This window comes from Musa acuminata, chromosome BXJ1-2, assembly GCF_036884655.1.
Source record: "Musa acuminata AAA Group cultivar baxijiao chromosome BXJ1-2, Cavendish_Baxijiao_AAA, whole genome shotgun sequence".
Classification (NCBI taxonomy): domain Eukaryota; kingdom Viridiplantae; phylum Streptophyta; class Magnoliopsida; order Zingiberales; family Musaceae; genus Musa; species Musa acuminata.
In genome coordinates, this window is record NC_088328.1 from 19145001 (window position 1) to 19422500 (window position 277500).

The following is a 277500-nucleotide window of genomic DNA, read 5'->3' on the forward strand; positions in this document are numbered from 1 at the left end:
GGCATCGAAGAACTTGTATCAAGTGACATCAATATCTCTATATCTCTATTGGCGAATTTGCTAGATGCCCTACAAGCCAATCACATGAGTGATGACACGTGTGACTTGACACATAGTCTTTTTTCTTATTATTATTATTTGATATTTTATCACTTTATATTGCTTATTGCTTGAATATATTGTGATATCCATGGATCTGTGTAATGGGAATCAAATCGTGATGAGATCATAATTATGAGACCGATTCGCTTTTAAACATAAATCCTAAAAAATTCTAGTCATAGATTACTCGAGAGGGACATCAAGATAACCAGACAGATTGGTGTATTGTATACCTATCCATATGATAGATGTAGCTGGTCTCATAGCTGCTCGTGTGGGGACACTAGGGATACAGTGCAAGTGCTCATTGGAGAATGAGTTTACTTATTGATTCGCTCACGGAATGCTAGATGGTTAATGATACCTCATTATCAAATAGTGATTCTATTATCCCAATGGTGTATCTGACCCTTATACTTGAGACACCAAGGATATCCTGTATGAGTACTCAACTCTTTAACACGAGACTTATAGGTCTGGAGGTTTCATATCTAGCACATCCGATCATCGGGAGTGGTAGTTAACCTTACGAGGATTATTGAGTATCGATAGATGATCATCCGCTCTTAGTGTCATGAGAGAAATATCTCATGTGTTCCTGCTAAAATAAATCCCTGGTCAGGATCATTCGGATTGAGAGAGAAAGAGTTCTCCGGGAGAATCCTATTATAGTAAGACTCGAGTAAAAACCGTATGGGGTCTGATAGCACTATGCTTGGTATACAATCTTTGGGATATTAGATGGATGAGGGACTATAGGTATATGGTAATTGAGGATAGACAGGTTTAATGGATTGGATTCCCCTGTATCGTTTGAGGACTGCTGTGTAATGGCCTAGTACGTCCGGAGTCGATGAGTCAAGTGAATTATTATGGAGATAATAATTCACTGAGCCAGAAGGAGTTCTAACAGGTATGACTCACAACCAGCTCGATATTAGGTCTAGAGGGTCACACACATATGGTAGGTGTTACGATGAGTAGAGGTTCGGATATAAGATATATGTCGAAGCCCCTATCTTATTGGATATCCAATAAGCCCCTGAATTATTGGATCTTATGGATGAGATCCAATAAGAGCCAATAAGAGATTATTGGATAGAGATCCACTAATCTAAGAGGCTTGGGTAGTTGGATGGAGATCTAATACCCAATAGGGTAGGATCCATTATGGTTATATTGACAAGGGACCTCTATAAATAGGAGGGAACTAATGATTCATAGGCTAGAGCCTCTCTGGGTTGTCATCTCCTATTCTCTCCTCCCCTTATCCTCCTCAAATAGCAGGCTTGGAGTTTTGAGGAGCATTGTTGCAGCCCTACTGTGTGGATTACCGCTAGAGAGGAGGACGCTTGACCTCCTTCACCCTCTCGTACAAATCTACAAGGATTCAAGGATATATGATTTCCTGTTAGGACTCTAGCTAGGAGAGTCCTAATTGAGAGGGACATTCTGTTAGGACTCTAGCTAGGAGAGTCCTAATTGAGAGGGACACTCTGTTAGGACTCTAACTAGGAGAGTCCTAATTGAGAGAGACATTCTGTTAGGAGGTTTTTTCTTAGAGAAGAATTAGAAGTTGTAAGGGAATAGGAGTCTTGAGTATGAGTCATATTAGGAGTTGGTTAGAAGTAAGAGTCTTAAGTAGGAGTCCTATTAGGAGTTAGGGTTTAGAAGCCCTATAAATAGCCATGTATTCCTTCTCTTTTCTTAAGCAATAGATGAATCTTTTCTGCAGCCTTTGAGCAGCAACTTGGAGGGAGGAACCCCTATAGAGTTCCAAGGAGGCCGATCTCCTAAAGAGATCAACCCCAAGTTTAGAATCTGCAAGGGTTCTAACACCTGGTATCAGAGCAGCGTTCTTGGCATCTCGCTGCCCTTCCACTGCCATCCATTAACCCTCCACAACCGCCCAAAGCAATTCCCACAATTGCTTAAAAGATCGTCGCCAAATTCCACCGTCATCTCCACCACCGCAGATCATCCTTTGATCTCCCTGTGAATTGCAACAGGTTCTGGTTTCCTACCTTACTGCTGCTGCAATTTAGTTATCCATATTCGAAAATCCAAAAAAAAAAAAAAAATTCGTTCCTATATTGCTGCAAATTTCATCGTAAGTTGCTGAAATTTTTCGACGAGAATTCTACTATCGCAACTTACACCAATTTTCTTGCTGTTACTGCCGAAATTTTCTTGATTAAATTGGACATCCTTGCTGTCATATAAACTGAGATATTGCTGTCAATTCCCTCCTCAAATCTCTCAAATTTTTTGTGGAGATTTCGTCGAGAAACCGTTGTTTCTTCGACGTTAATTCTGCTCTTACAAGACAACACAATTCTGCAGCAAACTTTCACTGATTTCTATCAAACCTATACATGCCTTTAACCCGTCAACAAAAGAGAGATCTTAACATCACAGATTTGGAGTCATATACTATGGCATCTGAGGACGCAATCAATGCTAAATTTGAAGCCTTTGAGGCATGAATGGAGGATAAGATTCGGACTCTCCTTACCGAATTCAGTTTGGGCCGACCACCAAGCCCGAAGAAATCACATCAAGGAGAGAGCTCTAATCAATCAAATCATGCCCAAAGAGATGACTTCCAAGAGAGGGGAGGTTCTATGACCGACCCCAACTATTCGCGCATGAGAGTGGACTTCCCTAGATGGGAAGAAGGAGACCCAATTGGTTGGATCTCGCGCGCGGAGCGATATTTTCGGTACCATAAAACTGCGGATGCATCCATGGTAGAAATTGCAGCCATACATCTTGAAGGGGATGCCATACAATGGTTTGACTGGTTTGAACACACTTATGGAGCCCTTTCATGGCGACAATTCAAAGAAGGACTACTGATCCGCTTCGGACCAACTTATTACGAGAACATTGACAGACAACTAGCAAAGATCCGACAAACCTCCACCATTCAGGAGTACCAAACCAGGTTTGAAAGGTTATCTAATCAAACTCGTGATTGGTCTGAAAAATAGTTATTGGGGACTTTTATTGAGGGCTTAAAGCCGGAGATCCGAGGAGAAGTTAAGGCGCGACAACCATACACGCTTATGGCAGCCATCTCTTTCGCACGACTTCAAGAGGAGCGATTGAACCATGAAGCCCGGAGGACAAGGATCACTCCACGACCTACAATATTAAAGCCCTCAGCCCCCCCTACTATCAACCGAGTCCCTGCACCGAAAAGGTTAACAAGAGAAGAACTTCGGGAGCGATCTGCGAAGGGGTTATGTTGGCATTGCGACGAGCCGTGGAGCCGCGAGCATCGCTGTAAAAAAGGTAGACTTCTTATGATTGAACCAGTAGAAGAAGAGGTCATTGAACATCTAGAAGAAAGCCTTGAACATTAAGAAGAAGATATGGAAGAAGAGCCACAGCCGACCGACATTACGGTACACGCACTAGCCGGCTACTCAAATCCGCAAACGATGAAAGTTGGAGGCCTTCTCAAACAACAACCGATCACTGTTCTCATCGACACGGGTAGTACTAATAACTTCCTGAATAGTAAGGTTGCTGCTCGGATGGCACTGCATATTGAAGGTTACAGCAAGTTCGATGTAAAGGTTGCCGACGGCAGAATCCTAAAGTGCGACCAAAGATGCCTGTAGGTGAAACTATTACTGCAAGACCAAGAAATTATCACCGATTTCTTCCTCCTACCAATCGATGACTATGAGGCAGTGCTTGGTATCGAATGGCTGACTACACTAGGTGATGTCTCTTGGAACTTTTCTAAATTAATTATGAAATTCTACTGTAAGGGCAAACAGATCATCCTACGCGGGAAGCGCGGAAGCAACGTTACCACTGTTTCGACCCAACGAATGGAGAAATTTTTACACAAGGTAAATGGTGCCTTTTTGATGCACCTCCAGCAGCAACCAGAGGGGAAGAAAATAGAATTTGAAGATCAAAATCTTGCCTAATTGCTTACTGAATTTGCCGACATATTTGCTGAACCGCGCGGTCTTCCTCCTTCTCGGCAACATGACCATCGAATTCCAATCCTTCCGGGCAAGCCACCAGCGAACACTCGACCATACCGATATCCTCACCTCCAGAAAGATGAAATTGAAAAGATCGTAAAGGAGATGCTTGAAACAGGGGTGATTCGACCAAGTTGCAGCCCCTATTCCTCACCGGCGCTACTTGTACGCAAGAAGGACGGAACTTGGCGGATGTGCATCGACTACCGAGCTTTAAATGGCATCACTGTCAAGGACAAATACCCAATACCAGTGGTGGATGAACTTCTTGATGAATTGAAAGGAGCTCGAGTCTTCACGAAGTTGGACCTCCGATCTGGTTACCACCAAATTCGGGTATGTGACGATGACATTCCAAAAACTACATTTCGCACACATGATGGCCATTATGAATTCTTGGTAATGCCTTTTGGACTCACTAATGCTCCTTCAACCTTTCAAAGTCTCATGAATGATATATTTCGGAGCTTTCTTCGTAAATTTGTGCTGGTATTTTTCGATGATATTCTCGTTTACAGCCCTTCTCTTGAGACTCACTTTCAGCATTTACGGATTGTTTTGACGATCCTTCGGGAGAATACTCTTTTTGTTAAGCAACCAAAGTGCAGCTTTCTCCAGTAAAAAGTAGAGTACCTTGGGCATATAATATCAGAAGAAGGAGTGGTGGTAGACCCAACAAAAATTGAGGCAATGCAAGGCTGGCCGAAACCTACAAACGTGAAATTACTACGGGGGTTCCTTGGACTAACGGGCTACTATCGAAAATTTGTTAAGGACTATGGGAAGATCAGTGCACCACTCACTTCTTTACTGAAAAAAGATGCTTTCCAATGGTTGGACAAAGCCTCTGCTGCCTTCGACAAACTTAAAGCAGCCATGACAATGACGCCGGTGCTAGCGCTACCAGATTTCAATAGACCCTTCATCATTGAGGTCGACGCATCTGGAGTCGGAATTGGAGTCGTTCTCATGCAAAATGGTCGACCACTCGCATACACTAGCAAGGCATTATCTCCCTCCCATCAAAACATGTCAGTATATGATAAGGAGATGCTTGCCATTGTACACGCAGTAACGAGGTGGAGACCCTACCTGATCGGCCGGCGATTTCAAATTAAAACTGACCATAAAAGCCTCAAGTACTTTCTGGAGCAAAAGATATCATCCCCTGAGCAGCAAAAATGGGTAACCAAACTTCTTGGATTTGATTATGAAATTATATACAAAAAGGGGAAAGAAAACGTTGTTGCAGATGCACTCTCACGGCTACTTGAACAAGCTAAGGTTTCAGCCATCTCCCTTCCTACCACCAGTCTCCTCGAGGACATTAGGGAAGAATGGAAGAAGGATCCAGAGATCAACAAGATCATAAAAAAATTGGAGGAGGATCCAAGTGCAATAGCCCACTACACCTGGGATTCGAGGGATTTACGCTACAAAGGTCGCATTGTGCTTATACCTGACTCCCCTTGCATCGCAATCATCTTGCATGAAATGCACTCTATACCTTTAGCAGGGCACTCTAGATTCCTAAGAACCTACAAAAGAGTGAAGCAAAATTTTTATTGGAGAGGGATGAAAAAAATTATTACTGAATATGTGGCACAATGTGATGTATGTCAACAGAACAAGGGTGAAACTGTGGCAAATCCAGGGAAGCTACAACCACTACCCATACCAGACTCAGTGTGGACTGACATCTCCATGGACTTCATTGAAGGGCTGCCATCTTCCAAAGGTAAAAGCACGATTCTCGTGGTGGTTGATCGACTTACAAAATATGCTCATTTTTGTGCTGTGAGAAATCCCTACACTGCTACTAGTATTGCCCAGATTTTCATAGAAAATATTGTTAAACTGCATGGGATGCCAAGGTCCATCGTAAGTGATCGTGACAGGATCTTCACTAGTAAATTTTGGACCAAGTTATTTCAGTTACAAGGCACCAAACTCAAGATGAGCACAGCATATCATCCACAAACTGACTGCCAAACAGAGGTGGTAAATAGGTGCTTAGAGACGTACCTCCGGTGTTTCGCTAGTGACCGACCAAAAGAGTGGGCGAAATGGCTTCCCTGGGCCGAATGGTGGTATAATACTACATATCATTCATCTACAAAATGTGCCCCTTATGAAGCATTGTATGGTCGACCAGCACCTGTGATTCCAAAGTATGTAATTGGCTCGGCCAAGGTAGATCAGGTTGACCAAGAATTGATTGATAGGGACAAACTCTTACAACTATTAAAAGATAATCTCTCTACCGCTCAAGCCAGAATGAAGCAGCAAGCCGACACACGACGAAGTGAAAGAGAATTTTCAGTGGGAGATTGGGTTTATCTTCGCCTACAACCATACAAGCAACTCTCTATCAACACTCGAGCCTCCATGAAGCTATCCCCACGTTTTTATGGGCCCTATCAGATCACAGAGCGTATTGGAGCCGTGGCATACAGACTTAAATTACTTGAGGATGCCAAAATTCACCATGTCTTCCACGTATCATGCCTAAAGCCCAAGTTGGGAGAACACGAGTCACCCCAGATCCAACTGCCAAACACAACTGAGGATGGAGTTATTCAAGCCCAACCACAGGCCATCCTCGATCGCAGGATCGTGATGCGTCGCCGACATCCCTCTACTGAAGTACTAGTGCACTGGAATAATCTACCACTTGAAGACGCCACATGGGAACCATATGTGGAGCTGAAGACCCGGTTCCCTGAGTTCATGGAATCTCAGCCTTGAGGACAAGGCTGATTTGAAGAGGGCGGGTCTGTTAGGACTCTAGCTAGGAGAGTCCTAATTGAGAGGGACATTCTGTTAGGACTCTAGCTAGGAGAGTCCTAATTGAGAGGGACACTCTGTTAGGACTCTAACTAGGAGAGTCCTAATTGAGAGAGACATTATGTTAGGAGGTTTTTTCTTAGAGAAGAATTAGAAGTTGTAAGGGAATAGGAGTCTTGAGTATGAGTCATATTAGGAGTTGGTTAGAAGTAAGAGTCTTAAGTAGGAGTCCTATTAGGAGTTAGGGTTTAGAAGCCCTATAAATAGCCATGTATTCCTTCTCTTTTCTTAAGCAATAGATGAATCTTTTCTGCAGCCTTTGAGCAGTAACTTGGAAGGAGGAACCCCTATAGAGTTCCAAGGAGGCCGATCTCCTAAAGAGATCAACCCCAAGTTTAGAATCTGCAAGGGTTCTAACATTTCCCTAGATAACACAATCTTTAATATATGCAGTTTTAAGTTTCAAGAATTTTGCGCACCAATCTTCGCATGACGAAGATTTTGTTTTTATATTCTTCCGCTACGCATGTGATGTCGCCCCCCCAGATTTCCCTATAGAATCCTCGTCTCCGCTTAGGGGAAGTCGACAAGGAGAGCTAAGATAGGCTCTCCTTGCTCCTTTGGCTGAAGAACTATAAGAAAGCCACTCCTAAGCCCAAAGCTTCTAAGATGGCTACGAATCCTTCACCAACGAGTTGTAAGAACCGTAGAAAAAAATAGAGCGAGGGGAGTCGAGATGCCTAACCTTCATGCCTCGGTAACGACAAGGGGTCAAGGTGCCCGACTTCCCCACCTTGGTAGCAAGAGGGTCGAGGCACTTGACCTTTGTGTCTTGGCAACAAAGGGGGTCAGGTTTCTCGACCTTCGCACCTCCATAGCAAGGGGGTCTAGTTTCCTGACCTCCACACCTTGACAATGAGAGGAGTTGGGTTTCTTGACCTCCGCACCTTGACAACAAGAGGAGTTGGGTGCTTGACCTCCATGCCTTGACAACGAGGGGGTTGAGGCACCCGACCTCCATGGCTCGACAATGAGGTGAGATCGGGTTTCCCAACTTTTGCACCTTAGTAGCAAGGGAGGAGAGGGTCAAGCTTTCCAGACCTATATCTTTGGAACCATCAACCTCCATGTGTTGAGCGAACACTGATGGGGGTTGAGGATGCCCGATCTCCATATACTAGGTAAACACCGACAGGGGTCAAGGACACTTGGCAAACACCTTCGAACACTTGTCCAATGGATTTCAATGCCGACAAGGGTGGGGTTGGGGTCGCCCAACCTCCCTGCATTGGGAGAAAGCCAATGGGGGTTGGGGTGCCCAATCTCCATGAGTTGTACGAACACTAACAAGGGTCGATTTTTCTCAATTCATATAGCTTGAGCACATTTTGTCATATGCTTTCTATCGTGATGGGTTTCTTCTTACATAAGTTAAATTTTCCCGACTTACACACCTTGGGCACATTTTGTCTTGTGCCTCCCATAGTGGGTTTTTTCTCACACGGATCGAGTTTTTTCAACTCACGTGTCTCAAACATATTTTGCCTTGTGCCTCCTGCTATAGTAGGTTTTTTTCTCACGCGGGTCGAGTTTTCCCGACTCACGCACCTCAAGCACATTTTGTCTTGTGCCTCTTACCATTGCAGGTTTTTTTCATACGGGTTGGGTTTTTTCAACTCATATGCCTTAGGCATATTTTGCTTTGTATCTCCCGTCGTGGCGAGTTTTTTCTTATATTGGTTGGATTTTTTTTATTTATATGTCTCGGGCATATTTTGTCTTGTGTCTCCCGCCGTGATGATTTTTTTTTTTTTTTGTGGGTTAGGTTTTCCCAACTCACGCACCGAGAGCATATTTTGCCTTATATCTCTCATTATGGTAGGTTTTTTTTTCATGCGGTCAGGTTTTCTTAGCTCATATGCCTGAAGCACATTTTGCCTTGCACCTCCCATTATTGTGGGTTTTTTCATGCTTTTTGAGATAGTTTCCGCACATTGACCTTTTTAAGATATCCCTTTATTAATTAGTGTCTCTTTGAATTCGACCCAAGGGGACACTTGTCTTCAATATGGGTAGAGAAAGATTGATCATATGTGTGTCATGAGTGTGACCGAGCATTTGACCGCCTTGAATGAGTAAATTCAGAGTATGAATAGTGAGATGGAGGCTTTGAAGGATGCGCTAAAGGCTAAGAGAACCATGATACCAAGGTATCAGAAGGAGATAGTTATCGATTATAAGGCCTACATCGGGTTCAAGAAGAGCCTAAAGAGGTCGGGGGTCACCTTATATCTATTAGTTACAGGTGCCCTACAAGCCAATCACATTAGTGATGGCACGTGTGACACACTACACAATCTTTTTTGTTATTATTATTATGGTATTTTCTCACATTATACTATGTGATAAGTTTATATTGTGATTTTCTTAGATTTGTGCAATGAGAATTAGATTATAATGAGATCATGATAGTGAGACCAATTCACCTATAAACACAGATTCCTAAATATTTCCGATCAATGGTTACTCGAGAGGGACATCAAGATAATTGGATAGATTGGTGTGCTACATACACATCCATATGATGGAGATAGCTGGTCTCAAAGCTGCTTGTGTGGGGATACTAAGGATATAGTATAGGTGCTCATTGGAGAATGAGTTCACTAAATGATCAACTTACGAAATGCTGATTAGTTAATGATACCTCATCGTCAAACAGTAATTTTGTAGTCCTAATTGTGTGTATGGTCCTTAGACTTGGGACACCAAGGATGCCCTATATAAGTACTCCACTCTTTGGTACCTGACTTATAGGTCTAGAAGTCATAGATTTTGCACAGTCGATCATCGAGAGTGGTAGCTAATCTTACGATAGCAATTGGGTGACAATTACTAGTTATAAGTGTCTTGCAAGCCAATTATGTGAGTAATGACATAAGTGACATGCTGTATAGTATTTATTATTATTATTATTATTATTATTATTATTATTATTATTATTATTATTTTCTCACTTTATGTTACATGTTGTATATTTTATGATATCCATGGATCTATGCAATAGGAATCGAATCATGATGAGATCACGATAATGAGACCGATTCACCTTTAAACACATACCTTCTTTAAACACATACCTTATATAATCTCAATCATAGGTTACTCGAGAGGGACATTGAGATAACCGGACAGACTAGTGTGTTGTATACTCGTCCATATAATGTAGGCGGTTAATCTTATAGCTACTCGTATGGGGACACTAGGGATACAGTGCATGCGCTCATTGGAGAATGACTTTACTAATTGATCCGCTCACGAAATGTTGGATGGTTGATGATACTGTTGAATCTCGGATTTTGATGATGAAGTCAATTGTCATTTGTTGTCTAATCTATGTGTTGAGATAAATGTGCAGGATTAACTACGATGAAAGATAGACAAGCAGCAGGAGTTGCGCCGGAGTCAAGTTCATGATCACGTTGGGAGTTCGAGAGTTCAACGGAAGTTCGGACGGTCGTCGGAGGTTCTGCGATAACAGATCCGAGAAGTCCAGAAGCTTGCCAAGCGAAGCTCGTCGGAACTTGCCAAGTGGATCGTCGCAAAGTCCAGGAGTTTGCCGGAAGTCCGCAGGAGCATCACCGAGGGTTCATCGGATGATCGACGGAAGTTCGCCGGAAACTCGCCGGAAGGAGCGATTGACGCACCGAAGCAAAGCTGCAGAAATTGTCTTAGATTTAATCGTAGTTAGCACATTGATTAAGTTGGAAAATGGGAGGTGATCCCATTGGCTTAATCTTGGGGCAATTGGGCCCCTGAAAGACTGAAATTGGGCCAAATGGAATGAACCATTCGGACCCTGATTGCACCAGGAGGTGCAACCGCCCAGGCCAGGAGGTGGCACCGCCTGGGCTAGGCCTTCCAGCGAGACTGGGTGGTGCAACCTCCCCAGCCGGGAGGTGGCACCGCCTGAGCTCAGTCTTCGAGCTAGACTGGGCGGTGCAACCTCCCTGACAGAGAGGTGGCACCGCCTGAGCTCAGTCTTCGAGCAAGACTGGGCGGTGCAACCTCCCTGGCAGAGAGGTGGCACCGCCTGAGCTCGGTCTTCGAGCTCTGCCAGGCGGTGCAACCTCTCCAGTCAAGAGGTGCAATCGCCTGATCCTAGAATTCCGGGATTTGATTGTTTTGAGCTCCAAATTTGAATTGGGTTGGGGCCTATAAATTCCCCACCCATTCAGCACTGAAAAGATACAGACCTACACCGAAATCTTGATCTTTTCTGTGATTCTAAGAGCTCAAAAGTGTTGTAAAGCCTTTAAGTCTCCTCCTTCTGTTCTTCAAGTTTTCAGTTGTAAAGTGAGGAGAGAAAGGTCTGTAAAGGTTGTCTCCTGAGCCTGTCAAAAGGAGAGAAACTGTAAAAGGGCAGTTTGGCCTTCGCCTATTGAAGGAAGGCCCCTAGTTGACGTCGGTGACCTCGTCGGTGGAGGAAGCCAAAAGTGGAGTAGGTCAAGACTGACCGAACCACTCTAAATCTCTAGTTTGCGTTTATTTTTTAGCACTTTATCCTTACTGCAAACCTCCTTCATTACTACTGCTCTCTGCGCTTTTACGAACAAGTTCTAAGTGCTGTTCTTTCCGAATCTGCATTCAGACGTAAATCGGTGTTTTCGTACATTACAGTTTACGCTTACGTTTTAATTCTGCAAAACTGTCTTCTATGCCTTCACGAACAAGTCTTTAAGTGCTGATCTGTCCGAATATGTTTTCAGACGTAAACCAGTGTTTTCGTACGATATTTACATTGCAGTTTACGTTTACGCCTTGATTCTGCAAAACTGTCTTCTGCGCTCTTACGAACCAGTTTCTAAAGTTCAGCTCCCTTTGAAACTGCATCTAGACGTAAAATTGCATTTAGACGTAAAACTGCTCAAACTGTGTTTAGACGTTTTAGACGTAAACTGAGTTTGGACGTAAATCTGCGTTTAGACGTAAAACTGCGTTTAGACGTAAATCTGCGTTTAGACGTAAAATTACGTTTAGACGTAAAACTGTCCAAACTGTGTTTAGACGTTTTAGACGTAAACTGAGTTTAGACGTAAAATTGCATTTAGACGTAAATCTGCGTTTAGACGTAAAACTGCGTTTAGACGTCAATCTGCGTTTAGACGCAAACTGCGCTTAGACGCAAACTGCGCTTAGATGCAAACTGTGTTTAGACGCAAACTGCGCTTAGACGCATTCTGCGCTTAGACGCAAACTGCACTTAGATACAAACTGAGAACTAGTTTTTGCATCATAATAGTTTTTATTGAACGAACGCAACTTTTGGTTTTAAATCGCTGTAAGATTTCCGCTGCACTAATTCACCCCCCCCCCCCCTCTTAGTGCTCTCGATCCTAACAATTGGTATCAGAGCCCGGTTAACTCTCAAAAGGATTAAAACCCAAGAGAGATGGCTTACGCCGGAAACCAAGAGGGCCATTCCATTACACGTCCACCCATGTTTAATGGGACGGACTACACCTATTGGAAGACCCGAATGAGAATCTTTCTTATTTCTATGGACATTGATATTTGGAATCTTGTCGAGAATGGTTTTTCAAAGTCTTCTCTTCCAATGATCGATTGGAATGATTTGGAGAAGAAGGCTTTCGCTCTTAATGCAAAGGCTATGAATGCCTTATTTTGTGCACTTGATAAAAACGAGTTTAACCGTGTTTCAACTTGTGAAACTGCGTTTGATATTTGGCACACGCTCGAAGTGACCCATGAGGGCACAAGTAGAGTAAAAGAGTCAAAAATCAATTTGCTGTTACATTCTTTCGAACTTTTTCGGATGAAACCGAGTGAAACCATTGGCGACATGTTTACCCGTTTCACGGATGTCGTCAACGGTCTAAAAGGACTCGGAAAGAGCTTTTCGGATTTTGAGCTTGTTAATAAGATACTAAGATCCCTTCCTAAGAGTTGGGATCCTAAAGTCACCGCTATTCAAGAGGCAAAAGATCTGCGAAATTTCCCTCTTGAAGAACTAATCGGGTCATTAATGACCTACGAAATGACTTGTAAAGCTCATGAAGAGCAAGAAGACATCCTTCCAAAGAACAGGAAGGATATGGCACTCAAAACTTCAGAATGCCACTTGAGAGAAAACTCAAGTGATGAGGACTGTGATGATGACTTGGCACTTCTAACAAGAAAGTTTAAAAAGTTCTTTAAAAGAAACAAGTTTAAGAATGATGCAAAAAATAAACTTGAACCCAAAAAGGACCAAGTAATCTGCTATGAATGCAAAAAGCCGGGACACTACAAGAGTGATTGTCCCCAAGTCAAGAAAAGAACAACAAAGAAGAAGGCGCTCCAAGCAACATGGGATGATTCGAGCGCATCTGAGGAAGAGGAGTCCAACACCGAGCAAGTTGCTCATTACGCCTTAATGGCCATCGAAGATGAGAAAACTAAACCATCGCAAGCTAGGAGCAAGAGATGGTACCTTGATAGTGGATGCTCAAGGCATATGACCGGAGATCCATCTCAATTCTCTAAGCTTACTAGCATAGACGAAGGCTATGTCACCTTCGGAGACAACAACAAGGGTAAAATCATTGGCAAAGGAACCATAGGTAACAAATCCAACCTCTTTATTGAAGATGTTCTGTTAGTTGATGGTTTAAAACATAACCTCTTGAGTATTAGTCAATTATGTGATAAAGGATATACTGTCAAATTCGAATCTAATGCTTGCATCATTGAAAAACCACATAAAAATATATCTATGATTGCATTGAAACAAAATAACATATACACTATTGACATCAATGACTTATGTGATGAAATGTGTTTTGCCGTTATGAATGAGGATGCTTGGCTATGGCATAGAAGATTAGGTCATGCTAGCATGAAACTAATCACTCAAGTATCATCTAGAGAACTTGTAAGAGGAATTCCTCATATCAAGTTTATCAAAGATAATGTATGTGATGCTTGCCAATTAGGTAAACAAATTAAGGGTAGCTTCAAAGCTAAGAATCAAATAAGCACCTCTAGGCCCTTACAATTGATCCATATTGACTTGTTCGGACCAATCTCTACATCGAGTCTAGGAGGTAGCAAATACGCCTTTGTCATTGTTGATGACTATAGCAGATATACATGGACCTACTTCTTAAAACAGAAAAATGAATGCTTTAGATACTTTACCAAGTTTTGTAAACTTGTTCAAAATGAGAAGGGATCTATGATTTCGTCAATTAGAAGTGATCATGGTGGAGAATTTCAAAACCATGATTTCCAAGAATTCTGTAAACTCAATGGATACAATCATAATTTCTCTACTCCAAGAAATCCTCAACAAAATGGGGTAGTAGAAAGAAAAAATCGAAATTTGCAAGAAATGGCAAGAACCATGTTGAATGAACATAGCCTACCCAAATATTTTTGGGCCGAAGCTGTAAACACTGCATGCTATATTTTGAATAGAGTTCTAGTAAGACCCTTACTCACCAAAACTCCTTATGAGTTATGGAATAACAAAAAACCCAATGTCTCATATTTTAAAGTCTTTGGGTGTAAGTGTTTTATCTTGAATGAAAAGGATAACTTAGGAAAATTCGATGCTAAATCTGATGAAAGAATCTTTCTTGGTTATTCTTCGGTTTCTAAAGCTTTTCGTATTTTCAATAAAAGAACCTTAATTATTGAAGAATCCATCCATGTTGTTTTCAATGAGATTTCAGAAATTAAGAAAAATGATCTTGATGATGATGTTAATTTTGATTCCTTGAATTTAAACGAAACCCCGTCTCCAACTAGCAACTTAGATGCATCCACTTCCCAGATTTCCTTACCCAAGGATTGGAAGTATGTAGATGCTCATCCTAAGGAGCTAATCCTAGGAGACACATCAAAGGGGGTTCAAACACGATCTTCTTTTAAAAATTTTTGTGCAAACGCCGCCTTTCTCTTGCAAATTGAACCCAAATGTGTTGATGAAGCCATGAAAGATGATTCATGGATTATCGCAATGCAAGATGAATTGAATCAATTTGAGAGAAATGAGGTGTGGACGCTTGTTCCTAGGCCAAATGACCATTTAGTTATTGGTACTAAATGGGTCTTTAGAAACAAGCAAGATGAAAATGGTATCGTGGTTAGAAACAAGGCTAGATTAGTGGCCAAAGGTTTCAACCAAGAAGAAGGTATCGATTACGAAGAAACCTTCGCACCTGTGGCTCGATTGGAAGCCATAAGGATGCTCCTTGCCTACGCTAGTTGTAATAATTTTAAGTTATTTCAAATGGATGTTAAAAGCGCTTTTCTAAATGGTTTTATTTCCGAAGAAGTTTATGTTGAACAACCTCCTGGATTTGAGAATAATAGCCTCCCTAATCATGTGTTTAGATTAACTAAAGCTCTCTATGGTTTAAAACAAGCCCCAAGGGCTTGGTATGAGAGACTTAGTTCTTTTCTCATTGAAAATAATTTCATAAAAAGCAAGGTTGATACTACATTGTTTATCAAGAATTTTGAAAATAATTTTCTCATTGTTCAGATTTATGTTGATGATATCATCTTTGGCTCTACAAATGAATCTCTTTGTGAATCTTTTGCTAAAACTATGAGTCTTGAATTCGAAATGAGCTTAATGGGAGAATTAACATTCTTCTTAGGTTTACAAATCAAACAACTAAGCAATGGCATCTTTATTAGTCAAACTAAATATGCCATGAATTTATTAAAAAGGTTTAATATGAACAACTCAAAGGCTAGTAACACTCCTATGAGCACCTCCACTAAGTTAGAAATTGATGAAAGTTGAGAAAGCTTTGATCAAAAAACTTATAGGGGTATGATAGGAAGTTTACTTTACCTCACTGCCACCAGACCAGACATCATGTTCAGTGTAGGACTTTGTGCTAGATTTCAATCAAACCCTAAGATATCTCATCTCAAAGCAGTTAAAAAAATACTTAGATATCTTAATGGAACCACAAATCTAGGATTATGGTACCCAAAATCAGAAAATTTTGAGTTAACAGCTTTTGCTGATGCGGACTTCACTGGCTGTAGACTAGATAGAAAAAGCACATCAGGATCATGTCAATTTTTAGGACATGCCCTTGTTTCCTGGTCATCTAAGAAACAAAACTCGGTTGCACTATCAACAACCGAAGCTGAATATATTGCAGCAAGTGCATGCTGTGCACAAGTTGTATGGATGAAAAATACCTTAGAAGATTATAAAGTTCATCTCAAAAATATTCCAATTAAATGTGATAACACAAGTGCAATATGCTTAACAAAGAATCCTATACAACACTCAAGAACAAAACATATTGATATCAGACATCACTTTATACGAGATCATGTTGCGAATCATGATATAATCATAGAGTTCATTGATACGAAACATCAACTAGCTGATATTTTTACAAAACCTCTAAGTGAAGAACAATTTGATTTTATAAGAAGAGAACTAGGAATGTTGATGTGTCCGAACAGATAAATTTGTTAAAATCATTTTTTTTTGGACTATATTGTATGATCAAATCACTTGATTTCCATGATTATATGTTAAAATCTGCAACAAAATCTTGTCCGAATGCATCTTATTTATGAAACAGATTTTCTCGTACACTTTCATAAAAAATGAGTTTTTGAAATAGATTTGATGAAGTGATTCATGTGTATGTATTCCATCCTGCAAAATCTTTACATAGACAATGGATTATAACACAAAGGGGAAGAAGTATTTAAAGCAATCTATGTAAAATTCCTCTATAAGCTTGCTATTATTATTTTCTGGTATCATGATTACTATACTTTTTGTTGATGACAAAGGGGGAGATATATATGAATTGATAAACACTGCCATGATTAGAAATACTATGAATGATGCTATAAACACTGCTATGATTATGCCATCCTTGCATCACCAAGAGATATATGAACATGTGCTAAAGTTTGCATTATGCCCTGAGTTGATATCTTATCATGTGAAGAAAATGCAAAACTTGCTAGAATATTTCAAATGTGTGCATCATGTAATAGTGTTTCACAGCTTTATATGATAATGTTCAAACTACATGATGAATAGTTACAAACACAATCATACAAACTTGATGATGTATGTCAAGCCCTGACATCATCTTTGAAGAGATATATCATGATGAGTATCATGATGGGAGTATTGATAAGTTTAACTGATCTAACTTATCAATACGTCACTTGAATTCTTAAGTCTTGAATTCAAGGTTGACTTATCTCAACGATGGCATATAGACAGGGGGAGTTAAGGATAACTCCATTATCAATTGATTGTCATCATCAAAAAGGGGGAGATTGTTGAATCTCGGATTTTGATGATGAAGTCAATTGTCATTTGTTGTCTAATCTATGTGTTGAGATAAGTGTGCAGGATTAACTACGATGAAAGATAGACAAGCAGCAGGAGTTGCGCCGGAGTCAAGTTCATGATCACGTTGGGAGTTCGAGAGTTCGACGGAAGTTCGGACGGTCGTCGGAGGTTCTGCGAGAACAGATCCGAGAAGTCCAGAAGCTTGCCAAGCGAAGCTCGTCGGAACTTGCCAAGTGGATCGTCGCAAAGTCCAGGAGTTTGCCGGAAGTCCGCAGGAGCATCACCGAGGGTTCATCGGATGATCGACGGAAGTTCGCCGGAAACTCGCCGGAAGGAGCGATTGACGCACCGAAGCAAAGCTGCAGAAATTGTCTTAGATTTAATCATAGTTAGCACGTTGATTAAGTTGGAAAATGGGAGGTGATCCCATTGGCTTAATCTTGGGGCAATTGGGCCCCTGAAAGACTGAAATTGGGCCAAATGGAATGAACCATTCGGACCCTGATTGCACCAGGAGGTGCAACCGCCCAGGCCAGGAGGTGGCACCGCCTGGGCTAGGCCTTCCAGCGAGACTAGGCGGTGCAACCTCCCCAGCCGGGAGGTGGCACCGCCTGAGCTCAGTCTTCGAGCTAGACTGGGCGGTGCAACCTCCCTAACAGAGAGGTGGCACCGCCTGAGCTCAGTCTTCGAGCAAGACTGGGCGGTGCAACCTCCCTAGCAGAGAGGTGGCACCGCCTGAGCTCGGTCTTCGAGCTCTGCCAGGCGGTGCAACCTCTCCAGTCAAGAGATGCAACCGCCTGATCCCAGAATTCCGGGATTTGATTGTTTTGAGCTCCAAATTTGAATTGGGTTGGGGCCTATAAATTCCCCACCCATTCAGCACTGAAAAGATACAGACCTACACCGAAATCTTGATCTTTTCTGTGATTCTAAGAGCTCAAAAGTGTTGTAAAGCCTTTAAGTCTCCTCCTTCTGTTCTTCAAGTTTTCAGTTGTAAAGTGAGGAGAGAAAGGTCTGTAAAGGTTGTCTCCTGAGCCTGTCAAAAGGAGAGAAATTGTAAAAGGGCAGTTTGGCCTTCGCCTATTGAAGGAAGGCCCCTAGTTGACGTCGGTGACCTCGTCGGTGGAGGAAGCCAAAAGTGGAGTAGGTCAAGACTGACCGAACCACTCTAAATCTCTGGTTTGCGTTTATTTTTTAGCACTTTATCCTTACTGCAAACCTCCTTCATTACTACTGCTCTCTGCGCTTTTACGAACAAGTTCTAAGTGCTGTTCTTTCCGAATCTGCATTCAGACGTAAATCGGTGTTTTCGTACATTACAGTTTACGCTTACGTTTTAATTCTGCAAAACTGTCTTCTACGCCTTCACGAACAAGTCTTTAAGTGCTGATCTGTCCGAATCTGTTTTCAGACGTAAACCAGTGTTTTCGTACGATATTTACATTGCAGTTTACGTTTACGCCTTGATTCTGCAAAACTGTCTTCTGCGCTCTTACGAACCAGTTTCTAAAGTTCAGCTCCCTTTGAAACTGCATCTAGACGTAAAATTGCATTTAGACGTAAAACTGCTCAAACTGTGTTTAGACGTTTTAGACGTAAACTGAGTTTGGACGTAAATCTGCGTTTAGACGTAAAACTACGTTTAGACGTAAATCTGCGTTTAGACGTAAAATTGCGTTTAGACGTAAAACTGTCCAAACTGTGTTTAGACGTTTTAGACGTAAACTGAGTTTAGACGTAAAACTGCGTTTAGACGTAAAACTGCGTTTAGACGTAAATCTGCGTTTAGACGTAAAACTGCGTTTAGACGTCAATCTGCGTTTAGATGCAAACTGCGCTTAGACGCAAACTGTGTTTAGACGCAAACTGCGCTTAGACGCAATATGCGCTTAGACGCAAACTACACTTAGATACAAACTGAGAACTAGTTTTTGCATCATAATAGTTTTTATTGAACGAACGCAGCTTTTGGTTTTAAATCGCTGTAAGATTTCCGCTGCACTAATTCACCCCCCCCCCTCTTAGTGCTCTCGATCCTAACAGATACCTCATTGTCAAACAATGATTCCGGGGTCCCAATTGTGTGTTTGGTCTTTAGACTTGAGACACCAAGGATATCCTATATTAGTACTCTAGTGAATCTCGGATTTTGATGATAAAACTAATTGATAAGTGTTTATGAATTGATCTGTCTTTTGAGTGATGCAAGATGCTTCGATCATGATGAGACAATTAAAGCAGGAAGAATCATGTTGGGTCGAAGGAAAACGTGTTAGAAGATTGGACGTCGGGTCGGAGGATCGGTCGACGTATCGACAGAAGGCTTCGGGCCATGAATTCGGGCATTGAGCCAAGAAGAAGGGATATTGCGCCAAGGATATCGGAGTTGCGAGGTCAACTAGTCGATTGGGCAATAGGCCGCAAGAGAGGACGATGAGCCAAAGAATCGGACGAAGCGTCGATAGACCAATGACATGCCGGACGATATGATTCATGCTTTGTAATAATTATCTAGATCGAAGTGTGTTTTTATGTGTGCAGGATTAATTACGATAGCAATGCATAAAGCAAAATGAAGTCCCGAAGTCAAGAACACGGTTTCGTTGGGAGTTCGAGAGTTCGTCGGAAGTCTGGACGTTCGTCGGAAGTTTTGCTGGAACCAACCGAGAAGTCTAGGAGCTTGCCAAAGAAGCTCGTCAAAACTCTCCAAGAAGATCGTTGTGAAGTCCAGGAGCTTGCCGGGAGTCTGCTGGAACATTACTGAGAGATCGTCGGAAGTTCGCTAGAAGATTGTCGGAAGCTCGCTAGAAGAAACCAGACTTATCTTGTTTAGAATATGTCTTAGGAATCGTAGTTAGCACATAATTAGAGTTGGGATTGGGAGGTATCCCATCAACTCTATTAGGGGCCAACTGGGCCCGAAGTTGGGCTGGTTTGGGCCAGATTCAAGGCCCAACTAGGGTGTTGAAAGCCTGGCCAACGGTGGCACCGCCTGGGGAACAACACCCCAAGAAATCTAGGCGGTGGTACTGCCTGCAGCAAAGCTGCCAGTGGTGGGTCCGCCCCTGTTCGACGGTGGTACCGCCCAGTAGCAAATCCTGTAGCGGTAGTACTGCCCAGGAACGGTGGTGGTACCGCTAGTACCTAGGAAACCTGGGATGAGACCTTTTTAGGCTCCAAGTTTGAATCAACTTAGAAGCCTATAAATACCCCTCTTATCCCTGGTTAACATACACAAGTATTCAGAGTGAAAAAGAAAGAAAATGCCACTGCAATCTTGTGTAAACTCCTCTCAAAGTTTGTATTTACTTCCTGCAGTATTGAGAGTGGATGTAGGTCATGACGATCGAACCACTATAAAATCTGGTTTGCATTTACTTCTTGTAATTTACATTAACTGCAAACTGCCTTCAATACGCTCTTACTTCTCTTTCAAAGTTAAGCATTTCCGAGTTCGATTTTTATCGTACGAAAAGGTTTTTCGAACCGACGTATTTTACCGCTGCACTAATTCACCCCTCCCCCCCCCCTAGTGCCAACTTGTTCCTAACAGTTGGTATCAGAGTCTCATAGTTCTCATTTGGTTTAACACATAAGAGGCTCTTTTCATATTTTAAAAGGGACTTTCTCTCATTCGTCCTCCTTTTTTCAATGGGATGGACCACACTTATTGGAAAACTCGAATGAGAGTTTTCTTGCTTTCAATTGATTTAAATTTATGGAATATGGTCGAAAATAGATTTCAAATGTCTTCTCTTCCAATGAACGATTGAAATGATTTGGAGAAGAAGACGTTTTCTATAAATACTGGAGCTATGAATGCTCTATTTTGTGCCTTAAACAAAAATGAATTCAATCGGGTTTCTTTGTGCGAAACGACTTTCGATATTTGGCACATTCTTGAATCCACACACGAAGGCACTAGTAGATTAAAAGTTTCGAAGATTAATCTTTTAATACATGATTTTGAATTGTTTCATATGAAATCAAGCGAAACCGTTATTGATATATACACCTGTTTTACGGATGTCGTCAATGGTTTAAAAGCACTTGGTAGAAGTTTTTCGGATTTTGAACTTGTAAACAAGATTTTACGATCGCTTTCTAAAACTTGGGACTCTAAAGTAAAGGCCATACAAGAGGCAAAAGATTTGAACTATTTTCTACTCGAAGAACTAATAGGGTCTTTGATGACCTATGAAATGATGTGCAATGCACATAAAGAACTTGAGAACCACCTTCCAAAGAATAGGAAGGATTTCAGACTTAGAACAATTAAAGACCACTCGAGCATAAGCTTAAGTGACGGTGAACTTGAACTCCTCATTACGAAATTTAAAAAGTTCATAAAATAAAAATTAAAGAACAAAAAGAACCCAACTACTTGCTATGAACGCAAGAAGAGGGAAGCACTTTGGGATGAATCGAGCTCCTCTGAAGACGAGAAGAAAATCAACAAAGGCGAGGTGGCAAACTACGCCTTAACGACTTTCGATAATGAGGTAATCAAAATGGCCTTAATTTATTTTGAAATTACATAATGCTTTTCATGAGTTATTTTTAATTTAGTTTAGAATTAATTTTCTTAAAAATTATATGTTTAATAATAAAAATGTAAAAAATTAGGAATCATGCTTATCATTCTAGTAATTTTAAAAATAATCATGAAAATTATATGTTTATGATAAACAAAATGATTTTGATTAAAAATACCTTATGAAATCATGTTTGATGATATCATGCCTAATAAATTTATTTTTTAAAATTATGCATGATGATTCTTATGATTTATGTATTATCAATTTTTATGGTAATGAAAGTGGCTTTTTCGGTTTTGAAAATGATGCATGTTTTGATTTGGCATAAATGAAAAATGCATGCTTATATTAAATAATGTAAGTATCATGCTTGATGATTTTATATTTAAATTATACATGATGATTTGAAGTAATGATGATTTTTGGGTAATTCATGGTTTATTGATCTTGATGATTTCTATGATGAGATTTGCTCTTTCGATTTTAAACAATGATGTATGGTTTTCATATGAAAAACCTGAGCATACTTATATGAAATCAATCACTTAAAATGAAACACATAAAAAAAAATTTATCTTAATGAAAATGTAATGATGATTTGAAAGCATGCTTAACGAGTTTATATTTTGAACTTTTGTATGATAATTTTTATGATCTTTTGAAATTTTTTTTTTTGGTGTTAATGATTGATGCATGGATTTGAAAGAAAAGAACATGCATGTATGAAATCAATCAATAAGTTGAAACAAAAGGAGGAAAGCATTTTTATTGAAAATTTTTTTTCTCTATCTTATCAATTTTTCACTAAGAGACCAATAAAATTATTTATGCCATTTTGAACCTCTTGAAAGAAATGTTGAGATTTTGATGATTTTGACAATTTGAATTTGAATGAGTTTTATCAAAATCATGATCTTGGTTTCTTAGAATTACTTGAGATTTTTTGAATCAAGATCTCTTCTTTGTACACCTATAATTTTTTATTCTTGATATTTTATTTAAAGAAGAAATTTACTATATGAATAATATCTTTTGGTATTCAAGTGTTCTTATCTTTGATGACATGATTTCTTTGTATTTATGACACGAATGCCTTGAAATGATTGAAATATTTTATACTATTATGTTTTTCCCTTATTCTTTCTTGTTTACAATGATAAAAGGGGAAAAAGTTATGATCATGCATGGTAGGATGTAATTTGATAAATTGATACCATCATGATGTGAAATATTTATGATTTGGAATGATGCATGCAATACTTATGCTTTTTATTATGATGATGTATGTGATGTATTGCATATGATGTGAATCATGATTGAAATTGATTTGATTTGAATTCAAGGTTTATCTCAATTATGGTATTTTGAAATAAGAATGAATACTTTACCTTTGTCATGATTTGAAAATTGTTGTAAAGGGAAAAGAATTACAATATTGTATTCTTCCCTTCTTTTTGACAATGACAAAGGGGAAAAAAATTGCTAGCTCAATATGTAAAATTTAGAAACTTACACATTACAAAAGAAGCAAACTTGCTAGTTTGCTCATCTCAAAAGAGAAGCAAGAAGTGCTATCTTACAAATCTCAAGACGCACAAATGCAAACTTGGAATATTTGTAATTTTGCACATCATTAAAATTTATGATGATTTGGTGATTATGCATATTCTAAAATGTTGTAAGATTCACTAGGTTGCATGATGTAGAACTTGCTATCTTGAATATCACCAAGAAGTGCTATCTTGCCTATCTCAAGAAGCAAAAAATATTATCTTGCACATCTAGCAAAACTTACAAACTTGTATATTTCAAGAAGTAAGAGTTGCTTTCTTGAACATCTCTAAATTGCTAGTTTGCATGTTCTAAAATTTTGTAAAATTTTTGTTAGCTTGCATGATGATAAAAATTGAGATTTATGATGCAATGATATAAACTTATATGTCCAAAACACTTGCTAGTTGTACTTCTCGTTTTTGTTGATGATAAAAGGGGAGAAGTATGATGTTATGCATAAGTTTATGATAACATGTTGCTTGGATTTTTGAATCCAAGAGTTTTATCAAATATGATATATTGATAGGGAGAGTTTATTTAAACTCTGGGAGTTAAGATAAATTCTGTCATCATCAAAAAGGGGGAGATTGTTGAATCTCGGATTTTGATGATGAAACCAATTGATAAATGTTTATGAATTGATATGCGTTTTGAGTGACACGGGATGCTTCGATCAGGATGAGACAATTAAAGCAGGAAGAATCATGTTGGGCTGGAGGAAAACGTGTCAGAAGATTGGACGTCGGGCCGGAGGATCGGTCGACATATCGACAAAAGACTTCGGGCCATGAATTTGGGCATCAGGCCAAGAAGAACATATATTACGCCAAGGATATCAGAGTTGCGAGGTCAACTAGCCGATTGGGCAATAGGCCGCAAGAGAGAACGATGCGCCAAAGAATCAGACGAAGCACCAATGGACCAATGACATGCCGGACAACGTGATTCATGCTTAGTAATAATTATCTAGATCGAAGTTTGTTTTTATGTGTGCAAGATTAACTACGATAGCAAGGCATAAAGCAAAATGAAGTCTTAGAGTCAAGAACACGATTTCGTTAGCAGTTCGAGAGTTCGTCGGAAGTCTGGACGTTCGTCGGAAGTTCTGCCAGAACCAACCGAGAAGTCCAGGAACTTGCCAAAGAAGCTCATTAGAACTCGCCAAGAAGATCGTCGTGAAGTCCAGGAGCTTACTGGGAGTTCGCCGAACATTGCCGAGAGATCGTCGGAAGTTTGCCGGTACATCGTCGGAAGAAACCGGAATTATCTTGTTTAGAATATGTCTTAGGAATCGTAGCTAGCACATAATTAGAGTTGGGATTGGGAGGTAATCCCATCAACTCTATTAGGGGCCAACTAGGCCCGAAGTTGGGCTAGTTTGGGCCGGATTCAAGGCCCAACCAAGGTGTTGAAAGCCTGGGGACGGTGGCACCGCCTAGGGAACAGCACCCCAGGAAATCTAGGTGGTGGTACCGCCAATAGTAATGCTGCCAACAGTGGTACCGCCCCTATTCAACGGCGGTATCGCCCAGTAGCAGATCCTACGACGGTAGTACCGCCCAGGAACGACGGTGGTGCCGCTAGTACCTAGGAAATCTAGGATGAGACCTTTTTAGGCTCCAAGTTTGAATCAACTTGAAGCCTATAAATACCCCTCTCATCCCTTGTTAATATACACAAGTATTGAGAGTGAAAAAAAAAGAAAACGCTGCTACAATCTTATGTGAACTCCTCTCAAAGTTCGAAGTGATAGAATAGTTTGAGAGAGGAGCAAGTGAGGGTGTAAGGGTTATCTCCTAAACCTGATAAAAGGATAATCGAGTTGTAAAAAGTGGTTGGTAATCGCCTATTGAAGGAAGACCGATAGTGGATGCCGGTGGTCTCGACGGAAGAGGAATCGGCGGAGTGGATGTAGGTCATGACGATCGAACCACTATAAAATCTTGTTTGCATTTACTTTTTACAATTTACATTAACTACAAACTGTCTTCAATATGCTCTTACTTCGCTTTCAAAGTTAAGCATTTCCGCGTTCGATTTTTATCGTACGAAAAGGATTTTCGAACCGACGTATTTTACCGCTGCACTAATTCACCCACCCCCCCCACCCCCCTAATGCCGACTTGTTTCTAACATACTCCACTCTTTGATACTAGACTTATATATATAAAAGTTTTAGATCTAGCATAGTTGGTCATCGGGAGTGGTAGCCAACCTTACAAGGTCAATTGAGTATCGATAAAAGATCATCTACTCTTAGTATAATGAGAGGAATATCCTTTGTGTTCTTGTTTAGGCAAATCCCTAGCCAGGGTCATTCAGATTGAGAGAAAATGAGTTCTTCGAGGGAATCTAATTATTAGACCAAGACTCGAGTAGATTTCATATGAGTCTAATAGCACCATGCCCGATATATGGTCTTTAGGATATTAGATTGAAGAGAGACCGTAGATATATGGTAATTGAAGATAAATAAGTCCAATAGATTGAATTCCCCTGTATTATCTGAGGACTATGGCATAGTGGCATAGTACGTTCATAGTCGATGAGTCGAGTGAATTATTATGGAGATAACAATTCACTAAGTCAGATGGAGTTCTGACAAGTACAACTCAATCAACTTGATATTGGGTCTAGATGGTCACACACATATGGTAGGTGTTGTGACGAGTAGAGGTTCATATATGAGATCTCCATTGGAGCCCCTATCTTATTGGATATCCAATAAACCCTTTAATTATTGGATCTTTTGGGTGAGACCCAATAAGACTAAATAGATATTATTGGATAGAGATCCACTAATCCAAGAGGCTTAGGTAATTGGATAGAGAACCAGTACCTAATAGGGTATGATCCATTATGGTTAAGTGGTATGAACCTCTATAAATAAGAGGGGCCAAAAGGTGGCAGAGACTAGTCACCTTTTGGCTGCCCCTCCTATACTCCTCCCTCTCCTCTCCCCCTCAATAGACAGCCCCCGGTTTGGGGCATGTGGACAGCAAGAAGGGTCAACCCCTTCTTGATCACATGGTGCACGTAGAGAGGAAGATCATGTAGCGGTTTGAGGAGCGTGTTCGCCGCATCTAATATGTGGATAAGGAATACAATTGACCTCCTTCATCCACTCCTATTGATCTAGGATTTTTCAAGAATATACAATCTCTCTAGGTAACAAATCTCACTTGATATGTGTAGTTTTTGGTTTTATAATTTTTGCGCACTAATCTTCGCTACGTATGTGATGCTCTAATCAGATTTTCAACAGTGGTATCAAAGCCAAGTTGTTTCATGCGACGATTGGTTTTTAAAAACCAAGGGTGTCCTATGGCTAAGGATTCCTAGACGTAGGGTAACCTTGGCGACTAGGGTTTCTTGGTTGTATGGCACCCTAGGTTAGAGTACCCTAAAATTTTTTTGTAAAGTAATTAATTAAATAAATAAATAAATTAATTAATTAATTAATTATTAGTAGTCCTAAATGATGATGTGTATATGTGATGTAGGATGTGAACAAATCATCATGGATCGTGTGATGTGATTTGATTATTATATTATTATTGGGGCCCGTGAGCTTTTATTTTTTCTTATTTATTGTCGAACCTACTTGCTTGTGATTATGTTATAATTACACGATAAGATGTGGTGGGAGCGTAGAGGTGACAATGGGATCCATGAGGTTGAGATGGTCGATCACAGAGTATGGAGATGTGTCGATGCACACATTGTTAGGATCGTAAAGGGACTAAGAGGGGAGGGTGAATTAGTGCTTTCGGAAAAAAATTTTGATTTGAAAAATTCAATCAAAAAATATGTATTAAAAAAGGCGTTTAACTTAGAATGTCAGTAAGAGTAGTGAGCAACTAAATCAATTAGTAAAAGCAAGAAAAAGTATAAAGAAAAATGCAAACCAAATTTATAGTGGTTCGATCGTTCCAACTTACATCCACTCCCAATTCCTCTTCCCTCGAGGCTATCAGCTTTTACTACTAATCTTCTTTTCAATTGGCGAAGATCAACTACCCTTGTTACAACTCTTTCTTATTTTCACATGTTTAGGAAAGAACCTTCACACCTCTCTTTTACAAGAAAATCACATACCTCCTTAGTATGACCTCTAAACTCAAGGAGGAAGAGACTCAACACTTTTTAAGAGAGTTTACATACTTAAATCACAAGTTTTCATGCTTGCACCAAGTAAGCATGGGTGGGGTATTTATAGACCCCAAATAGCTTCAAAAATAGAGCCACAAATTTAAATTCTCGTGTTTTCGGGTAACAAGCGGTACTACTACCGAACATAGCTTGGGAATTTGGACTATAGCAGTACCATTGCCTACTGAGCGATACTACCGTTGGGATTCCCAGAAAAGCACAACTCGTGCTTTCCAACTCTCAAGCAATACCACCGCCCAACCCAACCCTAGGTCATTGAATTGGCCTTTCAACAAGCACATTTTGACCTTGATTCAAGCCTAATGGGCTCTAATTTAGCATGGTTATGCCTCAAAACTAATTCAATTAGACTTTAAATGACTTCAATCAAGAGTAACAACTCTAATTACAATCATGAAGCCTTCAGCATGTTGTTCGACATCTCATATGTTCATCCGGCACTTCGTCCGAACCTCCGACGCATCGTCTTTTCCTTCAGCGTATTACCTGATCCATCGGCATGTTGACCTCCCACAACATCTGATCTTCTTAGTGCAATATATGATCCTTCCGGCACAATGCTCGAACTCATGGCACGAAGTTCATCCTCCGGCACGTCAACCAATCCTCGGGCCCTATGTCCTATCTTTAACATGATGCTCTATGCTCTATGATCCAACATCTAATTCTCTTGCTTCAACGATTTACCTTTCGATGATTCAAGTCCATGATCGAAGTTTCTCCTGTGTCACTTATCTTAAATGCTTATTAGTCAATAAACTCATTAATTGATTTTATCATCAAAATCTGGGATTCAACAATCTCTCCCTTTTTTATGATGACAAAGTTTTAACTAAACTCCCCTTGTCTATATGTCATTTTGAAATGATCTCGAAATCAAAAAATGATAACCTTTCGATACCACTCTTTGAAATTCAAGTCGAAATAAATTTTAATAAAAATCATAGTAACTTTCATTATAAAGATAATATGTATAATTTCAATTTTCTTTGCAAATAAATTTTAATAAAAAGCATAGTAACTTTCATTATAAAGATCATATGTATAATTTTAATTTTGATTGCAAAGATCAAAATAATCACAATGACTTTCATTGCAAAAGTTATATGCATAATTTTAATTTTAATTGGTAAAGATCAAAGTAATCATTGCACACTTCATATGCATATCAAAATAATCATTGCATACATCATATGCATAATTTCAAATCATCATAATATCAAAGTAATCATTACATACATCATATGCATAATTTTAAATTATCATAAGTTACGATATCATAATTTTTCAATGTCATCAAAGAGTACAGTCGAAGTATGCATAATTTCAAATTATCATAAGTTAAGACGTCATAATTTTTCAATGTCATCAAAGAGTACAATCGAAGTAATCATTGTATACATCATATGCATAATTTCATATCATCATCAGTTAAGACATTATCATCAATGAATACAATCGACTTCTCTCCCTTTGTCATAAAAAAAAAAAAAGAAGAGAAATGTGTAAGTTACTACTCTTCTCTCCCCCTTTGTTACCATCAAAAAGAAGAGAAGAATATCATGGATTCATAGTGCTATTTCTCATCATTTACATCAATGTATCAATTGTAAAGTTATTTTGATATCACATAAGGATATTAATATAAAAATAAGTTCAAGTCGTGAGAGATCAATTTGATGATGGGATATACAAGTCATGAATACATAAACAGCGATAAATCAAGATAATGATCCATTTAAATGAATCTTTTCCTTAAAAAAAAATCATACGAGAAGAATTCATGCATTTGAAGGATTCAACATGCCTAATTCTCTTTTGATAAAATTGAATTGTTCCTCATTCAATGGTTTAGTAAAAATATTTGTGATGTTGTATCATTGAAATCTAAAGATATATCATGATTATTAACATGATCCCTAATAAAATGATATCTAGTATCTATGTGTTTAGTTCTAAAATATTGAATTGGATTCTTTGTTAAACAAATTATACTAGTATTATCACATTTTATATGGATATTTTTCACGTAAAGTCCATAATCTTCCAAGGTATTCTTCATCCAAATTACTTGTGCATAGCATGCACCTACCATTACATATTCAGCTTCGGCTATAGATAATGTAATAGAATTTTATTTCTTGGAAGATCAAGAAACAAGTGCATGACTTAGAAACTGACATGTTCCAGAGGTACTTTTTCAATCTATTCTACATCTTGCAATGTCAGCATCATCATATGCAATTAAATCAAAATTTTCAGATTTTGGATATCATAATCCTAGATTAGGAGTTCCTTTTAAGTATATAAAAATTCTTTTAACTGCTTTATAATGAGATTGTTTAGGATTGGACTGAAATTTTGTACAACACCTAACATTAAACATTATATCAGGTCTAGTTGTAGTAAGATATAATAAACTGCTTATCATACCTCTATAAGTCTTTTAATCAAAGCATTCTCCATTATTATCCATGTCTAATTTGGTAGAAATATTCATCGGCATGTTAATGGCCTTAGTACTATCCAGGTGAAACCATTTTAGTAGATCCAATGTATACATAGTTTGATTAATAAAAGTTCAATCACTTAATTGCTTAATTTGTAATTCTAAGAAAAATGTCAATTCATCCATTAAACTCATTTCAAATTCTTGGCTTATACTTTTAGCAAATGATTCACATAAAGATTCGTTTGTAGAACTAAAAATAATATCAAAAACATAAATTTGAATAATAAAAAAATTATTTTTAAAATATTTAATAAATAATATGGTATCGATTTTACCTTTTAAAAAATTATTTTGAATAAGAAAAGAACTAAGCCTCTCATACCAAGCCCCACGGGCTTACTTAAACCCATAAAGAGCCTTAGATAACTTATAAAAATGGTTTGGAAGAAAAATATTTTCAAATTCGAGTAGTTGCTCAACATAAACTTCTTCAAAAATAAAATCATTAAGAAAATCACTTTTGACATCCACTTGAAATAACTTAAAATTTTTAAAACAAGCATAGGTAAGGAGTATCCTTATGGCTTTAAATCTTACTATAGAAGCAAAGATTTCTTCATAATATATACCTTCTTCTTGGTTGAAACCTTTGGCCACTAATCTAACTTTGTTTTGAACAATGATATATTGTTCATCTTGCTTATTCCTAAAGACTCATTTAGTATCAATCATCATATAATCACTAAGTCTAGGAATAACCATCCAAACCTTGTTTCTTTTAAATTGATTTAATTTTTCAATGCATTGTAAAAACCCATGAGTCATCTTCGAGAGCATTGTCAATGCATTTAGGTTCAATTTGAGATAAAAAAAAGTAAAATTTGCACAAAAATTTTTAAATGAAGAACAAAGTTTGAACATATTTTGATGTATCTCCAATTATTAGCTCCTTATGATGTGCATCTATATACTTTCATTCCTTAGGTAAGGATTCTTTGGAAGTAGATGTATCCAAGTTGTTTTAGAGAGGAGAATTCTCATTAAAATTCAATATATCAAATTTAAAATCATCATCAAAATTATTTTTCTTAAATTCGGGAAACTCATTAAAAATAACATGGATAGATTCCTCAATAACTAAAGTTCTTTAATTGAAAACTCGATAAGCTTTAGAAATAGAGGAATATCCAAGAAAAATACCTCCATCAAATTTTGCATCAAATTTTCCTAAGACATCCTTTTTATTTAAAATAAAATATTTACAACAAAAAATTTTAAAATACGAAATGTTGTGTCTTTTATTATTTCACAATTCATAAGGAGTTTTAGATAGTAGTGGTCTTATAAGAACCCTATTCATGACAAAACATGTAGTGTTAACGGCTTCAGCTCAAAAATATTTGGGTAGATGGTTCTTGCTATCTCTTGTAAACTCCTATTTTTTTCTCAATAACTCTATTTTGTTGTGGATTTCTTGTAAACTCCTATAAGCATGGTTCTTGCCATGATTTTTAAATTCACCACCATAATTACTACGAATAGAAGAAATCATAAAATATTTTTCATTTTGAACTTATTTGTAAAACTTTATAAAATATTTAAAATAATTACTTTTATGTACTAAAAAGTATGTCCAAGTATATCTATTATAATCATCAACAATCACAAAAGCATATTTACTACCTCCTAGACTTGTGATATCAATTGGTTCAAATAAATCCATATGAATTAATTGTAATAGTCTAGAGGTACTCACTTGATTTTTAGGTTTAAAGTTACCCTTTATTTGTTTACCTAGTCGGCATGCATCGTAAACTTTATCTTTGACAAATTTAATTTTAGGCATTCCTCTTACAAGTTTTTTAGTTGTAATTTGTGAGATCAATTTCATACTTGCATGACCTAATCTCTTATGTCAGAGCTATGCATCATCGTTTAAAATCAAAAAATAAGTTTCATTATGAAAATCATCAAGATCAATAGTATATACATTATCGCACCTTAAGACTATCATAGATTTATTTTTATGTGGTATCTCTATAATGCAAGCATTAGATTCAAATTTATTGTTATAACCCTTATCACACAATTGACTAATGCTTACTAAGTTGTGTTTTAAGATATCTACTAATAGAATATCTTCAATCGAAAGATTTGGTTTGTTACATATATTTCCTTTACCGATAATTTTTTTTTTTTTTGTTGTCTTCGAAAATGACATATCCCCCATCATGGCTAGTGAGCTTTGAGAAATGTGTTAGATCTCTGATCATGTGCCTTGAGCATCTACTATCAAGATACCATTTCTTGTTCCTAGCTTTTGATTGAAGACATACCTACAAGAAAGAGGGATTTGCTTTAAATATCCATTTAACTATGGGCCCTTCATGATTAGATCTATATTTCTTGTCTTTTAACATTAAATCATTTATGGTTCTTTTAGGAACCCAAACTAATTTATGAGAGTTACATTTTTTAAATTAACATGTATAAGCATAATAATCACATCTTCCACCAAAATTATATTTAACTTTAGTGGGAATATGTAATATGGGTCCTTTTACAAATGTAGTTGGCTTTTGTTGAGTGTTGTTGCTCACAAAGCTGATTCCTTCATTTCTATATACATAACCTCTATTAGCAAAAATTATATTTAATATTTTATTTCTAATTTTAAAATTTTCTAATGTTTGTTGTAATAACATATTTTTCTTTTCGAGTGAATCTATTTCTTTACATTTAATGCAAGATGTTAGCATGCAATTGTCAAACTTATTTTTCAATTCATCAAATTTATTAGAGAGAGATACATTATCCTTTTTTAGCAATTTATATTTCTTACCGATTGTTTTAAGTTCATCGTATAAATCATAAAATGCATCAAGTAATTCATTATATGATAAAGAAATTTCAGTTGAGTTAGATACCTCATCATTGAAAGTCATCAATGCGTAGTTTGATACTTCGTCTTCATTGGTTTGCTCTTTGTCTTTTTGACGCAATTGATTCATCCCAAGTTACCTTGAGTGATTTCTTCTTTTTTTGTGCTAGCAACTTCTTCTTCAATTGTGGACACTCATTTTTTTAAAGTGCCCTAGCTTTTTGCATTCATAATAAATTATTATATCATTTTTAAGTTTATTTTTATTCTTAGATTCTTGTCTTATAGAATTTGTTTTATTTTTTTTATTTTTTAAATTTTCTTGTGAGGAGTGCTAAGTCATCAACATCATCACATGAGTTTTTGCTCGAGTGGTCTTCTTTGGTTCTAAGTGAAATATCCTTCCTGTTCTTTGAAAGGTTTTCCTCATGTTCGTCATGTGTCTTGCAAGTAATTTCATAGGTCATTAATGATCCTATCAGTTCTTAAAAAGGAAAGTTGTTCAAGTCCTTTGCTTTTTGGAAGAAATCTTAAAATTTTATTAACCAATTCAAGATTAGAATAATATTTATCAAGAGCTTTCAAATCATTGACAACATTCGTAAAATGAGTATACATGTCACCAATGGTTTCGCTTGACTTCATTCTAAATAATTCACAACTATGTACCAAAAGATTAATCTTAGATTCCTTTACTCTAGTTGCGCCTTCATGAGTAACTTCAAGTGTGTACCAAATATCATATACAGTATTATATGTAAAAATAAGATTAAACTCATTTTTATCTAAAGCACAAAATAAAGCGTTCATAGTTTTAGTATTTACATAAAACGTTTTCTTTTCAAGATCATTCCATTTATTTATCGATTTAGAAGATTTTTAAAAACTATATTCAACAACATTCCACAAATCAAAATCCATATAAATTAAGAAAATATGCATTTGTGTCTTCCAATAAGTGTAATTCGTCCCACTAAACATAGGAGGATGAGTGATAGAGTGACTCTCTTGATTGCCAAAAAAGTCATTTAATCTCTCTTGAGTGTTAAATCAACTAAGAGAATCAGACTCTAATACCAATTGTTAGGATCGTAAAGGCACTAAGAGGGGGGTGAATTAATGCTTTCAAAAAAATGTTTTGATCGAAAAATACTTATCAACAATGCATTTAACTTAGAATGTAAGCAAGGGTAGTAAGCAACTAAACCAGTTAGTAATAGCAAGAAAAAGTATAAAGAGAAATACAAACTAAATTTATAGTGGTTCGATCATTCCAACCTATGTCCACTCCTGATTCCTCTTCCCTCGAGGCTATCGGCTTTCACTACCAATCTTCTTTTAAATGGGCGAAGATCAACTACCCTTATTAAAACTCTTTCTCCTTTTCACATGTTTAGGAGAGAACCTTCACACATTTCTTTTACAAGAAAACCAGACACCTCCTTAGTATGATATCTAAACTCAATGAGGAAGAGATTCAACACTTTTCAAGAGAGTTTACACATTTCAAATCATAAGTTTTCATGCTTGCAACAAGCAAGCATGAGTGGGATATTTATAAACCTTAGATGGCTTCAAAAATGAAGCCAAAGATTCAAGTCTCCGAGTTTTTAGGGTACTAACGATACTACCATCTGCATCGAGCAGTACTACCGCCATACAGAGCTTGGGAATCTGGGCTCTGATAGTACCACCACTTACTTGGGCGGTACTATCGCCGAACATAACTTGGGAAACTGGGCTCTGGTGGTATAATCACCTGCATGGGTGGTACTACCGTTGGGATTTCTAAAAAAAAAAAAACCCGTGCTTTCCAGCTTGGGCCTAGCGATACCACTCCCAACCCAACCCCAAGTCACTGAATTGACCTTCCAACATGCCCATTTCGAACCTAGTTTAGGCCCAATGGACTCTTAATCAAGTTGGCATGGTTACGTCCAAAACCAACTCAATTAGACTCTAAATGACTTTGATCAAGATTTAATAACTCTAATTACAATTATAAAGCATTCAGCATGTTGTCCAGCATATTATCTGTTCATTTGGCACTTCGTCCGAACCTCTGGTGCATCATCCTTTCCGTCGGCGTATTGTCCGATCCATCGACATGTTGACCTCCCACAACATTCGATCTTCTTGGTGCAATACCTGATCCTTCCGGCCCGATGCCCGAACTCATGGCACGAAGTCTATCCTTCGGCACGTCGACCAATCCTCCGGTCCTATGTCCAATCTCTAACATGATGCTCTCAGGCCCAACGTTTGATTCTCCTACTTCGACGATTTATCTTTCAATAGTTCAAGTCCTTGATCGAAGTTTCTTCTACGTCACTTATCTCAAACGCTTATTAGTCCATAAACTCATCAATTGATTTCATCATTAAAATTCGAGATTCAACACATAGATATGATATAAGTGATTAGGCGCACTGGCTCAAGCTTAATCACATTAAGATGTGGTTCATTATCATTTGGAGCGATTGCTCATGTGATGTATAATTGCTTATACACCATATATATAAGCATGAGGTAAGCATGAGGTAATTAGATTGACTCACGTGGCCTTCCATCGTTATAGGGAGAAATTGATTCTTGACGTAAGCTGAGTTGGTCGAGTCTCTCGAGGTTCACCTATATTACGACTCGAGATCTTGCCTATGACATAGAGATGTCACTAGTAACCTGAGGGCATTGTATGCTTGGTCCAATCCCTCAAGGGTATATCATCGAATTAGACTCATATTGTAACGATAGTGATGACTTAACCGAACGTCATGGTTGGTCGAGTCCCTCGAGGCTATGATATTTCGGAAGCCGAACAAGACGAGAATCACAAAGAGTTGTGATCGGCAAGAGTTATCTAACTTTTTGAGCTTAGTGAGATTGGTTGAGTCCCTCGAGGCTACACTAAGATGTCGATTGGATCTCGATCCCCACTAGAGATCCACCGGGGGGGGGGAGGGGTCTTCGATTCACATACTAAAGGGAGTTCTGTGTTTCACGAGAAAATAGTGGGAGTAGATTAAGACAAAAGTCTATATCTTGATTGTTTACTTTCTATGCAAAATTTATATGTTATTTATTTTTGCTATATTTTTTGTTTGTCATAAACATATCACTTTCAAATTCCTTACGTAGCATACTTGATGTCAACCATCTCATTGGTCCAAATTACACAGATTGGCTTTGCAACCTGAGAATCGTTCTCATGACGGATAAAATCACGTACGTCCTTGACATAATGATACCCATGCCTGAGGAAGGGACAAGTGAGGATGAGATCACTCGCTACGTGAAGTAGTTAGACGATTCCACTCTTGCTCAATGTTACATGTTGGGCTCCATGACTCCTGAGTTACAGAGATAACATGAAAAGATGGATGTCAGATCCATTCTTCTGCATCTCCGCAAATTGTTTAAGGAATGGATAAGGACTCAACAATATGAGATATCTAAAAGTCTCTTCTGCCCCAAGATGATTAAGGGGACACCAATTCAGAACCATATCGTTAAGATGATTGAGTGGATAGAGAAACTCACGAGTCTAGGAATGGTTCTAGAGGATAACTTGTGTGTGGATCTTGTACTTTAGTCCCTTCCAGACTCCTTGTCTTAGTTCATTATGAATTTTAATATGAATAAGGTTGAGGTGACTCTCCTTGAGCTCCTCAATATGTTAAGGAAGGCTAAGAGCACCATAAAAAAAAAGAAGCTAGTTCTCTATACTAATAAAACCAGAAAGAAAAGGAAGACAGAGAAATCTCTTAAGAAGGGCAAGGGCAAATTGGATAAAGTAAAGGTTGCTAAGAAGGACTCAACAAAGGACAAAGGCTAATGCTTCCACTATGGCAAAGATGGATACTAAAAGAGGAACTACAAAAAGTACCTTGTAGAGAATGTGGAATAGAAGCTTGGAGAAGCTTCAAGTACATTCATGATCAGTCTCCATTTATCATATTCTTATAATAACACATGGGAATTGGATGCTTGCGATGCTTATCACATCTGTAATTCATTGCAGGTTCTAATAAGTCATAGGAGATTAGCGAGAGGCGAGATGGACCTTAAGATGGGCAATAGAGCAAAAAATGCTATAGTGGTTATTGGTGAGGTCACCCTACATCTGCTTGGTGGAGCTACTATTACATTGGATACATGTTATTTCATTCATTCTATTATCAAAAATATTATTTTCATTTCATGTTTAATAGTTAGTGGATATAAATTAGTTTTTGATAACAATAGTTGTTTAATAATATTGGATAATAAGATCTTCACTAGAAGAACATTACATAATTATTTATTTGTGCTAGACATTGCTCCACATATCATAAATATAAGTGTGTCCAAGAGGACATGAGATAAGTGAACAGTGTGTACCTATGGCATTGTAGGCTAGGCCACATCCGCGAAGAAAGAATCCAAAAGTTGCTAAAGGATGGTTACCTAGATCCATTCGATTATGAGTCATATGCAACTTGCGAGCTTTGCTTTCGTGGAAAGTTGACCAACTCTCCATTTACATACATAGTGATGTATGTGGTCTTATGTCAACTCAGGTTATAGGAGGTTATTCTTACTTCATTACATTCACTGATAACTTCTCTAGATATGGACATGTGTACTTGATGAAGTATAAGTTTGAGGCCTTCGAGAAATTCAAAGAATATAAGAATGAGATAGAAAACTAAACTAGAAAAAGTATTAAGACTCTTCGATCAAATCGAGAATGAGTACTTGCATAGAGAGTTCACATAGTTCCTCAAGGACTTTGGGATTCCATCCCAATAGACATCTCCTTATACACCTCAGCTCAAAAGTATATTGGAAAGGAGGAATCGTACATTGTTAGACATGGTGCGGTTCATGATGAGTTTCATCGACCTACCCATCTTATTTTGGGGATACGCCCTAGAGTTCATAACTTACCTTTTGAATAGAGTTTCAACTAAGTCGGTAGTGTCTACACCATGTGAGGTATAGAAAGGGAAGAAGCTCAATCTTAAGGTTGTTAAGATTTGGGACTACCCTACCCACGTTAAGAGACACAATCCCGACAAATTGGAATCTAGAACGAAACGGTGCAAGTTCGTGGGATACCCAAGGAAACTTGTGGGGATTATTTCTCTCACCCCGAGGACCAAAAAGTCTTTGTATCCAAGAGGGTGGTGTTCCTTGAGAAGAAACACATTCTTGGTAGAGATAGTGGGAGCGTAATAGAGTTGAACGAGGCTAAAGAACCTAGCTCAAGCACCATTCCACAGCCTGAGTCTATTCAGGTACCTAGCACACAAGTTCCAACTTTGCATAGGTCCAACAGAGTACCCCATCCTCCTGAGAGATATGTAGGGCATATCAAAGGAGAGGATGTTAAGAATATTGATCTTTAAACCTACGATGAGATTATTACGAGTATAGACTCCAAGAAGTGGCAAGAAGCTATAAATTCCGAGATGGATTCCATGAACTTCAATAGGGTTTAGAACCTAGTTGATGCACCTGAGGGTATCATACCCATTAGTTGCAAGTAGATCTTTGAGAAGAATATTGGAGTAGATAGAAAGGTGGAAACCTATAAAGTAAGGCTAGTGGCTAAAGGGTATCATCAAAGGTAATGTGTTGACTATGACGAAACCTTCTCACTTGTAGTCATGTTAAAATCTATCCAAATTCTATTGGCTATTGCAGCACACTATGACTATGAGATCTGGTAAATGGATGTGAAAATTATATATTTCAATGGCAATCTCGAGGAGGAGGTGTATATGATACAGCTTGAGGGATTCGTGTCCAAGGAGAGTCCAGATAAGGTGTCCAGCTTGCTTAAGTCCATTTATGGACTAAAGCAAAATTCCTGAAGTTGGAATGATGAGGCGATCAGATCTTATGACTTTGTTAAAAACGAAGATGAGTCTTGTGTGTACAGGAAGGTAAGTGAGAGCGCTATCACCTTTTTGGTACTATATGTGGATGACATCATGGTTATTGAAAATGATGTAGGAATGCTCTCCGCATTAAAGGCTTGGCTATCTAGACATTTCTCCATAAAGGATTTAGGAGAAGCATCCTATATCTTGGGGATTCAGATCTATAGAGATAGATCTAAAAGAATACTTGGCTTATTCCAATTCAGGTACATAGATACCATTGTCAAAAGGTTTGGCATGAAAAATTTCAAGAGATGTCCCATACCAATGAGACATGGAATATCACTTTTTATGAGTATATCCCTAAATATTCATGCAGAAAGGGAAAATATAGATAGGATACCATATGCATCAGCGATAGGATCTATCATATATGCTATACTATATACTAGACCTAATATAACGTATGCTCTAAGTGTTACGAGCATATATTAGGCGGATCCATGTTTGGAACCCTGGAAGGCAGTAAAGTGTACCCTTAAGTATTTGAGAATGATCTTTTACTAGTATATAGAGAAAGTAGCCTTAGGGTTGACGGTTACATGAACTCGAGTTTTCAATTCGATGTCAATGATAGCAAGTCTAATTCATGGTATGTGTTCACCTTGAATGGAGGAGCAGTATGCTAGAAGAGTTCCAAGCAAGATACTTCTGCTGATTTGACCATAGAGGCGGAGTACATTGTTGCGACATAAGCAGCAAATGAGGGAGTTTGGATGAAAAAGCTCATCATAGATCAAAGAGTTGTGCTAGGTAACGAGAAGTCAATTTCCTTATATTGTACCAACAACGGGGTGATTGCTCAAGTGAAGGAACCCAGGCCTCATCAAAAGTCCAAGCACGTTCTGAGGAGGTTCTGCCTAATCAGAGAGATCATAGCCGGAAGAGATGTAATAAGGGAAAGAGTTCCATCCAAAGATAACATCATAGATCCACTAACGAAATCGTTATCTCAGATTATCTTTGAGTGCCACAGGGGTCTGATAGGAATCACACACATAGGAGATTAACTTTATGTCAAGCAGGAGATTTCTAGTCATAGGTGCCCTATAAGCTAATCACGTGAGTGATGGCACGTGTGACACGTTGCATAGTCTTTTTGCTTATTATTATTATTGACATGTTTTCACTTTATGTCACATGTTGCATATATATATTCATGGATCTATGCAATAGGAATTGGATCGTGATAAGATCACAATAATAAGACCGATTCACCGTTAAACATAGACCCTAAATAATCCTAGTCATAGGTTATTCGAGAGGAAAATCGAGATAAACAAGCAGACTGATGTGTTATATACATGTCCATATGATGGAGGCAACTAGTCTTATAGTTGCTCATGTGAGGACACTAGGGATATAGTACAAGTGTTCATTGGAGAATGAGTTCACTAATTGACCCGCTCACGGAATGTTGAATGGTTGATGATACTTCATTGTCAGATAGCAATTCCATGGTCTTAGTTGTGTGTTTGGTCCTTAGATTTGAGATACCAAGGATGTCTTATATGAGTACTATATTGTTTGATACTAGACTTATAGGTCTGGAAGTTCCAAATCTAGCATAGCCGATCATTGGGAGTGGCAACCAACCTTACGAGGGCAATTGAGTGTCGATAGAGAAACATCTGCTCTTAGTGTCATGAGAGGAATATCCTATGTGTTCTTACTCAAGCAAATCCTTAGCCAAGGTCATTCGGATTGAGAGAGAATGAGTTCTCCCGGAGAATCCGATTAGAGCGAGACTTAAGTAGATTCTATATGGGCTTGATAGCACCATGTCCGATATACGATCTTTAGGATATTAGATGGATAAGAGATCATAGATATATGATAACTGAAAATAGATAGGTCTAATAAATTGGATCCTCCTGTATCGTCTAGGGACTATGGTGTAGTGACATAGTATGTCCGTAATCAATAAGTCGAATGAATTATTATGGAGATAATAATTCACTAAGTCAGAAGGAGTTTTGATAGATACGACTCACGACCAACTCGATATTGGGCCTAGAGAGTCACACACATATGGTAGGTGTTGCGACGAGTAAAAATTCGTATATGAGATATCCATTGGAGCCCCTATCTTATTGGATATCCAGTAAGCCCCTGAATTATTGGATATTTTGGATGAGACCCAATAAGACTAAATATAGATTATTGGATAGAGATCTACTAATCCAAGAGGCTTGGGTAATTGAATAGAGATCTACTACCCAATATAGCATGATTTATTAGGGTGAAGTGGTAGGAACCTCTATAAATAGGAGGGGCCAAAAGGTGACAAAGGCTAGTCACATCTTGGTCGCCCCTCCTATACTCATCCCTCTCCTCTCCCCCTCAATAGATAACCCTACTTTGGGGCATGTTAATAGCAATAAAGGTCAGCCCCTTCTTGATCACGTGATGCTCGTGGAGAGGAAGATTATGTAGTAATTTAAGGAGTGTCTTCGTCGCATCTACTATGTGGATCACCGCTAAAGAAGATGACAATTGACTTCCTTCATCCACTCCTACAAATCTAAGATTTTTTAGGGATATACGATCTTCTTAAGTAACAAATCTCACTTGATACACACGATTTTCGGTTTTACGATTTTTGCGCACCAATCTTCGCGCGATGACGTAATACTTTTTTTGGGAAATCTGTGTTTTTATTTTTTCTATTCTTCCGCTATGCATGTGATGCTCATATCAGATTTCTCAACATCAATATAGAATCATCCACTCTCGATATCATAAGAGGAATATCTCATGTGCTCTCACTTAAGTAAGTCTCTAGCCAGGGTCGATCGGATCATAATGAATCTGATAAGTGTGAGATTCAAATTGAGAGAGAAAAAGTTCTTTGGTAGAATCCGATTAGAGTGAGACTCGAATAAATTTTATATGGGCCTAACACCTTCATGTTCGATATATGATCTTTGTGATATTAGATAGATGATGGATTATAGATATATTATAACTGAGGACAGATAAGTCCAATAGATTAGATCACCCTTTACCGTTTCGGGACTATGGCATAGTGTACTAGAACGTCCGTTATCAATAAGTTGAGTGAATTATTATGGGGATAATGATTCACTAAGTCAGAAAGAGTTCTAATATATATAACTCACAGCCAGCTCGATATTGGGCCTAAAGGGTCATACACATATAGTAGATGACACGACGAATAGAGGATTGGATATGTGATATCCGATAAACCCTTATTTTAATAGATTCTTAGGTGACACCGAATAAGGCTTAGAGTAATTATTAGATGAGGATCCAATATCTATTAAGCCAAGGGGTTATTAAATGAATATTCAATACCCAAAAAGAATGATACATTATGGTTAAGTTGAGAGGGCTCTTTATAAATAGGAAGAGGGACCAAAGGGTCATAGGCTAGACTCTTTTGGCTGCCCACCTCCTATTCTCCTCCCTCCCTTTCCTCCCCTACCATCAGCTCTATTGGGGCATAAGGACAGCAAGACGGGTCGGTCCCTTCTTGAATTACTGTTGCCTTATGGTGCGCAAAAACGAGGAAAGGCATATGCTGCAAAAGAAGGTACGTTACCGCTTCATCTGCCATGTGGATCACTGCGAGAGAGGAGAGCGCAAGATCTCCTTCATCCACGAACTTAGATTTGCATATTGGAGATTTATGATCTCCTCTATGTGAGAACGTCTCACACGCGTTATGTAGTTTTTGGTTTTATGAGTTTTTTGCTCCCGATCTTCGCACGACAATTCGATAAACTTCTTTTGCGAAACTTGTTTTATTTTTATTTTTTCATTGTACATGTGATGCTCTCTATGGTTTCTCAATAATATCAGTACATGTACTATGTCGCCTTATCCCGATTTAAGGCGAGGTACCCCACGATGGAGATGGAGGAAGATCTGTTCACCAAGTATCATGAAGATCATAATATTTCGATAGCTGCTCAAGTGCCCTTTAATGATGATCCTGACTCACCACCTCGCCCTAATGCTTAGCCTGCTATTTTGTCATGTTATGTTAGCCTTCTTTGAGTCATCGGGTCTATCTATCTGATTTAGTCCTTTTGTCTTTACTTTGTTGCATCGTTGGGCTTGTCGATCTGACTAGTCTTCCATTTTGGTAGGTCAATGTCTCATTCTGAATGTAGAGGTCCTACCGAGTTGGCATAGTCTTTTTAAACTAATAAAACTTTTTTCCTCAACTTATAACCCCTACATCTTAAAAATATTCCTTTTTTTCACAACTGACGCTAAAAATGTGGTAAACTAAGACTTGACACTCGAAGCATAATCACCCCAACTCGACCCCGAGGGATGCCTCGGGAGTAGAACTTCTTTAAGTTTATAATATATTATGTCTTTGATAAAACCACCCCCTTTGTTGTTTCGAGATAATAGGTTTCATCTCAAATGATCTCAATGACTCAATAGGGTTCTTCCCAGTTTGGCGCTAGCTTACTCCAAGATCCAATTGGGTCATTGATTTCAGCTTTTCGAAGCACCAAGTCCCCCAATCTAACTTCCAAAGGGCGAACACCTCGGTTGTAAAGCTTGGCCACCACCTTTTTGTATCTCAGTGCCCTTAGGTATGCTTTTGCTTTAACCTCGCTGATTAGGTCTAGTTTGGCCCGAAGTCAACCCGAGGTGTTGGAAAGACTATCTCGGGTGGCAAGATAGCCTCGATGCTGAAGGATAAATTGAATGACAACTCTCTTGACTAGGTCTTAGGTATTGTCCAAGAGGCTCATAAGATATTCAGCAGCTTATCCGCAAGTGTCTTTTATTCTAATGACCCACTTCTTTAACTCTTTGAAAATGGCTCGGTTGGTGACCTCGATGAGACCATTAGTCTAAGGATGAGCTACCAATCTGAATTTCATAGGATTAGCAAAGCTCCTTGAACTTCACATTATCGAATTGAGTTCCATTGTCGGTGATTATGACTCTTGAAATTTCGAAGCAGGTGATGATATTCTTCCATACGAATCCCTCAACCTACTACTCAGTAATCGATGCCAATGGGTCAGCCTCCATCCATTTCATAAAATAGTCAACTTCGATGATGAGAAACATTTCCTAGCCTGAGATTGGTGGAAAGGGTATGAGGATGTTCATAACTTACTAAGCAAAGGGTCACCTGCAATCGATCGAACTCAAAGAGACTGACAATTGATGTTATATTTGCATAAACCTCTGGCTATTGCATCATTGCATAGCGTTGACCAATAGAAACCTTGCTGAAGTACCTTAAACGCGAGATTCATCCACCAATATGCTTCCTATAGATACCCTCATACACCTCGACCAACACCCTCTTAGCTTCTCGAGTAGGCATCTAAGGAATGGTTGACTAAAAGATCTAAAATACAAGTGATCGTTAATCAAGCAATACCATGCTTGATGATGCTTAACTCTCTGGGCTGACATGGGATTCATCGAGAGTGTTTCATCTTTTTTATGACATAGGATTTTATCTATCTAGCTAGGCTCTTCCCCAACCATATCCATATCGTGCATGTTTATGGTTTGGGCCAGCAACGTCTCAATTAGTAGTTGACCATCCTTCGTAGCCTCGGTCAATGCTAATCTAGCAAGTGTGTCAACCTATACACTCTCTTCATGAGAAACTTGCAACACATTAAGTTTGGAGAAGTTTGGGGTTAGTTTATGCACCTTGGCAAGGTACTTTACTATAGTTGCATCTCGGGCCTCGTAGTTCTCTTTCACTTGGTTCATGACCAACTACGAGTTGTTGAATAATGTTAGATCCTGAACTTGAAGCTCTCGGGTGAACCAAAGCCCTAAGAGAAGTGTCTTATACTTGGTTTCATTATTGAAGATTTTGAACCTAAAACGGAGAGCTTGCTTATAAACTTGTCTATTTAAGTCTTTTAGGACAAGTCCGATGCCACCTCCATCTAAGATGGTAGAGCCATCAACGAACAATGTCCATGCAGGTGGGGTGTACTTGTAAATTTTGGATGAATGAGGAGTTAGTTATAAGATAAAGTCCAGTAGCGTCTAGGCCTTTATGGTAATCCTCGGGATATATCAAATGTTGAACTCTCCTAACTCTACTAATCATCTCAGTAGTCATCTTAAGATATTGAACTGAGAGAAAACCTACCTGAGTGGTTAGTCGATGATCACCTGTATAACATGTGTTTGAAAATATGGGCAAAGCTTCCTTGCCGCTAAGATTAGCACAAATGCAAGCCTTTCAATAGGGGGTACCACTTCTTGAGTTTGCTCAAAATATGATTGACATAGTAGATGGCCCTTTGAACTCCTATGTAATCCTATATCAACACCGAGCTGACAGCTAGGATAGTGGCAACAAGGTAGAGGGTTAGAATTTTGCCCAAAGTAGAGGAAGTGAACTATGGCAACTTAGCGAGGTGATCCTTTAACTTCTCAAACGCATTATGGCACTTGGTCCACAAGAAACCCTTTGGATTCTTTAATGCCTAAAAGAAAGTTAAACACCTATCATCAAATCAAAATAAGAATTGATTGAGCATGGATAGCCGACCATTAACTATTGAATCTCACTTACTTACCAAGGTGGATGCATCTCTAATATGGCTTGTACCTTCTCAGGTTTATATCTATTCCTCTTCAATACACGATGAACCCGAGGAACTTTCTTAAGTTAACCCCAAAGATGCACTTGGTTGGATTGAGGCACATATTGAACTTTTTTCGTAACTTGAAATGTCCCAACCAAATCTATCAAATATGAGTCGATTGTCTTGCTCTTCATTTTCATGTCATCCACATAAGTTTCAACATTTCTTCTGATCTAAGCTTGAACATTTTATTCACCATCTTTTGATATGTTGCTCCTGCATTTTTTGACTTGAAAGGTATTACTCGATAGTAATATATGCCTCAATCTATGATAATGGAAGTATGTTCTTGATCATCTAACGTCATTTTGATTTGGTTATGCCCTAAGAATACCTTCATAAGAGTGAGAAGCTCATGACTTGAGGTAGGCTCTACCAACTTATCAATCCAACAATTGAGTAGTTGTCCTTTGGACATGCTTTGCTGAGATCGGTATAGTGAACACACATCCTTCAATTTCTAGTAAATTTTTTAATGAGTACAACATTGGCGAGCCATTTGGGGTACCACATATCGGCAATGAACCCTACTCCTAACAACTTGTCAACCTCCTCACTCATTACTTGTTGGCGGTAAGGGGCAAACTTACGAGGCCTTTGTTTCGTTGGTCATGCCTAGGGGGAAGTCGGAGCACTAAACTTGTTGAACTCAGCTAGGCGTCATCCTCATGCTAGACTTGCAGGAAGGACAGAGGCAATCGAATCCAACACAATTGAATCTGGAAATAGAAATAGAATCAAGTTCCTATTGTTTCAAGCGAAATGTGGACCTTGGCTTTTGTATATTGGCTTTCATTGACTCACTCCTAGTCAATCTTTTGTCTATTGGCTTTCATTGACTCACTCCTGGTATAGCTTTATAACCAACTTATAGCTCTTTTGCCTCACTCCTAGTCGGTCTTCTGTCTATTGGCTTTCATCAACTCACTCCTAGAAGAGTGTAACATCCCTCATTTCTAAATTTTCGTACAAGGATCTAATTGTAATGAAAGTACTCATTTTAAATTATATAGAAGAGCTTAAATATAAATTTAAGAACCTGTTTATAAAATTTGAGGACTTGTTTATAAAAATCTGATGACCTATTTGTAAACTCTAAGGACCTAATCATAAATATAAATAATATAAGGACTAAATTATAAAATATATAAAATAATAAATTCCACCGCCTAAGCCTCTCTGCCTTCGTTCCTAAGGAACCTAAGAAGGTAGCTTACATTAGAGAAGAGAGGAAGACAAAAAGAAGAAGAAAAAAAAAAAAAAAAAGAGGAGAAAATTTGGGGCTTAGGGTCTTTCTGCTCAAATCTTCTCATTTGGGATCAAAAATTCTCAAAAACAAGTGTTCTAACTCTATCCTATAGTAATCTTGATCTCTGATTTCATCTCAATTCTATACTTGGCTTTATATATAATATCTTTCTTGTTTAGGAATAAAACTATGAATCTAAAATTTTTCGAGATTCTGACCTTACTGCTTTATTCTAGTCATAACTTTCCGCACCGAACTCTGATTGGGCAAAACTAAGTTCATTCGAAAATAGACTCATAGATATTTTTGTTGATACCAAGATTGACAAATTTGGAGTTCAAATACCTACCCAAACTTTTATTTCAATTGACCCTATAGAATCTGTAAAACAAAGGCTATAAGTTCCAATCTTTTGGTACTCTTTTACTTGTAACTCTGTTAAAGAATCCAATTATGGTAAAACCTACTTCATGAGAAACTAAACTCCCACTAACTTGTTTCATAATTTAATTCATATCTTGCACATGTCTGAGTCCTATGTGATGGTTTTCCTTTCCCAAATCTAGATGTCTTGACCCTCTTATTATTAGTTTCATATTCATTTTCTCTTACTTTTGCTAATAAATTTGTCTTTATTGTTCTTACATTTTTTAAATTTTCTCCAAGTATCTTTCAATTATCAAAGCTCTTTCTACCACATCAACATATGCTTGGAGTTTTAATGCTGATATCCGACTTCTTATTGCTAGCTTTAGTCCCTTTTCAAATTTCTTTGCTTTTTTAGATTCATCATCAGTCATATACGTGACAAATCTAAAGAGCTCAGTGAGTTTAGATTCATATTTTACTACCGTCAGGTTTCCTTGGATGAGATTTAAGAACTCCAATTCTTTCTTCTCTTTAATACAATCTGGGAAATATTTATTATTGAACTTTTCTATGAATACCTTCCAAGTGATTGGCTCATGTCTGACTTCAAAAATCATCTTCATTGTTCTCCACTAGTGTTCTGCCTCTCCTTCCAATATAAAGGTGACATCAGAGCATGAATTGAGGATTGCTAAGATTTTCTTTAGATATGCTAGATGTGTAATATATTTTGAGGTTTAGTGACTTTTATGTAGAGATTGTTCAAAATTTCTCTTTTGTTATTTTCAGGAAGCAAGGATGACAAGGTTATCTGGTTCTCCTATTGCATATCCTTCTGGTCGGTTGAGTGGGATTATGAGAACTCTGAAGACTATACACAAGTGATGCAACAACAAGTCCAACAAGAAGGAAATGATGGAGCGAGGATATCAAATCAAACTGGGTTGAGAATTGAATAATTTAAGAAGCTTAGTCCTCTCAGCTTTAGTGGTGAGCCTGATCCAATGGTAGCAAAATAATGGATGATGCGAATAGAGAAAATATTTGATGTCTTAAATTACCCGTGAATGGAGTCTGAGGCTATTGTGACCATCGTAGGCATCCCGCTAGGTAATTTTCATGTCTCCCGGCAACCATACAAATATCTTATAATATTCTCCCAAAGAAAGTTGATGAGTTGCACCCACTTCTCCTCATGAATGGTCCCCCAACCTTGATAGTTTGGTTATATCAAGCTTTGTCTATAGGTGCTTCGATCAGTAGCTCCATTGGCTCGAGATGTGAGATGGACTTGGCTAAGTCTCAGGGCTCCATAAGTGATACCTCGGGTCGGGCTTTCTTCAATAGGGAGACTGTCATTAGATAACACTCGCGCGACTCCCTTGGGTTACTTCTCAGATCTTCGATGTCAACCCTCGTCAAAAACTTTATCATCATATGGTAAGTCAACACCATCATCTTTAATTTATTCAATGTATGTCGACCTATGATCGTGTTGAGAAAATATCTACTACCATAAACTTAGTTAATATTATTTTGGAATAAGGCTTGTATTCGAATATGACGTAGAAGGTTCATAGTCCCGAGAGATGAGATGGAGTTGCTAGTGAACCCTGTTAGCAAAGAAGTTATTGAGGTAAGGTTGTTAGTTGATAGCTCAAGTTTTTGGAAAGCATTAAAATAGATGATATCAACATAGCTAACTATGTCACTCATGACCTTCTTCACCCAAACGTTGATCATCCTCACAGAAACCACTAAACCATGTTTATGATTTGGGTCGAGGTACTCTACCTCTTCCTACTTAAAGGTTATTTTTGGGTCACCCTTTGTCCTTGGACGTTTTTCATGGTAACTTGAATATAACTCTTACAAGCCGAGGAGCTAACCCACCCCCCCCCCAAGGCGAGTTCACCAATGATGACATCAATCTGTCTTTCCATCGACCCTTGAGGTCAAGGTGAGGGTTCCTAGTGCTTTTGAACTAATCGCCCGAGGTGTCCCCAACGTATGAGTTCTTCAATCTACTCTTTCAAGTCGCGATAATCTTTAGTGTTGTGGTCATAATCTCCATGGAACCGATAGTATTTAGACTTGTCTCTTATTGTCAACGAGATCTTCATTGGGTGAGGGTCTCTTAAGAGCCTCTTCTCTTTTATCTACAGAAAAACTTCAATTCTAGTCATATTTAGGGGGGTTAGCTTAGACCTTGGGTAAGGTAATTTAAATTGTTCATTTCTCCTCCGTTACGATGACCTCAGGATCGGGGCTGATTGTGGCCACTCTTGCTTCGGTCTCTTGCATGACTACTCACGCTTGCCCAAGACCATTGCCTCGGTGGCAATGTATTAATTGGCCATTTGAAGTGCCTTAAGTATAGTCACTGGTGGTCTTTCTATTAATGACTAAAAAAGATGAAAGGGCCTAAGCCCCATCATGAATGTCTGTATTATAAGTGATGGATGGGCATTTACTATACCTCGGATCTCATTATTGAACCGAACGACAAAGTCTAAAGAGTGTTGCTACTGAGGGCCAAGGGCATACATTCCTATGGAAGTGAAATTCGAACTACCTCGCTAGCTAGGCAAAAGAGCAGATGAAAAGTGGCATCATGCGAGTGTACCATTCTCATGTTTGGCCTCTTAACATGCTTGGGAATGTGCGACACATTAGACGTCCAAAATACTATATAGCAACATATGGGCACAAAAAGCTGAAATGTGCTCTATCGGATCGGTATTACCATCAAACGCCTCCAAGGACAAGAGACAAAAGCCTACTGGAATTGGTTCCTCCTAGATTTTTTGGGTGAACAACGATCGACCCAAGGTGGGGTCAACCAACACTTCCCCTTTTGACTATTGGAGCTCTTGTCGCGTCTCCTTCAAACATCAATCCATCATAGTTGGATCTGTAGGGAGTCCTCCATCGAGTCCGCTAATTAGGCCTCAGATTCAAGCATAGTAGACTAAGGGTGGTGTAGTTCATTGAATTTCATAGTCAGGGATCAAAGTGTCCCCACGATCAATGATTCGACAGGCCTCGAGCACTCTTGGGAATCTCAACGGGTGCCGATGGTAGTAGAGCCGAGGACTATAATTGAGTTAGTGGCACTACCTATTGGGCCAACTACGACAAAAGCGAAGCAACAACCTATATCATGCTTGTTAGCATCTCACTTGTTAAGTGAAGTTTAAGAATACCTCAATGGGAATGAGTAGGTGGCTTAAGATCATCCTTAGAGATGAGAGACTCAAGTCATTAAATAGATGTCAATATTTCATCAATGTCTATGTCAAGGTGGATGTATCGATGTGTGGAACGGGTGATTGTTGTCCCCCTTAAGTAAAAGTACTATAGGTTAAAGGCAAAGTCTCTTCACTCGAGAGTTCATTGAGAGGATCAACGAGCGAGCATTCCTATAATATTGAGCCCTCATTCTAATACCAAAAATATTATGAAAATATGTCATTAATATTCTAATTAGCTCAATGTAGTCTAAGCCCATATGCGCAAGGTTATTCAAGGTGCTCCGAGATGAAAACACCAATCTCCCGAGGTAACACCCACATGTAGACCAAGGTCAAGAAAGGTTTTTCAACCCGATCCCTACGATGCCCAAGTTAGTAACGCCAGATAGATGCATATAAACACAAGTGGTGAAAAATGATCCCTTATAATTATACTAAAACTAAGATCCTAAATGGACCAAATATTCTATAAAATACTCTACTATAAGATAACCCTTAATCACCTCTATCCCCTTAATCTTTTCTTCACGTGGGCAATAAGGGTAAGACTACCTACAACATTCTACCTTAGACTCTTATGCATGTGAACAAACCGATGGAGGACAACCTCTATGTCCTTTTTTCAATCTGAACATCACACAAAAGTCACGTGTCACAACTAAAAGGTATTCCCCCTGTCACAACTAAAAGGTAGAAACCACAAACTTCCAAGTCCTGTTATCTGAATACTCTTCACAAAATATTTCAGTAAAGACTTTCCTACTCTCTTAGGAACAAAATAATCAGTTTCCAATTAGTGTAATTCAGAACATGCTCAAAATTGTACTGTGGAAATATGTTACGTATAGGATCGACATAAATAATTAATTCTTTTTACCACAATAACTTCATAAAAACAACATCCCATTCTAGGAGAGTAGCACTGTAACGTAGGAAACAGCAACTAAGCAAACACATCAAACCAAGAGAGCTCCAGTTTAGCGACTGAAAGCTATTGCAAAAAGGATCACTCTTCTTTTGTAGCTTGTTTGATTCTTCGCTGGTGAACATCCCAGTTGTACACCCGGGCAACGGTGACCTGCACATACATCATGATCTCAGATGGTCATGCATGAGATATTTGAACGAGTTTGCCACCTTATTAAAGATTCTATGTGTTTCCTTCAGACATTGGATACAAAGAACTGGAACAGGTACCTGAGTTATGGTAACTTGATCCCTCAAGAACTGCAGATCAGCAACAAGGACTTCCAAACTGGCTTTAGCATTTTCTAAGTTCTTTTCTAGGAGGGCCTTTGCCTATGAAAATTTAGGTGGATGTCGAATGTATCAACACCTAAAACTTTCTAAGATCTGAAACTACATGACAAGACACATTGAGAAAAGAAAGAAAAGAACCAACCTCTTCCAAGGAATACTCGAGCATGACATTTGCTCCCAACCAAAGGCACAGCGAATCACTATCCTCGATTTTTGCCCGTGAATAAATGCCTTCAGACACTTCAAAATCAGCAATGAGTGCCTGCAATTGTTTATATTGCCAAAATTGAGAATCAAATTCTCTGAAAATTGTCTATTGATATCTATTGGAAAATTGTCCACATCAACCTGGATGCTGCAACTAATCTCTTCAAAACAAACGATGAGTGATGAATTATAGGATATTGGCAACTATTCACTTGAACCTTTCCAATCAATTCAAAACACAGAAATAGGTATAAACTTCTCAACTAATATAATAAACCTCTAATGTTAAAAGTCCTGTAGTTACATCAAACCACAGTGTTTTGTTGGGCATATAATCACACGTATAAGCAGATTAGAGTGGCCCTCAATAAGATGATGAAATAGTTTGTGCAACAGAATCAGGTATTGATTAAACTTCACATTTACCTGATTTACATTCAGAAAACCTTGTTTTCCTTGATTTCAGTTAACATGAATGAAAAAGAAAGAACCAAATATTTTAAGATAATCAGGTGCTGAAGTAAAGGACTGGAAACTTTAATGAAGAAGGAAATAATTCAAAAAAGCCAAGCAGAAGCAGGTGGCTAAGCTTGCATCCTTCAATTTATAGTGGTGACCTTTCTTTGCACCATTTTGCAAGTTATTTAAAATTTTCAGAACTTTCCAAAACCACTTATTTAATTTTCATTCTGTTCCTATACAGAAGGGAAGGAAATATTACACTGGAAGTCCGTTATTTGTATCTCAATTTATTTTAAAATTATTTTGACAGACAATGAATCCTCAATATCGAGCAACAGATATCCTGTTGCAAATTATCATTTTAACACTTGACTAATGTGTGACTCGAGTTTGAGAAGCTAAAATTGGGGATGCATGAGGAGCACGATTAACCTCAAACTAATAAACAAAGTTAATAAACTACCTCCACACTTATATCTTCAGTTACTTAGAAATTTCACCACCATGATTTTACTTTCATCCAGATGCTAAAGCTGCAGTTTTCAAACGACCAACTTCTGCCACCAATTAACTGATCTTGTAGCTCTTAATGCATAGTTTAACATAAAAAATATAATTAATGTATATTGTGAAGCAAATCCATAAAAATGGAAGGATATATTTTTGTTGGTGAAAAAACTATGCATTATAGACATACGATTTTCAAATTACTGTATGCATATTTTCCATTATATAAAAACTCAAATGATATACAGCTTGATGAATGTTTTTTTTCTTGGCAAAGCAAGTTATGTTTTAAATAAATTTTATATATTTGGCCAAGCACATATCCCAGAGTATGAAAACTGTCATCATGATATGAGAGGACAGCAATGTTTTGACTTTCATCTTAGGACTGGACCTGATGAGGATTGCCTATAATGAACCTTAATGCACTACATATATGAAAATTCATCCCCATGTAAAACAGACTATTCAACGGTGAAAACAGATGGGAAAGGAGAGAGGTACATGAAGGGAAACTGTGTAAATTGGGGCATTCGGTAGTGACAAAGTGATTCTGCTAGATAACTCATACAGATCAATCACTTCAAAAAAGGAATGGCACTAAAACATCAATGAGCTTATTAATTGGTCATTAAACTTTAAACTTGTGCCTCAATAGCATCTTACACAACAAAAGTGATCATTATGTTTTACTCAGTTGTAAGATGATACGAGCAGAAAATTAATTGCACAATATGCATGAGCCCAATGAGAAATAGAAATACTAACCTGCATAAGGATTGTTGTTTCAAAGTTAACATTCCAAGTAAACTTATATCAAGAACAGGACAATGACATAAGTTATAGAAGATCGATGAATTACTTGAAACGAACCTCACCAGTGCCTTTCTTGGCTTCTAATGTGGCAACAACATCTAGGCACTTCTCGATATCAGGAATTTTTGCCTGCACTAACATAACTGAAAAGGTCAGTTCTTTAAGCATCAAGCTTCAATAAACAACCCACAATAAAGACACAAAAAGTTCTCTCAAAGAAAATTCACATTAAGGAAAATAATTGTAGTTCTCTTTCCTCAAACAAATGACCTACTATCTCAGAGGTTTAACATGAAAGCCCTGTGATTTTTTTTAAATTTAATGAGGAAGCTCATGTGGCACAAGGTTTAGATGACATACAAGTGACTTTTCATCAAATAGTCACATATAAGTTCAAGCAGAACATTTGCATCATCTACTTTTTAGAAAGTAAACCAAGAAAAGAGAACAACCTGGAGATCCCTTTGCTGTGCCAGAAGTTTCATTTCCACAATCTTATACTGCTGAAGCCTGAGAAGAATGATAGCAAACTTGTATAAAGCATCAACATAAATAGAGAAGGTATACCCAATGTTTGCAACAGTTAGGAATTTTTAATCCATGAAAAATAAAAATAGTTCCAAGTAATATCAGTAAGTCCTTTGTAAGAATCATACCGTCTGAAGTAAGTTATTTGTACATCATCCTAATTCAAATGTTCAAGTAGATAAACAATTGAAATTCCATGCTGCTTACTAAAGTACAATGGAGAAATAGATCTAATCCTTGAAACATCAACCCAGGATCAATTCCTCTTAAAGTTTCAAAGTGTCAATCCAACATATGATAGCATTACTGACCCATTAACATTTTTTTCACTAGAAAAATTTTTTATTACATCAAATGACATACGTGACGCTCACACATGGACTCGACCTAAAACCTATCACTTGTGCTTCAATGCACTAACCAATCCAGATATCTCAACAATGCTCTGGCCCATTAACATGATAAACATGAACCATTGACCCAAAATGCTAAGCCGAAATCAATCATAGTAGACCCATCTAGTCCTCAAGACCAACTTAATTCTCCTCACACATCAAGCGTGGGACTAGACTTTGGGTGTCACAGTCTCCACTTCAAGTCCTCATCAAAGCCGAACAATATCTAGAATCAATCTAGTAGGGCATCTCAGGCTCAATCCAATGGTGGCGATGCCATGAAATGCCTCCCATCCCATCCACGAATAGTCATTTACCACTTGGGCTTCTGACCAAGCGTAGTAATAGAGTCTACTCTCGATCTGAACCAGTAGGAAAACTAGTCCATTAACTAACCACTTATCCAAAATTATTAAGCCCAAAAAAGGGCTACTGGACCCATTAACCTTATAAACTAACTCAATTCTTCTCTCATATTGGACTTAAGGCTAAACTTAGGGTGTCACAAAAAGAACCTAAGAAAAATAGACAGTAAACAGGCAACTGGAGCTCTATCTTATAACTGCAACTTTACCAATTTGTTCGCATATATAAAGATGACGACGCAGATCAACATATCCAATGTGTCCCAAGTAGAGATTTTTCAAGGATAGTAATCATCAGATTAATGAAACAACAAATGTATACAAAAGAAATCCAAAAGTAACTTGAAAAGCAACTGAACCAAGAAAGAATTAAGAGAGATCAAAGCGATACAAACAACACTTACTAATTTGAAAAGTACAACGTGTAACAGAAAATAAGAGCCCCAAAAGAAAACGTGATACCAATGATCGGAAGAGGAAGAACAACAACAGAACAAAAGTGTAGATAAATTCAGATCGACGCATCTGATCCGTCGCCACTTGAAAGAATATAGAGGAGAAAAAGAGACGAAAGAACCTCTCTTGAAGGAAGGCGAGGGAGGAGTTGGCATCGAGGCCGGATTGTTTGAGATAGGTCTCGACGTCCTCCACGAATGATGCTCCCGGGATACCCCTCCTCTCCGTCACAGCGGCGGGCGAAGTAGGCGACGAAGCCGAGGCAGCAGCCGCCATTTGCGAGGAGGCAAGGATCCCAGGAAGACTTCGGCTCCGGTAGTAGTGGTGTTGGTCGAATCCGGCTTCCGCACTTCAAGTTCTCTGCTCTCTCAGCTTAGGGTTCTTCGTACATTTTTCTTATTTATTTATTTAGTTATCGACGTCACATGAAGCATAAGTGGGGATTCCGTCCATTCCCACGCCCACGCCCGACTCTTAAAAGGGTCCAATAAGCCGTCGCACGAATCTCATAGCTTGCCGGCCCAATAAACCCTTCTCACCTATTTTTTATTTATTTATTGAGCGAATTCCTTTAAAAAAATCCTAAAACTTGATAATTTTTCAAATAACGTGTTAACATTAGAGAAATTTTCGAATAGTATTCATTTTTTCAAATATCCATTCTACTCCTATCAACCTACTCCATTCTACTCCTATCAACCTGACCAATGGCGGAGATCTTACTCTTATTGGACCTCAACAGTTGTCTCGATCACCCACAAGCTCCTCTCACCATTAGGGTCTATGGATTCCTCTCGTCATCGATCGTAGGCAAGGAATGAGAGGGAGCAGCCAGTGCATGTGTTTTTCGTGGGGGCGAGACATACCTTTGTCATTATCCATAGTCTCGCTCGTCGTCGACCATGGGTGAGATAAAGGAGAGTGGGCAACCCACACATCCCCGTGTTGGTCACAAGGGACAAAGAGGGGCAAGGGATTAGCGTGTGCATTAACCATCGCCTACGAGCTCCCCTCACAATCGACCATAAGTGAGAAAGGAGATGGCATGACTCACGAGGTTCACGAAGACAAAGGCGATGCAGGAAGGTAAGGGCGACGACGACAGATTCGATAGAGATATGGGTAAAATGGTATTTTCACGTGATTAGCGGTGCTACGTGAAAATTTTTCAAAAATATTTTTTTCTAAATTCATCCTTATTTAGTTATCGATGTCACATGAGTGGGTTTTGCCCATACTTAGGTGTGAATAAGAGTCCAAATGAGATCTTGCATGAATTTTACAATTTATTGGTCCAAAAAATTCCTCTTAGAAAGAAACAAAATAAAAGAAAGAAAAATAAAGCCAACAATTCTGAATTAGATGTGCTTAAAGAAAACATACTTATGTATATTGTCACTATGGTTGATGCACAAGAAATTAACTATAAAACTCATTGTTTTGCTCTTAAAAGAAGGGCAGAAATTTCATTCTTAATCCTACTTAATGATGAAATTTTACTTAATGATGAAATTTTAGCTGTCAGCTAAAAGAATATTTTTGTTCCCAAAGAATAATTTTGTTGATTTCAGCTCCTCTTACTCTCAGAATCCAAATTTTCCAGTAATAATTGTGATGCATAAAGTACACTACCTCAAACAAAATAAGCACATCCTTTTTAAGCAGAACCACTCAGCCATCAGTGAACTCCTCATCTTGTTTCTATTACTATATTTATAATTTTTTTTTATTTAAGATTTCTTTTATAAGTGGATGTAAATATTCTTAACTTATCACTTGAATACAATAAATTCTTCCAACTCTCATACCATTATTTTTTTTTCATTCTCTTCTTATTATCCCTCTCCTCGTAGCATCTTTCATCGTCGATGATGCAAAATAATAAAAAATAAATAATGGATGATTTAAAAATCAAAGAAGGTGAAAAAAAAATTTCTTATGTTTATTAGATCGATTTAATGTTTTTAGGGTCTAAAACGTTACGTTACACATCAAAAAGATGATATTTTAAATGTTTCTCTAACAACTTAGGATATATCATCTTGAAGATGATATTTAAGATATTTTTATAATAGCTTGAAAGATGTCATCTTCCGAGTCCCTACATTGACCTATAAAGTGTCGAGATAATTAAATGGGTTACGAGAAATATGGATATGATTAGTAATTAAAGGATTGTATTTAGTAAAATTAATTTTATTTAGGTAATTATATATTTTAAATAATAAAAATGAGATTAAGCAATTGGAATTGTAAGATATTAAAAAAGATATGTACAGTTTATTGTAAGCATATCCACCACATGCCAATCTATCTTCCTAAGAACTCCTCCTCATTCATCTCCTATTAGCAGTCTCAAGATCACGCGAAAAGGGAATAAAAGAAACCAAAAAGACAAAGAGAATACAAAATCTCAAAAAAGAAGAGAAAGAAACAAAGAGAACGCAAGGAGGAAGTACTCCACGAGAAATCACTCGTCGGATTCACTGGGTGACAACGCTTTCACCATCATCTGAATCACCTTCACTTGCAATTGCAGCAACATGATGTGGCCGGCCACTTCATGGAAGAGCCCGTCGAGCTCCATCGACTCACAGTGCGGGATGCGTCGCCGCAGCTTCGTCGTCTTCTCCTCGACAGCTCATGGACCTCGGATTGCACAAGGCAGTTCTACCTCCGTTTCTCTCAGTCTTGGATGCTCTCGCTTCCTTCTTCTTGATGCATGGCTTTTGCCTGGATCGAAGCAGGAGGAGTGAACGGGCTCGAGGCGATCGATGTGCTGCGACGTGTGCTCGGGCTGTGGCCAAGAAGTTAACAGCTTGTATAGAGGCTGCCGTGAGAGTGAGACTTTTGTCTTTCCTTCGAAACCAGTTCTTCATATGAACACACAAACACACACACACAGACAGGTTGGTTGATCCATAGAAGAGCAATTAATGACATTTGTGGTGCGTCAAACTCGAAATATATGAGATCAGAGGAGATGATAAAGATTGAGGAGAGAAGAAAGAGAAGTGACATGAGAGGATTTGGCTATGGCAAAGATGATGTTCTTCTCCCACACCAATGAACATGCAACCAATCAATGGATTCCTAAACTACTACTGCATCTCCCTCTGATCCCCATATCCTTCTCGTTCTTTTTTTCCTCGTGAAAACATCCTCGATGATATAAGATAAAAGAGTTTTTGGTTCAATCTTGAGACGATGAAAATATCGGTTAATTCTCATACACAAGACCATATTTTACCCCAAGGATAATAATATTTATGCTCTTGAATTTTATCTTTTAATTTATTATTTCAACATTAGCTTAATCTACCTTTTTTTTTTGTAACAGTATGTGAGGAAACCAAATCCAATACTTCCTAATAATTCAAAGGTCATGAGTTTGAATTACCTTCTTCTCAGTAAGAAATCTTGAGCATGGTGACATGAGGATCATGCAATCAAGAATACTGGCTTCACATGTTTGTAGAGCACACCAAAAAGAATTATCACATTACAAATTGCTAAAAGATTAAGGGGCAAATTTAATCAAGTGAATTGACATGATTATTTCTACCCTAAAAAATGACCCAGTGCTGTGAGATACCCCAAGAATTTCCATTGGATGACATGATGAGCCAGAATACTCTTTACATGTGTGAAATCAAATGACTCATTTGACCTACTTTTTGACAGATCTAAAGCATGTCCCAAAAGTCTTTCTTTCATCTGCCTCTTGAGATTGATCTCCAAAGATGTCCTCATGAATGATGATAAATCAAATTGTTAGAGGATGATACATGGGTGAATTGAGTGTCATGCCTCTCACACATGTCAACAACAGCCCTTGGGATTGTGCTTAGGAAGCTATCTAGAAACTGAAATTTTGGCTACAGATGTCTACACAGGTGGCAATGGTGCAAGCATTGTTTTATTGGCAAAATTTTAAAGAACAAAAAAGAAAAGAAAAAAGACAAGGGATCACCCAAGCTTGATAACCCAATAAACTGCCAGAGTCCATTACTCAACTAAATATTATACATTATGCAGAGAACTGCAGATATTAAAATGCTGCTGCATGGCAAATCTACTCTATTAAAGCATCACAGGCACCCTTCGATAATACAAAAGGAAGAGAGAGGATGAGCAGGGAAATACAGTAAAAACATCAAGAACAGATTTATTTGAAATTGCTATCCAAAGTCAAGAAATTATGTATCTGACAGCACAACAGTTTAAATACAAGGTAAAAAAAATGCTTTTATAATAAAAGAAATATGACAAACTTTTCATGGTCATTAAAACGCCACAAAGCAATCAATCTTCCAAATAAAGAAACTTTCAATGCTGGCTGTGTTGATCATCAGTTAGAGAATGTTTTGGAATTCTGAAAGAACTCTTCATGTGCTTCAATGATCCAAAGCACTTCGAACTGAAAACTGAGGAACTTGCATGTGATCTTGAACCGTCTCATGATTAAGGAATATAATGATGACAGTAATATCATCATGAAAATGCCGGCGGACCTTCTTGTCAATCCTTTTGAGATCTGAATATCGCATCTCTCGTTTTCTTGCTGCTTCATGGAGAGCAGCTTTAATGAGACCTTTTGCACTTCCCTACAACATGAAAAATAATAATACAAAAAGCAAAACAGGGAAAAACATTTAGATACAATGTCAATCAATGAAGGACGGAATAAGGCTGCAGAATGTGAGTTAAATTCAGATTGGGATTTGGGATGTATGTTAAATCAATCCTGGAACTTTGGCATGTAGAACGAATTTGATAAAGGTGAAGGTTAAAGGCTTGATTATAATTATACATCTCAATATAAAGAAGAGAGTGCAGTTTGCATATGACAGTGATGTAGCTCCATTGTTCATACAAATATTTTGCACTCTACTCTATCTTTATATGCAATTGACTTCTAGAAGTACGATAAGCACTCCAAAAACAGCATCAGTAAGGCTCCATAAAGAGCTTCAGTTGTGCCAAGAGTAAGTAATGACTCATATAAGACTACAGATTGTCTTTATTTTCAAAACTCTGATATGTCCATATAAGTAAGCATTAAGGATATGTATAACACTCAGCCTGATATTACTCAAACAAAGAAAAGAAATATCTAATATAAAGAAAAATGCATGAATGTTCTTCATAAGAGAAACTAAAGAAAAGATAGAAGGAAAAGCAAATAGCATGAGATGATACGAGCAATAACAATGAGGTGAAGATGCTTACTGCACGTGGATGACTGTGAACAATCTCAACTGCCTTTTGGTCACTTAGATGTTCCCATAGACCATCTGAAGCAAATATGAGGAAAGAGTCACTTTGTTCAAGATGATGAAACATAATAGACGGATTCGCAGTCAAGATAGGCATGTTCATGGGTTCAGCTATTCTGAACTTTGGGTTGATTGGTTCTCTGTTATACTGGGAATGTTTCATGTATGCATCACCTATAGATCTAGAGACCTGCAATTTATCATACAAATTAAACTACAAAAATCATTTCAAGGTCAGAAAGTAATTTGATAATTTGAATGCAAGGAACAGCAGTCGACCAGTGCATCAATAAGTAGCCTTTAAACATGTTCATGTTTATCAAATGACAAATTATATTCTCAATCAGAACTCTTAATTCTTCAAAGAATGTGATTTGACACATCTATATTAACATCATCATTTTAGGACTATTAACTTTTTGTGTATGTTCCTTCATGAATGCCCAATATTTCAACCCATAAAATGTAATTGACCTTTCAATTGTCTAATTTTTTCCTCTCATCTAAGGGATGCACATGATCACACAATACTTTTGATGTCCTCTTCTTCAACTATCTCAACTTTAACACTGTGAACACTATTTTTATAAATATTTCCATTCTTTTAAATAACAAACCCCAAATTTCTAAATTTTTACTTATTTTCAATCCGTTTTAACTATACCAATGATTCTTTTCTTGGCATTTCTGTACCAATGAAGCTTCTCTTGGCACTGCTGACATGATACTACATATATTAGGCCATATTTCTATTTAATTTAAAACATTTTGTTTCTAAAGTTTGATTGCATAATTAATTTCAAATTTCTAACGATACTCTCATCAACCGCAACAATTATCAAGACAACATGCATTGTGGAAGATTATCTTGTATATGCATAGTAAAGTTAGTTATTCATCAGCATTGCAAAAAGGTAAGACCTTAAAACAGATCATTAATATATAAGTAAATAAATCAAGGGAATTCCTAGGAAACTTTCTATTATCCTAGCTTTCCTAACACTACTACAATATATACTCTTATCACCTGAAAATAAATATACCACTTCTATTCAAAATCTCATATTATTTTCTTCAGGGCTCATCAAAGACATTTTTGTTTGTCAATGTCTCCTACTCATTAGTGTCCCTCCCACTTCGCCATCCTGCTGCAAGACACTCTCCTGATGCCTCACATCCTAGCAACAACCCACCTCTCCAAATCATAATGTTGAAATCAGATAGCTAAAAGACTTGGAGGACAATGGAAGAAATACCAATTATCGAGCTCTTGTCTCACTCCAAATTGTAGTATTTGTCACCATACAAGTTCCTGTGATTTTAAAATCATAGATAGGGCTATAGATTTTCTTATCCTTTACAATAGACATCAAGGGGGCAATGGAAGTACTGTGGCAAAAGGTGAGGGAACAAGCAATGTGGCAAAACAGAGATATATGATGTAGGTAAAGTACAAATCAAATATCAGGTGGGTTAAATGAAACCCTGAAATCTCTTGCAGGTAAGTCATATGCAATGTTCTCTAAATATTTTAAATACTACTTACTACATAATGGAAGTAGGAAAAAGCAAATGTTAAAAACATTGAGTTCTAAAACACAAAGAAGATTCAAGCAATCAAACCAGGGAAAAATCATTAGTAAGACACACAGAAGCACTGTAAAAATATCTGGAAACGCTGCAACAGATTGACCTGTATGATGCCTTTGATTCTCCAAACTCCATGTTTAAGGATGACAATCTGTGGATCATTTGGGTGCTGTGCCTGAAGCTCCTGTCTTACAGCATCCACATTAGCATTATGCTCATTTGATAATGATATTGCAGCAATCTCACCAGTGCTGCCAACTTTCTTTCCAAGAATGACGCGAGAATCACCAAGATTAGCCACGTAAAGGGTCTGCTGGCAGACAACACCAACAAGACAGCATGAGCCTGTAGTTGCTATATCTGGTCGAGTGTTCCATAGCTGGGAAACCAGTGCAATAAAACTTTCCTCGGTTGCTAGAAAGGCTCTTTGAATGCCATCACACGTCACACCCTGTGGTCCAGATGAAATTTCTGCATCGAGACAGCAACTATTGACTTGGCAAACTATCAAAAAAGAATGAATCTAAGTAAAAATTTCAGCTAATTCATATAGACATATAAGGCAACTAATGAAAGGAAATTGTGATACTCTGACAAGCACTGCAAGCAACAAAAAGGCCTAAAACATAAGAAACTCAGGAAAAAGAAGTTGGTCCAAAATTAAACTTTCTACTGCGGAAGTAAATCTAGCTTAAGAGAGAAGGTGATTCATGTCTGTAATAATAATCTCATTTTACAAGTAATTGTAACACCTAAACTGAAGTGTCAAAATGACATTCAAGTGTTTCAAGGATTATTCAAGCAAAAAATAAAATTAAATCTGTGAAGGTGACATTCCTTCGTCTGGACATGCCTACGTGATAGCCTGTGGAAGATGTAAACCTTTGAAAGATGAAGTTCCAATAATTGAAGTTCATAATAACACAGTTCCGGTTCTATGAAGAAGTCATATGCCAATTCTCATCAAGCTTATTTTGTTCATGGCCTTCCAGAACTAAACTAGTGTCGTGCCATGAAGCTGGAGGCCCTTACATAAGAAATGCAAAACAGTGAAACTAAATAGAACACATCAAGGTTTGATGCAATAAAGTAGACAAAGGCAATGTACACAAACTTCACATGAAAATTAAGGTGCACACAAGAAAAAAGCAGTGCATTAATCTTCTTCTAGGGTTAGATCCGGGCATTCCAATTCGACCTTGTACTACCGCTTGAGTCTGAACCCACAAGAAATATCATATATTCAAGAAAATAGTATATAGACTATGGAAAAGAAAGAAATTTCCTAAAAGAATGAAAAATGCACTAATTACTGCAATTTTCAACGAATGAATGTTCCTAAAATGAACCGTTAAGTAACCAAAGACCAAAAAAGAACAACTTTTATCAAAATTGGGCGTCAGACGAGAAGATTACAAAAAGAAGCATAGTGTTCCCAAGAAAATCGAGGGGAAGATGTCGAGAGGCTACCTCTGAAGTGAGCGAAGAGATGGTCGCAGACGTATCGCGCGGCGTCGGGTCCCCCGTGGCCGTCGTAGACGCCGACGAAGGTGCCGAAGGGGCCGGACTCGATCCGGCTCTGGTCCTCGAGGACTCGGTTGGCCTGGACCACGGCCATGGAGAACTCTCCTCCCGCGCAACGGCCTAGGTCACGGGACCACAGGAGCCCCGCCCGGCCGGCGACCCCGTCACCACCCCCGCCGCCGACGCCGCCTCCTCTCCTGCCAAACGGCCTCCAGAGCGACGACAGCAGCCTTATCAGCGGTCGCAGCATCCCACATCTCGCGCCAAAACACCCAAGTCCCAGCCCTCCCCTTCAATCCCACCAACCCTCGAGAGAGAGAGAGAGAGAGAGAGAGAAGAGCAAAGAAGTGAAGACAGGACGGAGTGAGGGGTGCGCAGGTTAGCCGGGGACGGCGCAGGATAGCGTGGCCGGAGGACGAGTAGGCAAGGCGGCTTTTGGGAGGGGAATTTGGTCCGTTATGTGGAGCTTTCGCCGCGCATCCCGCCCCACAGAGAGCCCCACAACTTCACCCTGTCCACTGAGAAATTGGCGAATATGGGTCCCATTTAAACACAGCGTCTACTGGCGAAAACCGTTGGTACAGATTTCATGTGGTAAATGGAGGGGCACTTTAACGGAGTGGGTCCCACATGGGAGGTAATATTATAATAATGTATACCGGTTAGGACCCAAACCGCAACTTGGCCTCGGTGCTTGGGTTGGCACGGACAGCGGGACCCAAACGCCAACCCACAGGATTAATACTTCCAGTCATGGCTTGACCAATAGAAAAGCGCCTCGGTGCTTGTAACCCATATCCTAACGCGGTCTAATCACCATTGTGGCCCGTGGTTGGTTTAAGATCAAACCTTCAGTCACTCGACAAAGACACCCAACAAACATCCAAGGAACGTGGATGAGTCAAAGGCCCAATGGTCCAGCGGGAACCACGCGCCTGAGATGACATGGAGAGATTACACTGACTACGTATTGTGACTGGTACAGTCGATCATGTCGACTTTAGTTACCTAATGAAGTGAACTCGATGTAGAATTTTACCTCTAAAAAAATCTTTAATATTAGACTTCCCTTAATTACGACCTCGACCAACATCGCTTCCAGCCGTCGCCCCCTGCTCCCACCGTGAGCGACAATACTCATCGCTTCCTCTCCCGCCTCCCTTTTCCCTTCTCCTCCCACTCCTCCTCCATCACCCACCCTTCCCATCGCCCGTTGCCTCCTCCTTCTACTCTGTTCCCCCTCCTACCCTCTCCTCCTCTGTTGCCCATCCTTCCTCGTTGCAATGGGAGCAAACGGAGGCGACTTCTATGCACCGTCGCGCCCGCGAACGACAGCCTTATCCCTCTCTTTCAGCAAGGTCGCCTCCACGGAGGCATGGACAAGCGCCTCTGACACCTCTTCGCGGCTAACGTCCACCATCCTTTTGAGTCGGAGCTCCTCCAGGTGCGACCAAACCTCTGCTATCGCCTCGACCTCGCCGCCTTAGTCGCTGGGCACCAAGTTAAAATCAACATTGCACAAACCTCTGGTACCTCGACCTCTGCCATTGCTCTACCTGCCTACTCCCATTGTGACTAAGAAAGGTAGGTGGTGAGGGAGGAGGAGCGATGGACAACGAAGAAGAAGGGTTTGCGATGAAGCCGGAGGGGGGAAGAGGAGGGGGAGCAAGTGACCCCTCTTTTATTTTGAAGGTAAAATGCCCTAACTTGATTTAATTCTCTCTAAAGCTGAGCAAGGAGATGAGTATTATCTATATTAACTAATAAATGCTAATTCTAATCCTTGCTTCTTAATCTACATTTTTTCGCATTATGTGATAACTCTTTCCTGTCATTTACCTAAACTAAATTTACATTTTAATTAATCATGCATTAAATATATCGACAAACAAATTCCATTAGTTACAACAAAAATCATAGAATAACAGGAATATTTTTGTCATTTTAAATCATAAGTTTGGTGAAATTGTATATATAAATATCATGTAAATGGTTTATGTATTTACACTTCTAAATTTGAGTTTAATGCATGCATTCCTACAAAACCCAAAGACTTACAAGTATCATTATAGTTAATCCCAATCAATTGATCATAAGCATAATAACATTGAAACTCAAATTTATATTAAAATCTACTTCGGAAGTACTAAAAAAAATGAGAGGTAAAACAATTGATGAAAGTAAGTCAAAGTATATCAGAATATTTAAATTTTTAACTTTATAAAAATCAACAATAATCCTAATTAATAGTAGTTAACTTTAGTTTATTGGACATTTGTTATCCAGAATAATATGAAAGTTTTGAATATTTTGCAATGATCTATATGCAAAATCTTAATTTTTTAAAGGGATATACATAATATTAATATTTTAATGTAAAACCTATATATATATAGTTATTTTAATTGATAAAAAGAATAAAGAATATCTAAAAATATTTAAAATTTTATTTTGATAAAGTTAATACTGACCATGATTATTAGACAGGTGTTTAATGAGAGTACTATGAAAGATTTAAATATTTAAAAAGTTATATATATATATATATATTTATATTTATATGGAAAAATTATAAGATAATCTTTCAAAAAAAAGCTCCTAATGAGTTTTAGGAGATGAACTTTGATCATAATATCTTCAATTAAATTATAAAAAAGATAGTAATTATCATTTAACTAGGTTTGACTTGATTTTTTAAGATTGAACTAATATTTTTAGATGAACAAATCAGATTCTTTAAGATCGAACTAATATTTTTAGATGAACAGATCAAGTAAACCTTACCTATTCAATTTAATTTAACTAAGTCTTATATTACTCTCTTTTTCTTTTCTTTTTTCAAATTATCCCCACCCCCACTTCCACTCCCACTCCTCCCACATCTCCCTTCCATTGGTTTCCTCCTCCTCACCCTTTCCTCCTCATTCTCCTCCCACTCTACCTATGCTTCCTCCTCCCACTCAATTGTCGTCGCTTTCTCTCACTTCACTTTTGTCTCTTGCCTCTCCTCCCACTCCACCTCCATCATGATCTCCTCCACTTCACCACTTCCTCCCCTTTCTCCGTAGCTTCATTATTCCTCACCTACAACTTCTCCTGCTCCTCCTCCCCTATTCTCTCACCGGTCCTCCACTATTTTACTCAAGTTATGCTCATTCACATAAAATATTAAAAATATATTTTTTATATAAAATTATTTTAAATTTATCATGAAACTGAAAAACCTACTTAAGTTATCATAAAAAATATATTAGTTTTTATATAAAATTATCCTAAATTTATCATAAAACTAATCACAAAATCTTATATTTTCTATTTCATATATTAACTTAGTTATACTCAAAATTAAAATAAGTTAAATTTGATTACCTAGTCTATTTTAATATTTTATTTTTTTAAATATTTTTTAAGGGTAATTAATTATCGAAACTTCAAAATTCTACTATAATATGATTCTAACAAAAATTTTACTATTTATTATAATATAAAATTAATATATCTTAATATATTTTGTGAACGAGTGCAACTTGATTGTAATTTTTGTGTAACTTGAATGTAAGGGATCCGACCCGACTCAACTTGATATGAAAGGATCCGACTTGAATTGATATGATCTAAAGGGATTCGACTTGATCTGGATCGAGCAGGCCAACAGATCAGTCCGGCTTAAAATAGCTCGATTTAGAGGTATTATCATGATTTTTTTTAAATGGATGCCTCTTAATAAAAATCAAGAACGACATCCGATAAAAGCTTACTATTAGGAGTTTTTTAGTAAATTATATATTATTTAAAAAAATATATACACTAGGGTAATTTATTAGAAAAAACCCTTGGACTTTTATCATATGGCACCCTTATAATTAATTTTTTTTATCAAGGGGTGCTTTTTTTTTTTTAATTCCAATGGTGCCTTTGAATTGGACAATTTCAAGCCATACATATGCAGGTTGGTTCGGTCCGGTTTAGGCATCACATGATCTTTTTCGAATTGGGTTAGGTTCGATCACAATGAATCGAGTTGAATTTTATTGAATCTGTTGAGGAGTACAATCTTTTAGTAAATTATATAAAAGTTATTACATGAGAGGTTTTTAGTAAATTATATAATTTTTTTAAAAAATATATACACTAGGGTAATTTATTAAAAAAAACCCATAATATTAGATTTTTATCATATGACACCCATATAATTATTTTTTTTATCAAGGGGTGCTTTTTTTTTTAATTTTCAATGGTGCCTTTGAATTGGATATTTCAACCCATAGATCTGCATATTGGTTCCGGTTTAAGCATCACATGATCTATTTTGAATTAGGTTAGGTCTGGTCACAATGAATCGAGTTGAATTTTATTGAATATGCTGATGAATATAATTTTTTAGTAAATTATATAAAATTTATTACATGAGGGATTTTTTAGTAAATTAAATAAAACTTTTAAAAAATACATATACACTAGAGTAATTTATTAGAAAAAAATTCTTAGTATTAGACTTTTATCGTACGGCACCCCTATAATTAATTATTTTTATCAAGGGGTGTTTTTTAAAATTCCAATGGTGCCTTTGAATTGGACAATTTCAAGCCATAGATCTGTAGGTTGGTTCGGTTCGGTTCGATTTAGGCATCATATGATCTATTTCGGATTGGATTAGGTTCGAGCACAATGAATAAAGTTCAATTTTATTGAATCTGTTAAGGAGTATAATTTAAGTGTAACACGAGTATAACCAAGATATTTTTTATCAAACCAACTCAAACTTTTTTAAAATCACTAGCACATGATTCTAAAATATTTAATATATTTTTTAATTTCTTATGATTTTAGGATGAATATATTTTTAAATATGATATTTTTTTTTGTTGAATTGGTGATCTAGTGTGGTTTATTAAATTTTCATCAAACCTATCCAAATTTCTCCATAACTACTAAAGTAAAATAATAATATAATTAATATAATTTTTTTATTTTTTGTTTTATAAATTTAGACTAATTAATTTTTAAAATATGATATGTTTTGGTTGAATATATAATCAAGTATAATTCTTTAAATTTTTACTATGTATATCGAAACTTTTTCAAAATTACTAAAATGAGATGCTTATATATTTAATAAATTTTTTATTTTTATATAAATTTATGATGATTAATTTTTATATAAAAATTAATATATTTTAATATATTCTATGAACGAGTGTAATAGATAACCTACTTAAAATGTGAGGAGAGAAAAGAGATGACGGAGTGAGAGAACAAGACGAAGTGGAAGTGGGAATAATTTAAAAAAAAATCAAAGATGTAGTTGAATTGATTCGATTTATTTTTTTAAAAAAATTGACTTTGTTCTAAAGGATAAATATCATCTTTTTATGATATTATTAAAAATATTTTAATCAAAACCTCAAAAAAAAAAAAAAAAAAAAAAACAGGGTGCGTTGGTAACAACCAAACGTTGAGGTAAAAGCGTATTACGAGGGGGCTTTTTCGATAAAATGCCCTATATGTAGTGGTAAAATTTGAGGGTATGCATAAAGCTATTTGTGTTTCTCGTTCTGTGGTTTGTGTCTATTCGCTCTGCCTGAGGCCGGCCAGTGACTTGGTGCCCTAGCGGTAGGAAGCGCAGATGGAGGGGGGAGAGGAAGCGGCGGCGGCGGCGGTGGCCGCGGTGGATTCGAAGGACTTGCAGCAGCAGAGCAAAGCCCTCGACAAGCTCACCGATCGCGTCGAAGACCGTCAACTGGACTCCACCCGCGTCCAATCGGTCTCTTGTCTCATTTTCATATCTTTATTCTGCTCTTCTTCTTTTCTTTTCTGTTCCGTTCCTTTTTTTTGTCCCCCAAGGAATGATCATGTTTTGTTTTTCTTCATCGGTTTCCTTCGGATAAATGAGTCATGTCTCTGGTCCTTATACGAGGAATAATCGTAAATCTGATGTCTTTCTCCCTTTATATGGTTCGCATGAATGAGACTATATTGAGCACTTGATCTTCATTTCGGAATTCATTTCGAAACTGTCATACGAAGGAAGGGGAAAGGAAAAATCGGAGCTTTTTAATCTTTTTCTTAAAGAGTTTGATGCTGTAAATGGTGTTTGCAGGCCATGGCAGCTCTCGCTTCATCCAAAGAAGCTGATTGGAACGCAATGAGGATGCGGTGAGTGAATGCCACCTGAGGCTTCATTTTTCGCTTAACTAAAAAAAAATTCTTCTTGTTGTACAAATTATGTCTGCTTACGTTTTTAATTGCTTTAATTAATAATAACGTTTATAACTTTCTACCAAAGACACTACAAGGATTATTCAAATTCATGAAGCCACCACAGTCAGTATATATAAGTTCGTCTAACTATTCTCTAACAGCTTTTTTTTGTGAAATTTGAGGAAAAATCTAATCCTTTTGATAGAGAGTTAAAGATCATATTTGCATGTATATTATCTTGATTGGACTTGCAACAGTGTTTTCTAGCCTTTTCTAACCACCTCCAATTCACGCACCACTTAAGTGTGTAAACCTATACTTTGGTTATAAGAAAGTTTAGGGAGCTGTGATGAGCAGGAAAGGCGATATCTTTTGCCTTTAGGAGGAGCTCGTGATTGAGACCTTGTGCATTTGTGAAGGTTTACTTTCATGGGATCTGCTAGTGCATCCAGAAGGTTGACATGATTCCTCTATGATCTATGATTCAGTTTCAAACTTCTTTGGAATTGGAGTTGAAGGGGACTTCAAAGGAAGCAGAGGGAAACTGTTCCACTGAGTAGTTTTGACGCAACATAACGTGAAAGTGATGGATTCAACATGAGAGTCTCTTCCATCAGATCTGAATTCTGAAAAATCGAGCTGAACAAGGTAATTCTTAAAACTTGAATCTTCCATTTGGATTGAAAAACATGGGAATCCTACAATGCATTGGAAACGAATCCTGATGGTTATTAATGTGAATTTTCATGGATTGGAGTTGAATTGCCCTCCAAGTGTTGTTGACAATGGAACTGTTGTTATAGAACAAGGAGTGGAGGTCGGAGAAGCACAATGGATAAATACCATTTAAGATTATGTTTTTAAGGTTTTGAAGATACATTTGACAATGCCTAAATAGGTAACTGAGAAGTGGGCAAAATTTGCTAAAGTCAAATTGTAAATTGTAATCGTAAGATGCTTATTTTTGTTGGTCGAAATGCTGAAGCTAAACACAGTTCTTGAGATAAGTTCTTGCATCTTTGAAAGGTACCCTTTGTTGTTATGCCTTTGGAGTGTTGATCAGATTTAACGAAGATTTACGAGAGGAACAATTCCAGTATGGACAGGACTCTCTCCTTTGGACTAATAATCTGAAATTTATGCCCATGGTCAAAGATGCTTGGAGCATACAAATTAGAGGATTTACATTGTTTCCTCTGATTCAAAAGAAGAGAAGGTTATGGCACAATTGAAGTGTCCGAGTAAGAATTATTTTTCTAACATTACATTGAGAGTGCAGGAAAAAAGAGCTTAGTTGCAAGATTTATGGTGTCAAAATTGATTGAGAAGCATGGATGGGGACATCAAAAGAACAGACAGATGTCATTTGCTGGAATACGTGCACTTAATGATATTTGAAGAATACTTTTATAGACAAAAATCTTGAATGCAATGGCTTCTAAATGGTGATACAAGTACCTCTTTGTTCTTTTTTGTGATGAATGCTAGAAGGAACATCAATCAAGTATTTCTCAATATTATTGAGAAATGTTACTGATGAAACTGTTATCGAGCATGAATGCTCAATATTTTTGAAGATATGTTGGGCATGTATCATGGCGATAGGGAGACCATGGCAATAGAATAGCCAAGCAACAAGATCTTTTGGTTGCCAGATCAACTCTTGCTGAGAAGTATGCGAACATGTTAATTAGGCTGATCAAGTCCAAAATAAAGGATTCTGTATCTTCAATCAAGGATGACAAAGCATCAAAGGTCGATACTTCCAAAGCAAAGTTATATGGAATTGGTTGAGATGTTGTAGGCCCAGATGTTATTAATGTAGTTCAGGAGTTACTTCAGGAAGTTAGTAAGGCAAGTCAATGCAACTACACTAACGGCATTCCCGAACTCAAACACCCAGCTAGTTTTTGTGATCTCTGGCCAATTTCATGTTGCATTGTAATGTATAAATGTATTACAAAGATTATCTTGAAATAGGAATAGTTTTTGACTTTTTGTAATTAGAAAACTAATTAGCTTAAATTAGACAGCCCTTGTCCCTGACAACAAACAATAGAAAATGTGATGTTAGTCTAGAAGATCATAAAAGGTGATCACAAGTTTCTCCAAGATGCACTATGAAGATTGACCTTCACAAGGCCTATGACTATTAGATGAGATTTTATCAAAGATATGATTGTATATTGGGTTCCCTAAAAATGGTGTGCTGGATGATGACCATGCTTAACTACTTGGAAGCCCTATGCTTATGAATGGAACATGATAGATTATGACAGGTTACACATTTTTATTTTTGATAACAATGGAGTGCCGATCGCTTAAGGATAATAGAGATGGGAAAATGTTTACAATGTTTCATCCAAAATGCAATAAAATTCATCTCACCCGCCTATGCTTTGCTGACGATCTTCTCATGTTCAGTGATGGGAATTCAGAAGCTGTTAATATATTGTATAATGTGTAAAATCTTTTCTGCAAATGTCAGACACGGTTGAATGCAGAGAAGAGCAACATATTCTTTGGTGGTGTTGATTCTGAAACAAATATCCTGCAATCTCTGAAGTTTGAGGAGGAACTACTACCTGTTAATTATCTAGGACTTCCTCTGATTTCTCCTGAGTTGAGTTATTGTTACTGCAATTGGATAGAAGTACTTCACAGGAAAGAAGCTGTATGCCAAAACTACTTAGTCAGGCAATCTTTGGCTCAATAATTCAATCTTGTTTGATCAGGCAAGTATGCTGAAGTAGTGTATTTTTGCTCCTTCAAAGAGTACCAGAGAGGTGTAAAAAATGTTCAGAAATTTCTTTTGGGTAGGAGCAGAAATCAAGAAGAAAATAAGCTTGATTGCGTGGAAGGTGCAGGAGCCCTTTGCAGGAGGTGATTTAGGGACTAAGGATCTTGGAGAATGGAACCAAGCTGCAGTGATTAAAAATTTATGGTTTTTAATAGCTAAGCCTCTTTATTGGCCAAATGGGTATGTGCCATGAAACTAGAAGATGGAACATGTGGGATGTAAAACCACCTAATGATTCCAGTTGGTCATAGCAGTAATTACTTAAGCTTCAAGAGAAGGTGTGTTATTTCATTGGTTTCGAGCAGTGATTTAAAAACACTAGGCGCCGAGGTCCGAAAATGCTCGAGGCGCTCGCCTTGGTGCTCATCCAAGCGTAGCAAGACGCTTTAAAATATTAAAAAATAAAAATTTAATTAATAAATAGAGATTAGCAATGCTAAAATCTAAATAGAGATTATTATATGATAATAATAGTTAACAATATACTGTTAATAGTATTTAATCTACTATTAATAGTAGTTAAAGGGGAGAAAAGAGTCATTGACGGTTGAAAGTGGGGAAGGAGAGGCCAGCGGTGATAGAGGAACTTTCGGATGACAACAGTAGTGACGGAGGAAGCTACGGACGACAGTAGCAGTAGTGGCGGAGGAAGCTTCAGACGACAGCAACGATAGCGGAGGAAGCTGCGGATGGTAGTAGTAGGGACGGAGAAAGCTTCGGATGGTGACAACGACAATAGTGGAACTGTGGACGGTGACATCATGGGCGGAGGAAGCTTTAGATGAATCCATCGGTGGCAGAGGAAGTTGTGGTCCTCTCCCTCGATGGTGGAAGGAGGTGCACATGGAAGCAGTGGCGGTGGAGGGAATTGCACACGAAAGCTAGAGCTTTGGACTTGTTCATTGGCGGTAGAGGAAGCGTTGGTCCTGTGTATCAGTGGCGGAGGCAATGACAAAGGAAGTGACGACAGCGAAGGCAGTTGCTGCGCACAACATAGGGTTTATGTCTTGGGATCGTGCGAGGAGGGGCACGGGGGTAGGGTTTGCGTGCACAGGTTATATAGCTTGGATCAATCGAACCACCTAAGCTACTGTTCAACTGAACGCTTTAGTTCAATCAGGCGCTTGCCCGAGGTGCCTGGGTTCAGGCGAGCGCCCAGGTGACGCTTCACCGAAGCATGCCGCTTGGTCGAGGCTTGAGGCACTCATGCCTTGCCTCACCCGAGCGGCCAGGCGTCTCTTTAAATCCCTGGTCTCAAGTTTAGGAATTAGGATCAACTCAGTTTTGGTGTGATTCTTGCATGGGTGGAGGCTCTCTTGTATCAAGATATAATCAAGTTGGGGTTAATGTTAATATACCCATGAAGGAAAGAGTTCTTTTAAGTTAATTAACCATGATGTTAATATATATATATATATATATAAGCTAAGATTGTGTTCTTTTGGCAGGGAGAAAGAATTGGCTGCTGTTAAGATCAATCCCATCGATGTAGACATCATCGCTAATGAACTTGAGGTGAATATATTTCCTTTCTCGCTGTTTGAAGAAAGGCGATCAACCTACAACAGTATTTCATTTGCTACTTTATGCAGTTGGACAAGAAGATTGCTGAGAGAACACTGAGGGAGCACAAAGGTGATGCAGTTGCTGCTGTTCGCTATCTACTGCACTGAATACTTGCTGTTGCATGATTTTGTAGCGATATAGTGCCATGGCTGCACTTATTTGTTCGAATGTTCCAGTGCTGTCAACATTTATATGAAACATTTTTTTTGTACTCTTTAGCCCTTAAGTTGTTGAGCTGTTGAGGAGTGTCAACAAATTGTTGCTGAATCATGAAATTGCTATTGGTGGAAGGTCGGTGTTTTTTTGCTGCATGCTAAAGTTATGTGCCTCATGTTCTGGAATTCAATTGCTTCAGTGTGTATATACATACACACATTTCATGTCAAGATCCTTCAGTTTAAATTATACTTTGTCTTTGTTACACCTTTGATTTAATCCACTTGCTGTAGTTTTCAGTGTGCGCAGGTTGCTGTAGTTTGGTACCGTTCTTTACACATGTTTAGTGTCTGTGTGGTGTTATCCTTTCATCTCTGCTCTCGGGGAAGTTTCACTCAATCAGTTTGGGAGTTGTAATTGTTGTCTGATGCAAGTCTTCAAAAAGAGGAAAAATTGTTCTTGCATGGCATATCAATTATCCAGGCAGATAAATGTCATTTAAATGATACATTTTGATGCCATGAGGAAGCTGTTCTGATTAGGATTTGTATCACGCAAATAGGTCTCCTATGACCTGTCAACTAATTACCAAAATCTTCTATTGTTTCAGCCACCAAAATTTTCCTCTTTAAAATGATGTCAACACATAGACAAAGGTAGGCACAGCAATTATATGGAAGATGTTTTCCAAAGATATATTACTAAAAATTGAGAAACAATTCAAACATAGCTCCAAACTTGTGGATACTACAATGTACCTGGTCATCTGAGTAGGTTTCATAATAAGATAATATTTGATCACTGAGATATATCCATGCAATGTCTAAGAATTTACCATTAGAGTATACCAAAAAATTCATTGCCACAAACTTTAATCAAATGTTCTCTCAAAGAAGGAACCCTCTCTCTTTATACAAGGCTTCTTACATTGGCTTCATAAGCAGCTATGCTTGGTGAAAGAGCAGAGCAAGCAAATTAAAGAAACCTTATTACACATAATCTATGACTACATACAAGAGTGTGGATAAATATTTTTGCCCCATAACATCGAATTGTAGCTCTCTCCATCCTATAAGAAGAAATACGAAGGTTGGCTGATGCACACGGCTCTCGATCTAATTAAGTTGAAGCTAGCTATTCTTGTCATAATAATTCATACAACCATAATGATAGAAGTGACTTGTGAAGCAAATGCTGAATCTACAACCGTAGGACTTGCAATATTGGAATCAAGTTCAAGGGATTAGCTGACTGCACCCGCTTGTCGTGGAGGAGAAGGATGTTTACTGTGCCAGACTCCCTTAACCAGGCAGTGACTGTTGCACCTGCTGACACAAAACGGCCAACATTGAACTTTTCCAAATGGAATGGGGCTCCCATCGAGTTGAGCAGTGTCTCGATGACACGACGAAGAGTGCTAGCACCAGCCACCTTGCTATGTTTTCCCCATCCTGTCAAAATGCTGTGACAAACTAGTAGTTTAGCAAAATGGGGAGATCCAACATGAATGATTTGGACGTCAAATTTAGATTGTCTTAGATATTTAAGTTCTTAAGAAAGTGCATAGAGAGAGAACCAGGATATGCAACAAGGAAAAATAAATCAACAGCTAGATCTCACAGAAATGCCTTGGGATATTCCAAAGAGAACTAACAAAATTCTCCCCTCTAATACCTTTAAGGAAACTAAAGAATCAGATATGCATGAGATAATAAAAAAATTAGACTGTTCCTAAATGTCTATGTCATAAACAGGAAAAGGACAATAGTCCTATACTTGATAGGCGAGACATGAGTGCAAAATTTAAACAATCAAAGCGCTTAGATTTATTTGCTGGAGTTTTCTAAATGATTTGATCACACACACACATTTGTTGATCTTGGTATTCTCCTTTAAGGCTCAATCCATATGATTAATAGGTATAAAGCAGTAGTAGTTCCATTCTCATGTTTTGGCATGTGTTTTGAATGGAAAACTCAGACTAGCAGTAAGTATTTGTCATAACATGGAAATGGATTATACCTCACATATTCAGGTAGCTTACCCCCTTCAAAAACAATAGAGTGCATACTAAGAAGCCATGCATGAACCATTGCTTGGGCAGCACCAACAGACATGAGATGCAGATCTAGACTATATTTAGTCCAAGTATTCTCCCAAACATGCCGGTGCACACCTTCAAGCACAACCTGCTGAGCTCCTCGTCTCTGTGAAAGGTAAGGAAGGAGACAGTAAATGTAGATGCTTTAAATTTTGATGCAGCTAAATACATGCAAAAAAAGAGATGCAATCTCAACTGTGTAGATAAAATAATATATTTAAAACTATACCAAACATTTCTTTTTGGCATAAAAACAAATGTTATATACATTCAACGACCAACTTTTAGTAAATATTTATGTGAAAACTTTCAAGGTCACAGCCATCATTTTGCTAGTTAATTTTAATATTGAGTACTGATAGCTCATTGAGGACAATAATGAAAGCATTTGCACGTATGCTAATCTGAAAAAAAAAAAAAGTTGTATACAGAAGTGCACCTATATTAAGGGGTATATATGCAAAAAATATACTGAAATTGAGGCACTTTAGGAGCAAAGAGAGAAACAAGTTCAACTTTTTTGGAATGAGAAAACTGAGTAATTCATCTAACAACATGGAGTCTAACAAACTAAGCTTCTTAACAGTTGGTCCCTCTAAAAACATCATATGCACTTTGTCTTCATGAATCTTAATAAAAAAAGTTATTGCCAGGTTCAGTGTCAAAATAAGAAAAGAATCCTTCAGAGGAAGTCAGAGAAACTACTACCAGTTGCATTATGATACCATAATCATCTTCACTGACAACTTCTAGAAACAGTAGGAAGAGGCAAAAACAAATTAAGGGTAGATGTATACGTTCTTGTCAAGCATACCTGCCCAAAATGCCATAGCATATCAGTCAGAGCATTGTAGAAGGCAGATGATGTTGGAGGATCCATCCGCCTCAATTCATCAAAAAGTGACTGAGCTTGTACCCATGCCTCTCTACTGCCCATTAGAAGTCCATGTGCAACACCATATACAAAGTTATCAAATAACCGAAGTTGTTCTAGTAACAAGGATGCATCTTCAAATGAATTACACCGGCTGCAAGATCAGTTGTATGGTGAAACGAAATTTAGAAAAAAAAAGTAGAACATTTGATAGAATTCCAAATATTATGTAGTGAGTGAATCAAACAATTAATTGATTCTAAGAGCAAATATAAAGTTACCTGCAAGCATTAAGGATAGCAGAGAATGTCACCACATTAGGCCTCACCCCCTGCTGGATCATCTTTTGAAACAACCCCAAAATGCAAAGCAGCTCCTCAGACCTCCTCCTAGAGTCTTCTACCACAGCACGACCTATTCCCTTGGCCAGCTGACCAAAAGCACCAACAATCTGGCCTCCAGATCCCTCAACACCTGCCAACTCATTTCCAACTCCACCATCCTCAACAACGATTCTAGGCTTACCAAAGGCATCGATTATAGTGTTGTATGTGACTACATTAGGTTCGATTCCCATCCTCATCATCTCATCAAGCAACCACACGGCACAGTCCACCAATCCATTCTTAGCCAAAGTATCAATGAAAGAACTATACAAGACCACATCTGCCTTCAAACCTGATTCTTTGAACTCCAAGAACACATTTGCTGCATCACCATACATTCCTGCCTTTGAATAAATATCTATCAGAGTTGAGTAGGTTAGTACACTTGGTGAAACTCCCCGATCTCTCATCTCTTGAATCAAATAACTGACAATATCAAACCTGCCCTGCTTTCCATGCCCATTGATCAAACAATTGTAAGTGACAGTGTCCTTGTCAACACCTGTAACATCCATCTCATTACAAACTCTCACGATATCCTCATACCTTCCGGTCTTCACATAGATTGAAAGCAATGTATTATAGCAGACCCTATCTAACCCAATTTTCAAAGCTTTCATCTTTTCATAAAGATTCAATGCCTCATCAAACTGTTCCAATTTCGAGTACCCATCCATCAAGGTACTATATGTGACTACATTTGGTTGCACGCTGTTCATGGGCATGTCTAACGTGACCTGTAGTGCAAGCTCCATGTTACCACACTTGCATATTGCGTCAATGAAGGTATTATAAGTGTAGATGTCCTGGCCGATTCCCAGATGAATCATTTCATCAAAAACCATCCGTGCATCTTCCAAATGCCCAGCACGACTGCATGCAGCAAGAAGAGAATTGAAAGTCTTCCTATCAGGGAAGAGCCCGTTGTGGAGCATCTCCCTGAAGAACCCAAGCGTGAGCTGGAGGTCAACCCCACCCTTACCACAGGCATCAATTACAGCGTTATATGATATGGTGGTGGGCTTCAAGCCGGCTGCCTTCATCATCTCAAGAACGTCGATCGCCTTCATGGCGAGCCCACTCCGAGCATATGCCGAGATGAGTGCAGAGTGTGCATATATCGTATTCGCATACCCCCTAGAGAAACCAACATCAAAAACCTTCCGTGCAAGGTCAGGGCAGCCCATCCTGCCGAGCCCACCAATGGCAGCTGTCAGTAGCTTCCCCTGCTCGGTGAGGCTCTTCATGAGGGGCATGGCGGAGTTGAAAAACTTGAGAGCCTTGAGCGGGCACTTTTGGCGGTTGCCGAGTTCATGTAGTATGTAGCAGTAGTCTTCCGGAACGGCAAGGTCTAGCCGAAAGCTAGTCACGATGTCGCCGAGGGGGTGGTCATCAGGGCCGGACCGAAGGATTTGAATGAGGCATCGCGCGGCGGCAGGAGATGCGGCACGGGCACTGCTCTGCGATGGCCTCGGGGAGCTGAGGTTCCTTTTCGAGATGACTCTCGTGGTGCGATTACGCCGGAATTCGGGGGTCAGACCAGCTCCCTGCCGGGGGTAGTAAGGCAAGAAGGCCGGACTCCGGTCCAAGATCCCATTTTTATGGGAAGATGAGGAGGCAGGAGCGCTGCTGCTACCAGCAGAAGCGCTGGAGGCGATGGTGGTGCTGGCGGCGCCGCCGCATGCGCCAGCGCTGCTACTAGCTGCAGCAGAACCAGAAGAGGAGGAAGAGTGGAGCCTATGGGAGCTCCTGTGGCGGCTCTGGTGGTGCTTCTGGAGGGGGTTTTGAGGCGTTGGGTGGGGGGTATGGTGCGGTTTAGGAGTGGTGATGGAGTAGTGAGGGGGAGTGGAAGAAGCCATGAGAGATGGGCAGCTTGTGAGATCAAGAGCAGTGGACACTACTGCAAGTCCTCGAGCAACGAAGACATGAGCTCAGCACCAAGCGGAGAGGATCAGAGACTCTCTGAGATCAAAGAGCAAACAAGGAATAGGCATGGAAGTGAAGGAAGACTCAGAGACAAGGCACAGTCGTTGGCATCAGGAAAAAGGCCAGGTCTTGGGGAGATTGGGAGACAACACGGGGAAGGAGACAGAAGAGGAAATTGTCAGGATAGAGATCTGATGGCCATGGATGGAGCGAGAGGTGGAAGGGCCATGTAGAAGGGGATGAGATATCTGGATGAGGAGGTCAACTAGCTTGTGGCTGTAGTACTCACAAGAACAAAGAGTGTGCGACAAGGAACATATGCAATGAGGTTGGCAATGTTCTTCATATTGCTATTATATATATTTTTGTTTTTATATGCCTATTTTTTATATGTTTGAAAACAACATATTAATCTTTCAAAGATTGTAATACAATATATATATATATATAAATAATTCATATATACTTTTTAATACATTTAGTATTTTCAAATTAATGATGACTGCTGATAATTAATATTTACCGATTGGACTTCAGAATATTTAAATACATGAAATATTATAATATATTTACAATCATAATGTTTCTATAGAATATTGATGTCTTCTAAAGTTTGAACTAATAGTGCAATGATTTAATGCTCACTAATGCAATGATTTAATGCAATGATCTAAAGTTTCAACTAATAGTGCAATTTGAGTTCACAATACTTAGATATATGAAACATTTCACTTTTATAATCATAGTGAGTTTTTAAAGGGTATTAATTTTATATAAAATTTCTAGATCATACGCATGTATTTATAATTTTTAAAGATTTTGTAAGGATATATATCAAAATTAAATTAGATAAATATAAAAATATCTTTGTTCTTGTTGTTGTATATCTTTAAGTTTTTGAGTTTGAAGGTATATATATATATATATATATATAAACCAATAATTTTGGCCAATATGAGTTGAAAATTAGATTTATTGAAGACTAACTGAATCGGATCAATAATGCATCTGATTTCGATATCCGTTCCGAGATTTCGGAGGTGAAGTGTTACATCCGTAGCCTTTATCGATTTCGGATCCTGACACGAGTGGATCCCGACCAAACCCGACCCGTTAATGGACTAAGATAAAATCTGTGTACGCTGTGCCGTTCCCGCCAGCTAATCATCGTGTATCACTTACTTTTCCCGCCAAAGCCACAACCGCGCCGCCCTAATCTTCCCGCTCCTCCCTCGCTTCCCTACACCTCTTCATCTCCCTTCTCTTCGTTTCTCTGCATCTCCTCATCCCTCTTTCTCCATCCATGGCAGCGTTGAAGAGCGTCGATTTCGCGGTCGATAAAGGTAATCCCTTCCTCTCTTCTTTGATTGTCGCCGATCACTTCCGTAACTTTTGTTCTCATTTTTCTTCGCTTTCTTTCGCGATTCTTGTGCAGCCCTCGCCAAGGATTTCCTCAACAACTTCGCCGACGCCCTCGGCGAGCCCAAGTACCTCAATATCCTCGTAATCTCCCTCTGTCTCTTCTCTTTTCTGTGTCGTACTAGTCAAAGTAGTTGGTTGGTCCCGTTTCCGAACCCTAATTTTTGTTCCTCTCCTTTGCAGCAAGATGTGGCAAACCGCAAGCGGCGAGCCATCCATATCGAACTCGACGACCTCGTTGATGTGTGTATCCAGTTCATCCTCTTTCTCTCTCTCTCTCTCTCTGTATATGTGAACCTTGGGTTTTTATAGTGGTGTTGGATTGTTTGGTTGTCAGTACAAGGATTTGGATGAGGCCTTCTTGCAGAGGGTCACAGAGAACACCCGGCGCTACATTAACATATTTGCGGAGGCCATCGATGAGCTCATGCCAGAGCCCACGGAGGTTTTCCCGGTCGACGAGGACCGTGACATTCTCATGACGCAGAGGGTGGATGATGGAATGGATAACGTGGATAACTCGGATCCGCTCCAGAAGATGCCTTCTGAGATCAGGCGCTTCTTGTAAGTTAATTGAAACTCTAAAATTCTCTCTCTTGCCTCCTGTTTTTCTTTGGTACTTCTTACTGAATGAAGTCCTCTAAATTGCTGCTTGTCTCGTTATAATTGAGTAAGACATCATTTTTTTCTTAAAAGAATGTGATTTGTAATGTGCTAGTGGTGCTTTTGTGATAATTTGAAGAAGTCATTCCGCTTCCTGAGGTGCGCCAGAATTAAGTGTCACCTAAGGGCATCCTCATTAATGAGAATAGATGACACTTGATTCTCAAATGGAAGGCATGCCTAGGTCATCTTGGATCCTCTTTTTCTAAGATGTACATTTGCAGGCCAAATGGCCAATCATGCGAGGATATGAATTTTCCTTTTATATGGAGAAAATCAATGAGGCCCCAAGAGAGTATCTTGTTTCAACTTCTGCGGTGTGGATCTTGATGGTTCCACATGCTTTTTGCTCTTGTCAGGAAAACTTTATTGCCCCTAAAGCCCTGTAAGTTATATATCTTATTAGTGGTGAGAAGAGTGTGAATAATTTATAAACAAGGAACTTCAGAGTCCTCTGTTGGCCATTGAAACATTGTCAAGCAAAAGAAGCTAGTCAAGTAGTTTTCCTGTTGGTTATCATTTTAGATGGAGTTCCAGTATCCAATTGTATTAGACATGATGGAACTAACTAAATGTTAATGGTTGGTGAAAGTATGTTCCAATTCATAATAAGTGCCAGTCATCATTGCTGTACATGCTTGAATTAAAATATGAATATCCCAATAGAACATATGTGCCTTCAGAAAAAAGATGATCCTACTAAGTATATACTGCAGTAGAACCAATTAGATCAATGTATAGGCAAAACATATTGTTTCAAAGACGTCTAAAGAAAATACATGATTTCTGATTTACTATTTGATTTCTTTTCTATTCTTTTTGAAAGAAGGGTGGATAAGTCCAGCCTCATTCTCATTTAATGAGAAAAAGCACATAAATTTTTTTGGTAATAGGATAAGACAATACTATTGAAGGTTTTCTCCAATTCATGTATCAAGAGCCTCTTAAATAATCAACTAGATTTCTTTCTTAGAATAAAGAAGAAAAATAACAACCAAGCCTGCATCTTAAAGGCTTATGTCTTCATAGGATTACCAGTCCCATAGTCTTGTAACTGACTAGGTTTGGAACATGAACTAGTCAATGACAATTCATACATGCTGGAAATACCAATATAATATCATTAAATATTTGACTGCTGCTGTCACTTCAGTCATGATCATAAACTAGTCAATGGCAATATGGACTTATTTACTGTTTGCACAGTCCATATGAACCACATAATTTCGCCTCTATTAGGGCTATGGATCCCTATTTTAGTAAGATAAGGACTATCTATTGATACCTTTCCTTTCTCATCCAAGCCTCTTGTCTTATGCCAATCAATTGCATCCGTTGTGTTGATTGTTATTTTAGTTTACTGCTGGATTGTTTTTATAAAAACCTTATTTAGCTATTTATTTTTTCTTTACGATTTATGCCACTATACTGGATTATCAACCTAATTTTCCTGCCTATAAATGTTATTATTTAATCTCTTTTCATTTTTGCTGCATTGAACCTTGCCTTATTAACATGATAATCATTGTGGCTTCTAGTGAAGTATACATAAAGGCATTCTCCAAGGGAACTCCATTTACTGTAAGACAAGTCAGAGCATCACATATTGGACAGCTTGTGAAGATATCTGGCATTGTAACACGTTGCTCAGATGTTAAGCCCTTGATGCAAGTTGCTGTTTATACTTGTGAAGACTGTGGTTTTGAAATTTATCAGGTATTGTCTTTCTGAATGCATGTAACTTGTCAATTTTCAAATTGTCATCTTTCAAATTTATTAGGAATGTGCCAAACTGCCAATTCCTCATTTTCTTTCATTAAAAAATATCATTTATCAATTATATGTCTGAATACCGTAACAGTTATCTTTATCTTTCATGACTTCTTGTTTCTTAAGCAGAGACTCCAGGAATATGACAACTATTGTTTCCTTTTTGTCCATAAAACTAATATTTGTTAACATATGTATCAGAATTGTCGCTTCTGTTCTGTATGGTTTATCCTAGTCATCGAGGATGATGGCTAGAAGCTGATGTGATATAAATGTCTACTCATTTTTTTCATAAGTGGGTTTTTCTCATGAATTAACAGTCACCTATGGTGATCTCTATGCTGATTTTGATAGCATAAATACTTTAACACTTAGCAAGCTAAGATATACTTCCGAGAATGTTTTAATTTGGCAACTACTTCTCTGATATAATATGATAGGTAGCTTGACCTCACCTGATGTTTTTCTTTATTGTTTTGTTGGTCTACTTATAACTAATACATGTGTCTTTATTAATTGCTTGTTTCTTTGATGTATCATTATCAGGAAGTGACTGCTAGGGTCTTTATGCCCCTGTTCGAGTGCCCATCAAATCGCTGCAAAATAAATAAAGCTAAGGGAAATCTCATACTTCAGCTTAGAGCTTCAAAGTTTTTAAAGTTTCAAGAGGTAAAGTCTTAAGCTTATATCTATATGAAAAAAAGGATTGGACAGACTAACTGATCTTTTAGAACTTACATCTTATGATTGATGATTTAGGAGAGATGACATGTTTTCAGGTTTTCTTGCTATTTGTGCAAGAGTTGGCATCTATATGAGGGAAAATTGAGTCAAATGAAGGTTGTTTGGGATGTTTTTGTCTCTACAAGTTAGGGACAGAACTTAAAATGATCTGGGCCAAAAATGTCAAATTGAAGAGCAAGATCAAGGTGTCACAGTAATAGTGGGCTAACCAACTTATGCAAAACCCGATTCGATTATGCTTTTACCTCTGTTCTCTTTTTTCTTCCATTTTCCTTTTTTGTATGTATATTTATTTAGATCTTCTTTCCCACTTATAGCTTCTGAAACACTAGACTGCATCCATATAAATTTGGTGCCAGTAAGGTCATAGTGGAAGAACCCTAAAAATGAAGCCTTATAAAAATTGTTTTCAAGATTCTTCGGTGTAAAGTAGTTTATCTTGAACAAGATTCAAACTTTGGAACAATTACGTGACCATGTTTCCTCTTCATGGTTAGCCTTATCTTTGTTTTTTATTCTCCAAGCACTTCAATACATGTTTTCTTCCTCTTCTTACTTTGAAATAAGCAATATTTACTCCACTTTTCATATCTGTCTTATTAGATATTGAACCCATAGCATTGTTTGGCAGGAGGTTTTTGATATATAATCTCTTCTACTTCTGGAATTTATTGTGATTTCCTTGTTAGTTTTTCCTATTTTTCAGCTGAATCACTCCTGATTTTTTCAGTTACTGCGGCTTTCATGAATCAAGAGGATGATTATTTGATTTATTCTAGCTAAGATGACCATCTTCTATCTCATTTTCTACCTGGCCTGGGATTGAAGCAGAATGGCTTATATATGCTTGAATTGGCCAAGACAGTAAAATTTTGATGGTTGTTTCTCTTTGTTATCAGTGAAAGCAGCATTATCAAGTTTGTTCTGTTTAGTAGTATCTATAACATCTTGTCTGATGTTCTGAGATTTATCAAAATTCTAAATGGATTGTCTTGTATTCTTGTTCATGCATTTGTCGCCTATTTTTATTGTTAATGGTCTAATTCTTTGTTGCGGTTTACAATTTACATGCAGGCAAGAATCCAAGAGTTAGCAGAACATGTTCCAAAGGGACACATTCCACGTTCTTTGACCGTTCATCTCAGAGGCGAACTTACTAGAAAGGTTAGCATATTTAAGTGACATTTAACCTTTTTTTATCCAGTTTCTTCTATTTCCTTTGGCTGGGGCAAATAAGAGCAATTGCTGCTTCTCTTCAGACCGCATGTGAATAGAATCCTAAGGCATCCAACATATAAGGATAACTGTGACATCTTTCCAACTTCTCCTTGATTTGCATTGGAAGATGCACTTCTGAGTTTTTTTCATGATTATGATATTTAGCAATATATATATCTTTGCTTGAGAATTTTTGGATCTTTTGCCTTTGGCAATTCTATTCCTTTATGAAAGGTCAAAATTCATCTTACCTGATCAATGGAATAAAGGCCACTGCATTAACAGCTATTCTGTCAATGACTTATTTTGATCCTTCTCTTTGGACGCTTTATTCTTAAAGAGCTGCAAATGGATTAAGTTTGGACAATCTAGTTTATATTCCAGGGCTATATGATAATCTTATGCAAGTGATATGAACATCACATATTTTGCAATTAATTTACAAAGGTTTCTTTTTCAGTTTGGTTAGGGTAATATTTTTTTTAGCTAATTTGGCAGTTTCATATCTTTCGGGAAACTTGATGCAAATGTTCTGGATGGTGCTTTTTGGTATTAACAGGTTGTCCCTGGTGATGTGGTTGAATTGTCAGGGATCTTTCTTCCTATTCCTTATAGTGGATTCAGAGCACTTCGTGCAGGTTTGGTTGCAGATACATACTTGGAGGCTATGTCCATCACCCACTTTAAGAAAAAATATGAAGAGTAAGTCATTGTCCATTTGACCTATACATATTGTCTTTATATTGATTCAGATGAGTGTCATTGTAACATTGACCATTTGTTGTGTTGCCTATCTATTGTTTTTTTAAATGGCTGGTTGGATGAAAAATTCTTGCAAATATCTGTTAACTCATGAGTTCATGGAATTATGTTGTCAGACATGGAGATGCCTTAAACAGCATTTTTTCACTTATTCTTACTTTTTTTTTCTAAATTTTGGCATTTAGGCTACACACTTACCATCCCTTAACCCCACATTGGCGGGAGACTCTTGTGCTGGGCCCATGCTTTTTAATTGTTCTTGATGTTGCAAATGAGGAGGCAATTGTGTTGGATTGAACATTATAGGCTGTACATAAACGTTTAGATCTTGATATGCTTTAGTTAGTATTCTCAACATGCTGTTCATGCATTAAAGAGTGTGGGGAATGATCTTAGTTTGCTCCATGTCATAATTGACTTCTTTCATATTCTTTGTACTTGACAAACAAGGAAGGCATGTAAAGCATCATTTTTAGTGCTTTTTGTTCTTGATAGGATTTAACATTCTAAGCTATTGCATGATATTGACTTGCTAGGCAAGTTCTTTATCCTTCTACACAATTCTTTTTGGGTCATCCTGCGATACTGGATAACATACTTTATCAGTTGGTACTTGTTAACATACTAGGCATTCTGATCGTCATAATAGCTAAAGTCACAGTTCAAACAACTGGCCCGACTGGTATGTACCGACCAACATTTATCGGTTTGATCTGGTTTCATCATGTGGACTGGAAGATTTCACCCAGTTCATATCAAAACTGGGTTTGAAACTTCCCTGAAGTTCTTGTTTCTGATTCCTCACTACTAATAACAAGTTAATTATTCAACCCAATGATGTAGATCAATGGAATCTATGATGACATGACAATTTGTCACATTGACAATCGAAATTGAACCGTGGAAGGCTGTATAAATACACCTACTAATAGATCTCAACAAGGTAACAAGGTAAAATGATTATGATCAACTCAGTTATTTACATGCCTCAGTTTTGGATGTTGTTAAATGTCTTCAATTCTTTGATATATGAACATTGCAGATATAATTTAGTCCTAACCCCTAAGCCCCTCTAGCAAAGCATGCTAGTGACAAGTGAGTCTGTCAATTTCAATGACTTAGTTAACTTCATGTTATTATTTAATCTTCCATGCAGCTATGAGCTTAAAGCTGATGAGCAGGAACAAATTGAACGACTAGCTGAGGATGGTGATATATATAACAAGTTGGCAAGGTCATTGGCACCAGAGATATTTGGCCATGAAGATGTCAAAAAAGCTTTGCTTCTACTTCTTGTGGGTGCTCCTCACCGCAAGCTCTCTGATGGTATGAAGGTGAGTGGTGCAATTTGTTGTGGTCTTCCGATATTTTACCAAGACAAAGCCAGATTGACCTAACTATATGTTTTCCTTGAATTCACTTTTTGGCCTTGGAAAAACTATATCTTATTTGGATGCTAGTTATGCTTTTCTAGTCAGAGGCTGCTAAAAATATATGGCTTGTTTGAGGTAAAGTGGTGAATTATGTCATCCCTCCTCTCATTGATAAATGAATAGCCTCTTCCTCTTCTGCCTCAGAGTCCTATTCACAAGTGCATGTGATATGCTATGCTTCCTTATAAAACCATGAAATTAGCATATCATGATAACATTCTGTTCTGTGTTACTACCATCTGGAAAACCTTGAATGAGATAACATTGATTGTGCAGATAAGAGGAGACCTGCATATCTGTTTAATGGGAGATCCTGGAGTGGCAAAAAGTCAGTTACTCAAACACATAATAAACGTTGCACCAAGGGGAGTGTATACTACAGGTCGAGGGAGCAGTGGGGTTGGTCTAACTGCCGCTGTCCAGAAAGATCCTATCACAAATGAAATGGTGCTTGAAGGAGGAGCGCTGGTGAGTCATCCTGTTTTTTGTTTACCTTATTTTCTTCAACTAATGTAGAATCTCAACCAAATATATGTCACATTTGTAAGATATCATGCACCAATAATCTAGTTAATTCTTCCACTTAATTTCTTTTTGTGTTCAAAAACCAAACTTATCTTGACATTGATTCAGCTGATGGAGATGGACTCTCATTCATCATCATATCATCTGGCATGGGATATTCCCTAATAAATTAGTACTTGTTAACGAATAATTGTAGCTGATTTTGTTGAAGTAGGAATTCTGACCATACAAATTTGTGTTTAACCACATTGTTGATTACCTTCTGGCTTGTTTTATGCTAGCTGTCATTCAATTCAATAAACATCTGTTATATGCGATACTGAGTTTGTTCTGTCAATTGACTTATTGGCGAGCTTTCTTTGGAATTATTTGGAGAAGTAGAACAGAATAAAACATAGGAAACGAATTAGTTAACTTTTCCATAATTAGAACCTGTGGCTGATTCTCTTCACTTTGTGCATCTGATTCCAGATAAGCTTGTATTGTCATGTTCAAAGCCCCTTCTATATTTATTGTGAAAAAGCAGGTTGGTGAAACTCTTTTTTAAGTTTCAGGTGTTAGCTGACATGGGCATATGTGCAATTGATGAGTTTGACAAGATGGAAGAATCAGATAGAACTGCAATCCATGAAGTGATGGAGCAACAGACAGTAAGCATTGCTAAGGCTGGCATTACCACCTCTCTTAATGCAAGAACGGCAGTTCTTGCTGCTGCCAATCCAGCCTGGTACAGAATGAACCATAAGATATCCTATTTTTCTTCTTACAAATGGCTTTCACTATATGATCTTACATATGGCTGCCGGTAGGTGATTCAAAATCTTTCGTTCTCAGGGGAAGATATGATCTACGGAGAACTCCAGCAGAAAATATCAATCTTCCTCCAGCTCTTTTATCACGTTTTGATCTCCTATGGTTAATTCTGGATCGTGCAGACATGGATAATGATCTTGAAATGGCTAGACATGTTGTCTATGTGCATCAAAATCTTGAATCGCCTTCACTTGGATTTACACCACTTGAACCTTCTGTTTTAAGGTAATTCTTCAAAATGGAAAGGTGGTTGTTGCACTAGCAATTAGTGAAATGTAGTAATTAGTTCCATACAATATCTCACAAGCCTAATATATACCCTGAGCCAGGATCATATTCAGAATTTGGAATTATTGTCTTGAGACAAAAAAAGAATCACTGATACCCAACACATTCTTATTTGTTCAACTTTGTTCTTAATTTTCCTTGTCGTGTTACTAGTACAAGTCACTACAGTTTTGGCTTCTTAATTATTGTCATCATCGATGGTATTCTTGTACTATATTCTGCACAAATAAAATTTGTCATTCTTTGGACACAGAGCTTATATTTCTACTGCAAGAAGAATAGCTCCTTCCGTGCCAAGGGAGCTTGAGGAGTACATTGCTACTGCATATTCTAGCATCCGCCAAGATGAAGCCAAATCAAATGCACCACACTCTTATACAACTGTCAGGACTCTTCTTAGCATTCTCCGGATATCTATCGTAAGCTAACCCTTATCTCTCAAAGCAAATCTGACTCAGTTATATGGTTTTTTTTTTCTACTAACATCATAACTCTGATTGATTAACAAGAATTGTTCTCTATCTATTTTGTGAATTTTGAAGAATATCTAAAAGACAATTGACTTTTCAAAATTGCAGGCCCTAGCAAGGCTTCGATTTTCGGAGACTGTAGCTCAAAGTGATGTGGATGAGGCACTGCGTTTGATGCAAATGTCAAAGTTCTCATTGTACTCGGATGATCGCCAGAAATCTGGCCTAGATGCCATATCTGATATTTATTCTGTCCTGCGAGATGAAGTTGCCAGGACAAACACCATGGATGTGAGCTATGCTTGTGCTCTTAACTGGATATCCAGAAAGGTTAGCTGATAGTACTATTCTTATTTGTTGTAGTAACAGTTAGAAAATTAACTTATGCTTAAAGTAAGTTTTCTGATGAACTTTGCTCTTCTGATATAATTCGAACAGGGATACAGTGAAGGTCAGCTGAAAGAATGCCTAGAGGAATATGCTGCGTTGAACGTGTGGCAGATCCATCCCAACACTTTTGACATCCATTTCATTGACGCCTAACGCAGTCACCTTGTAAAATAGAAGCCCTCTTGGAAGTCCAAATGTTTCAAGTGTCGAACTTGAAAGATCCTGCTGTCACCCTTCGGAGAGCTCAACCATCATACTGTAGTTGATATTTGTGTACACTTGTTGCTGAATGTTTCTATACTGTAGTTGAACATGATTCTATACTGTAGGTAGCAGCAACTTGAGATGTAGGCCCTAATTCCCATCCTTTCTAATCTATTGCCGCATGTTGCGACAAAGATTAGTGCATGTGTTTAGGGACATGGAAGACTGCGACAGATTGAGGTCATTTAGGCCATACAAGTCTAAAAGCAGGTTCACGAGGGCCTCTGTATAATCGCACTTGTCTTTGACTGTTATTACAGAAGTAGTATCCCGTTACAAAAGCCTTCTTATCGAAATTATAAGACAATATCATATATATTTTATTATTTATCTTCGTGATTAGCAAAATTAATCTAAATCATACTTATTTTTCTGAAGCCCAAATTAACATGCTTATAACATAATTGTACGCATAAAACGTTCGTCCAAATGCTTACGTAATGTGCGGTCTGTGCCTCCGCACGGATTTGCGATAGTGGCAGCGCGGAATGGCCACGTAAGCCTCCACCCGAACCATTTGCCTGCGACTCGTCCCCATATCTGGGTTCCATTCCTTTGCTGCTCCCCTCCCATCGCCGAGATTTTTGTTTGATTTCCGGCGTTTTGGTTGGTGACTTCGGCTCAGAACCCATTCCGACTGCCGGATCCGTTCTCTTCCGGCCGGAATCCGGCGAGATCTCGCGGCGATCCGATAGATCCGGTCGCGTTCGGGGCGGATCCACTCCGGCGGCGATGTTCCTCGTAGATTGGTTCTACGGCGTCCTGGCCTCGCTGGGCCTGTGGCAGAAGGAGGCCAAGATCCTGTTCCTGGGGCTCGATAATGCTGGAAAGACGACGCTGCTGCATATGCTCAAGGACGAGGTTTCACATTTGATGGGTTCCTTCTGGAGCTTTCCAATTTGATTTTTGTGGGTCCATATTCTGTGATTTCGGAATTTAAGGAGATGTTGGTTGGATTTTTTTTCTTCTCGAATGCAGAGATTGGTTCAGCACCAGCCGACGCAGTACCCAACGTCGGAGGAGCTGAGTATTGGGAAGATCAAGTTCAAGGCCTTCGATCTGGGAGGCCATCAGATCGCACGACGTGTCTGGAAGGATTACTATGCGAAGGTCTAAATCTCATCGTCTAAACTTTACCTTTCATTATGCAAGTGGGAAAGAAAATAATCTGTTATCACTAGGTATTGTCTTCCTTGGACCTGTTTCAGGTATTCTACTTCATTAGATTAGAGTTGTTTTCCACCGAGTGCTGCTGAAAGAAAAATACCTTCAACTAGAACAGGGATTTATTGCTACTGTTATTAATTTTGCCTTCTTGTATGATATCTTATCCATAGGAACCTCTATTAGAAGTTTTTGTTCTTAGGTTTTGCATATGACATCTTCTATATCAGATATCTAAATCCATGTAGGTATTAATCCATGGTCGTCAAACACGAATCAGTTGGACTGGTATGTATAGGTTGGTACATACCAATCCGACCAAGTATCAATATAGAAAAGTATAGTGGAATACCAGTACAATACCATCATTTTGATTTATTATTATTTTATTCGATGACATCTGATAATACAGGTTGTATACCATCAAATAAGCCACCAAAATTAATATCGAATTGGAAAATCCTTATGAAGTTGTCGCCCAAGCACATCCTTGTCTTGTTCGATACATATGCTGTGCGACAATCTGCTTTAAATGGTGCAACATGGTTGTTAGCCTGGGGTTGGAGATTCAGAATCCATTGGAGATTAATGAGTTGTTCTTCCATATCCTTTTGCGAGTCCAGCAGAATATGTGCTCTTGTCACTTCTGCATGTGTGCTATTGGATGATTATATTTCATTGTTAGGATGGTAGTAAGAGAAGATAGAGACTGTTAATAATTAACTTGTTAAATTTTTGGTTACTATTGGATGTATTTGAGGCTGGAGCTCTATACTTCTTCGGAAGAATAAAAATAGTGAGGAGCAATTAATGGATCTAGCCATCAAGGCCTGTAGAGGTCCTTACTCTCATGGTCCATGGTTTTCAAGCCTAAATAACATGCTAAAATATTGGCCAAAAATTGGCTGGCCCTTCAATTGAATTGAGACCGAACTCACCTGGAAGTCCTTTTAAGCGAAATGTATCCCATCCTTGGTTTACAGTGAACATGATCAGGTGGTTTGAGGGCAATTTTTGGAAGGCAAAACTAAAAGGTGCAAGCTTGACTACTAGTATGTGATCTAATGAGCTTTTATGGTCTGGAAGATTCCTCAAGTTGGTACTACATGAAACTAAAAATATCCTCCCAAGTTTTCACAAGACTAAAACAGTAGATGCCTTATTTAGATTCTGAAATTTTTGTTTGGTTGCTATATGGGGAAGTTTCCAAACCTGGTGAATCAGTGGACCACATGACGAAGTCTTTGAGCCCTTTTAATTTCACTTGTGTCTTTTTGGCTTCTAATTAGGATTTTTATTTTACTTTTTAACTTTTGATTTATATGTCGTAGGATCAATAATCTGTTCCATATCTTGTTTGACATTTGATCATATCTCTTCAAACATTCATGGATGTTGCACCTGTCTTGTTTGCCCTTGATAGAATAGTCTTGAGGGCAACTAGGTATCTTTAGCGGGACTGAGTTGTTGAATGTTAAAAAAAATTATGACTTACAAAGAGACAATCACTCTTATGATTATGAATACGGATGACTTTTTCGTAGTTAGATGAATGTAGAAATTTTGCCGGTGCTTAGAATTGTGTTTCCTTTTCTTTTGTGCTTTAATGTGTTCCAAATGGATTGCCATCTTTTCTGAACAGGTGGATGCAGTGGTGTATTTAGTAGATGCATTCGACAAGGAGAGGTTTGCAGAGTCAAAGAAGGAGCTCGATGCTCTTCTCTCTGATGACGCCTTGGCAAACGTTCCGTTCCTCATTCTGGGTAACAAGATCGACATCCCATATGCTGCATCTGAAGACGAGCTGCGCTACCATCTTGGCCTGAGCAACTTCACTACCGGTAAGGGTAAGGTGAACCTTGTTGATTCCAACGTCCGCCCTCTCGAGGTTTTCATGTGCAGCATTGTTCGTAAGATGGGCTATGGTGATGGCTTCAAGTGGCTCTCCCAATACATAAAGTAGGATTCTGCCTTTACCACAGATGTCTCAGATACAGAAACTAAAGGTTTGACTTGCTGTGATTCTTCTTTGGATATCTCTCTTTTATAGTGGATTTTAGACACTTAATTCAGTGGATCATGGAGAAGGCGAAAGTGGCATGTGATGTCAAAACCATGATGGATCTGGATTGTGGTTTGAGCCTTTTGCATACTTTGAGGTCACATTCCTTTCTCAAAGCTAACCTATCATGAACATCTCTGCTTGGGTTTAGTTTTCTTTTGATTTTTTTCTAATATTATATTTATCTCCAGTTTTGACCCACTTTATATGGCTTTTGAGTTTTGATTTATATAAGGGGGTGTCCTTAGTTGTTAACCAAAGTAGTGGGAGAGAAGCAATGAGAAAAAAAAATACAATACAATCGTCGAAACATTGAGAATAATTTGATGTTTTTTAATTTCAATTTTTAGCATAATTTAAAAAATTACCTAATTTGGAAGAAAAGTTTTTTTGTTGCGACCTCATGTAGGAAATGAAAATGAAAATATTTAGATGAAAATTTGCGATATTTAGTTTTGACCATCAAACAAATATTATTAGAAATGATAATAAAAAAACGTGACAACATAAGTGTAGCTTTTTTTTTTTTGAATTACTGAGTAAACATAAACATCTGACTATTACCTTTCCTTGAATTTGGTTGTTTCGAATTTTAGATGCTCTTGCTTTAATATTTAGTTTCTCGTTCCTAAATAATATCAAATAAAGGGTTCTTTCTTTATTTTTTATATGTCATAATAATTTTTTCCTATTTCTGACCCTTTTTTATTGAATTTTATATGTTATTGATTTAATTAAAATTATATACAATTTAGATGCTCTTGATTTAATTTTCAGTTTCTCATACCTAAATAATACTTCTCGAAGGGTTCTTTCTTTATTTGTTCAAATTTCTTAATAAACGTTTTTTGTATGCGACCCTTTTTTTTGTTTTGTTTAAATTTTAGATACTTTTATATGCTCTTGATTTAATTTTCAGTTCATTTTACCTGAATAATATTTCTTAAACATTTTTTCTTAATAATATTTTTTGTATCTGACCCATTTTCTTTGTTCTATTTAAAATTTAGATTTATTGATTTTATTAATTATATATAATTTGGATTTTTTTGGCAAATATTCATATTTTCGGTATTTCTCAATCTATATTCCCATTTTACATTTTCCTAAACACTATCCTAAACTGTCTCTTATAAATATTTTCACCTGTCATAATATTCTCACACGTTATAGTATTTTAGTCATTACAATAAAAATATTATAAATGAACTAAATAAATCACTAACACATTAGAAACCATTTGATAATTGATATATCGATTCAAACAGGTATTAACATTACTGAAATATAAATAAAAAATTAGTTTGTTATAGTATCTTTATCACAACAACAAAAACATTACAAAATGTACTCGAAAAATTCAAATGAACGTCAAACCTCAATCGAATCAATTTTAGTCTAAAAATATGATGTCATAATAGTCCACGAGTGAAGTCACTTATGATAATTTTTTAATGACATTTATAATATTTTTAGTATCTTAGTAAAAATGCGGTAGATGCAGTTGAAAAATACTATAAACGAGCTAAATTAAACACTCTAGCAATCTAAAATTGGTAAAAAAAAGAAAAGGGTGAAAAAAATCGATGAAAACATTTTTAAAATTAAGGATATTATTGAAGGAAAAAAAAAAGAGGGATACGGATTGGAAAATGTTTAAAATAAATACTTTCTAGGAAAATCGTTAAAAATTATGCTCTTCATATAAATTTTCCTCGTCCCTAACTAATTTCTTTCCCCTCTTGTTTAGTATTTTTCTTTTTAGAAATCATTTTCGATTTGGGTCTCACTTTTACATTTATTTAATAGGTTCGGATCGGATCGGATCGTACGGTCATTTCGGGGTTCGGTGACGAGTCTCAAATCTTTGCGGCCGTTGGATCTACGAGCCAGTCGTATCACGTGGTGAAGACTTGGATCTGCACCAAGCACTCGCGGCCTCGCTCCATTATAATTGGCATTACTAGGAAGCGCGGAGAGAAGAATCGTCTGCCTCCCCTACTTGATTCAGAGAACAGAAGCGAGAGAGAGAGAGAGAGAGAGAGATGGAACGATCTCAGATCTGGTTCGCTCTCGGAACCGTAATTCTAGCTCTGCTCTTCGCCTGCGCCCTTGCCGACGACGACGTCTTCGTCCTCACCGAGGCCAACTTCGAGAAGGAGGTCGGCCAGGATCGCGGCGCCCTAGTCGAGTTTTACGCCCCTTGGTAATTCCTGAACCTACGTCTCTCTCCCCGAACCCTGTTAATTCTCGATTCTTCTCTGTTACTTCCGGATCGGTGAATCTGGTGGAGTTTTTGCGGTCTTCCAATTCATTCGGCAGAGTCCTTCGGTCAGATCGGACTCTAATGCATGGATCTTGTGGTTTGTGTGTTGGATGAGGGGGCGTTGGCTCGATCTCGATGGAGCACACGATTAGTTTCCTTTTCTGCCTTTTCATCTAACGAATTGCTTTGCTTAGTTTCTTCACTAAATGTTGTCTTAATAAGAAGTGTACTGTTGTTTCCATCTGATTGGTGGTCCCGATGATGTCGAAGGCATTTTGCAATTGGATGCCTCAATATCTTGAAGGTCGGAGAAACGTTGATATTGGATCAGTTGAATGTGTCCTACATTTGTTTTAGTTGAAACAAATCTGTTTGATTCTTGTTTGGTGCGGAACTTGAATTGGAACAGTTGGTTTCTTCCTCTGTGATCATTGAGGTTTCTTCTGGGTGTTGGAACAGTGAGCTTCATTACGATGGTGAGAAGTCTTGAGTGACAGTTCCATTGAGGAACTACAGTATAATAAACAAAGATTCAATCTATGTTTTTTCCTTTCCGATTATGTAATTCTAGTCTTTGCTTAAAATTGCTCTTGGTTGCAGGTGTGGACATTGCAAGAAGCTTGCTCCTGAATATGAAAAGCTGGGCTCAAGCTTTAAGAAGGCTAAATCTGTTTTGATTGGGAAGGTTAGGCTTATTCTTATTATCTTAGTTTTACTAAATGATTTATACTTGAGGTTCCATTTTCTTTTCTCCTGCATTTGTTCATTGTTCTGTATGTAGCATGCGGTCTATCATTCTGCTATGTAATAATTATAATAAATAAAATGCTTGATAAGATTGACAGGGCTTCTTATACTGTCCTAGCAACTGCTGACTATGCATTGGCTCTGATTTTAGTGCTCACTTGTCCTATTTAGGTGGACTGTGATGAACACAAGGGCTTATGCAGCAAGTATGGAGTTTCAGGTTATCCAACAATTCAGTGGTTTCCCAAAGGTTCCTTAGAACCAAAAAGGTCAGTATAATTATCTTAGGAGCACATTACTCAATTAACCACTCGGTATTAGCTTCAAAATTTTTGTTTTTTGTGGAATAGTCTTTTTCTTGTGATAGGATATAAACTAATTACTAATAATTATGTAGATATGAAGGCCCACGAACTGCAGAATCACTTGCTGAATTTGTGAATACTGAAGGAGGTACAACTTTGTTTTGATATGCTATTAGTGCTTGTAATCTAGAATGTAGAATTTTTGCACAGATTGTCACTGTCAGAGATGTAATGCAGTTTTGGTTAGGTTTGATACTTGTTGACTTTTGCATGTATCATCAATTTCAATGATCATTTCTTATCTTCTTCTGTCATATGAATTGACTTTTGAGTCATTTGTGGACTTACTATTGCAGGAACAAATGTGAAGCTGGCATCTATCCCTTCCAATGTAGTAGTTCTAACCTCTGAGACATTTGACCAGATCGTCCTTGATGAAACTAAAGATGTCCTTGTGGAATTCTATGCACCATGGTTGGTTTACATTCTCAGTGCTCTTCGTCAATGATAAATGGCACGAGTTACATTGTCTTATCCATTATTAGATTAACTGATTATTCTTAACATGTCAACAGGTGTGGACACTGCAAGCATCTTGCCCCTGTGAGTATATTATCGAATGGAAATTCCTAGTACAGATGACTTGAAGCCAAATTTCATCATATATTTGATCATTTGGATCTGATCTGTTTTATTTTAATGCAGACTTATGAGAAGGTAGGCTCTGCATACAAATTGGAAGAGGATGTTATAATTGCTAACTTGGATGCTGATAAACACAAGGATTTAGCAGAAAAGTAAGTTTAATCATGCAATTATAACATTGAATAACCAGTTAAATCCTCTATGATTTTCCATTCTAAAATTGTTTCTTTATGTTAAATCTGCTTAGAATTGTTGAACCACCATAAATGGTGCATTAGTGGAGGTCTTGTACATTGGGCTTGTCCCTTTATTTCCTTTGAGACCTTGCTGACCAGGGATGAATCATGGTAATTGCCCTTAAGGGGATCAGACTCCTTTTGCCTCTGAGCCAAAAGAGCTGAAGGAAAAACCATCCATGCATATATGATCGTACTTAATGCGAACAGCTCAGTTGACTTGATGGACTTGCTTTATTTCCCCTGTTCTACATTTTTTTTCATGTCCCTTTGAGTAATTTCTCTTTCCAGCATATCTATCGTGTGGAATCCTATGCTAAATTTCATTATTGCTTGTGGTCCTTGGCTTTTGCTTCAACAACTAAACCATCTTACCCAGAATTCCACAATGACATTTTTTTTTGGTCAGGCTTTGTGGATTATGTTCACTGCATTTTGTTGTGCTATCAAACCAACTTGGATTCAACTTGTTTCACTAGTCTAGGATTTCAGTGTTCTTTATTCACTGGAAAGTTCTCTTACAATCTCTTGGAGTTTTGTATCATGTCATCGGACTACTGATATTTTCATGGTCAAGAATTGATCCAAGGCTGTAGTTGTAATTTTGCTGCATGTTCCTTTTGATCTTTTGAAGTCTGCTAATGTCTCTTGTTTGTGTTGATTAATGTGATAGTATATGATAAGTTTAATTAAAAACACTGAATTTGTAGGTTTTTAGATTTGGTATTGTTGGAGGTGCTTTAACTTTTCATGAACCATTTTAACATAATATCATAGTTTTATGCCTTCAATATGTCCAACACAATGAGATGATTTTCTGCTAATTCTTATTTATTTCTTCTGGTACTTCTGTATTTTGATGTGAGTTTTCCTAGTTGGAAATTTGAGAAAAAATGACATAAATATATAATTACTAGCAACCTTATCCCAGTCACATTACATCAACAATGTTTTGGCGTATAAAATGCTTCTGAGTATTGAAATGAAACTATGTGCACTCTGAAGTATGAATGATATACTATATATATTATATTCTAAAAAGTTTGTGATGAATTTGTTGACTAATATTACTTCGATTCTTATGATGTATATATTTTTTTATTCTGTATTCGTTGTCAAATTAAGATGTAGGGTGTTTTGCCATATGATATTTCAACTACTATGATATTGTGTTGTCTTTGTTTTTTAAATCTGATACAATTAGTGGTTTTCTGAGTGATTCCAAATGAAATGTCCACCACGTAAAATGGACATTAATTAGGCATCTCTGGTCTCATGTGCACCAGTACACCTGTTGTTTTTCAGGTACGGAGTAAGTGGTTATCCTACACTGAAGTTTTTCCCCAAGGGCAACAAAGGTGGTGAAGACTATGACGGTGATCGCGACTTAGATGACTTTGTTAAATTTCTTAATGAGAAGTGTGGCACCAGTCGGGATGCGAATGGCCAACTTACTTCACAGGTTATGGGTGATAGATCATAACGGTATTTACGAATTAGGTTAGTTGCTTCTTTCTAACAAATGGAGTTTAATTAATGTAGGCTGGCATTGTAGCAAGCTTAGATGCTTTAGTGAAGGAATTTGTGAGTGCCTCTGATGATGAACGGAAGACAATCCTGTCTCGGATGGAAGAGGAGGTTGAAAAACTTACAGGTTCTTCTGCAAGGTAATGTCTTTTTTCTAGTGTTTTAACTCTAGCAGTACTGCTGATTGTGACTGAGAAAATATGGTGTTAGCCGGTTTGCTTTCTCTTACTGCCCTGATGTCAGTATGTCACTTTCGGTTACTTGTTTCTCTCCTATGACCAATATACTTACAGTGTATGATTCGGATTGGCAAGAAATGACTTGTACCTTTTTTTCTTATAATCTGTTGAAATGGAAAAACAGACCCTCCTGATTTCCTGGGTTCATGGTTCAGGGTCTTGTTACTTATGATTTCTCTTTATTAAGTCTATTCTAATAGTATTTAGTGACCAATAACTTTGGAAAGCTGACCTTTTCAACAGCTGTTCACTGTATCTCCTACTTCTTTCAGACTACTTGCCATTATTATGTTACTGGTGTGTCTTTCGTACACTATCCACTTGGATACATTGCCAACTCGGCCAAAACTTTCTAGAGTTGTTGCAGTAGTTTTGCTCATTGCATCACCAACCATTCTGTCACAAACTCTTTTCATTTGCTTTTGTAAACATTCTGTAATGTTGCACATATCAACAATTTGTTCACATATAATTGCTGTATTTGGCATCATATACATTCCACTGCTCCACATCCTCCAGACCTAATAGAAAACAAGTAAAACACATGTACATAACAAAACCGAAATGCAACCAGAACAAATATAAATATGCTATTTGCCAACTTGTGACACTTCTGTTGTGCAATTACATGTGTTTTTGGTCCTGAAAATTCAGGTATGGCAAGACATACTTGAAGGCTGCGAAAAGCTGCATTGAGAAAGGTGCCAACTATGCTACTAAGGAAATGGAGCGGCTGCAACGCATGTTGGCTAAGGTGAGGGGAAAAGGAAAAAAAATAAAGGATTTGTCTTTGTTTTTAACATCTATTCACTTGAAATGCTAACATGGAAAAACTTTGTCTGGTTTGTGTGTTTAACAGTCAATTAGTGCTTCCAAGGCAGATGAGTTCATCATCAAGAAGAACATCCTGTCCACTTTCTCAGCCTAATCTAAGATTTTGCTCTCAAAACATTTCCGAGAGGAATACTTACAGCCGAGAAGTGGGTCCCACATGTTAGAGATTCCACTTCGAAATTAACTCATCCCTTAACTTAGGATTGGATATTTTTATTGTGATATTTACAATCAAACTGATGTTATCATTTATGATTATATGGTTGAACTATAGTCAAAAGGGTCTGTCACTGAGACAACAAAAAGAATAAAGATTGCTGGTTGGTAGCATGCTTTGAACTTTGATTCACTGTATGATAAATAAATAAAAAATGCAGGATCATATATGAATTAGTCGGATTTCAGTCCCAAGATAGAGAGGGCAACCAAGTCCTATTAATTAATGCAGGAACAATGAGAAAGAGATCTGCTGATCCACGTCTTGTTTCATCCTCGCTCTTGCTCTTGCGCTCCAAAGAGCGTAGATAATTGCCTTGATATCTTTTATTGGAAAAACAAAAAGATGAGGGCTATTGGTTGACGTTGGAGATGGATCTACTAAACTTAGGTACTCATTTCTCATCTCTACACTCCATTCTCTTTTGTGCAGTACCCCCAACTATTTATCATGATTCAACTCTCTTGCCATGAGTTCGCAATCAACACAAGCGAGAATCTTAATCTAATCAATGTGTTGGGTCAATTGAGACTCGGCATGTAGAATCCAATAAGTTAACAGTCGGATCTATCATGTCAACATGAGTTGAGGGGAGTGTTTTTTTGAAAATATTTCTTCAACTACTCACTCTATAAATATGTCAGCATGAGTTCAGGGAAATATTTTTTGAAAGTATTTCTTCAAAATTCCCGTCCTTCCTACACAAATTGACCGCAAAAGAAAAAGACACTGACGCTAATTTTGTCTTCTGACATATTACCGTTAACCACAGTCTCTCTCTCTCTCTCTCTCTCTCTCTCTCTCTCTCTCACACACACACACACATATATATATACACGTGTCTCTCCTCTCTCCAAATTCTCGAGAACTCAGACAACATGAGCCCTCGCGGAGTGCAAGGCGCTCCTCCTCTCTCTCCTTCGTTGTTCCTCTCAATCTCCAGCTCGGGCGTCGCCCTCTCTCCCCACTTCCGCCGTCGCCACCTTCGCCAGCGGGCACTCACACCAACCGCATGAGTCGCTGCACATCACAACAGTGGAGAACCACCAGGGCGCTTGACACGACCGACGGTGGGGCTCCAGATGCGGTGGACATGAGGGCGACAGAGCTCATCACGAGGTTCTATGAGCAGATGAGGGAGTCGTTCGATCGTAGCAGCTAGACAACTACACAAGTCGCAATCTGGTTCTACTTCTGACCTGACCGAAGCTTAGTTACGTGATTCCTTAATGGATTTGAGACATCTCTTACTCTGGTTTCTAAATAGATTGACTATATAATTACAAAGTATTACTTAGACAAGCTGAGATTGATGTAGATTGCTAGTAGTAATTCTATCTTAACTGATACGAAGAATCTTATATCTACTCTTTCCTCAAAGTTGTACTGTCTTCCTCAACATGGGCACACATGTTCACGAGGTGGGATACTTGTCGATCCAAAAAAATATCTCGAAATAAATGTGCGACTTAGCTCTTGATTTTCCTACTCCTCAACCGATCGTTACTAGATTTTTCATGATCTAAATTCAACCAATGTCAATAACCAATCAACAATATGGTTACATCATTCACAACCAAAACCAACTTACATGATCCAATATTGATGATCAGACCGATGATATTTATTGGTCCGACCGCTATTTGATTCCTGTACCATATCAAGGTTTTTTAGGACAACCTTTAAACAGAAGGATACATCCAACTAGGTTTTAACATATAACTGCATATCCTAATCAAGGTGAAGTTGAAGAGTAAGTCAATTTTCCAAAGGTGCACAGAAAACAAAAAACAAAAGTTGTTTATGACAAGGAAGACAAATTAGAGCTAAAGGATCATTACATAATATATGTGGAACAAAAGACTTGAGATATCATACAACAAAAGAACTGAAAGATGTGTCTTTCACAATGTATGGTGTTGCTTGAATGGAAAAAGTATTATTTGCAGATGGACTACAACTTACAGAAGCAAAGCTTACAGCTTGATGTATATACCTTTCATGTGTAGGAAGCCAGCAGCAAGGCACCAAAACAAGATCTCCAGTAGAACAAATGCCAAAGTGCCCCATCTCTTGGAGTGGAAGATGGCCTGGAGTATTGACTCTGTGGCATTCACCTGCAAGGGATTTGATCTCTTATGCAATGTCAATAATAAAGCACAAGGATGGTTTTGAAGTACATCAACAGAAGACAAATCAAGCTACATGAAGCAAAATTTCTCAGAAGAAACATGGATTTTGCCGAGGTACAAATGTGGAAATCTTATGATATCGCCCTTGATCTATATGATAATGCAGATGCAGATGCCTCCAGAAGATGACGCAGACGACAAAAGGAAGACAAGAGGGCAGATAACAGGTATAAAGGTTATCGAGCATCTCTTCTATATGGTGACTCGTATGTGCATCATAAATGTGTGACATTATCAGTTAACAGTTCAAGTAACTCTGTAATAAAAAAGACGGTCATTCAATAGAAGAAATCTTGAAGATGACCATAGAGAGGCCCTGAAAATAAATTAAACTGAATTCCAAATACGATACATCTCCTTCGCATTGGAAAGCAGAGTGCCACCCAATGGCCACACTCTCACACAGTACTTAACAGATAATCCTCGCAAAGAATGGGCCTAATGTGGTTAAAAGTTAAACAAAGTGCAAAAGGACTGGAAGGAGTAGTCATTGTTTCTGTTTAGAACAATCCATAAGAAAGCAATAGTACATAGTTGGCAACTGTAATTTTGCTATTTCAGTAGATAAGGCATCCTCAGCATCGAAACATCATTGAATGTCAAAAAGTTGTCAGATAGCCAAATGATCATAAGATACAGTAAGATTTACGATGATCAAATATGAGGCCCAAAAAGAAGCATGAGTGAGGACCAAAAACATATATATAGAGGCATAAGTCACCCTTTACTGGGACTTCTGTAACACCAAAATCATCGGTAGGTAGAAGACTTCAAATGCTGAAACTAAACCAAAAAAGAGAAATGTTTACAAGTGCTTAACCAAACAATACAAAATAGGTTACTGAGACCACATAGAAATGTTCCTTTCTTTTCTTTAATCCTGACCAATTTTGGATCAATATGCCAAAATTCTTCAGCAAAATCACCTTGACCACCAAAATTAAAACTCCACAAAGCCAATCAAACTGGGTTTTATACTTTGACAGGACAATAAATAAGCACTATATATAAGTGTGAATAAGAGAAGGAACCCATTAATTTCTTAGGAGGAGACAAGATGACAAACAAATTGTCCCTCTTTTAGTAACAGTGTAATTGTCACAGTGTATGGAGGCTAACATAAAAAAAAGCATTTGTTTTGTCCACCAGCACCTAAAAGGAAAAAGAGCAAGATATACCAGGTTGTTTTGTGGTGAACGCCAATAAAATCCTTGAATAAATGCTGGGAATAGCTCAGAAGCAGCTAAAATATAAACAATTAGTGCATTCATTCCCATCCACTGGAACAAAATAAAAGTCATTTTTAACTGATTTACATCGACCTGCATAAACCACAAGAACAGCATTTGATAAGAAACAAACTAAAGCCATGAAACAATACATTACACTTAATCAATTACATCAAACCATACTAATACAAGAGCCATGGAAGAATCACTGAGAGCAAACCCAATCGTCAGAAATTTCATTATGAATAAATCCTCTGATGAACAAATTATGAGCTGCGAGCATCACGTGAGGCTCACAGGGAGTTCACCTCTCCGTATTTTTTGGCCTTCCAGCATTGACCATGCCATGAAAACTCAAATAGAACATCATCGACATCACCTTGTTGGAAAGCACCCACCATCAACGAGGATGGACATTTTTTTCTGGTAGCTTTTAGTCACATGAATCTAGCTGAAGGGGCATTTTGTCGAAAATGACAAATGTTGCGTGGCATGTTAACTTAGAAGCCATCAAGGGGAAGGATAGAAATAAGCATTATATCAGACTTTTTTATAGCAGTGGAATAAGTAGGGGTTAAAAAATCCTAAATCTAACTAAAATCTGCAACATAATGGTTTGGTCACATTTATCAGCTTTTACACTATATTCAGAGAAGAGGACATCAATACCAAAAACTAAAATATTAAGAAGACGTTGCTACATAAGCTTTTAGGTTTAAGTTATTATTGCCTCTGACACAAGGTTGATTGAATGAGTAGACCTGGAATGAAAATTGGAAAAGAAAAATTAAATTTCAATCACATTGAAGTTGTTTGTCAATATACATTGGGGTTACTCCTTGTATTGGTTGATAAGAAACAAGCAGTAGATTTGTTTTTGCCTTTTGGTGAATCTTCTCTATTGCTCAATAGATATTTCAATACCCAACATGGATAAGTTTGATGTCTTTGGAGAAGAATAGATAAAGCAAAAGTAGCATCCTGCCATGAATACAACTGCCTATACATATTTGTCTATGGAATGTGTATTAACATATTATAAGGATAAACTAAGCATCAACACAACATCTCCCAGTTACATGAATACAAATGCCTGAAATTTTCAATAAATGAATACCACAAACTCACAAAAGAGCAGAGAAGAAAATGAACTTACAATGTAATATATTAGAATAAATAGAAAGCCCGAAGCTCCTGCGGTAAGAAACATGTAGCTCAATGTGTACAATGGCTTGCTAAAAGGCATACCTGAGAGAAATGAAATTTTTTTGCAATAAGTAGAAGAAATTAGATGTCCTGTGAAAACAATTTTAATGATTGAGAAGCTTACGATACCTGATAGTTGCACAACAAATGCACAGAGCACAAGTATCAATGAGGTGATGGACCACAGCAGAATTCTTTGAGCATGACTCTACAGAAAAAAAGCCCAAAACAGACAACAGAATCTAGTAATATCATTTCAAATCCGACATAATAATTTCTCCAAACAAACATTTTCATAGACTCAATAAGACAGCAGCAAGTAGATCGTACCTTAAAATGCACAATTAGGTGCCCAAAATGCAATCCAGCAAAGCATGTTACAGCAGCCATCAATGAACTGAGCATCCACAGGAACAAACAAAAGACCAGAAATTAATTCTCATATCAGAAAGTATTAAATAAAACCACACTCATCATTACTAGCATGGACAACAATTAAATATAAGTTACCAGAAAATGGCTCAGGAAATGCAGTGAATGCAAGATGGACAATGAGCTAACTGTTGTTTTCCCCATGATATGTTTAGCAAGAATCTAGTTTCTTGAACTTGTTACTTCTATCTTAAGGTAGTATGACTTGGTAAAAGACTCGTCTGTCTATAACTTAACTGACCTTAACAGACCCTCAGGATCAAATGGCGCGAGGCACCATGCGGGTGAGTTTGGTGGTAGTGGCCCATAATCTGGAGAATTAGCACTACACTCCTGCAAAATAAGGGCTTGAAAGTTCTGATCAAGACAAAACATGTTAATTGGCATATGATGAGTGCCAAAACATGAGTAATCTGAAAAAATCTACTACTTGAAGTTAAAGAAAAATTAGCTAAAAACCTTTGTCCTTTTATATACTGGATTATGATAAAGGTGTTGTTGACCAAGAAGAAGCCGATCTATTGAGCCAACAGCATTGCAAGGAGGGCTGAGACTACCCCTTACTCCGCATTGCACCTACAACAAGAAACATGAAAGATGAATAATAAACCTAAGTTAAGAGATGCTTCAGTAATTCTGATACCAACTAATAAACATATTTAATGCTTATAAAATGGATTCTAAGAATATGTTCATGACGGCCAATTGTTACGGTTTCCATTTTTCTATTTCTCAAAATATTCTTTTTCCTTTTGCATAAAATACAAATACCATTCGACTGAAGAGCCACGTCTAGTTCTTATATTCAAATATAGAGCACATGATCATTACATTACAAACAGCATATCAACGTGGCTAGTCATCCCAAACATACTGTTTCTATTTTGGTTCCATAATAGGAACTTGATAGGGTGGAATTGCTGCCTGGAGCTTCGAATTGCCAGTTTGGAACATAGAGACCCAGAAGCAAGCAAACGTACGTTGCAGATATTAGGATGGCAATTATCCTACAACCAAAAAATGGATCAATCAGTATCTACTTCAGTGAAATCTAAAAAAAAAGGTTAATTGACTTAATTTCATTGATAGAAAAATTATACTAATTACAAGTAAGCTCAATGCATCAAAGAAATTTTAATCCATTAAATTACACTTTGAATTATTACAAATAAAAAATTCTCATCTTTTAACTGACTGAATAAACCCTAGAGCACTAGATACAAAATATGATGTTTTTCAAGACCGCACATCTATGACAGAAGGAGCATGCTTAAGAATATAGATTAGGTTCGAATTTGAATCTTGATGTGTGCACAGTTTAGTCTCAAATTCAACTTTGAAACTGAGAGTCCATAGTCACAATATTTGAGAGCTGATTGACACCTAGTCAAGAATGTTGTCTCAACTCTCAAGTGCTTAAGAAGTTAAAGAAGTAGAAGGTCCATCAAAACGTTAAAGAATACTGAGATTTATAAAAGCACTTAAGTGGGTGCATGCATAGATGAAAAGCAGTTAGCAGATAGCAAGCACACGTACAGTTGTCATGATCCAAGGAATGTATCTGAATTAATTTGACATTTTGTATTACTAAATTTAACTACAGAGTTTCCAATAAATAAAATCACAGTCTACAATCTGTCTCCTAGTCTTGTAACCTTAACTCTCTATTCATACTCGGGCAATGACAGAACAGAAACTCAAACATTTATGTAAAAAAAAATCTTAGTTTGAATAGCTCAATCAGGATAGTTACTGCAGATCATTTACATACCAAAGATGCAGAGATAAGAATTACAGTTAAATAGAAAATCAAGAGAAAATACCAAATTAGTCTCCATTTTTTAAAGAAAAAATTAGTCTTCATTACTAAGCATTGAAGATTCCTCCAATATGAATGTTGAATCTCTAAAATAACTACAAATGACTGACCATTCCATGTAGTATTTCTTCACATAAGACATAGGAGAATCCACCAGTATACTGCTAACGAGCCAGACCTCAGACAATGCTGCTAAAAAATATCCAATTGATATCCTCTAAGAAACATAAAGACATAATCAGACAACCTTAAGTTAAAGCAGAAATAAAATACAACAGGAAATCAGAATGCCTACAGCTCTCTTATTTACTAGATAATGTTTAATCAGTTGTACCTTGTCAATATATTTAAAACTAAAAAAGAGCAACTCCAGAAACACTCCCAATTCACTAAAGCTAGATAAACATAAGTGAGTTGTTAGCATAATCTAAACGTTATTATCTAAAATTGATAATTTATCTTTATTGCTAATGCATAATTTTGTTATTAAGAAATAAATAATGGGAAAAGTTTCAATAACATGATGATCACCACATCAACACAAAGAAACTGCACTATTAGAATTTCTTTTTCTAAATAGTTAGTCATTGTTATGGAAATGGTGATGGAGCTAAATAGCTACATCAGATTATTTCTTAGTGTTGTGTAAATTGATAAATATATTCAAGTTTTATATAATCATAATTATGCATGTAATAACTGCCCACTAATCCAATCTCCTAGTGCTGCGTTTGAAGCCCTCAATAACACCATATCTATGTTACATATTTCTGCATGATATAATCACACAGGAAAGGAAATTCTCTACATTGAATCCCAAGTAGATTTCTGCATCGCACCTAAATCTTCCTTTCCAGTTTAACTAAAGAAAGGCATCAAGGTTAGTTCAGTTTTGAAATCATACAAGTTGAGTTATGGATTTTGTTAACAAATTATCTTTTATTCTCACAAATTAAAGGAAGGTTGAGGAAAGCAACTAAAGGAACAAGTTAGAACATCATAAGGAAAATTGGATATCACTCTTTTCATTTGATGAGATTATGACACACCAGAAAATATACTAACTAATAAGAAAAGAGGAATTGACGAACATAATATTGTGACCTACCACTACAACTCGGCTTAATCATTTTAGCCACTTTGACAGACTTGCACAAGTTACTGAACAAGTAGGTTTGTGTTTATCACATCAAATATGCATAATAAAGATTTTGTTGGCTAACTTCTCTGGGTGAGATTTATGGACATTATAAACAGTGAGCATGTGCATATTAGCATAATCGACCATGCACGTATGAACTGGTGAGATTCAATTCATATTCTGTGAAAACCAAAAAGATGCCACGAAAGTTGTCCAAAAGGTACAGAGGAGTATTCAGTTTCATCATAGACATTAGCTTAACATTAACACAAGTTAGCCTAGACTAATGATGCGATTTAACAGTATCAATTAGTTACAGCTGGTTAAGTCTCAATCACCAAGATTACCTGTAATATACCTAACCACCGTATTCGATCTATGTCAACTCCATACGTCAAATGATTACGGCCATGAAAGTATCCACCTAAAAGGAACAACACATGAACAAGAAGAAAGTCCAATTAACTAGTTCACAGTACATATAAAACTAAACTTAAAAGAGTCTTCAGAAGCTAACAAAGATGCTACCACTTGTGTGGACTATAAAAGGGAAGCAACACAGATAATACATTGTGTGCATGTAACCGGTCATGCCCAAGGGCAATAAAAAACGAATAGAAAAGTGCATGTAAAATCAGTCAGGCAAAAAAGCTAAGATAACCTTGCAGTACCAACCCCAAGAGGAAGAGATTAATCGTCCTCAATATAACCTTCTTCGTAGCAGCCATCTTGTTTGGAGTTTTCTGCAAAAACCCTAAGCCCTGGTCAGCAATATTCTTTCTAAACAAAAGATAGTAAGCTATGCTCTTTCGGCTATTTTGGCAAAATTTGCCAAAAGAGCGTAGGTGACAAGAGATAGTAACCAAAATTCTTTCCAAACAAAAGATAGTTAGCAAAAGATATTTAACGGATTATGTAACTGTTGATGGATAGGGGAAAATTAAACGCTTTCATGAGAAGAAACCTACTAAACACTTATCCCAGAGTTTCTTGTCAGATTAATGAATTGGATTTAATGCGACCCGGAAATACAAATCACGACGCCACCCAGAGACATGTCGAAGAAGGCAATTTAAGTAGGTAAAATGGAGAGGAAAGTAACTAGGTGACTCAAGATATGCGTAGCGAGGCCTTGTTACGAGCAAGGAAAGAATCGATGACACACCTTAAAGACCAAAGCCACTGATACGCCGACGCTGAAGAGGAAGAAGGGCATGACGAAGTCCGCGAGCGTGGCGCCGAACCAAGGCGCGTGATTGATCGACGGGAACGCCCCGCCGGCGTCATCCACAAGAATCATCAGCTGAAGAAAACATCATCAAACGGGGAGAATTCGAAAATTCTTCTGCCGCCCGCAAAAAAAGGATAAAACCAACCGAGGGTTTCAACACAAAGAGAGGATTCGCTCACCGCGACGGTGAGGCCGCGGAAGACGTCGAGCGAGGCGAGCCGCTGCTTGGGATCGGAAGGGGAGGCGGGGGGCTCCGGCGGAGCCGCACCGTCGGGGAGAGGCAGGAAGGGGTGGTGATCGGACGGCCATGGTCGGATCTGATCATCTTCAGCGACGGCTGCGGAGGGAGGAGATGGAGAAGGGAGGAGGGGAGCTCGTTCCTCTCCGTTGACTGGGACGACGGAGTCCATCGATTTGGGTTGGGGTCTGCCTCCTTCCCACTCGACGAAGGAAGAAGAACTATTTGGTAGGCAAAATTGCACATATCGTTATGATTAATCTCTACTGCAATTTGAATTTTAAATGGCATTTTTAATATAGTTTAAAAATATACATAATATTCATAAAAATATCAAAGAGATTTAAAAAAATATTTAAATATGTAAATTCATATTTAACTAATGCTAATTATAGTTAAGCAGAATCTAAGTGAAGAATTTTATTATTTCAAATATATATATATATATATATATATATATATATATATATATATTATACCAACATTTATAAGGACAGATATGCAATTTCAAAATTTTTAGAAGGATAGAAATATAAAAATTCCTTTTTAGTGTTAGTGGTATAAATTCGCCATCACTTAAATGAAGAATTGTTAATATTGGAACTATTAAATTGAATGATGTTAACTTCGACTTGACAAAGGGTAGCACAAAGAGAAATTTGTTGGAGTCCTAACGATATCCCATTTCTCGGCGTGCCGCTTGTGACCCTGTAGAAGGTCGAGGTCGAGGAGTGATCCTAAGTTAGTAATGTTCATGATGTATATAGCAAACAGGGACGCAGAAGAAGAGAGAGAAAGAAACGAGAGAAAAGCTGGAACAAGAAAACAGACTAAAATCTGAGAGCTTGAAACTGCTCAAATGCTCTCAAACAATAAAAGCCAATCAAGACTTGCAGGATGTCAAGAAAGAGACCAAATTAAGCTGTGGAAAACAAGGTAATGGCAGTTGCCTCAGCCCCACAGACGTGCAAGACAACGTAAACAAGACGTACTCACAGAAACATTTAACCACATTGTTTCTCTCACTGGCTCTTAATGTAGAATTTTATTCTAAGAGCTTTGTAAAAATATAAAGTTCTCGCTTATCTGTGTATCTCCTCTCTCAAAAACATAAGATCGCGGAACGAGACATGCCAATAAAAACAGACGATGACAAACTGTCCCACGGGCACCCAGATAAAGTTCTGATTGATACACCAAAAAATTAAAATGGGCAGTTTCACTTGAATCAAAGATCATCTCCTAAATGCGCTATAATGAGACACGAAAAAACTATAGTCTGGATGATCTACACGAAGAAGGCGAAGCCAATTATCTGCAGCTTGAAGCAGAGAGCTTGAGATCTGTCGTTCGTGCAGTCCATTAGATGTCCAACTAGAACCTCTGAACTTGTATGAAGCAAGCCCAAAGACAGGCAACGTTAACTTCACAGATCTCTTGACATCTCTGACAGAGTGAGTTCCATGAACCTCAGACTGTGGACCAGCTCCATCTGTCAACAGAAACCAAAAAGGGCACATTAAGAAACCCAGAGCAGTAGCACTTTCCAAAATATCCCTCTTTATTTGCACTGCCATCACACGGTAAAATCCCTCTTTGATCGGTGTTGGAGCCAATAGAGGAATCTCATCTTCTTATCCTGTATAGTGCTGACCCTCTCAACACCATCTATTATCAGGAGCATAATACTCTCTTGAGAAACCGATGCTTTAGAAGTTGTTTAAGAACCTATATGTCAACACCTGCATGTTGACTTTTAAAAGTGCAGAACTTAACAAATTTGAGGTCCCTCGACATGGTTGTCACTCCAAATGGCCCTGTCCCTTAGGCAGTGGAACCATGAACCATTGACTACTATCCTATGCAATAAAATTTTTCATCTGAGCAGAAGTACAAGCAAAGAACTAATACAATTTGGATGAATATTGAATAGTTATTTGTATGTCTCCAAACTCTAAAATCAATTTTATTATCGATAATTTGCATATGGCACATATAGAGATCACTAAAACAATGATAACAAATTGGATATAAACCTGGTTCTAAATTTGTGAATAACCGATGCTTACTTTTAGGAGATGACAGAAAGTGAAATGTCAAAAAGCAAGCATCCAAGTCCCTTAATGTTGGTCCCATTGGTATCCTGTATATTGGGTACCTGCAGCATAAACATCAAAAATATTTTACATGATTAGCATGAATACATCTAATAGATCATGAAAATAAATATCCAGGGCATATAACTTCAAATTTTTCCTTTATGAAGAAAGATGATGAGACTGGTCTGTTGAAGAATCTATGATTGCATACCATGCAACAGACATCCAACTCAATGACAATAGATCACAGCTTCTATATGTCTTCAGATCTGGAAATTTACTTGCAAGAACTGATATCTGCGACACATCTCAGTAGGTGTAAGAACAAAAAAATTCAGAAATCTCCATTTGCTTAAATATTCAAGGCTAAACTTGCCTTGTCAGCGAGAGGTTCCCTTCCATATGGTGGATCCCGCTCTAGGTACTCAAATACAGGACGAGTGGCTGGGGTGCAAGCATCACCATTGTCACCTACAAAGTCTCCTTGCACATTGTGGTTGATAGTTCCCAAGGATGTAATTCTTTCCTGTACTTGGTCCACTTCACTCCCACAACTGCTATCGCTGCTAGTATCTGGGAATCGATCCCTGTCACTTGCCACACCAAGTTGCTTTAAAATGAGGAACAGAGTTTAACTCAAAATTGTTTGTTTATGGTTTCACACAAAGGGAAAAGATGAAAAGACTGTTCCACATTGTGAAAAGGAAAAAGAGACCAGTTAGTCTTATGATGCTACTCTAGAAACAAAGCAAATGCCGATAGAAGTTCATGACATAGACATGCTTTCAGACTATGTCTCCCAACATTCAGATAAGTACTGAATCAACTGCCAAACTGGTGTACTAGGAATTCTGTCATTATCCTTTATCTAGTGCTAATATCTTTTTTACCAACAATCTCCTCTTACCTAGTTGAGAACATATCTGGAAGTTACTATGACCGGCCCTTCACGGGTGATCTAAGAATCCTCTTTCATTACTCCACAAATACCCTTCAATTGTCTCAAACTCGAAATCACATCATCTAGCTACTCTTTTTACCAAATCATTATAATGTGTAATTATTCTTAAATTATCGTAAAAATCAATCCTCAAGCTAGATATTCTTAATAAGTACTATTCTTAACATTTTACCATCATCACACCACTTCCAAAACCTTATAGCCTGGAAACACTCAACAAAGATAGTTGACATTCAAAATCCTTATGCGCCAAAGTAATCACAACATACACGTCTTTGTGCCCTTACTGTACACAGATATGTACAGTAACTTACTTCATTAACAGATATGTAAAGTTGACAACCAAAAGATGATAGATATGAGCTTAGACATAGCATGCAAGCCAACAACTTCATTCATTATACATGCCCCAAGGTCGAAGGCTTTGAAATAATAATAATCATGCAAAATCAATAATTACAGTTCATAAAACAAGACGAGAGGATCAAATAATAGAAGTACATGTTTGAAATTTTGTTGCTTTTGCAGTTCTTTATAAATTTTCTGCAGTTATTGATGCTTCAAAACTTAAGAGAAATTATCATTTTATCTTTGTATGTCATATTATCTTCTAGTCCAATATTTAGTCATAAAACCAAGTTAAGCAAAACTCTGCAACCCCAACACCTTACATCCAGACACATATGGAGATGAACTCGTTTGAATATTAGTGTCATTTTGCTCTTTATTCCAGCTGAGCAAAGATAGCACAGGTTACTATTCGAAAGTTTTCCTCATAATAAGCTCACTATTTGCTCATCAAACAAAAATGTTAATTTAATGAATGCTTTCACATGATGCACTTTCCTATAATACAAATGAGTTTCTTCTTAGTACACATCAAGTGCATAATATGGAGACATTGTTCAAACAATCAACAAGAAAGAAGAATGAATTTGCACTGATCCTATTCTATTTAAGGTGGCTTCTCCCTATATTTCAGCAGCAAAATACAAGGAAACCATTGCGGCTATGTGCAAAGGACAAACCACAAGCAATCACCAAAACAAGAGCAAAAATGATTAATATCCGACAGGAACCATCAATCATGCTCAAAACTCTTGAGGTCCCTAAAGGCCAAAATAATCCAGTTCCCTACTAGCCATATCTCACGCAATAAGAGCAGAAATGTCTAACATCAGTTCATCTCAAATGATCAGAATGATTGTCACAAACAAAAAGCAAGAACTAAAACATCATTGAGCACTTTGAAACCTTAGGTTAGATTTCGCACAACTGAAGAGGTCCCTGGACCAATAAACTGCATTTACTAACATTTCACCAAGATATAAAGAATAGGAAACAAAAGATTCAGAAATTTCACATCCTTTGGTCTAAAAATTATGCTTCAATACTGAAGATAAATGATGTGAGATGCAACCGAGGCGTACCATATTCTGTAAGGTTAGAAGGGGCTACAAGATAAACAGCATTGAACAGAGAAAGTAGCGAACTCATGCTTACCTTAATCTCAAGGTGGCACTCGAAGTGTCCACATATAGTTGGATTGCAGAAAGATACGGCACATAGTACTGAACAACGGAGTCGCTCCCGTTCAGCACCAGAGGCACCCCAGCGCCATAAGCGCTCCACTCCTTAAAAGATTCCCAAAGATCTCCAAGGCAAAAGTAGGGCTGCGATTGCACCGTCGCGGGGTCGCAGTTCCTCCACCCCCTCACGCTCGTCTGTCGCAACCCAAAAGGTTAGACCTCCACAACGACTGACATAACAATCGCCTAAGACAAGAAAGCGAACTCCTTTCTAGCGTCAATCTATTGCCAAACCTTGGGCAGATAACGAGCGGGGACGACCGGGGTGGTGAACTCGAGAAACCGGTCGAGGTTCCCGGCAGGCGGCGGCGGCACGGGCGAGGGAGACGAGGGTGAGGACGAGACCGATTGTTTGGAAGATGAATCATCTGATTCGGCCCGATTATCCGCGGCATCACGCGACTCGACCAGCGGCTGCGCTGCAGGCTGGGCGGGCCGGGGCTTAGGCCGCGCCGGCCTGTGCGTCGGTGATTGCTGCTGCTGCTGCTGCTGTTGGAGCTTCTGCTTCTGCTGCTGTTCGATCTGCCTTCTGACCGCGGGCGGGCTGTAGAAGCGATCAACGCCGTGGAAGCGGGCCGACGACGAGCCACCGGAAGCGCCCATTATCGGCTGAGGAAGACGAGAGCGCGAATTCGACGGTTGGGGAAACCGTACAATCCCTCGAGAGGGATCTCGATTCAGATGTCGCGAGGCCGTCAATGGTAATCGATCGAAGCTTCTGCTTCTTCTTCTTCTTAGGGTTTTTGTGGGGAGATGACGGGCGATAGACGGTGGGCTGGGGATCTGCGAGGCGATATGGTTGGGGGAAGGCGAGTGCGGTCCTCCGCCTCCCGTCTTGCTTAGCCAAACTTGGGGATCCCGTCACCGCAAACGGTGACAGTCACCCCACGGCAAAGCAACTCTCCCATACGCTTTCCGCTTGTGCCGATTCGTGCGGGAACAGATCCTCCGTCCGTTCCCTTGCGAAATAGATCTGACCCGCATGTTTATTTGAACACTTAATCTTACTCGTTTATATGACTACCCGTTAATGTGCCTTAGCGGCTCCAGGTGGGGCCAGCTGGACCAACCCTAGGATTAGCGTGTGGACCCCGCTGTCGATACATATATGGATGCCTATATATAAAAAACAAGTGAAAATTGTGTATTTTTCTTCTCTTTCTTTTGGGTTAGAAAACAAAAACTGTGTGTGATAGACTTAATAGGAGACTAATTTTATAGTGGTTTTACTAGACTTTTGTGTTGAATAGAGTTAATTAATAAAACTGTGTAAATAATTAACAATATAAGTTCAAGAAAAATCATAATTCAGAAAAATTGAGGGAACAAAAAGATCAAATGTCAAGATTATTATTCAAGGAGGTCAAAGTGTCTTTCATTTGGTAGACAATGATGCCTCTATTTGCTTTTATGAAACATGAGACCACAAACTGCACATCACCATATACTTGTTCACCAAAGAGCACACATATCACGAGACAATAATATATAAAACCTAAGAAATGGAACAGCAAGCCACTATTTTATTTCAAGAGCAGAAGATGCTTGAATAAGCCTCAACAATCTCCTCTCCCAAGTATGATGATGTAGAGGACCTAATCAAGATAGTACATACAGCATGATTCTATGTTACAAATAATGATGCTTCTCAATGAGCCAACAGTGGTACGGTGCACAACCCTCACAATACATGACTTCTCATAGCAAGAGAGACTAGGATCTGACGTCGACGCTGCAGCAACTGGCCAAAGATGTCCAGGGTTTTCTATCAGCGGCTGCTGATGCCACCATGAATGATGGAAACTTCCCTCATGAGGAGCCCTCAAATATTGTAGACAGCACAAGCTCTCGCACAAACTCGCTGCTCCAAGCTCTCCCCTGATCTTTGTGTGATAGAGATGGCTCAATGCTGGCAGAGAAAGGCTTGAAATTGTTAAGGATGTAGGATGAGAGACTAAAAGCCAAGTAAAAAAAGTCAGCATGTTAGACTTTGAAAACTTTGCAAATGCATGACAGGCACTGTTGAAACTAGAAAGATTGCATATTTCCTTTACAACTAATTGCACATTGGGTTGCAGTCAGAAGTATGTAAATTCAAAATACTCATTACCAAGTAGTCTAACTAATGAAATCAGACTAATCTACCAATGGTTAAGTGACATCAGTGTCCACGGCTTTTCTTCTTTTTCAGAAAATGTATCAGACACGACAAACAGCTGATTCAATTACTTATCTGCACATCATGCGGGGTTGAAGTGAACACACCATTTAGAAAATGAAGGTTTCAAGCATAGCTTCATGTGATACTACAGAAAGTATGACTGAGTACCAAAACAGACTAAGTCAAATACGGAAGCCTGGAAGGGATTTCCTGTTCAGTTACAACAGGAAATGCAGCAAATTAGATTTTGGATCACTGTGAAGCAAAAGGGAAAGGACAGGAACATGCTCAGGAATCCACTGAAAAAAAAATTTTGCTATCCAATTTCCACTTAGAAAGGGGTTATCTAATTTCCACTAAAACAAAAATATTCGTGCTTACAAACCCAATTTTCTTTAATGAAAATGATGCATCTAATACCCTCATTTTCATATGGAAGAAACATAAAGAATATCCATCCTTATGAGTTTTTCCACTTCAGATTAGCTCAGATTAGCAGCCAACCTTCTCATAAGCTGACCTCAAACAATATGCAAAATGAAACCTGAAGAGCAGTCTGCAATTTCTAGTCAGCTTGACTTGATTGCACCACTCTGACACTTTTGAAATTAGGCATTCAACATTTAGTTCTGGCCAGTGCTCTGTTCTATATTTTGCCTACTTCACTGCATAATTGTGAACAATTCCCTGATCAATCTTCAGTAACAGTTCTTGGCTTCTAGCAAAGTTCCCATTTAGTAAGTCATCTTTGACAATTAAAAGATTGAAGGTAACACAAAACAATGCTTTAATTTAATAAATAAAAAGCCAAGACAATTGAGGATACTAAAGCTGTCCATTCCTAATAAATTAATTCATGATGACAACTATTTACAAACAAATGATTTTTCAGCACAAATTAAAAGTAAATGTAAGCAGCTTTTAAGATAACACTTCCATTGTTCACTTGAAATTTACAACTTACATCTGAACTATTTTCAATATCAGATCACGCTACTAGAATAATCAAACAAACTACACGGAAAAATATATAATTTATAGAAAGAAAAAGAAGATGTCTTGTACCTTTCAACCACCTTCTCAACTGATATCTTGTCAACCATACTTGTTTTCTCCACCGGTTCCAGCCTTACATCTTCCAATGGGTCAGCCATGGGATAATTAACAATGAACGATAACAGCAATGGATCAGGTGCAGAATCGGAAGGAGAATCTGTGTACGTAGAACCCCCCAGAAAAGCAAGCAGATTGCTATCACAAAGATCCTTTCTCAGCAATGAAGATATTGACTGAAAATCTGAGGAATCTTTGTGGAATCTACTCCTCCATGGCATGTAAGGACACATTAAGGAATCCAACCAAGTCACTCAACATAAAACATAATATTTAATGCAAAGGGAGCTGAGTATCATCTTCTAAAGTAAGCCTTTAAATATAACGAACTTGTACATCAAGAAGAAGCATCCATGTTTAAAGTTCTCGATATAACTTATGCAAATAAGATAAAGGATATCTTAAAGAAACTTCCATGTTGCATCGCTATGTGGTCGACCATGTCCATCTCAACCCTTGCTGCACAGACAGGACATACCTGCCAAAAGAAACAAAACCGAATTTAGCAACAGTCAGCATTATTTATAATGTACATAGCCAAATACACAGAAGTACATGTGATTTTATAGTTTTGCCCCCAACAGGATAACCGATAGAGAGGGGAGATCAACATACAATAACACAAATACAGATTCAGAAACTTCAAAGAAAAAGTTAGATTATCCTTAAATGATGAAAACCAATACATTATATGGTAGCTAAAGCTATTTACATGAAAAAGAACTCGTGCAGCACTTACATTTGTAACTAGTGAAGTAACTAATGTTGGTGTCAAATCTCATCCTAAACATTGAATGCAACCATTTTCATAATCATGGAGCAAATATGGCCCTTACAAAAACATATGGTGCAAGCTAACAGAAAGAGTCCATATGGTAATTTCTCAACCTTTTCAGAATTCTTCATGCAAAAAAGAGAAACTTAAACTTAGAAAGAACTCCTTTTTTCTAACAGAAAAAAAATAGCAAAGGTCACCCAATTTGCACATGACCATATTATTTCAATGGCCCAAATTGAAATGAAAGGAATGACTAAAAATTAATTGGCTCACAAGGATGGGCACCTTGGGTTACAGCATCAATATGAAATTTTATTTTCAATGATCTTCATGAAGTAGTGAGGTAATTCAGATCAAGCACATAAATGTCAACCTATCAAAAGACCGAATTTCCAAATAGACTGCAAAGAATTTCAGTGAGGTTTAAAGAAGAAGATATTTTTGTCTACATCAAGTTCCAACATAGACAGGGAATACATAAAATAGAGATGCAAACGAAACAAATTATCAAGACCCGTGCGCATAGGAAGGCTATATAATTATTTCACTTTTCTGAGCTAAAGTCAATAGTCTCTAGGTGGACCCAAAACTTCAAAATACAACTACATGCCTAGGAGGAACCAAAGAAAACTGGTATTCCAGTCAGAACTTGGAATAGAGTCAAAGATTTTTCATTAGTTTGAGTCGAAAGCCCTTTCTATGGGTTTAGAGTTAATTATCTCATTGGCGAAAGTTTACCCTACAGGTTATTTTTAGATTTCGAAATTGTTTTGACCGCTTTACATGTAGGTGAAACCAGAGACTCCAAATATAGTAATGAATTGCCCATAGTTTACAAATTTTGGTTTTTCCCATTTACAGGCTACAAACACAACAAAAAGCTAAAAGGTTTCCCTTAGCAGCCTTTCACTTTTCAACTGTTTCTGTGACAGAAGGTAAACGCTGCAACACCGTTGGAGGTAGATTAGAGTAAAACATATATGGCTGAGCTGTTCCTTCATACGAAAATAGGAGCCACATATATACCAACATCAGAAGAGAAGAGACCACTTAAGACGAGGAATATCTTCTAATTACCACCAACATCATATAATCCACTAAGACTATATTAGACCAGTATCATCAGAGACCAAAGGCCTTCGAAACCTAATTTTGGACTGCTAAATACTAATTTAACCAAAGAAAGCGATTTTCCAGAAGTGAAAAACCTAAATAATTTGGCATGGATAATTGCAAAAGGTGCTATCAAACAATCCAATAAACTAAGTTCTACCAATAAAACCACATAAAGATCCAATTTTGACCAGAAGCAATACCCCGTCCTTAGAATCGTCAGGATGCTCGTCGTCAATGTGGCAGCACAACCCGATGATGTCGAACTCCTCGGAACAGAACGGGCAAGCGAACTCCGCCCGGGAATCGTCGTCTTCCGACGCTCCATCGAACTCGTCGAATCCAAGACACTCATCTACCAGATCCAAGAAAAAGCCAATCAAGATCCAAGAAGGGCCAAAGAAATCCCTACCGGAACACGAGAAGCCGACGTCGGCAGGTCCTCACCGACGAGAGACTGAAAGGTGTGTTGGCGGCGGTTCGAATCGGAGGTCAACCGGCTCCAGGAATCGGCCTCCATGGTGTCGACGACAAGCGCGGGAGTCTCCGCAGCGGCGACCTTGTCGGATGAAGGGAGAGAATGGGGACACAAATGAAACCAGCCGAAGTAGAAGGAGAAGGGGAAAGATAGAGAGCGAGTGCGAAAGTGCTCCGAAATCGCGATTGCTTAGTTGGGAAGGAGGTTAGGCAAAGAGAAAAAGTGGAGCGAGAAGCCGACGAAGACGACAAGTACACGTTAAAGAACAAGGAGAGAAGGGTATAGTTTTGGGTCGTTATTCCAGGTGTTCTTATTGTGGTGGCCGAACTACACCAAGTTATTTTTTTTATTTTAATAATACTATTTATAAATTATTATAAATACTTATTTGAATCCTAATATGTCAAATGATATCTAGTATATTTTATTTTATTTAACTTATTTCTAGTATTTTTAAATAAATTGTATAAATATTTTTATTATGATAGCCAAAATACTATAATAAGTTAAAATATTTTAACGAGCAGAAATATTTTAGAAGGATAGTTTGGATATTTTTAAATTAAGAATATTGATTGGGAAAAGGTAAAATAGGAGGTACCAATTGAAAATTACCTATGAGTATTTTTATAAGAAAACAGTCTGTTATAAAAAAATATATATATTCTGTTAAAATCTATAAATAGCATACTTATCACTAGAAGTTTTACCATAACTTAAATACATCTATATGTTAAGATCAATTTCTCCTTATATTAACATCATTTGTTAATGTCATGGTATGTTTGAAACAATATGATATGAAATTATAAAACATTTAATTTACTCTAATATTATAGCATCATAGTTCATTTGTAAGCTTTTAATAAATATTAATGTAAACTAAATAATCAACCAATAGTTCATTTATAGTAGCTAATAAAAATTAATCATAGTACATGTATTTTGTAGGTATATATGTATATACTAAAATTAAACTTAGAGGAATAACAATTGTTAAAAATAAAATGACATAGATGATATATTGATGTTAAGTGACCAACACCTAGATGTTATATAAATACATATTAATTTTCATCTATTTCTAAAATTTTCATATTTTTATTATTTATTTAAATATATTTAGAGAGCATTTACTTTTCTTGAAATTTATAAAGGCAATTATATGTTCCTTCAAATACGATAACTTTGGTACTTGTTAAGTGACATTTGTTAAAAATAAATTTGTATCTAGGTGTGACATTGTTAAAAATAATTTTTTTGCATATAATTCTCTAAAGATTAAGATCGTTCACATTAGATTGAGTATAAAAAAAAACACAAAATGTAAACTATTTGATATGATTCTACTATTTTTACATCATATTTAGTTTTAAAGCATACTAATGTTAAGGTAACTTGTAGCAACTAATGAAGATTATTGAGAATTATGTATATGGTAGCTTTTAGTTTTTTTTGGATAAATAATATATATCTATATGCTAACCTAAACTTAGATTTTGAGCCACAAATGCTAAAAAATCCGACGATATATATTCGTATATATATGCCATTCATAGAGGATTGGGTGTTTGATTGGAATAGGCTGTTTGCTGTTGGACATGCACGTGCGCAGGGCGGTGGTTGCCGCTTATGCCGCGAGCAATTAGTGGTACGCCGTAGCACGTGGTGGGCAAGACGAATACGCTGGGCCGGTTCCATTTTGCGGGACCCACAAGGCCGCGACCCCCCTGCTCCTACTGGCCTCCGACTTGGCCCCCACTCAACGCGTAGCAGGTGAGAACACTGCAAGATTCCCCCGGCAGTCGTCCTTGTAGCAACGCAAAAAAGAAAAAAGACAAAAGAAGCAACTTACCTAAAGAGAACCCAAACGAAAGTGAGAGAGTAAAAGTCCATTTTGGCAGTGGGGTCCAGAGTGGAAGCGGCATCAAGCGGTGGTGGTGTCGTGGGTGTGAACAAAAGGGGTGGATGGAGATGTCGGGGACCGCTTTACATTTGTCGAAACAATGGTGTTGGTGGACCGCCCGCGCAAATCTCCCAGACGTCGGCTGACAGTGTACTACTTATATCATACTTCACCCAATTGGGTCGGGTTGCGAATCAAGTCTGATCCGAATGTCGAATTTTAGCTGAATCCAAGAATCTCCGTGTCCGATCGAGCCACTCCGATCATACAGCTATTGACGGCTGTGATCCTTCCTCGGGTTTTACCCCTCTACTCATCGCCGCAATGCCCATCTTCCTCGGGAAGAAACGCAGAGGAATGGGAAGAGGGAAAACGGGCTCTTGTATCGCTCGTGGCGCAAGACGAGGAAGACGGGCATTGCGGCGATGAGTAGAGGGGTAAAACTCCGAAGCGACAGGTACGAGAAGCCTTGCAAAGCTACCCAATCGGAAGCCGATTGAGCCTGCAATACCCGATGGTTCCGGTCCTCTTCTGCCCAGTAAGGAACCACTAAGGAACGCCGCTTCACTGCCAAGGTTCGGTCTCTCTACCTTGGCTGGAGATTGAATTTTAAGGAACCTTTGGGAAGTACCAACGTCACCTAAAAGATTTGATTTTTATTTTGAGGTCGATTTCCATTTGGATGCGAAGGAGCAAAACCTCTATGATTGTTCCGTGTCCCGTAGGCTGTAGGAGATGGTGGCATCACATAAGAAGAGGGAACTCGCTCACATTGTAGAGAGAGTCACTTTTATATTTCTTATTCCTTGTCCAAAAATTCAGTCTCTACCCACTGATAGTCCTTGCTCTATTTATTGAAATCTTCCATTTGTTCTTGTCGTTTCAGAACACAATGCTTGATTTTTTCTTAGTTTCTTTGTACAAAATCGGCTTTTTCCTTCCTTACATCGAAATTTACTGTGATTTTCTGATGTTTCAAGGCAGTACCAACTGTTTAATTTGTTAAAGTTGAACTCATCCTAGTTTCAGTCTGTACTTGCATTGGAAGCTAGACATTTCAGACATGAGGCAAATGGACTTTTCATTCTGTGGTGGGTGGAATCTGCAGGAGAGCTTTTTCACACAGTCTAATATTTCAGATCGATGCTGATTCATTGAGGTAAGAAGAGTACAATGTGGCGGGCAGCTGAGATCATGGTCGATGGTAATGATGGTAAGAGCTACTCCTCAGTGCAGAAACTATACAATGCACTAATACATGCCTTCTCTCTCACAATTCGGGTGTAGGAATTTTTAGACATGGTAAGTTCCATCACTCTTGCATAAGTTTTGTTTGATGGAAATCCTTAGTTCTGTAACTCAATTCTTAGTTTGCATGAAAGTCCTTTTTGTGATGGCCATTTTTCTCCTCTTCTTTGACATTCATTTAGATTTGCATGGATGCACCAAGTTTTCACAAGGCCCCAGAGTACTTTAGTAGTGTGATCCATGATTTCTTTTGATGGATTCCCCACAATAACTGATGCAATTTCTTTTTTTTCCAAAATGATGTGGCATTCATGATCTACAGGACACTCTAGTTCAGCTAGTAACTAGTGATGTTCTATATGTTTTGCAATGCATGCATCAAAGAGGCATATGCATGGGTCTGCATCTGTTTATCCTTCTTTTTTAGCAGTTGATGGTCAAAAGATACCTGTTGCTCTAACATTATTTTTCAGATGTTAATGATGTTGCTCACATTTTTTTAAGTGTGGTGTGGCATTAATGATTATTGAAGACATGGGTATAGCATTGGAGATATTGAACAGTTATGCAAGGAGAATATATTTGTCATCACATGACAAAACAACTAAAAATCAAATTCTCTTGTGAAAGTGATGTTCTATAAGTTTTGCAATGCATGCATCAAAGAGGCATATGCATGAGTCTGCATCTGTTTATCCTTCTTTTTTAGCAGTTGATAGTCAAAAGATACCTGTGGCTCTAATATTATTTTTCAGATGTTAATGATGTTGCTCACATTTTTTAAAGTGTGGTGTGGCATTAATGATTATTGAAGACATGGGTATAGCATTGGAGATATTGAACAGTTATGCAAGGAGAATATATTTGTCATCACATGACAAAACAACTAAAAATCAAATTCTCTTGTGAAAGTGATGTTCTATAAGTTTTGCAATGCATGCATCAAAGAGGCATATGCATGAGTCTGCATCTGTTTATCCTTCTTTTTTAGCAGTTGATGGTCAAAAGATACCTGTGGCTCTAACATTATTTTTCAGATGTTAATGATGTTGCTCACATTTTTTAAAGTGTGGTGTGGCATTAATAATTATTGAAGACATGGGTATAGCAATGGAGATATTGAACAGTTATGTAAGGAGAATATATTTGTCATCACACAACAAAACAACTAAAAATCAAATTCTCTTGTGAAAGTGCTAAACTTCAAGTGATAGCCAACTTTGATTGCATCATCTAAACTAATAACACATACTAAATACTCCTTTATTTCTAGTTGTCAGAAAAATAATTTGGTTTTGGTTGGATTTAGTTCAAGTCCTTTCTCTCTTTTGTTTTTTTGGTAGAAAAAGGTGGAAATTGTGCAACCTATATATCATTTTGATTGCATCATCTTGACTGATAACAACACTACATCATTATTCAACTTGATTGCACCATCTAAACTAATAACACTACATCATTATACCATTAGACCAGTTAGGTTTGCTTAATCTTTTATTTTTAGTTGTTGAATAAATACTATGCTTTTGGTTGGATTTAGTTCAAGTCCTTTCAACGATGTGGATATAACATTCCTGCATTATGGTAGGAATATAATCTCATTTGTCATGCTATATATATATATCGTTTCATAAGGCCCATCGTTATTGATTATGATGCGAGCAATTTGTTTCATTATATTTTTTATCCAGAGGAGGAATGATATTTGATGTGTTTTCAATCTTTTTCTTGTTCATAATCATGCTAAAAAAGAAAAAAAAAAATTGAAAAGCAACCTTAATTTGCAAGGTGTTCAAATGAAATTACAAAAAATTGGTTTTGGCTTACGAACCGTTTTGATTCGGGATATTTTTCTTTTGATTCGATTAATCAGTTCAAATCAAATCAAATCAATTTTAATTTTAATTTAATTTTTTTTATCAAATTAATTAATATAAATTAATTAATTAAATCGATCCAAAAACTTAATTTTACAAATGACATAAGCTCAATTTTATATATCTTATCATGTTAATCTAATTGGATTAAGATTCTGATTTGGTTCAATTGAATCGATTCTTTTAGTATATATATATATATATTATTTAAAATTATAAAGTGATTAATTAAATATGATTAATAGATTTTGAATCGATTTAATGTGATTCAAATCAAATAAAAAAATGATTTAATTTGAATACCCGTATCAATTTTTTCCTTATTCAAATATCTCGTGCGTCCCCTCTCTAACTCTCCATCTGAACCGTTCATTATCACCATTCATCCCACTCGTTCCTCCGCTACCACACCGCGTCTCGACCGTCCATTTCAGATAACCTTTCCATCCCGAGATGACGAATGGAAGAGATGCAAAAATCCTAAGAATTGGAGAGGATCCCATCTACCTGTTAGGATCTCACCTAACGCCACCTGGACTGGACCTCACATCAATCATTTTGCTACCTCAGCGCATCAGAAACCGTCCATTCCCTTTCATCAAGCGTCGAAGTCCCACCCAACACATCAGTAATGGACGGTGAGATGTGAGCGCGGGGGGGATGGACGGTGTATAGAGTTCTCCTACGGATGCGGGTTGTAGAGGATCCGAATCCAACCCCTTGCACGTACCTTGCGCCCGTCACCTGTAGCGCATTCCGTACAGATGCCATCTACATATTCCTCCTTCCGAGAGATGCTTCGGCGCGGCGTCGAGTTAAATGACAGTATTACCTCTGTCTTTTGCACACTGCCCCTCCTAACTGTCTAATTTATTTGTGATTTCTTAAGTGGGAAAGGGCATTTTGGTATAGTTAACTAGCAATTTATAGCCTCGGAACGACGACCTGGCGGAGACGGGAAGAAGAGAGGGAGGAGAGAGAGTGAGAGAGTAAACCCCGATGCCCCAGTCTCTTCATTCTCTCAATCTTCTCGCGATACGGGCCTTAGGTTTTGTCTGCTCCCTTGATCGTCGGAGGCAGTTTTGGACTCCGATGGCTGCTGCGGCGGCGGCGACGGCCGCGGCTTTAACGGTGCTGCTCTGCCTGGTGCTCTGCATGAGGGAAGGGGAGGTGGAGGAGGGGGAGGAGGGCGTGGCGGGCGGCGCAAGCGACGGGATCGTCCTTGAGCGCCACAGGAGTGGGCGGAGGTGGAGAAAGCGGCAGCAGAGTCCGACCGAGCCGCCGGTGACGTGGATGGGAAAGCTGGTCCTGGTAGCGGGTACGATCCGCTTCACCTTCTCGGAGACGTTGGGCAGGTGGCCTCTCGTCGATCTGCTTTTCGGGATCAGGCATCACATGCGGCGGCAGGTCAGTGATGATGTGCTGCTGATGGGAAGGATTTGTTCCCTTTCCATGGCTTATCTTCGCGTTGCATCTCTTCTCTTCGTCAAAGTTGCCCTCTTTTTCTCATTTTTCTTTGTGAAGTGGCTTTCTAGAGCTTCTAATTCTTTACTATTATATGAACTGAAGTAGAATCCTAAAACCTCGCGTTTCCAAACCTTAAAAAAAAGGTATATTTTTGTTTCATTCGGGTAGGCTACATCTGCTTTACAGATTGTCTTTTCCAAGAGATGAAAGCTTTAAAGGGAAATCTTCCAGCGATCATTATAATGTCTCGATCGGATGCGACGTTTTTGTTACATCAGCTGTTCTATCAAAATTGTAAGAATTTTGTTATGAACATGACAGAAAGTCTTGAATCGATATCTTCTGTTCATCCTCGTGTTCTGAAAGCATATTGAGCTGATTCCTGTGTTCTTTCTATAGAGATCACCCAATATCCCCTTATTCATCCTATAACTTCTTTTTCCGATGAAGTGGAGCTTTAGGTTCAAGAATTTTGTCAGTTAATTGTATAGACCTTTATCTTGTGCATAATCTTGCTTCGCATTTATATATCATACTTAAAAGCTTCATTCTATTTCTTACGAGTTCTTCATGATTAGTGGCCAAATTAATAGAGAAAATAAAAATTCTGAGGTCATTTTTAGTAATTGTGCTTAAATGATTACTTTAGAAGAACTGGTATTCAACAATCTTCTGGGATTCATGGATGATTCATATCTAATCTGAGGTTGAGAGCATCAGTTGCTTACTTAACTAGTTCTTTGGTCTTCTTTATTTAGGGAATAAGTAAATGATATTGGCTTAGACCAAGTCTGCATTTGGTTCTGCACGGGGACTGTTTTGTTTCAGAATAAGTATCAGTGCATACGAATGAGTAAGCATGCCATGTGTTATTTCAGGGCAATCGTGAGGTTGCAAGCGTGTATGCTGGCAGCAACTGCATAGAACTGAAGGGCTGTGAAATTATGGTTGATTTGATTCATATGCTAAGGTTGTTGAATCTTTGCTTCTTGTTCTCAAAGAAACCATATGCAGTTCTTTTGGAGTCTACCGGGTACACTGAAGAAGATGTTCTTCTTAAAAAGCCCAAGGCTGGGGTGAGTAAGTATCAAAATACTTTAGATTATTTTATCATAATCAATACGTCCATTTTCGAGACTCATTCCTCAATTGTTTATTGATTCTGTGCAGCTTCTGAAGCCTGCCTTCACAATTTTGCGTGACAGAAATTCCAAGTCATTTCTTATTGTGATCCGTGGGGCTCTAAGTATTAAGGATAAGCTGACAGCTGCAACTGGAGAATTGGTCCCTTTCCACCATCTAGTTTCACATGAAGGCAGCATCAGCAATTTGACCACAGGATATGCACACTGTGGGATGGTTGCTGCAGCTCATTGGATTGCAAACTGTGCAACTCCTTGCCTCCTGAAAGCAGTGACTGAATATCCAGACTACAATATCAAGGTAAATATATCTAGTCCTTCAACCATAATGTTCTGTTCTGTTAGTTTATGTAAACCCAGAAAAACTCTCACAGGTTGAAGAAATTATGCATGTTATATAATTTTCAATGTTTATCATTCTTTATAGATGGATGACAAAGTTCAAATTTTACCTGAATTTAAAAGATTAAGTACCTTTTTGTATTGTGCTTGCCATGGTTTGTAACGATATGATGAATTCTTGTGCAATTTCAGGTATTAGAAGTGACTTTTGAATTTAATAGGGGGTGTGGGGTTATAAAAGTGCTTTGTTTTAGATGCTAAAAAACTTGCATGCAATTATTTGGTGGACTTGCTGCCCTACTATCTTGCATCATCCGTTCCTGATGTACACTTAACATGCATCCATCCCAAGCTGCCGAAACTCATCTTCCTGAGAGTTGAGTTCTGCAGTGATTGAACTTGTCTGCAGTATTGAAATAGTGCTGCATTAACCTTGTCCTGGTGCTCACTGCACCTCAGCAGCTGTTCTGCTCAAGCTCATGATCTAATCCTTGAATCAGGATGGCAGCATATAGATATTCTAGCAGGGCAATCAACAACTAGAGTTATTTTGAGGTGAATATGAATCTACAGAAGGCAAGAAAGTTAAACTGGTTATCATGGAGCTTAAGGGTATGCTTTCATGCATTGGATTCATCTCCAACTGCTGTAAGCCACTGAGGCACAATCCAATCATCCAGTTTGAAGGATATCCATGGAATTTTTTCTCAGCAACTTGACAATCCAGTGAAAATGGTAACCCTGTGCAACAGGTTCTACTGACAAGTTATACAAGTGATAATTAATGAACAGATGCATGATCAAGTATATAGGTCAAAGTGGTTTTTTGAGAATCAAACCCCTTATAACTTGACTTTGTTAGAAACACATTGTCATGGGGCCAAGGAGCACTGGAAAATCTATCTTCACTGCTATGGTTGTTTACCTTAGTGTACCTTATGCTTGCAGCTGTCTGTGCAGGATTAAATTCCAAGATTTGTTTGTTTGTTTTTTTTGTTCAAGGAGACAGCAATGAAATGTCTGGTGATATCTAGATATAGGATGCTCTTTGGTAGTTGAGTATGTTTTTGTTGAGAATTTTTCCGTGTTTTCTTTTTCTAATATGAATTGACAAAATCATTGAACTCTTGGCCTTTTGAATTGAAAGTATTCCATTTATCATTTCCCAATTATTTATCATTTTAGATTGTTTTCTTTACTTAAAGGTATATATCTGGTACAAATACGAATTTAAAAGTTTATTATTTATCCCTAGATCATTGGGCATTCAATGGGTGCTGCAATTGCTGCAATTCTGTCGTATATTCTTCGGGAACATGAAGAATTTTTGTCAAGCACATGCGTTGCATTTGGTCCAGGCATGTATCTTTGTATTAGCTATTGCATATCTTAATTTAGTCATAGTTTATATGTAGATATTTGTATTTAAAAGGTGATCTTAGGAGATGAGATAAGGTTGCTCCTTTGTGACTTGGGTTAGCAAGGTTCGAGTCATTCAAACATCTTGTTATATGGGAAAGATTGTATGCATTGACCCTCCCTAGAAGGAGGCCATTTACCTGGTGCTTCTTTACATGAATATGTCACTGGTGTGATAATTAATGGTTGCTTATACTTTATATGTTTCCTAACTTCTTGTTTTTTTTTTTTTCGATGATTTCCTGAGCTGTTTAAGTTTCATAGAATATATTAGTGTCTTTAAGGTGTTCGGTCTATTATTTCTGCAGGTGATCATGCTTATGTTTCTTTAATAAGAAAATAGGAAAATCTGTACCACAATATATATGTGTATGTGTATACATGAACATATTATGAAAAATGCATTTTCTTGACTTCCAAGAGATTTGGTGTTCCTTAGCTGCTTGCATGACATGGGAGTTGGCGGAGTCGGGCAAACATTTTGTTACTACTATTGTCAATGCAACTGACCTGGTACCAACATTTTCAGCTGTTTCTGTTGACAATCTTCGTTCCGAGGTAACTTCTTGCTTTGCCTATGCTTGTTTCAGGATACTGACTTTAAATTTCTTATACAATGTAGCTTAATCATTTTGTTCATCTCCCTAAAAAAATGCACTGTATGAGATTATTTATTCAGTTATTAAGGAGCATCCATAAACATATAGGTATCTGTTGTTATTTTGTATGTGAGCATGTATCTGCACATACATATCCATATTGTTGAGTTTTGACAATTTTTTTCTATAAAATGCCAGATGTTTCAAACAAGAATTCTGATCAGCCATATGTCAAATCCTAACTCTTATCATGTGCAAATCTGTCCAAAAATGAAAAAACCTGTCGCATTTGATATTTAGTTTTTCTTGTGTTTTTGTGTAATGCCTGGCAGTCTATTTTCTATTTAATCTCTACATAATCAAGCGTAACTAGATCATCTTCACCATGCCTTTCTAATTAGTATCATACTTACCCCTCTTTGTGAAACTTTTGTTTTGTTTTTTCTCCATTCCCTTGCTGGAGGCCTCCTCTAGTGGTAGATATGTCCAAGCTGTGACAAAATATATGAATATTAGTGTCAATTTATATGATCTTTGAGTAATCTATGTTTTCTATAGGTTATATTTCTTTATTATAATTTGGGCATTCTCTCTCCTCACTACTTGCACTATGTTATTCGGTGAAGGTGGATAAACAAATCATTAAAAAGATTGTTAAGGTTCTCTTTCTTCATCATGCAGATCAAGACATCTTCGTGGTTAACAAATCAAATTCAGCACACAAGAATTTTAAAAGGACTATATCACTTTATGACCACTTTAAGATCTTGTGTACCATCGATATCTGCTACAAGAACAAGGGTCACAACTACTGGCAAGTTTCTACGGCCAGCATCAGAAAGCACTGAGGTAGCATCTGAGTTATTGGACTTGCATTGGATTAGTTTGTTTTGTGCTCATAATTATAGTTCTTTGCAAACTTCTAGCTCCTCATTTCTCTTGCATCTCTACAAACAAGATCTATGAACCTATTGGAAATGTAGTGTGTCCTAGGAAGATTCATCTATCTCATCAAACCATTTGTGCCAAATATCTTCTTTACTTTTGTCTCATCTCAATTGTTGTTGGACAATTTTTTGGAGAATTTGCTATTTTTAGGTTTGAAATACACATTCAACTACACTGTCATAATTGTGCTTTAAACGAGCTAACACTGTTTGTCATTGTTATATGCAAACTAAAAAATTTTCTGATGTTAGAAAATAAACACACAGAAAAATTACAAGAACTAGAAAGGTGTTGTTTTTTGGGCAGTTAATAACCCCAAGGTAGTTAAAATTAGCTTCTAATTACTGCCACTCTCAGATTAGAAATGTATGGTGAAGCAAATGGTGCATTTTGCAGCCTAAATGTATGCTTGACTTGCAACTTGGTTTATCTTTAAACTAATTTGACATTTGTAATGCTTTGTTTGATGGTTGTTCCTGTCTATTCCAGATCTAAAAGAATGCATATCTTATCAAGTTAGGAACTTAAAATATCTGTGTTGTTAAAGGAGAATAATTGAACAACTATTTGTGTCAAAAAATGAAGCAATACCCTCACTGTTCATTCATGTGTTGCATAAGAAGCAAATAGAGAATGAAACACATGAAGATTTCTCTTTCTGTTTGTCTTCTTGACTATGATGTTTAGCTTAGTTTTCCAGTTGCCTATTCTTTCTTATATCTTTTACTTAATGATATTGTTCCCCATCTTTGTTGTGATGATATTTAAGTGCTTGCTAATTCTTTCCACTCAATTAGCTTTTCCCATATTTGTTGCAATGATATTTAAGTGGTTGCTGATTCCTTCCGCTCAATTAGTTTGTCCTCAGTTATTGTTTCATTTTCCTGGCACCCCAGGTTGTGATCAGACATGCACAGCATGTTGCACATGCAGTAGTTACATGCCGCTCATCTGTCTCATGCTGGTCTGACATGACCCTAAATCGGCAAGCTTTCGGTACTCGTACAGGCCCTGATGAGGAGGAAGCACCTGGCTCGCTGGGTACACATACAAGACCTGTAAATTTTCTGCAAGCCTCAGGCTGTGAAGAAATACTTGAAGACCAGAAACTTTTGCAGGTTAATCACGTTTGCAAAGCTGCATCAGTAGAAGAAATGACTGATGGTGAATTCTGGCTTGAGATAGAAAAGAAAATTCACCATCATCATGAAGACATGCAGGGCCTAGAAAAAGAGAAAGAAGAGAGTACATTGCTAATAGAAGCAATGGAGAAAGAACTGGCCACAACACCAAATGCACAGAAAGAGTATCAGTTATATCCTCCTGGTAAACTTATGCATATGGTCGCTGTGCCTGCATTGGATCATTCTGATACTGTCAATGATGCTCTGAACAACAGAAGCATTGGCATCTATGAAACCCCAAGGGAGCTGTATGGGAAGATTCGCCTATCGCAGACTATGATCGATGATCATTATATGCCGTGGTATAAAAGGATGATGGAGTTATTAATAGACAAATTAAAAAGGGATAACGATTACTATACAGCTGCAATATAGTGGTTGTTGGTGGGTGCACTGGGGGAGATTTTTTTTTCTTTTTCTCGATTGATTCATGATTGGTGCATACTGGTCCTGTGTGCAACTGTAGATTGCTCAAAAAGAGAAAAAAAAAAAAAAAATCACATTCTGTATTGTATCATATCCTGTATTTTACATTTACAAGCAGTTTCTGCACATATGTTTGATAGTAGTTCCAGTTCAACATTCATCAACCTTGAGAAAAGCTTATTGACTCATTTGAGAGAACTTGGTTTTGGGAAGGTGGTATGCAGCTCACCTCATTGTTTACATTTTCTCTGTATTTGTTCACCTGAAAACAATTATTGAGGTACATCTCAAAGTTCCTGCTTTTGTAGTTGCCATGGAATCAGGAGTGAGGTTCTGCTAAAAAAAAACAATAAAGGAGTTAGAAAATTGTAGACTTTTGAAGTTCATGTTTATAATCTTTTTCCCTAAACATATTTCCATTGCAAAACTCTTAGTTTTGCTAATTGTCAGGATGAGAAAAATGGACAACAATATCAAGAAGATGAACTAATACCCATTGTCATTTCACATAAAAAACTACAATAGGTCATTGGTGCAGACAAACTTTGAATTGGTGGGATCACCTAGTGATTTATATGTTTGCTATGAAATCTAGACTTCTAGTTAACAATTCCAGTTTCAATTTCAGAAACAAAAAATATTGCTATTTACAAAGCTTTATGGGGCGCTAGAAAGGAAAGAGTCAACAATGTTAATTGGCAAGAATATGAAGAGAAACTGTAAAAAAATTCCTATTAATGTTGTTGGATAATAATAATAATAATCATCATCATCATCATAATAATATCAATGCTATTATTGTTTTCTGCTTTTATGACCTTTCTCATTCATCATTATATGTAATATGGGATTTCCTTGAGTTGAATGATGTGTGTGATGGCTCATAAACCTGAGACCAATTTTTTGTTAAGCTGATATATGAAAGCAATTAGCAAGCAAATTTCTAAAATGTCCAACACAAAGAAAATCCAGTAAAATATGGCTGTAATCAGACCAGAGATGCCATTAACCAATATCTGACTTCCAATTCTACTTGGTGTTCGACCTTCAGAGTAGTTTGTCCATCTACATTTTGAGATGCTGATGGATGGAAGAGACTCTATCCTGTTTTGATTACTGTTTTTCTTGGCTGCTGCTCAACCTGCAGAGCAAAGTTTTCTGTACCATTCAATATCATGATATATATCAATCCTACATAAGATCGGTATGGATAGTACATCAATAATTTTCATGTATCATATATCGATACGATATTGATGTAGTTTGTACGATGCTCAAGTCGAACTTTCGAGATAGATTTAAGGGATAAAGAAAGTATCAAATCTCAACATACACATACTATTAGAGAAATATTTACTCTATTAAAGAAATATTTACTATTAGAGAAATATTTAATCAAAACTATTTACTATTAGAGAAATATTTACTATTTACTATTAGAGAAATATTTACTATTAGAGAAAGTATCAAATCTCAACGTACACATACTATTAGAGAAATATTTAATCAAAACTATTTACTATTAGAGAAATATTTCTCATAATAAAAAAATATTTTTTTACTAGACAGTATTGAGACAGAGCCAAATGAAAGAAAGCACTGTAATAGTTGAAAACTAAAAAAATAAATAAAAAGATTTGATAGAAAAACCTTTGAGGGGGTAATGTTAGGTATTTTTAAAATTAGGGGTATTATTTGAGAAAAAAATTAAAAAAAAAGGATATCTATCTTTTCAAAAATATTTAAAATATAAATATTTTCTAGAAAAATTACATGTTTTCCAATATTATGTTCATAAAAAAATAGAGTAATGTTAACTAATACTGAAAGTATACAACTAGTTTTGTTGGAGCACAACAACCTTTTAATTACCTTATTTCCAAATCTATATGACAAAGTTTGTCCAACCCTAAGTTGAAAGCACTTCATATTGAGATTATAATCCAAACGCTATAGTAGTACTCTATATATTTAATATTTTTATCATTATTACCATATTTATTTATTTTTCTTTTAATCTAAAATTTATATTTTTAGAACCTACTAATTTGGTTTTTATCGTACCGGGGGAGGGGGAGGAGGACGAGGAGGAAGAGATGAATTTGGCTCCAATTGATTTATTGGTCTAAATCAATACAATCAAATTTTATGAGAATAAAACTGATATTTATGAAAAAAAAAAGTATATTCTTGGATAAGAACAATTATCCTCTCAAATGATTATGAGATAATTTATTTAGTAAATAATCTATATTTTAATCATTTACTTTTAATTTTACCTCTCAAACTGTGATGATTTTCTAATCCTTTTCCGGTTTTTATAATTGTTTACCACTCACAAAAATATAAGACAATTTACCAAAAAAAACTCATAGCATTGGGCTTTTACTATATGAGGCTTGTATATTTTGTTTTTAATCAAAAGATGTCCTTTTTTAAAAAAAATAATAATGCCGTTGAATCGGGCTATTTCAAGCCATATATCTATGAGCCTGTTTGGTATAGTATGAGTGATTTGGATCAGATCTAGTCGAGTCTAATTATACTGGATCCAGTTGGACTTTGTTGAATTTGTGAGTAAGTATAACCAAAATGTACTTCAAGTGTAATTGAGATATTTTCATCAAACTAAATAAAATTTCTACGTAAATACTAGTATATCATTCTAAAATATTTAGTATTATTTTTATTGTTTAATTATTTTAAGGTGAATAAATTTTCAAAAAGGATATTTTTGGGTTCAATTGGTGATTGAATTAACACATCGAATTTTCATCAAATTATCCAAATTTCTTCAAAACTACTAAGGTGAGATGATAATATATTTAGAATATTTTTAAATAAATTTAGAGTGATTAATTTTTTAAATAGGATATTTATGGGTTAAATATATGATTGAGTGTAACTCTTTAAATTTTCACTAAATATATTCAAACTTCTCTTGAACTACCGAAGCAAGATGCTAATATATTATTATTATTATTATTATTATTATTATATATATATTTATTAAGATTAACTTTTGAAATAAGATATATTTTTGTTTATATATATATATATATACATATATATGTATATATGATTGAGTGTAATACTTTGAATTTTTATCAAACCTATCCGAACTTCTCTTGAACTATGAAGGTGAGATACTAATATGCTTAGTATCATTTTTTTGTATAAATTTATGATGATTATTTTGTGAAATAAAATATTTTTGACTTAAATGTATGATCGAGTGTAACTCTTTGAATTTTCATCTAACCTATCAAAGTTTCTTTTGAACGGCAGTAAGATGTTAATATGTTATTATGTTAATATATTATTATTAATTTTCCTATTTTTGTATGAATTTAAGATGATTATTTTTTAAAATAGAGTATTTTTGTGTTGAATATGATGGACTGAACTAGACCAAATTTATTGAACTAGACAAGTTCAATATAACTCTTAAGTATTAAAATTTTCACCATTAGGGCCTAGATTATCCTTCTATTTTCTTTATATCACACCGTTGCTCCTATTATGCTAGTGCAACAATAACAACAATGAACGTAATTTTTTGTGGTGGCTAGCGACATTGTCATCTCCATCCATCATAAGCCCTAGCCATCGAGTTAGGGTTCCTGCCAATAAAGCATTGGACGTCGATGGTGGCTTGTCCCTGTCATGGTCATCCCTACTAATGGGGTAGGAGGTGGACAAAAGTACATTGACCTTTTTTATTATTCGTCGTCGTCTTAGTCGTCGGTTGAGTATTAAGCTTCGTGCAACCTCGATGATCAGTGATTCATTGCTATATAATCATATAGTTTTTTTGTAGCCTAGTTGAATTATTATATAACTTATCATATTATTCGTAAAACATTTATAGTATTGTTGAAGCCTCAACATCATCCTTCACAGTGTTGTTGAAGCATCATATCTTAATAGTGTCACTAAAGCGTCCATTGCATTGGCCTATCGTTGAGGGCATTATGAATCATTCGTTGCAATAAAAAATATATGTAGTATTAATAAATTACATCTTTGTAGTTTAGTACTATTAATTTTAAATATCATTTAATTATATATAATGTATTACTGGGCTAATCCTCTTTTGAATGAAATATTTAGTTTTCTAGATAAGACGGACAATTTCATGAAACAACACTTTTATCAATACTAGAATTGGAAGTAATTTTGGGAAGTAGCGATTTGATACCAGACCAAGTTGAAGGATTAACTTCAACTTTGTTTTGGCAAGAGTTAAATGAGCAAATTGAAGGATCTTTTGCACAATCTTAAACTTACAACTTTGGTTTGAATGAGGCATTTATAATGGATGACAATAAAAATATTTTTGAGATATTAGAAGAAGAGTGAACTGAGTAAAGAGTAATAGAAGAAATCGAAGAAGTTGTAATTCATAATACATTTGATGTCCAAGATATTATTAGTGAGCTCATCGATTTCAATTTAGATATGTATGAAAATCTCTTTAAGGATAGGGTTATAGAAGAAAATGACTTCAACCTTAGTATTTTAGCTCAGTATCCACATGAAGATGAATTTATCATCAATGACCTATATATTGGATAAGTAACCATTTGCTACTGTTCATATTACATTGTGAAAGATAAAATTTTTATATTATATTTGACACTTGAGTCCTTCATTTTTATAGGTATTTAAAGATATTTCAAATTTTAAAAGAACTTTGCAAGAATTTATCATAAGGAGGAATTTTGAAATAAAAATTCCAGTTTGTAGAAGTTATAAGCTTAGAGCATATGATGTAAGGTTGAGCATTGTGGATGGATGATAGTTGCTCTATATATGTTGAATTACAAGGTTCATCAACAAGCACCAATGCAATATGCTAAGAGGAAATTGAGTTCATCCATCTAGCACTAGCAAATTTATAACTAAAGAAATCAATGAACAAGTTCTTGCAAATAAACATTATACTCTAAAGATGGTCATTACAAATATGAAAAAAAGATTTAGAGTGGTAGTTTTTTGAAGAAAAATATATCTAGCATGTCAAATTGCGTTGAATAAAGTTTGTGGAGACTTTGATAGATCTTATGGTGAGTTAATGCCTTTCTTAAAAGAATTAAAAGCTTATGACTATGAAACAATTATTACTTTAATAAGTATGGAGGAATGATGTTTTTGTCAGGTTTTTTGGACATTCCCATGTTTGCATAGTTTTATTTAATACATTCATCCAGTTATTAGTATAGATGCAGCATATTTATTTAAAAAATATCCTGGTGTATTAATGATGGTGAGTATTGTTGGTAGATCTAATAAGCTATTTCTTATTATATTTAGAGTATTAGAGATTGAGGAGAGAGAATAGTGAGAATGATTTCTATTTAAGTTGGAGTGTACACTATAATTCTTTAAGTATTGTTAGTGATAAAAATCTAGGAATTCTTGTAGCAGCGAAAAAAATATTTCTAAGAATTTAGTAAGTGACATATACAATAGAGAGACATGTGATATGGAAGCAACTAGACTTTTCTAGAATGCCATGAGAGCACCTACTAAGTTCAAGTTCAATAAATGTAGATGAAAACTTATGAAAAAACATATCAAAAGTTATCGTTGATTTTAGAAATAGAAATAGATAAGTAGACCACTGTATTTTTTTTTTAGAACAATGTCCATTCCAATAACATATATGATCAAAATGACATGAAGGAAAGTTGTCTAATGGTTTTATTTGCATTGTCAAATTGTTAATGCTATGGCCAGTACATTGACACCACTAATAGAGGAAGAAATACCAAAGTCAAATGATAAGATGAGTTTCTTTGTTGTTCACCCTCACTTGCTAACACTTTTATTGAGTTTCTATTTTGATATATTTGACATTTCATGCTTTCATGCTTTCATGGAATAGCTGCTATTGGGTTTTTGATTTCCAAACCATGTACTATGGTGAGAATTACTTTTTGACAAAATATTTGAAGAAGACTCACAATGATATCATCTTCCTAACAAGGAACAAGCAGATTTAGATTAAAAAAACCTTACAATAAGATTATCTTACCTCCCAAGAGCATAAAATAATTAGGCAAAAAACATGGATAGAATCGAGACATAATGACAAAATCCTTAGAAAGTGTTCGAAGTGTTAACAATTAGGTCATAATTGATGATCATATAAATTTTTAATCAGTTGTATAAGTCAATTCCAAAATGTAGGACAATATAGTTTCTTCAAATTTTTTATATAACCGATATTTGGTTATTTTTTAATATCTATATTTGCTATAGAAGATGATTTTTATGTATAGTATATATATACAAATATACCTATATAATTTTTGGATAAGTGAATCGCAACATTATGAGACATTATAAACTTGTGATAATTTTGATTATGAAGTTACCATTTTACAATTGATTTTACAATTTTTATTATAGAAAAATTTTTTTATGCTATTTATATAGTATTTTTTGTTTACTTATCGTGAGCCAAATTTCAATAACCATCACGTGCCTCTTTTTCATCATTGCCATCTTCTAAAAAATCTAGAAGATACAAAACATTACTCAACATAATCAAATTAATTATATTACAAATATAATTATATTCAGATCACCTTTGTAAATTTATCTCTTTTTGTCTCTCGTAAGGCTAAAGGATCAACGACGTTGTCCAAAGAGGTCTCCAAAACATGGACTTTTATCCGTTTACCTCTATTCTCCCAAAATCCTCTAAATTATTTTTTCTTCCAAAAGATATATGACCATATTTTAAGGTTTGATAAATCTTAAGCTTATATGGCCTATAGCGTAACAATGATTGAGCCCTTGATTGATCATTCCGAATGATAGGTATGGTAAAATAGACTTCAAATGATCATCATGGTAATTCTCGAGGCCTGCAATCATAAGATGCCCATGATCTTCAAGGATTTTATAAAATTTTTTAATTTCATCTTCTAAGTTTTGACATTTGATATTTTTTTTTTCTGTAGATCACACATGTGTGTCTTACAAAGTAATTAATATATTAAATAAAATAATATATTTTAAATCTATAAGAGGCAAAATACTAAACTACTATACCTCTCAGTAAGAGTCAAAGTGAGCATTTGAGATATATGTGTAATAAGTGTGTATAAATTTATAAAGTATGTTCATACCTCTAACCGAATGATTATTTATAAATAAATATTTATTATGTCCTCAGTTATTAACTATAACCTTAAATCGATAATATTTTAGTTATTCATGCTCACCTGACCCATTTCCAAAGGTGAGGATGATCTGGATAATAAAATGTCATAAACAAATTGACATGCTTATATAACCAAATCTAAAAAAAAATTTAATGAATATTAACAATCAAAATTAATAGCCAATGTTACCTTCAATTTTACCTTCTCTATACTAGCATCAATAGTCGAAATCTTAAGAGCAATATTAGAATGAATAACCATCATCCAATTCTATTTAGTCAATAAATCCAAATTATTGACATAGGATAATAATGGAGGGGTGATGTATAGTTAGTTTGACAAAACAAAATACAAACAAATATATACAAAATATACAATTGGCAAAAGTCGACAACGTCAACATCAACATCATTAAAAACTAACCTAGATATCAGAATTTTTATATTCTGTCTATTAGAAAGTTATTTTTTTCAAATAACATCTCAAAACGACAACTCAAAGCTATAGCTTTCTCATGGTTAGAAACACACAAAATTAGAGCAACATCACTAGGGCTAAACTCGATTAAGACACTAACAAATATAAAAGTGAACATTTAGGTCTAATAATCTAAAATATTATATAAAGTGGATCGACAAATAGAAATGCTAAGAATATCGGCTAAAAAAAAAGTGTCCTAAGAACACGATGATGATAAACCTTAAGGGAATGAAAATTAGGTTAGCTCAACTCTTAACACTAGATTCATAAATAAAATATCTAAAATAATCAATGTAACAATGATCATTCATACGGATGGTAACTAAGGAAGGATATGATGGTGAAGGAGGGGGTGAAACAAGAGAGAGTGATGTAGCAGGGAGTGAAGAAGGAATAAGTGTTTAAAGCTTCTTTAACTTCTTTGATTTTAAACCTGAAAATAAAATTTAATTAGTTACATATAACTTAATAATGATTGCTTGCATTAACAATTTTTTCTATCTTTTTTTCACCAAGTCGAAGGAATCTATGTAATGATGTCATTCACTATATACCTCTAAAATTATTGATCATAAATAGAGGACATTATATCTAAAGTTTATGGATAAAAAAAAAGATAAATTAATATGTCACAAAACATATTAGAGAGTTCAACACCCATATATTCCACTCAAGTAATATGTCTAACTAAATGAACTAAAATCAAGTCTATGATTGAGAATAACTCAAGTATAATGATGGTGTAACCCTAGTTTAAATAAAAAAATATTTTCAAAACTATCCTAATTTCTTAGAAACTATTATAACATTATCTTAACATGTTTAGTATCACTATATATATTTTTAAATTCTTGAGTCAGATGAAATAGGGGATTCATACATTGAATATGTGATATAGTATATCTTGAGTATAACCTGAGTATAACTTGAGTATAAATATCTCCAAATATCTCTAAATCTACTTAAACTACTCCATTAATTAGAAGATCCTATATTAAATATGTGATCCAGTGTGACCTTAGTGTAACTTGTGTAAAGTATAAATATCTCTGATATCTATAAATTTACTCAAACTTCTCATAAATGATAATAATATGTTTCTAATAGTATTGTATTAGTTTTTCTATTTTTTTATTTTTTAGGTCATTAATTGGTGAAATATAAAATTTTCATATTAAATCTATGATCCAATGCGACTTAGATATAACTCAAGTTTAAATATCTTCGATTATCCTCAAACCTACTCAATCTTATCTAAAACTATAATATCATCTTGTAATATGTTTTGTATTAATTTTTATATTTTTTATTATTTTAGAATTAATAAGTGGTCAAATCCCTCATTAATTTTTTTTATGGTTATCATGTTATTTGTGAAGGTCCCTAAGTTACTGTTCATCAAATATTTCTAAAAATATTAGACGTTTAGTTGGGTATCAATTATTTTAAATCGTAGAACATGATATATAACAATGTTTTAGCATTTTTATCGTGATGTCAACAAGTAAAATAAAACAATTTAAATAGTTTCAAAAGTTGAAATAATTTAATTTCTCAATCTTATATAGTTTTGATGACCACTGACAACTCTATAAAAAATTTGAGTTCTTTTCAATATCTTACTTTTACGATCTGTGATATGATGTCATCTCCAACGAAAAGGATCACATATTAACAATCAAAAACAGATGAGGTCACTAGAGGATGTCATCACAAATAAGAGCGCAAGTTACACTGGTCAATGCTATGAGAGAGGGGAGGATTTCATCGCAAGAAAGGGGAGGATGTCATCAATGTTTGCCACCGAAGAAAAGAGGAAAGGGAAGGACCATCGTTCATTGTCATCACTTACAAAATGACTTACACTCATTCAATATAACCCTCGTTGGTTCGCATCCCTTGTATTTTAATTTAAACTCAACCTGACCCACTTAGAATTCGACCTGAATCCGTTTCGAAGAATTCAACCAAAATCCAATCGATTTGGATCGAGACCTAGCTAAGATCGAACTAGCACTCGAGTCGATCGGGTTTAAATCAGATTGATCGATTATCAAAAGGATATTTTTAATAAAAGGAGTGCCCTGGAAAAAAAGAAACATAGCGGAGTCATCTGGGAAAATTTTATTAATGAAAATTTTTTGGAGTAAATTATCCTCTTTTTTTTTGTCTTTATATTATTTTCTTGATGAATATTTTTGTACAATATTTGATATTAATTTTATTTACCCGCCGCTGTGTGTTACTAGATCTAGTCTCGGAGTCGATAGACTCGAGTTCACCTCGCTGTCCCTCTTATAAATGGGCATTCGTCTATAGGAAACGTTTCACATCGGCCTTGATCCTCCTCCGCTTCCGAGATCGCTGTTGCGGCTTCCGCGGCGATCTCGCTGCCCCGACCGCCTCCGCCGGATGCGAGCCCGGTGATCGCCGCCATGGCGAATTACCTCGCCCAGTTCCAGGCCATCAAGAGCTCCAGCGATCGCCTCGTCGTTTCAGGTACCCCCTCTAAATTCTGATCCCAAGTCAAGAAAACCCTAGATCTGTTCTGATCTGCGCCTGTCGGTTCTTTTCTTGGTTGGTTGGGGAAATATTCTTACGATCCTGCTCGATGCCTGGCAAATCTGGAGTGCCGCATGATCTTTGTTGTCATAGGCGGTATCCGCCACTCAATCTGTGACTTCATTTGCGGAATTTGCATTTATCGTCTCGTGATCATATAGTCAGTGACCAAGGTTTCAGTAGTTAGGGCTTCCAGTGGTTGGAGTGCATTCTTTTTCCTGTGTCCTCAGTTGGTGGTACCAATACGAGCTGTGAATTCTCCCTCCGCAGATGCATTGGGTTCGTGCCGTTAGTTTTGTTAGTAAATGGGGATAAAATTATGGTCGAAGCTTGTTTGCGGAAAAATGAGATCGGAATCTGGGATACTGAAGCTTATAAATTACTACTGCAATGAAACAAAAACAAAAAAAAAAAGCTTTCTGTCTATTTTTCTTATCAATAATATTTATAATTCATTAAATAAAATTATATGTCAACGATGTAAAGTAACTAGTAAACAGTGTAAAAGCAGATTTCTCACCACAAACGTTTCTTTTTTTCTCATTCCCGTTGCAACAAAATGTATACTACTTTGTAGCCCTAATTCGTCTTCTGTGTTTCTATCACATTTTAATCAAATATTATATTTCTAGGTGATCGGAGATCTGTGATTTTTTTATTTTCTCAAGTTTTCCACTTAATCATATGGCTGTATTTGTATAAACACTCTGAGATTTACTTTAGGAGTGGTGGCTGTGTTGTAAATGATGCAGAAGTGCTTTATTTATTATAATATTTTGTCTCAGTTTTCTTTTCCAAGTATTAACTTGTCTGGCAAGACTAGAGATGTCTTGAGCTGAAATTTTCTGGATTCTGTATTATTAGATCACTGGGAAAGTGACAAACATCTCTTGGTATTAGGAATGATTATATCATTGTGTTTTGTATTATGGATTCTCAAAAGGTGTCGTACTTTTATACTTTTGTTTTTCTATGTTCTCCCACTAATTATTAATTATTGTCTTTTTCTGTTCAGTTGAAGATGTAAGTGACTTGTGGCCTAGTGTAAAAGAAGGTTTTGAAGCACGTTTACCATTGAAGAAGGCTTGTTTAAATAACAAGACAAGGAATCCTGTATATGTGGAGAATCTTCCTGCTGAGTTCATATTAACCACGGATGCAAGATTACGTAGTCGTTTTCCCCAAGAGCAGTACCTATTTTGGTTTCGCGAACCATATGCAACAGTTGTCCTTGTTAGTTGTGAGGTATTTGTTCTGGTGCAAAACATTGCACCACTGTATTATTTTGTCAAATTGTAAAATGCTCTTAGTCATGGATTAAGTTTATGTTTGTTGTGATTGCCACTACTTCCTTATTGTTACGGTCCCAATCTTCTATCAGGATCTTGATGAATTTAAGACAATCTTAAAACCAAGGCTGAAATTAATTGTGCAAAATGAGGAGCGAGAATGGTTCATTATATATGTGTCAAAGGCTCATCCCAGCAATGACCAAGCAACTAAGATGGCAAAGAAGGTTTATGCTAGACTGGAGGTTGATTTTAGCTCCAAAAAGAGGGAGAGGTATATAGTATATTTTCATTATTCGTATATATTATTCATACATTGATTTTTCATAATCCTTTCTTCGATATGGTAGGTTAAATTTCATGGCTGTGGTTGATTTGTGATTAGATGTCTTTGCAGTTAATTAGAATTAGTGATACAGCTTCATATTTATATGAAGTGTGAACAGAATGAGTTTTAGTTCTCTTTAGCGTTTGGAATTTAAGACAAGAACATTTTTGGTATTTGGATATGTTATATCTTGGTGGGATTTTCAATGTTTTCCTCAGATGCTGCAAGTTAGACTTAAATGGAGCAGATGCAAGTTTTTGGGAAGACTTTGACTCCAAGATAGTGGAATCTATCAGAAATACATTGGATAGGCGTGTTCAGTTTTATGAAGAGGAAATAAGGAAGATGAGTGAGCAACGTTTAATGCCAGTGTGGAACTTCTGTAATTTCTTTATATTGAAGGTACCTTCTTCCAGTCACATATGCGGTGCTATCTAGGTCAATAAGGAATAACTAAAATTTTACTATGGTTTTTGCCCAAACATGTAATTCTTGCAATCCCTCACTGGATTTAGCACTCTTTTTCTCCTTTCAGGAGAGTTTGGCTTTCATGTTTGAGATGGCTCATCTTCATGAAGATTCATTACGTGAATATGATGAACTTGAACTTTGCTATACGGAAACAGGTTAATATAATTTTCCTGTTCTTTGCAGAATTGTAGAACATTTCTCTAATAATTTTAAGATTAATCTTTGTATAGTAAAGGTTTTCTATTTGAAAATTGTGAAGGAATCATCAAATACATAAAAATGCAATGGAAAGTGGCAAATCACAAATATGTGTGTGCATTAACTTTTATGTCTGAATGGATATTTATGCATGCACATGAATACACGTGCATTTTTTATGTGTTTTTCATGTTTATCTTTGTATGCATGTGTTTGTTGATTGTTTAATATTGTATTACAGATATTTGTGCACTACATCAGGTTGTATCTTGTATGCCTGAACAACACCCGTGTGATAGAGTTTAGCGTTCTATTATATATTCTTATTTCTAGCAATAGCTATGATGCATTTCTTCTTTTAAAATTTTGTTACAGTTAAGCAATATTTATAGAAGACATATGTGTCTCACAGTGCAATGGATGATGAATCCCAGTCTCAAGTGAATTTTTTATTATAAACTAGCTGCTTGTTTGATCTTTATAGATCAAATGATTTACTTAACAAATAAAAAATTTCTAGATAAATTCAAGGAGCTGCATTGTGCAGAAATATTGTACTATTATTTTAAAATTGGATTTATGTTGTTGTATCCAGGTCTGAAATATATTAAAAAACCATTAGTCATAAAAAAATAAAATATTGTCTATAGTAGTGGTCATGTCAAGTAGACAGTCTAATACTGTGGTGTTTTTCTGCCCCATTCCGCTCAGGTTTTTTTTTATTATGATTCATTGCAAAAGAACTTCTATGTGGTGCTTGTGCCTTTTTTGTGAATTGTAAAGATAAAAGATATGCTTTATTGACAATCATTTTTTCCGTAGCTAGTAGTAATATACTGTTTATTTTCGTTGCAAAATTTTAACACTATTGAACAGTTCATAGTTCATACAAATGTTTTCTCTAGTATTTGTGTGTAGGAAAGTCCAAGATTTAATTTGCTTGTGTGATCATCACACAAAGGGGATAAATTGACTCATTCTGTAACTTGTTACACATGCAGTTAATACTCCTGGAAAACAGAGGGATTTTGGAGGACTGGAACAGGGTGATGATCAGGCTGCTCTCTTGAAGCCTGAATTCAAACCACTATCACAAATTGTCCAGGATGATTCATTCCGAGAATTTGAATTCAGACAATACCTATTTGCATGCCAATTGAAGGTTTGTCCATTGTATATAGCTTCTTATATTTTGTATCTTGATCTGAATATGTGCTGTGAATTGAGTTGAAAGGTAATTTTGAAACTATATTGTAATAATCAGTTGAGCATAACCAAGGTCATTCTTTACAGCTATGATATTTGTAGCATCATATAACTTTCAATATTGTCAAACTAAAGCTTATTAATTAATTCATATTCAGGCAAAATTTAAGTTGACAACCTTTATTTACTGTACCAACTTTCACAAACCGAGGTTTTTTTGGCTTTTGACTCACTGTATCTTGTAGTTTTGCTGCTTTATAGTTGTCATATGATATTCTGGGTGGATTAGGTGGCATCTTGATTTCTCTAATATGTTCTAATACTCTTTTGTGTGATTGGGAGTTATATCATCACATTATTAAACTGTTTAATATAATTTAGCTGATCTTTTGTCAATATATCATCAAAATCAAAAGGTAGCATGATAATTTTTTTGTAGTTCGTAAGTCATCTTTAGAATCCTTTTATATGCCATCCAATGCATTTATGTACTTAATGCATTTTCAAAGTTATTTTGGCGTTTTTGAATTTGAAGCCATTCTTTCTATGTTTTGTTTAGTCTATAACAAGCCATTCCTGTACTTAGTCTGGGGTTTGGCCTCTTTTTTAATCTTGCAGCTACTATTTAAATTAGGCCGTCCAGTAGAGGTTGTCGCGAGGGGCTATTCATTTATTATCAGCTTCTCAAAGACATTGGCCTTGCATGAAGTATGTGGTTCAACCCTGTTGTATTATCTGCCTTTATGTGACTTTTGAAGTATTTGTGGAATTTCAGCAATTAATTAAACTTATTCAATATGCCACATCTTGTGAAAGGTTTACATATAACATCTGTTTGTTTTCTACTCTTTCAGAAATTTCTACCATTTTGTTTGAGGGAGGTGTGGGTGATAACTGCTTGCTTAGCTATTATTAGTTCAATTTCATCTATTTATGATGGTGAACTGGCAGCACCAGATATTGAAAAGGAATTCTACCGTTTCCAGGGCGATCTTTATTCGCTTTGCCGAGTTAAGGTAGAGTTTGATTCATATAACTTATTTGCTTAACAAGTGTTTATTTTCTTAAAGTGTGTCACTGCCTTAATTTGCCTATTCCTAGAAATTGACATTTAAGGGGAAAAAATTCTTTTGGGCTTCTTTGAGGCAAATGTTGGCTGATGGTTCTCCTGCTCCTTGAAATTGCTATTTTTTTCCCTTTTGAAGAATCAGCTTATTCTAACAAGGTTTGCATGGATTTATGCATAAGTTGGCTTGACTCCAGCCTGTACTTCACCCTAAGTTTAATCAAGTGATAGAGAATTAGCTGTGGCAACATTAAGTTTTTAGGGATGACATATCTTAGGTCCAGTTAGCAGCATGTTAAACTAGCTATTTGCTCAAATTGACGGTATAAGCAAATACAGTTGTCTTAATGCCTTTTAATTGCATAATGTTTACATGGTCAATATGGATATTTTTTTTATCTGATAATCTTGCAAGACAAATGTTCACTATATCATCTTAGATTAAAAATAAGGGCATCATTTTCCCTCAAGCATTTCAATTAGAGTTAGCTTTTCTAGAGGTCTGAAGTTGAGCAAATGAAGGGATGTTGCATATGTACACTGAGACCACAGTTCCTGATGAATGGACCTTGCTTGCTTAGCCCTGTATTATTCAAAGTAAAATTTATGTTCTCTTGATTCCTGATTTATATTATATCCAAAGTATATGTGTGAACATTGCCATATTCTTCTTCTGTCAGGATATTTTCTGGAATATTACTGTTGCTGCAACTGAAACCATATTATACTAAAACATTGTTGTATGTGACAGTTTATGAGGCTCGCATATATGATTGGGTATGGAGTTGAAATTGAAAAAAGTTCTGTAAACAGGTACAGTGGTCGACAACACCTGATTTGGTTTTGGTCTTATTATAATGCATCTATAAGTTTAGTTTGATTATATTCTTTCTTTGCCTTATTTAATACAGCTATAGTTCTAATTTGATTGTACACTTTCTTTTTAAAATTATTTTTATTCTTCTACATATCGTAATCTTTTTATCTTGAATTTTTTTGAACAGTGCCTCTTTAAGCATGTTGCCTTGGCCCAAGCCAGCTGTTTGGCCATCTGTCCCAGCAGATGCTTCGGCTGAAGTGCTTGCGAAGGAGAAGGCAAGTATTTCTTTTCCTTTCGCTTTGTTATCATGTTTCTGAATGGCATGACTTGGATTTATGTATTAATGATAAGTTAGTGCTTTATGGATCAGAATATTTGGGTACCAGGAAAAACAACCTATTTTATAGATATAAAGACTCTGTTTTGTTCCACCCACATAGAGTAACAAATTCAGATATAAAGACCCTTATTTTGATAGATCACTAGGCCTTGATCTAGTTATATCATCTGTGAATTTATATCTATTTGCAACGCTGTACTGTTGTTTAGTGTTAAGCTTTTGTTTATGTTGGCAGATGATTCTTCAAGCAAATCCTAGAATGAAGCACTTCAATATTCAGAGAAAACCATTGCCACTAGAGCCTTCATCACTTCTACGAGAAGCTAATCGACGAAGGGCTTCCCTTTCTGTTGGAAATGCATCTGAGTTACTTGATGTCCGTCCAACTGATGGGTAATGATTTTAAAACCAGACCAGGAATATATATAAGTGGCAAAAATGGCTTTGTCACCAACGTTTATCCATTTAAAGGAACAAAACTTTGGTTCTTATTCTATTTGCATTTCTTATGTGGGCAGTTCAGGTCTAGATGGATATCAAAGATTCAGTCCACCAAGTAAAATTTATGCAAGCCCTATGCCACGAACCTACTCTGGTCCAGTAAATTTTGAGAGCTCTGTATCACTTGATCGCCCTATGAGATTATCAGAAATCCATGTTGCAGCAGAGCATGCACTCAAGCGGACAATTACTGATCCTGATTTGTTGAAATCATTGTCTTCTTTGGAGGAATTTGAGGTTAGTGTTATTTACATTGTTCACTAATGAAAATCACATTTTTCTCAACTGAATATTGTTTTTCTAATCCAAGCTGCATTTTCTTCTCTTACTACATCAAAAGATAAATCCCATCATTTTCTGCCCCTGATAATATTTAGAATACCCAACCAATCAGTAGCCTTTTTTTCTTTGGAATGCTGCACCTAATGCAGTTCATGCAACGTTTTAAAAAGTGAGTTACTGCATGATTTAAATTCGTCTCTTCACCTTGGTTCTTATTATTCTTGTCTACAATTTGGTTCATCTGATTACTAGAGAGATGAATCAAATTCTTATTAATTTATCCTTCCAAGTTATCTTTGTCAAACATATATGATCTTGGATCTAAGCTCATTTGGGGATTTGGATTTCTTGTTATAGTTTGTCTTGAAGTGTAATTGTTCCCCATATCTCTATCTCATTAGCTTTTCTATGATAAACTGCATGTATATTTGGTTTAATAACTTGTAGTATAATGTGCTTCGCTTATGTATTTATATTTATTTTGCTCTCGACAGAAAAAATATATGGAACTAACAAAAGGAGCTGCTGATAATTACCACCATTCATGGTGGAAGAGGCATGGTGTTGTTCTTGATGGAGAGATTGCAGCTTTATGCTTTAAGAATGGAAATTATGATTTGGCTGCAAAGTCATATGAGAAGGTTTGTGCTCTCTATGCTGGGGAAGGATGGCAAGACCTCTTGGCTGAAGTTCTTCCCAACCTTGCAGAATGTCAGAAAATTCTTAATGATGAAGCTGGCTATTTGTCATCTTGTGTTCGGTTGTTATCTCTAGAGAATGGTTTATTCTTGACTAAGGAACGACAAGCTTTCCAGTCAGAGGTTGTACATCTTGCTCATAGCGAGATGAAACACCCAGTACCCCTTGATGTTTCATCGCTGATCACATTTTCTGGCAATCCTGGTCCACCACTTGAGTTATGTGATGGGGACCCTGGTACACTGTCAGTAAGTGTGTGGAATGGCTTTCCTGATGAGATCACTTTGGAGTCTCTTAGCTTGACACTGATGGCAACTTTTAATGCAGACGAAGGTGTCAAGGTTTGCTTACTAGTGCTGAGTCAATAATTCTTCTGTGTCATAGATAATTTGCTATTAAACTTGATAGCAAAAGATCTAATAATTTCTGGATTGGTTTGTTTAACAATCTATTAGCAATCTGTTAAGAGTTAGTCATGTGCATAATTGGACTTTGATTATATGTGTTCTTTTAAGGGAGTAAATGATGAATGTCAGTAGAATTTTGTTTAAAAGACATTAGATTTGTCAATACTATGTATTTTGTTGTTTATTTGATGGTGTTTAGGGTTTTGTTGATTTGTTTTTGTATGTGGACAATAAAAATCTCAGATGCACAACATAATAATCTTTTTGTTATATTTTTTTATTTTGTAGACAATAAACAGCTCAGATGCCCACATATTAAAACCAGGTCGAAATGACATCACTCTTGATGTTCCTCCACAAAAGCCAGGATCCTATGTCCTGGGAGTTCTTACAGGACAGATTGGCAATTTGGGATTTAGATCCCATAGCTTTTCCAAAGGTGGACCCCTTGATAGTGATGATTTTATGAGTTATGAGAAACCAACCAGACCTGTACTGAAGGTAAAGTTTTGGTTGCTAAAATTGTTAAATAATTCCATTACCCCCATATATGTCTAGGGTAGATTTTGTTTTCTTAGATACTTGATAATCTCCATGAATTGTGGTATTGTTCGGGTCCAGTGTTTTGATATTTTATGCATAAAAAAAGGTTAAAAGAGGGTCTAATTGGCATTAGATTTTGCAAGTATGTATAGCAGCAGAATATATATCATATTATTCTTCTACTTATGTGACTTCTTTCTTCTTCATCAGGTGCTCAAGCCAAGACCTTTAGTCGATATTGCTGCTGCAGTATCATCAGCTTTGTTAATGAATGAAATTCAATGGCTTGGATTAATTGTAAAACCAATAAAGTACTCGCTTAAAGGTGCTCTCTTAAGTATAGATACTGGTCCTGGCTTGATGATTGACGAATCTCATATGATTGAGATTGACGACCATGTAAAGCCAATGGAGGATAAAGTTCATGCAGATGAATTAGACATTACAAGGGAGAATGCTATTTCTACTGTTGAATTTAAACAATTTGTGCTTGAAAATGGTAAAATAGCACTGCCGGATTGGGCCAGTGATATAACTACTGTGTTATGGTTTCCGGTTCGTGCTATTGATGACAGGATGGCTGTAGGAGCATCAGCAGGTTTGATAGTCATTTCTCATAAATATAATGATAATATGGAAACCTGACTAGATTTAATGTTTGTGAATAAATTTTATATTCAGATTGTCCTCAGAGACAGAGTGTCGTTGATGGCATGAGAACAATTGCTCTGAAACTCGAATTTGGAGCTTTCCGCAATCAAATATTTGAAAGGCAACTTCTATTCTTTTCCTTTCTCATCATTGTATATAAGATGTCAATCTTTCTCTGGTTACACTTTGGCATCCTAATACATTATTGATCTAAAATAGGACCATTGCTGTGCATTTCACTGACCCATTCCATGTTACCACACGTGTTTCCGATAAATGCAATGATGGCACTTTACTTTTGCAGGTATGACTACTTAAATTTAATTGCATTGTTGCTGAGCTTCTGAATTAATAGTGTCATTATTCTCATCTTTAAGACTGTCAAAACTCTTATGTTCATGGCTCACCCTCATGTTTGTAATCTACTAGTATTGGTTCACATGGATGGACCAACTGACATGGGCTCTGTGCCAGCTGGAGTTACGTTTTCATTCCCTTCTCATGCTTAGTGCAGACATGTGTATACCAGCTGGCACATATAATTCATATTTTCAAGAACATTTTAAGACTTTTATTTGTTGCAGTTTGACTGTGCCTCTCTCTCTCTAGGTCCTTGTAGTAGTCATCTATTTTCTTAAACTTCCACGATTCTTGAGTCTTTGAATATCTTGGTATTTCCAAATTTATAATGGGTATCTCATACGTCCTGGTTACTACCAGTGAGCTTGGTTTATTGGCAGTCAATGCCTGTTGCTATATTCACTGGAGAGAGCAATTTGTGGGTATCAAAATTGATCATTTTCAGCTTTAGATTCGGATAATGTGGTACATGCTTGAGATGGATGGTTCATGTTGAAGCATTAATTTTGTTCTCTGGATCTCTAATTTGGTGGTTATTTTGGTTTTGTTTTTTATTGAACAAGCACTAAAACTACTTTGATGGCTATCATCTGGTAGCTTTCAACATGAATTTCTTGCAAGTCTGGTTTTGTCATCTATTTACATGTGATCTTGCTGAAAAATTCGAGTATTTGTTTCAACTAAGTATGTGAAAACTTCTGCCACTACTTACTGAAAAGAAAGATGTCAATTGTTTTACTTTCTGATCAATAGTTCAAGGTGTAATTCTCACTGCCTAAATTTGCCTAATCTGAATATTTATCTGATCATCTAGGTGATGATACACTCTCAAGTAAAGGCTACTTTGTACCTACATGATGCATGGTTAGATCTACAACCTGGATTTGTCCATGTTGGAAAGGCAAATGGAAGACCTGTTTCAGGTTTCTTCCCACTTGTCATCTCGCCATCTTCTACAGCAGGAATCTTGTTTAGCGTTTGCATAGAGAGTATGCCTTTTGGAGGTAAAGTGTATTTATTTTCTTGCTTGTAGGTGCTTTTCCTGATTTTTCTACTTTTGTTATTTCCTTATGTATGCATATAAATTATTTTTATTCTAGTGGTGCCATGCATTCATGTGAGCTGCCTTCTTGTTTCAGTCATGTTGTGCTTGTGCACTGGATGTGTCATCTCTATAGCTCAATTTGTTGGGATTAATAAAATCCTTTATGTTCTTCAGAGAGAAATAGTACCTTGTATTATTTTTCATTAATGGTCTAATGCAATTTTACACATTTAATTTTGCCCTATATGTCTATTTTCCTTTTGAGTGTTCATATCTATTCAAATATATGTGATACAGCTACCAATCTGTTCAAAAAATTTTATTTTATTTTCAATGGGCTGTCATCTTTAAACATATAACACTGAATAATGAGCTTCTTTTTGTGGTGTTAGAAGGGAGAAAATTTTGTGCCATGTTGGATCTTCATAAATAGCTAATCTTAAGCCTTCAGTATGTATCTGTGAATGGCTGATATTTATGTGTAGACATGAATTGCAATAATGGATGTAGGCAAAGAGAGCCAAACTCCATTAGATATTTTTTATGGTGATGCTTCCATGTTCAGAGTTATAGTTTCCCCTGGGGGACATCTGATGCTTTAATGCAATCTTGAATGTATCATTTAGGCAAAACTCATAGACGCATGATAATATTTCTTGTGGAATTTTAGCAATGGTAAAAACTAGAGATGCTTCCAACTTATAAGCATGCTATGTTATTTGCCTTTTTGGTGTGCTTTTTGTGTATATATGTTGGAAAACATGTGCAAGGCTAGGTATTGTTGTATACATCAGGATATTGGCATCATGTACATCAACGATGTGTTGCATGATTTGAATTTTAAGTTTACTATAATAGAAATCCTAATTATTCAGAAATGGCACAGAGAGAAGCTGCATTGTTTTAATGGGGTTTCTTAATGGCCTTTAAGAATGCAACAAGAATCTTATTCTAATAGAAAAAAATTTCTCCTTCTACTAATGGATTGCAAAGAAGGATAAGGTATTGATTTTTTTATTTTTGTAATTTTGCTATGACTGAGAAGTTCACATGTAGCAGTTTAGTCTGAACGGGAAGTTTACAGCAGTCAACTTGATACACAAAATATTGTGAAGTCTGTATGTTAGCTAGTGATGGAAACTATTATCTTCATCCCGTTGTAAGATATGCTCTATGTATTTGTAGCTTTCTATTGCCGTTTATTACAAGTGTATCCTCTCAGAGCTTTTTTCTTGTAGGTTTCAATGATCTATTTACTCATCTTGTTATTTTGCTTAGCAGATCAGACAGAACTGCTGCAAACACAAAGTATCTTGAATATTATGTATGGAATCTCTGGTGATAGAACTAATGGAGCACATGCACCTGCACCACTGAAATCTGAAAGCAATGAGAAATTGCATTTTAAGGTTGCAATTGCTTTACAACGGCCTGTACTTGATCCATGTGTAGCAGTTGGTTTTATTCCATTTTCTTCGGATTGTCTGCAAGTTGGACAACTGGTTAGTATGAAGTGGAGAGTCGAAAGGTTGAAAGATACGGAAGCCAGCCCATCTTCCTCATGTAATGTAAGTTCTTCAAACCATTTAACGCTTGAACGTTAGGAATTTTCTCTTTGGTAGTTTCTGATGGATATAAGTCCACATTAGAGGTTCTGAAGAGCCAATAATGAGGTCTTTGTTTGATCAATGGAATGTCGGACCTTTTAATCGTGAGATGCCTTTCCAATTGTTTGATTCATCTAATTTCCAATTGTTAAAATTATTTGATGAATAACAAGGTTTCTTACTGAGGTCTATACTGCAACATGGATCTTTGAGAAATTGAAGGTTTCAGGTAATGTAACTACTGAGAGTCTCATAAAATGAGCAAATTTCCAAATTCAGAGGTCCTATAGATGTCTGATAACATGTGAGGATTTAATTATTTCATAATGAAGTAAATAAACCTTGCTCTTGTAAATACGGGAGTCTAGGAAGCCCCACATTAACCCTGCTAGTAGAGAGGTGATTTATGCAACTTGAAAAAACAAAATGATAAAGATAGAATACTGATTGGTATCAAGCTATATGGTCCAGCTTTGATTTGTGGTCAAACCAATAAATAGCGGTCAGTATGTACCAATCCAATTGGTACTTGAAACCTCCAAGCTAACAATAAATACTTACTAATCTCAGGAGTCTGACCATGGATGGCACTATATGTTTTCTGTCAAGCCAAAATTTTGATATAGTTTCTTACATTAGTATTTTGTTAATCAATGTGCTGTAGTTATACACTATATATGTTTTGTCAAGCCAAAGTTTTGATATAGTTTCTTACATTAGTATTCTGTTAATCAATGTGCTGTAGTTACACTTGGAAAAAAATTTCCATTTTGTCTTGGACCAAGTAACTCGTTTCATGTATTTTTGTTGCTCGCTGTGACAGATGTACAACAATAGTCCATATTGTGTGTAATACCTGACTAAAAGTAGCACAACATTTTAAACAAATGTACCTATGTTAAGCTTACATTGGCCTGTCAACTGGGACATGTTCTGACACCAATTGCATTATGGGGAATCATTGTGAAGTTTTCATGTTATTATAGAATGTATGTATAGTTTATATATTCACATTGGAAATGCCATTGATGCTACAGGATGAGGTGCTTTATGAAGTTGATGCTAACCCAGAAATCTGGATGATTGCTGGGAGGAAGCGAGGGCACATATCATTATCCAATGCACGAGGTTCACAGTCTACTTTCTGTTTTGTTTCATACTAACTTTCCTCCTTGTCAATTTGTTAATCACAGACAGACAATGGGTTAATGTATATAAGTACTGCAGGTTCAAGAATTGAAATCACCGTGACGTGCATGCCTCTGATATCTGGTCATGTTCGCCCACCTCACCTAGGTTTGCCAGGCCTTGGTGATGAATACATTAGCTGCAATCCAGCAGGGCCTCACTTGGTTTGTGTTCTGCCGCCTACCTTAAGTTCTTCATATTGTACACCAGCATGATTGTAGGAGGAAATTCGTGACTTGTATACATATAGCTCGTTCATTGCAATTTTCGAGTGGACCTGCAACCAGATGGTTTCTCGCTTTCTACTGCATTTGTAAATTTAGGTTTCAGATATTAAGATTATGTAGCAACTGTGAGAGTTCCTTTGTGCTGTATCATGATTCCTCTAGATGTAAATTTTCTGCTAAAATTGAGATCACGCGTGAATACGAAACCAGCTTAACATTTTCCAGCACGGTGCTTTTGTTTTTTAAACGATCTGCACTCGTTATCTTCAGTGTCAAGAAGTGGAATATTGAGATGGGATAAAAAGCAGGTACTTGTTTAGCTGGGTTGTCATGTTGGTTCTCAAGGCTTGGTAAAACCTTGTTTTCAGAGTGATTCTTGAGGGCCATATATTTACGGCGAGGCTATTAAAGCCTTGTTTCGAATATTTGGTTATAGATTCTCTATTCGGTTTTTTTATCTATTTTGCGTCTCCCAATTTTACATTTTCCTTCTTGATTTTGCTGGTGTAGGAAAATATTTGTTCCCACCTTTGTGCAGGCAGGTGAACGATCTCGGTTTTATCTTTTTCCGATCAATACCTGCACGAGAGATCACTCTGTTTTATCATCCTCCGCTAACAGTATCTTGAAATAATGGTATTCTTGCCCAGGATTTGGTCTAATGTTGCATGTTTGAGATCAAATAATATAGTAGACGTGTCACTTGGTGGTACTCTCTTCACCTGCAATTTGATCGAATCTTACATCGAACCAACCATTGATTTTAATGGGCATAGTGTCCGGATAATACAACATATTTTGTCGTCCACTTATTTATTTATTTATTCATGCGTTACAGCTCGCCGGAACGATGACGAAAGCGTAACTCAGAGTCCGCATGCAGTGGCAGCACTACAACCCACAGTCAAAATCTCCCATCTCTCTCTCGTCGTGTGTGATCTGATCAAACTCAGGAGGCTGGCGTCGTTCCGAGGATACGAGGAACTGGTCTGCAATCCCCGACTTGCCTGATGCTGCTCGTCATTGACCACTCGCCCGTCCTCTCTTTCAACGTGCAGGAAACGAGAATAGACGTGTGGCAAGGATTAGTCGCATCGAGACATAGGTTGTAGTCCGTAGTAACACCGCCCGCCAACTAATGCAGCAATGATTTGAACATCACTTCACCCCTGCATCTCTTCTCTTATCGTCCCTGCCCGAAGGGCCTCAAGTTTATATCGAGAACTGCCCCCGGTCTTCTTCCCACGTCCCGCTCTCCTCCTCCTCAACTCAAAGATGGCTTCAGCTCCGTTCTTCCTTCTCCTTCCCGTGGCTTTACTCCTCCTCGTCTCCTCCACTCTCCAACAGGAAGAAGGTGGCCTCGACGAGATTCACACCCCACAAACCTATATAGTTCGCGTCCGCAGTGACCTTAAACCCTCCGTCTACCCGGAAGTTGAACACTGGTACTCCGCCACCCTCCGCTCCCTCTCTTCTTCCTCCAGCGCCGTAAATGAAAACCCCGCCCGGGAGACTTACCGCCCGCGGGCCCTTCTCCACGTTTACCGCACCGTCTTCCACGGTTTCTCCGCTGTCCTGTCCTCCGCCGAGGCCGACCTCCTCAGCTCCCATCCTGGCGTCCTCGCAGTCTTCCCCGATCGCCGCCAACGCCCCCACACCACCCGCTCCCCCCAATTCCTTGGTCTGCTATCCCCCGCCTCCCGCCCCAACTCCCTCCTCTCCGCCACCGACTCCGGATCCTCCGCCGTCATCGCCGTCCTCGACACCGGCGTCCGCCCCGACCACCACAGCTTCTCCGAGACGGGACCCACCCAGATGCCACCCCGGTGGAGGGGCGCCTGCGAGCCCGGCCCGTCCTTCCCCCCCACTTCGTGCAACAAGAAGCTTGTCGGCGCCCGCTTCTTCTCCTCCGGTTTCCTGGCCTCCACGAAGAACGCATCCTCCGATGTCCTGTCCCCCATCGACACCGAGGGCCACGGCACACATACCGCCTCCACCGCCGCTGGCGTCCCCGTCCCAGGCGCATCCCTTCTCGGCGTCTATGCTGCTGGTGTCGCCACCGGAGTCGCTCCAAAAGCCCGCGTTGCCGCCTACAAGGTCTGCTGGTCCTCGGGATGCTTCGACTCCGATATTCTAGCTGCCCTCGACCGCGCCGTGGACGACGGTGCGGACGTCATCTCCCTTTCCGTCGGATCCAACCCCGTGCCGCTCCACCTCGACCCCATCGCCATCGGGGCCTTCGGAGCAGCAGAGCACGGCGTTCTCGTGTCCGCATCCGCCGGCAACGGTGGCCCGAACGAGATGACCGTCACCAACGTCGCCCCATGGATCGTCACCGTCGGAGCCAGCACCATCGACCGCCGTTTCCCTGCAGACGTCGTTCTTGGCGACAGGACCGTCCTCACCGGCGTTTCCGTCTATGCTGCGGACGCGCATACCGGCGCTTCCCTCGTTGGCGAGCTCCCGTTGGTATACGCGGGGAACGCGTCCACGTCGCGCCCCGGTTCCCGGTCCTCCGCCCACTTCTGCATGAGGGAGTCTCTGGAACCGTCGCTAACACGAGGTAAAGTGGTGCTCTGTGAACGCGGGGGCATCCCGCGCGTCGAGAAGGGGTTAGCCGTGAAGGAGGCCGGTGGAGCGGGAATGATCGTGGCCAATCAGTTTCTGGACGGGGAGGGCTTGGTGCCGGACGCGCACCTCCTCCCGGCCGTCAACGTCGGCTACTCGACCGGGAACATAATCCGTGCCTACGTCCGCTCCACCGCCGACGCACGCGTCCGTCTGGTCTTCCGCGGGACCCAGGTCGGGGTCAAGCCCGCGCCGGTAGTGGCCGCCTTCTCCGGGCGCGGGCCCAGCGCCCCGCCGTGCTACCTCGTCAAGCCCGACGTGGTGGCACCGGGCGTCGGCATCCTGGCGGCCTGGCCGCTCGGCCTGGGCCCGACGGGCCTCCCCTCGGACGCGCGGCGGACCGAGTTCAACGTCATGTCCGGCACCTCCATGGCGTGCCCCCACGTGTCCGGGGTGGCGGCGTTGCTGAGAGCTGCGCACCCCGACTGGTCGCCGGCCGCCGTCCGCTCGGCAATGATGACGACGGCGTACGTGACCGACAGCTTGGGCCAACAGATGCTGGACGAGAACTCCGGCAATAGGTCGACGGCGTGGGCGCACGGGTCCGGGCACGTGGATCCGGAGAAGGCGGCCGATCCCGGTCTCATCTACGACCTAACGGCGGACGACTACCTCAGCTTCTTGTGCAGCTCCAACTATACCGAGATGCAAATCCGGACGATAGCAAGGAGGACGGTGAACTGCTCTCGGAACTCCGGCCGAATGCCTTGGGACCTGAACTACCCATCCATATCAGTGGTCCTGGAGCAGCCGAAGGAAAGCAAGCTTCAAGTGACCGCCCACCGGACGCTGACGAACGTCGCCAATGGCACATGTGCCTATACGGTCGAAACCCGAGCACCGGTAGGAGTGCAGATGGCGGTGGACCCTCAGCAGCTGGTATTCCATGGCAAACGTCAGAAGCAGGGGTTCGTGGTGAATATATCCGCCGAGGGCGTTACGTTGCCGCCCGGTGGATGGAAGACGGAGTTCGGCTCGCTGAGTTGGTCGGATGGCAAGCACACAGTAAGAAGTCCAATTGCAGTGACATGGCAGCAAGCATTTTAGGGTTCATATTCTGCATGCATAGGGAAATGAGTAGATCGACGATGTGATGGACGCTTGAGAATCTCATTGTCATGTAGACGGCAACAATAGTGCCATAATCCGTACGATGTTATCATCAAGTTTCGTTGTTGCAATATAAATATATATATATATATATATATATATATATATATATAATCATTATTATGATTAACGAGTTTTAAGGTAGAAATATCTAAGCAACGATATAAACACAAGCTTAATAAAGATTTGATAAAAAGAGTGAGGATATGGACTATTCACACCTATCTATCTATAATGTTAAAAATTATTTTAATAAAATAATTGATCTATTAATCTTATTAAATTTGTTACGAAAAAATATTATTTATATCTAGATTAGCTTAATGTGATTTAAATCCATGTAGGATTATTCAAAGTATCTCTGAGAAAAAAAAAAATTATATTCTTAGATTGACACGGTACGAATACCGAGATCGAAAGAGGTTTCGAATTCGATCATGGTTAGTAATTCTAGATTCCTAAATGTGAATAAAAATAATTCAAAAAAAAGATAACTTTACCTATATTCAAAATATATTTTTATTATTAAAATATGAGAAAAAGAATTTGTGATTATATATTTTATAAAGAAGAAAATTTATGATTATTTTTTTTGTAAAGATAAAAATATTTATATATTTTTGTTAAATCTTTGTCTAAGTAGATAAATAGGTGAAGGATGATTTGAATTAACACAATCATTTACGATATATTTTATATGAGAATCTGAATCACTACTGCACAGACGACCTCGCTCGGAGGGCCCAAGTCATCGACCACGAAAGAGGAGATTGATTTTAACCTCTCGGTTGTTAGTGTCAACATCTTTGCGCCGTGGCCTCAGGCCAACACGGTTGGGTTCGGGTCTGAATGATTGGAGATCTTCTTGAACGACCCTTGAGGCTGTTGAGATAGCCGACCGCGGTGGTCCGATCTCGATGGGGTCACTGTTTTCTCCGTGATGGGACCCCTCGCTTAGGCGTTTGGTGGGAGGCACTCCGTCTTCGTACCTGCACACAGGTCGGGTCGGGAGAGCTCGGCCCGACCCCTTTGACGATCAAGTCAGTCAACAATCTCAGGGGTTTTTTTTTTTTTCCTCCATTATTCCGAACACGAGAGTTTTTATAGGGAAGGTCAACGTTTCCTGATGTGCACGCTTGTAGGGAGCAGGGTCGTACCTTAAATAACGTCTGACACTAGCATTGGCATGGCGTGAAGGATCAGACTCCTCTAGGATGGCGGCGTGCCTTGGTCGACGTTTTGATCTGCTTCGATCAGAAGCTGTCAGGTCAAATCGAGACAGACGACCTCTTGGCTCCTCGATCAACGTGACTCAGGAGACGTCACTCGAGAATTAATTCGTGTCCCGTCATTATTATTTCCCTCATCATCGATGTCATTACCGATGAAACTCGGTGGCAAGTTCCCACTCGGAAAGCCGGCGTCATCATCATCCGCGACCATACCTGGGTTTCTGTGTGCTTTCAATTTGGTAGGTAGATGTCACCGCAACAGGACCTTCCCATGGTTCATTCCCCTTGGACACAAGGACAATCCACAAAACCATTAGGCAGGACCATATCCCAGGGTTTAATTTGGCGAGGCACATGATTAGACTTCTGTTCTGAAGGACATGCATGGGAAGAAATAGATGAATTACCCACATAAATGTCTGTCCTCCGAGGAACATCCACCGATCACCATGTCCAAACTAGTGATGCTTCAAAGAGGAACAGCTCACAGGTACGATTATAACAAAGGTCGAACAAAGAGGAACCGAACCAATCTTGAGAGGATTAAGTACACAATGACAGTCTTTCTTTCACTGCAGAAGCTATGATTGAAGCCTTGTCTTCCCAATCAAAATGCAGCTATTCAGAGTATATTCGACTAAGATCGATTCCAATCGGAATCCAAAATCATCTAAAACCGGTTTGATTCTTATATCAAATCTGATGGAACTGAAATCCTGATTCTGAAACCCAAGTCAAAGTTATTAGGTTTTGATTTGACAGCAGGATTGGAGTGGCATAGAAATATATATGTCAGTAGTTCTCTCTCACTGTAATCTCATAGTGCATTGGTCGTAACACACCGTCGCAGAAGAAGACTCGATGCCAATAATGTTGTTTCCAATTCATCAAGACTCAGGTGCCAGAACAGTCGTATATGCCCACAGTAAACCCCCTCCCCTGGTTGGTTGTCTCCATGCTGTTGTTGATTCTTTGTGCATGAATCCAAATCGGGTGTCATCGGGACGAAGAGAACCATGACAAATATCTCGTCTGGCTGGCTGGCTGTCATCATCATCAGAACGAAGAGATGGAGAGGGTTCTGAAACATGAAAAATATGCAATGCTAGGGAAACCATGCACAAGCAAACCCTAGAAACCATGTGCTGATCAGCAGGAGTCCCCTAGTTTTCCTTGTGCTTTCGTCTTTGTTGCATTTGGTCCCAGCAACATTAATATTCATTTCGAAAACAAGATTCTTGTCACGCAAGGCCACTTTCTCCCATCAAATCACTCCATTAAATCCCCTCACAAGGGAGACAAACTGCCCACCCACCTCCACTCCCTCAGCCTGTTCCTGCAGTGCACCGCACACTGCCCTCTTTCTTTAAAGCTCCCTCCCCCGTCCTTGCCACCTTCTCACAAGAAAGGAGAGCTGTTGGCAGCAGCTTAGAATGGTGGTGATGATAAGATGGCTGGTCTAAGCGTTCTCTTGGAAGCACAAAAGAACTCGCCAACACACAGCCATCTCCTCATAAGCCAAACCTCCCTCGGAAAGAACACCTCTTCTTCCTTCTCTACGAGCTCTTTTCTGGAGCACTGCTTCCTTTGCCGGAGGAGACTACAGGAAGGCAGCGATATCTTTATGTACAGGTGAGTTACGGAACCACCTACTTTGGCCATGATCTCCATCTGGGCGTACGTCCATGGTAACCGAGGGCTTCTCTGGCTTCAGGGGGGACCGGGCGTTCTGCAGCGAGGAGTGCCGGTGCCGCCACATGTTTGTAGACGAGGAGAGCCGGAGGGCGGAGCATTGCTCCTCCGCCGCCCCCGCATCTGCCGCCGGAAAGGGACGGGCCACACCCGGTGGTTTCGCGTACTAGTAGTAGTTGCAGCAGCCGCAAGAAGCTAAACTGCGTGTTTCGTGTTATGACATAAATACCCTCTTCTTTTCCTTAAATTCCCTCCGCCTCGATCCCTATCTTAAGGGCTTTGCTGCTCATATTCTTTTTGGCTGTGTTGTTTATGCATTACTTTAAGAAGTGGTTAAGAAGTTGAAAACAATTATACTATTATTCTTTCTCTTTGTGAGGATAATTATACTTTTTTATTTAAAAAGGGATGTTAATGTACATGAAAAGTTAAAACACAGTTCTCAGGACATGTTTCAACTGTCATCAGATATTCTTTATTACTTTTATCTTGATATTTTGCTCACTATTATGTCACTAAAAGTATCTCAATTATATCTTGTTGATCTGCATCATCATAGATAAAATTATATCTTTTTTTCTACTGTTTCTCCTCATCATCATCTCTCTCTCTCTCTCTCTCTCATCTGCCTGCACACACTTTAGAAGACATGGGATCAATCCTTGCATCTAATTCTCATGATTTATCTTTCTCACTGAGATGAAGACATGACTAATGAAGTAGTCAAAAGACAGGAGGAGTTCACTACAGGTGGATTAAACCAAGAACAAAGTGACTTCACTACACTAAATTGAGTGTTGCAGATATTGATGTGGTAGACACTGAATTCAAGCGGCACACATACACAATTATGCAAAGCAATTTAAAAGGTGCTTTATTTATATATGTATGTATGTATGTATGTAATAGAAATAACAAGCACCTTGAAAGAGAACTGAGTTGTGTACGAGAATGCAAACTATGCATACAACAAAACTTGCATACTAAGTGAGATGGGGATTATTCCTCTTCGATCACAGCAAAAACCTTCTATCATCATCCGCGGTATCAGCATCGATCAAACAAAAAATATTCAAATATATTTACTACTATATAAATTTTTTTATAGACCACTAGTAGTTACATCTAGACATCAGAGGGATCATATTGAGATCCCCACTTAGTCCTACTTTTCTTAATCATTTTTAGATCTAACTTAGATATCGAAGGAATCATATCGAAAACCTCACTCAATATTGATCTTGAGTATATATCAAACTCCATATTAGATATCAGAAGCATCTATGATGGATTAAGTAAGACAATCAAGTCGAAATAATTTAGTATTCCATCTCAAAATATTAAATTATAAAATTATGCTTATAAGTTCATCATCTTCTAAAATCAATAACAATAACAATAACCAAATCATTACATCTCAATTATTTGGGGTTGATGACTATATGCTTATATTTTCATAATTGAGCTCTATATAAGATAATAGGTTAAAACGAATAAAAAGTATATATATATTTTTTTTATTATTTATAATAAAATCTTTTTAATTTTAATTTTTATTTCAATCATTATACCTCATATTTCATTCTTTTATTTTTTTTATTTCACCTACTAATTTTGTATTTCAACATTCTTCTCTCAAATATATAAGTTTTTTATTCATGTCATTTCTTAACAACTCAATACTTGGATTTATAAAATATGATCAGTCCCTCTCTATTCCTATAAATATGAATAATAATTTATATTTTAAGTTAAAGGTGTTAGATAGTTTAGCTAATAAAATTGATTGTTTATCTTAAGGTGTTGGGCTTAATTAATTAATTAAAGTGAATAAATAGAGATAAATAATTAATTAAAGGTTTTGGTAATAGGAAAGAAATCTATTATAGTCCATATCGATCTATAGTGCCATATTTCCTGCTATTATATATCGTTTCGGATATATCGTTTTACTTTGTGGCGGCCGCTTTCATTCCTTCGGCAAACCGGCTCCCCTCAAATACTGCACCAGAACCCTAAACCCTATTCTCTCCTCGAGGGTTTGGAACCGCTCTTGCTCTCATCGCAGTGCGGCACTGAGGCTCCCTTTTCTTTGTCTTCTCAACCGCCTGCTTCGTCAGGGTTCCTGTGGGAAGCAGCAGACCTGTTGGTGGTTGAGAGCCATGGCGAGGCTTCTTCGGTGCGCTTCATTTAGGCGAGCCCTTTTTGCTTCGGAGGTCCTATTCCTATTCCTGGTTCAAGTTCTTTTCTTTCAACCTTTTTCATTATGCCATTAAGTTAACAAGATTTGGTTCTTTCACCGGAAAAGGAAAAAACAAAAAAACCTTCTTTGATCCTAAAGACGCGTTCTGCTCAGTTCTTTGGGGGCTTCGTTATACTAGTTTGGTGAACTGTTGTTGCTTCCGAGCGCTGTTTCCGTTCAGGAAGAAGGTATAATATGTGAAGGTTCAACAAATAGGAATAAAGAAAGAGATCTTTGTGTTTATGGAGCGTTTCTGCGGGCAGCGTTTCTGCAACCATCCTATATATTAAACAGTGGGTCGCACTAGGTTATTCAGTAGAGGTGGAACATATCAGGAGCATGTGTGATAGGCTATTTAGCTTGAGAATGTAACATATACCGACATTTTAGAACATCGCTTATTTGAAATTATTTTTTGAGTTGGAAGTGTTTCCTATGTGGGAAATGGGTTTTCGGTTAAACGATGAGACCAACATGTAAGGTTATCATTTAACTTTTATTTGTCCAAATATTTTTTCTCCTTGATTAATTTGTTTGTCCAGAAATTCCTAACTCATTGATGAATAAGAAAAAAAGGAATTCATAGTGAGGTAGTTCAAAAGAAATATGTCTATCACTTTTGAGGCATCAAGGCTTTAGTATTAATTGATCAACTAAGAAGATTGTTTGGCCTTCAAAATCCTAGTTTAGAAACATTGGACTACTATGTTGTTTCTTGTTTTGTTACTAAATATTTCCTTGCATGCATTTTCTACTTGCAGATGTATGGACAGGGAACCAGGGCATCTGCTTTACAAGTTTGCAACTTCTCTAGTAAAGGTAATAGAAATTTGTAGTGCATGCAAATATGATTGTATAAGATTATGAAAAAAATTGTATGTTAGACTTTGTTAAACATGCATCTTGGCATCCTTATCATTGCTTTAGCTGTAATATATGCACAGGAACAAAAACCACTTCAACTGTAAAGAAATTTGGTAAATTCTCATTGTCTGATGAATGCTATTTGATCACATTTTCTTCTTTTCTGTCCTTTTATTGATAATCCTGAGGTAAAATGAGGTGTTGAGGTGGATCTTGTATTTATCTTGTGTTGAATATGAATTCATCAATACCTTACAACATTTTTAATCTTCATTTAGTTAATGGTGCAAACAATTCACATGTAGTGGAATATTTATGCTATTGATTTTCTATAATGGTTCTTGTGTTAAATACCTTGATGTTAAATTCCTCTGTGTATCTTGGTTTGTAGCGATCTTGTAGGTGAAAACTATGTGCTAAATTGTTTGTAAAATTTGCAGTCTCATCCTAAAACTAGGCAATTGACCATTTTCATTTGGCTGAACTGAACCTAAATCACAAACCCTGCTGCCCTAGGTAAAAAAAAAACCAAGTCAGATGTAAGTGACGCTGCTGAACAAAACCTCTCCGGCAAAGAACTGGCTTTACAGCAAGCATTGGATCAGATTACAGCCGCATTTGGAGAGGGCTCAATCATGTGGCTTGGTCGTTCTCAAGCTTCCAAGGTAGTGCCTGTCATATCTACAGGATCCTTTTCGTTGGATATGGCATTGGGAATTGGTGGGCTTCCAAAGGTATTGGTTTATGATTGTCAATTAATTTTTCATGTTTCGAGTATCTATACTGTTATTCTATTTTTCTGATTATCTATTAAATGAATTAAATAACGGTAGGCTTCTCCAGTACTGGTAGTTAAAATAATAGAAGATCTGAGGAAATATCTTCTTGTATATTGTTATTTTCTTTTGTCTTAATGGTAATCTTAGTTCTCTACTTATTGCTAGATCAGTTAGATTGTTATTTCTGTCTGTTCTTTATTTTGTTTTCATATGTTGTTCAACTTATCTTCTGAATTAATCTTCATTTTGAGGTGGTATTTCTTTGTTGGTACCATAGATAATGAACCTGTTAACCTGGCTAAGAAGGCATTCATGTTTGTTGATATCTTGGATCACCTGCATCATTCAGAGTGAAGATGAAATTGCTCATCTGGCTTTCCGAAGCAACATATTTATTGATATTATAGATCGCTTGCATGCTATCGGATGATTCTTTTTGTAGTGACAAAGGGAACAATAGAAATAGCAACATAGACCTTGCTGAACAGTGACTATACAAGCTAAGATTACAAACATTCTTCAGTGGATAAGGAACCTGAGATGTATCCTCAAGAAACATGCTTTAGTTTCCCTTGCTAGTTGGGTGATGTAATCCTTGGAGAAGTTTACCTCCCTTTAGGACTATGTGTGCATTCTCAAAATGGATAAATAGAAAACAATATTAACGATAAGGCTTTGAATCCTCCTGAGTAAATTCTTTCTCTGATGCAGCAATGTACCCAGTGTTTGTGAGTCTGTTTCAATGATGACCCTTTTGTGAAAGATAGTACTTTAGTCTGTGTACTTGGCCTTTTATCATTTTTCTTGCTTTCTTTTGTTTTATGGAACTAAGCTTTTTTGTTGTCTGTGAAAGTGGCCTCTGAATAGGTGACTGAGATGTTTATTATATTTTCTGAGGTATAGTTCTTATTATCATGTTGAATTTTCCTCAATGTTCTTGTCTCATTTTTCTACCTTTTCCTGGTAAAAGCAACTATCAGTCACTAAAGAATATTATATTTGATATGTGACGAAAAGCTCATCAACGTCAAGTAATTTCACTTAATTATACTGCTTCCACTTTACAGTGGTTCGCCTTTTGTTTCTGAATAATCATCTTATGTGCCACTGGCAGGGACGTGTTGTAGAAGTATATGGTCCAGAGGCATCAGGGAAAACTACACTTGCTCTTCATGTTATTGCAGAAGCACAAAAGAATGGAGGTAATGATGTTCTGGCTTCTTCCTCCTGATACCCTGCACTAAGTCCTGAACAAACTACAGTTTGAGAATGACTGCAACTTTTTCTAAAAGATCTCGTTGGGTCTTACATCTATGTTGGTTGAGTTGTTAAAGGGAAATCTCCGAACAAAACAAAGGAATTGATAAGGGAAACTAATTGAAGGACTTATTGCATATTGTCTAAAATGAATTGCATTTTGATAATCATGCCTCTGAAAGAATTTTAAATGTGAAGGAAATAACTGAATTTTCTAGAAATACTTGTTGTATGTCCAAATGATTATCTAGAGGCGATTTTTTTTAAACTTTTCAGCTGTAGGCTTTTATTCCATAAAAGCCTATTAAACGGTTCCATTTTAGTGCAGCTTATTGTAGTGCATTGTATAAGGGAACACATCATAACAATAGCTTGTGGAATGTTATATTGGACTCGAAGTAATCTTGTGAATTTCTATAAGGCAAGGGCAAACTTGTGTGCAAGGCTCTGGTAAACCTGGGGTCTTGGGAACTTCCGATACTTCAAATATTTTGGAGTTAATTATTCCACATGTGCTAATTCTTTACATTTATGTCTCTTTTTACAGGTTATTGTGCTTTCATAGATGCAGAGCATGCTCTGGATCCAGCACTGGCAAAGTCTATTGGTGTAAACATTGATAATTTGCTACTGTCACAACCAGATTGTGGTGAGCAGGCACTTAGTCTTGTTGACACTCTAGTTAGGAGTGGCTCCGTTGATGTTGTGGTTGTAGACAGTGTAAGTTGAGAGGACTGCAAGTTGTTGCTTTTAGTCCCTGCTACATTAATTTTTAGCACTTAAACTACATGTTATACTTATTATATTTATTAATTATGAATCTTGCATTTAATTGATTATATATGCATGAGTGGCGAACAATAGCATACGTTGTTTATCTGCTTTAATTAATATTGTGTAAAGTCAAAATTCGACGTGATATTGTTGCTGAGTTTGACGCTTTATATTTTTTATATCATGCACTAACAATAGCATGAACCTTTTTAATTTCTTTCAGTATCATATATGAGTTATTACATGTGATAGATGTATAACCTATGCAAGTGGATAAGTTTAAAAATTATCTGGGACATATGATCTCGGAGGTGTAAATTAGGGATTTAGGATTGTCTGGTATCTACTATGACAAAACGGAACTGATTTGATACATGCCTGTGGTACAGCTATCGTAAGGAACAAGGGAAACTTCAGCAAAAAGGAAACAATGTCTTTATCTGTTAGTATGTAAAGCTCGGGTAATGTATGGTTGGAGATGGAATGGATGCTAAAATGATTTATGCAGAATGTAAAGCAATGGTTTGACAGTCTCCTTGCTAGTACCTTGTATTCAGTACCTATGACATCTGGACCATTACTTTTGTTGGTTTTTAGTCTTCTTTCAACTGTATGGCATATTTATTGAACCATGGTTCCACTATTTAAGATGTATTAAATCTGTTTGTGGACTGAGTTTTAAGAATATTTTTATTTTTGTTGATGTTTCTTTCTGGAATTCAGGTAGCCGCCCTCGTACCTAAGAGTGAACTTGATGGTGAGATGGGTGATTCCCATGTGGCCCTCCAAGCAAGGTTGATGAGCCAAGCTCTCCGCAAGTTGAGCCATTCACTTTCACGGTCGCAGACAATTTTGTTATTTATTAATCAGGTAACTGTTGATGAAGTTGAGAGCATGTTTTGAGGCCTTGCTTGATGTTTCCTACTGTGCAATTATTTTAAGATCTATTTAAATCTAAAAGTGAATCTTAAGCCTCTATTTATAAATTTGTGGTGGTTTTTCTTGTTAATTGTCCAAAAGATTTTGTTGTCTGAGATACATGTTCTGATTATTGGGTTTGTGCCCTGCCATTTTTGTAGGTTAGATCAAAGGTGAGCACATTTGGGTATGGTGGACCAACAGAAGTTACTTCAGGTGGCAACGCCTTGAAGTTCTATGCATCTGTTCGCATGAACATCAAAAGGACTGGCTTGGTTAAGAAGGGTGATGAGGTAAAACTACTTATGCCATACTTTTCATTTTGTGTATAATTGTGTTAGTAGTTATACTAAACATTTTGGTAGGACTGACATTGAACAGAGACAAACCTTTTTCCAACTTTCTTTGGTACTAAACATTTCTATGTAGTTTACCTTGCAGAGTGGGAAATTCCTCCTACTGTCCTGTCCATCTGCATCTTTGCTTTTATCCCTCTATGGAGCATATTTGAACCTTTTCATTTGCAAAAAAGCTACTACATGATTGAAGGATGTAGTTGTTTTTGCAATAATCGTAACATGATTGTTGTTTTGGCAGACTCTGGGGGCTCAAGTTACGGTGAAAATTGTGAAGAATAAACATGCCCCTCCATTTAGGACAACACAGTTTGAGCTTGAGTTCGGCAAGGGGATCTCTGGTGAGTCGGAGATTATCGAAATAGGGTGCAAGCACGAGTTAATTACGACTCGTGGTTCTTTCTATACTTACGAAGAACGCAAATTCCATGGAAGAGATGCCCTCAAATGCTATCTTGCTGACAATCAAGCGATCCGAGAAGAATTAATAGCGAAGCTGAGGGAGAAAATATTGGATTGCCGCACTGATAAAAATGCAGGCCCTGAAGGTGACATTCCAGATGCAAACGTATCAGAGGAGACTATCACATCTGACACAACCGATGAGGACATTGTTGCTGAGGCCTGATGTGTCACTGTCATACCTTGACAAGCTGATAAGTTTCTTGCGGTCCACCCTTAAAACTAAAAGTGATCAGGCTTTATCATAATCAGAATCGCAAAGGTGGTAATTTTGGAGACCTTTAGGGTAATTTGGTGATATGTCGCGTATGTATAACTGATTGTATCCAGGGCAAGGAATTGATGGGCTTGTGGTACTAAGAAATTCCAAGGACATGGTGATGGAAAATGTTAGTGTAGCGAGTGTAGTCTGGGTGATAGAGCACAGGAAATGTGGTCTCCTTCTCGATGTCACATCTGCTAACTCTCAGACACCCATATATCAGAATTACTTTTATCGTTCTTATTGTCCAAGAATTATGCTTATGGTTATTATACAAATGTCAGATTGGAAGCGATGTATTTGTTGAAGCTTTGTCACAGGGTGAGTGTAGTATTTCGCCACACTGGCAAATGTTCCCAAGTGGACAGTTGGCTTTCTACATGGACAATGATGCATCAAAAACTTACATCGACTGAGGATTATGTGAATGTGAATCGCATGATTATGTAGTAATTCTTATACGCAAAAGGTATGTATTCTTTTACATAGATTTCCGTACGAACTTAACCTTACGCTTGTGACGTACTGGTCTGCTGGCTGGAGGCCGTAATGGGCCCCAGGCAGTGTGGTGCGCGGGAATCTGGAAATTTCGAACGTCGAGGGGAATCACCCGTGACAATAAACTGTTTTCAGGGCCGCCACGTGCCAGCGAGGCGAAAATTTATCAGGGGTGTTTTGATCCGAATAAAGTAGTCGGGTCGGGTCGGTTTGCCTACCATCCGACCCGGTTTTGCTCCTTATTTAACCGATTTAACTTCCCAACACTGTAGGAGGGAGAGGGAGAGGGAGAGAAAGACGGTGCAGTGGCGGCTGTTGCTCCTCCTACTCTTCTTCCTCTTGAATACCGCGATGCGAGAGAGAGAGAGAGAGGCCGTTGCTCTTCCTCTTCTTCTAGAAAACCGCGGTGCGATCGCTGTCGGTGAGATCAGGTACCGAGTTCGTTTTTATATTTTCTGAGTCTCTGAAACCCTTATTCTTGGACGCCACAACCTCGGAATTGAGGTCATTAAGCTTCTTGGATTCGATCATGTAGCCTCGGTTTCGCTATTACGTTGATTTATGAATGCTTCTTGGAAGAATCTTTGATCGTTGTGGGTTTCACGAAATATTTGATTGCGTTGGTTTGTGGATGTCGGTTACCGGGTTCTTCTTTTGCTGTCCTGATCTTCTTGGTGGTCGCCACCGAGAACCAAAGGTGTTTGTTCAAGAAAGCATGAGGTTGATTTGATGGCCTTGTATGGTTAAGTTGCCAACCAGTAACAGCACCAGATTGGAATTTTGAAGCTTTGTATAGTTGAGGTAGAATTTGGTAGGAGGATGAAGGCGTCGACCCTCTCACCTCATCATTAGTCACGGAACCTTAAATCAAATATTAGCTCCATATAATATGATTTGCAGTGCCCACAAAGACTATATGAAGAATTATCAAAACCAGTAAACAGATATAAAAGAACATTCTAATTTGATCAATAGTACATAATGATGATTAGCTGACTGCAGCAGAATTTTTCGCCAAATTACATGTTGTGATGTGACCCAAAGATATCCTGATTTGTTACTGATAAGAAGATTGGCTTCTGCTGGAGACAGCAGTTTGCATTTGTGGGAACTGTTGGAATATTGTATTTGTGATCGATTCGTTGGTGTTCTACCTTTGATCTGGGCATCTTTCTGTGGTATGGTTTTGTGGGCATGGTAGAGTGCATATTTTTCTATTGATGCCAAGACTCCGGTAGATCTCCGAGCTAAAAAGCAAGAGACGAAAAATGTTGTTTTAATTTAAACATTTTTCTTCAGGAAGCTATGGAGCGTAAATATGCATCTGCAACTATTTATACAATATCTGCCAATGAGGTTAGTCTTGCAGCAAATCTGTTCTTGGGCAAAAGAATAGTCTTTATTCAGTTCCAAAGTGAACTTTCATGAGCGGGAGAGATTGAGCTCTCCTCTGTAGCGATCGAACTTCCCATTAGAGAGGTTGCCTATCCCTCTCGAGATGCATTCGAGTGAACGTACAACATTGCAGAACAAAGAGGAGTCCAATGGAACGATTTTTAAGGCAAGTTCTTAGGTAAGTCCGCTCCATTTTTGATCCTGAAGAATGGTCTATCTAAGTAATGGGGGCTGGCTGTCGGATTCTTTTGCTTTAGGTTTCATAGTGAAGAAATGATGATGGGACTTCAGTGGGAGGCTCAGTGTTTCTGCGATGCTAGGCTTTAACACTGATTCGATAGAAATCATCATCTTCTGGGAGAGGATGGTGGAGGCTCCCGTGTGAGTGCAAATATTTAGGCATTTTGATTCAATTATAGCAGCCGAGATTGATGTCCCAGATTGCAACAATGATTGGGAAATCATTGAAATCCCATGAGGTTCTGCTTAATGGAGAAGTGTGAGATTAAAAGGGATCAAGAAAGAAAAAGCTCGAGAAAGAGCAAGCTAAAATTAGCTATATTCTGGAGGTTGAAAATGAGAATGTCTCTATAGGTCGTAGGTTAAAAGTGCTTTGCAGACTCTAGAGGAGGGTGGGTGGATCCAGGTTAGGATTCTATTTTGTTTCGAATGGAAGTGGGTAACTAAAAAAAAAAGACAGATATGAGGGGACTTATCCTTCGGCATTGTAGGGTTTGTGGATCGATTTTATCGACTGCTAAGGATAGTCTTTGGTCATGTCCTTTCTCTAAATTTTCTCAGGATGAGAAATAGAAAAATTTGCATGTAACACTCGTTATAGGGAGATTGTGGTAGAGGGAGAGGGAAAATTTTGAATATAGCACTTGTTATATAGAGAGTTTCTCATTCGAGGTTTTCTTCGTTGAAACCCCTGAGATATAAACAATAGAGACAAAGGCAAGAAATGATATCCTTTTCAAGTTTTGGTGGATTTTGCAATAGATTAGGAATGCTAAGTCCCATGGAGGAAGGGATGAATACCCACAAAAGACCTAAACTCAAAAATAAAAAAAGAAAAATATTATAGGGAAATATTGAAAAAGGTGAATCTCATTAATCTGTATACCTAAACGATAAGCAAACGTAATCAGCTCTTTTAATCTGTGGAGGGGCTTGTGATGGTGAATCTCATCACTCACACGTCCACATGCCGTCATTCGACATGTGACAGAGAAACATAAGTTATAAGAGCTACAAAGATTCAAATTCTTCCTTCGTCGAATTAAGTCGTGAGTTGTTCAAATCTTTTATTTTTTTGTTTGAATAGTTTTGTATCAAATTGCTGAATGGGCACTTAAGACGTAGACAAAAGATCGACTTTTGGCACCTTTCAGTAGCCGTCACAAGATTTTATCCAGAGGAAGGTGGGTTGATCCAGGTTAGGATTCCATTCTGTTTCGAATGAAGTCTTATGTAGCGTAACTCAGAAAAAGATGATATGAGGGGATTTATCCTTCGACATTGTAGGGCTCGTGGAGAGATTTTATCGATCGCTAAGGGTAGTTTTTGGTCATGTCCTTTCTAAACTTTCTCGAGACGAGAAGGAGAAAAATTCGCATGTAACACTTGTGGGAGATTGTGGTAGAGGGAGAGGGAAAATTTTTAATATAGCATTTGTTATATGGAGGGTTTCTAATTCGAGGTTTTTTTCGTCGAAACCCTTGAGATATAAACAATAGAGACATGCAAGAAATGATATCCACAAAAGATCAAAACTCAAAAATAAAAAAGAAAAAGATTGCAGAAAAATATTGAAAAAGGTGAATCTCATTGATACGTATACTCAAGGATAAGCAAATATAATAAGCTCTTTTAAAATGTAGAGGGGCTTGTGATGGTGAATCTCATTACTCGCCGTCAGCAGGCCATCATTTGACAGTTGGAGAAATATAGGTTATAAGAGCTACAAAGATTCAAATTCTTCCTTCGTCGAGTTAAGGCTTGTTCAAATTTTTTTTTTTTTTTGTTTGAATAGTTTTGTATCAAATCGCTGAATCGGCACTTAAGACGCAGACAAAAGAGCGACTTTTGGCACCTTTCAGCAGCCATCACAAGATTGTTTCAGAAGATCGGTTTACACACACATTCTCCAGCACCCTTCTGACAAACGGAAACAGCCATACGATTAAAACCATTCAATGAGGAAAGCCCCATCGGCCATTGAAAAAACATGGGTCTCGTAAACATGAGAGGCCAAAATTTACTTTTTACTCCCAACAGTTCGGCCACCCACCCACCCCCTACTTCTTAGCATATGTGATGAGCATAGGATTCTGTTGGGTGATCTTGAAACCCTGGAGCCCTTGCATGGCAACTGTAGATTGCATCTCATCCCCGTATTCCACGAAGGCAATCCCGGGCTTTGCCTCCACCATCCGGACTTCCTTGAAACCAGCGTACTGGCAGAAAAGCATCTGCAGCATCATCGGAGTCGTCTCGTGTGGAAGATTCTGGATGAAGAGTATTTTGTTCGGCAAGGCTGGTGCCTCTGGCAGCATAGACTTAGACCCTCCACCGTAAGGCAACTGAGACAGCTGTAAAATTTTGTTTCCCAAAGACCAAAAGATGATGAGATGACAGGACCAAAACTAAAAAAAAAACAAATCGGAAAGAAACACTAAGAGAATCACTTGACGATGGTAACGCTACGTGACTGGATCCGTGAAATAAGATTATGTAAGAGGATATGATTAGGAGAAAAAAAGGGAATCCAGATGAGATGCTTACTGGTGGTACAGCTCCAAAGGCACCAGAATAAGCAGAATTCAAGCCCGTCCCAGCTTGATTTGCATCATGGTGCTGCTCCCGCTTCTTTCTTTCTGCTGCATCACATAAAACCCACATAAATTTAGTCTTATTTATCTTGAATCTTTAGTTCAATCAAAATGCTGAAATGCCAATTGTCAGACAGCACACATAATCTTATTTATGTGTGTTGTCTGACTATATATATATACTACAAGTCTGTAATTACATTTTTTACAAGTGTTGCTTGCATACACACTAGTGCACACAAATGCACATTAATGCGCGCACATGCACAAAACCATGCAGATACAAATACGTACCTATATATTGTTATACAAATATGTTCAAATATATGAATATAGATGCACGTTAGTGTGTTCACATGCATCTATACATACATGTGAGTGCATGTGATACCAATGCTCTAAAAACATTTAGAGAGGGCTCCCAGTAACCACACATGATATTCCACTTTCAAATATTATTTGAAAACCTAAATTAGTAATGTAGCACCGTAAAAAAAAAAAAGTCATCAAATCAATTACGATAGGATCATTGGCTGCTGACACAGAAGAATGAAATTAAGGAAAAGAAGTAAGATTAATCTCACCTCTTTCATCATGCCTTTTTCGTCTTTCTCGTGGGACAAAAGTCCCATCAGCCTTTGCAATTATGTCTGACTTGGTCTTTGCATACTGAATTCTCTGAATCCTCAGAAGAAGCATGTCATTTGCAAATGTGAGAAGCAAAGATCCAATTGTGTCATAAAAAATGCGGGGTCCAAAGCTAATTGTACCTATGGCTTCAATTCATGCACATAACACTAAGTACTCAAACAAACACAATATATAAATCATGCCACCAAACAATTCTTGTTCCGACATTTGTACTAATGAGCAAGACAAAAGAATATCTTATATAGGCTAAAGATATAATTCTTTTGAAGACATGATTCTGAAAGGTTCAAGAAAATTTCTGCTTCTAAAAGCTTCACATTCCTTTGGAAGAACCCAAATTAACCGAAATATTCTTCAAATGCATCACAATCAATTGCCACGTGCAAAATTCTGTCGATAAAATCCCACATACTGGTGCTGTACCAGTAAAATTCTGAGAGGTCACATATCATCAGCTATCAAACTACTATAAAAGCAGTATCACAGAAAGATCAGTGATGTAATAATACACACGGCCAGGTACCACATTCATGATCATAATACTAGATTGAATAAGGCTTGTATTTGGTGAATGGCCGCTTACTATAGTACAGTAGTAATTATCACCTATTGATTGCTGATCCTCAAGGATGCAACCAAGCAAATATAGCTTTGCACATACATTTCATACTATTATCATGAATGGGTAGGCACAAAAGGAGTAGCCATGTGAACAAGGATCACATCATCAGCTATCAAACTAATATAAAAGCAGTATCGCAGAAAAAGATGAGGGATGTAATATAAATTATGAGAGGTCACATATCATCAGCTATCAAACTACTATAAAAGCAGTATCACAAAAAGATCAGTGATGTAATACACACGGGCAGGTACCACATTCATGATCATAATACTAGATTGAATAAGGCTTGTATTTGGTGAATGGCTGCTAACTATAGTACAGTAGTAATTGCACATGATCACCTATTGATTGCTGATCCTCAAGGATGCAACCAAGCAAATATAGCTTTGCACATACATTTCATACTATTATCATGAATGGGTAGGCACAAAAGGAGTAGCCATGTGAACAAGGATCACATCATCAGCTATCAAACTAATATAAAAGCAGTATTGCAGAAAAAGATGAGGGATGTAATATAAATTATGAGAGGTCACATATCATCAGCTATCAAACTACTATAAAAGCAGTATCACAGAAAGATCAGTGATGTAATAATACACACGGCCAGGTACCACATTCATGATCATAATACTAGATTGAATAAGGCTTGTATTTGGTGAATGGCCGCTTACTATAGTACAGTAGTAATTATCACCTATTGATTGCTGATCCTCAAGGATGCAACCAAGCAAATATAGCTTTGCACATACATTTCATACTATTATCATGAATGGGTAGGCACAAAAGGAGTAGCCATGTGAACAAGGATCACATCATCAGCTATCAAACTAATATAAAAGCAGTATCGCAGAAAAAGATGAGGGATGTAATATAAATTATGAGAGGTCACATATCATCAGCTATCAAACTACTATAAAAGCAGTATCACAAAAAGATCAGTGATGTAATACACACGGGCAGGTACCACATTCATGATCATAATACTAGATTGAATAAGGCTTGTATTTGGTGAATGGCTGCTAACTATAGTACAGTAGTAATTGCACATGATCACCTATTGATTGCTGATCCTCAAGGATGCAACCAAGCAAATATAGCTTTGCACATACATTTCATACTATTATCATGAATGGGTAGGCACAAAAGGAGTAGCCATGTGAACAAGGATCCTAGCCAAAGGTTCATACATCTGCAACCTTACTACTATGAAGATTCAAGACTGAGATCAAGAGAATGAACCAATCATCAATTGACAATCTCTCATTATTTATAGCAAGTTCATTTACAACAAATAGAAAATACGTGTTGTCCCTAAACTTTTAAGATTGCTAATTGAAATTTCATGGCTCAGCTACAAAGATAGATGTGTTCAACTATATATGTGCTAAGAAATCTCATTCCACCTCTCATGCTGCTTAAGGAGCCAGAGCCACTCGACGGATTAATGGTACAGTTCAGTAATTTCAATCATATTATACAGTTAAAAAAAGAACCCTTAACATTCTTGGACTATAATACTAGAAGACATTAAATACCTTTCCAAAGGAAATAAACATCACTTGTCAACACACCTTTTTCCTGTCTAATCATCAAATGTCAATTAAAAACTAGCTTCATTTAAAAACCACCTAAATTGTCAGAAGTTTCAATTTAGTTGGTTTCATAACCATCCATTTAACTTCATATTGCAATTATTAACATTAAATTTTGATGCAGAAATCCTTACCACCTAGTTAACCATATAGGATAATTATATTGGAATACCTCTAGACATAATGAACTTAATTCAAAAATCTAACAATTTTTCATATGGGGTAAAGAAAAATTGTCAGTTCCTTCTTTTGCTGCCACCTAACCATCAAGCATGAAGCAAAAAGAAAAGCTTATTTTATAAAATAGCCTTCATCCAAGTTAACCATATCATATGGTTTGTAGCCCACCCATGTGCGCTCATGTGTATTTTCTACAAGTTCATTTACAACATCACTGTTCTCATTCGGAACACCATCTTCCAACTCTCTTGCTGGTACACTTCCTCAACCACCTATTCTCCTCATAGTACCCTCTTCTCTCCCTCTTTTCCTCTGGTCTGGATAGTACCAACTACCAACTACCAACCCATATCGGGTGTTGATAAGTCATTCCATACCAAAACCATACCAATCCGACCACCGATCAATATCAGCATCAACAAATACTAAACCTTGATAAGCTCCACCTGGAGCCAAAATTGACTTTCTGGCCTAGCCAGCTATGAAAATTAATCACCCAAATCTGTATAAGCATTTTACAGATAGTTTATCTCATCATGTTTACTTGATATATATAGTTTATTTTCAACAATAAATGATCAGCGTAAGGCAAACTATATTTTAGTTATCTACATTAGAAATGCATTGTTTGTCATTTTCCCATGTGAATTCTTTTACTACTTGTGAAGCATGGACACGAGTACAAACAAGGGAGATAAAAACATTATAAGAATTCAATATCCTAATACCACTGGAGGATTGTCATATCAGTTGACATAGGTTTCACATACCATTCCAAAAAGGTAATGTCACACTTTCTGCTGAATCATGCTATGGTGCCAACACATTAATAACCTAATTTTTGCCAATATGCTGCCTGAAATAGGAGCATGTTGATTGGCAGACAATCCATGGTACAATGAATCTTTGAAAAACTATCGACAACATAACTTGGGTGCTACAGGTATTCAATATGCATAATCTATATAGAACTACAGAACTATGTTTGAAGATACCTTTCCTGAAATTTAGGCAACATATGACCAGCATCTCTGATGAGAACAATAACTAAGCATTCATGCTAATAACAACCATTCAAAGGATATTTAGACAAAACAAATACAGAAAGCACTAAGAAGATTGTTCACATTTTTAGAGTCAAGCCCAAATAGATGCAAATCACTAACATTCATCCTTTGTGGATGATATATGCTTCATAGCTACATTGTGTACATCAAAGACCGTAGACCATTTGTGTCTAAAATATCTGACCAAGGGGAACATCAAAGAGCGTATATACATGTTTTGAATATCAACTGTATACACATGACAGACTCCATAAGCATTTTGATGTGTTTATTCTTCATAGTTGTGGTCTAAAGCATCTTATGCCCTTAAACAATATTGCAAGTTTAATATACGAAACATGCAAATTTTTCCCCTACCAGTGCAGCATAACTTAGCATATTAAGAACAACCTATTATTAACCTAGGGGTTCTTTTGTAGGCAGAGGATGAGCATTAGGGTCACCTTAAGGTTGTCTCTCTGCAACCTAGACAACTAAAATTTGAGTCATGCAGGAGCTTGAATAAATTGACTAATCCTAAACCCTGTATTGGCGGGCACCTCATGCGCTGGGCCATCTTCTTTAGATATTTATCCAAACAACACTAGAAATATACAAATCTCTGCCATCCTTGTGTAGCATAACATTTAACACTATTCACAAAAGTATGTGTTGAAATTTGTTTGTTTGAAACTTGGGAACTATCATAAACAATTTCATGGATCCTTAATCACCAATCATAACAGAACAATACAGGTAATCTTGTGTTGTAACCAGTGTTAAAAATTCGTTCCTACCATTATTTATAACAACTTCTGTACCGGATAACCACAGTGTTGAAGGAAAACTCAGGTCTTGATCTAAAAATGCAATGGTCGTCCCACCTTGTCTCTTTACCAACATCAAGCATCCCCTTTTAATAAAAGACCTAGTCAAATTTATGACATACACTACGTTAACATCCTTGTGATACTAGGCTTCTATTTTTACTAGACTATTGAGAGTAAAAAAGAAGCATTTAACCACCAACTATAATTAAGTAATAAATAGCCATAGTACTCTTGGTCCAATAGCACAAATGAGAAACATCATCTTTCAAACAATAATCTCATACGATTTGCCATTCCAGCATCATATTCAAGCACGATTTACTATGACCATACAGAGAATGGCAGCATGTAAGACTATTTAAAAGGTCAAAGCTTGTGTCCTAATTTTTTAATGCAAAAAAATTCAAATTCCAATAGTGACAGCTTTTCAAAAGAACTCATCGAATTCAACATAGATATTAGGAACCAGACTATCCTTTTCCTTCCATATGAGCATATTTATTACATCTTACATTTCACTACTGCTTTTGTGATGTTTATCCTTGCAAATTTCAACCTTTTTATTCTAATGATACAAGTTAGACAGGAGACTGACTCAACAGAGATACTTCTCTTGGTCAGTAGTATCTTTTAGACTGTTTGGTACTATATGTATATGATAATGAATACAACAAGATTACATCAACGATGATTTAAAATCTTATATTTAAAGTTTCACATGGATAATTTTCGCACAACAGCAACAAGCAGCCATAAAATGCCTAAATAACAAGCCATACTGTCAACTGTGCTACTCTGGAATTATGAAAGCAACCCTCTCTTTTTATGAAACTAATCGCAAGAACCAGAAAAAATAAACAAAAATTGCATTCGAACATCAATTATGCCTTTGCCCCAGCTGATATATCATGATTATGTATGCCATGTAATAACCAAACCGAGAGCCTCCCATAGGTTTATAACCCATACCATCCATCTATAAAAGCAGGTCTACAGCAAAATATGATCAAACAAGAAACAACCAAAAACCACAAAAGTTGAATCATCATTCTAGAAATTATCATACATGGTTCATTATATGTTGAGAAATATTATTCAAGGTTTCTAATCCACAACATATATTCAAATCAGTATTCATTCTAAACATTTTCATAAATTGGTTCAAAATGTTGCAGAAATCTTCTCCCATGTGCAAGTGACAAGAAATACCAAATAGAGGCTCAAAATTCAGACAAGTTACCTTATATATGCAACTAATAAGCATTAAAAGCTTACCATAGGCTTGTCATAGAATGGAAATCCTTGCATCCGTTTAAGTGCCTCAGTTGCTGATTGAACATCCTCAAAAACTACCCATGCTTGGCCCTTGTGTTTCAGTGTCTTAAAAGCTAGAACTTCTAATATCTTCCCGAATTGGGAGAAAACAGCATGCAGGGACTTCTTCAGTTCTAGTAATGGATAAGCAAATATATTAGCTCTGAGTAATCAGCTGCTGTAACTAAAATAAAAAATAAAAAAATAGAAAGGACAAACAGATTTACATCTGCAGGCTTGCTAAAAGTATGCATGGGAAACATCAAATATGTGACAAAAAAGCTAAGATATATAATTTTTGGGCTATTTGAAAGAGCATACTAACACAGGAAACATCATATATGTAGTCAAAAACCTAAGCTACATAATCTTTGATGCCATGTGAACATGCATATTGATCAGGAAACATCATACATGTAGTGAAAAACCATGTGAACAAACATATTAATATGGGAACCATCATACAAGTAGCAAAAAGGCTATGCTAAATAATCTTTGGTGCCATGTGAACAAGCATATCAACATTTGCTTGCTGGTTTCTTTTTTTTTGCTGGCTTCTTTTCGATGCTCCCTATAACACTATCAATATCACTCGAGAATACAAACCGGTGCTTCTAATTCATTTTCACGCATAAACATTGCTGATATTGCATTCCTTCAATATACGTGCATTGAATTATACAGACAGTTCCCAGTTTAACATCATCTGCAGTCTACCTATGGTGAGTACTTATAGTTGCTCAGTAACCAGAGGAACTTTATGATTCCAAGAAGAATACAGTCAAATGCAACACCAACACCGATGAACCCCAAGATTAAATAGAAGTAATTTGTAATATCAACATCACAAAATGCATATACGAGGACAGGAAACGAACATAAAGGCAAGCCTCTGATATTTATCAAATCAAAAAAGATATCACAGGATGGGAACAAAGATAGGTACTGAATCAAAAAAGAACAAGGAGGATTTTGGCTCACTATGATCATAATTTGACTGACTGGCTCGAAGCAGGTATAGGGTTAAGAGGAAAAGCAACGACTCATCTTGACGAATACACATCGTAGGCTTCAAGCATAAAAAACAAGACCCAAAATTTCTACGCATCTTAGAGAAAGAACTCATCAAAGACTCGAGAAATAAGAAAAAGAAACAAATTAAAGTTGAAGAAATAAAAGAAGACGGGTTCCGGCTCACTCTGGTTGTAAGTGTTGGAACGGCAGTGATCTAGGTTAAGAGGACAAGATTGAACCCAACTTAATGAACAAACACCGAAGGTCCCATGCATCGGAAGCAAGATCCGTGCAAACCTATCGAAGCCCAAGCATTCTTTCTAGGGTTTACAAGGAAAAGCAGAAACGAATAGCAAGAACTCGTCAAAAACCCAAGAAAGAACGAAGAGAACATGGTAAACAACGACTCGTCTTTCCAAGGTTAAAGGAAAAGAATAAGAACGCAGCAGAACTCAAGAAAGAATACGAAAGAAAGAACGAAGTGCAGCGGGCAAGCAAGAACTTATCTATCTAGGGTTTATGAAAGGGGGAAAAAACAAAGAAATGCAGCATCGAGAAAGAATGAAGAGAACAGGACAAGAAAGAACTCCCGCTCATAGGGTTCACGAAGAAGAAAAGAAGGGCAAGAACGCGTCAAAGACTCTGGAACGAACAAGAAAGCAATGAGCGCAGGGAGAGGGCTCACCGTCGAGCTTGATCTTCTCGTTGAGGTTGTTAATGTAGATAGTCATGTTGGGTGGAATCGCCGGAGCGTCCCCGCCACCGCCACCGCCACCATCGTTGCTCATCCCTCCCACTCTCCCACTGTGTCAATCGAGATTCGAGGGAAATCAGAGAGGCAAGCGGTGAACCGAGCGAGTTAACCGGAGCCGTCGTTGGAGCTGCGCCACCTCGGACGTGGTAAGAGAGACGATTCCACATCAATTCGACTTTGATGCTGCGACGGTACTGATTATGATCATGTGATGATCAAATCAGGAGAGTGATCAATTTCAACCGGACCGTTAAAATGATATCGGAGGGTTCCGATTTATTTGTCAAATATTTTATGTATAACGATCCCAAAATAAAGCATTCTTCCACTTTCTATCGTGACGCCGGCTTAGTAAATAGTACTAAACATGTCTAGGCTAATAAATAAATATAAAATTGATGGATTGTAACATCATCCATATGCTACTACATAATATATGTATGATTAACGTAGAATGTCATATTTTAAAATTTTATTATTGTTATCACTAATAAGATAGTAAAAATAAAAAATCTTAAAATTAATTATAATATCTAAACATGACGTTTTGACACACACACACACACACACATATATATATATATATATATATATATATATATATATATATATAATCTAAATAAAAATATAAAAAAAATATGTTCAAAATTTATATATACAAAAATGCTGATAGATCATCATCCATATTTGTGTTGGTCTACGCTTACACATACTCATTTCCCTATCTAATCACTTGGGTGGATTTTAGTATCATTACTCGTAAAATAGTATCTATAATAAGTAATTACTTAATAAGTCTTTATAACTTTATTTATGTGAGCATGCATCGTCACATATGCACAATATTTTAAAATCATAGGTATAAGACATTTAATGGTAAATATCTCATATAATAATTTTTTTTAGCAAGTATAACCCTACAACATAGTATAACATAAAATTATAATTTAAAATACTCATATGCATACATAGGAAGCATAACAAATTCATAAACTTCGATATCTTATATTATAATATATACATATATTTTCACACCATACGTTATAATATATATATATATATATCTTATATTATAATATATACATGTACTTTCATATCATATGTTATAATTTATATGTGCATTCCCACACTGAACGTTATAATATATACACGTGCTCTCATATTGTATATTATAATACATACATGTATTCTCACATTGCACGTTATAATACATGTGTACTCTCATGTAACACATCATAATATATATGTTCATTCTCATATTGTATGTTATAATATATATTTGATTATATATTTTTATACCTACAAAATATATATATTCACGTTTAACTCATGACAATCATATCATTTGCACATTATCGTATATCCATGCATAAAAGATATTTTTATCATAATTTATATATTTTTATGCTTACAAAATACACACATGCATATTTATCTGATGACAATCATATCATTCGCATATGATCATATATGTATATATACAAGATATTTTTATTACAATTCATATGTTTTTATGATTACAAAATACAAACACTCATGACGAGCTCATGATGATTTAATCATTAGAAATATACTTTTCAAAATATATTATGTGCACGATAATTTATACGATCAATATTTTACAGTAAATTAAATTTATACATATCTAATTTAACTCAAAAATGAAGATCTTAGTGAAATAATATATTCCTTAATGATTGAGTATACTAAAGAACAGTAAATTTTCTCCAACTCTTAGGATTAGATTTTTTTGAGACTAAGAGAATAACTTGGGATCTATCGTTCAATACCATTATACCTCATATTAAATCTCCTTCTTTTTCTGCCTATTTTTATTTTCTTCCTTTCTTTCTTTCTTCCTTCTTCGCGGGTCTCTCTCTTTCCTTCAGTGACTCCTTTTATTATGTTCTTTTTTCTCATCTCTTCTTCTTCCTCCCTTCTCCTTTTTCTCTATTCTTTCCCTTTTTGCCTTCTTCCCTATTCTTCTCTTCTCCCCGACAGTCGTTGCCTTCTCTTCTCTTCTCTTCTCTTCTCCTCCTCCTCTTTCTCTCTTCTTTTTCTCTCTTTCCTTCTTCTCTATTCTTCCCTTCTCCCCCACAACCGCAGCTCCCTTCTCTTCTCTTCTCCTCCTCTTTCTCTCTTCTCTTCCTCTCTTTCCTTCTTCTCTATTTTTCCCTTCTCTCCAATAGTCACAGCCCCCTTCTCTTCTGTTATCCTCCTCCCCTTTCTCCCTTCTTTTTCTCTCTTTCCTTCTTCTCTATTCTTCCCTTCTCCCCCACAGCAACGGCCCTTCTCTTCCTTTCCTCCTCTCCTTTCTCCTTTCTCCCTTCTCTTCCACCGATGCAACCTCTTCCTTCTCTTCCACCAGTGAAGCCTCTCCCTTCTCTTCCACCGACGCAGCCTTCTTCCTTTCTTTTCCACCCACACAGCCTTTTCCTTTCCCTCTTTCCTTTTTCTTTTCTTCCCTTTCCTTCTTCTCCCTTCTCCCTTTTCTTCCACCACTACAGCCTCTCCCCTTCTCTCCTTCATCCCTTCTCTTCTTCCCTTTCTTTTTCTCCATTTTCTTTTTCTCCCTTATCTTCCACCGACGCAGCCTCTTTTTTCCTCGTGAGGAAGATAGAGGGTATATCTATTGGAGGCGATGGGAAGAAAGCTCCATTTATTTATTTATTTTATTTCGTAGCTTTTGTAATTTAGTTATTGTAATATCTATATTTATAAATAAGTCTTTAGAAATATAAAAACATTATATTCTTTCTTCTAAATAAAAAATTTAGTCTCGTGAACTTCATGTATTTAATCTGAAAAATAATCAAGATTGATATATCTACGTAACATTAATCACATCACATATGACTTTATGTTTTAAAATTAATATAAAAACTTAAGACATTATTCATTCTATACTAAATATTAAGATAACTTAACCTTGTATACAAGTTTGCAAGTACACTTTGACTTATTATACTATACTTAATATAAATGTTAATACTTATGCATACTTAACTGATATTATATAGAACATGAGAATGATATTTTTCGAAAGTATATACTTAAAATTTTAAAACTAAAAATACAAACTTATTATTTATCATATTTATGAAGCGTAGACATTACAAATCATATCATAAAGTGAGGGTAACATATATATATATATATATATATATATATATATATATATATATATTGTTTGTACTTCTATTGGTATACTATTTATAATTTAATATATGTAAGATATCCTCCCCTCCTAATAAAAAAATTATCCTCAAATTTTTTATTTGAATAGCTTTAGGTATTTCTCTTATATCTCTTCTTCTCTTTCCCAAGTTACTTCCTCCATTGCTTGATTCCTCTGTAACACTTTGACTAAAGCAATCTTCTTATTACTTAGTTTTCTCTTTTCTATTAAGAACATGCACAACTCATTCCTCATATGTTAAATTTTTATTCAATTCTATTAGTTATTCTTTCAAGACATTAGAAGGATCTAAATTATACTTCCTCAATATTGATATATGAAATATATTATGTAACTTTACTAATGTAGGAGGTAAGGCTAGTGTAAACCACATCACCAATTTGGTTAAGAATTTCATATGATCCTATATATCATGGATTTAGCTTATCTTTCTTTTCAAATCTCATAACTCATTTCATTAGTTCGACAGAATAGTTTATCATCTATTTTAAATTTCAAAGGTCTTCTCCTATTATCGATATAACATTTCTATTTACTTTGTGTTGCTTTCATTCTTTGAAGAATCTTTTATGTTGCTTATATTGTTTTTCTCATTAAATCTAACCCTAAATATTTTTTTTCACTTGTCTCATCCCAATGAATAGGTGATCTGCACTTTTTGCCATATAATGCATCAAATGATATCAAAGTACTTGCTGATTTCTGATGTTCGATTTTGATTTATTGACATATGAAACACTTCTCAACAAATTAAATTATATCTCTCTTCATTTCTAACTATAAGTAGTGCTCTTTTATATCCCTGTATATCTCGGTTGTTTCAAGATGCATTGAGTTTATAAATGAATATGCCTCTATTAAAATTTCTTGCTTTAGGCTAGGATCCTATAGTATACATAATTTACCTTGAAATCTGATTACCCCTTCATCAATATATATATATATTTTTCTATCTCAATATCAGACTTCAATTAGTTTAAGTAAGAGTCCTTCACTTATAATTCTTTAATTTTTTCTAAAAGGGTTGGCTGTAATGATAGCACTATTAATATTTCAATTAAACTTTTAAGGATTGTCTCATATTTAAATTTTTATAGTTTTTTATAGAGAGGTTTTTGAATCGTTAGTAAAGTAGCTAAATTGGTTAATTTTCTACTCAATGCTTCAGCAACTACATTTGCTTTCTCAGGATAATAATTGATCATATAATCATAATACTTTACTAACTCCAATCATCTCCTCTGTCTCATATTCAGATTCTTTTAAGTAAAAAAATATTTTAAACTTTTATGCTCCATATATATTTTGTATTTCTTCCTATAAAAATAATATCACTAAATTTTTACAATAAATATCACCACTATCAATTCTAAATCATGAGTTGGATAATTCTTCTCATAATATTTTTGTTATCTTGAGACATAAACTATAACTTTATCATTCTGTATTAAAATATATCCTAAGTTATTTTTTGATATATCACTATACATTACAAATTCGCCTGATCCCGATGGTACTATAAGAATTGGAGCTAAAATTAATCTTCTTTTTAGTTCTTATTAACTATTTTTACAAGCCTAAGTTCGTTTAGATTTAATATTATTTCTTGTCAATTATGTGAGAGGTGATATTAACTTAGATAATCTTCCCACATAAATCTATAATAACATGTCATCCTAAGTAAGCTTCTTACCTAAATTATATTAGTCAATTGAAGTCAATTACTCCTTCTACCTTAGATAGATTTACTAAGATTCTTTCCTTATATATTTTCAAGAAATATTATCTTATCTGACCCAAAACTCATACTTACTTTCAGTAATACTTAAAGGCTCTACATGCTCTTTATAAGTATTTTAAAATGTTATCAATAGAAATTATCACAAGACTATCTAGGTACTCTGTTCATTAAATCCATAAAAATTATTAATGTATTAGTTAAACTAATTGATATTATAAGAAATTCAAGATATCCATATCTAGTCTTGAAGATGGTCTTAGGAATGTCTTCCTTCTCGACTTTTAGTTGATGATATTATGATCTCAAATCAATTTTAGAAAATACTTATGCATCTTGCAATTGATCAAACAAATCATTAATTCTAGGGAGCGGGTATTCATTCTTAATAGTCATCTTATTCAACTCCCTATAGTTTATGCATAATTATATTATTCCATTATTTTCTTTATAAATAGGAAGCACACATAATTACATCTTTAACCCTTCAATTCTATCATGATTATTTTATAAGGTGATTGAGAAACATGCTCAATATCTAACATTAGATCTATGATAAATTCAATCTCTTTATCGAGTGGTAAATTAAGGTGGTCCTTTCAAAACACTTCCACAAATTCATTCACAACTAGTACATCATATATCGCTTGACTTTTTGTTCCACCCTAGTATCAATTATATTAATCAAATATTATATATTTTCTTCATATTAGTGGATCTAGATAACTTTGAAAGAGTGGTGAATCATTCTTTCTGAACCTCTCATTTAGTGATTTTAAAACACTATATCAAGTTACTATCGACATCGCCTCTTGTCCTCGGGCCTATAACTACTTTAGTTGTCGAGATTGTCTCTCCACTAACTTTGTTAATTTATTAATTACCATATCTATTTGATTGCACTGTGTAGACGCCTCTCTATCATTAGGAGTCTCCTTTCAAATATTACCAGAGCTACTAATTTGCCCTCTGATTCTTATGATATCTTGCTAATTAATCTCAAGTTGTTCACACCCTAATTGCCAAGTATAAGAGCAAAATAATGATAAAAAAATCAGTGAAACTCAATTATTAAAACTTACAAGATAGTTGAGTAGTACACCCCATGCTTTTACAGATATAGATAGTCTACAAGACTCATAACCTGAACTCTGGTACCACAACTTTGTAATACTATACTCATAGTTCTATCCATATCCTACATGCATGATTAACGTAAGATGCTACATTTCAAAATTTCATTATTGCTATCACTATAAATACAACAAAAAGTAAGAAATTTTAAAATTAAAACATGCTAATTTACTAAATAAAATGATAGGGTTTCCCATATAGATTGTTGAATCTCATATTTTGATAATAAAGTCAATTGTCATTTGGTTATCTAATCCGTATGTTGAAATAAGTGTGCAGGATTAACTATGATGGCAGTAAGACATGCAGCATGTGTTGAGCCGGAGTCAAGACCAAGATCACGTTGGGGGTTCGAGAGTTCGTCGGAAGTCCGGACGATCGTCGGAGGTTCTACAGGAACAATCCGAGAAGTCCAGGAGCTTACCAAAGAAGCTCGTCGGAACTCGCCAAGAGGATCGTCATAAGTCCAGGAGTTTGCCGGAAGTCCGCCAGAGCATCGCCGAGGGTTCGTCGGATGTTCGCCGGAAGCTCGCCGGAAGAAGCGATTGACGCACCGGAACACGATTTGTAGCATTAATGTCTTAAGTGTCGTGGTTATAGGTAGATTAAGTTAGAATTGGGAGGTGATCCCATTAACTTAATCTAGAGCCAACTAGGCCCTAAACAGACCCAAATTGGGCAGAATGTATCAGCCCATTCGGACCCAGAATTCATGACCGATGGTGGCACCGCCCAGGAGACTTGGTTTCCCAAGAATTCTCGACGGTAGTACCGACCTTGTCAAGCGGTGGTACTGCCCCAGTCAAGCGGTTGTATCGCTAGAGCTCGGTCTCTGAGCTCTGCCAAGCGGTGGTACCACCTAGATTGAGCGATAGTACCGCCTAGTGTTAGATGCCAGGTGGTAGTACCGCCCAGTTGTGGTAGTGGTACCGCCAAGACCCCGAAAATCCAGAAAATGACACTGTTGGGGCCTATATAAACCCCACCCTTTCCTGCATGAAAGGAAGCTGAAAGCTTGCATTTATTCTAAGAATTTGAGAGCTTAAAAGTGTCGTAAAAGGCTAGAAGTTCTTCTCCCTCTTTTCTTCTAAGTTTTAATTATTCAAGAGAGGAGTGGAAATCTGTAAGGGTTGTCTCATAAGCCCGTTAAAAGGAGAAAAGCTGTAAAAGGGTGGTTCACTTTCGCCTATTAAAGGAAGGCCTCTAGTGGACGTCGGTGATCTCATCGGAGGAGGAAGCCAAAAGTGGATGTAGTCAATTGACCGAACCACTCTAAATCTCGGTTTGCATTTACATTCAGCTCTCTATCTAAACTGCAAACTGCCTCCGTTGCTTTACTTCAACTATACTTTCGCTTGATCTTAAGTTGAAGAACTTTTCGAAATGGTTTTTCATCAAAAAACACTTTTATCATACAAACATCGCTTTGATCGTCGAAAGTTTTCTACTGCACTAATTCACCCCCCCCCCTCCCACTCTTAGTGCTCTTGATCCTAACAATTGGTATCAGAGCGGGGTTAACTCTTAATCGAATTAAAACCCAAGAGAGATGACATACGTCAGAAACCAAGAGGGCCACTATATTACATGTCCGCCCATGTTCAATGGGACGGACTACACCTATTGGAAGACCCGAATGAGGATTTTCCTTATTTTCATGGATTTTAAACTTTAGAATATTGTTGAAAATGGATTTTCAAAGTCTTCTCTTTCAATGAAAATTGGAATGAATTGGAGAAGAAGGCTTTCGCTCTTAATGCAAAGGCTATGAATGCCTTATTTTGTGCATTTGATAAAAATGAGTTCAATCATGTTTCAATTTGTGAAACTGCATTTGATATTTGGCATACACTCGAAGTAACTCACGAAGGCACAAGTAGAGTGAAAGAGTCAAAAATCAATCTTTTAGTACATTCTTATGAACTTTTTCGAATAAAACCAAGCGAGACCATAGATGACATGTACACCCGTTTCACGGATGTCGTCAATGATCTAAAAGGACTCGGTAAAAGTTTTTCGGATTTTGAGCTCGTCAATAAAATTATAAGATCTCTTCCAAAGAGTTGGGACCCTAAAGTCACTATTATTCAAGAGGCTAAAGATTTAAACAACTTCCCTCTTGAAGAATTAATTGGGTTATTAATGACCTACGAAATGACTTGCAAAGCTCATGAAGAGCAAGAAGACATCCTTCCAAAGAACATGAAGGATATGACACTTAGAACTCTAGAAGACCACTTGAGAGAAAACTCAAGTGATGAGGACTTTGACGATGACTTGGCACTTCTAACAAGGAAATTTAAAAAATTCATTAAAAGAAATAAATTAAAAAATGACATTAAAAATAAATTTGAATCCAAAAAGGACCAAGTTATTTGCTACGAATGCAAGAAGCCGGGACACTACAAAAGTGATTATCCCCAAGCCAAGAAGAGAACACCAAAGAAGAAGAAGCTCAAAGCAATGTGGGATGACTCAAGCGCGTCCGAAGAAGAGGAGTCCAACACCGAGCAAGTTGCTCACTACGCCCTAATGGCCATCGGAGAGGAGGTAACGAATTTAATTGATGCAGATTTATCATTTAATAAATTGTTAAATGCTTTCCATGACTAATTTGATGAATGCAAAACAATTAGTAGAAAATATAAATTATTAAAAAAGGAGCATGATATTCTTATTAGTAATTTCGATAAATTAAAAACTAAACATAATGATAGTTTAGCTCCATGTATGAAATGTCATGATCTAGAAACTCTCCAAACGGAGAACTTGCTACTTCATTAAAGTGGCAAGTCTTTGAATATGATCCTTACAAATAAGGGTCACGTTCCTAAACGAAGTGGAATTGGATTTGTGAGAAGTCCTCACCAAAATCCAACCACCTTCATTAAAGGTCTTATCTTGCATGTTTCACATCAAAGCAAATGTAACTTTTGTTGTAAATATGGACATAGAACTTATCATTGTCCATTCAAGAAAGTTAGTCCAAACAAATTAATTTGGGTTCCTAAAGGAACCATGATAAATTTCATGCAACACGACAAACAATTTAGATCAGTTTTTGAGGCACCCAAGATTAAATAGATACCTAAAAATCATCATTTTTAGAAACGTATACCATCACAAGCTAGGAGCAAGAGATTATATCTTGCTTTTTGGGTGCTCAAGGTTTTTGACTAGAGATCCAAAATGACTCATAACACTCTCTAGTTAAAATGACAAAAAGAGGATAAATAGAATCAATTACAAAATGATACTAATATACCATACGTTAATGATGCAATCTTGTATGATAAATACTTAAGTTAATCCCTCAAATTTTGAAATCTATAAACTCTTATGCATGAATTCCCCTTCACACATCCTTCGGATTTTCTGAATTCATCGGATACATTCCTTCCTCAATTTTTCCGGATCCAATTATATATCACAAGATCATGAACTTAAGTCTTGCAAGCTAAGTTTGCATATAAATTTTGTATGATGTAAGTCATGAACATATTGAAGACATATAAGCTCTATATGACATTTGAGTAGAGTATGCATTTTACAAGATTGATCATGAACGCATAAATTTTCTCATATCTTGATGTGAATTTTTACATGATTATGTAATTAGGGTTGTGTGCTTCACAAACAAACACTCCCTTCAAATTGAAAACACCCACATCAGTCCACATACCCCTGAAAGCAGTGCTCACTTCTTGTAGGCGGTGGCATCGCCGACGGTCACAGGTAGCAGGCGGTTGCACCACCCGCAACCTGCCCCTTTAAACCCGAGCTAGGGCCGACGGTAGAACCGACTCCAGCTCATTTTCTTCTCCTCCTTGCAGCTCTAAACTCTCCTCCAACTCCATTCCTCCCCTTTAGCTGCCCAAAACTACCTATTTCTTGCAAGATCAAGAATCAATCCTTCATCCTCTTGAATATCTTAACTAAGGTATTCTCTAAGAGGTCTTTTGATTTCTATTTTATATCATCCACTCTTGCTCATTATTTATCTTCCTAAATAGTAGTATTTATGGGTTCTAGAAGATTCTCTAGGGACAAAGGGAAGAGGAGATTAGAAGAAAACTTTGATTCCACACTTTTTGATTCAAATCTACATGCTCAAAAATTTGCTTCCATAGAATTTAGAAATGTTCATAAGGGAAAGAATGTTGATTTAGATGAACTAAATGATTTAGAGCCAATTTAATGGTTTGCAAATCTAGATCTTCTCCCAATCCTATAAATAAGTGAACCCATCTGCCCTATATTTGTTAGGTTGTTTTTCCAACAATCTACATATAGATGAAGAAGAAAGGGTGTCTTCCTATCTTCTAGGACATCACATATCCATTACGGATAGATCCCTTTGCGACATAATAGGCATCCCAATAAAAGATAGAGGTTGTTATTTTAGAGGATAATGGGATGATGAAACAGTTAGGACCACATATGTTGATTGCCTTAGGAACAATTTTCGGTAGTCCCAATTTAATGGTACTCCTAAAAGCTGTGAACATCTATTATCATTAAACACCAAAATACTTCATCACATTCTAATTAGTATCATTCTTCCTAAACAATACCATCATGATGAAGTAAGTCAAATATGATAGAAATATCTAAGAAAGACATGATACTTCCATATGGTGTCATAATCACTAGAATACTTAATGCCTACGATATTGCAATACCACCTGACAAAGAGGTTATAAAGGTAGATAGATTTAGCATTATAAATAAAAATCTACTTCGTCGAATGAGATGTATATTTAGAAATGGTATGTGGGTTAGAATGTCTAGAAGAACTGATCCCCCTCAACTTGAACCAGAACCAGAAATACCAATCTTTAGGGGTAACCAATCTCCTCCAATCGGTCCCTTTGAGGAATCACATCTAATTGAGCAAGCTCCTTCATCATCTATCGAAGATATAGGGAACAAAGACAAGATCAGCTTGAACATCGCCAAGATCAAATCCTATCTAAGTTACAACAAATTCATTGACAATTTGACTCTCTATTTAGACATTTTAATTTTTCACCACCTGAATGAGCATATGTATGTACTTAGAAAATGTGGACACAATTACTTCATGTCTTGTTGTAAAACTATGTTGTTATAAACTCTTTATGCTACTCACCTTGATCACAATGCCACTCACTTTGATATGTTTAACCATTGGTATCTATGACTTAATGTATTATTTGGTGAGCATTTACAAAGTAAGGGACATTAATGTTGATTGAACCTCATTTTTAGATTTTCCTTAATCATTTAAATTCCATGTTGAAAATTTTAGACCAAGTTGATATGATTGAATAACATGTTTACTTTAAAAATGAAAATTTTGTGCCTTGGTGCTAAAAGTTTCCCTGATGAGCATGTTATACTCTCATTGTGATTTGAGAAGGTTCATTCATACATCAGATTCTTAATCCTTGAGTACTATAAAACTTTGTCCGAATGCATGAACTTATTCAATTTATTTTTCGGACTTTCTTGATTCAATGATCAATCACTTAATTGCTATAAAGAGAATTTTACACGATTACATGCCTTAATAACATGTTGAAAATTATGTGTTTTGGATACAAAATTTCTATTATGATAAGCATGTTTTACCTTCATGATTGTGTTTGAAAATCTATAGCAAAACCTTGTCCAAATACATGAATTTCATTTTCAGACTTTCTTGATCCTAACAATACTGTCCAAATACATGATTTTGTATTTCTCTTTCGGACTTAATGAGCCTAAATGATTTTATATCAATGTATTAAGTTCATTTCATATTAGTGCTCCATGATTTTTGACATATGAAAATGCATCTCTCATAGATTTATCTTAAATTTTTAATCGAGAAAGGGATTTGATGAAATGATTCTTTCACATGAATTCATTCTCGACGAAGGAAGATTTCGTTTTAAGATGAACACTTGCATGAATTTAATTAACATGCATATCTTGATCCGTGTAAAAATGAAGCATGATTTAATCTCTTATCGTTTTGTTTAACTTTATTTAAGTAAGCTCATAATGGCTTTCCTCCTTCATGCAAATAGATAATGACAAATAAAAAGGAAGATGTAATGAAAGCTATCTCCATATCATGTTTTCTTGAAATGTTTGTATAATTAATATCCTATCACTTATTATTGAAAAATAACATGAACCTTTTATAACATGAATCATTATCACACTTATGCTTGAAATATGCTTAAATCGTTCTTTTTTTTGTTGATGACAAAAGGAGAGAAATACGTGGTAAATTGATGATAGATAGAATTGCTATAATTGTCATATTTGCATTATGTTAAGATATCAGAAAAATATGTGGTAAATTGATGATAGAATTGCTATAATTGCTATGATTGCCATATTTACATTATGATAAGATATCAAAAGCTTATATCACAATTTTACAAATTGATATCTTGCCATATGATGAATTGCTACGATAGAATGAATTGCTATACATAGAGCTTACATTTGAAATACTTGCATTATGTTAAGATATCAAGAGCTTGCATCGTAATTTTACAAATTAATATCTTGTTATACGATGAATTGCTATGATAGAATGAATTACTATACATAGAGCTTACATTTGAAATATTTGCATTATGTTAAGATATCAAGAACTTGCATCATAATTTTACAAACTGATATCTTGCCATATGATGAATTGCTATGATAGAATGAATTGCTATACATAGAGCTTACATTTGAAATATTTGCATTATGTTAAGATATCAAGAGCTTGCATTGTAATTTTACAATGTTGATATCTTACCATATGATGAATTGCTATGATCGCTATCTTTCACATTAGAAATATGAAATTTGAAAATGGATGACATGCCTTTACATCATTTTAAGAGAGAAACATCATGATAGGAATCATGATGGGAGTATTGATAAGTTTAAATGAACTTAACTTATCAATATGTCTCTTGAATTCAAAGGCTTTGAATTCAAGAATGACTTATCTCAAGTATGACATATAGATAGGGGGAGTTAAGGTTAAATCCGTCATCAATTGATTGTCATCATCAAAAAGGGGGAGATTGTTGAATCTCAAATTTTGATGATGAAGTCAATTGTCATTTTGTTATCTAATCCGTATGTTGAGATAAGTGTGCAGGATTAACTATGATGGCAGTAAGACATGCAGCAGGTGTTGAGCCGGAGTTAATACTAAGATCACATTGGGGGTTCGAGAGTTCGTCGGAAGTCCGGACGGTCGTTGGAGGTTCTATAGGAACAATCCGAGAAGTCTAGGAGCTTGCCAAAGAAGCTCGTTGGAACTCGCCAAGAGGATCGTCACAAGTCTAGGAGTTTGCCGAAAGTCCACCGGAGCATCGCCGAGGGTTTGTCGGATGTTCGTCGAAAGCTCGCCGGAAGAAGCGATTGACGCACCGAAACACGATTTGCAACATTAATGTCTTAAGTGTCGTGGTTAGCAAGTAGATTAAGTTAGAATTGGGATGTGATCCCATTAACTTAATCTGGGGCCAACTGGGCCCTGAACAGACCCAAATTGGGCCGAATGGATCAGCCCATTAGGACCCAGAATTCTTGGCCGGTAGTGGCACTGTCTAGGAGACTTGGTCTCCCAGGAATTCTGGGCAGTAGTACCACCCCAATCAGGCGATGGTACCACTCCAATCAGGCGGTGGTACCGCCCCAGTCAGGTGGTGGTACCGCTAGAGCTTGGTCTTCGAGCTCTACTAGGCGATGGTACCGCCCAGACTGAGCGATAGTATAGCCCAGTGTTAGATGCCAGAGGGTAGTACCGCCCAGTTATGACGGTGGTACCACTAGGACCCCGGAAATCCGGGAGATGACACTTTTGAACTCCAAATTCAAATCAGTTGGGGCCTATATAAACCCCACCCTTTCTTACATGAAAGGAAACCGAAAGCTTGCATTTATTCTGAGAATTTGAGAGCTTAAAAATGTTGTAAAAGGCTAGAAATTCTTCTCCCTCTTTTTTTCTAAGTTTTGATCATTCAAGAGAGGAGTGGAAATATGTAAGGGTTGTCTCCTAAGCCCGTTAAAAGGAGTAAAGCTGTAAAAGGATGGTTGGTCTTCGCCTATTGAAAGAAGGCCTCAAGTGGGCGTCAGTGACCTCATCGGAGGAGGAAGCCAAAAGTGGATGTAGGTCAAGATTGACCGAACTACTCTAAATCTCGGTTTGTATTTACATTCTGCTCTCTATCTTAACTGCAAACAACCTCCGTTGCTTTACTTCAACTATACTTTTGCTTGATCTTAAGTTAAAGAACTTTCCGAAACGATTTTTCATCAAAAATGCTTTTATCATACGAATGTCTCTTTAATCGTCGAAAGTTTTCCGCTGCACTAATTAACCCCCCCCTCCCCTCTTAGTGCTCTTGATCCTAATATATATAATATGTTTTACTCTTATACATAATTATAATATCTAACCAAAAGAAAACATAAATAAAACATGTCCAAAATTTATACATACAAAAATTCCTATAGGTCATCATCCATAATGGAGTTGCACGTGCTTACTTCCATACCCAATCACTTAAGTGAGTAACTTTATTTAAGTAAGCATGAATCATATCATATATACAACATTTTAAAATCATAGACATTTAATAGTAAACATATCATCTTTTGATTTCTTCAATAAACATTACCTTATAACATTATATATGTACTATAAGGATGTAAAATTCTATGTTGAAATAATTCGAAATGCTGATATGCAGGAAGCATAACAAATTCATAGACTTCTATACCCCATATCGTACCATATATGTGCACTCTCATATCACACTTGTCATAATATATACATATAGTCTCGCACCACACGTTATACGTGCACTCTATCTTAACTGCAAACAGCCTCCGTTGCTTTACTTCAATTATACTTTTGCTTGATCTTCTTTCCGAAACGATTTTTCATCAAAAATGCTTTTATCATACGAATGTCTCTTTAATCGTCGAAAGTTTTCCGCTGCACTAATTCACCCCCCCCCCCTCTTAGTGCTCTTGATCATAATATATATAATATGTTTTACTCTTATACATAATTATAATATCTAACCAAAAGAAAACATAAATAAAACATGTCCAAAATTTATACATACAAAAATTCCTATAGGTCATCATCTGGAGTTGCACGTGCTTACTTCCATACCCAATCACTTAAGTGAGTAACTTTATTTAAGTAAGCATGAATCATATCATATATACAACATTTTAAAATCATAGACATAAGACATTTAATAGTAAACATCTCATCTTTTGATTTCTTTAGTAAACATTACCTTATAACATTATATATGTACTATAAGGATGTAAAATTTTATGTTGAAATAATTCGAAATACTGATATGCAGATGTAGGAAGCATAACAAATTCATAGACTTCTATACCCCATATCGTACCATATATGTGCACTCTCATATCGCACTTGTCGTAATATATACATGTAGTCTCGCACCACACGTTATATATATATATATATATATATATATATATATATATATATATATATATATATATATATATATATATATATATATATATATATATATATATACTCCCACACTACACGTCATAATATATATACATGCACTCTTACATCACATGTCATAATATATAAACGTGTACTCTCACACTACACGTAATGTATACGTGCACTCCCACACTGCACGCCATAATATATACGTATACTTCCACATCACATGTTATAATATATATATATACTCCCACACCACACATCATAGAAAACATGTGTATTCCCACACTGCATGTGATCACATATACATGCATGCAAGATATTTTTATCATAATTCATATATTTTTATGCTTATAAAATATATATATTCATATTTATCTCATGACAATCATATCATCCATACATTATCATATATGTATGCATACAAGATATTTTTATTATAATTAATACATTTTTATACTTACAAGATACATATATTCATATTTAGCTCATAATAATCATATAATTCATACATCATCATATATACATACATACAAGATATTTTTATCATAATTTATATATTTATAATATATATATATATATATATATATATATATATATATATATATATATATATATATATATATATATATATATATATATATATATATGATAATCATATCATTCAAAATATGCTTTTCAAAATATATTATGCATATGATAATTTATACAACCATTATTTTATAATGAATTAAACTTATACTTACCTGATTTAACTTAAAAATAAAGATGTTAGTGAAAGATCATGTTCCTTAATGATAGAGTGTGCTAGAGAAAGGTAAACCTTCTCTTAAGACTAAGATTTTTTAGCCTCTATGAAAAAAATAAGAGAATGACTTGAGATCTATGGTTCAATGTATTGAGAAATCTAGGATGACATCATATGTACAACAGAAAATAAAATCCTAAAATTTTTCACAGAAAATAAGGTTTTATCATTGTGAAGATTGGTGCGAAGAAAAATCCACGAAATAGAAAAACTACGTGTACTAAGGAGATTGTGTTATATAGAGAGATCGTATATCCTTGAATTTTTATAAATCTATGGAAAAAGATAAAGGTGGTAAACTATCCTCCTCTCTAGTGGTGATCTATACGGTAGGGGTTGCGAAGACGCTCCTCAAATCGCTGCACAATCCTCCTTATTACACGCACCATTCAATCAAGAAGGGATTGTCCCTTCTTGTTGTCCACATGGCCTAAATAGGGGCTGCAAGTTGAGGAGAAGAGGGAGAGATGAAAATAGGAGGTGGTAGCCAAAAAGCCTAGCCCATGGTCTTTTGGTTCCCTCTTGTTTATAGAGGTCCCTTGTCATCTTAACCATAATGGATCATGTCATATTAGGTATTGAATCTCTATCAAACTACAAAAGCCTTATAGATTAGTGTGTTTCTACCCAATAATCTTTCATTGGCTTTTATTGGATCTCATTCATAGGATCTCTATCAAACTACAAAAGCCTCATAGATTAGTGTGTTTCTCCCCAATAATCTTTCATTGGCTCTTATTGGATCTCATTCATAGGATCCAATAATTCAGGGGCTTATTGGATAGCCAATAATATAGGAATTCCATCGAATATCTCATATTTGAATCTCTACTTGTCGCAACACCTACCATATGTGTGTGACTCTCTAGGCCCAATATCAAGTTGGCCATGAGTCATACATGTCAAAACTCATTTTAGCTCAGTGAATTATTATCCCCACAATAATTCACTCAACTCATCAACTGCGAAGGTACTAGGCCACTACGCCGTAGTCCCCAGATGATACAGGAGAATTCAATCCATTGGACCTATTTGTCCTCAGTTATCATGTATCTATAGTCTCTCATCCATCTAATATCCCAAAGATCGTATACTGAGCATGGTGTTATCAGGCTCATACGGTCTCTACTCGAGTCTCGCTTTAATCAGATTCTTTCGAAGAACTCTTTCTTTCAATTTGAATGACTCTGGCCAGGGATTTGCCTGAGCAAAAACACATGAGATATTCCTTTCATTACACCGAGAGCAGATGATCCTCTATCAATACTCAATAACACTCGTAAGGTTGGCTGCCACTCCCGATGACCGACTATGTTAAATCTGAAACTTTCAGACCTATAAATCTGGTATTAAAGAGTAGAGTACTCATACAGGACATCCTTTGTGTCTTAAGTCTAAGGACCATATACACCACTAAGACGACAGAATCACTATATGATAATAAGGCATATCAACCATTCAACATTCCATGAGCGGATCAATCAGTGAACTCATTCTCCAATGAGCACCTACATTGTATCCCTAGTATCTCACGTGAGCAATTACAAGATCAATCATCTCCATCGTATAGACGGGTATACAATATATAAGTCTATCCAATTATCTCAATATCTCTATAAAGTAATATATGATTAAAATTATTTAAAGTTTGTATTGAAAGGCAAATCAATCTCACTGAGATTATTTCTTTAGTTCCTTTCTTCCTATCCCGAGATCTCTCTCTCTTTCCTCCATTTGCTCTTTTTTTTTATTTCTTTGTTCATCTTCCTCCCTTCTCCTTTCCTCATCTTCTCTTTTCCTTTTTTCCTTCTTCCCTATTATTCTTCCCTTCTCCCAAGTAGCCGTAACCTTCTTTTCTCTTCTCCTTTCTCCGTTCTCCCTTCTCCCTTCTTTTCCTCTCTTTCTTCTTTTTTTATTCTTCACTTGTCAGCCCCTTTCTCTTCTCTTTTCCTCCTCCCTATTCCCCTTCTTCTCTATTCTTTCCTTCTCCCCCGCAACTGTAACCCCCTTCTCTTCTCTTCTCCTCCTCCCCTTTCTCCCTTCTCTTCCTATCTTTTATTCTTCTGTGTTCTTTCCCGTTCTTCCCTTCTTTTTTCTTTCTCCTTTCTTAATATCTATATTTACAAATAAATCGTTAAAAAGATAAAAATATTATATTCTTCCCTTTAGATGAAAAGTTTAATCCTATAAACTTTAGGTATCTAATCTGAAAAATAATCAATATTGATGTATTTGTATGGCATCAATCATATATCATGATATATGACTTAACATTTTAAAACTTATATAAAAACTTAAGACATTACCAACATAAAACTTATATAAAAACTTATATAAATATTAAGATAACTTAACCTGATACACAAGTCGGCTAGCACACTTTGATTTGTTGCACTATACTTAATACAAACGTTAATGTTTATACATGCTCAACTAACATAATGTAGAACATTGAGAATGATATTTTTAGAAAGCATATACTTAAATCTTAAAAATTAAAAATATGAGCATGTCATTTATTATATTTATTAAACGTAAATATCATAAATCATATCATGAAGTAAGGATAAATATATATATATATATATATATATATATATATATATATATATATATATATATATATATATATATATATATATATATATATATGTATGTGTTTATATTGACATGTTATTTGTAAATCAATGTGTGTAAGACTCGAGCACCACATAGATAAACTCAAATTAAAATAGAACCAAAGTCGAGTCAATCAAGAAACGAAGCCGAATCAACAATTTAGTGGTTCCGAACTTAACCAGATCAAGTTTTTACAGTTCAGTTTTAGATCCTAGAATATGTATTCAAAATCAAAATTGATGATTTCAAGTCGATTTTAAATCGATAAATAATTCAATATTTTGCCAAATGATAAATCTATCCCTTCTAATACCTTAATAAATGACTAATTGGATCGATATTTTAGATAAATAAAAATAAGCGATCTTGATTTCAAACTGGAATCAAAACCATCGGATTCTGAATCAAAACCGAAACCCACTAAGAAGGGACTGATTCGATTCCGATCCAACCCATCATACCTTAATAAATGTCAATGTATCAAGAGATGGCAAGGGTAAGAAATGTCACCCAAGTTTTCAACAAGATTCGTTTTACCAATCTATATTAATGTACTAACTAATCATTGACATGTAATGATTCTAAAATAAAGCATTCTACCTTTTTCTACGGTGATGTTGACTTTCTAAATAGTACTAAGACTAATATAAAAAAATAAAATTGATACATCGGGTCAAATTAGAATAGAATCAGACAATCAAGAACAGAAGCCGAATCAGCTGCTCACAGCATTAAATTGAAATCAGGATCCACATGGGCACAATTATAACAAAAAATTTTGGACGGTGAATTCTCAAGCTAATTAATTATCATCCTTACCCTTTGCATAAGAATGTAGAATGTGCCTAAGCAAACCCAAGTTGGATGAAATAATAAACAAGCAAATCAAGCTCAACACAGAAAAGGTTAAATGTATCTTATTTTGTTTGAGCTGTTAGCTAAGCAATGGAAGGAAGTGGCCCCAATATAGTTGCCAGGTTTTAACTGATTACTTACTTCAAAAGCAAAAGCTATTGCTTGGCCACCTTTCATCTTAAGCACTAAAAAAGGTCTCAAATTCTTCCTAAAGAAGCATGAACCTCGAAATCAGTCTCTTATAATGAGCCCTCCTACATACATGTGCATAGGAGGGGGGGGAAATTGTATAGAATTGCTGTACAACAAGGAGTCGAATAATTTACAGATGTTTGCTGGCATGACACACAAACTTCATCTTCTAATGGTTCAAGAGCATGTTGAATGCATTTCGGGGCCTTAATGCAAGCTCCAGTTGATCCACATTCACAATAACCTGCCCTCCGACCCGAGTCACCCTCTAACGATTGACTATGGAGACATTAAACCTGTCCACCTTGAGATGGCTGCTTATTCGAAAACAGAATAACTGATTAGTGTCTACAGAGTAAGGAGAAGTAGAAGGAAAATTTTAACTAGCTAAATTTTTCTACGATCCTCAAAGAGAATCATTTTGTCAAACATATAACACCAGGAACTTGCTTCAGGGTGAAGAAACCTGTTATTATGTCCATGTTCACATAGAAGTCACTGGAAAAACACAAATCATCCCTAAGAATACAAGAATTTGGAAAAGAAGTTACCTTCTTAGGTATTTTTACCAATGCATCGGAGCTGCCCGGTGTGGCTGCTTTTAATATCTCAAATGAACATAACAGGTTTTCATCTATGCTTAATAACGCACCCACATTATCAAATTGTTCACAATAGTTTGGAGCTGAAAAAATTGTGACTAATCTTCTATGTGCGAAAAACTCATAGCCATCCTCCACTACCTATAAATATTTTAAGCATAAGCAATGTTTGCAAGGTTAACGAAGAAAAAATGTACAGGAGAGATGACAATAGTTACTGACTTGATGAGCTCGGCAAATAAGATCTAGATCATTCCTCTCCAAAAACTCAACAAGCTTATCAGCACCAAAAGTAACTGAAACTCCTCGATCACTCTCACCCCAGCCTTGTACATCAGAATCAGGATCAGACCAAAGCAAATCACAAAGAAGACCATAGTCTGGAATCTCAGTGGGCCTCGAGATATCTCGAATTTGGTAAATGTTTTCCAACTCTGGCGAAAGGCCACCATGCATACAAAATATCTTTTTATCTATTACGGCTGCCATGGGTAAGCAATTAAAGCAATCACAAAATGTCTTCCATAGCCGAATGTTAAACCTCCTTTTGCACTCATCATAAAATCCATAGACTCTATTGATTTTAGCATCTTCATGGTTTCCTCTTAGGAGAAAGACTTTGTCAGGATACTTTATTTTATAAGCTAGGAGCAAGCATATGGTTTCCAAGCTATATTTGCCCCTGTCCACATAATCCCCAAGAAACAGATAAGATGAATTAGGAGGGAATCCACCTATATAAAACAGCCTCAAAAGGTCAATATATTGCCCATGTATGTCACCTGCAGCATAAGTGGCATTACAGAATGTTAAAAAGATTCCCAAACCAGGATATCACTCAGGATATTACAAGCAACCGTTGGTAAATCAAAGTCCTCAAGTGCACATGCATGCTTATATTTTACGTCAGAAGCATGTGAAAAGATTACTTTAGAAAGGAAAAAATATCTTCTATTATAAAATCTGATAAAAAGCTAATGTCATATAAGTCTTAGATACCATTTACTGATTGTTCAAAATTGTAATAATTTGTCTTCATTCAGAACATGGAACAAAAATTTGTCATTGTCCAATCCTACTATTGTGCTTCGGTAATCTGCTTGTGTTAAACTATGTGAACAAATTTTAGCCAGAGGGCTGGATCTGAAAACCGAGGTGTATTTCTTTTACATCCAATCATTATCTCAGAAGCCACAAACATGATATTCTTCTAAAAGTAAGAATTCTACCAATGTCTTTGGCTTTAAGGTCCATTGGAGTGCATGAACAAAGTGACCACATCTACAGCATGTGCAAATAATAATAAGCCTACCTGATTGCACACATTCCAGACTGACAGTGAAGTGGTCACTTTGAAGTTACTTCATATAGATTGTTATCACATTAAAGCCAAGAAGCATAAGTGGATGCAACGTGAATAATCTTAGCACAAGAACCGAGTAGTGTGTATATGCAGGATGACCAACTAAAGTAATATAAGTAATATACAAGAATGCAACTCAAACTTTCATAAATGAAAGCTCCAGTAAGGCATAACAGCTGATATGGATCAAAGATAGGGAATGAGCATGGAAATGTCACTAGTTGGTTTTCCTTTTGCCAACTCAAAAGTCAACAAGCATGCATAGTCAGTTCTCCACTTGTCGATTACTCAATTTGACATTACAAGGCATGGCGATCTCCTTGTTCCACATTACTACCCCTGTTCTTTCCAATCAAAATCTTCTGCATTACTTCCTCAGTCTCAAGCACAACCAGGTCTTCTACTAACCAAATTTATTAAGAAACCTAGTTAGAAATTTGGTTTCTTCCAAAGTTGTCTCAAAATTCCCAGCCACTGTCATCTATCTTCATCTTCTTTCTGGCTCTCCACTAAACAGCAGCCTAAATTTTCAGAGTAGATAACACCAAACTATAGGTTCTAATTCAAACCTTAAGAAAATGTATTAGGAGTCTGCAAAGAAAACTATCACAACAAATCACCAGAGCAATGCAAAGCCACTCGGCTTTCGGTGATTTCCAAGATGGAACCCCTCCAAGGATATAGTCTACGTACTCTCCTATGACGGCATCAAGATGAACGTATTAGGAAAAGAAAGACCAATTAGATGCCACTATCAGAAACCCTCCGACGACGACCATACCAAAATTATCTAAATTTACCAAGGGAAAGAAAGAATTTCCAAATCCATTCGCAAAAGGCAACTGCACCAAGTTCAATTGCAGATCGACCGAGGGATGGGGAGGATCGGAACTGACCGCAGATCTTGATAGGGGCGTGCAGCTCGAGGAGGCTGGGCTGCGAAAGGAAAACCTTCTTCGCCTCGACGCAAAGCTGCCGGATCTCGGCCTCGAAAAGTTGGACCTGCTTGCCGCCGCCGCTGAGCAGCCGCCTTATCACGTCGTCGAGCACCGGCCCTTCCATGGCCCCCATCGAGGCCCTCGTCATCATCATCTTCGCGCCACTCACCTTCTAACGGTCCCAACTCCAAGCGAGTGCAACGCGTCTCTATTCGCCTTTTCCTTCGCTTCGAATCGCCTCTCTCTCCCCCTCCAAACCTACCAATTCGGGATTGAAGCGTGGGAAAACAGAGAGCTTTGAAACGTTGCCACCGCAACAAGGCGAGAGGAAAAGAGCGACGCTTATCGTTCTTGCAGGGAAGAAGGATTCAAAAGCGCGTCGATGCCACATATCCGTCAGATTTAGACCATGGGAGTTTCCTAGCCGTCAGATTAAGCGCGTGGTATTGAGGCTCTTGGTAAACGGACCCTTCCGTCTTCTCTTATCCAGAATGTCTTCCCACCGGCTCGTACGCTACGCGCGGGGACTCCTGGCTTGGTCACGCGGTCGGGCCCACGCTTGCCATCACATGATTGGTGGGCCGCCACATGATCGGGCTAATTCGACACCATTGAATCAAAACCATTGATCATTTCCAATAATTAGAATATTGGTAATGTGTTTGATCAACTCAATTTAACTTTAATTGGAAGGTTTGGGATCACAGATATGTTCCAGTCGATTTGGGATTAGTCAAAAGCAGAAAATGTGAATCCCAAGCAAGGCAATTATAATATAGGGATCCAGTGACAACTGTTAATGACAAGATTGAATAGGAGAATTGGAAGTCGGAGGGAAGCATGTGTGAGCCAGGTCTTCTTGGTTTGACACAAAGTTAAGACCTAGTTAGAGCAACTGATGAACAGGTCCACTAGGGCATGCCTAACTCAACTGGAATTAGGCCACATCACAATCCAGGTTCAATAAAATTGTTTATGGCCACCATAGCAGAACAGGGCCGTCCTTGAATTAATCAACCGGCATGTGTTTGGCTAGCTTGTGATGAGCTTTGGTAGAATCTGTATGTTGAAACTTAAATGTTCAAGGAAGGTGTATAATAATGCATCCGAGTGGCTAATTTCTCAAATCACATGCAATAGTGTGATAAAAGTATAAGAAAAATGCATTTCATCACAATATTTCTTATTTAAAAATTGACTATTTCATGCCATAACCTCTCTATTTATAGGGGTAGAATTATACTGATATAAGTCTTGTGCACTAGAAGGAAATTGCTTATGTCAAGCAGCAGTAACTTATTAAGCCATCCAGGAATAGTGTTGATAGCTTCAACTGACCTCAAGCAAAACCAGGAAAGCTTTGAAGAACCTGTTCAACCAATCTTTGCCCTTTCTATAAGAACTGTAGGAGGCTGCATAAAACAGATAGTAGCTCTCCACACCAACCACCACTCTATGCACTGCAACCACATCATCATCATCATCCTCCTAATCCACATCAAATGATGGTCGAGTCTAACCCAACCACGCCACCAGCAGCAGTAGCTCCAAGTGGTGCAACCACTTGATCCACCTCCATGTGAGTGTCATTCCAGCTCATGGAGAATAGAAATCTGTGCTTTGTTCAGAAGACACGCATAGCATGGTCGCTCTTCTGGCTTCCAAAGTTTCTGCAAAGAGACGAGGACCAATCCTTGCTGTGAGCTGTGGCTGTGCGGGCACAAAATGTAGCTGTAATCTGTTATTCTCTATAGGAATGAATCTATTACCATCATTGTGATGCCATTGAGGGTGTAACAGGAAGCTAAATTGTAGCCATGATGAAGAACAATTAATAAAAAGTTACCAAATCCATGAACACTCTAAATTCTAATGAAACTAAGCAATCCAGTCAACTAGCAATTTATTATCAATTTTTAGCAATCTTCTATAAATCATATGTAATTGTTCTCCTTCTGGACTGAACATTCAGTCAAAAAATCATAGAAGCTTATTTCTGACAACAAACAGGGAAAGCTTAGAAGAAAGCCATTGACAAAATACCACTAATCTTTTCATCTAATTCTAATGTATCAACATCACAGTAACTTGGAAACTTTATATATATCTCAAAAGGTTTAAAGAGGGCAAAAATAAAAGAACAGAACAGAACATATGCAATTATTTGGATGATGAAAACCAAGGATCTATTAATGTACTAATGTACTGGAAACTGAGAATTACTGACCTTAAAACTGTTAGGAATGCACTTCTGAAGCTCAATGTTCAGTTGCATATCAGAATATTGTGCTGATAAATCAAATTACAAGTGCTTTAGTTTCTGATCAGTTTCCTGAAAATCAATAATATCTCCTTTTGACCAAGGATACCCTCAGAATGAGTTTACTGTGATTGCATCCAGCACTTGATACAAGTATTGAAACCTACCCTGCTTTTGAGGAAGATTCACCTCAGACATCAATTTAACTGCCAATGGAATGGAACAAGTGGAGCGGAAACAATTCAGCCAGATTAGAGCGAGAATATATATGTTTTTCAGTCATCCAAGGCAACCTGTACTACAGTTGGTTCATTTACAGAAATATAACACATTTACAATCGTAACAATTCCTTCACATTAGGATTGCAGTCAAGCTAAATGTATCGATAGATGAAATGAGCCTTCTGACTGGCCTTCACCAGTAAGATGCAGGAAAGGCCTCCACCCACTCGATTCCATTTGTGCAGGCATAACAGGGTAGGGAGCAAAGCGTTCACATTCCCATGCAAAGAAATGATGTCTTCCAATGTTCTCGCCACCTACGGCACTATGGCCTGAAGAAGCTGATGGAGGAAATAAGAAATATCCACCCTGATCTGGAAGCGACAGTGGAGGTGGTGGCCCGAGGCTCCTCAAACCTCTTACTTGTGGCATACCTGTCATAAGGGATCCATGTACACTTTGTAGATTGTGATATTGGTTATGTTGATGAACACTGCCCTGAGCTCTAAGATATGGTGGAACCAAGGATTGTGCAGTGGCGCTAGAGGCTCTGGCTCTGGATCCAGATCAGTAAGAAAATGCAAGCAATGAGCATTAGTTAAAATCACAAAATGGCCAGCATATTTTTACTCATTTTACTAGAAGCAAGAAAAAGTACCAACAACAAAATGTTGTCTAAAGGCTATTCAGGTAACAAAATGTTGTCTATCCTTGGCAGAAAATGCATGTTCTGTCTACCTAAAAAATTTGTAGGGAACAGTAGAGAATGAAGATGACACGAGAGATTAGCTCGCTCTATCATGCATGTCTGGCTTGCGTCAAGATTTATATTCAGGTGCTTCACAAGGTAACCACACCAGATTTTGTATGTGTGTGTAGAACATAAATAATAACTCTTATATGCAAGTAACATATACAAGGTGGATCCGACTTGGCAACTGGGAAACATACAAGGTATTCCTAAACACAAGATAACCGAAAGTCAGACGACTGCTAAAAATCAAGTAAATAACCTAAAAATTAAATAAAAACTATTTCATATCATCATCCAGATTCCCACTATCTTCATATTCTAACTGGCGAAAATGGCACATATATAATCCTAGATGGCCAGGTTGTAATTTAACTTAGTAGTAAAAAAAGGTTGCCACTTTTTAAATATGTGACCAGTATCCACATAATTCTACTCATTAATCATGTGAGAACAGAATTGTATCAATATAAATATTTCAGAGAATGTTACTTTATTGTAGCTGGTGATTATTTTACACAAAGTTAACTCACTACCACCATTACAAGCTATCAGATAACCACGGTTTTCCAGCAAATGCTATGTAATGGGATAACCAAGTTTTTTCCAGCAAACAACTTTCACATAGACATATGCCACCACGAAAAGTAAATGAACTACAACAAGCTTTGCAAAACATCAAAGAGGCATTTTAAAATAAGTTGCATAGAGGGTTTCGATATGCCGTTGGCATGAAATCAAGAATTAGAAGGCTATTCTTTATTACAGAAATGTGAAAAATCTATGAAAAAAAGAGAGAAAAAAACATAAGAATGAAGCAATTACTTTAGTAATACCTACATACTTTATTCAAGAGGTAAACCTGCATAAATAGATTGGAAAAAATAATAATTCCATAGTTTGGATGAGTCATATTGAACAATTTGAACAATTCAGGACCACTAAAAGTTTCCTAAAATAAATTAACCAGTACAAGCCAGAATGCATCCTCACAAAATTAAGAAAGATGATGCAGGTGAAACTAAGGAAAATATAAGTTCATACAAATTGGAAACTCTACCATTGAAATTTATCCAGACAGCTTTAATTTTAACAATTTTCTAACTGAAACAGAAACAAAAAATATGGTTCTAAATTGAGCCACCTGAGATTCTGGTATCTGCTACATTTTAATCAAACTATTGTATGGTTCACATATATTAATTATAAATCATGCTTCCAGCATAGCAAATAATTAAAGCTAATAAATTATGTCTTTGAAACAAATAATGAAAGAACTCAAAACGAAATCATTTAAATATCACACTTACGCAAAAGATGATGGAATCCTTGCTAATCTACTGAATGGATGCCAATGGACTCCAAATGTCTGCATAAACAAATCAAAAGAGAACTGTATTGCAATTTCTGGAATATGTATGAATCTATGAACAATAATGCCCACTGAATAACTGAACAGATCAAACATTGAACAAAATTAAGCAAACAACAAATAGAAAGTCCTACAATATACTTTACAATAGTTTAGAAGTGCAGCTCATCAAACTTTCTTTGTTCAATTGGATCTAAAAAGATGGATAATTCGAACAAGGGTACTACTATGTGATACTAAGACTTCATCAAAGCACATCCCGACAAAAATTTGCAAAAGTCAAAAGAGAAAAGTTAGCAGGAATGCAGTGTCAGCTCAAGTAACTAGAATGCATCATATAATATGAATAGTGTAAGAAAATATTAAATCTCAAGATAGATGTGAAAAAGCGGAGAAAATTTGTCCTAGTTTGGTAATCGAGTGGCGATAATATGACAATCTCAAGAAACAGTTCAACCTGCAATGTCTCAGAAAAGGACACTTGATCATAGTCCATTTTGCAACCCAAAAAACTCTCTCAAAGTGAAAGTGAGGTTGGATTGCAGTGACATTCATGGTGTATCAAGGGTGCAAAGATGATCTTGTTGTCGAAGTAGTAAGTAACAAGCACTAAAGAAGGTGGTCCAATGGAACCCACCAATATATGGTCTGGTGAGAGTCAATGTACAATTATATCCCTATAAGAGAGGGGCTGTTTTTGTTACTTGCACCTTAATCGCTCAATGATGCACGACATCATTATGGTGCTAAGGTTCACTGTCAAAAAAACAAAAAAAACTGCATGATATGAAAAGCTCAAATGATGGATTAGTCTCCATCTATACATATCCCAAATATCATCAATTAATTTAATCTGTCATGCCTGATTAAATGCCTTCTTTTTTGGTCGAGGATTGAAATCACCACAGAGCTGAAAGTAACTTGCTAAGACGTAAGAAAGGAAGTATTGACGGGTATACATCATTCAGTTATTCAGTTAAAGAAATGATGAGATAAATGATCTTGCAGACTAAGCATTGAATAAGTCAAAAACCATGAAGATTACACATTTTTATTTTTGTCGACTAATGCTACTTTTTCCCAACTTATGACGTGCAGCATTCTATCTTCTTCCTACTGCAACAAAATGTTTCTAATTATATTAATTTATAAAACTAAGACAGTGAAATTTCTCCTTAAATCTCATTATTGTGGGGTGTGCATGCCATTCCTTTAGCTGACCCATTTTTCACGTTCTAAATAAGAAGCTAATTATCATCTAAGCCATCAACCATCAAAGCATCACGGGAAGCCACGAAGCATGTTGCAAGTTCTTGTGATTGATACAGCAATGCTTAATAATGATAAATTTTAATAAGTAATCCCCTTGAACAGATATATCACTCTCAAAAAAAGGAATATGTTAAACCGATATAAACTGGTAAGACTATCTTTATTTATCTAGCTGAAATTCTTAGGCAACCTTACCCATCAGGCTTTGCCTCATATTTTAAGAGTGGAGCATGCAAGGAACAAGATGACATAATTACTATGATAATGCAAGAGGGTAGGGTAAAACCTATGCCGTTACAAAAGAATATCTCACCCATAAATATCCCATCCTAGTCAGCTACAACAAAGCAATATAAAAAATATATTCATGTTCAGCTTCCAATGCTGTTGAGATCACATGATCTTGGAGACACCAAAAGATAAACATGGGTATGGATATTAACATGTGCAGAGAGCTAGTACATATTATATATCCATTGACTTGATAAACATAGAGATTGCTATGAAATTTGAATGATTTTTTAACTATAGTTTGTTCTAATATTGTAGATCATGGTTAATATCCATATATACAAACACTTATATATACACATTAGAGAATATATATCTGTAAGCATGTGTCTACATATACCGAGTACAAATATATATTACCGTTTCTGAATGACTAAGATTGTAGAGGTCCTCATCATGTCTCCACTCATCTGCACTAACATCCGGCAGGCAGTGAGGGCCACTTGCATAGAGCCAATCCCCTTTCTCAACTTTCCGACAATTTGGGCATTGCATCACTCCTTTAGCATTAAAAGCTGAACCAATGCAATCTGAAAGGATGCTTTCAAGTGTCAGGGTAAATTTTGAAAATTTTCTCCAATGTGAGAGGTAACTGCAAAAAAACTTGCATGTACTGCTCTCAAGAAGATTAATCGATTACAACCCAGGAGATGCACATGGCATTTGAAGTGCAAGAAGCAAAAGCCAAGGTAGAATTTTATATAGTTATCAACTTTAACCAAAGTGAAATTGTAAAAAAGAAGACCAGAGTTAGTGAAAACTTAATTTGAAGTTTCCTGGAGAATTGAAATATAAGGTAGTCCTTAGCAGATACACTCAGGAGGCAGGAAAACCATAATGATGTAAGAAAAAAATGAGGGCCTCAGAAGTAAATTAAGCATAAGCTAACATAGAAGTCACTGCCTACTTAACCAAACATGAAGTGAATAAAACAAAAGGTTGTATTATTGACAACTTGTCCCAGACCATGAAAAGTGACAAATAAGACGGTTCCTTCTTCTCAAATAGAGAGCTTTAACTCTCAGATAACGAACATTAGAAGTATTATCGAGACAATGTCATTATAATCAAGATAATTCTTAGGTTGTGAGGTCTCATCCGAGACATTCAGAGATAAAGGAAAACAGCACAACCACTCTGAAAAGAAATAGAACATGCTCCGAGGACGATGAACACTGAGGCTGATAACTCTATTCACTCGATAATAAACTAAATTTTACTTCCAGTTGCATCTAGAATGTGATAATTAAAAAAATATCTTTGACAACTAAAACATTTCGATCTATAGACAAAGAGTACTGGTACATCTGAGGTTTTTGGCTCAACATGTGTTTTAGAGGACGCATTATATTCAATAGTCTTCTTCAGATCTTTCTAGTCGAGCCCTTCAGTCCTAACCTCATCCACAAGCCTCTCGCCATCTACCGATATTATTTTTCTTAATGCAATATATAATCTACGTTCATCTAATCCCCACCTTGACCATGTAGAGGAAGAAATTGCAATAATATCTTTTTTAGGATAAACACCGAAAAGTAGTCATAATCCGTTACTCCTAGAAGTCATCGGGGCAGCAATGAAAGCAACATGGAAGCATCACTGCTGTCCACCACACTTTACGCCCTCAGATCACGAAACCGAACCGAAAAGGACAAGGTGTAGTTCCGGAAACACATAATCACGAGGACGAGGGCGAACTACAGAGGAAGAAACCGACCGAGATGGAATTGGTGACCGCACTGCAGCAAGGCCATGGACCGGGCCCCGCCGCTCATCACCGTCTCAAAGCATATCGAGCATGTGACCACCTCTTCCCCTTCCCCGGCGTCCTTCTCCGACTTCCCGAGCCCCATTCGCTCATGCCCTAACCGTCGGTACCCCTCGACCCGCCAACAAGAACACGAAGAAACACGGAACCGATGGAAACCGACACCGCTCCGAACCCTAGCACTTGGACCAGGAAATATCTCCATTTCTACCTCGGATTCGAGGAAGCAGGAAGGAAGGAAACCAGAACGGGTCGCTCTCAGAAGCCAGGGGCTTCTTTCTGCGGGGTGGGGGAACGGAAAAGCGACCCTCGTGACTCTCACCCATCACACAAGTATCTATGCGACCGCTACTGCTGCCGTTGATATATTACTACCGAATCACATGTGCGCCGCACGTGACATCGCTCTGTTTACGCATAGAAAGTTGGGTACGGAACCACCTGATGGCGGTTCCAATCTTGCGGGACCCACCGCGGCCGGGCACACGTCACACTTTGCTCTACCCGCCCTGTGATTGGATAGGAAAGACGCTGCAAGCAATGAGCACGGCAGGTAAGCAAAACGGGTAGGAGAAGTAGTCTAAGTAATTTGTGTAAAACGGCTCTCAGCATGCCAATCACAAATTAATGATCCTTTTCTTGTTATTTCAACGGTGATCGGTTTGGGTAGAAAGCTGACCTGAACCGGAAGAAGACGACGACGAAGTGACATCAGCGATCGATGAACATAATGCAACGGAAGACTGACTGCGTAAAATTCCATATGTGGGAGAGTAAACTAAACATTGGGTGAAATGTTATAAACGTCTAAAGTCAGATGCAGCAGTAAATCGAATGTAATATAGATTGGTTGAGATTAAATTTTTTTTTAAAAAATAACAACACGAAAAATAATAAAATTGCCTCATGAATGTCTAAATTCTAACAAGCTTTTCCCCATCCTTTCATTATTAGCTAACGAAACTATCACCAAGGAAACGGAAGAATCTAAAGGCATTTACCAAATGCTAAAGAATAGAAGTAGGTGGTGAACTGAGAGTTCAATGTACGCAATTTTACTCTACAGATAAAGAAGCTACTTAAGTGGGTTCCCCAAAAAGAGCCCCAAGAACGTGGGATGAAACTCCGCACATTGACCTTCAAAACACTACAACTTACCTATTTGAATATGTGCTGCTTAAGTAACATCTCTACTCAAAGGATTAAGGTGATGGAAAACACTAAACAAATAGATAGCACTTATATGAATGTTCTACCACTTGTATGATTTGTTGTACATGATCAAAATTAAATTCCATGAAATCGGCTGGAGTAGAGAGGTCAGCAGGGGATTTACATCATAGAGTTGCGTACACCTTCTACTCCAACACTGATACATGAGATGCAAAATACATTTACAACAGAACTCTCTAATATGGGTGCTGCTGCTGATTGAAAAGACATCATTGCTGGATCAACACATTAGAAAATCCGGCAAAAGAATACACGATAGAATCGAGGCATTAGAGCAAACCTCCCATGAAGTTGCACTCCTGTATAGCTCATGCGATTGGCAAAGGGCATACCTCAATGACGTTAGAAGAGCTCCTCAGAGTTAAATTTGTTCCAAGCTTCCTGTTTCATCACAAAAAGGAACACACATAAAACATTCTAAAATTAGCTCGAGCTTCTTGCAGCAAACTAGCATTTCCTCCCATCATGTTCTTAAAATTGCTCATTTACAGAATTTTCAAAGGTGGATAATGACTACAAAACAAAAATCAGTTTAACTGAGCATATCACATCATAACGAAACATGATGGGACAAGATGGCTTGGGTACCCTGTAGAACTCCTAGCACACTAAATTAAGAAAATTAGATCTACAAGCTATCTGAATATATTCGCCCAAAGAACAAAGAAAAAGTATATACACGAGATTAGAGTTTAGGCACAAAAATTTTAGTTTCAACTCCAGTGAAGTTTTAGCAAATACAGGTCTTTTTGAGTGAGATGATATTGATTTTGTATCTTAATAAGCTTATGTGGCTCCAGCTCCTCTGTGAAATCATACCTATAAGAGGTACAAGGAACAAGTTTCAATGGACTGTCACCTACATAAGCAATTAATTAATAGCTTCAAAACCTCAATTATTTAAATCATAAATTAACTAATGCATTCTTATTTCTTTCAACATCAATATGCTTGGTCACTAGTATACTTCCTACTGTATCAATCTAAGCATTTCAAAATACTCATGTTCCAGAATCATTCAATATTATATAGCTCAAAATATTTATCAACTCGAGAGAGGACATTAAAATCCAAATAAGTTGGACCTATCATATGGTTTCTCCCATAATATGAATCTTCTGATACGTAATAAATACAGAATACAGATTCTACATTAAGTTCTTTAAACTACTGTTTAGTTCTAGAACCTGCAGCACCACACTTCAGGAACATGTATGGGTTGCTCGAAAGTCAATGAAACTCTTGATTTATGATAAATAGATTATAAAAACAGTACAGGTTCTTCATGAGGTTCTCTAGTGTTGATACCAACTAGAGCTTTTGTTCAAGTAATTGATACTCCTCTCTTTATATGGGACACAGCCAGGTGTCAAATAAAGGTTCTCAAAGTTTTGTAAGATACTAAGGGTTGCAGGACAAATGTTATGCCAAAAAATTATATAGAATTGAGAATTGAGTGAGGCTCACAAATCTGCTTGTACTGTTGTACCTGGTGCCAAGGGCATGGTGTTTTAGATTTTGGTAGGCAAGAAGACCTTCACATGTTTCATGCATAAGTGACACCAGAAGAAAAACCAAAACCATTTCAGTTTTGAGTTCTTGAAACTATAAGAGCTCATTATGGAAGCAAATGACAAGCATCAGGATCCAATTACAACCAGATGCATACCTTGAGGAGATCAAACACCTTCTCCGCAATATACTTTTGTTGAAGAGTTGCACCCTTCTGTTGAACTTTATCAGGATGGATGCACAAAGTTGACTTTCTATAGACTTTTTTCACCGATGCAGCAGTGATTAGATCAGTCAAAGATACACGTTACCAGCCACATTCAGGCCAAAGTACCTGCCATGTTTTGTAAAATAGGAAGATAATTAGGAAGGTGATAAAGAACAGGATATCCACATTTGTATGAATATGAAAATCAGTTCTTCAATATCCAAATGAAGCCTTAAAATTTTATTAGTCACTGCTTTATCCTTTAACAACTAGGAAAATTTAATAGATTAAAGTAGGCTCACAAATATTCTACACCCTTATGACTGCCGTCATATCTATTACTACTCAATTGGGTGGCCCATATGACTGCCTACATATCCATTAGGTACCAACCATAGTTCCCTTCACACAATGATGTCTGTGATTTCTCAGACTCTATTAGCAATGGAAAGAAGAAAAGAATAGCTACAGTATTGAAGCAAATTAGTGAAGCAGCATTTGACCAAAAGAGGCAGATGTATATTGTAGAATGGCCAACTCCAAGGTGTTTACAGGAGATATTATCCAATATCCATTACCAATTATATCAAGCAATACAAAAGTCAAGAACTACTACATAATGGAACCTTCAAGGAGAACAGTCACAAACACTAAAGCAAGAAAGTTTTAGAAGCTCAGTCGCAAAACCATTACTAATGCAGCATATCAATCTCAAATATTGGCAACAATTTCAACGACATGAAGGAACAGTAGCTTACATATTGCAATGTGGAAAGCAAGGCATGCAAATTGCCTTCTTTACCAGAAGCCCACTGCTTTATACCAATATCTAGGGTCTCAGCAATCCTCTGAAATTGGCATGGACAATTATTAAAGAGATGGGAAGCAGTGTGTATGACATGATGACCTTTATAGCGAACGACAGATATAATACAATAGAAGACTTTCAGAGAGATTTAGATAAAGCAAATGGTTGCTCAGACTAAATGTAGCATTCAGAAAGACAGAAAGCATAAATGTCTTTCTGCCTGCTCCTTTTGAGTTTGCATATCACTTTCAGTTTTATCTGCCAAAGCTTTAGCTTGTAGAAAACATAGACTATTAGACCAAAATAAAGAATTCCTGCAGCCATGTTATGCAGCTCAGGTATCAAATAGGTCATTTGCAGCAAAATAGCACAAATGATTATTCTCATTTTTATACAATGTGATCCAAATAAAACATCATTACTGCACACTCAAGTGTCCTCTGATGTTGTTCAAACCTAGCTCTTCTTCTTTTTTCACTCTCTCCTTCAATTTCCTGAAATTCTCCAGATGATGGAGGGCCTTTAATGAAAAGAAAAAAAGGAAGGGGGAAGAGGGGGAAGGAGGGGGAGGGGGAAGGGAAAGGGGAAGGGGAAGGGGAAGAGGAAGAGGAGGGAAGGGATTAGTGCCAAAACCAAGTACAAAAGGAGTTGCTGCAGAAGAGCAGAAAGTAGAAGATCAAGCTGCACCATATAAAATGTTACCTCCAAAAATGGAAGCTATGTCATCAGCAAAATTTGCTGCAGATGATGCCTTTTTAACAGCAGAGGAGTAACCTGAAGACTGTGCCCCATGAAAACCACGTGAAAATTTTGCTTCAGCATTTGCCTTCTCAACAGCTGCCCTCTCAGCCCTGAGCTGAGCTTCAGCAGTAGCTCTTTCCCTTGCCTCTCTTGTAGCCCTCTCCACAGCTTGTCTAGTTCTTTCTATTTCCCTCTCAAGTTCTTGTTCTCTCTCCTTTGCAAGTCTCTTCTGCTCCTCTCTATACTCCCATTCCTTCTGCTCCAGTTCCCAATCATCTTCCAGATCTTCTTGATGCATGGGCTCTTTAATTTTAGTAAATTTTGCATCACGTTCCCTTTCCCTTACCTCCTTAGCATGCTTGAATTTTGCTTCGGCTCTATCCATTGCTTCCTTCAAGGCAGCAGCAGATGCTGCAGCAGCTGAGTTTGTCTCTGTTTCTTCTTCACCCGTAAAAATGTCTGAATGTTCCTGGGGATATGTTTGAGGCTTGCCCATTGCAAAATCTTCAAGTTCATCTATCGGAGACACAACGGACTTCCTGATCCACTGCGGCAGTATTAGTAGACTGAGAGAAAGATTCATCATCCTTTCTTGGCCCAGTAGAACCAATGGTTGCTTCTTTAATGACGAGAGAAGGTGGTGGCCTAGAAGGTGGCGAAGCAGTAGTAGGTTGAGTGAAGAGGAGGATTTCATCAACTGCAAGCCATATATCATCTGCTGTATTTAGTTGTTCATTTGACTCTGGAGACTGGTCTCCTAAGATATTTCTCTCAGTTGTGCCAGCACTATTAAAACTGCACCTACCACCAGATTTTTGAGAGTCAGAAGGTTGGCTAGTCTGCATCTTTGGCATGATGTTCTCAAAGGAATCCACCAGAGATTGAGAAGGTGGTTGTTGTCCATGTCCAGCGCTAATGTTCTGTATATTCTTGACAGGGCTCTTGTCCCTTCTACCTTCATTGGTTTCAGTTGTAAAGAAGGGTTCTGATTTTAAGCCTTCATTGAAAACATTACTATCACCAGGTAATCCTCCATTAATGGAGTCATCTACTTTGTGCCCTCAAAATTCACTGGTTGACTAATGTGTTCCAAAGGGTCAGTGAACAACCCAGACAATGGATTCGTGGAAGGGGACTCCGATTCTAAAACAACAAAGGGATCTTCTGTCATACTGGCAGGTGGTTTAGTCAATGAGACAGAAGGCTGTTGTTTGTTAGCCTCTGGAAACTCTCTGCAAATAGATTTTGCAGTTTAGAAAAAATAATGATAACAAATAGTGACATCTATTACATGAAAATGTAGACTTAATATGGCAGGAGAACATGTAACATAAAACAAGTGGAGGATAGACTCTGCCTCCAATCCCATAAGTCTATAACATAAATACCATCTTGAGAGAATCTAGAACTTTGGCACTGGAAACGAACATAAGATAAGATAAGGAGAAAACTACCATAAGATCACCTCATTCTAATAATTCATGAGCAATCCAAAACATAAAGCAGTGTATATTACATCTCTGAAAAAGCCATAACCTGTACTTTGGATATAAAGTAGATCCATCAATCCAACGTCAATGCAAGCATATGCAACTACAAGTATGACCAGCAACCATGGTGATAACGAATCACTTCTTCAAAAGTAAAGACAAACTAGGTTCAAAATTTGCTCTAGAAGAAGTAGAAAAGACTGATGTAGGTAGCTACAAGAAAAGAAGCTTCATAAATAACTTAATAAATGGTTTTATAGGATTTATCAATAAATGTTTTATACACTCAGACTCTCATTTGATCTTGGGATAAGGAAATACAGCATTCTATAGTTGTATCTAAGGACCATAACCAAGAGTAATGCGTTCTTCACTACCAATGTATAGAAAAGTCAAATAGTGTGGTGCAGAGGTGACATCACTGAATTTATTATTCCACAAGTATACCTGAGTAAAACAACAAATAAGTAATGAACTTGGTGTAATGCATTTTGCTTTGCACGTATTTCTCAGAAAATTTTCTTTAAAGGTCCAACCATTAAAACATGTGGGTCATCCATTTAATCAATATTAACTGCTTACTAAAGTTGATCCAGATAATTAACTGCATGCTTTATTTAGATATTAGAAGAATCAAAATTGTGGCACGAGTGAACAACTTAATCTGCATTGATTCTGCTGCTTTAGCATGCAAAGCAGATGTTCTGACAAACATGTCGGAAGCATATTCACCTAGGTTTGAAAATAAGTCATTATCTACTTGAGCTTTTCGAGTGTAAGGTTGCATATTGTCACAATTGGAGATGATTTTGTTCAACAGACTAGAATGTGGAAGAACTCCAGAATATTATAGAAACTAAGAACCCCAAGGATTTGGCAAATGATTGGTTTTAGAAAATATTGAGCAAATTAGGCAATTCATTTCATGCTATTACAACTAAGAAGAGAATGTTGAGATGAATGATTAGTTTCAGGAAACATCAAGAAATTTTGGATGACTGGAAAGCTTTCAGTTTGCACCACTTAAAATAAGATGATGGAAGATCATTGCAAATAATTGGAAATGTATCACCCCAGGCTTATAATGCAGTAGTATAGAGGAGTAAATTGGTTCAAGTTCCAAGGTGAGGACTTCGGAAGAGTCAATAACAACAGGAAGAAGAAGAAATTTCCATCTATCTGATATAAAATACACTGGAATTTTCCAAAATGAGCATGTAAGGAAGATCCAAAAGAAATGGTTAACAAGGTAAGGACATGATGGTCATTGACTTTATTTTAATTCGACCCAGCCACCATGATAGAGACTGTCACTGAAATCATATAATAGTGAATTAAGCTCTCCAATCATATAGCAAAAGTATATAGAAGGGCACAAAAGAGAAAAACAAGTAAAAGGTAAAAGTTACAGTAGATTCAAGATTTAACCAACAAAATAAGTGTTTATGCTGCTAAAAGCACAAATTACTGTTGTATTGGATATGGACCAAGATTTTGATCCAGTTAGTATCGCATGAGAGAAGAACAAGGATTCGTCTGATCCATATCTAATTTGTATAGGATCTATTGATCTACATGTCATTGATCTCCAAATAAGATTGTCTAGTCCTATACAAACACTGAACACCAAAATCATTGTTTTACCAGCACAAAAGTGCTTGTAATTGCTTAGCTATATAATCACTTCCTGAATCTCACTGTCTTTCATATATGCATGTCTGTATATCAATAACATTGTATCCTTTTCCATAACCCTTCCCAGCCACAGTAAAAATGGAGTCGCTGATAGGCAGTGTGAAACTCTGTAACACATCTTTCATGATATCAGTCCAGCGACCCAACTTGATTACCGAACAACACAGAGTTGAATATAAGCGACAGACATTGCTTGATCCAGGAGGCAGCATAAACGGTCAGAACAAATGCTAAAAATCTGCCCTAGTTGTTGGTGAACAGATGCACCGTGGCCGATGAGTCGGCACGGTTTGGTTCACGGGTCGATGTCGGGAGTCTTTGGTCGTCTGAGCTGGTTGCCGAGGCCGGGAAGCTGGTTAGTGGCTCTTGTTCGAGGCGTTGGTCGATGGCTCTCCGCCGAGATGCTAGTCGACACGTCGAGGGGAGGTGACCTCTCTTGATCGAGATGATCTTGATCCGGGGATGATCACCCTCCTGCACAGAAGGCCCCGTCGGGTGGTTACCGACCGTGGCCCCTCGACAAGTAAGTCAGTGTGGGGTACTGCCTTTTTCTCCTCTTTTCTCCCTCCCTGGGCCAGATACCGGCCATGGGTTTTATACTACTAAACGAGGGTCGGTCGTACGAGTTTTGTCGTGGCGACCGATCCTCGAGAGGTGAGATGATACCTTTGTGCGGCCGCCGTCCCGGGACGCGTGGAACGGCACCATACGACGCTATCCCGGGCTTACCGGGATGAGACATACCGAGCAGCATCTTGGTATGGTCTTTGGCTCGGCGCGTGAGGGTGCTCCTCTTGCTGACTTGGCTGTAGCGTGGCGTAGCATCGATTGTGACGTGGCCTGAACCCAAAATATACCTTATCACTAGTTAAATGTTAGATCTGTTGTGGGAAACAACTTTAAGAGCCGTGGCCTCGGGGCCGACGCGGCTCGGTTCGGGTCCGGACGTCGGGGATCTCACCGGGGCGTGCCTCGAGCCCGCGGGGTCGGTCCGGTGCGATGGTCCAATCGGGACGGGGTCGCCGTCTCCTCCGGGCAGGGGCTCGTCGTCCGCGCGCCCGGCGGGGACCCTCGGCTTCGTACCTGCACAAAGGTCGGGTCGGGAGGCTCGACCCGACCCCTCCGACGATCAAGTTAGCAGAAGATGTGGAGGGGGTTTCAGAAGAAGAAGAAGTGTTTGTATGTGTGACCCCCCCCTTCTTTGATGAACGAGAGGGTATTTATAGGGAAGCTTACTGTTGTTTAATGTGCCCGCCTACAGGAGGCAGGCTGATAGCGTCTGACATGGGCGCTGGCGTGGCGTGAAGAACAGAGCCTGAGCAGGCGTTAATGCGCCTCGGCCGGTATTCCGGTTCGGTTGACCGAGTGCAATCGTGCCGATCGAGGCGTGAGGCGTCGGCTGACGTCAGCCGAGTCTTATCATAATTACTATCCTCATCATATTCCCCCCCGGAAAGAAGCTATGCGTCGGACGTTGTAACGGGAGTCCGAGGCATGGCTTAAGCTTTCAGACGGGCTGGCCGCGAAGGCATGGTCTCGGGGAAAATGACGCCGAAGAGCACGACGTAGGCGGGCTAGCCGCGCAGGTGTGTCTCGGGGAGCATGGGGCCGAGGAGCACGATGCAGGTGGGCTGGCCGCGCAGGTGTGTCCCGGAAAGCATGGGGCCGAGGAGCACGACGCAGGCGGGCTGGCCGCGCAGGTGTGTCTCGAGAAAATGGAGCCGAGGAGCACGACGCAGGCGGGCTGGCCGCGCAGGTGTGTCTCGGGAGGCATGGGGCCGAGGAGCACGACGCAGGCGGGTAGGCCGCGCAGGTGTGGTCTCGGGCATCATGCGACAGAGGAGCACGACGCAGGCGGGCAGACCGCGCAGGTGTGGTCTCGAGCGTCATGCGACCAAGTAGCACGACGCAGGCGGGCTAGCCGCGCAGGCGTGGTCTCGAGCGTCATGCGGCCGAGTGATGAGGTTCGGACGGGAAGGCCGCCCTGAGGGGGGCTCGGCAGTCTACGGCCGAGGCAAGTGGCTCGGGCCGAGGCAAGTGGCTCGGGCCGAGGCAAGTGGCTCGGGCCGAGGGACACAACTCAGGCGGGCAGGCCGCGCTGAGGTGGACTCGGGTAGTCCATGGCCGAGGGAAGTGGCTCGGACCGAGGGACACAACTCAGGCGGGCAGGCCGCGCTGAGGTAGACTCAAGTAGTCTACGGCCGAGCCGTGTAGAGTCAGAGGGGTTTAAGCTGGGGCCAACCGCGAGCCGAGAGGGGGTCAGGTAGATACTGAACCTTCACTCAGAAGAGACTGAGGCAGGGCTTAGATTTCTTTTCATGAGGACTACATCGGGTAGCCACCGCAGGTGCTTGGCCTCTCTTATGGAGCCCGTGGTCAGAGGTCGTCCCTTCTCCTCACGGTCGCCCAGGCCTCGGTTGCGATGTACCGATTAGCCCGCTGGAGCATCTCTGGCACCGTAGTGGGAGGTCGCTCCGCGAGGGACCAGAGGAATCTGGAAGGTCGCAGGCCTATCACAAACGCCTGCACTAACAGAGGGGTGAGTGTCCGGCAAGCCCCGGATTTGTGTGGCAAAGCGATCCACAAAGTGTGAGAGGGGCTCATCCTCCCTTTGTTTGAGTCCGAGGAGCAGTGTCGCGGAGGGCTTTGGCCGTGCATAGGCTACGAAGTGGAGCTCAAAGTCATTGGCGAGCTGGTCAAAGGAAGCGATCGTTCCGATCTCCAAGCCGCCATACCACGCGTGGGCCGGCCCTCTCAGAGTGGTAGGAAACGCTCTGCACATCAGGGCATCAGAGGTTCCGTATAGCGCCATTTGGGCGCGAAAAGCAGCTACATGGTCCGCTGGGTCAGTGGAGCCATGGTAAGCGTCCAGAGGGGGGAGCTGGAAGTCCGGGGCGACTGTCAGGTCCCGTATCTCGGGTGAGAAGGGAGACCCTTGGTGTGCGTTCTCCCCGGGCTCTCCCTTGGACCTGCACCTCGTCGAGTCGCTGGCTGACGAAGCGCAATTGGGCCCGCAGGGAGTTTGAAGAGAGCACCTCCGGTTCCGGGCGGCCGCTCGGGTTTGTCTTCACTGGATCCCCGAGCGAGGTCGGTCGGACCCGAGGCGAAGTGGGGGGTTCCGGTGGTGTCAAGTGGGCCCGAACGGGCGCCTTGCGTTGTCGCAGTGGTTTGATTGCGGGCGGGTGCGTCGGATGAGAAACGAGCGGGATAATGGTTTGCACCATTTCCATCAGAGCTCGGACTTGACGAGCGAGGTCCTGAAAGGCCTCGGGTGACACGGGCGTTGAGTCAGCTAGGGCGCCGTCCGGCGGCGACAAGCCTGGGTCATTGAATATTCGCCAATATCGTTCGGAGGTCGTGGCGGGGTGTTCGTCACGATGGTCTCCGTGCGGGGGATGTTCCCCCGAGGCTTCGATCGGGTGTGACCTCTCAGCCGTGGGCTCATCTGAGCCACTCGGGTGATCACCCGACATTCCGGGCCCTCCTTCTAGCACTAATATGTTGTGGGAAACAACTTTGAGAGTCGTGGCCTCGGGGCCGACGCGGCTCGGTTCGGGTCCGGACGTCGGGGATCTCACCGGGGCGTGCCTCGAGCCCGCGGGGTCGGTCCGGTGCGATGGTCCAATCGGGACGGGGTCGCCGTCTCCTCCGGGCAGGGGCTCGTCGTCCGCGTGCCCGGCGGGGACCCTCGGCTTCGCACCTGCACAAAGGTCGGGTCGGGAGGCTCGACCCGACCCCTCCGACGATCAAGTTAGCAGAAGATGTGGAGGGGGTTTCAGAAGAAGAAGTGTTTGTATGTGTGACCCCCCCCTTCTCTGATGAACGAGAGGGTATTTATAGGGAAGCTTCCTGCTGTTTAATGTGCCCGCTTGCAGGAGGTAGGCTGATAGCGTCTGACATGGGCGCTGGCGTGGCGTAAAGAACAGCGCCTAAGCAGGCGTTAATGCGCCTCGGCCGGTGTTCCGGTTCGGTTGACCGAGTGCAGTCGCGCCGATCGAGGCATGAGGCGTCGGCTTACGTCAGCCGAGTCTTATCATAATTACTATCCTCATCAAGATCTATAGTTTAGATCAAATTAAACCCATAAGTCAGACCTTTAGTAAGTTTCTTTCTTCCACGTTTATACAGCATGCATGAATCTAGCAAGATCGCCAAGGAAGATAAAGACGTACGTTTTCTTGGGAGGACTGCACCCGCCGAATCCAGGAATCAGGTCATCGAAATCAGACAAGTCCCGATCTTTTTCCTCCGCGGATCTACCAATCACTCGCACCTTTTTTTTACTCTGGCATTGGTTTGCCAAGATTCTCAAGGAGGTCCTCGAATGGGGAAGAAGAGACGCGATTAGGTCCCGATGATATCGAGGAAAATACATCATCGTACTTGAACGACGACGAGCTCTTCACCCCAGGAATGCCACTGAAGATGTAATCATCGAAGACCGGCTTATCATAAACAGGCAAAGAAGACGAAGATGAAGGTTCTGCGCCCGCACCTTTATCATAGCCGTCGAAGATGGAATCAAAAGCAGGAGGTGGCGAAGACGACGCCAATGGCCCCCGCGAGGACGCATTCGAGGGCCTCGTCGGACCTCCAAAGACATCGTTGTAAGCCGGTGAGTTCCGGCTTTCGGAGACCCCGACGCCGATCCAGGGTTCGCCAGCGGAGTTGGAGTTCCAGCCGGACCTTGAATTGCCCGAGGAACCGTTCGCGCCAGAGGATCTGCCCGATCCGAACCCAAGATTCGCTGATCCGCCACCGGAGGAGGCGGCCATGGGAGCGGACTTTCCCTGGGGGCGGAAGCCGAAGTCCCGAACCAGGGCAGCGATCCGGCGGTCGCAGGCCGACGAGGGGGGAGGCAGGGAGGGAGGGAGCCGAGGAAGAGATTCGAGCGAGAGCGAAAGAGAGGAGGTCAAGGGTTACAGTATTGTGTTGGATGTGGGACCCAGCCAAGTGGCGGGAGGAAGACACGGTGGACTGTCACCGTCTCGCCGCGGGAGCCACACCGGGCTGCCGATGATTCGTCGAGGGCGAGGGCGTTCGATGTTTGAGGCCGAGCGGCCGATGAAGTAGATTAAGGATCGCTCAGGATTAGTTAAGATGAGAGTGGAGAGATTAATTTCCTTAATCCACCAGCTTCCTTTTCCGAAGGAGTTTGGGATGGTGATAGGTAGAATAAGAGTAATTGAGAGAGAGAGAGAGAGAGAGGACTCTTGTGAGCTAATGAACATCTATCTATATAGCATTTCACACAAATATCATGAGTTAATTAACATTACAACCAACATTTTCCCAACTATATGAATAGCTAAACACAAACGCATACATTGCGAGTTAATGAACACTTTCAACAAAACTGTTGCTTGTGTTTCTTTTTCGTTTTTTCCTTTGCCTTACCAACATACAGATTGGGAAGGTCCGATGAAAACATACATACACTTCAGGCAATCTTCACTGCACCTGCATGCATTATTCAAGATCAAAGGTAAATTTAGCTCTTTATATGTTTCTTTGGTGCTTGAAACTCGAATAATCTGAATAGTAGCAAGCTCTCAACAAGCTTCAACATCAACTTGTTCATGGCAAAACTAATGCATCAGCGGTCGTCCTATATAATATATATATAGAACTCCCCTACACTCCCCAGCTGAACTACTTTCAAGGAGGATGAAAGAAATGAGCCATACAGATTAGAAGAATGACATGAACCTCATCTCCTGCTCCTGAATCTTATTCGTCTGATCCAGTTTGCTCCTAATTATGCAAAACCTTTTAGGATCACGAAACATCAATATTGCTGCATTGGAATTGTTGTTGTCGATCGAGAGAAGCTATTTCCTCCTCTTATTAGAGGAAACTTGAGCATCAACAAATCACCTACAGATCGGTAGAGCGATGAGCATACTCTTGAACCAATGCACCGAAGAGAGATGGACGTTCAATCAAGTTGGAGGGCTTATCAAATTCACTTGCTAGTCCTGATCAAAAAAATGCATATAAGATATCATTAAACTTTTAAATGTAATAGTATTATTCAAAAATTAAGATGGTACTAAGCCAACTGAGTATGTTATTCCACGTGAATAGAAATTAGAACACTGTCGCTTCACAAGAAGTTTACCTGCATCAATGACTAGAACCCTGTCACAGTCCATGACTGTGGGTATTCTGTGAGCAATGCTGATGATTGTACAAGCGGAGAAGTCTTCTCTGATGATCTTTTGAATCACAGCGTCGGTTTGCGAGTCCACTGAAGCTGTGGCTTCATCCATGAACAAGATTCGGCTGCGCTTCAGCATGACCCTCCCCAGACAGAGGAGCTGCCTCTGTCCTACACTCCAGTTCTCTCCATTATCAACCACTGAGAAGCCAAACAAGTTAAAATGTGTGGATTATTAGTGATCACAAGTCTCTCCATTATCCCGGACTTTCTTTTTTCTGAACTAGATGTAATGGATCACTGGAGTAATATGTGTTAGCAAAGGGAAGTTTCAGGGAGAGAAGTTGAGATCAAGGAAGAGGAAGAAGAAGAAGAGGATACCTAAAGCATCAAGCTTCTCAGGTTTTAAAGATACTGCATCTTTGAGTTGGCAGCGTTCAAGAGCCTGCACATATAAGCACAATGTGAATTACACATATTACCTACATCTATGTCTGTGTATGTGTTTGTGCGTACATACAACATGACTTGTACCTGCCATATCTCATCATCTGAGTACAGCCCAATGGGGTCGATATTGCTGCGAACTGTTCCTTCAAACAGAACAGGTTCCTGAGGGATAATGCCAAAGCGTGACCTGAGATCATGAAGACCCAACGTAGATATGTCTACTCCATCAATAATTATTTGTCCTTCAGAAGGCTCCACTATACGGAACAAAGCTTGTATCAATGTCGATTTGCCACTGCCTGTTCTTCCCACAACTCCTATTTTCTCTCCTCCTCTGATGCTGACTGTAATGCCATGGAGAACAAAAGGAGTGTTTGGACGATATTTAACCTGAGCATACATCACAAAATTTTAGTTCAATTTGTCTGTTTGAAATGAAAAGATTCTCAATTTGATGCATTGTTCGTTGAGTTTCTGCTGTAGGAAATTCTAGAAGAAAGCCTTTTGAAATTCGAGAACACCCAAGATTTCAAATAAAATACTATGTTTAAACTGATAATTTAAGAAGGTAAAGAGACATGAAATAGTGTTATAAACCTTCAGATTTTTTATCTCAATATCACCATGGGTGGGCCAATTTGGAGACGGAAGGCAATTTTTTATCTCCCATGCTGCCTCAGAGGGAATGTTGGTAAACTGCCTTATCCTTTCAACGGAGACCATTCGATTCTCTATAAAGCAACTGACCCAAGTTGCCCAAAAGAGTACAGCATTGAGGGTGAGACCATAGGAAAGGGATAGACCAACATATTCTGCATTCCACAAGCAAACATCAATTGCTGCACATCTACTGGAAGCTAAAATATACTTCAGGGAATTGGCAGAGGAATACCTGGTTTGATAAAATTGCTAGGAAGCATGATCATGAGCAAAGCTGAGATGCAGAGGACAAAACTTCCAATCAATTCTAAGCGAAACCCCAGCCACTCATTGGAACCATTGTTGTGAAAATCCATCCTTAAGCTTGAATTAACCCTATTCAAGTTTTCCTGGGAAAACCTATCCTCCTTTCTGAAGCAACGGATCGTCGTGACACCAAGAATGGTCTCTGAGAAGTGATGGATAACCGGGGCTTTCGTGATTGAGTCAAGTCGAGTTAGTTCCCGAGATGTTGCAAGATAGTAACCCTGCAGCCAAGAGGAAAGGAAGAACAACAGCGGAGTAAGAAAGTTGAACCAGTTTCTATGGAAGAGTAAAGATAACACATGCATGTTCCTTAGAACCAAGTCTTTAATACAAAAATATTTTTGGTATCTTTAGTAGAGAAGCTGTGGAACTTTTCAAGGATACAAGTTACTGCACTAGAGATGTTAAGCATTGTGACAGATGGCACTTACCCTGTACCAAATATTCAGCCATATCAATGGAAGTATGAGTATTACAGTAGGCCATGCAACCTGACATGTAACGATGATTATGCTAAGCAGTGTGATGTACATTGAAGCAGTTAATCCCACGAAGAAGGGGAGGAAGAGATCAATGTTGGTTTGATCTGATGATGCCTGAAAAAACAAGTCCAAAATCAGTACTTGTTTCCCACATTACTAAATATTTCACTGGCAGCAGCTCAAAAGTTCTTCCAGTAAAGAAACAGGAACTTAAGAGAAGAAGGTGAAGATTAAATTGATGTGGCATGCTAGAACAACAGGGATGAGGAGATAGGGAGCAGCTCACCCGACTAAGAATTCTGCCAGATGGTGTAGTGTCAAAAAAAGACATTGGAGCATGCAGAATGCTGTTGAGGATCTGCCTGAAGAAGATCTGAGCTGTTTTAAGACCCAAGTATGCAATGAGAAAAGACCGGGCAGTGATCAGAACAATAGAAACCATGGCTATGGCGGCATAAACTTGAATGAAGAGGGATGGTCTGAATGAACTGGATATATCCGCTGATGTCTCGTATGCCAACCAATAGTCACTTGCCAATAGAGAGCCCTGCCACGCTGCTGCTACTAGCAACACTATAACTGCTCCCCACCACCCCCAAGCATGGGTTATGTATACCATATACACGTTCCAGCTGACATGACCAGTTTCCCGTTCCTCTTCTTCTACTAGTTTAGAGGTGCCTTTGCTTTTCTCTGGCTTGGGGGAGATGATGGACCCATTCTCCCCATTAGATTGTTCACGACTCAGAGCAGCAGGTTGATGATCATGATGATCCTGTGCAGAGCTACTCTGCTCTACAAGTTCCATGGAACTATCATGAGCAGCTACAAGTGCTGCAAAATCGGTGCCTGGCTGTAGTAGCTCATCATACTTTCCGGATTGAACAATTGCCCCATCTCGCATAACCTGTGTGTGAGTTTTTTTTTTGGTTATGTCAGGAGAGAAGAAAATGGCAAGAAGTTAATCTACACATTATTGCAGATATTCCATATTATTGATGGTGATGATCTCTCATGAATCAAGACTGTGGAATTATCAATCTTATTTCAGTTGCTACAGAACAAATTTCTCAGTGGGCACATTGTATTCCATTTAAAACAATTGCAAGTTACATAGGAATGCTCAAGTGATGCTCACAGCTAGTTGATTTCAAAAGATCAAAGAAGAATAAAAAGGCAGAACCCAAGGCTTCCTCAACAATAAGAAATTAAACTCGAGTTGGAAGCAGCAGTTTTATGCTGAATTACAACTACGCTCAAGATAGTCACAATTTAAGAAACAAAAACACAGCTTTTTCCCAACATTAACTGACTATTAAGGTGTTATTATACAAAGAGTATATTAAGTGATCAATGTATTTAAGGAAAAAAATGATCATGAACTACAGTTATTTTGTTGGTTCTTTTGAGGTCATGTAGGAAAAATATCATCTAAAATTAATGTATTACAGAGAAATGGTGACAACCAGCCTTAATTTATCAAGCAAATATAACTATTCAATCAAAGTCTCTGTTGAAACATCCGAATTGGTTAGCGCATTGTTGCACAAAGTAACAAGTCTTATGTTTGAGTCAGCACGTGACTATCATGTTAATGTAATGAAAATATATTCTAATTTTAAAAAAATCAAACCTTACAAAAATAGAGCATGAAACTTACCAGTATAAGATCAACATTGTGCAAGAAGTCCACTTGGTGTGTTACAAGCACAATGGTCTTCCCTTTGAGAACACCCCTGATACATTCCTGCAACGGTCAACGAAGTCTCAGAATCCTCATCTCAAGAAACAATAATCATGCACAAATTCCAGTAACACTACCGAACGATCATTATTTACGTTAACATGGCGAGTGACCAATTCGTTTACCACATAAAATTCTAATAGAAGGGACCAGGAATTGCTACTACTGTCTAATTGCAGGAGATGTGAAAGAAAAAGGCACCTTGAAGATCTCTGAACCGGTCTGAGCATCGACGGCACTGAAGACATCATCAAGAAGGTAGATATCGCAATCCTGGTAGACCGCTCTGGCGAGCTGTATGCGTTGCTTCTGTCCACCACTGAGGTTGATTCCCCTTTCTCCAATCTCAGTCTGGTCTCCAAACTCCATCATCTCCAGGTCCTTCTCCAAGCAGCACACCCGGATGACCTCCTCGTACCTCTTCCTGTTCATCGGCTGCCCAAACAAGATGTTGTCTTGAATAGTTCCATTTTGAATCCATGCCGTCTGTGCCACATAGGCTGTGCTACCACAAACCTTGACCTGCCATAACAGCATCAAACTGATGTTGATATGCAAAATCCATTTTTTTATTGTGATTGTATAGCAATAAATGGACAAACATCTTAGAACAGAGGAAATTTAGGGTTTAGTGATGATCAGCGGGTCAACCCTACAAAAAACAGGATCGGAACCGAAGAGGCAACGGAAATCTTGGGCAACCACAGTGATGTGACGAGAAAACCAGTAGCGTCTGATTCCGTCTGTGCCACGGCAAAGACTCGGAGGCCGACGCACCGGGTGACGCAACGCGGCGCTGATGAAGCCCATCTAAATCAATCAATCGTGGACCCGATCAAAAGGAAAAATAACTCGTGCAAAAGATGCTCGCACTGGTTGCAGAGCGGACTGTGAAGCTACGGGTCTAAACTGACGGGCGGCAGACAGCGGGGGGGCTTTCTGGCCACGTCACCATCTTTTTGATGGTGGGGCCAAACTTTATGGAAATGGGGTAAGGCTGTAAACGGAGTACCCTGCCGTGTGGGAAACATCTGAGCCTCACAGACTCGGCGGTTTAACAGAGTTCTGGACGTCGCATGATGAACCGGGAGCTATTCTTGTCCACGTAACACGAACCGGAGCCAGAGTTTTCTTTTTAGGTTTTACGTGAGCTGTTTTATGTTAATCTTTTTTGTTATATCCTTTTATAGTATCACTCGAAAAATTAACGGCGGCGATGGATGGAGACGCGTACCTCGCCGGATATCTTGCGCATCTCGCCGATGATGCATGAGAGGAAGGAGGACTTGCCCGATCCGACGGTACCCACGACGGCGGCCAGAGCGCCGCGCCGAATCCGCACGTCGATTCCCCTGAGCACGGCGCTGCTCTCGTCGGTGTCCTCGTCGTCCCACGAGAACGCCCCGCCCGCCACCTCGACGGCGACTCCGTCGTCGCCGTCACAGCCCTCCGACCGTTGCACCGCGGCCTCCTCCAGTTCCCCGCTCGTCATGAAGCTGTCCAGCCGCTCCAGCGAGATCACCGCCTGGGACGCGGAGATGAGCGCCTGCGGGAAGTTGCGCATGGGCTCCTGCAGGATGCGGAAGAAGGTGGTGGCGGTGAAGACGAGGCCGGCGGTGAGGCGCACCCGGCCGACGAGCACGCACGTGGCGAACACGAGCGTCGACACCAGCAGCGGCGCGCTCCACAGCACGATGATGTTGCCGGAGATGGAGTACATGAACTTGGAAAGGAACCCGTACTCGCCGTCCCGGAACTTGTTGATGCGCCGGCTGAAGTGCTCCTCCCACGCCTGGAACTTGATCACCCGCATGTAGCTGAGCATCTCGTTTGTAGCCTTCATCCGCTTGTCGCGCATCCCCATAAGCTGGAACTGGTATCGGTTGTTCCGCCGCGTGCCTAAGAGGACGAAGACGATGATGGCGGCAACGCCGATGACGGCGGAGGTGACGGATGGACCCAGGTAGTTGTAGAGGAGCGCCAGGGCGGCGCCCACCTGGAGGGGCATCAGCCAGATGTAGTGGATCTGGAGCATCATGTCCGAAAGCTGCTGCGCGTCCACGGCCATGTAGTTGACGATCATGCCGACGCCGTGGGACTGGCGGGCAGAGCAGGAGAGGCGGAGGCCCTTGCGGTAGAGGGAGGTGATGAGGGTGGACCGGATGAGCATGCCCAGCTTCTGCGACTGGAAGTTGTACTGGTGCGAGCAGAGCACTTCCACTAACTTGGCGAAAAGGAGGATGCAACATAGGTAGTAGCCCTCGTAGGCAGAGGTACGCTTGCCGGAGGTGTAGTCCACGAAGCGCTGGATCAGGGTGGGGCCGACGTACATGACGAAGAGCCGGATGATGGAGAGGCTGGCGGTGAGGAGGAGGCGCGGCCAGAAGCAGCGGAGGAGGGTGGCCCGGACCGGATGCTCCGACCGCACCGCCTGCTCCGGCCACTTGGAACGGAAGAGCTCGTACATGCGCTCCGCCCGGTGATCCAGCGCCAGCGACGGGACGTCGTTGAGGTTGAGCGGTGATCGATAGCCCTTCTGGATCAGCGGGTTCATCCACGCCCACGTCAAGCGGGAGAGGATGGAGGCCGTCGCGTAGGGGGTGACGTTAGGTTTCGCTGCCGCGGCGTCGGACGACCTGGCCGGCTCCTCTTCCTCCTCCTGCCGTGCGACCACCGAGACCCCGGTGGATCCAGAGATCGCGAGAAACACAAGCGGGACGGAGACCGCGAGAACGACGACGGAGGCCACGTCGTCGACAGGGATGGACGCACCGCCGGCGAACCGGACGGCGGCGGAGGCGGCGAAGAGGGCGGCAAGGAGGAAGCTGGCGATCCAGTAGATGCGGAGCGTCGTAGGGTGGACGGCGGCACGGAACCGCTTCTCGTGTGCTACGAGGGCGGCGGCCGCGAGCTGCGACAGGAACTGGAGGAGCAGGAACACCGACTCAGCGACCATCCACCGGGAGGACGGGAGGCGGGCGCGGGCGAGGTTGAGGACGAGGAGGACAGCGTAGGAGGCGGCGAGGAGGAAGGAGATGGCGAGGGCGAGCTTGTAGCCGAGGCCGACGCGGACGATGACGCGGGACTCTGAAAGCAGTGGCTTTTCGGCCTCCTCTTCGGCGGTGCCAGCACCATCTCTCCGTCGCCGGCGGAAGCGGGAGGAAAGCTTCTGGATGGCGAAGACGAGGAGGACGAATAGGAATACTACATCGGCCACGGCAAAGAGCGCGCGCTGAGGACACGGCGAGAGGAAGATCACGCGAAGCCACTGAAGGAAGCCGGAAGCCGAAGACTGCAACGGATGGCCGAGGGAAGAAGGGGAGCACGTGCGAGAGGTGATCCATGGCGGAACCGTAGACAACCAAGAAGAAAAAGAAGGCATGGTGATGCTTTCTGTCGTATGATTAGCCGGACCTCAGGCGAACCACCACCACCACCTCGTTCCTGCCGCCTCTCTCCCTTTCTCTCGCTCCTTTGGAGCGGGTGCAGAATAGCGTGCAATTAGTAGGCCCTGCGACGGCATCGACGAGAAATCAAGACCAAGAAAAATATTTAATAGGAAATCAAAGAAGACCAAAGTGTACCACCAAACAACTCCGTCTCATTCACTGCGGGGGCAACGTAAATGTGAGGAACCACAAGGGTAGTACGAAAGGTTGGTAGGCAAGCAAAAGAGAGAGGCGTTTTAGAGTGCAAGGGGCGGGATTCCACCGCTGTTCGTTTCGTTGGCTTGAGCGGTGGAATTGAGAGGTTTTCTGTACCAACCGAGGAACAGAGAAACAGTAGGAGATCCCAGTAACGCGCCAGCCGTGACCACAAGGGGACCCCTAAAACATGAGCGAGGGGTTGACCTGAGACGAAGCTGCATGTGGACGGAAGAGAGACAACTGCTTCCGAGAAATATTATAATGAAGAGGTGCGGCAAATGTGGACTCCTCCTCCTCCTCCTGTTAGATTAGCAGCAGATAAGGGTCTTGTGGGTTAGATAGCAAGGCGATATGGAAAGACAACCTAGTGCTACTTGAGAGGAAATAATGTGGCCGAGTGACATAGATCCGATGTCCTGGTGTGGGAATCATATGTTCCATTGATGTAGATCTGATTAATGGAATTGGAGGTCGTTCACCAGAGCCACATAGGGTGATTGAAGAGTCCTTTTCATCCCTCCTTTTCTCTTCTCTGATTTTGTTTTGAGTAAGAGAATATGAAAAGAAGACCAACGTCAAGAAATAAAGTGCATTTTGATTATTCGAATTGGATTTTTTTTTTGTTTCTTTTACCGGTGAATGAGACAAGTGGTGGCAACTGGCGAACGTGTGAGTTCGTACTTGGGCTGTAGCTGTATACACAGAGAAATATATGAGATCTATTCAGGAGGCAATAAATGAGATTCTCAACGAGGAAGATTGTAAGTGTCTCGAGAAGGTTGAAGCCAACGGACATATGCTGCTCTCTAATCACAAGGCATGCTCGTTTAATAATATATTTGAGAATATCTTGTAGGTTGTTTTCCAATGACCTACCTACTACACACTCTTCCTATCGCAAGACATGTTTGTCTCATTAATATATCTGAGGAAATAAAAGAACAATACCATGGCAGAAATATGTGTAGTAGTAGAATGCTTAAAGTATTTGATAAATAATGGATGAAAACTGTATTTTAGGTATGCAAGTGTTTGCTAGTTAAAATTATAATTTAAAAATCCTTTTATTTTTTAAATATTTTTTTAAAAATAAATATATTTTTTATTTAAATTAATAAGGAAAAAAAGAATGTATATAATCTTTCAAAAAAAATTATATGATCCGGATATATAATAAATAAAATATATAGTCATATAAATAAATATAAAAGAATATTTTAAAATAAATAAATAAAATTTCATCTTATATAGGACATAATACATGTTAGTTTCTCACTAAATTTAAAAATTCTAGTTAGGGTTTCAATTATTTAGTGACACTCTTATGATTTTAGAGTATGTCATAAAACCATTTGAAAATTTTAAGATTTTTGTTATTTTAAATTTTTAAAAAAATTATTAACATCTTGTAAATGCTGAAATGCAAATATTAGACTAATGTAGTATCAATATTTGAGTATTTGTAATACGATATCTAGATCAAATATGATTTAAAAAATATTAAATATTAATTTATATTTAAAATATGCATCGGACCTTAATACATGTTTCCAATGTATTTCTAAACACATCCTAATTTTAATATTATTCCCAGTAAAACTACAATACCCAAAATTACACATACTCCATATTTATTCTCTTATAAGGGAATGCGTCAATGTCGGAAAGTGCTAATAAATAAAGGAATAGTAGGGTGAATGAGCTGTGATGCACAGAAAGAGAAAGAACACATTATTAGCTTGCCACCATGAACCAGCAAACCTGCTGGCACATCACGAGGATGACTGGCATTTATGGAAGGAGGGAAATATTGGAGCTGCGTCATCGTCACTGTCCTCCGTGGCTAATTTCTCATTGTTAAAGTATGTGATCCGGCCACATCGATGATCACTTGGGCATAAGCTTCATTACAGATCATAAATTGCAGTTTGACCGATCTCTGGTGTCGATAAGGTGACCAGATTTGGTGGGGATCTAAGTATCTGAATCAACCATGCACATTATACATAACAGGGACAGCAGAAGTTCTTTATGCTTTCACACTTTGCCACTTTTTTAATGAACAAAGTAGAGTTTGGAGCAGAATATTTAAATCGAATAAAAAAAAATAGAATTAGCACTAGTTCTATTTGAACTGATTCATCAGTAATTTAATTTTAAATTAATGTATATCCTCATCGTCACAAAAAACACACATAAAATCGTTATCCCTTTAGGATTTTTGTAATCAAGAAAATAGAAAACCATTAGCCCAATGGGACGGGTTGACTATTCATTAAGGTGAGGGGCAGCATATGATTATGTGATATTCATAAAGGAAAGAAAAGCATATGATACCTCTCTCTCTCTCTCTCTCTCTCTCTCTCTCTCTCTCACAAATCAAACAAAGCAAATGCCATAAAGTGGGGAAGAAAAGGTTCCATTTGGTGGTGGTTCGGATGCTATGTGAATACTTCGTTCATCAGAGAGAAGAGACGAGTCACGGTACCAAAGCAGAGGATAACAATGGATCCTTCTCACCAAACCCTGGCAATAGTTGACGATCGGTCGAATGGTGATTTAAAATAGTGCAGTAAATATATCGAATGCCATGAACTCAGATATGGGAACCAGCGACGTGAGTATCTTATAGTTCTCAGTAGTTACCTTGGGAGACGCAATCTGCGGCGAACGAGGGAGATCACCGGGCTTTGAACCAAGACAGCCGCGTTCTCGGTGGCGAATGGGCGATAGAACAGGGAGAAGGACGAGAGAGAGAGATGGCACCGGACGCTGTTGCTGGCCATGGCAGATGGAGAGAGAGAGAGAGAGGGGTTATATATATATATATATGCGGTTTTATGACTGTGTCGTGTCAGGCTTCGGTTACACGGTGGATATCAAACGGTTCGATCTGTTAATTGCAATGCTGTACTACTTATTATCTTTGGACAAAATATAATATATCTAAAATTAAAAACATATATATATATATATATATATATTCAATTTCTCTTTCTTTTCAAAATATTTTTCACTTTCATTGGGGGGTGAGAGGACAAAACACTTGTTCTGACCATAACTCTATCACAAAAGCCTCCTTTTTATAACCAGCCACAAAAATTGTCAGAAAAGATCAGCCACAAAAAAAAATAAGAGAGAGGAAAGGTGTCAATCAAAACTTTCTAAAGTAATTGGAAGAAGCATCCATCACAACTTTTTTCATGCACATGTATTTTACTTAAAAAAAACATCAATGTTGTCAGATAGTTAAAAAAATATTTTTAGATATTTTATTTTCTTATAAAAATCTCTCTCTCTCTCTCTCTCTCTCTATCATCAAAATAAATAATAAACTATTAAAAAAATAACAATCACATGAACCTCGATCCATATACAAATAAGATGAAAGTGGTATCTTGGGATCAGGTTGCTGGTTTGGTTTCGGCGTCCTTATCGAGAAAAGATTCCAATAATTTTGTCCACCATAGCCGAAAGCTGGATTGCTCATCATGCACTTGCCTTTCATTTCATAGTGCAGCATTTGATGTCCGTGATTTTAATGTGACCATTTAGATCTTAATTACCGAGATAAATGAAGGTTGATTACTTTAACTGCTTAATATAATAAATGTTCGTCTATTTTAAAATATCTGAATTGATTAATGAATCATTACAATTTTTTTTTATTTTTTTTTTTAAAAATGCAACCGGAGCTCTTAATTAATACAAATGTATTTAACAACACATTGATTAGCTTCCGTATTTCATAGGGAATTTTGCACTCTTTAATACATTCTGAATACACTTTGAAATCTTGACTTATATGTTAAAACCATTCATTTTTATAAATGTTTGAAATACACATGAGAAAATTATTTTGTATAATGTTATTCTTATAATTATTGATTTAATTAAAAAAATAACATCTTTGGTGATTGATATGTCATCCTTATTGAATTTCATATTGATAGAAGATTAATCATCATCCGATACATCATCGCTACTCTATGGTGCCCAAAGATATAGTTATATCTATTTTGAAAATCTAAGTTAGACAGTATTAAGTTTTCTTCTCACCGTTTGTTTATGATCAGAAAAATAACAATAAGCTTTCTTCTTATTTTTTATGATAAAAAAGATAATTATAAGTTTCTTTTTTGCTTTCTACTATTGGGTATAAAAGTTCGCTTTTCACATATAAAAATAAAAGATTTTTTGAGACTATTAGATTGATCAAGAATATCTTGATCCATCGAGCTCCTTTGGTGTTATCTGTAAGAAGATCGAGATCGAAAGAGATTTTTCGTTTTATTTCCTCAAAATGCAACGCTCTTATAACTTGAGGTGTACAAGTGCGAATGCTAATATCTTGATCCATCGAGCTCCTTTGATGTTATCTGTATGAAGATCGAGATCGAAAGAGATTTTTTGTTTTATTTCCTCAAAATGCAATGCTCTTGTAACTCGAGGTGTATAAGTGTGAATGCTAATAGTCCCAAAAAATCTTTTAATTTTACATTTATCTAGACCATATAACGGATATTTTGGGACATGTAAAAATTTGTCTGGATCGATATTTTTTTAACATACGTGTTGAGTTTTGATTCATCGAGAATGATAATTTTATCAACTTTATGTATCTTGGAAGAGTGACCGTAGATTCCATCTATATTAAGTTTATACCAACTTAATTCGTTAAGCTTAATCGAATACACCAGAATATATCACACACTATATATCTATCTTGCAAACTGTGTTAATTCTGTCCATAAGATTCGAAGGTGATAAATCGTTTTCAAGGTATCGTTACCTCACATCGGCGAAAGGGCGAAGCAAACAAGCGGCGAGGACGGCCATGAAGCCGACGTGAACGAACCGAGGAAGGGCGTCTCCTCGTGCGGCAGAGAAAGGAAGCGTCGAGCTCCACACGGCGTGGGTTCCACGACGATGACGAAGACGACGAGGAAGACGAGATGCATTGGGATCATCAAGACACGTTATCGATCACTAGATTCGTCATTGATGACGATAATGAATTAGACGACGGCGTATCTGTTTGGTCTCACATCAACATCAAGAATGAAAAAGGCGAAGCCTATTATCAACTTGGAACATTATTTTTTTTATCGTTTCTTAGAATCTATGTTATAATCGAGAGGAAAGTAGTGTCGCATGAATGTTGTTTAAAAGTCATACAATTGTGGTCCTAATTGGTGATTGATTGAGAGAAAAGGTTGTCTTGAAAGGATGGATGGATTCCATGGCTAACATTCAAAGCATGTTGTTGACCAATCGGGGATGACAGCATGTGTAGCGGAGTAACTTAGGCTCCAACATATCAGTCAATGTTTGATTCGATTGGTCCGGTGTTATGGGTTTGCTTTTAGGACTGTCTTTTCTTTTATTTTATCCCTCTCTATTCAAATTAACTACACATGAGGAATTTGGGAGGTCTTCTGGTTGATCTAAAAAATTAAATCCAATTAAACTCTTATCTCATTATTTTGGATTGTTCGTGACATGATCTTTACAAGTCCGTGCGAATATCATGATCCCGCTCGTAAAAGTCATGGTTTTTATTCGGTAGGATTAATTTTTTTTTTTTTGTTTTGAATCACAAACCCTTGTAATTTTAAAGATAATATAAGTTATTAGCATAAAAAAAAAAAGAAAAAGCAATCTGTGTTTGAAAGGCTTCATCAATTAACAATTGATACTTGAAATATTATTAGTCAGTGCACAAGTGTTTGGCTATCTAAAATTCATTGAAGTGAAATGAGTTCAAGCCTTTCTTTTAACTAAAATTCTTTTTTACTACATTTATCTTTCCCTATCTTATTTGTAATTACAGGTAATAAACAAATGGGCAGTATAGTTTACTCGAAGCATACTGCGCCGCACTATGTTTCAGATTAGATCCGTGTCTCATCTGTCATTCCTCCGTCCTCCGTCTTGTAGCCATCAGAATGTGCGTAGTGAACGAGACAAAGTGTGTTCTTTTAACCCCTCAGAATGTGCACAGCGTATAAGACAAAAGAGAGTGCTAATCGGAGGAAAGGGTAGGGTTGGTGGATCCCATTAGCCCTTCTTTATGTTCTCATGGATCTCTCCTCCGAGGGTGGGGTAGCCGCGCAGGAGTACGTCCTTTTAATTGGATCAGTCCCACGGCAATAATGAATGCCGTGATAACAAGCTCTTTGTCCTCGTGTTTACTGCTTTTTTTCTGGACCTGCCATGGATTCCTCATGCTTTGGAAATGGCGTTCACGCAAAAGGTACGAATATGAAACAGGACGACGATTTTTAAGAGGAAGCCCACTCACAACCACCGTATGGATGCCGTCGGTTCTCCAAAATATTCGTACGTAAGGAAAAGGGAAGAGTGAAAAGTGAAGTCTAAAGAAAAGAAAAGCATCCAAAGGATCATCATCTAAGTTAGCAAGATTCCCATAGAAAAGTGATGAAACTATATTACCATATTTAGTAAGTTAGTTCCGCGTTGGTCGAGTGTATGAAGATCACATAGTATTATGATCATATCATTCGACATATTGCCACATTTAATTTTACATTAATTCAGTTGAAAAGTCAAAACCTCATAAAGATCTGAGGCCAAGCTAGAGTACTATTATGATCAGATCCCTCATCCTAATATCCATAAAGAAAATTGAATCCGATTGATTCAAGTTGGGGTTAAAACTTATTGCTATTATACCCAATTAGACCCACAAGGGGTAGAGTTCTTCACATGGGCTCAACTTGTGGGCCCAAATAAAATCATATTATCGGCTGCCGAGTCAAACTAGTGATGAGTTCACCAGAAAAAAAGAATATATATATACATAGAGTTGTTGCTTTAAGTAACACAACTAAATTTGTTTCTTGAAACGAAAAAAGAGAAAAAAACAGTAGGCAAAAGTCTTAGCTTTACTGAATAGTTTTGACCCGCAACGAAGCAAATCTCAGATAAAGCATGAAAAAGATGGTATCAGCTACGCATTGATATATTAATTCATTCTCATCAATATATCCCCCAAACAATATGAACAAAAATCGAAGAAAACGGAGTTAATTGTGGCCAAGCATGTTTTTTTCTGCATCAATATTCCGCATATATTATGATATTAGCACAGAATAAAGGAAGAGGCATCTTACTCCATCATGCACATGGGTTCACTAAACACCGCTCATCTTTCTAGTTTGCTCAGCAAAGCTTCCATTGGTGGCAACTCCTTCACAATCTCTTGCCAATCCGGCATGCCCTGGGTATGAAAAATACAGTAAGGTGGTAGTAGAATACTCCAAGTGTATAACTTGCTCTTTATACAGGTTTCAAAAATTTTACTGTGTCATGTTGTTGTCGGTTCACAGAGATACGCATTCATCTTACCTAGTTTAGCTAATTCAGCAGCGATGAACTACTTTCCAGTCGTAAAAAAAGGATGAACTTTATGACTGGATTGAGCAAAAAATTCCAGTTTTGCTAAAGAAACTATACCTTCCCTGACTTTCGAACACGTCCATCTAGACGCAGAATTATGAAAACGTCATCACCAGGATCAAGGACTCCTTCGGACTTTTGCTGATCACGTATCCATCTGAACATCACACACATGATTAAAGCTATACTTTGGGCAAATTTTAAAAGAACCAAGAAATGGACTACTACATGTTTTCTTATACTTTTACTACAAAAACAACAAGAAAATGCATCCAGCACAAGACGACTTCAGCTAATTCTTTCAGGTGGCTCATTTATTCATTAAGCTTAAACAAGAAATTGAGCAAGATATAAAAAAATAGAAATGATGAACAAATACAAGTGAAAGCTTGTCGGTGGTTGAGATAATTTTTTTAACAACTGGTTGAGATAAGTGATCAGATAGCAAAAAATACCAACTTGTATGGCCGCTTAAACTTGGAAGTGAGAACTGGGCCCAGTTTTGCCGGTACGGGTAAAAAAAAAAGGAAATATTCTCGTAGATCTATTGATTATTGTGACAGGATTAAGAAATACATAGAGAGATTTACAATATATAAGATAAAAGAAATGATACAGTTGGCCTTAATCAAGGGGTACTAACTAAGTACTAACAAAATCCCAAGTTTGAACAAGTGAAGGGCTAGGTCAATTTGAGACTGAGAAAGAATTATGTTTGTCTAATTTTGTGAATTTTAGCTGGTTTTCGCCATTGCTTTAGTTGTAAATTGTAATTTTCGTAATAATAGCACTTTTGTGTTGGTTTAGCAAGAGCTCAGATGGTTTGACTTTATACTGTGATGATCCAAAGACATGATAGGGGTAAAATAGCACTGAAAAATTATCTTAAAGAGAATTATCTGGCTAAAGATTTAAATTCTGTACACATTGCACAGGTGAAAGATCTCTCGCTTAATTTCCAACATTTTTTTCTTCAAATCTCATCAAGTTTGTTCTCTATCTCTCTTAATTATCTATCACATACAACAGTTGCTGAGTTGAATGCTGAAATGCAAAGAAATAATCAGATCGCATTCCTTTATCTCCTTCAGCCACTACTGAGCTTACCAAGGAATATTCATATTGTATTCAAATTTATTAGTGCAAAACTCATATACGTTGAGGTCTGCAAAAAGCCATCAGAGAGGTCTGGACCCATGAAAAAATGATTATGAGTGTTGAGGATGTATTTATTATATGAATTAAATCCAATGCATCAAGCAAAACATGTAGGAGGTAGCTAAATAATGTTTGGGTTTGAAAATATATAGATGAGCAATTTGTATATTAGATAGTTATGAGAACATGTGGCTAGGATCAAGTACAAGTAACTGTCGCTAAAATTTTGAAAATTATATTTTAAATATGTAAACCAACTTGAAAGAATACATTAAGAGTCAATTTCACTTACCTTTCCCATTCATAAGGAGATACTATCTCAGCCTTGAAGCGCACCTCAGCTTTCAATCGTGACTTTGCAGTTATAGATTGAGTTCGTTGTTCAAAATCATCCTACCAAAATGCAATTGTATTTTACGGCAATAACATCAATGATGCTAGTATAGCTACACATATATAGTCTGAACAGTATAAGTTACTATATTTAGCATATACCCTAAACATACACATTTGCAAACATATAGAAGGAAAAAAGTTGAGAGATTATCAGGAAGACAACACAAAGAACATGGTACGACATGAGAATACCCGAGCATCTTCTGTTGATTAATTTTCATGGTATGACATGAGAATACCTTAGGTGACTAGTAGATAGACTCACATCTACATTCCTACTACATCTGTGATCAAGCTAACAACTAACAATTTACATTAGCTAGATTCTTTACCCAAATTTGGAAGTATGATGACCCGATGATCCCATAAAGAGAGTTGGCCTGTTGGATCAGCAAGATGGGGACATCTTTGGGCAGACTATCATCAGAACCCTAAAGGTGAATTTTGGATCAGGCCAGATTCATTGACATCAAGCTTTTGACTAGTGAAGACTGAATGTCCCAGTAGTCCCACATCACTATGGACTAGGTTATTATATGTTTAGAGATAGATGACTTTAAAACTAACAACTACGACTCAAGGATTTTGGCTCACATGGTTCTAATGCTGTTACATCATAGTTATTAGGTTAGTCTATCGGGCTAGAACATGATGATTGATCTTAAAGTAACTTCAGGCTTCTCTGGGTGGGCTGACACATGACAAGATGGGGGTTACTTTATGTAGACTGAAATGTGAATTTCTTTGGGTTAGACTCCCATTAGAATCTCAGATGTTTTGGACTCTTGACAAGGATGTCAAACATTTAATTGGGGAAGATTTTAAGACCACAATATTTCCACATAGACAATTGAAGTTGAATAAAATTAGTACTGTTAGTAGTTGAACTTGAGCATTTTGGACCACATGGATGTATACCCATTATATTTGAGCTACAAATTCAATAAGTCTACTGGGCCAGGATGTCAAAATTCCTGTTCTTTGACTCATAAACTAACAAAAATGTAGCAACAATAGCTAAAATTGATTTAAACTCAAAAAAGATTCTGTTATGGTGTAATTTCAACCCCATTTGAACCTAACTCTAGCCGAAGCCAATGCCAAAGAATAAAAGAAAGAGGAACAAGTAGATAGCAAACAAACTCCTAATTGAATAACCAAAAAAACCAAAAGAACAATAATGGACCAGTTCCCATGGCCTATGATGAGTTCCCAGAGAAAGTAAATTGGTGCTTTGATACTTGAAAACTACTTCAGGTGTAATTGCATAGGTATATATAAGTGCAGAAGACATCCCATAAGAGCAACTCAAAGGTCCATTTTATGCATTTTACTGACCAAGCCACACATTTTTGCATTTAAATAGACAAACAAATAAATCTGACCCCAATTGAAGGAAGAGATGAAGCAGATTTTGCAGGAACACCAAAGCCCTTTTTCTCAATGGAAGCCTTGCTATAATCACCCCAGATAACAGGAATCAGAAGAACACCTCGCTTAAGCAGTTCAGTTCGGAACCTTTCAGCCTTCTCCATTGCTCTTGAAACAGTCTCCTTCTTCCCTGCCAAAATTACCTAAAGTATTGTTCATATAAGACCTCCAAGTTTCTTGTAAAATTTGTAAGTGCAGAAAAATTGAAGAAACAAAAATGGTTTCCAAAACAATAAAAGCTAACTTCATCTCATACAATGTACATACAAAAGAATGGAATTAGTCTCCTGAACAAATGGCATCTAACATAGCAGAAAAGTGACACTAACCGGCCTATAAGTGTCCCGAAGCTGCACAAGTTCAACAATCCGATTAGTTGAAAGACGCACAGGCAATCTTGAGAGAGTTTCATCACGTGATATTTGAGCAAGCTGTTCCTCTTCCTTCTTGTTGTCCCAGATGAACAACACCACAAGAACAACAATGCCTACAGAGTGCTGATTCAAAAGCTTGATCAATTTAAAGAAGTGATTTCCAAATACCAACGAAGTGCACTTTCAAGAATTGAAGGCGTCAATTTGATTAAACAAAATTGTCTTCATGGTATATATACTATAATCATTTACCGCCAATGTTGATGGCAGCATTTCCAGCAGTCTCCCAAAGATCAGGAGCCCCATCACCACCATTGATTGCACGTATGAGTCTGGGAACTGTAAAAAACATAGAAATCCCAGCTGCAGCAGAAAAAGCCACATAAAAGAATCTTCTCACGCCACGAAATGGTGCTTGAACTTCACTAATGAGTTTGAGATCTCTTCGAAATCCATATCCTATGTCTTCACCTCCCAGCCTGGCCTACAAAAGCATGAGAGGAAAAAAAAATTGTTTCCATAGCATGGAAAAATAGCCTGAATCAAAATAAGAACTTAGATACACATGAAAATGCAAACTGAACAGATGGACAACCTCTTCTTGCAGTTGTTTAAATTCTGGTAAAGCTCTGAATGAGGCTAAGTCAGGATCATTCAGAATAGTGCTGAATTTGAGATTGTAATCTCGCAAAGCAGCTCGCAAACATTCTGCTGCTTGCTTTCCTTCACCTCTAAAACAAGAACAAAATTTTAAACAAAAATCACCTAAGAAAAAGAAAAAAAACCCACAAAGAAAGCAAGAATATGGAAAAAAAGAGATGCAAGGGGAAGAATGCTAGCATACAATAGATCCTATTTCTTCCAAATGATGACAGGCATTTTACTACCCAGAAAAAAAATCAAACAAGGAAACTAAAATTATGGAGAAATAGTAAATTAGATGCCTGCATTGTATCTCAAAACCATAAAAGATTTCTCTAGGCCGTCTAACATATCAAATAAAATGCTAGACATTAATTACATCATTTCAAAATTTCAGGACTTACTAAAACAGAAGAACACAGCTTAAAATCATCCAGCAGAAAACTGGACAACAAACACTTAGCAAAAGAAGTTGGTTCTTGGTGCCTGAATTGCTAAGCACAAATCAAGCATCCAGTGTCCTATTTATCAACCTCATTAATACTGATTGCAACAGAATAGAAAAAGCACCAATAGAGTTAATTATCCCTTGTGCACCTCTCACCTAGACAAATCCATCATTTCATGAACTCACTTTTTTGACAGTCAAATATTAAATAAAACACCAACTTGATTTCACACTCAAGGACAACTCTAGATGAATCTTGAAAGCTACAACCTCCGCCGTCCTCAATTCCATAGTTATTTTGTACAATTTATTTTAAATACCCCACTGAACTATAACAATCAAACTGGAACCAGAAGAAGTTTTTAGTTCAGCCTCATCTTAATTGGGATTCTGTAGTCCTGCTAATTAGCTCCTTTACTATTATGATGATGTATAAGGCTGACATCATTGTAATATACCAATGTGACATATCAAATGATACAAATGATGGAATGCAGGATTTATAAAAAAGTTCAAAAAGATTAAATTATAGCACTATTGTTTAACATTTAAAAAAAATCTTGTGAGTGCATTACCATGTCATTTTTTCTCTCAAGCATTAGGTTATAATAGGAGAAAGTAACAAATTTCTTAACTGACATATAGTTTATCCATTGAAGAGCTTTTGAAAAGACAACAGATTGACTTCCCAAATTTCAAGATTTACCCCTCAATAGGATCCCTACTTATCGCAAAAAATGAGCAAATAGTATTAATTAATTACTTGCCCTGAAAATTTTTCCAACCATGAGGGCTTAATCCCTAGAAGATAAGGAAACTCCATATCTACATGCAGCACCAAAGTCACAATTATATTTGATTTCCATGTATCTAAACATTCTAGCAGAGGATAGAGATTTTTTACTTGTATGCATGGCAGCAAGCTTTGTTGTACAGTGCTGCTTGGGCTTCCATAGGATTTGGATTTAAAGAAAGGGCATTCTCAAACTGCACAAGAGCTTCTTTCACCTATCACATTTTCAGTCATGCACACGGAAATGTGAGATAAAGACGTAAGAATATGATGAAATGATGAAAAGAAAAGAAGGTATAACGAACAGTAGACTTTAAGCCAGATTCCTTATTACAGCAATGATGAAAAGAAAAGAAGGTAAGATTATTATGGAACAAGCACATAGATACAATTTGAAAGAAAAGCATTTGAATGAAGGAGTAGCACAATATAGCATATAAATGTTCCTCCTAGGTAACTTGTCTTGTCCTCTCTTTCCTGACATAAATTAATGCATCTTGAGACTGTAACATTTTCAGTAGAAACCCATCCTCTTCTTTTTATGTGATAGAATTTTGCAAGGACATTATTGGCCTCAAAAGACAACCATATGGCATATGTTTAAGATCAGTACACATGGCCCTTGTCATGATGTTTTGATGAAGAGACCAAGCCTCCAGATGAACTATGTACAATCAAAGTATGGTGTTCAGTTCAAGGAATTATGCTGCCACAGATTTTTCTCTTTTATTTCTGCCTTTCCATAAATATTTCGGAGCTTTCAGTACACTTTTCAAGTAGCACTGTTTTTGGTCCCCTTCCCTTATTTTCATGTTGACAGCTCTTTCCTCGTCGCTTCTCTCTTAACTTCAAATTGGTCTCCTCCACCATCCCTTTTCAAGTATTGAAATTGTCTACAACTCGATGCAACTGTTTTTAGGATTTTCTGGTTTTCGATCATTTTTCATTCCAAACGAAAGAAGTCTTTTCTTCCTCTGTTGATCACACAATACGATTAATCCCTTCAACATAGTTAGCCTATTTCAGCAACATGATTGTCGTATTGGTTCATCATTTCCGTACCCTCAGCAACAAACACAATCTCCTTGCTAAATAGATGGCAATCTTTGGGTTGCTAGAAACAGTATCTGAAAACTTCGTGTTTTTGTTTGCTTTATGTTGCAAACTCATGTAATAGATCTCTTTGCAACAGTCACACGATCGTACTAATCCATTGTGCACACTATGGTCCATCATGAATTTGACAAGGAAACAACAGGAATCTTTAACAGTGTACCAGGACTAACCAGTACCATACATGATGGATCAATTCAGTTGCCTGCTGTATACAGTGCGCCATGAAATGAGTCTAATTAGTACTAGTAAGTGACATGCATCAATAGGAAGGTCACTCATTTGCATTAGAGGGAAGGTGAAGAACTGACAGGTCGACAGACTGAGTTCTTGAAACCAAAAGAAAGATTCAGATGCATCGTTGCAAATATCATCCTTTTGTGATTTCTTGACACTAAGACAAAGATTTAGGAAAGCAAGATCCCCAGTTGCTACTTTTATAACACAAGAAGCGCCGAGGGATTTGGCAATGAGAGACGCACCCGTCCCTTGGAGAAGAAAGAAAGGCCGAGATTGACACACGACTCCGCCGTCTGCGTCGCAGTCTCCGGAGAGGGAGGAGACGGGGGGGAGGAGGAGGAGGAGGAGGAGGAGGAGGAAGAGGCGACGGGGAGGAGACGAGCCCGTCGGGATCTGAGAGGGGTTTTGGGCGCAGACCAGGTGTTGGACTTCGGGCAGCAGAGGAGGTGCTGTTGGAGAGCGAGAGACGCCATGGCCATCGCAGCCACGAAAGAGGGAGAAGTAACGCGGAGGAAAAGGCGACGGCACCGCGCTCACATTTTTCGCTTCCGTTATCCGCACGAATGTCACGGAAGCAGCACATCGCGACCACCATTTCTTTAGTCGGGTCGGGTCCGATCCATTCCGTTCCCGTGGATCTATACATACAAGGCCCACGGAGAATCTGGATCCGGGTCTATCTTGTTAAAGCCCGAACCCGGACCCAAGTTACCAAACTATAATAAAAGGATATAATAATAATAATAATAATAATAATAATAATAATAATAATAATAATAATAATAATAATAATAATAATAATAATAGTAGTAGTAGTAGTAGTAATTTACCTAACAAAACAAGGCCCATGGAGAATCTGGATCCGGGTCTATTTTACCAGCACCTATTTTATTTAACATACCAAAAATAATCTCAAAATCGGATTAACCCTTTTTATTAAATCGAACAACTTGATTTAAACCCGATTGATCCAAGGGTTAGTTTGGTTCAGTATGATTGTAGTCCGGGTCAAATGGATTTGGGTCAGATCTTATGAAGTTGATCAAGTTAAGTGTGAATCAAAAGGTAAAGAGTTTACACAAGGGTTAAACCGAATTAGTATAACCCTACTGTAATCGGCAATGACCAATGCTCCTCTCTCTCTTCTGCTCCTCTATGATTACGGCATTTCTCTCTCTTTGGTAACGATAAACTTCTCTACTCTCTAGTGATGAAGGACGATAGTAAAGTTCTATGCTTTTCTTAGACATTTTATGAATGGTAGCGACATTCTCCTATCTTTAGTGGTGCCAAACTCTTCTGCTCCTCTATTTGTGCATCTCCTCTCCAACTATAAATGATAGTATCTTTATCAGTAGCCATATCCTCTCTCTAGAGGTAAACTTATCTCCTTTTTTTTTAAATAGTAATATTCTTTGAAATTAATTTTTTTATTAATCTATTAAGTATGTGCACTAATCCTATTAACATTGTGAGAGTCTTAAGAGGTTTTCATGTTTATATGATAAAAACGATTGATTGTTCACTAATTATTGATATTTATATTTTTGATGCAACTTAAGGGTTTTGTTAGTTTTTGGTGAAACAAGGAGAGATTGATGTTGTAAAACTAAAAGGTCTTTGTTGGTGAACTTTTTATTGTTAAGATGTCAAAATCTTGGGTCTGAATCAATAAGTTTAGGTGAGGCATTCAAGAGAAACATGGTTATATTTGCAACATCTTCTAGGATTATTATTGATATTTTTAATGTTTATGGTGAGTTTTGAGTTGATTAATTCATGTTTTTTTAATTACAAACAAGTGTGAAATTATAAATATAGTTTTCTCTTAGAAGAAGTAATATTTCTCAAACCTTGTTTTAGTGTTTATATAATTATTTTAGAGGGTTTCTAATTCTTATCTTAATTGATGAAATTGGGTAAACACCCACTTTTTTTTTTTCGCTAGGTGAAAAGAATTTATAAATATTAAATATTTATACAAATTATTTTCTTTGTTTTTTTTTTATATTTACTTAAACTTTAAATATATATCTCATATTTATAATATTTAATTTTATATATAAATGGAATGATGTCACTACGTAGATCCCTTCTACTTAGGGATAAGAAGCATTTCATGTGGCTACTACAAGTAATATATATCATAATTTTATAATTTATATTAACTATTATTAAATTATATATGATTAATGTTATTTTTTAAATGTAAAGTAGTAGATGTTTGAAAACTAATTCCTCCATCTTCACCCCCTCATTGGGCATCATATGCTACCTCAACTACCACATTATCCCCTCCATAATATATAATTAATAATCATTATTACATATCATTTTAGTTAAAGATTGTTGTTATATCATTCATTTTAGGTATTTTGTGTGGGAACCGAGTGGTAGGAGTTAAGGTCGCATGATGTTGAGAAATCTAGGGCGACATCATATGTGTAGTAGAAGAACAGAAATAGAAATACATATTTCTTATAGCAAAAATGTTTCTTATCGTTATGCGTAAAAACCCATGAAATCGAAAAACTATGTGTAAGAGAACTACCTAGAGAGATCGTATATATATATATATATATATATATATATATATATATATATATATATATATATATATATATATATATATATATATATATATATATATATATATATATATATATATATATATATATATATATAATTAAGGAGTTCAAATGCCCTCCTCTCTAGCAATGATCCATATGGCAGGGGCTGCGACAATGCTCCTCAAATCACTACTCAAATCTTCTCATTGTGCATACTATGCACTTAAGTAAGAAGGGCTCAAGTAAGGGCCAGCCTTTCTTGTTATCCACACGTCCCAAACTGGGGCTGCTTGCTAAGGAGAGGAAGAATAGGAGGTGGTAGCCAAAAAACCTTGCCTATAACCCTTTGGTTCTCTCCTATTTATAGAGGTCCATTGTCAACTTAACCCTAATGGATCTTGCTCTATTAGGTATTAACTATAGAAGTACTAGGCCACTACACCATAGTCCCCAAACGATATAGGGGAATCCAATTCTTTGGACCTATCTATTCTCAATTTTCATGTACCTATAATCCCTCATCCATATAATATCCCAAAGACCATATATCAGACATAGTGCGGTCATGCCCATACGATTTCTCCTTGAGTCTCGCTCTAATCGGATTTTCTTAGAGAACTCTTTCTCCCTCAATCTGAATGACCTTGGTCAAGGATTTATCTAAGCAAGAACATATGAGATATTCCTCTCATGATATCGAGAGTGGACGATCCTCTATCGATACTTAATAACTATCATAAGGTTAGCTACCACTCCTTATGATTGGTTGTGCTAGATCTGAAACTTTCAAACCTATAAGTTCGGTATCAAAGAGTGGAGTACTCATATAGGACATACTTGATGTCTCAAATCTAAGGACCAAGTACACCATTGGGATGACAAAATCACTATCTGACAATAAGGTATCATCAACCATCAAACATTTCGTGAGCAGATCAATCAGTGAACTCATTCTCCAATGAGCACCTGCACTATAGCCCTAGTGTCCCCACATGAGCAACTATGAGACCAGTTGCTTCCATCATATGAATGGGTATACAACACACTAGTCTATCCGGTTATCTCGATATTCCTCTCGAGTAACCTATGACCAGAATTATTTAAGGTCTGTGTTTAAAGGTAAATCAATCTCATTATCGTGATCATATCATGATCCGATTCTCTTTGCATAATTTCATGGACATCACAATATATTTATGCATCAAGCAATATAAATTGAGAAAATATCATAATAATAATAAGCAAAAAGACTGTATATCATGTCACACATGTCATTACTCACATGATTGGCTTACAGGGCACCTATGACAAGCATATGATATCTATTTCTCCTATGTTATGTCATCTTCATATTCTTAGGAGGATACCTTTTTATTATATAGCAAATATTCCTAACATTCTTACATATTATTATTTTTATATATTATTTTACAACATTAAGAGAGAGATTCAATTTTAATTTTGGTAGTGTTTTAGTTGAATTAGCTCGAGTAATATTTCTCTAGTTTTGAAGGTTTCTAATCATAAACAAGTCGTAGATGTTGAAGTTGAGAAATACTTTAAAGATCAATTTTATAGTAGACAAAATATTATTGACTTAAGGTTGTAGTAGATAATTTTAGAATAAGGTAATTATCAATTTAAGAGTTTATTTAGAGATATGAACAAGTTATTTATAATTGTTATTGTTATATATGCATGTTATAGATGTTGAATCTTATATTTTGATGATGAAATCAATTGATAATTGTGTTTATGTTTTAATTTATGTTTTGAGTGACATAGGATTCTTCGATCAGGATGAGATAATTAAAGCAGGAAAAATCATGTTGGACCGGAGGAACATGTCAGAAGATTGGACGTCGGGCCGGTGGATTGATCGACGTATCGACAGAAGGCTTCGGGCCGTGGATTCGAGCATCGGGCCAATAAGAGCGGACATTGCGCCAAGAATATCAGAGCTGCAGAGTTAACTGGCCGATTGGACAATACGCCACAAGAGAGGACGATGCGCCGAAGAATCGGACGAAGCGTCGAGGGACCAATGACATGCTGGACAACTTGATTAATGCTTAGTATTAATTATCTAGATCGAAGTTTGTTTTACATATGTAGGATTAACTATGATGAAAGTAAGATATGTAGCAGGAGTTACGCTAGAGTCAAGACCATGATCATGTTGAGGGTTTGAGAGTTCGACGGAAGTCCAGACGGTCGTCGGAGGTTCTACGGGAACAAATCCGAGAAGTTCAAGAGCTTGCCTAAGAAGCTCATCGGAACTCGCCAAGTAGATTGTCGCAAGTCCAGGAGTTTACCGGAAGTTCGCCGGAGCATCGCCGAGGGTTCATCGGATGTTCGCCGGAAGTTCGCCGGAAGCTCACTAGAAGAAGCGATTGACGCACTGGAGCAAGTTGTAGTATTAATATCTTAAATATCGTAGTTAGCATGTAGATTAAGTTAGGAATGAGAGGTGATCCCATTAACTTAATCTATGGGCAATTGGGCCCTTGACAGACCTAAATTGGGTCGAATGGATCAGCCCATTCGGACCCAGAATTTCTGCCAAGCGATGGCACCGCCTAGGAGACTTGGTCTCCCAAGAATTCTGTGCGGTAGTACCGCCCCGTTAGGCGGTGGTACCGCCAGCAGTTATTACTGCCAGTAGTGGTACCACCCTTGTCAGGCGGTGGTATCGCCTAAGCTCGGTCTCCGAGCGATGTCAAGCAGTAGTACCACCTAGACTAAGCGATAGTACCGCTCAGTGACAGATGACAAGCGGTAGTACCGCCCAGTTATGGTAATAGTACCGCCAGGACCCCAAAAAATCGGGAGATGACACTTTTCATCTCCAAAAATTCAAACCAGTTGGGGCCTATATAAACCCCACCATTTCCTGCATGAAAGAAAAATCGAAAGCTTGATCTTACTCTGTGATTTTCGAGCTCAAAAGTGTTGTAAAGGCCAAAAGTTCTCCTCCCTCTTTTCTTCCAAGTTCAAATACATATCTATAAGCTTTTAAAGTTATTATCTACACAAAATGACTTTTACGTCGAAATCGGATTTCAACGTATGAATGTAATTTTAATCGTCGAAAGTTTTTCGCTACACTAATTCACCGCCCCCTCTTAGTGCTCTTGATCCTAACAATTGGTGTCAGAGCCACGGTTTTCTAATTTGGTTTAACACCCAAATAGAAATGGCTCATTTCGGCATTCAAGAGGGTTAATCTCTCATTCATCCTCCCTTTTTCAATGGGACGGACTACACTTATTGGAAAACTCGAATAAGAGTTTTCTTGCTTTCTTTGGATTTGAACTTAGCACATAGTCGAAAATAGATTTGAAATGCCTTCTCTTCCAATGAACCATTAGAATGATTTGGAGAAGAAGACGTTTTCTTTAAATGTTAGAGCTATGAATGCTCTATTTTGCGCTTTAGACAAAAACGAGTTTAATCGGATTTCTATGTGTGAAATGACTTTCGACATTTGGCATGTTCTTAAAACCACTCACGAAGGCATAAGTAGACTAAAAGTTTCGAAAATCAACTTTTTAATGTATGATTTTGAACTGTTTCACATTAAATCAAGCGAAACCATTGGAGACATGTACACCCGTTTTACAGATGTCGTCAATGGTTTAAAAGCACTTGGTAGAAGTTTTTCGGATTTTGAACTTGTAAACAAGATTTTACGTTCTCTTTCTAAAAATTGGAAATCAAAAGTAATTATGATACAAGAAGCTAAAATCCTAAACAACTTATCACTTGAAGAACTAATTGGTTCGTTGATTACATATGAAATGGTAGATAATGCACATGATGAATATGATAAATAAAACAACCTTCCAAAGAACAGGAAGGATTTGGGACATAGAACATTTAAAGACCACTCGAGCATAAGCTCAAGTGATGGTGAACTTAAACTACAAATGAAACAAAAATTAAAAAGCAAAAAGAATGGAACTACTTGCTTTAAACACAAGAAGAAAAACAAAAATTGGGATGAATCAAGCTCCTCCGAAGACGAGGAGAAAATCAAGAAAGGCGAGATGACAAACTATACCTTAATCGCTTTCAATGATGAGGTAATCGAAATTTTCCTAATTTATTTTGAAATAACATAATGCTTTCTATAATGCATTTTCTTTCTTATTTTGTTTAGATTTTTTTTTTAATAATTGCATGTTTAAAAAAAATAAAAATGTAAAAATTATGATCATATAGTAGTTTTGAAAATAATAATGAAAAATATATATTTTATGATAAACAAATAAAATGATTTTGATTGAAAATATGAAATCATGCTATATGTGGTTAAGAAGTAATAATGTGTATCATGTTGATTTCTATTGTTATTTCTCGATTTTGATTAAATAAAATCATGTTTGATTTGAAGAAATGCATAATGATGTAATATTAAATATTTTGATACCATGATTGATAATTTTATGCATGAGATTTTAAGTTATACATGATGATAATCATGTGTTATTTTCATGAGTGTATTTGAAAAACATATGGCAAAAATGTGTCCGAATGCATGAACTTATTAAAATCATTTTTCGGACGTTCTTAATTCATTCATTTAATTGCTATAATGAGAACTTTATACTATTACATGCCTTAATAATATGTTGGAAATTATGTGTTTTGGATACAAAAATTTTCATAATCATGAGCATGTTTTATCTTCATGATTGTGTTTGAAAATCTATAGCAAAACCATGTCCGAATGCATGAAAGTGTTAAATTTCATTTTTAGATTTTCTTGATCCTAACAATATATTTTTTGAAAATCTATTGATCTTGATGGTTTTATGACAAAATTCATTTTTCGATCCTAAATGTTGATGCATATTTTTATTTAACATAAATGAAAAAGCATGCTAACATGAAATCAATCACTTAAAATGAAATACTTAAAAAAGAAAAAAATATATTATCAATGAAATCATGAATCTACTTATGTTATGAATTTTGTGAACCATAAAAATGATTTTGATGATTTGAATTTGAGATGAGTTTTATCAAAATCATGATCTTGATTTCTTGGAATAATATGAGATTTCCTTTGATAATCATTTCGATTATTTAAAAGGAGATTTATCGAAATGATTCATGGAATTTTGGATTTATGACTTGATCCTTCATTTGTTTATGAGATGGTTGAAATCTTTATACCTTTGAATTCTTCCCTTCTCCTTTCGATTTTTGAATTTATGTATGTTATATGTTGAAGATTTGAAACCAATATCATGCGATTTGACAAATTGAATGAATTGAAAATGAATGATAATTTTTTTCTTGAATATAACTTATGATTTTTTTTATGAATTGTCATTTTGATTTCACGACATTCGATACATGAGATTTTATTATGAATCAAAATTTCTCATTAATCGATCTCCTACAATTCTACTTATATTTTCTTAAGAGGAGATTTTCTAAATGAATCATGATATTTCCTTGTGAGTTCTTGGATTTATTACTTGATTTTCTTTTAAAACAAGATCTCTTATTTGTACTCCTATGATTTTTCTTGATATTTTATTTAAAGAAGATATTTACTATATGAATCATGTCTTTTGGTATTCAAATGATTTTATCCTTCATAACATGAATTCTTTGTATTTATGGCTTGCATGGCTTGAAATGTTTTGGAATGATGCTTGCAACACTATAATTTTTCCCTTAGATAAAAATGCATGCAACACTATGATTTTTCCCTTAGATAAAAATGCATGCAACACTTTGATTTTTTTTGAAATAATATGAAAATCAATAATTATCATTTTATGATAGAATGATGATTTGGAATCATGCATGTAATGATGATGTTATATTTTATATACATGATGATTTGGCATTATGCATGCAATACTTTAACTCATGATAATGATGCATGGAATGATAAAATATTTATGATAAAATAATTATTTTAACATTCACGACTTGAATTTTCATCAATGTTATTTATCTTTGTCATGATTTAGATATTGACGTAAAGGGTCTTCCCTTCTTTTTGCCAATGACAAAGGGGGAGAAAGAGTTGCTAATATGCACATCTCAAAATAAAAGATGCTAGCTTGCACGATACAAGAAAAAAAGCAAAAATAGCTAACTTGTGTATTGCAAAGAAAGCAAAAATCATACTTCTCAAAAGAGAAGAAAGAACTTGCTATATTGAACATCACCAAAATTGCTATCTTGCCTCAAGAAGCAAAATATGCTAAACTTGCACAGCAAAATGTACAAACTTGCATATTTCAAGAAGCAAGAGTTACTTTCTTGAACTTCTCTAATTTGCTAGCTTGCATGATGTAGAACATACTATCTTGCTACCTTGCATATCTATAACTTGATAGCTTGAATGTTTTAAGCATGATGTAGCACTTGGTAAATTTTCAAGCTTACAAATTGCATGATGATAAAATTTGATACTATGTTTTTCATGCAATGATTTGAATCTATATATCCAAACACTTGGTTGTGGTACTTCTCCTTTTTGTTGATGACAAAAGGGGAGAAGTATGTTGATTATATGTCATTATTTATCATAACATATTGCTTAGATTTTTTAATCCAAGAGTTTCTATCAATAAGCCATATTGATGGGGGGAGTTTGTTTAAATTCCAGGAGTTAAGTTTAATTCCATCATTAATTGGTTGTCATCATAAAAAAGGGAGAGATTATTGAATCTCGTATTTTGATGATGAAACCAATTAATAATTATATTTATGTTTTAATCTGCATTTTGAGTGACGCAGGATGCTTTGATCAGGATGTGATAATTAAAGCAGGAAAAATCATGTTGGGCCGGAGGAACATGTCAGAAGATTGGACGTCGAGCTAGTGGATCGATCGACATATCGACAGAAGGCTTCGAGCCGTGGATTCGGATATCAGGCCAAGAAGAGTGGACATTGTGCTAAGGATATCGGAGCTGCGAAGTTAACTGGCCGATTGGACAGTAGGCCGCAGGAGAGGACGATGCACCGAAGAATCGGACGAAGCATCAAGGGACCAATGACATGCTGGACAACTTGATTAATGCTTAGTATTAATTGTCTAGATCGAAGTTTGTTTTACATGTGTAGGATTAACTATGATGGAAGTAAGACATGCAACAGGAGTTACGCCGGAGTCAAGACCATAATCATGTTGGGGGTTCGAGAGTTTGACGGAAGTCCAAACAGTCGTCGGAGGTTCTGCGGGAACAAATCCGAGAAGTCCAGGAGCTTGCCAAAGAAGCTTATCAGAACTCGCCAAGTAGAATGTCACAAGTCCAAGAGTTTGCCGGAAGTCCGCTGGAGTATCGCCGAGGGTTCATCGGATGTTCGCCGGAAGTTCGCCGAAAGAAGCGATTGACGCACCGGAGCAAGTTGTAGTATTAATGTCTTAAATATCGTAGTTAGCATGCATATTAAGTTAGGAATAGGAGGTGATCCCATTAACTTAATCTGGAGGCAATTGGGCCCTTGACAGACCCAAATTGGGCCAAATGGATTAGCCCATTTAGACCCAGAATTCCTGCCAGGTGGTGGCACCACCAGGGCCGGCGATGGCACCGCCCAGGAGACTTGGTCTCCCAGGAATTCTGAGCAATAGTATCGCCCCTGTTAGGCGGTGGTACCGCCTGAGCTCGGTCTCCGAGCGATGTTAGGCAGTAGTACCACCCAGACTGAGCGGTAGTACCGCTCAGTGATAGATGACAGGTGATAGTACTACCCAATTATGGCGGTAATATTGCCAGGACCCCGAAAAACCAGGAGATGACACTTTTCAGCTCCAAATTCAAACCAGTTCGGGCCTATATAAACCCCACCCTTTCCTAAATGAAAGAAAAACTGAAAGCTTGATCTTACTACGTGATTTTAGAGGTCAAAAGTGTTATAAAGGCCAAAAGTTCTCCTCCCTCTTTTCTTCCGAGTTTTGATCATTCAAGAGAGGAGTAAAAATTCTATAAGGGTTGTCTCCTAAGCCCGTGAAAAGGAGTGAAACTGTAAAAGGGTGGTTGGCCTTCTCCTATTGAAGGAAGACCTCTAGTAGACGCTAGTGACCTCATCGGAGGAGGAAGCCGAAAGTGGATGTAGGTCACGTTTGACCGAACCACTTTAAAATCTAGTTTGCATTTCCTTTGTGTTATTTATCTTAACTGTAAACTGCATTCCTTACTTTACTTCAAATACGTTTCCATAAGTTTTCAAAGTTATTATTTGCATGAAACGACTTTTACGTCGGAATTGGATTTCAACGTACGAATGCAGTTTTAATCATCGAAAGTTTTCCGCTGCACTAATTCACCCCCCTCCCCTCTTAGTTCTCTTGATCCTAACAATAGAGGTATGTCAAGCACTCATCCCGATAGTTACAGAGTCTCATCTACTAAGAATACCAAGGTATAATAATTTAATATTTTATATTTATATTTAAAATATATTATTTATTTAAAATATTAAACTATTTATATGACAAATATGTGACAAATATGCAGGTGAGAATTGTGTTGAGTGTAAAAAGAAAAAAAAAAATAAGATTATGGACTTGATCATCTTGTGACCCAGGGAGAATTGTTCATTTGGATCCATTAATAATCAATTAGCTTCCATAGTGTGTTAAGGATTATCAAGATCTACTCCATTGATAGTCTATATTTAGTCTAAACAGAAAATATATCAAACTTTAAAACACAACCCATATTTTTTTAGGAAAAGAAAGTTGCCTAAAAGATTTTAGAATATTAGAGTTAAGTGACGAAATGTATGACGATGGCCTATAATGTTATACAACTTGTATGACAATATGATATCAACTTGGTAATCTGATTGATGTTATTGTGAATTATTTCCGTATATTTGGTTTGTGATTATTGAATAAGTGTTTCAATTGTGATTTATATGTGGTTGTGATTGTTTCCATTTGTTTTAGTTAGCTTTATTTTCGAAATATGGTGTTTTGGATTGAATCTATGATCGAATATAACTCAATTAATTTTTCTTAAATCTATCCAAATTTCTATATAACTATCATAATATTACTCTTATAAGTTTAGTATTATTTTTCTTAATTGTCTTTGAATTTAGGATGACTAATTATTTAAATAGGATATTTTTTGTTAAATCTTTTGTCGAGTGTTACCTGAGTATAACTCAAAAAATTTACATCAAACCTATCAAAACTTTTTTATAAATATCTTAATATGATTCTAGCATATTTAGTATCATTTTTTTATAATTTATTTAATTTTAAATTATTAATTATCAAAATATGATATTTATGTTTGGAATCTATAATTAAGTGCAACTCGAGTGTAAGATAAGTGTAATATGAGCGTAACTAAAAATTCTTTCACCAAACCTATCAAAACTCCTATATAAATATCCTAAATATCTTTAGTACCATTTTTTTTAATTTTAGGATGATTAATTATCCAAATAGGGATTTATGTTTTAAATTTATGATCGAGTGTAGCTCGAGTATAACGTAAGTATAACTTAAGAAATTTTTACCAAACTTATTCAAACTTCTATATAACTATCATTAAATGATTCTAATATATTTAGCATCACTTTTCTTAATTTTCTTTTATTTTTAGATGATTTTAGTAATTACAATGTTCAAAAAAAGAACTATAGTTCTAGGAGATACTACCGCTTGGTTTAGGATGGTACCATTACTTATGGTCAGTAGATAGTGGATATAGACGATACTATCGTTTACTTAGTGTATCATTACCATTAGGCAATATTATATTATGATTGAGTATAGTAAGTGTAATTTCAAGTTAAATTTAACCAAACTAATGGAAACTTATCTACAACAACTATGACATGATTGTAAGATGATTAAATTATTTTTTATAATTTTATTTGATCTTAGTGTATTTAATAAAATTTAGCATATGGTAATTAGAATGTTAGATTATAATCATATCCAATTCATAACTCAAGTGTAACTCAAATAAAAAAGATTGTAACTAAATTAAAATCCACTATGAAAATTATAAAAATGATAACATCGATTAACTAAAACAAAAATACAATAAGGATCATAACATCAATTATAAAATGATAACTTCAAATTTAAAATTAGCAAAATTTTATATTATTTCATAATGTTACAACATAGTTGGCAAAAAACTATATAGATATACTATATGCAAAAATATCACCTTATATTATAGCCAATGTAAATAATAAAAAATAACCAAAATTATACTATACAAAAAGATTGAAGATAATACCTTATCTTTGTGTTTCGATTCTATCGATATCTTCTTCCTTCTAACCTAATAATATTGAACTAGAAAGATATATATAATATATTTTTTATTGTTACAATAAAGAGTTAAGATCCATTTTAGCTCATATGGTTTTGACTATGGACCACTTAAGCCCTTACGATTTACTCGTGTCTAAAATAAACCCTATATTTTCAAAAAATATAGCATATAAGCCCTCCCTCCTCCGTTTAAGTTAATAGAAGTTAGAGTCTACTTACATAGCTTCCTGACTCATAATAAACTATATATATATATATATATATATATATATATATATATATATATATATATATATATATATATATATATATATATATATATATATATATAAAATTTTAGTTTAAAAAAGAGTTAAGATCAATTTTAACTCTTGTGATTTTAGTCATGGACCACTTAAGCCCTTATGGTTTATTCATATATAAAATAACCCTTATACTTATAAAAATATAACAAATAAGTCCCTTTCGTTAAGTTTGAGTTAATAGATGTTAGAGTTTGCTTTTGTGGCATATTGACTCATAATACATCATTAATACAATGACATATGTAATTTAAGTTAAAAAAAAACTGAGACCACCATCAATGACGGGAGAAGGTGTCGTTGTAGAAGTGACCACCAATAGTAGCACCGAGCCACTACTGCTTAACAAGGCATTATATGCACGTAGCCTCTCCTGTGCTGACGATGAGTTCAGGAGCTTCCAGTCCTGCCTCAGATGGATGTGCATCGATTAGTCCAATGCTAAGCACGCAATGGTCTCCTGACCCATCTTCCTCCTCCTTAATGTCTTCATCCCTACCACCTCCCACTTCATCCTCTCCTGTACCCCCACCTGGCTTCTCTTACCTCTACCTCTCCGTTTTTATCTGTCGTTTCCTTTTCTTCGACAAGATGAACTTTAATTGGATAGGCTTATATGTTATGTTTTTGAAAATGTAGAGATTATTTTAGAAACAAGTAAACTATAAGAGCTTATGTGGTCCATGGCCAAAATCACAAAGGTTAAAGTGGACCTTAATCCTACAATAAATGATTCGATAATACACCGAATGATGGGTTGATGCAATTGGCGCTTCAATGACACAACGAAGAAGGATGTTGTAGCTTCATCAACATCGCAAATATTTCACCAATATAATAGTCGATCATGTACTGATTCAGCGAGGGTATATAAAGCTAAGTGAGGTTATGGCAACAAACCACTGATCACCAAGACTCTATAAGGCTTCGTCAACAATGAATGATGACTAGGCTATAGCTCTATTGGCTTGCTGATCACTTAGGGTCAACAATCGACCATAGAGATGACCAGCAAGAAGATAGACATCCTATTGGTGGGAAGGCAATGGTAACCTCCTACCTCGGCAATCATCGACACTCATTCAGATGGTGACGACAACCTCCTGCCCCATCGACGAAGACCACCCGGACCATCGAGGTGACAAGCATTGTAAGATCAAATATATAGTTTATAAATTTTAAAAAAGAGAAACACCTAAATCCTTGAAAAATATGCATACTTTCATGTATTGTCACATAAAATAATACATATTTTTTATATGACTAAATCTTATATTTTTTTAAATTTTATTCTACTAATTTGGTAAGATATTATATATTTTTTAGTTCTTGATTTTTATCATGCTGTCCAGTATATTATCTCACCCTATTATAAAAAATTAGCTCATTTGATACGAAGTAGCCTTAAGTGTTTAACAAATGGTATCATCTATAACATTTATAGATAATATCCACAGGGTTTCTCTTGATGGTTTTAGGATTCCAAAGGAGCCCATGACATCCTCCCCTCCCTATAACACCATTTCTCATTTCTCCGCCCAACGTATGCTGTTCTTGGAATGACACCACGTAAAGTGTCCTTTAAAGTGCTCCCCAACTGTTCATGGAGAGGCGTTCCGAGAAGATGCAGACTAAACAAACTTGGCCGTGCATGGCGGACGCGACATCGAGACGTAAACACCGGGGCTGTCCACAAAAGCACACTCGCATGGCCCCATGCGATGGTGTGGGAAAGCCAAGAGATGTGTGGCGAACGCCACTGGAACCGTCCTCCATGGTCAAGAAACACTGCATGGCCTTAGTTACTGTGACGGAGTGGTTGAGGTCAATGGATTCCCCAGTTCTTCTTGCTGGCGATCCCAATCCCCTTCCCTGCTCTACAACAGTTCAGGTGACTGGGCAATCCAAGATGATCATGGTGCATTAAATCTCCATCTACTCTTCATCTTTCCTCAGAATGCCATAACTATTCAGCTCAGACACAGAAACAGAACATGAAGAAGACCTGCACTTCGTGAGCCTTTCATGCTCGTCTGATGCACCGACACCTGCTGCTTCTCCTCGTATTTATGATAAGTTTCAGGGCGTGTAAGATGCAACTTTGTATCTACTCACTGAAAGAAAGATAATACTGAGCTACTTCAGGCTTCGATCAAAGAAGAGTCAACATAGTCAACACGAGACCTTTGATGTTTGTCTTAATTGCTCAAAGAATATATCTGACTTACTACATACAAATGCATCGACCTGCGTGACATCCTTTCATGCACACAAGCTGAGGCCCCCATGGCGATGTAAGGACAGTGGGAGAGGACACTGGAAGTTCTTTTCATAATGGAAGGCCAGGAACAATACATAAACAACAGGCAGAGAAGTTAGAGAAGACTGTGTTGCCTGTGTGCAGCTTGTGGACTCACATGTGTATCAAAGGAAACATCAGCTTGGTGAGTGTTGATTGCTGCTGCCATGAACTGAATCAACATCCCATCCCCTAAAACAAATGCAAAGAAACTCAATAGCAGTTCTCTTCCACCATTCACACAATGTAGAACACAGAACAAAGTCCAAAAGGCTCAGTTCAACTAAGTTGCACTTGCTCAAGTAGTATAAGCTTAGCACTCACACTCCTCACAATACCATAAGTAGTCTTAGAGGAAACTACTTGGAGTTCTACTACGGCGCAGTGGAGGTGGGGATCGTGTCCGTCACATGATACTGCAGGCACTGCTGTTCTCGTCGCTGCAGGTGTAGCACGAACATGGCGATGCGGTCGAGTAGATGTAGCTGCTCTGCAGCATTGGCAGCGCCGTGTAGTACGCTCCGCCGTGGCTCATGCTCGGCTGCATCGAGTTGTAGCTTACCAAGTATGATGGCAGCTGAGATGTGGTGTACACCGGAAAATTGAACGTTGGTGGGATTGCAACACCGCCGCTTGCTCCTGCTTTCTTGCTGGCTTCCTGTGGAGCTACTTCGACCTCAGTCGCACTGCCGCCGCCGCCACCACTTGCGCTTCCGCTTTTGTTGTCGTTGTTGCTGTTGCTGTTTTCCTTCTGACCCTTCTTCCCCTTCTTCTTACCACCACCTTCAGTGGCGGCAGACTTGTTGCCCTCATCCTCTTTCTCAGGTGGCGGAGGAGGCTCCTTGCTGCCATTCTTGGAGGCTTCACTCTCTGGTTTATCGGAGACTTGGGTGGAGTCATCTTTGCCATTAGACACTTGACTGTTATCAATGTTCTTTGATGGCTCGATGGGCTTGTTGTTCTTGCTCTTCTTGTTGTTGCTGCCGGCGTTACTGCCGCCACCGCCACCGGTTTCCATGGGCTTCGTCTCGGGCCAGAGTTCAGCATGTTTCCCAGCCTTGAGGAGCTTCTTGATGAGGATCTCAGCAGCGACGTTGCCGGTGACCACCACTTTGTGCTGCTGGGGGTCGACAGTCGTCTTGTAAACCCCTGAAGAACCTCAGGAAGATACATAAGTGGCTTTTGATGAGGCAAGCGAGGGAAACAAGGGAGAGAACAAAGAGATGGAGTACTCCAATGTTACCTTCCATGCTTTGTAGGACCTTCTTTACTTTCTTCTTGCATCCTTCACAGTGGATGGAGACCTTCAGAATCAAAGTCTGGAGCATCACCAAAATCCAAAACTTTGCCTTCACTCCACACACACACACACACACACACAACCTTCACAGAAAGAGAGAAAAGCAGGGGACTGGGAATAGAAATGTACCTGATATTTCAGTGTTTCAGAACACTCTTTAGCTTCTGCCATGAGTAAAAGTGGAGTTCCGAAGAAGGGTATCAAGGAAAGCAGAGATGGAAAAGGGAGGAGGGGAGCGCGAGAGTGAGCGTTGCTGCTGTGGAGGTGGTGATCCTGGCTTCTATCATAGAGCTGCCCCCCATGATAAGTGGGTGCCAACAGCAGTGGACAGGAGATGGTAGGCTTGTAACTATTAATCACTCGTATCATCTTCAGATGATGACAATTACACCCCTGTAAATAAGTGGATGCTAGTCTGGGATTTGAACCTGGGGGAGACACTGATTCCTTTGATCAAACTGGCTCATGAACAGTGCCTCTCATGTTCCGGTAGCCCTCAGAAGTTCCCATATTGTACCCATTTGATCTGTGACAAGGACCGATGGTATTCGGTGGCTGCAGGTTTCATGATAGTGACTTAAATTTTGATCAACCATCTTCCATCGTATGCAACTGCAGTGGTTTGTAAAGGACATGATGATGCTGTCACTCTCACTTCCTCTTCCCTGACAGCATCCTCAGGAGGTGAGGAAGATGAAAAAGGCCGTCTTAGGTTGGGATTGAGCCTGTGACAAGGAATTAGAAGAGGTTTAGGAGAGCTACAAGAGGCCACTAAAAGGATATATTAACGAGGAAGAGACACCTTCATGCTGTCTAATGATTTGTATTATAAATATTTTGTGCTCTGAAAAATATAATGCCACCTGAATTTAGAGTCAATATAAGCTTTACTTTTTGAAAAAATATATATATATTATAATTTGATGATTAACAGAGTAATATTATCTTCTTTTTGGAAACATAGTGTGCAAATAAGAGAGAAAATAACAGAGTTTTGTCTCTTATGTATAAATAAATAATGTTTTAAGTCAGAGATTATACTGAAAAATCAAGAAGAAAAAGGGTAACAGACGCACACCATTAATGACTTCCTTCTCACCATTATTGCATAACTCCATTCATCCTCGCTTGCCTGCCAGAAATTAAAGGATCTGAGACTGTAGTTTTCATACATTGAATCGCTCAAGGACGTGGTTGGTTGGTCGACAATAAATACTCACATTTTAATCTTGGATCGAAAAGGACCCATGACAATTCATGATGCCCCATTATCACATGCACCATTATGACCAACTATTGATGATAAGTCTGTACTTTTGATAAGTCTGTACTTTTGGCATCAGTAAGGGAACCATTTACAACATAAGTCATGTGATTGTTGGAGCCAAGAAGAAGATGCTGCACAAAGTTGTCCGACTGATATTGAGCAATAATGATAGTTCAGGACACCGAGATTTTATCGATATGGGGTATACGAAGAATCAATGTACGTAGTCTTCACTCTACTCTCCGAGCGCGAAAAGATTATTGTTCATGGTCGATGTCCTTATCATTCGGGTCGCAGAAAAGTAGCCTTAAATGAGTTGGAACTTTGCATTCGGCTCTCTCTTCTCACTTATGAGCTTAATTCATGGAGTCATCCTGCTATAGTTGTTACACTGGAATACTTTATGGATTCCTCATAGCCATATATTATTGTATAGTGATCATCTTTGCTCGTTTTCTGATCACAAAAAGGAATTGTCTGTGTTGATGCTAATCCTAAAGATGGTGAAACGGTGGTAAATGTGAGATTCAAAGTTTGTCAAGCTAGAAGGAACTCAAAATAAAAGAATAGAAGATGATGTCGCATACAAAAATTTGCTATAGAGCTTGCTGAGTTCAATGAACAAAACACTCGTCTTTTCTTCCTCAGACAAATCTCAGCTCTCACCTTCTAAGTAATGTTTGTATCTGGTGGTATTAGTGCTTGAATCTTCTGAATGGCACCATAAAGATAGCCACCAAAGCATAAATTCACAACAAAATAGATTAGAAGATTCATGATATGTCAACCCCCTCAATATTTCTTAGAGTTCTTTGGCAGAGATCAAGGGAAATGCTTGGTTGCTTGTAGAACTGCTTCTTTAGGCACCAATTGGTGAGCCATTTGTGACGTTCATCCTTATTTAATTTCTTAGATGCTCAAACTAAGTTGTAGTAGCAGTGACTCTGGTTGTAACTACAGAAGAACCAGAAATAACAAGGAAGCTTCAACAACTGACCTCAATTTGTTTTAGATAACCTACTGTCTACTGTTAATCCCACTGTGGATCGCCTTGCAGGATGATGACTATTCTCTGAAGTTAAAGAGTGTTATGTGTACCTTCATTTCTTGCACAAAAGGTATTTGGGCATCATCAGCTGCTGCTACCGCAGTGGCAATCAGCTTTTGAGCATGCAACCAAACTCCTGGGTTGGCCTTTTGGTTCAGAATACAATTGGCTTGATCTGGTGAAACTGTCACAGATGGGGTAATGAGTCCAAACTAATCAATCTACTTTTATGATCAGCCTGCCACAATGTGTCTGTTCAATCTTTACAAGGGACCTGGAAAGAGTTATATTAAGTGTAACTTTGTGATGTAATCAGTGACCAAATACTATTCAGTTTTAAGAGCATTCTGTACATGATGCTTAGGAGGAAATAGATGACTGTAGATTTTACTTAGGTTTCATGTGCAGATACTTGCTCATCTCATCCTTTTCATCTGTATCTCTGGCAGCTTTCAGTACTCTTTTGGTCTCATGCACTTGTCCTATAATATATGGAGCCAAATGCAGCAACTTTTCATGAGCAAACAATAGAAACTTGACAAGCCAAATGGTGGAGATTACACAGCAGTTAGTCATGGTAAAATTACATGTGGTTTGGCACTTGAGGTTGCAAGTGGATGCAGGTTTGTAGAGATTGAAGCACTCTTGGAAACTCCAAGTGGAGCTCTTCCTCAGCTTTCTTCTCTTTTGCTGATACATAAAAGCTAAGCTTTGACACTAACTTGCACTTTCCAGCCCTATCAGCTTTGAACTCATTTCAATGCTGCTGCAGCCTCACATAAACTGATATCTCAGTATTTTTCTTCACCTGCTTATCATCAGCTCCTCTTCTCCAATTCTCATTCTAGTCTTACAGATATTTATATGATTCGACATCCCTTATCTGAGTTAATATAATTAATAAAAAAATATTTTTAATTGCATAAGAATAATTATAATAAAGAAAAATAAAATTTATTAATCAAAACCTAAGCCCAAAGCATTTTATTCCATCTCTCCTAAATCTGAAAATATTTCTTGCTATCTAAACACCAAAAATATTTTTATTTTTATTTTTATTTTTTACACATCATAGTCTTAAAATACATGTGATTATAGAGCAATCAGTCAACAATCTTATTGAAAAATCAAACTGATCCATCAAAATTTCTGCAAGTATAACTATTATTAATTTTCTCTTTTCAATTACGTGTCAATCTCAACACTTTGACACCATCAATCAGTCTTCAGACTTCGGACAAAATGCCTTACATGCCTTGTTCACTGAATTTATTCTGACAAGAAAGATTGCAGGAACAGCTGATTAGATCTGCAACTTCAATGCCCAAATGCAGTGCAGGTTGTCAGTAATGAATGACTCTCTAGCTGGGCAGATTATTGTCCATGAACTGTGATCAATGAGCTGCTAAGTTGCCAGTGCAAGTTTTTTTTTCTTTTTTTTTTAATGTGTTGCAAGTTCTAATGGTGGGTAATACTTAGCTGATTTGAGAGCAGATTATTCCCTGAAGATAACTCCTACTGCCCCTTCCATGAGCTTTATGGGATTAGATAGAATGAACAGATGTTGTACTGCCTTCTGGTTTTTGTTGTGATGTCTTGTGTTCCTTTTGAATAAAAAAAGAAAGGAACACAGAGATGAATGGAAAAAAGAACAAATATGAATTTCTGAATTTTCTTCTCTTTCCGCACCTGAATAATCTCATTACAGCTAACCCAAACAAAGATTTAAGATCATCCATATGAAAGATGACAGGCATTATTAAGCTAAGTATTTTTATTTACTTACAACATTTCATGTAGGAAATGTAGCGACAGAATAACCAAGTCTTGCACCACTTTTTCTTTGGCTGGATGCCAAGTTTATTTTAGGTGAGCTTATCAAGTTCTTCATGAAGCTCTCAGAACATACATATTTTCTGCTTTTAATTTAGTAATTGTTCCAGAAATGGAAACTATTTTCTTCTTATTATTAAGTAATTGTTCCAGAAACTGATACTATTGATTGCCAACAGATAATAAATACATACATAGATTGTCAGGAAATATATTGGTGTGTGAGATGAAGATGGAAAGTTTCGTAAAAGAATAATCTCTCTAATGTTTTGGATCTCTAATAGTGAGCATAAGAACATGATTGCCTAGGCAAGTATGACTACCACCATAGAATTTAATAGCAAACTAGTGTATCCAAGCTTCCAAGACTAACTGCAAACACAATTATGTGCATCCAAGCTTATAACAATTTATAGCTCATCCAAATTGCCAAGCATCAAATGCGACAATCAATTTTTCATGACATTCATATATGAGATAATCAAGAGAAAAATAAATTTGACTCACCAAAGAAATTATATTTTTGACCATTTTGAGGTCAAATACACAAACAGGGTTCAGTAATGGTGAGAAAAAACCACAAAATGTAGTGACAATTGCATTGAGCAGGATAACAGGTTGCCTGTGTGCACATTCCCCATCGCCTAAACTTTGTTGACAATGACATCACGATACAATACAATGTGACATTAAACCAAATAAATACTGGTGGCAAACCATTCAGAAAGTTGACAAAGATGTCAGTTAAATCTATCATCAAGGTAAATTTTTGCGTACTGCCAAAACACCTACCACCGCAGATGTAAGAAGCAAAAAGATGCCGTCTCTGGATAGAGCATATTCTTTCCATGTTAGAGGTCGACTGATTTGGTTCAAAACCTTCTGGAATTGTAGTCTTGTTTCTTCAATTGTGCCAGAATTATCAATGACTATATTTGCCTTGGTCTTCTTCTGGTCCAGTGCCATCTGTGCGTTGATTTTATTTTTGGCTTGTTCTTCAGGTATGCCATCTCTTGCCATTAAGCGTTTTATCTGGGTTTCAGGATCAACCCATACAACAATAACAGGAGATGTTTGTTGATCCATTTTGGTCTCAAACAACAATGGGATGTCTAGAATGATAACCTTTGACCCTTTTATCCACAGCTTGAATACCTCCCAAAAGATGCCCGAGGAAATATATGGAGCCAATAAACTGCAGGTAGGTAAAAAGAAAAAAAAAAAAGTTAGATAAATTCATGTGCAGTTTTGTATTTCCACCTCCTCTGATTAAAAGGAAAGACCAACAAGAAAATTGATTATTTTAGCATATGATCAAGCTGAAATCCAGCAACAGGAACTGCTATTAATGTTAGAATCATAGTACTAAATGCAAAGTAAAGGCTATAATATTATTCATGAAGTTGGGCAACGGGTAGTTATAAAAGAACCAGGTGTTGAATTTTACTTACTGTATAACACAACCAACTAGTAAGAATCAATAGAAGTGTCAAAGCGTGAGCCAATCCGTACTATATACTAATTAAATCCTTCAATCCTAGTTGAGTGGAAACAGTTTCCAGTTGTAATGCTCTATTTGAAGTCCATACCGGTTCAGAAGTTGGCGTTTTGCTGGATCTGTAAAGACAATGTGACCTAACCGTGCTCTATCAATTTCTCCATTCTCTAGTAAAATATCGTTCCCAAATGCTTTTACCACTTTCTTCCAACCACCCGTTCCCTTCTTCACCACATCCTGCATTGAAGCACCATAATTATCTAGATATCAAATCATAACAATCTGATAGTTGCTTCAGAAAAATGCGAGAATTATAAATTGTTGCATTAGGACAAACACAATATGATCACAAAATGGAGTTCTCAAATGTATCTATAAGTATGATACAACAATTGGAAAAGTAACGCACAAAAGTAGTTCAGTAGTACTTGATCACAAATGATGAGAAGCAACATAAGTATAAATTCTTCGATGTAAGAACAACCTACCTACGCAAGTTCCAAACCCCCAATCCAAAGATCAATGTAAATAGTTATTTTGTACATTGCTGAAGTATAAGAAAAATGATCACAAACGTAGTTGAGGTTTAACTCATCAAAGATTTACAATGTAATCATTGAACAAGAAAGGAATGTGGTAGATTCCGTGGGCAGGATTGGGTGGTTGGAGCAGGCAAATCATTTTCTTTTGCAGTATTATCATTTCAATCACTAGTACAAAAACCATAAACATGAATACATCAGCAAGAATGTTAGGATAAAGGAGGCCAAAACAGAAAAGGTACTCAAAGTTTTAACTTTGTGCAAAGTGTAGAATTTTCACCGCGAGTTAAAGTATAATAGAGTTACTTTCACATGTACGTTCAGCTCCATTTTTGTCCTTTCGACAGACTCTATGATCGATAAGAATTAGTGACACAACTCCAAAGCCATATGGAGTCCCGTACGAGCTGGCACCGATGAACAAAAATCAATTTGCAACACACAGAATTAAGTCAAAAATGTTATTTCTCACATATAAAATTGAGACCAACTATAGTTTTGGACATCAATTTCATCATTCATTTAAGACCACAGCAAAAAGGGCTGTACAACGCACACATGAAACCCTAACTAATGAAGAGAAATCAAATCCAGATGAAACCAATATCTATTTCTACACAGCAAAAGTGCAAGCGGTTGTAATTTGTACAAAGTTTATTTCCACAATGTTAGTAGCCAACATCGACAAATTAGAAGCCAAACGAGAAAATTCAGGATCTTTGCAAAGGAAAGGAGTGGTGGATGTGACAAATGCTAAATGAATTTACCCGGGCAACGACGTCGGCGTCGACGACGGGAACGCCTTCAGATATGAAGAGATTGGAGACCGTGCTCTTCCCGGACGCGATCCCGCCCGTCAGTCCCACCAACCTCATCTCCTCTCCGCAATTTAATCCGACAGAGGGTAAAACAAGGGAAATAGGAGAAGAGGACGACGAAGAGGAAGAGAAAGGATTCGCCCCCTTCTGCCTCCTCCGCGCGAGTGGCACGAGTCGCGGAGAATCCTCTAGCGGAGACCCGCTATCGATGCCACCAACATCGCTTCCTGGTGATTAGCAACTAACAACGGGGTCCACCAGAGACCCGCTATCGATGCCATTAGGGTAGAGGGAGGGTGAAAAGTGGTCGGGTGGGGAGTCATGCCTCCACCTAGCGCTGCTAGGTGAGGTGGTGAGTCCTTTAACGGGCTGCTCTTTCTAGGCCATAAGTGGGACCCGTTAGTGGAGCCATCTCTTCCCCCAAGGCCAACGTTGGTAGAGCAGAGGGCGATCTAGTAATGGGTGGATGAATGCATGGCTTATCAAAATTTTTATCAACTAAATTAATTATTATTTTTTAAAAACATATTAAATAAAATATTAAACCCTACTTTTTTAAAAAATAATTGAATCTAATACATTATAATTAGATCAATATTTAATATATAAAAATATATTAGATAAGATTTCAAACTTTTGTAAGTGAGTCTAGTACACTGATAAAATTTTAAATCAAAAAAATTAGATATATCATCATTAAATTAATATTTTAAATATAAATAATATGTTAATCGAAGTTTGAAACCCTCAACTTTAAAATAAATGGATAAAATTTCAAACTCCCAATTTTGATAAAAAAAATTAAATACATAATATTAATATTTAATTTTTTTTTTAACTAAATATTAACTTTGATAAGCTAAAACTCAATTTTTAAAAATTTATTAATATTTATATACTCTCTGTTTCTAATATAAGCTATGTGATATTAACCTCAACCTTTCTAAGAGGATCTTGTTGTACCATTACCTCTGTTATATTAGCCCATCATTACATCTATTGCTAGAATGACCTATACGATGTAGTTGTTACTTAGTAGATACTTGTAACTTTGATGTTTTCTAACACACCGGTTTTTAGCTGTAGGATGCCTCAAACAATCACCTTACAGCAGCTGTCGATGGAGACAAAGATGTAGGAGTTGCGTGTTTTTTGGCTTTACATATTAATGAGGAAGAAGAGCAGCTTTACTTGTTGCTTCTTCCTGCTGGGATTAACGGACGCCATGTCTCCGCAACAACAGCAGCAAACAGAGCTGTTTGTGCACTCCATCAGCAAACATGGTTTTCCTGCACTCCAACTTGAAGGGAAAGAAAGCAAAGGGTCTTATTCCATGAGCAACGCTCCAAAGCGAACACACACACCAAAGCGTTTCAGAGCCTCAAACTGACAGCAGCACTCAGACAACAACCCTCAGAAGAGCTTTGGGAACAGGAGTTCACTACGAGGTGGGCGTGCCGGTCGTCACCTTCTTGTACGCGGGCCGCGACGCCAAGCTCTCCCACCAGGCCTTCACATGGGGGCGAGACTCGAACAGGGAAGCCTGGGGACCGGCTACGATGTGGTGGGTGTAAGGAATGTGGCTGAGGTCGGCGAAGCTGAGGAAGTCGCCGGCCAAGTACTTGGACTTGGACAGCCGGGCCTCGTACACGTCGAGCACCTTGCCCAGCTTCGCCGCGCTCTCCGCCACCACCTTCTCGTCCGGGACGCCGCCGAAGAAGACAGGTTTGATCACGGTCTCTATGTAGATGGCGGAAATCGCCTTGTCGTACTGCTGAGCCTCCACCTCCAGCCACACGTCCACCATAGCCGACTCCTCCAGGCTGCCCTCCCTCAGCAGGTCAGGGCCCGATGACTTGTACTTGCGCAGCACGTATCTTGAGATCGCTCTTGACTCTGATCCCCCAAGTGTCAGCAAACGAAGGACGGGTAAAGAGATACACACAGAAAGAGGGATGATGGCTCACCAAAAAGCATGAGATCTCCGTCCTCGAAGGCCGGCACCTGGCCGAAGGGCTGCCAAAATCACACGAGACGGCACATAAGACGCGAGAGAGAGACAGAGAGAGGAACTCCCCAAAGGTAGAGACTTACGTTTCTGGCGACGTGGGGAGGGGACTTGTGCTCGCCGGTCGAGAAGTCGATGGGCACCAACTCGTACTCGGCCCCCATCTCCTCCAAGCACAGAAGCACGCGCACCGTGGCCGTCGACATCGCTGCTCCGTATACCTTCACCGCCATGACCTCTCTCTCTCTCTCTCGCTCTCTCCCTCTCTCTCTTCCTTATCTCCTCTGCTTTCCTTCTCACAACGCACTCCGGATAAAGCTTTATGGAAGACGGGAGCGGTCAGTTCCACTCTTCACGCCACCTTGATTGCTTCCTTACGGCAGTAGTAATATCTTGATTATTCTAGTTTTTAACAATTGTGGTTGAGTCTGGCGTACGATTCCGCCCTCAGCAGTCGGTGCTTCGGCCACCTCGCCCAGATTGATCTCTTTCTACCATCGCTCAACTGCTCCACTCTCCCACATCGTCTCACACACAATTAATCAAACATGTAACACGCTACGAGAAAAATACGTCTTTATCCGGCTCTCGCATCGTTCATGTCGCACACAATTAGTCAAATACGTAACGTGCCGGGAGAAAAAGACGTCTGTCGGCTCGCACCTGCCACACCCAGTCCCGAGAGCACCGAAGAGGCACAAATCGACGCGCCTGTCGCGTCACTCCCGCAATAATTCAGCCGGGCGGGTACCACAGGGCACGTCGAGACATCGCATGCCACGTGTGGATGACGCTATCATGTCTATATTGCACATCAAATTTATCCGACCCACTTAAATTAGAGATAAATATCCATTTTAGTGATTTTTTAATACGTCGCTATATATGATTCAAATAAATATATAGCTAATTGAGGTTCAGATTGATAATATAAATATTCTAGGTAAATTATCAGAGTCACTTACTAAATGTCAACGATTCGAAACATTAAACGATTTTTTAAAAGATGTTAGATAATATAGTTAATCAAGACTTTGACTATAGATAATAATAATATATATAAGAGATAATTTATTTAGAAAATATTTATATTTTGGATGTTTCTTAAGTACTCTCACTTTATATTTCCTCAAATAATATCTCTAATTTAAAATAAATCTAAAATATATCTCAAAAAAATTTTACTCTTTTTTTAATCAATTTTATACAGTTATAGTATTTTTAAATATTATTTATGATATTTTTATTAAGATACTAAAAACACTTTAAACGCTACTAAAAATAATTGACATCATATCATTTTTTTTAGGTTTGTAGTTGGTTTGGATAAGGTTGAGTCTATTTTGATCATTTATAATGATTTTAATTAAGTTTTGTAATAATAATAATATTATTATTATTATCATTATTATAAATTATTTTTATTTTTATTTGTTTTAAATTATTATAGATACTTATTTGAATCAATATATTAAATAATTTTTAATATATTTGGATTTTGTTTAGCCTATTTATAATATTGTAAGTAGACTTTATACTGTTTATGTTGTGATGGAAAAAAAAAGAAAAAACAGTATAGATCAAAACAATATAATAGGTGAAACTAAAGATATTGGTGACACTCCTGCAAGTGATTGGTTGAGGACCAGCGACAAAATATGATGACACTTATTGTCGGCAACGTGTCAAACGTCGGAATAGATAAATATGGAAGTGCTCCAAATAGTCGCACCACAATCTCCGAAAAGAGGATTAGAACGGCGTTTGGTACGCCTAGAGCTATATTTTAATCGTACCCTAAAGCTATATGTGTGTGCGCATGTGAGGTAACAGCGAAAAGGGCGCATCAAACCGTGGCCTTTACAGCCAAGAAGCCACTCGATTGTCTCGTCGATGTATTGAACACCAAAGGTGTGGAGTGGCTTCTTTCGTAAGCCAATC

The 277500-nt window shown here is 37.7% G+C and overlaps 22 protein-coding genes, 2 long non-coding RNA genes and 1 pseudogene across 33 annotated transcripts; 9 read left to right on the forward strand and 16 right to left on the reverse strand.

Moving 5' to 3' along the window:
* Positions 1-51123: 51123 nt before the first annotated feature.
* Positions 51124-55656, reverse strand: LOC135596888 (prefoldin subunit 3-like). The gene is made up of 6 exons (XM_065089140.1): positions 55385-55656; positions 53972-54029; positions 53577-53648; positions 51670-51789; positions 51465-51566; positions 51124-51345 (listed from the first exon to the last, which is right to left on the reverse strand). The coding sequence occupies exons 1-6, from the start codon at positions 55537-55539 to the stop codon at positions 51274-51276; spliced, it is 579 nt and encodes a 192-aa protein (XP_064945212.1). The 5' UTR covers positions 55540-55656; the 3' UTR covers positions 51124-51273.
* A 3750-nt stretch (positions 55657-59406) lies between these two features.
* On the reverse strand, positions 59407-64076 carry LOC135596894 (probable protein phosphatase 2C 42). 2 transcript variants are annotated; one of them, XM_065089150.1, is made up of 4 exons: positions 63603-64076; positions 62236-62603; positions 60496-60732; positions 59407-59827 (listed from the first exon to the last, which is right to left on the reverse strand). In XM_065089150.1, the coding sequence occupies exons 1-4, from the start codon at positions 63904-63906 to the stop codon at positions 59615-59617; spliced, it is 1122 nt and encodes a 373-aa protein (XP_064945222.1). In that variant the 5' UTR covers positions 63907-64076; the 3' UTR covers positions 59407-59614. The 2 variants fall into 2 exon arrangements, with proteins under 2 accessions (XP_064945222.1, XP_064945230.1); XM_065089158.1 differs by having other exon boundaries at positions 59407-59870.
* Positions 64077-69207: 5131 nt separating this feature from the next.
* LOC135596902 (uncharacterized) lies at positions 69208-74541 on the forward strand. Its single transcript, XM_065089165.1, has 4 exons — positions 69208-69420; positions 69757-69812; positions 74106-74172; positions 74250-74541. The coding sequence occupies exons 1-4, from the start codon at positions 69283-69285 to the stop codon at positions 74328-74330; spliced, it is 342 nt and encodes a 113-aa protein (XP_064945237.1). The 5' UTR covers positions 69208-69282; the 3' UTR covers positions 74331-74541.
* A 647-nt stretch (positions 74542-75188) lies between these two features.
* On the reverse strand, positions 75189-79954 carry LOC135596911 (pentatricopeptide repeat-containing protein GUN1, chloroplastic-like). The gene is made up of 4 exons (XM_065089176.1): positions 77636-79954; positions 77295-77508; positions 76402-76586; positions 75189-75841 (listed from the first exon to the last, which is right to left on the reverse strand). Exons 1-4 carry the CDS (start codon positions 79597-79599, stop codon positions 75580-75582), a joined length of 2625 nt encoding a protein of 874 aa, XP_064945248.1. The 5' UTR covers positions 79600-79954; the 3' UTR covers positions 75189-75579.
* Positions 79955-80854: 900 nt separating this feature from the next.
* LOC135596917 (DNA replication licensing factor MCM7) lies at positions 80855-90657 on the forward strand. The gene is made up of 15 exons (XM_065089186.1): positions 80855-81009; positions 81102-81169; positions 81269-81328; positions 81423-81649; positions 83287-83464; positions 84065-84187; positions 85337-85426; positions 86040-86182; positions 87399-87576; positions 87952-88143; positions 88755-88927; positions 89035-89238; positions 89555-89720; positions 89880-90101; positions 90210-90657. Exons 1-15 carry the CDS (start codon positions 80970-80972, stop codon positions 90312-90314), a joined length of 2169 nt encoding a protein of 722 aa, XP_064945258.1. The 5' UTR covers positions 80855-80969; the 3' UTR covers positions 90315-90657.
* A 221-nt stretch (positions 90658-90878) lies between these two features.
* Positions 90879-93657, forward strand: LOC135596933 (GTP-binding protein SAR1A-like). The gene is made up of 3 exons (XM_065089229.1): positions 90879-91286; positions 91404-91535; positions 93232-93657. Exons 1-3 carry the CDS (start codon positions 91158-91160, stop codon positions 93550-93552), a joined length of 582 nt encoding a protein of 193 aa, XP_064945301.1. The 5' UTR covers positions 90879-91157; the 3' UTR covers positions 93553-93657.
* Positions 93658-95612: 1955 nt separating this feature from the next.
* Positions 95613-100780, forward strand: LOC135596926 (protein disulfide isomerase-like 2-2). Its single transcript, XM_065089216.1, has 11 exons — positions 95613-95857; positions 96518-96602; positions 96836-96933; positions 97062-97117; positions 97326-97443; positions 97545-97572; positions 97675-97766; positions 99156-99312; positions 99393-99517; positions 100271-100370; positions 100476-100780. The coding sequence occupies exons 1-11, from the start codon at positions 95697-95699 to the stop codon at positions 100542-100544; spliced, it is 1089 nt and encodes a 362-aa protein (XP_064945288.1). The 5' UTR covers positions 95613-95696; the 3' UTR covers positions 100545-100780.
* Positions 100781-102518: 1738 nt separating this feature from the next.
* LOC135596922 (uncharacterized) lies at positions 102519-110392 on the reverse strand. Of its 2 annotated transcripts, none has more exons than XM_065089206.1 (13): positions 110097-110392; positions 109852-109989; positions 109348-109429; positions 109034-109110; positions 107656-107762; positions 106601-106733; positions 106186-106302; positions 105968-106059; positions 105625-105691; positions 105424-105502; positions 105245-105336; positions 104038-104181; positions 102519-102784 (listed from the first exon to the last, which is right to left on the reverse strand). In XM_065089206.1, the coding sequence occupies exons 1-13, from the start codon at positions 110325-110327 to the stop codon at positions 102644-102646; spliced, it is 1500 nt and encodes a 499-aa protein (XP_064945278.1). In that variant the 5' UTR covers positions 110328-110392; the 3' UTR covers positions 102519-102643. The 2 variants fall into 2 exon arrangements, with proteins under 2 accessions (XP_064945278.1, XP_064945270.1); XM_065089198.1 differs by having other exon boundaries at positions 105968-106083.
* A 789-nt stretch (positions 110393-111181) lies between these two features.
* Positions 111182-115624, reverse strand: LOC103969852 (uncharacterized). 2 transcript variants are annotated; one of them, XM_009383502.3, is made up of 6 exons: positions 115039-115624; positions 114719-114939; positions 112631-112841; positions 112466-112551; positions 112225-112313; positions 111182-111647 (listed from the first exon to the last, which is right to left on the reverse strand). In XM_009383502.3, the coding sequence occupies exons 1-6, from the start codon at positions 115405-115407 to the stop codon at positions 111391-111393; spliced, it is 1233 nt and encodes a 410-aa protein (XP_009381777.2). In that variant the 5' UTR covers positions 115408-115624; the 3' UTR covers positions 111182-111390. The 2 variants fall into 2 exon arrangements, with proteins under 2 accessions (XP_009381777.2, XP_009381771.2); XM_009383496.3 differs by having other exon boundaries at positions 112631-112847.
* Positions 115625-116307: 683 nt separating this feature from the next.
* Positions 116308-120673, reverse strand: LOC135596945 (protein DEHYDRATION-INDUCED 19 homolog 2-like). Its single transcript, XM_065089251.1, has 5 exons — positions 120417-120673; positions 120173-120324; positions 118477-118556; positions 118031-118297; positions 116308-116713 (listed from the first exon to the last, which is right to left on the reverse strand). The coding sequence occupies exons 1-5, from the start codon at positions 120487-120489 to the stop codon at positions 116614-116616; spliced, it is 672 nt and encodes a 223-aa protein (XP_064945323.1). The 5' UTR covers positions 120490-120673; the 3' UTR covers positions 116308-116613.
* A 5760-nt stretch (positions 120674-126433) lies between these two features.
* Positions 126434-133193, forward strand: LOC135596950 (uncharacterized). Of its 3 annotated transcripts, none has more exons than XM_065089268.1 (8): positions 126434-126885; positions 127824-128021; positions 128116-128388; positions 129685-129787; positions 130288-130406; positions 131129-131296; positions 132404-132436; positions 132514-133193. In XM_065089268.1, exons 1-8 carry the CDS (start codon positions 126478-126480, stop codon positions 132952-132954), a joined length of 1743 nt encoding a protein of 580 aa, XP_064945340.1. In that variant the 5' UTR covers positions 126434-126477; the 3' UTR covers positions 132955-133193. The 3 variants fall into 3 exon arrangements, with proteins under 3 accessions (XP_064945340.1, XP_064945343.1, XP_064945335.1); XM_065089271.1 differs by having other exon boundaries at positions 132292-132436; positions 132514-132651; XM_065089263.1 differs by having other exon boundaries at positions 126435-126885; positions 132292-133193.
* A 9777-nt stretch (positions 133194-142970) lies between these two features.
* LOC103969893 (trafficking protein particle complex II-specific subunit 130 homolog) lies at positions 142971-156680 on the forward strand. Of its 2 annotated transcripts, XM_009383533.3 has the most exons (21): positions 142971-143162; positions 144241-144470; positions 144607-144788; positions 145061-145244; positions 145378-145468; positions 146513-146673; positions 147336-147425; positions 147572-147733; positions 148535-148596; positions 148788-148878; positions 149179-149336; positions 149462-149681; positions 150221-150766; positions 151121-151333; positions 151586-151973; positions 152057-152147; positions 152246-152330; positions 153201-153390; positions 154713-154999; positions 156076-156166; positions 156266-156680. In XM_009383533.3, exons 1-21 carry the CDS (start codon positions 143099-143101, stop codon positions 156439-156441), a joined length of 3762 nt encoding a protein of 1253 aa, XP_009381808.2. In that variant the 5' UTR covers positions 142971-143098; the 3' UTR covers positions 156442-156680. The 2 variants fall into 2 exon arrangements, with proteins under 2 accessions (XP_009381808.2, XP_064945358.1); XM_065089286.1 differs by lacking the exon at positions 151121-151333 and having other exon boundaries at positions 142972-143162.
* Positions 156681-157253: 573 nt separating this feature from the next.
* On the forward strand, positions 157254-160247 carry LOC103969904 (subtilisin-like protease SBT1.5). Its single transcript, XM_009383544.3, has one exon. It carries the CDS (start codon positions 157729-157731, stop codon positions 160126-160128), a length of 2400 nt encoding a protein of 799 aa, XP_009381819.2. The 5' UTR covers positions 157254-157728; the 3' UTR covers positions 160129-160247.
* A 2494-nt stretch (positions 160248-162741) lies between these two features.
* On the forward strand, positions 162742-163488 carry LOC103969915 (uncharacterized). Its single transcript, XR_010486939.1, has 2 exons — positions 162742-163055; positions 163138-163488. It is a non-coding gene; the product is annotated as an uncharacterized LOC103969915 (long non-coding RNA).
* Positions 163489-165136: 1648 nt separating this feature from the next.
* On the forward strand, positions 165137-171269 carry LOC135596968 (uncharacterized). 2 transcript variants are annotated; one of them, XM_065089307.1, is made up of 8 exons: positions 165137-165331; positions 166119-166176; positions 166738-166955; positions 168115-168202; positions 168805-168977; positions 169755-169901; positions 170111-170242; positions 170547-171269. In XM_065089307.1, the coding sequence occupies exons 1-8, from the start codon at positions 165278-165280 to the stop codon at positions 170931-170933; spliced, it is 1257 nt and encodes a 418-aa protein (XP_064945379.1). In that variant the 5' UTR covers positions 165137-165277; the 3' UTR covers positions 170934-171269. The 2 variants fall into 2 exon arrangements, with proteins under 2 accessions (XP_064945379.1, XP_064945386.1); XM_065089314.1 differs by having other exon boundaries at positions 165162-165331; positions 166119-166179; positions 166740-166955.
* Positions 171270-175018: 3749 nt separating this feature from the next.
* Positions 175019-183933, reverse strand: LOC103969937 (U1 small nuclear ribonucleoprotein A). Of its 2 annotated transcripts, none has more exons than XM_009383579.3 (5): positions 183697-183933; positions 181959-182131; positions 176341-176434; positions 175710-175801; positions 175019-175516 (listed from the first exon to the last, which is right to left on the reverse strand). In XM_009383579.3, exons 1-5 carry the CDS (start codon positions 183797-183799, stop codon positions 175223-175225), a joined length of 756 nt encoding a protein of 251 aa, XP_009381854.2. In that variant the 5' UTR covers positions 183800-183933; the 3' UTR covers positions 175019-175222. The 2 variants fall into 2 exon arrangements, with proteins under 2 accessions (XP_009381854.2, XP_009381848.2); XM_009383573.3 differs by having other exon boundaries at positions 175710-175804; positions 183697-183932.
* A 19894-nt stretch (positions 183934-203827) lies between these two features.
* On the reverse strand, positions 203828-207015 carry LOC135596983 (serine/threonine-protein phosphatase PP1-like). The gene is made up of 4 exons (XM_065089335.1): positions 206662-207015; positions 204625-205184; positions 204352-204543; positions 203828-204114 (listed from the first exon to the last, which is right to left on the reverse strand). The coding sequence occupies exons 1-4, from the start codon at positions 206855-206857 to the stop codon at positions 204091-204093; spliced, it is 972 nt and encodes a 323-aa protein (XP_064945407.1). The 5' UTR covers positions 206858-207015; the 3' UTR covers positions 203828-204090.
* Positions 207016-209190: 2175 nt separating this feature from the next.
* Positions 209191-214953, reverse strand: LOC103969963 (E3 ubiquitin-protein ligase IPI1). Its single transcript, XM_009383598.3, has 4 exons — positions 214589-214953; positions 213232-213401; positions 211247-211305; positions 209191-209741 (listed from the first exon to the last, which is right to left on the reverse strand). The coding sequence occupies exons 1-4, from the start codon at positions 214842-214844 to the stop codon at positions 209333-209335; spliced, it is 894 nt and encodes a 297-aa protein (XP_009381873.2). The 5' UTR covers positions 214845-214953; the 3' UTR covers positions 209191-209332.
* Positions 214954-215847: 894 nt separating this feature from the next.
* Positions 215848-227262, reverse strand: LOC135586968 (auxilin-related protein 2-like; annotated as a pseudogene).
* Positions 227263-227805: 543 nt separating this feature from the next.
* On the reverse strand, positions 227806-236057 carry LOC135597001 (ABC transporter C family member 14-like). The gene is made up of 12 exons (XM_065089361.1): positions 235713-236057; positions 233363-235639; positions 232330-232650; positions 232045-232131; positions 230671-231291; positions 230334-230498; positions 229829-230123; positions 229534-229748; positions 229021-229326; positions 228868-228931; positions 228448-228687; positions 227806-228304 (listed from the first exon to the last, which is right to left on the reverse strand). Exons 2-12 carry the CDS (start codon positions 235508-235510, stop codon positions 228204-228206), a joined length of 4563 nt encoding a protein of 1520 aa, XP_064945433.1. The 5' UTR covers positions 235511-235639; positions 235713-236057; the 3' UTR covers positions 227806-228203.
* Positions 236058-237917: 1860 nt separating this feature from the next.
* On the reverse strand, positions 237918-238587 carry LOC135597007 (uncharacterized). Its single transcript, XR_010481084.1, has 2 exons — positions 238422-238587; positions 237918-238301 (listed from the first exon to the last, which is right to left on the reverse strand). It is a non-coding gene; the product is annotated as an uncharacterized LOC135597007 (long non-coding RNA).
* A 4143-nt stretch (positions 238588-242730) lies between these two features.
* LOC135597008 (protein LOW PSII ACCUMULATION 1, chloroplastic-like) lies at positions 242731-250369 on the reverse strand. Its single transcript, XM_065089379.1, has 9 exons — positions 250035-250369; positions 248551-248654; positions 247152-247287; positions 246809-247040; positions 246512-246669; positions 246137-246325; positions 244648-244748; positions 243255-243354; positions 242731-243018 (listed from the first exon to the last, which is right to left on the reverse strand). Exons 1-9 carry the CDS (start codon positions 250269-250271, stop codon positions 242944-242946), a joined length of 1332 nt encoding a protein of 443 aa, XP_064945451.1. The 5' UTR covers positions 250272-250369; the 3' UTR covers positions 242731-242943.
* Positions 250370-265454: 15085 nt separating this feature from the next.
* Positions 265455-266907, reverse strand: LOC135612372 (heavy metal-associated isoprenylated plant protein 35-like). Of its 2 annotated transcripts, none has more exons than XM_065108588.1 (3): positions 266675-266907; positions 266489-266549; positions 265455-266394 (listed from the first exon to the last, which is right to left on the reverse strand). In XM_065108588.1, exons 1-3 carry the CDS (start codon positions 266714-266716, stop codon positions 265652-265654), a joined length of 846 nt encoding a protein of 281 aa, XP_064964660.1. In that variant the 5' UTR covers positions 266717-266907; the 3' UTR covers positions 265455-265651. The 2 variants fall into 2 exon arrangements, with proteins under 2 accessions (XP_064964660.1, XP_064964655.1); XM_065108583.1 differs by having other exon boundaries at positions 266489-266564; positions 266675-266898.
* A 4264-nt stretch (positions 266908-271171) lies between these two features.
* LOC103970023 (dephospho-CoA kinase) lies at positions 271172-273790 on the reverse strand. Its single transcript, XM_009383649.3, has 3 exons — positions 273501-273790; positions 272283-272428; positions 271172-271888 (listed from the first exon to the last, which is right to left on the reverse strand). The coding sequence occupies exons 1-3, from the start codon at positions 273606-273608 to the stop codon at positions 271450-271452; spliced, it is 693 nt and encodes a 230-aa protein (XP_009381924.1). The 5' UTR covers positions 273609-273790; the 3' UTR covers positions 271172-271449.
* Positions 273791-274852: 1062 nt separating this feature from the next.
* LOC135597015 (probable glutathione S-transferase GSTF1) lies at positions 274853-276046 on the reverse strand. Its single transcript, XM_065089396.1, has 3 exons — positions 275646-276046; positions 275519-275567; positions 274853-275447 (listed from the first exon to the last, which is right to left on the reverse strand). Exons 1-3 carry the CDS (start codon positions 275790-275792, stop codon positions 274993-274995), a joined length of 651 nt encoding a protein of 216 aa, XP_064945468.1. The 5' UTR covers positions 275793-276046; the 3' UTR covers positions 274853-274992.
* Between the last annotated feature and the right edge of the window lie 1454 nt (positions 276047-277500).

Bases quoted from the DNA above. Each gene is read 5' to 3' on its own strand.
- LOC103969937 (XM_009383573.3), bottom strand. From the start codon at position 183,799: ATGAGCAACGATGGTGGCGGTGGCGGTGGCGGGGACGCTCCGGCGATT. The intron at 182,132-183,696 runs GTGAGCCCTCTC...ATCCATTACTAG, and splicing joins CGAGAAGATCAAGCTCGACG to AACTGAAGAAGTCCCTGCAT. The intron at 175,517-175,709 runs GTAAGCATCTCA...AAAATTTTACAG, and splicing joins CCTTTGGAGCTGTACCACCA to CTGTCTCAGTTGCCTTACGG.
- LOC135596983 (XM_065089335.1), bottom strand. From the start codon at position 206,857: ATGATGATGACGAGGGCCTCGATGGGGGCCATGGAAGGGCCGGTGCTC. The intron at 205,185-206,661 runs GTCAGTTCCGAT...CTTATGCTGCAG, and splicing joins CGCCCCTATCAAGATCTGCG to GTGACATACATGGGCAATAT. The intron at 204,115-204,351 runs GTAACTTCTTTT...TCGAATAAGCAG, and splicing joins TGGTAAAAATACCTAAGAAG to CCATCTCAAGGTGGACAGGT.
- LOC135596902 (XM_065089165.1), top strand. From the start codon at position 69,283: ATGGAGGGGGGAGAGGAAGCGGCGGCGGCGGCGGTGGCCGCGGTGGAT. The intron at 69,421-69,756 runs GTCTCTTGTCTC...TGGTGTTTGCAG, and splicing joins ACTCCACCCGCGTCCAATCG to GCCATGGCAGCTCTCGCTTC. The intron at 74,173-74,249 runs GTGAATATATTT...TACTTTATGCAG, and splicing joins TCATCGCTAATGAACTTGAG to TTGGACAAGAAGATTGCTGA.
- LOC103969904 (XM_009383544.3), top strand. From the start codon at position 157,729: ATGGCTTCAGCTCCGTTCTTCCTTCTCCTTCCCGTGGCTTTACTCCTC.
- LOC135612372 (XM_065108583.1), bottom strand. From the start codon at position 266,716: ATGGCAGAAGCTAAAGAGTGTTCTGAAACACTGAAATATCAG. The intron at 266,565-266,674 runs GTACATTTCTAT...GTGATGCTCCAG, and splicing joins CTGAAACACTGAAATATCAG to ACTTTGATTCTGAAGGTCTC. The intron at 266,395-266,488 runs GTAACATTGGAG...GAGGTTCTTCAG, and splicing joins GGTCCTACAAAGCATGGAAG to GGGTTTACAAGACGACTGTC.
- LOC103970023 (XM_009383649.3), bottom strand. From the start codon at position 273,608: ATGAGGTTGGTGGGACTGACGGGCGGGATCGCGTCCGGGAAGAGCACG. The intron at 272,429-273,500 runs GTAAATTCATTT...GCTTCAATGCAG, and splicing joins ACGCCGACGTCGTTGCCCGG to GATGTGGTGAAGAAGGGAAC. The intron at 271,889-272,282 runs GTATGGACTTCA...ACCTACCTGCAG, and splicing joins AAACGCCAACTTCTGAACCG to TTTATTGGCTCCATATATTT.
- LOC135597008 (XM_065089379.1), bottom strand. From the start codon at position 250,271: ATGGCCATGGCGTCTCTCGCTCTCCAACAGCACCTCCTCTGCTGCCCG. The intron at 247,288-248,550 runs GTAAAAAATCTC...TTCTTGTTTTAG, and splicing joins GCTTGCTGCCATGCATACAA to AGGTGAAGGAAAGCAAGCAG. The intron at 246,326-246,511 runs GTTAGTGTCACT...ACAATACTTTAG, and splicing joins TTCGGGACACTTATAGGCCG to GTAATTTTGGCAGGGAAGAA.
- LOC135597015 (XM_065089396.1), bottom strand. From the start codon at position 275,792: ATGGCGGTGAAGGTATACGGAGCAGCGATGTCGACGGCCACGGTGCGC. The intron at 275,568-275,645 runs GTAAGTCTCTAC...TGATTTTGGCAG, and splicing joins CTCCCCACGTCGCCAGAAAC to CCCTTCGGCCAGGTGCCGGC. The intron at 275,448-275,518 runs GTGAGCCATCAT...TTGGGGGATCAG, and splicing joins CGGAGATCTCATGCTTTTTG to AGTCAAGAGCGATCTCAAGA.
- LOC135596968 (XM_065089307.1), top strand. From the start codon at position 165,278: ATGGCGAGGCTTCTTCGGTGCGCTTCATTTAGGCGAGCCCTTTTTGCT. The intron at 166,177-166,737 runs GTAATAGAAATT...CTGCTGCCCTAG, and splicing joins TTGCAACTTCTCTAGTAAAG to GTAAAAAAAAAACCAAGTCA. The intron at 168,203-168,804 runs GTAATGATGTTC...CTCTTTTTACAG, and splicing joins AGAAGCACAAAAGAATGGAG to GTTATTGTGCTTTCATAGAT.
- LOC135597001 (XM_065089361.1), bottom strand. From the start codon at position 235,510: ATGCCTTCTTTTTCTTCTTGGTTGTCTACGGTTCCGCCATGGATCACC. The intron at 232,651-233,362 runs GTACGCGTCTCC...CTGTTATGGCAG, and splicing joins TGCGCAAGATATCCGGCGAG to GTCAAGGTTTGTGGTAGCAC. The intron at 230,499-230,670 runs GTGAGCTGCTCC...TTGTTTTTTCAG, and splicing joins CTGGCAGAATTCTTAGTCGG to GCATCATCAGATCAAACCAA.
- LOC135596950 (XM_065089263.1), top strand. From the start codon at position 126,478: ATGCCCCAGTCTCTTCATTCTCTCAATCTTCTCGCGATACGGGCCTTA. The intron at 128,389-129,684 runs GTAAATATATCT...ATTTATCCCTAG, and splicing joins ATCCAGACTACAATATCAAG to ATCATTGGGCATTCAATGGG. The intron at 130,407-131,128 runs GTAACTTCTTGC...TTCATCATGCAG, and splicing joins TTGACAATCTTCGTTCCGAG to ATCAAGACATCTTCGTGGTT.
- LOC103969893 (XM_009383533.3), top strand. From the start codon at position 143,099: ATGGCGAATTACCTCGCCCAGTTCCAGGCCATCAAGAGCTCCAGCGAT. The intron at 147,426-147,571 runs GTATGTGGTTCA...CTACTCTTTCAG, and splicing joins AGACATTGGCCTTGCATGAA to AAATTTCTACCATTTTGTTT. The intron at 152,331-153,200 runs GTATGACTACTT...CTGATCATCTAG, and splicing joins ATGGCACTTTACTTTTGCAG to GTGATGATACACTCTCAAGT.
- LOC135596888 (XM_065089140.1), bottom strand. From the start codon at position 55,539: ATGGCGGCTGCTGCCTCGGCTTCGTCGCCTACTTCGCCCGCCGCTGTG. The intron at 54,030-55,384 runs GTTCTTTCGTCT...CATTCTTCTCAG, and splicing joins CTCGCCTTCCTTCAAGAGAG to GCTTCAGCAGTATAAGATTG. The intron at 51,567-51,669 runs GTTGGTTCTTTT...AAATTTTCATAG, and splicing joins TCGAGTATTCCTTGGAAGAG to GCAAAGGCCCTCCTAGAAAA.
- LOC135596945 (XM_065089251.1), bottom strand. From the start codon at position 120,489: ATGGAGGCCGATTCCTGGAGCCGGTTGACCTCCGATTCGAACCGCCGC. The intron at 120,325-120,416 runs GTGAGGACCTGC...TGGATCTGGTAG, and splicing joins CACCTTTCAGTCTCTCGTCG to ATGAGTGTCTTGGATTCGAC. The intron at 116,714-118,030 runs GTACAAGACATC...TTTCTCTGCCAG, and splicing joins GTTGAGAAGGTGGTTGAAAG to CATTGAGCCATCTCTATCAC.
- LOC135596933 (XM_065089229.1), top strand. From the start codon at position 91,158: ATGTTCCTCGTAGATTGGTTCTACGGCGTCCTGGCCTCGCTGGGCCTG. The intron at 91,287-91,403 runs GTTTCACATTTG...TCTCGAATGCAG, and splicing joins TGCATATGCTCAAGGACGAG to AGATTGGTTCAGCACCAGCC. The intron at 91,536-93,231 runs GTCTAAATCTCA...TTTTCTGAACAG, and splicing joins GGAAGGATTACTATGCGAAG to GTGGATGCAGTGGTGTATTT.
- LOC135596917 (XM_065089186.1), top strand. From the start codon at position 80,970: ATGGCAGCGTTGAAGAGCGTCGATTTCGCGGTCGATAAAG. The intron at 84,188-85,336 runs GTAAAGTCTTAA...ATTTACATGCAG, and splicing joins AGTTTTTAAAGTTTCAAGAG to GCAAGAATCCAAGAGTTAGC. The intron at 87,577-87,951 runs GTGAGTGGTGCA...TTGATTGTGCAG, and splicing joins AGCTCTCTGATGGTATGAAG to ATAAGAGGAGACCTGCATAT.
- LOC103969852 (XM_009383496.3), bottom strand. From the start codon at position 115,407: ATGGGCGCTTCCGGTGGCTCGTCGTCGGCCCGCTTCCACGGCGTTGAT. The intron at 114,940-115,038 runs GTTTGGCAATAG...GGGTTGCGACAG, and splicing joins CCGCTCGTTATCTGCCCAAG to ACGAGCGTGAGGGGGTGGAG. The intron at 111,648-112,224 runs GTAAGCATCGGT...TTCTGTTGACAG, and splicing joins CTTTCTGTCATCTCCTAAAA to ATGGAGCTGGTCCACAGTCT.
- LOC135596922 (XM_065089198.1), bottom strand. From the start codon at position 110,327: ATGGACTCCGTCGTCCCAGTCAACGGAGAGGAACGAGCTCCCCTCCTC. The intron at 109,430-109,851 runs GTGTGTCATCGA...GGGTTTTTGCAG, and splicing joins CAGTGGCTTTGGTCTTTAAG to AAAACTCCAAACAAGATGGC. The intron at 104,182-105,244 runs GTAAGTTCATTT...TGGTTTATGCAG, and splicing joins TTATTCTAATATATTACATT to GTCGATGTAAATCAGTTAAA.
- LOC135596911 (XM_065089176.1), bottom strand. From the start codon at position 79,599: ATGGCTTCTTCCACTCCCCCTCACTACTCCATCACCACTCCTAAACCG. The intron at 77,509-77,635 runs GTAACTTTATAT...CTGATCTTGCAG, and splicing joins GCTATCCTTAATGCTTGCAG to CCGGTGTAATTCATTTGAAG. The intron at 76,587-77,294 runs GTATGCTTGACA...TACCTTTCACAG, and splicing joins TGCTATGGCATTTTGGGCAG to AGACGAGGAGCTCAGCAGGT.
- LOC135596926 (XM_065089216.1), top strand. From the start codon at position 95,697: ATGGAACGATCTCAGATCTGGTTCGCTCTCGGAACCGTAATTCTAGCT. The intron at 96,603-96,835 runs GTTAGGCTTATT...TGTCCTATTTAG, and splicing joins AATCTGTTTTGATTGGGAAG to GTGGACTGTGATGAACACAA. The intron at 96,934-97,061 runs GTCAGTATAATT...ATAATTATGTAG, and splicing joins GGTTCCTTAGAACCAAAAAG to ATATGAAGGCCCACGAACTG.
- LOC103969963 (XM_009383598.3), bottom strand. From the start codon at position 214,844: ATGGAGATATTTCCTGGTCCAAGTGCTAGGGTTCGGAGCGGTGTCGGT. The intron at 211,306-213,231 runs GTAATATATATT...TTGTTTATGCAG, and splicing joins ATCTTAGTCATTCAGAAACG to ACATTTGGAGTCCATTGGCA. The intron at 209,742-211,246 runs GTAAGTGTGATA...ATCTGGATCCAG, and splicing joins AGGATTCCATCATCTTTTGC to AGCCAGAGCCTCTAGCGCCA.
- LOC135596894 (XM_065089150.1), bottom strand. From the start codon at position 63,906: ATGCTGCGACCGCTGATAAGGCTGCTGTCGTCGCTCTGGAGGCCGTTT. The intron at 60,733-62,235 runs GTCAATCTGTTG...GATAAATTGCAG, and splicing joins GAATCAAAGGCATCATACAG to GTCTCTAGATCTATAGGTGA. The intron at 59,828-60,495 runs GTAAGCATCTTC...TCCATGAAGCAG, and splicing joins TTCACAGTCATCCACGTGCA to CAAGAAAACGAGAGATGCGA.